General features: G+C 43.7%; 2 protein-coding genes and 1 pseudogene across 2 annotated transcripts; all 3 read left to right on the plus strand.

Moving 5' to 3' along the window:
* Positions 1 to 6981: 6981 nt before the first annotated feature.
* Positions 6982 to 99309, plus strand: MKS1 (MKS transition zone complex subunit 1). The gene is made up of 18 exons (XM_073616582.1): positions 6982 to 7134; positions 7204 to 7322; positions 10179 to 10243; positions 13918 to 14073; positions 15261 to 15358; positions 15470 to 15598; positions 30732 to 30836; positions 31134 to 31242; positions 32503 to 32559; positions 39316 to 39358; positions 40089 to 40151; positions 49771 to 49841; positions 55238 to 55307; positions 55389 to 55493; positions 57502 to 57635; positions 65482 to 65564; positions 78639 to 78736; positions 99072 to 99309. The coding sequence occupies exons 1-18, from the start codon at positions 7058 to 7060 to the stop codon at positions 99173 to 99175; spliced, it is 1686 nt and encodes a 561-aa protein (XP_073472683.1). The 5' UTR covers positions 6982 to 7057; the 3' UTR covers positions 99176 to 99309.
* On the plus strand, positions 35799 to 35914 carry LOC141130432 (5S ribosomal RNA; annotated as a pseudogene).
* Positions 99310 to 105199: 5890 nt separating the features above from the next.
* Positions 105200 to 213719, plus strand: BAZ1B (bromodomain adjacent to zinc finger domain 1B). Its single transcript, XM_073616583.1, has 19 exons — positions 105200 to 105658; positions 129554 to 129670; positions 131833 to 131977; positions 162367 to 162562; positions 164375 to 164496; positions 169251 to 169448; positions 175435 to 177100; positions 177455 to 177593; positions 186527 to 186651; positions 187665 to 187776; positions 187981 to 188079; positions 191615 to 191792; positions 191870 to 192055; positions 198334 to 198481; positions 198632 to 198779; positions 198870 to 198988; positions 205029 to 205171; positions 207319 to 207422; positions 212387 to 213719. The coding sequence occupies exons 1-19, from the start codon at positions 105540 to 105542 to the stop codon at positions 212727 to 212729; spliced, it is 4407 nt and encodes a 1468-aa protein (XP_073472684.1). The 5' UTR covers positions 105200 to 105539; the 3' UTR covers positions 212730 to 213719.
* The last annotated feature ends 74639 nt before the right edge of the window (positions 213720 to 288358 follow it).

Consider the following 288358-nt stretch of genomic DNA (forward strand, 5'->3'; position numbering starts at 1 on the left):
TGAGCTTGGTTACTATTAAATGTTGCCAGCACACAGCACAGACACTTCCCCATCCAGGGCTGTTCTCACCCCATGCTCCTCTCCATTCAGGAAAATGCTCACAGCTTCTCCCCAGGCAATGAGAACACAGGGGTGTGGACTGTGGAAGGCAAAGTGGAAGCCCAGTATTGGAGCGTGGCTGTGTGGGGCCCTAGGGCAGATTGGAGCTGGACTTTGTGGAGGATATAATAATATGACAGGGAGGCTGCAGGGGCCCCCTGGAGATAGGGACGGGGTTGCGATTGTGACCCCTGCAACCCCTTATGCCATGCCCATGCGAACAAGCAAAATTACATTTCTAAATGAAAAAATGTCATCTAAAATTGCTCGCGGCTGTAATGTATTGTCGGATCCCGGCAATATACATAAAAAATCATTGAAAAAAACAGCGTGGGTCCCCCCCCAGTCCATTACCAGGCCCTTCAGGTCTGGTATGGTTATTAAGGGGAACCCCGCGCCAAAATTAAAAAAAAAAAATGGACCCATAATCCATACCAGGCCCTTCAGGTCTGGTGAAGGTTTTAAGGGGAACCCCACACCATGTTGATGGGGACAAGGGCCTCTTCCCCACAACCCTTGCCCGGTGATTTTGGGGGTCTGCGGGCGGGGGGCTTATCGGAATCTGGAAGCCCCCTTTAACAAGGGGAACCCCAGATCCCGGCCCCCCCTATGTGAATGGGTATCGGGTACATTTTACCCCTACCCATTCACCAAAAAAGTAAAAATGACAGGAGACAGTTTTGGACAAGTCCTTTTTAAAAAAAAAAAGAGTGTCCTGCCATGTCCATTCATCTTCAATCACAGCGTCCGACGTTCCCAAGAAAAAAAAAGGAAAAACTCAGCCTCTATGGGAGGCGTCCGCGCGACTGCCGTCTTTTTGCTTTGACAGCTCTCCATGTTGAGGGCATGTGGCCTAGTACGGTTCAGGAGGGGGGGTTCTCTCTCGTCCCCCCCCCCTTTTCCTGCGGCCTGCCAGGTTGCGTGCTCGAATAAGGGTCTGGTGTGTATTTTGGGGGGACCCCACGCCATTTTTTTTTTTTTTTTACATTTTGGTGCGGGGTTCCTCTTAAAATACATACCAGACCTGAAGGGCCTGGTATGGATTTTCGGGGGACCCCACGCCATTGTTTTTTTACATTTTGGTGTAGGGTTCCCCTCAACCACTTCAATACACTATATTATATATACTACACTGCCTGAATGTAGACTCTACATTGAATATTGAACACTAAATGCAGAGTATATACTAGGCTGTAAATATATATATATATATATATATATATATAAGAAATGACACTTTGCTACAATGTAAAGTAGTGAGTGTACAGCTTGTATAACAGTGTAAATGTGCCATCCCCTCAAAATAACTCAACACACAGCCATTAATGTCTAAACCGCTGTCAAACAAAAGTGAGTAAACCCCTAAGTGAAAATGTCCAAATTGGGCCCAATTAGCCATTTTCCCGCCCTGATATCATGTGACTCGTTAGTGTTACAAGGTCTCAGGTGTGAATGGGGAGCAGGTGTGTTAAATTTGGTGTTATCGCTCTCACTCTCTCATACTGGTCACTGGAAGTTCAACATGGCACCTCATGGCAAAGAACTCTCTGAAGATCTGAAAAAAAGAATTGTTGCTCTACATAAAGATGGCCTAGGCTATAAGAAGATTGCCAAGACCCTGAAACTGAGCTGCAGCACGGTGGCCAAGACCATACAGCAGTTTAACAGGACAGGTTCACTCAGAACAGGCCTCGCCATGGTCGACCAAAGAAGTTGAGTGCACGTGCTCAGCGTTATATCCAGAGGTTGTCTTTGGGAAATAGGCGTATGAGTGCTACCAACATTGCTGCAGAGGTTGAAGGGGGGGGGGGGTCAGCCTGTCAGTGCTCAGACCATACGCCGCACACTGCATCAAATTGGTCGTATGGCTGTTGTCCCAGAAGGAAGCCTCTTCTAAAGATGATGCACAAGAAAGCCCGCAAACAGTTTGCTGAAGACAAGCAGACTAAGGACATGAATTACTGGAACCATGTCCTTTGGTCTGATGAGAATAAGATAAACCTAATTGGTTCAGATGGTGCCAAGCGTGAGTGGCGGCAACCAGGTGACGAGTACAAATGCAAGTGTTTTTTGCCTACAGTGAAGCATGGTGGTGGGAGTGTCATGGTCGGGGGCTGCATGAGTGCTGCTGGTACTGGGGAGCTACAGTTCATTAAGGGAACCATGAATGCCAACATGTACAGTAACATAATGATGCAGAGCATGACTGGGCCGCAGGGCAGTATTCCAACATGATAACGACCCCAAACACACCTCCAAGATAACCACTGCCTTGCTAAAGAAGCTGAGGGTAAAGGTGATGGACTGGCCAACCAGTGGCAACCTGTGAAGCTCTGGTGAACTCCATGCCTAAGAGGGTTAAGGCAGTGCTGGAAAATAATGGCGGCCACACAAAATGACACTTTGGGCCCAATTTGAACATTTTCACTTAGGGGTGTACTCACTTTTGTTGCCAGAAGTTTAGATATTAATGGCTGTGTGTTGAGTTATTTTGAGGGGACAGCAAATTTACACTGTTATACAAGCTGTACACTCACTACTTTACATTGTAGCAAAGTGTCATTTCTTCTGTGTTGTCACATGAAAAGATATAATAAAATATTTATTATATTATATATATATCAAATACACTGCCTGCACGCCACTAACTAAGAGCCCTTGCACACTGGGGCGGGGGGCGGCGTCGGTGGTAAAACGCCGCTATTATTAGCGGCGTTTTACCGTCGGTATGCGGCCGCTAGCGGGGCGGTTTTACCCCCCGCTAGCGGCCGAGAAAGGGTTAAATACCACCGCAAAGCACCTCTGCAGAGGCGCTTTGCCGGCGGTATAGCCGCGCCGTCCCATTGATTTCAATGGGCAGGAGCGGTAAAGGAGCGGTATACACACCGCTCCTTCACCGCTCCGAAGATGCTGCTGGCAGGACTTTTTTTACCGTCCTGCCAGCGCATCGCTCCAGTGTGCAAGCCCTCGGGGCTTGCACACTGGAATGAAAGCAGCGGCACTTTCGGGGCGGTTTGCAGGCGCTATTATTAGCGCAATAGCGCCTGCAAACCGCCCCAGTGTGCAAGGGCTCTAAGCTGCCTAATCTCTCTTCATTCATTACACTATACGGCCGCCATGTAAGCAGCAGTCTTATATAGTGTGGGGCGTGGACTTAGGCCCCTGAGGCATGATTGGCCAAAGGCAGGTGGCTCTCTCACCAGAGCGTGCTGTGATTGGCCAAAGCATGCAGGCCAGGTGCACCTGACCTGCATGCTTTGGCCAATCATCATACAGCAATGCACTGCGATCTCGGAGTGCATTATGGGGCGTTCCAAGGTGCTTGAATTTCCCACGAATACCCCATATGTTCGGTTAGTTTTAGAACAAACGAACACCGGATGTTCGAGTCGAACTGCGGGCTCATCCCTAAACTATAGTTTCCTTTTACTGCAGGGAGAGAGGAAAAGATATGACATAATTCCTGCTGTTACATCTCCTCCTTGGCAGAGCAAACTATAAATTCAGCAGTGCCTAAAAACAGAGAGCAACTGAGCATGTGCAGAGTAGGGTGAGAAAGTGTATTACTGGATTTTAAACAGTATAGACACTTATTTTTAATAGTTTACATAGCTATACCTGCAAAAGGGGCCGGCCTGAAGTGATCCAGCAGGGCTTAATTCTCTGACTAAAGTTCGACTTTAACCGCTGCAGCCTCGGAAGATTTTACCCCATTCCTGACCAGAGCACTTTTTTGTGATTCGGCACTGCGTTGCTTTAACTGACAATTGCGCGGTTGTGCGACGTTGCACCCAAACAAAATTGACGTACTTTTTTTTCCACGAATAGAGCTTTCTTTTGGTGGTATGTGATCGCCTCTGCGGTTTTTATTTTTTGCGCTATAAACAAAAAAAGAGCGACAATTTTGAAAAAAACTCAATATTTTTTAATTTTTGCTATGATAAATATCCCACAAAAATATATAAAAAAACATTCTTTTTCCTCAGTTTAGGCCGATATGTATTCTTCTACATATTTTTGGTAAACAAAATCGCAATAAGCGTATATTGATTGGTTTGCGCAAAAGTTATCTACAAAATAGGGGATAGTTTTATGGCTTTTTTATTATTCTTTTTTTTTTTTTACTAGTAATGGCGGCGATCTGCGATTTTTATCAGGACTGCGACATTATGGCGGACATGTCGGACAATTTTGACACATTTTTGGGACCATTGGCATTTTTACAGCGATCAATGCTATAAAATTGCATTAATTACTGTAAAAATGTCACTGGCAGTGAATGGGGTTAACCACTAGAGGGCAGTGAAGAGGTTAAGTGTGTCCTAGTACGTGTTCTAACTAAAGGGGGGATGGGTCTGTGCAGGGGAGATGACAGATCGTCTGTTCATACTCTGTATGAACAGACGATCTGTCTGTTCTCCCCTCAGAGAATCTAATCCCACACAGATCCCGGTTCTCGGTGTGCCCTGCGCGATTGCGGGAACCCGGCAGTGATCACGACCACCGGGCACTTACATCAGCTCCGTGGCTGTCTATGTTACCGACGTAGTACCTGCGGCGGGTGATCGGCATGCGGTTGACAAGCGGGTGATTAGTTGCTAGGACACTGGCTGGTCCTAGCAACCAATCACCTGTTTGTTAGCATGAAAAGTTTGGCTGCTCCCACCCTTTGTCCAGACTTGCTGCACCTCCTGACCTGCTGTGTAAAGTGGGACTGTGAAGGAGGGAATGTGATGTAAAGGCAGCTGGGGTCACTGATATGAAGGGGGGGTTGTGATTGGGGGGGGGTCTTTGATGTGAACAGGGTATGGGGACTGTGATGTAAATGATCTGAGTTATAGCACCTCTGTGAATTTTTTTCAATACTCCTGATTTAAAAAGTATGTAAACTCTAACAATTATATCGGTTGTAAAGTTGTAAACCCCGTTTTGCGATTTTTACCTACAGGTAACCCTATAAAGGTGGCTTACCTGTAGATAAAATGAATATCTCCTAAACTTGCACGGTTTAGGAGATATTCACCCTGCATGCAGCCGCTGATGTCAGTGGCACATGCGCTCTGAAGGACCACCTTACTGTACCAGAACTTCAGAGCTTCTTGGCAGAACCTAGGGCTCCCACATTCACGGTAGCAGTGGCGGCCGCTCCAGTAGGGGCGCCGCCCCCCTAATCCATGCGTCCGGCCCCCAATCTACATGCAGCCGACGTACTTTGACTAACAAGTCTTCCACAGCCCCTGAGGAAGACTTGTTAGTCGAAACGCGTCGGTCAGCACCTCCTGTTCGTCATTGGGGATCCAGTATCCCAAAGCCTTTTAGATGCACTGCCGTATGGTAGGTGCGTCCAACAGATCCGGTAAGAGTATGCATTCCTCCATCTGAATGTTTATTTCTGTTCATCCTGGTCATCGTTACTTCCCCTCTCTTGGTTGAAGATTGAGGAACCAGTCCCCTATTGTTGGACACTTTAGTTGTGGACATTTTCTTTCGGTTTCTTTTTGTGTTATTTTATATTATTATAGTTTTTGAAGTGCATTCACCTAAATGTATTCACTGTTCTCCATTGCACTCACTTTACTTATATGTTTGGATGCCTATAGGCATTCATTTATTATTACTTTCACTATTAGCGCTGCACTTATTGTTTGCATTAAAAAAAGGGTGGGCTTGGGGTGCAGAGCACTGCACCCTGAGCCAACCTAGTTGTGTGACATTAGCGAAATAATATTTGTTAATGTCTTCCTGCTTCTTCTCCAGGCCAATCAGGAAGCGGGTCCTGAGACCCGATTGGCCAGGGTGGTGGCGTTATGTGCGAGTGGAGGAGGGGGGGGAGATTTGTTTGTCCCCCCAAAATACTGAGCATCAACCTCCACTGCACGGGAGTGATGTCATCATGGCTCCGGCCACTTACAGCGCTGGAGCCCGCGATCCTGGAAAAAAGGACGGGAAAAGATATCAGCCCTCTCATCGGTGACTGGGCGCTGCTGAGAGGGATTCGTTCTAAGGTGAGTATTTCATAATCTGCTAGTATGCATTATGCCTTTGTCTTGCTGGGTTTTTTTTCCTAGGTTTACAACCGCTTTAACTACTCTCTTTTGCTCCTGTCTGCTCTATTTAATATACCATTGAAGCATATTTTTTGTTATATCATTGATTTCTACAGGCTTCCTCTCCTCAGCTAATCCTAAATACCTGAAATATGAGGTGTGAATGAGCTGGCTGCTTTCCCACTGACGGCGCCAGCCATTAGCAGTTTTAGTGTTAGAAATAGCGCCTGTAATCTGCCTTCCATTCTCTGCAATGGGTGCTTTCACACTGGGGCGGTGCGCTTGCAAGCAGCATTTTTAGGATACTCCCAAAATGTCCCTGCTCATTGCAATGAATGGGCAGCGCTTCTGAAGTGCCTAAAAAGCGCTTTGGAAAAGCAGAAATATGGGAGTTTTTAACCCCTACTTTGGGGTTAAAAGCACCTGCTAGCGGCCATTCATTGCAATGGGCAGGGGCGTTTTGGGAGCGCTCCCAAACCGCCCCAAAGATGCTGCTTGCAGGACTTTTTTTAAGGCCCCGCAAGCGCACCGCCCCAGTGTGAAAGCACCCATTGCAGAGAATGAGAGGCAGTTTTCAGGTGCATTACAGGTGCTAAAACGCCTGAAAACTGCCTCAGTGTAAAAGGTGTCTAAGGGATAACCATGGGGAAATATGTCCGTATGACACACATGTACTGCATGTCTTTTTTTTTTTCTTTTTGCCTTGCCATACACTTTAAAGTGGCAAAGCTCGATGTGTTCCTGGAAGTCAATCAGTCATTTACTCTCCCTGACACCCCGCTCTCCCCCTGTACAGCGCCTGCTGTTGCCTCACACATTCTAGTTCCCGCGCTCTACTCTCAGCTTGTGCACGCCTTCTCGTGAACGCGCACGTTCAGGTTACCGTGGAGACCGAGACGCGCGGCCTGGTAATGGCGGAGGAGTGGAATCAGGACACTGGGGAGGTGGTGTACAGGTCCCGGGATCCGGTGAAGAACCTGAACATCAGGTAACCTGTGTGTTGAGCCGGGTGAAGGTTTTTTCTTTTCAACGCTGACTAACGTGTTTGTATCCGCAGGGTGCTGCTGCAGAGGGTGACCCCGGTCAGTGCTCTGGTCCAGCGGGTACAGGAGGAGGAAGAGGAGGGGGGCAGAGGAGACATCGCACTGCGGACACTGAACTCCAACATCGGCACAGGTAATCCCTACACTCCCCATCCTCCCTCATCATGTCATATTGGATTGTGGGGGGGTCTTCTTTCTGTAGATGGGAAGAGGCTGGATTACTAAGTGAGGTGCCCTGTACTGATCCTGAGCACCTCAATACCGGGCACTTTTCACTCCCTTCCTGCCCAGCCTGGTTTTCAGCTTTCAGCGCTGTCATACTTTGAATGACAATTACTCAGTCATGCAACACTGTTCCCAAACTAAGTTTTTATCATTTTCTTCACACATATAGAGCTTTCTTTTGGTGGTATTTAATCACCATTTTTTTTTTTTTTATTTATTGCAAAATAAACAAAAAACACTGAAAATTTTGGGAAAATACATGTTTTTCTCCGTTTTTGTTATAAAATTTTGCAAATAAATAATTGTTCTTCATAAGTTAACCCAAAATGTATTCTGCTACATTTCTCCAAATCATTTGGTGGGGTTGTTTTTCAGGGGTTGGACTTGGCCCCTTACTTCCAGTAAAGGGAACTCTTTAACCTCTTGCCAACCAGCCGCCGTCATTCTACTGCGGCAGGTTGGCTCGTTCCCGCAAATCACCGTAGCTGTACGTTGGCGTGGGAATTCGCTTTTGAACGCACGCACGCACCCCCATTGGCCGGCGGGGGAGCCAATCAGAGGGTTCGGCGGACTCGATGTCCGCCGGCCACCCGCAATCGTACCCCGCAGTGACAGAACAGGGATCTGCCAGTGTAAACAAGGCAGATCTCCGTTCTGACAGGGGAGATCACACAGATCCTGTCTTTCTGCTAAGCAGGAAGACGGATCTGTGTGTCTCCCCAGTCACACAGTCCCCCATACAATTAGAAAACACAAACCAGGAACACATTTAACCCCTTCCCCGCCAGTGTCATTAGTACAATAGCAGTGCATATTTTTAGCACTGATTACTGTAATAATGTCGCTGCTTCCCCAAAAAACTGTCAAAAATGTCAGTTAGGTGTCCGATCTGTCCGCCGCAATGTCGCAGTCTTGCTAAAAATCACTTATCGCCGCCATTACTAGTAAAAAAAATTAAAATGCCATAACTCTATCGTCTATTTTGTAGACGCAATAATTTTTGCGCAAACCAATATACGCTTATTGCTTTTTTTTTTTTTTTTACCAAAAATATGTAGCAGAATACATATCGGCCTAAACTGATGAATAAATTCATTTTTTTACTTTTTTTTTCGGGCAATGTTTTATAGCAGAAAGTAAAAGATTTTTTTGTTTATAGTGCAAAAAATAAAAACCCCAGAGGTGATCAAATACCAACAAAAGAAAGTTTGTGGAGGAAAAAAGGAAATCAATTTTGTTTGGGTACAGCGTCGCATGACGCACAATTGTCAGTTAAAGCCCCGATCCTCCTTTTCTGGGGTGCCCGGCTGCGCTCCTGGCCTTTCCTTTTCATTATGTGCTCCCATGGAGAGCTGCTTTCCATGGGGGCACCCGTGCGGGCACGGGATTTGATTGACAGCGGGATTTGATTGACAGCAGCGGGAGCCAATGGTTCCTGCTGCTATCGATCTATCCAATGAGGACAGAGACAGCGGCTGGAGTGGCTGTGCTAATGCACATCACTGGAAGGGACGGGCTTAGGTAAGAAAAAGGGGGGCTCTGGGGGCAGCTGCAGCACAGAAGGTTTTTCACCTTAATGCATAGAATACATTAAGGTGAAAAACCTGGAGACTTCACAACCCCTTTAAGCTTTTAACCCCTTTAACCTTTAAGGTGTCAGCATACCAAGACATTTTGAACCATTCCATGCTCCTAACTTTGTGGGAACAGTTTGGGGATGGCCCCTCCTGTTCCAACTTGACTGCGCACCAGTGCACAAACAAGGTCCATAAAGTTATGGATGAGCGAGTTTGGGGTGGAGGAACTTCACTGGCCTACACAGAGTCCTCAACCTGGTCAGTGATGTCACTTGCGGGGTGGTGCCACCGGGTGACGTCGCCTGGTGGCCCCGCCCCTAACCTTACCTATGTAAGAACTGTCAAATGGCGGAGCCTGCAGTCGGCGGTTTAGCCTTCATCGCTTTTTTTTTTTCTTCTTTTTCCTGTATCTGGCAGTGTCGTCGTGATTGATGATGGATCTACATCGGAGGACATTGTTTTTTTTTTTTTTTTTTTTTTTTTTTTAATAAAGGAATTGTCAAAAACTGTGCGTTTTTTTTTTTTTTTTATTTCTTTTTGACACTTTTTTGGTGAATGGGTAGGGGTACTATGCAATTTTTTTTTTTCTTTTCATTCAGCTGTCAGCGGGGAAGCCTGTTGAAAGCTGATGACTCATCTGTTGTTAAGGACACCGCGGCCGGCTTCCTCACCCGCTCCTTAACAACCAGCTATTTACTGTGCCCTGATTGAGCAAAGCTTTGTCCAATCATGGCTTAGAATGCACTGTGCAGCGTGCAGTGCATTGTGGGGCGCTTGATGGGCGAACATCTCGCCGACTGCCCTGCAAATTCGGTAGTTCACCGAACAGGCGATGCTCTGCTTGAACTGTTTTCCCAACTCTAGTGTTTGAGAGCTTGTGGCTGCCACTCGTTGCCTATTGCACTTCACTATTGGCAAATTACAGGTCATTGGTAAGCTGCGGCAGAGGCTGGCCAGGTTTTTGGACATAGTCGCTGGTGCTTGCCACAGAATTGCAGGTTTTACACACCGCTAGGATTTTCAGCATATGCAGACACATGGAAGAGCCTGCTATGGCATACAAATTCAACTTTGTTAACTTTTATGTGACTTCAGCCTTTTAAATTATATTATGACTTTCTACTTTTCAATACTGTGTATATTTTGCTACATAAGTGCGTGTGTTTTCATTTCCTTTAAAACAAAAGGTGGACATCTACATGGTGATGAGGAAGAAATTGTGATTTCCTGGCAAGAGAAGCTTTTTAGTGAGGTAATCCATTTAATTTAATAAAAAACAAACAACAAAAAACAGTTGATATATTAACATGCAAAGTGGAAGCCCAGGTGAATAACTATCTTTATCCAAAATCTGCTCACATCCCCTTGTAACTCCTATTCTAACCACCCTGTAGAAGGAAAAATGCTTATACTTAACTATTCTCAGGGCACTCTGGTCACGTGATCGGCTGCCAGCGGCGTCTTCACAGCCGACAACTGATGTCACACAGTAAGCCTATGGATGACATCACCGCCCAGGCATTCCATACGTTGTTGGAGCTCTCTCCTCTCCCTTGAAGCCAGCCACTGGGGATATCACATGACAGGACCTTGTGCCATGAGAATAGGTAAGTATTAGCATCTTCCTTTTACAGAGTAGTTAGAATAGGAGTTAGAAGGGTGGAAGGGGGTTTAAGAGTAGATAGTTTTAGCCTGAAATTCCACTTTAAAGCAGAACTATACTCACCTCCACTCTAGTGATGCACTGTTGGTCGCTGAACTCTTTAGTTGGTTTTCTTATGGGTTCCGATTTTTGGTTGTTTTGATTGGCTGGATCAAGATTACATCACTCTCACACATGTGTTGGAGTTCAAGTGGTTGTAAACATCAGACATGATATATGAACAAAGCATATCCCTCTATAGTGTATATTTGTCTCAATCAAGAGCACTAAGTGTAATTTCTGTCTGCTGCCCTGTTCTTCTGCTGTCAGCATGAATCACTTCCAGCAAATTTTCCTGAAACCATGGAAAAAAGGATGACAGGGGAGGGAGCTCCAGCACACAGTCTATGCAAGCCTCAGCAGTTCTGTTGTGCTTTGTGAAGGGGGGGTGTGTCCCTTCCCTCCAATCCCATCCCAATCCCTCCTCCCTGAGCTCTGCAGGGTGCAACTTTACCCCCTGCTTTCTGGAAGCTCAGACAATCTGTATAAATTCCGATTTTTGAAAGGATGTAGAGAAGAGAAAACTGCAGACAAACAGGTACCACCTATGTGGGAGGAATTGTTTCATCTCTGTGTATCACGTGAGGCCAGTCACTTTACTGAGTATAAATAAGGCTTTACAACCACTATTATTCATCCCAGCAAATGCCAAAATAGTACATTGAGCTGAGCGCATGCATTTCAGTATACAGTGTGAACTGGCAGGTAGTACAGTATGTCTGCAAGTAGATATAGTATGCCTCTTCTGTATTAAAAAGCCTGCTTAATAGCAATTTTGTTATGCAAGTTCCACTTTAAGACCCCTTTCAACTGGGGTGCTTTGCAGGTGCTACAGCGCTAAAAATAGCGCCTGCAAAGCGCCTTGAAACAGCCACTGCAGTCTCTCCAATGTGAAAGCCCCAAGGGCTTTCATACTGGAGTGGTTCGCTGGCAGGACGCTGAAAAAGTCCTGTTAGCAGCATCTTTGGAGCGGTGAAGGAGCGGTTTATACACCACTCCTTCACCGCTCCTGCCCATTGAAATCAATGGGGCAGCACTAAATATAGCGCCGCCCCCGCCCCAGTGTGAAAGGGGCCTAAATCTAGTTTTCAGTTGGCATCCCAGCCTAGGGGTCACCTGCAATCTGATAGCAGCTGGCTTGCCAACTGCCTTAGGTCAAATACTGTCACCTGCTTGCTGAGTGTGTTAGGGCCCTTTCACACTGGGGCGTCAGCGGTAAAGCGCCGCCATTGTACGTGGCGCTTTACCGTCGGTATTTGGCCGCTAACGGAGCGGTTTTACCCCCAGCTAGTGGCCGAGAAAGGGTTAAAAACCACCGCAAAGCGCCTCTGCAGAGGCGCTTTGCCGGCGGTATAGCCACGCTGTCCCATTGATTTTAATGGGCAGGAGCGGTGAAGGAGCGGTATACACTGTGCTCCTTCACCGCTCCTAAGATGCTGCTAGCAGGACTTTTTTTTCACGTCCTGCTAGCGCGCCACTCCAGTGTAAAAGCCCTCGGTGCTTTCACACTGGAGAGACTGTTTCGGGTCGGTTTGCAGGCGCTATTATTAGCGCAATAGTGCCTGTGAAAGGGCCCTAATGCTGTGGGGGACGTATCGGATCTCTGCAGAGAGGCCACTGGTCTTACACAGAGCGCGTCACTTCTCATCTATAGACTATTGCCAGGCACAGGCTTTTCTGCTGGGGCTGGGTGTGCTTTTCTTAAAAACCAATGGTACTTTGTGTTAATGCACATTTGTTAACACGCATTCTGTCTCATGTTAACATGCAGTGTATTAAAGTAGCCCGCCATTGCAATAGAATGCACAAAAAACAGACATTCACCATTTTTCTCAGGCATAGTGCACTGTAAAGCACAATTGTGTGTTACTGTACCTTGTGGTACGTTGGGGTGCCAATTGAAAATGAATGGCACTGCAACGCGCTAATATGCGCATGGTGCATTGCAAGGCCATGTGCTGTAACTGTGTCAATGGACTTTAAGACTGAATATTTACTATTTTGCTGCACCCTTATTTTAAAAAATTGGACCAACACAATGTTGGCTTTAACTGACAGTCTGACGTGTTTGAATCGACATGTTCTCTGACCTGATTGCAATATACCCTTCCAGTGGGTACTTTGATGTCCAGGGTGGGGCATACTTTTTAAAATAGGATTTCTTTGATTTTAATGCAAATGTGATTTCCTCTGACCCAGTATAGCGGTTACCTGCTGGTTTAGGGTACTTCTATATAGTATAATGAGGGAACCAACTTTGTATTGTTCCCTTACCTGCTCAAATATATCAATTGAATATACTTTATACATTTTGTGTTATATTATTAATTTAGGGGCTCCTTGTTGTGAGTTTAGAAAACCTAGTAAATAGAAAAATGGTGATGAACCGCGCACCCTATTATTTCATGCTACATAAACAATAAAGTGCAATATCATGAACGACCACTAGATGTCCCTAATGGATTAATTGCCATGGGTGAGCATACAAATTATTGTAATAAATCATTAATAACCAATTGTAATTGAAATTGGCACCTATTGTTACCAGTAGGTGACAGATATTGTGCAGTGTCCAAAAAACATAATATTAAAAAGTGAAAATGTCCAAAAATTGTCATCAAATGGTTTCCAGTAGTGCATATGATTTCATAAATCCGACAAACAAGTGACTAAAATATTCCTCCACCAACAGCGGTCAGCCTACTCACCGGACTTACATGACCCTCATAGGTGGAAATTTCAATGCACAATTGGTTATTAACTGATTTATTACAATAATTTGTATGCTCACCCATGGCAATTAATCCATTAGGGACATCTAGTGGTCATTCATGATATTGCACTTTTGCACGTTATTGTTTATGTAGCATGGAATAATAGGGTGTGTGGTTCATCACCATTTTTCTTTTCTACCTCTTTATAGCCCTAGGAAATATGTGCCTATTCATAAGGAGTTCATTTAGGTTAAATGGTTTAGTATTTCAGTGGTTCATAACATACTGGTATCCATTACTTCCACATTAGACAACATTTTAAGCTTGTTTGGTCAGGTATACTATCTCATTTGAACAACTGATCGAGGTAGGAGCATGTAAAGATCTGTTTTATATACAGTATTGTTTGAAGAAGGTTGGTGGTAAATTAAAAGTGGAATTAAAACAACTCCTTATTAGTTTTGGGATGGATTTACAGGTATTTTATGCATATTTTGAATGTTTTTCTAGTTCGAGTATGAGCTGTATAAAAATGAAGCTGCTTGCCGGACTCCTCTGGATCGCCAGTATCACCAAGACATACTGGCTATGGAACGCAGTGGCGGACGAAAGAACAGACGTATCTTTACCTATACAGACTATGATCGATATACCAACCTTGAAGAGGTATCCTTGAAAAACAAAACAGCTGATTAATTATGCAGTATCAAACAATTATTTGTGCCGCACTTGTACCCTCTGTGCAACAAACTAAACATATGAACATGCATGATCAGTAATGACAACAAATATATATCTAAATGTGATATATATCTATATAAACCATTCAAAATAAATTTTGGGATCTTTGAATCTTGCAAACTGTGTGTCTACAAGGAATCAGAAAACCATCCAAACCGTGACCTCACCTTCCCCTATGGGCACGCTCTTACCTTTTTTATAGATGGACCTTTACATTTTACAAGTCTGCTAATGGCATTTCATTAACAAAACAAAAAAGGAAACCTACAAATTAAGAATTGTCAAAGAAGGAGAGACCTCTAATTACCCACTCACTTAAATAAAGTGGGGCTCTATGGCCAAAAATATAATGCATATAGAAAAATGGCAGACCATGTATGTGAGCCTCCAGGGTGTGGTAGAAATTGGGTAATAAATTACCAAGCACAATCTATAAAAATGTAACAAATTTTATTATACTCCAAAATAATCCAGTGGTAAGTATAAAGACAGGAACCGCCCACCATCACCAATTAAAAATACACTGTTGCAAAAAGGAATCTCTGCATTGGCTAAAAGCCACTGTGAAATATAGGGGTTTTTATTGCTGGCCTCAAACCAAAGAATCAGCACGCCTGCCAGGCGAATGGCATTCTCAAAAGAAGAGTTTAGTAATGGCAGCATACATATTTCTCTGCACAACAGCAAACTCCAGCTGATTAGCTCCTGCACAGCCTCTTTTTGTTAGGGCTTTTAAGGACAGGTCAATTGTAGCAGTATAAAGGGGTCACTGTAGGCTGCTCTCCTGAGTTGGACTACAAACAGATTCTCTCTCTTCCCATCCCCATTACATAGTGAGGAGCTGTTTTGTTGTTCACACAAGATAGTTAGAAAAGCTTGTCTGAGATTTGTATTTAGAGCGTAGGATTATAGGATCGTTGGGTATTTTTCTGTACTTGTATAAATATATTTGGCCTAATAAAAGAAAACAAATGCAGCCACCACATCCAAGGACTGGTAAGCTGCAATGTATTCCATTTTTATTCTTGGGGTTAGATATACTTTAGGCACAATTTCTTGCCTTGGCTCGATCACTTTATTACATATCATTTTTTTTTTTTTTTTTTATATAGCACGCTCAGTCAGTAACCACCTCTGAAAAAGAGACCCCCACATTCTTAGCAGAACGGATGGCAAACGTCCGGCGACGTCGACAAGACAAAAGACAATTGTAAGTTATTAGAGCTAAAGTACATTTATACCATTGATTCATGATAATAATTGAAATTAAATGTTTGGATTGAATTAATACCTGTAATTTAACACTTTCTTTAACTATCAGGGATGGAGCTGGGATACGTAATCGGCTTGTTATTTTGGATCCCTCAGAAGAGTTTATCAAAACTAACCACATATTAAATACTCCAGTACAGACTATGTACATCATGGCAGATCTCGGTCCCAGGGGAAAGTGAGTATCTCCAGCCTTGAGTCTCTGTGACTCCCTCTCTCAGGGGTGTCCCAGGCTAGGCTGCTTAGTTCAAAGGGAGCAGGTAGCTAAGGGAAGGAAAGCAGCAGCTAACCTTACTGGCAAATAAGGGCCCATTCACACTGCCACACCCAAAAAAGCTTCATTTAAGCATGCAGGCACCTGTCAGTTTTGGGCTGCAATGAGGTGCAGCAGGGGGCAGTGTGATGTGCATTTTACTGCATCAGACAGTTCCTTTTTTCTTTTTTTGCCTTGAGGTGCCTTCCTGTGTGCAGAGATCACATGGAGCATGTCTGCATTTTATCACCGCTCACTTCACTGCATCTCCAGGCTGTGTTGCAGTGCAAACAGGGCCCATAGAAAACAATAGTTTTCTGTGTGCCCTGGTGGTGTCTGGTGTTCTTGCAGCAAAGAAAAATGCTAGTCCTAGCAAAAAGAGACCAGGGCGGAATGTTTATTTGAGGAGGGAATACAGTGGATTGGGTCACATTGGTGCCTAAAACAGCTTCCATAGCATTGTAGCTGCAGGATAATGCGTATGAAGTGTTGGATAATCCACTGGCTTAATATATTTCTTGTAGATTCTGCTGGCATGATATGCTTTTCTTTATTGTACATAACGGGATACAGAGCAGCTATAGTAATTAGTAATTACTATCTGGGTTATATGCCACTTATAGGTGAATGGACACTGACACACCCAAAAGACCGGAAATCCCCCTCTATATAACCCCTCCCATACAGGAAGTACCTCAGTTTTTTTGCCAGTGTCTTCAAGATGATGGTCACGGTGGATTAGTGCTCTATGCTATGATTGGTCCCAGTGGAAGGTCCTGTCAGGATCAAGGGGCTATGCATTCGGATCCATTCGATGTGGCAAAGAAGGTCAAGATGGATGGTACCCGAGCCTCGAGAAAGAAGAAGCAAGGGTTTGCTAATAATGCGCCTCTTTGAGCGCTGGACCCTGGGACCCGGACCCCTGGACAGACAAGCCAAAGGCTGTCCCGGCAGGGTGCTGTACAGGTCCAAGGGTTTGGACCCCAAAGTACAAGGGGGACCCGGTCCTTGAACGTCCACAAGAGACCTGACCCGCCGTGATGAGCGAAGATTGTATCTGGCTGAGATATTCCAGCAGTATCCTGCGGCGGGAATGGTAAGTTTGAAAAAAAAAAAAAAAAGGAACACACATGGGTCCACTTTAAAGGTTTTTTAGTAGCCGCATGTCTTGCCTGTATTTCGCCACTAGAGGGTCGTGTGATGTTATTCACATACTTGAGTGTTCTCTGGCATTAAGGAATGCTTTTTTTTTTTCTTAGGCTCCCCGTTTGGGGAAGCAGGTAGCATCACAGTGTCCATCTTGGCTGACGCTGCTTCTCTACTGCCGTGTCACCCTCTCGCACCACCAGCATTTCCTACTGGTGAGAGCGGCCGCTTCATCCGACGCGCGCGGGAGCAAGCTCTAATAAGGGTTACAGAGGACGTGAGGGGCGTGGCCTAGAACGCGGCTGGCGTGCACGTAGAGATAGTGTGTGCACGTAGCACAAGGCACAGGCGCAGCTCGGTGGCTATAAAGTTTCTTTTGGCTGAAAGTCCGGTGGCTGCTGGATGGACACAGAGCAGGCTGCTGCTGGGGCACGTAAGCGCTGTGGGGCTATGGATACAGGCATTTAATGACACAGCTGCTGGTTATTAGGCTAAGCTGTGATAGCAGCAATATAGCTGGACTACAGCTCAGCAGTGGATTGGGTACATATATTGTGTGAACCTCAAATTTTTAGCTTGAAGCAATGTCTTCCCGAAAGAAGAGGGGGGGAACACAGCAGGAAGGCACATCTGTCAGGGTCTTAGAATCCTAGTCATGCTTCCGCAGTGCTGTCCTCCCCTGAGAGACCAGAGGCAACTGGCCAGTCTGAGCCATTATGGCTGTCAGGCACAGTGGCTACTTCCAAAGCTTCAGCCTCAACATACATCACTAAGGACGATTTGGCATTAGATGGTTTGAAAGGCAAAATAGCCGGCATGATCGCTTCGGTCTCCAAAACTGGGAAAAAGCATGAAAGATCTTCTCCCTCTCCTGATCTTCCAGTACTGGAACAGTAATGGGCAGAGGATATAGAAGCACCTCTGGATAATCGGGAAGAAGGTCAAGCAGATGACTCCTCATCCGAAGAATCAATCTCTAAGGAGCCTTTTTTTTAGTTTCTCAATCCCAAAGATTGTTAGTTCAATCCCTTACAGAGTTGGTCCATTCTGGATTTAAATTGCCCCCAGTAGAGGTTTCTGAAGCCTCCTTTTCCTTTTTAGGTTCTTTGCGGCCTTCGCAGAGTTCTCATGCTTTCCCTTTGCACCCGCTGCTGGAGCAGTTGGTATATGCAGTCTGGGATCATCAGCCTAGAGTTTTTATCCCTCCTAGAAAAAATTCACTTTTGTATCCAATGGAGGAAAAATTCACAAAAAGATGGAGTGTGCCAGCAGTTGATGCTGCTATTTCCTCTGTGAATAAAAGCTTAACCTGTCCGGTAGACAATGCCCAGGTTTTTAAAGATCTGGCTGATAAAAAGCTGGAATGTTTACTTAGAGCTTCCTTTTCTATAGCTGGCTTAGCAGCACAACCTGCAGTAGAAGCTATAGAAATTTGGCAGTCCTTGAAGGACCAGTTTAAACGAATCATTAAGAGTGTTCCTGCTCAAGGGGAAGCTGCTCGCGAGTTGGCAGTTCTGCCGAGGGCCTTATGCTTCGCAGTTGATGCTCTTAAGGATTCTATTCAGCAAGTGTCACACTTTGCTCTCTTGTCTGTGCATATGCGCAGAATTCTTTGGTTAAAAAAACTGGTCAGCAGAATTGTCTTGAAAAAAGCTATTGGCAGGTTTTCCCTTTCATGGGGAGTGTTTGTTCGGAGACGATTTGGATAAGTATATCCAAAAAATTTCAGGTGGTAAGAGTGCACTTTTACCTGTTAAAAGAAGAAATAGGCGTCCTTCATTTAAGGTTTCTAGTTCCCCGGCATCGGGTACCTCAACTTCCAGAAAGTTTTGACGGCCTCCGCCATCTGGTTCAAGAGGTAAGCCTCAAGGGCAAGGACGGGGCAGAAAAAGCCCTGGCTTCAGAGGCCTGCCAAACAAGGTCCTAATGCCTCCTCATGAAGGAGCCCCCCCACACATTCGAGAGGGGGGGAAGGCTTCTGCAGTTTTCAAAGACCTGGGGAAAGGGGGATCCAAGACAGATGGGTCAATTCCACAGTATCTCTAGGCTACAAACTAGATTTCCGGGAGTTTCCACCATCTCGATTTCTAAAGTCAAGTGTTCCCAAGGACCTTTTAAAATGAAAATCTTTCTTCCAGGCACTAGACCATTTGAGGTCACAAGGTGAAATTGTAGAAGTACCGACAGAAGAGCGGTTCATGGTTTTCTATTCAAATCTTTTCACGATGCCAAAACTAAATGGAGATGTGAGGCGCATTCTAGATCTCAAAAATCTGAATCGGTTTCTAAACATTTGCTCTTTTCGAATGGAGTCAATCCGGTTAGTTGTGTCCGCTCTGAGGGGAGGAGAATTTCTAGCATCAATAGACATAAAGGATGCGTATCTGCATGTGCCAATTTGCCTCTCTCACCAGAAGTTTCTGCGGTTCGAGGTAGAGGGAGGTCATTTTCAGTTTGTGGCCTTGCCCTTCAGGTTAGCCACAGCCCCCTGGGTGTTCACAAAAATCCTGGCTCCGGTATTGGCAAAACTAAGAGTCCAGGGTATAACAATAATGGCATACCTAGATGATCTATTACTTATGGATCAGTCTGCTGCAGGCCTAGACCGGAATGTGGCCAACACGGTTCAGTATTTGGAACACTTGGGTTTGGTTCTCAACCTAGAGAAGTCAAACTTACGGCCAGTGCGAAAGCTGAAATCCTTTTGTCTGATTATAGACACAATCCAAGAAAATGTATTTTTGCCTCAGACGAAAGTCCGTGCCATAAGGGATCTTGTCCAGGTTGTAAAGAGAAAGAAGGGCCCTTCGATTCGCCTTTGTATGAGGTTAGGGAAGATGGTGGCTTCATTCGAATCGATTCCCTACGCGCAATTCCACTCTAGATTATTGCAGAACAGTATTCTGTCCGCTTGGAACAAGAGGATCCAAGCTTTGGATTATCAGATGTATCTGTCCCCAAGGGTGTGCGGGAGAGTCTCAATTGGTGGTTGGTAGCCAGGAATCTGCAGGAGGGCAAATGCTTCCTGCCAGTGGCTTGGAAGGTGGTGACAACAGATGCCAGCCTCTCGGGCTGGAGAGCGGTTCTGGAGAAATCCTGTGCCCAAGGGAAGTGGTCAGGAATCAAGAAAGCCCTGCCCATCAATATCCTAGAGATTCGAGCAGCTTGTCTGGCTCTAGTGTCTTGGACTGCCAGGTTGCAGGGTTGTCCCATCAGCATCCAATCCGACAATGCCACAGCTGTGCCTTACATCAACCACCAAGGGGGTACGAGGAATCAGGCGGCCCAGAAAGAGGTATACTATATCCTGACATGGGCAGAGAAACATGTACTTCTTCTGTCGGCAGTCTTCATTCCAGGAGTGGAGAAATGGCAAGTGGACTTCTCGAGCTGCCAGCAGTTCTCCCCGGGAGGAATGGCCCCTACATCCCGAGATTTTTTCAGCAATTTGCCAAAGGTGGGGTTCCCCGGACATAGATCTGTTGGCATTCAGGTTCAACAAGAAACTGGACAAATTTGTGTCAAGGACAAGGGATCCGCTCGCATTCGGAGCAGATTAGCGTTAGTGATTTCTTGGGATCAGTTTTCGCTGATTTTTGCATTCCCTCCAGTTCAGCTTCTACCACGACTTTTACGCAGGGAGGAAGGGAAGCCAGTAATATTGGTATCCCCAGCATGGCCCAGAAGGTCCTGGTACGCAGAAATTGTAAGATTGGCAGTGGGGAAACCATGGTCCCTTCCACTTTGTCCAGACTTGCTCTCGCAAGGTCCAGTATTCCATCCTGCTTTACTGTCGCTAAATTTAACGGTTTGGCTATTGAGGCTAAGATTTTAAAAGATCGAGGGCTTTCCGGCTTCTCGGCCTTATCAGTATTTTTTCAAAGACCAATTGCTGTGCATTCCTTGGTCCGGGCCTTTATACAAGGGGTAGTTTGTATAACTCCACCAGTTAGGCAGCCCTTGTGTCCCTGGGATTTAAATCTAGTCTTGGCTATTTTGCAGACAGCCTTTTGAGTCTATTCGGCATATTTTTCTGATCCTTTTGACAAGGAAATTGTTTTTTTTTGGTCGCAATGACCTCGACATGGAGAGTGTCAGAGTTGGCAGCTTTTTCTTGTAAAGAGCGATATTTGATTTTTCATCAGGACAAGGTGGCGTCCTCATCTGACTTTTCTGCCTAAGGTGGTGTCCAGTTTTCACCTGAACCAAGATGCCACTCTGCCTTCCTTTTTCCAGAACCTTGTTCTACGGAAGAGAGATTGTTGCATTCTCTCGATGTGGTGAGAGCTGTCAGAGTCTATCTGAAAATGACAGCTCAGATGCGGAAGACTCTGTTTGTGCTGCCAGAAGGGCCCAGAAAGGGGCAGGCAGCATCGATATTGACTAATTTGCAGTGGATTCGCCAAGTTATAATTCAGGCTTATGGGCTGAAAAGAAGAAGAGTCCTACCCTTTTGGGTGAGAGCGCACTCTACCAGGGGAGTGAGTGCGTCATGGGCAGTGCATCATCAAGCCTCTATGGCTTAGATTTACAAGGCCGCAACTTGGTTATCAGCGCATACATTTACTAAATTTTACCAATTGTATGTAAGGCGGCAGGAGGATGCTGCGTTTGGGCGCAGTGTGCTGCTGGTGGCAATATAGATCCTCGCATCTGATGGCGGTCTGCATTGTGTGTGTCTCCCTGCCCTCAGGGGCATTGCTTTAGGACATCCCAGATAGTCATTACTATGTGCTCTGTGTCCCGTGATGTACGATAAAGAAAATAGGATTTTTCCTACAGCTTACCTGTAAAATCCTTTTCTTGGAGTACATCACCGGACACAGAGGTACCTCCCCACTTTATTGGGATATTCATGGCTTTGCTACAAAACTGAGGTACTTCCTGTAAGCGGAGGGGTTATATAGAGGGGAACTTCCTGTCTTTTGGGTGTGCCAGTGTCCATTCACCTATAGGTGGCGTATAACCTAGATAGTAATTACTATAGCTGCCCTGTGTCCCTTGATGTACTGCAAGAAAAGGCTAACAGGTAAACTGTAGGAAAAATCCTATTTTTATGGTTCTTAAAGCAGACCCATAACTATTTGATAACCATTATTATTCTTTAACAAATTAACATACATTTCACATTAATAATTTGCTACCAAAGGAGGCGGCCATTTTGTTGAAGCCCAGAGCAGTCACTTCCTTATTGGAAACTCTCCCCCTCTTCTTACTCTGAAAAACAATAAAACTATATGCCACTTTAATTACATAAAAAATGTATACACTAATGAAAGAGCCAACAAAAGTAATATTGGGGCACCACATCCAAAAAATGCTATACAGAAAATATTAATGTGTGGTGAGGAAAAAAGTACTTTCTTGGTATTCCCATAGATAACTCTGCAACATTGACAATTTCATAAAATTGCATACAAAATAATCATATCATGCGAAGGTTACCACCTCTTGGGGAGGCATTCTATATGTACATCTATGTATGATTATTAGTTTTTATGCAAATTTATGAAATTGGGGGGGGCACGAGACTCCTTTTTCCACACCACATATATTAATATTTCTTTATCGTACATCATGGGACACAGAGCACCATAGTAATCACTATGTGGGTATATAGGCACGTTCAGGTGATGGACACTGGTATACCCAATACAGGAAGTTCACTCCCTATATAACCCCTCCTCCTACCAGGAGTACTTCAGTTTTTTTGCCAGTGTCTAAGGTGTTGGTCAGCAGTGAAGATGTGCTCTGAGGAGCTCCAGGAGGGATCCATGTTCGATTAAAATAACCTCCACAGACCGGTTTCATCCAAAGTGCCCCTGAGGCCAAGGTGGATGGTACCCGGGCCTCGTATCCAAAGCATGAGGTTTTGCCTGTAACATCTCTTTTTGAAGGGCTGGACCCCAGGACCCAGAGCTTTGGTCATGCTACATTGCCTAAAGTTTTTTTCTGGCAGGGTGCTAATACAGGTCCAAGAGAGTGGAACCCTAATAAAAAGGGACCCGGTCCTTGAAGGTTTGCTAAACGCAGCCCGCCGTGATAGGTGAAAGTTGGATCTGTCTGTTAATTCAGCAGAATCCTGCGGTGGGGATAAGGTAAGGAAGAAACCTAGGAACTATAAAAGTCCACCTAAGGTTTTCTTCTTTAGGGAAAAATGTTGTCATGCCTTAATTCTTAATTCTCCACTCAAGGGAGTATGTGCACATACTCAACCTTAATCTGTTGTCTTCACTTCAGCTCAGTGTCAGTCTGTGTGTGGCCGCAGCAGCTTGCACAGGGGGATTCCTCTTAAGGTAAGAGATCTGCCATGCTTTTCTCCCCCCTGAAGGGACCAGGAGGGTTAGGGAATCAGCAGTTGTTGCACCCCCCTTCGTAATACCCCCAACCCCCCCCCCCCCCCCCCCGGGGTGCGGAGGTCCCGAGTCTCGCTCCATATGTGTTTTTTTTTTTTTTTTTTCTCTTCCTGCTTAGCTCCGAACCCCCCCCCCCCCCATCCCCCGTGTTGGATCTGTGGACCCGAAGGCTGCCTGCGGCATGCATGGGAAGGTTTTTTTCAAACAACGAAAAGGAGGGTGGGTGGGTTGACGGAGGGGGCGAGGCCTAGGCGCTGTGCCGTGTGTAGGACACAGCGTCCACGAGGACACACGGCGCAGGCTTAAGAGTTTCACTGGAGCAGTCTCTCCTCGGCTTGAAGCAAGGAGAAGCAAGCCTGGCTGCACTCGGTACACAGGATTGGTGGGGCACGTAAGGGCTGCAAAGGGCATTCCTAATTTGGAAAGGACATTTTTCCCCAGCACTAGCCTGAACTTGTATAGCGGCATTACACTGTCAGACTATGTTCAGCAAATAGTGCATTTAAATAGTGCCTCTGCTTTTGTGCTTAGGACTATGTGTACTAAAAAAAAGACACCACAAAGACCAAAAAGGTATCAAAAATTCCACCCCCAGGCGCTAGGAACTCCAGTCGTGCCTCCACACTGTCATCCTCGCCTGAAATACCAGATATGGGAAGCCAGGGTGAGTCATTGGAACAAATTGGTGGTGCAGCTGCTTCTCTAATCTCAGTCCCTGTATACGTGACTGAAGATGCCTTTTCCTCCGCCCTGCAGGTCCTAGAAGGAAGATTAGCGGCTTTAATCGCATCCTCCATTCAAATGGATAGGAAGCGTGTTAGATCCCCCTCCCCCACCTTAGACCCTTTGCAAGGGGAACAGTGGGTACAGGATGAGGTGTTGCCCTCAGGCGATCAGGAGGAAAGACAAACCGATGACTCCTCTGCTAAGGAAACAATGGTAGATGAACCCTTTTCAGCCTCGCAATCTGAGAAGTTGCTGATACAATCTCCTACGGAGATGGTTCGTTCTACTTTCATGCTACCCCTAACGGAGTCTGCTGAAAGTTCGGTTTCTTCCTTGGGTTCCTTAAAACTTTCACAGCCTTTGCATGCGTTTCCTGTCCATGCATTACTAGAAACGCTTATTTATGCTGAATGGGATCACCCGGATAAGCATTTTCTCCCTCCAAAGAGATTCTCAGTTCTCTATCCTATGGAGGAGAAATTCACCAAAAAATAAAATGTACCAGCAGTTGACGCTGCGATTTCCAGTGTGAATAAAAGTCTAACTTGTCCAGTAGACAATGAACAAATGCTTAAGGATCCAACAGAGAAAAGGTTGGAATTCCTGTTAAAATCCTCTTTTTCCTTGGCAGCTGCCATTACTTAGCCTGCAGTCGCTGCAATAGACATCTGTCAATCCCTAAAGGACCAATTTAGACAGGCCCTTAAAGAGGTTCCTGCACAGCAAGCCCAGGATTTGGCCGAACTACTAAAAGCATTATGTTTTGCTATAGACGCCATTAAAGATTCTATTCACCAGGCGTCCCGCCTTACGCTTGTGCTAGTACACATGCTTAGAATCCTGTGGTTAAAAAATTGGTCAGCCGAAGCACCATGCAAAAAGCTCCTGACTGGGTTCCCTTTTCATGGGGATTGGCTATTTGGGGATGATTTGCACAAATACATCCAAACTATTTCTTGTGGGAAACATACTCTTTTGCCAGTCAAAAGAAAATATAAACGCCCTTCATTTAAGCGGGCTCTTTCTCCTGCGCCAGGGGCTTCCGCCTCTAGGCAGTGGCGACGTCCTCCGCCGTCAGACTCTAAAGGAAAACCTCAGGGTCAGGCCCAGGCTCAAAAGAAGTCCTGGGGCTGGAAACCTGCAAAGCAGAATTCTAAAGCCTCATTATGAAGAGGCGCCCTCCTTTGCCAGGGTGGGGGGAAGACTTCTGCAGTTTTCAGAAGTCTGGCAAGAGGAAATTCAGGACAGATGGGTCATCTCCACGGTAACTCTGGGGTACAAACTGGAATTTCGAGACTTTCCACTGTCTCATTTCCTGAGGTCAAACTTTCCCAAAGTTCCAGGAAAAAGGAAATCTCTGTTTCGGGCACTAGATCGATTAATGGCTCAGGGAGTGATCATACAAATCCCCACAGAAGAGCAAGGTTTGGGGTTTTATTCAAACCCCTTTACGGTACCAAAACCGAATGGAGATGTCAGACCCATTCTAGATCTAAAGAATCTAAATCCGTTCCTTAAGATCTGCTCATTTCACATGGAGTCGATCAGGTCAGTGGTTTCTATCCTACAAGGAGGAGAACTTCTGGCATCTATCGTCATCAGAGATGCTTATCTGCATGTTCCTATATTTCCCGCTCACCAAAGGTTTCTGCGGTTCGAGGTAGAACAGCAGCACTTCCAGTTTGTAGCCTTGCCCTTTGGGCTAGCTACTGCACCCCAGGTTTACAAACGTTTTGGCCCCACCTCTAGCCAAGTTAAGGGCACAGGGCATAACAGTCTTGGCGTACTTAGACGATCTATTGCTAATAGACCAGTCGGTGGCTCGTTTGGAGTAAAGCGTGCGCATTACAACCAGTTACCTGGAAAGTCTAGGTTGGATTCTTAACCTAGAGAAGTCTTCTTTAAAACCACTAAAAAGGCAGGAATACTTAGGTATGATCTTAGACACAGCCCAGAAAAAGGTGTTCTTGCCTCAGGCAAAGCTTAATTCCATAAGAGAGCTGGTGCGGATGGTCAGGTCAAAAGGAGATCCCTCCATTCGCCTTTGCATGAGGTTGTTAGGAAAGATGGCGGCTTCATTCAAAGCTTTTCCCTATGTCCACTTCCATTCAAGACCGTTGGTTGCAAAACATTATCCTGTCTGCTTGGAACAAGACGATTCAAGTTTTAGATTTGCTAAGGTGGTTGTCCCAAAGGGTGTCCCAAAGCCTCAGTTGGTGGTTACTAACCCAGAATCTGCTGAAAGGAAAATCCTTCAGACCAGTTATCTGGAAGGTGGTAACGACAGATGCCAGCCTTTCAGGCTGGAGAGCAGTGCTAGAAAAGACAACTGTCCAGGGACAGTGGTCAAGAACCGAAAGAGACTTGCCCATCAACATCCTAGAGATTCAGCCAGTGCGTCTGGATTTGAAGGCCTGGACTTTCAGGTTACGGGATTGTCCTGTCAGGATCCAATCCGACAATGCCACAGCTGTGGCCTATATCAATCACGAAGGGGGCACCAAGAGTCTCTCAGCGCTGAGAGAGGCGAACCATATTCTCAATTGGGCAGAGAGGAAGGTTCCGTGCCCATCGGCAGTCTTCATTCCGGGAGTAGAGAATTGGCAGGCAGACTACTTGAGTCGCCAGCGGTTATTCCCAGTCCCTTCACCCTGACATTTTTCGGGCTGCTTGCCAAAGATGGGGGACTCCGGATGTAGATCTTCTGGTGTCCAGATTCAACATGAAGTTGGTCAACTTTGTGTCCACTCGCATGCTGAACAGATGCGTTGGTGACCCCGTGGGATCAGTTCTCACTGATTTATGCATTTCCCCCTATTCAGTTGCTGCCACGACTTCTTTGCAGGATCAAACTGGAAAGAAAGCCGGTAATTCTGGTAGCCTCAGTGTGGCCCAGAAGGTCCTGGTATGCAGAAATTGTAAAGATGGCTGTGGAGGATCCATGGTCCCTTCGACTATGGCAAGACCTACTCTCACAGGGGCCGATATTCCATCCTACCTTACAAACTCTAAATTTAACGGCTTGGCTATTGAAACCCACATTCTGAAGAAACGTGGGCTTTCCGGGTCAGTTATCTCCACCTTGATTAATGCAAGGAAGCCAGCTTCCAGAACTATATATTATAGAGCCTGAAGGGCTTATGTTTCCTGGTGTGAGTCCAAGGGTTGGCACCCTCAGAAGTATATCGTAGGCAGAATTCTTGCCTTTCAACAATTAGGCGTAGAGATGAAGCTGGCCTTGAGTACTATCAAGGGCCAAGTCTCAGCTTTATCGGTTTTATTTCAAAGAATGCTTGCTTCACATTCTTTGGTCTGATTTTTTATGCAAGGGGTGATGCGGCTTAATCCGCCAGTCAGACCTCCTTTGAACCCTTGGGACTTGAACTTAGTTTTGTCAGTGCAGTGAACCGATACAACATATTCCCTTAGTCCTTTTGACAAGGAAGTTAGTGTTCTTGGTTGCTATATCCTCAGCAAGGAAGGTTTCAGAATTGGCTACTCTTTCTTGTAAAGAGTCATACTTGATTATTCACGAGGACAGAGTGGTGTTGCACCCTTGACCAGGTTTTCTGCCAAAAGTGGTCTCAGCTTTCCACCGGAACCAAGATATTGTCCTGCCATCGTTTTTTCCAAAACCATGTTCCAGGGAAGAGAAGTCACTACATTGTCTTGATGTGGCGAGAGCAGTCAAGGTCTATTTAAAGGCGATTGCTCAGATCCGGAAGACTGATGTCTTATTTATACTGCCAGAAGAAAGGACAGGCAACATCGAAATCCACTGTCGCTAAGTGGATTCCGCAAGTTATAATTCAGGCTTATGATTTAAGGGGGTAAGATTCTACCTTTTCAAGTGGGAGTGCACTCTACCAGGGCGGTTAGTGCTTCTTGGGCAGTGCGTCACCAGGCCTCCATGGCTCAGATCTGTAAGGCCGCAACTTGGTCTTCAGTACATACATTCACCAAGTTTTATCAGGTGGATGTAAGAAGGCATGAGGATATTGCCTTTGGGCGCAGTGTGCTGAAAGCAGCAGTATAGGTCTTCAAGTCTGGGGGTGCCCTACGGGTTGTGTCTCCCTCCCCTCAAATAGCATTGCTATGGGACGTCCCACATAATGATTACTATGGTGCTCTGTGTCCCGTGATGCACGATAAAGAAAATAGGATTTTTATAACGGCTTACCTGTAAAATCCTTTTCTTGGAGTACGCCATGGGACACAGAGGTCCCACTCCTCTTTCTGGAGTTTAAGTATATTGCTTTGCTACAAAAACTGATGTAATCCTGGTAGAAGGAGTGGTTATATAGGGAGTGAACTTCCTGTATTGGGTATACCAGTGTCCATCACATGAAGGTGCCTATATACCCACATAGTGATTACTATGGTGCTCTGTGTCCCGTGATATACTCCAAGAAAAGAATTTTACAGGTAAGCCGTTATAAAAATCCTATTTTTTTGTAACAGAGAATATGCACATTTACAGTCTTGATTGTATGTCTTGGCTCATTAGAGGGGTAGGCTGACAGAAGCTTTAACCCTAGTATGTTGCGCAGCATCGGGCAGTTCAATAGGCGGACATTTGGCCCGAGTGTAAAGTGGCCGGTCCAAAACTGTCGCAGGGTCATGACTGAAAAAAGGTCTGCTGATCGGTTCCCAATCAGCGCTTTGAGCCAATGGCTGGGGCGCTTACCAGAGTGTTGAAGCTCACAGGCTGCAGCTAATGGCTAAAGGAGAGAGAATGTGGGAAATAAGCTAAGACACTCTCCTTTTTTTGTCTCTCTAGCAGCAGCATTTGTCCTGTCACCTCTCCTGCTTTTCTCTTCTTCCTTCCTAATCTGTGTTCCTTCAGCACAGTCTGTGTCTTATCTGTTGCTTTCTCCCCCCTTCAGTAACCTTGATTCCTAAAGCCGTCAGCTGATCGGCCTCTAGAGGATATGATTTTAGGTACAGTGCTGAGAATAAAGAGCAACTACACATGTGCAAAGTAGGGTGAGACCGTGCATTACTGCATTTTAAACAGTATAGGCATTTTGTTTTTAGGGTTGAAAAAGTTTTTATTGTCACTTAAACAAGCATCACATTGAACAACATTTGGAGTTACGTTCCATAAACAGTCACAAATTGCCACCGGGCTGACTCACCGTATATGGTTATCGCCCATAGCTAGACTCCCTGTAATGTGTAATATAGTATTAATATTGACGACTGTTGCTCAGTCTCGAGAGCCATTTTGGCTAAGGGGCCATGTTGTTCGCCAAGAAAAAATTCCGTATGGTCAGGAAGAAACCAGAGGGGGGGAGAAACTGCCCAGGCGTAGGCGTGAGCTGTGAAAAGAGAAAAGAGAAAAAAGAAAAAGAAAAAAACAAACGTGGAGAGGAAAGAGAGAGAGAAAGAGAGGGAGAGTGGAAGAAAAGCACAAGAACTACTGAAGAGACTTTCATCAAAGAAAAGCATAGTAGACAGAGGGTGGGTGAGCCAGGGAGTATATGTCCCAACCCACTCCAACGTCAGATGACGCTGCAGGGTGTTCCATTTAGAGGTTTTATACCATGTTCAGGAGGGTATCAGAGGCCGAGAAGTGGAGCCAGATGGACCACAGTATCCTATATTTTTCTAGGGTATTGTCGAGAGCTCATGGTATCATTCATAATCGAGACCCAGCGGGCCAAAGGCGGGGTGGTGGTCGTCTTCCAGAAGGATGGGATGAGCTGATTTGCTGAGGACATAAAAAAACGGAGAAGACTCCTCTTCTGGGACGACACCGGGCATTTGTTTCTAATGTATTACATAGCTATCCTGTAAAAAGCTGCGCTAAAATTATTAAAAGTTCATATAAATGACATCAAGGGGATTTCTCCAAGTCCTTATTTCAAAGTGAAAACACCACCACCGTGCACTTCTAAGCAGTAGTGACAATCCACCCTAGTAGTAGAGCCTGCTTACCAGATGGCAAGCATAAAAGGGCAAGTGGCTTTAGCCTAGCCAAGGCCTTTTAGCTTGCTGACGCTCCCGGTGTTCCTATGGGGGGTAAATCTCCAGGCTCCCTTAGGTTATCCTCATGTCGCCATTCAACACGAAAAACCCGGATGACTGGTGGGATGTCTGTGTTCCAGATCTGAGATCCGGGAGCGTCAGCAAGCTAAAAGGCCTTGGCTAGGCTAAAGCCACTTGCCCTTTTATGCTTGCCATCTGGTAAGCAGGCTCTACTACTAGGGTGGATTGTCACTACTGCTTAGAAGTGCACGGTGGTGGTGTTTTCACTTTGAAATAAGGACTTGGAGAAATCCCCTTGATGTCATTTATATGAACTTTTAATAATTTTAGCGCAGCTTTTTACAGGACTCTAGATTTTGGTGTGATCGCACTATATGCTGCTGCTTATATGTTTTTGTGTTAGCGCGGTTCTTCCTATTTTACATATTACATAGCTATATCTGCAGAAGGGGCCGGCCTGATGTGATCTGTCAGGACTTTCTGACTAAAGTTCCACCTTAACTCCAGCCTGCCACTGAGCCCAGTACAATAGTACCACACTGATGCTGCTGAATACCTTGAGTTCCTTTTTTTTTTTTTTTTTTTTTTTTTTTACAGAAACAAAAAAACATCCAGATGTAGTGCAGTAGTCACTGGTTATATAATGACCATGGCTGGATGGTGGCACTGTAGACAGCGTTGTTTTCTTGGGACTTGTTATTTCAAGTAAAAGTAAATAAAAGGAACGAGAGCTCGGTCTACTGACAGCTACATGTATACTAGAAACATCAGTTTTGGGTGGATTTCACTTTTAAAAGCTGCATTTTCATACTCTCATGTGTTTCTGCTCTCATTTCTAGACTGGGATTCAAGGAAAATGAACATGTCCTTTGTACAATACGTGTAGATGGTAATGGTGTCATCACACTGAAGCCTGATGTCACTGGAACAAAAGGGCCCTACAGGTATATGCACCCATATTGTTGTAGCTTAGCACAGGACTTGAGAAATCCTAGTTGCAGGGTAGTCAGTGCTTCTCCAAATTGCAGGTGTTGCGTAATTTGTTTTATACTTTTTTTTGTTGTCATTAGTGCCATGGCTTCTGGAAAATATCTGCTGTTTCCAACAGTGCATGTGTTGGCTAAGGCGTTTCGTATGATATTTTCAATGCTTGATACAAGGCAATTAGAGGAGTTTTCAGAGATCATATTCATTTCATGAGATCACATTAAAGCTACTAACATCCTTTGCATTCCTCTTAGGTTGGAAATAGAGAATCAGAAGCGTGAGCTATGGAGATATTCTCTGCATCATGTTTCGAAGTCTGTCCAGAAGGAGGAACAAGAGCGGGAAGAAGCAGTATACAAAGATGTAAGGGGCAGTGGATGAAGAATGCTTGAGGATGTATGGGGACTGGAAAGAGGAAATAGTTTGATTTAAGCACTGCAACATATATTCAGAAACAAAGACAATATAATACATTATATGAGTATAATTATAATAAGAATGCTGTGGCATGTACTGTCTTATTAATTAGGACTTGAAAGTCAAAAGTAGTTTAAAGAATAATTGCAGCCTTAGGCCTTGTTCACACGGGGCTTATAAATGCATGCCCCATGTAAAAAATTCAGGATGCACTTGGCCGAAAACCGAAATGGACAGTTTTTTTAATTAAAAAAATGTAAATAATGTGGCTGGCAATTTTGCATTGGGGTCAATAGTGGGCTTTTTTGCCTTGAAGTCAATGGGACACAGCATGCCAGTATAAGCACTTTTTTTTTTTGATTGGCAAAACGCAGATAACCCTGTTTTTGGCCGAAGATTTTCAGTGGCCGATATATCGGCGTATTCCTAATAGACCTGTTTCTCCAACCTTAGGATATCAGCAATACTTTTTTATCCATTCTCCTAAGGTAAGTGGGTCCTCTGATTTCAAGTGAACCAATAGCAATTTGCGAGCCTGAAAGAGGGCTCTTACAATCGCCTCTTTAGTAAATGTCTCCATGTCGAGTTCCTCCAAAATACTTAAGATACAACTATTAGAATCTAATGGAATCGTAACTTGAAACACTGAATTGAACAAATCAACCACCCCAATTATGTAGCTATTTACATAGTTCCTCCATGTCCACTAGGAAAACGTATTGTAATCCCAGGCTTCTACCAATTTCCATAGAACGTGTGAAATAGGACATTGTTGGCAAAAAGTTATAAGAAAAAATACTCCCTTAACACAACTTCTGGTATATATTGAGCATTTTAGTGGGAACCACAGATTGTTGTCTGCTTAGGAGACTGACATGAGAGTACCAGGATTTTGGTGTTTTATAAGTACCGGTTCAGATGCTGGTATTTCTCCAAATGTCGCTATTTGAAACAAACTGCAGTGTTCTCTACTACGTCTCTGATTGTGTCATATTATTTGGATTATGGGGCACAGGTTTAGGATGTGTAGTTTAGATTAAAATTCCATAGGAGGGGGACTCCTACAACTAGTTTGGCAACCATATTGCATGGAGAGGATGTGTTGGCCATTTTAACTACTTCTGCCATACCATATTCCTTTTTTGATTTGGTCTGTGCAGTCTGTGTTATGATTATGATTTTACTCTCCCAATGCTTTCTTTTCAGTTGTATGGAAGGCATAAAGAATATCTGAACAGTCTTGTGGGCTCAGATTTTGAAATGGTGAGTTAACCAGTAATTATTCTTGTTTAAGCTCAGTGATTCTATTTAGTTTAAATGGAATACATTAAAGTGATTGTAAAGCCTCTTTTATTTATTTATTTATTTTTTTCAATAAAAATATCAAACATGTTATACTTACCTCCTCTGTGCAGTGGATTTGCACAAAGCAGCCCGGATCCTCCTCTTCTTGGGTCCCTCTTCTGTGCTGTGAGTCCTGGCCCTTCCTTCCTGTAGAGTGCCCCCACAGCAAGCGGCTTGCTATAGGGGCATGCAAGCCGAGTCACAGCTCCCTGTGTCCATTCAGACATGGAGCTGCAGCCCAGCCCCACTCATCTCTCTCCTGATTGGCTGACTGACTTTGGTGTCACCTCAAGCCTCCATATTGGACAGTGTGGCTTTCCATCCCAAAGACCATTAGGGAGTCTTGAAGGTGGAATTTTAACAGGAAAAAAATCAATATTTGCACATCATCTGTCTATATCTCTGGCTTTACTGATTGTCTCTGCTAAAGATCATTTTTTTCTTTAATCGTACATCACGGGACACAGAGCCATAGTAATTACTATGTGGGTTATAGTCCACCTTCAGGTGCTGGACACTGGCACACCCTAAACAGGAAGTTGCCTCCCTATATAACCCCTCCCATACCGGGAGCATCTCAGTTTTTTTGCCAGTGTCTAAGGTGTTGGTCACGAGTGAAGATGTGCTGTGCTGAGCTCCACTGGAGCAATCCTTGCTGGGGCTAGCTATGCAGCCGGATCCCTTCAAAGTGTCTTTTAGGCCAAATTGAATGGTACCCGGGCCTTGTGTCCAAAGAAACAAGGTCTTTGCTTGTAAACGCTTCTCTTTTTAGAGAGCTGGACCCCGGGATCCAGTACTTTTGGTATTAAGGCCATAAAGTCTTACTGGCGGGATGCTATTACAGGTCCAGGATTGTGGGCTCCCCGGATCTTGAAGGTTTGTCAACTGAACCCACCGTGAAGGGTGAAGATTGGGTCTGTTGGTTTTACCACAGAAAATCCTGCGGCTGGAAAGGTAAGTGGAGTTTTCTAAGGAATTTTTACATTTTCTTATGAAATGTCTACTTTTATAGTATATGATGTCATCCCTAAGTGTCACCACTGGGGGCTGTATGGAGCACGTACCTTCTCATGCTTTGCTCAGAGATCACGCTGTGTCACGGAAGCAGCAGACTTTTTTTCCTCCGGCTAGCAGGCAGACCTCCGGTAAATTTGGGGGTTTTTGCTTCCTCCAGACACCCCCACCTGGGCTGAACTCTTCCCCTCTTCATGAGGCTGAGTATAAGGGAGAACTGAAAACGATCGGCAATGCCATTTTCTTTCTCCGCCCCTACTCGACAGCGGGTTCCAGGGTCTCCTCCACGCCATTCCTCTCTCACTCACAAGCCAAACCCGGCGGATCAGAGGCCCGTTCATGTGCAGGAAAACTTTTTTTTGAAAGAGAAGGGGGGGGGGGCGCTGTGCGAGGTGGGGGGGGGGGCTTAGCACAGCGTTGGCGTCTTCCAACGCGGGAGTGTGTTTAAAAAAAAAAAAGCTCCATTTGTGCTGGCTGCAAAATTGTCAGAGAGACATAAGAGCAAAGAGGAGCAGGAAAGAGGTTTTGGTGACACAGGCATTTCCTATTTGACACATTTACTATTTGCATCAGGCTGAGCATTAATAGCAGCGGCAGTGGCTAAAATACTGCTCAAGCAGTGGATGCGATTTCTTCCGGTAGTACTTCTGCTTTATGCAAACACTCTTTTCTCTGGCAGATTGAGTGTCTCAGCCTGCGCTGACAGTAATTGCTTAATCGTTGATAGACCAGTTTAAACAGGTGTTCAAGGTTATCCTGCTCAGCAGGCCCAGGATCTGGCAGCTTTATGTTTGCAATAGTTGCTTTGAGAGATTCTATCCTTCAGGCCTTGTGCCCTTCGCTAAGCACCATGAAGAAGCTCCTGGCTAGTCTTCCTTTTGCGGTGAAACAGCTTTTTTGGGATGTTTTGGATAATACATCTAAAGAAATTCTAGTGGAAAAAGTACCCCTTTTTGCCATTTAAGAAAAGGAGTAAATGTATTTTCGTTTTTAAAGCTCCTTCTTCTGTGCCAGGGGCATCAGCCTCCAGGCAGTCACGATGGCTTCTGCCGTCAGGTTCAAAAGGTAATCCTCAGGGTTAACCCCAGGGACAAAAAAAGGTTTTGGGGGAGGAAATCTACAAGATACTGAAGCCTCCTTATGAGGAGGTGCCCCCGCTCGCTCAATAGGGGGCACCTCCTCAATTCTTCTGCAGTTCTCAAGGATCTGGCAGGAAGAGTGTCAAGACGAATGGGGGACTTCCTCAATAGCTCCAGGGTAAAAACTGGAGTTCCAAGAGTTCCCGTCTCCTCGTTTTCTCAGATCAAACGTTCCTAAGGATCCAGAGAAAAAGAAGTCTTTCTCTCAAGCATTGGACCATCTTTTGGCAAAAAGTGATCATGGTGACCCCCGTGTAAGAGCAGAGGTTGGGGTTTGGTTAAATCCAAATGGACATTCCGGATCTCAAAAATCTAAATTCAATTTCTGAATATAACCACTCTTTTTTCGCATGGAGTCAATCCAATCAGTTATCTCCATCCTACAAGGAGGAGAACTTATGGCGTCAATCGACGTTAAAGATGCATACCTCCATATGCCTATTTCCTCGCTCACTAGTAATATCTACTTTTCAAGGTGGAAAATCGTCATTTTCAGTGTGTAGCTCTGCTTTCCAGTCTAGCTACTGCACCTTGGGTGTTTACAAAGGTTCTGGCCCCTCTTCTAGCCAGATTAAGGGCCCAAGGTATAACGATTATGGTTTACCTGGACGATCTGTTCTTAATAGTCCACTCGGTAGCCAGCTTAGACCAAAGTATGGTCACCACATTCAACTACCTGGAATATCTAGGTCGGTTTCTCAGCCTAGGAGAAATCTTCTTTAAAACCATGAAAAGGGCTAATATACTTGGGTCTGATCATAGGTACACCAAGAAAAGGGTATTCTTGCCCCAGGCAAAGATCAGCACCATAAAGGAACTGATTTAGGTGGTCGAAGCAGGATGAATTCTTCTATTCAACTTTGCATGAGGTTGTTGGGAAAAATGGTGGCTTCATTCGAGGCCGTTCCTTATGCTCAGTTTCATTCAAGACTGCTGCAAAACATTATCCTATCGGCTTGGAACAAAGGGTTCAAGCTCTAGATTCCCAATGTGTCTGGCTCCAAAGCCTACGGCCACATCACCCTGAAAGGGCCCGATCTCGTCTGATCTTGGAGGCTAAGCAGGGTCGGGCCTGGTTAGCACCCAGATGGACCACCTGGAAATACCAGGTACTGTAGGCTGGGTACGCCGGAGCCTCAGTTTATGGTTAATATCCAAAAATCTGCAAAGGGGAAAATCCTTCCTTCAGTTACCACGGAAGTGGCCCAGATCAGAAATGACCTTGCCCATTTCAGGGAGAGCACTTGGTTCTGAGGGCCTGAACGTTCAGTTTACAGTATTGTCCTGCCAGGATTCAATCCGACTGTGCCACAGCAACGGCCTATATTAATCACCAAGGGGACACAAGAAGTTGTACGGCTCAGAAAAAGGTGAATCATATCCTATCTTGAGCAGAAAACAATGTACTTTACCTATCGGCGGTCTTCATTCTAGAAATAGAAAATTGGCAGGCGGACTACTTGAGTCGCCAGCAGTTGTTCCTGGGAAAAAGGTTCCTTCACCCCGATATCTTCCTGTCAATATGTCAAAGATGGGGGATCCCAGACATAGATCTGTTTACATCCAGGTTCAACAAAGAAATCGACAACTTTGTGTCAAAAACAAAGGATCCGCTAACATGTGGAACAGATGCCTTGCTATTCTTGTGGAATCAGTTCTCACTGATTTATGCATTCCCTCCTATTCTGCCTGCGTCCACGACTTCTTTGCAGGATCAAGCAGGAAGGGAAGTTGGTGATTCTCGTGACCTCCAGCGGGGCCCAGGAAATCTTGTTATGCAGGGATCATAAGGATGACAGTAGGGGACCCATAGACCCTACCGCCACGGCCAGACCTTTTTTCGCAAGGTCCCACACTCTGAAGAAACGTGGGCTGTCAGGTTCAGTGGTTTCTATCTTGATTAATGCAAGGGAGCCAGCCTCCATAATTATATATTATGGAGTCTGAGAAGCATATGTCTCCTGGTGTGAAACCAGGGGTTGCACCCCAGGAAATAGGTCAAAGGTAGAATCCTTGACTTTCTGCAGATGGGGTGAGAGAAAAAGCTGGCCTTGAGTGCTTTCTAAGGACAGGTCTCCGCCTTATCAGTATTATTTCAACGACCACTTGCTTTGCTTTCTTTGGTTCGTAACTTTATTCAGGGAGTAACACGGCTTAATCCCCGGTTAGGTCACCTCTGAACCCTTGGGACTTGAATTTAGTTTTTGGCGGCATTACAAAACAGCCTTTTTTTGGACCAATATGACATATTCCCTTGGTCCTTTTTTGACAAGGAAACCTTTTTTTCTGGTAACCATATCTGCTGCAAGAAGGGTATCAGAATTGGCTGCTTTTTCTTATAAAGAGCCATATCATTATTGTTCACAAGGATAAGGTAGTATGGTGTCCTCATCCTAACTTTTTGCCGAAGGTAGTATCAGGTTTTTATTTAAACCAGGATATTATTCTATCTTAATTTTTTCCAGAACCCTGTTCTATGGAAGAAAAATCACTACATTCTCTTGATGGGGTGAGAGCAGTCTACTTAAAGACGACTGATCAGATTCGGAAAATGGATGTTTTGTTCGTATTGCCTGAAGGTCCTAAAAGAGGACAGGCAGCATGGAAATCTACTGTTCTAAATGGATTCGACAAGTAATCATTCTAGCTTATGGTTTAAAGAGGTAGTTTCTACCCTCCCAAATCAAAACGCACTCCTCTAGGGCTGTTAGTGCTTCGTGGGCAGTGTTCATGAGGATGAGGCTGTATTGCGGCCTCATCCTGAATTCTTACCGAAGGTAGTATCGGGTTTTCATTTAAAATAGGATATTGTTCTGCCTTCATTTTTTCCAGAACTTTGTTTCTGTGAAACAAGGGTCACTACATTTTCTTAATTTGGTGAGAACGGTCAAGGTCTATTGAAAGTGACCACTCAGATTCGTAAAAAAATGTTTTGTTTGTGTTGCCAGATGGTCCTAAAAGAGGACAGGCAGCATCGAAATCTACTATTACTAAATGGATTTGTCAAGTGATTGTTCAAACTTATGGTTTTAAGAGGAAAATTCCTTCTTTTCATAATACAGCGCACTCCACCGGGGCTGTTAGTGCTTCTTGGGCAGTGCATCACCAAGCCTCCATGGCTTAAATCTGCAAGTCCGCAACTTAGTCTTCAGTCCATACATTTACCAGATTCTATCAAGTAGATGTAAAAGGCATGAGGACATCGCCTTTGGGTGCATTGCACTGCAGGTTGCAGTATGAGTCCTCCAGTCTCTTGGTATCCTACTTTGTTGTGTCTCTCTCCCTTCAGTTGGCATTGCTATGGGACATCCCACATAGTAGCTACTATGGCTTTGTGTCCCATGATGTACGATAGGAAAATAGGATTTTTATAACAGCTTACCTGTAAAATCCTTTTCTTTGAAGTACATCATGGGACACAGAGGTCCCTCCCTTCTTGGTATACACGTGTATTGCTTTACTACAAAACTGAGGTGATCCCACCAGTGGGAGGGGTTATATAGGGAGTGCACTTTTTAATTTAGGGCGTGCCAGTGTCCATCACCTGAAGGTGGCCTATAACCCACATAGTAACTACTATGGCTCTGTGTCCCGTGAAGTACTTCAAAGAAAAGGATTTTACAGGTAAGCTGCTATAAAAATCCTATTTTTTGCGTATATGCGTTTGCGCATCTTATTCTCGCGTTCTTGTTCTGCACAATATGTAACTTGGCAATTTGGTGCATGAGGTGTAAATTACTGACCAAAAAAGCAAACTTTTCTATTTATTTTTTTACTCAAGAATGCACGGCACTTGTTTACGTGTTTGTGTGCATAGGCACATTACAATTAATGGGCTGTATTTTAGCTGTACTGAGCTTTTTCAAGCTGCAATGTGTAAGAGGCCTAAAGTCTCCTACAACTTTACCCTCCCTTTCCCCATTAAAAGTCACCTTGCCAGTGCTCCCCTGCTGCTCTTTCCTTGCTTGCAGCTGACGACATTACCCATTGTTTTCAGTTAAGAAGGGAGCATCACCACCCCCAATGTAAGTTTGCACAGGTCTAACAGCCAACTGCTAGGCTCAAGCTTTGTCACGTGATTGAGGTAGTGGTGTTATCACTCTTCCTAGCCTCTGACACAAGCTGACACTGGGAATTTTAGTGATGGCTGTGACTGAAAAAAGAGGTGGTGTAAAGCTGGCCATAGACAGTTCAAATCTCGACAAGTTTGGCAGAAATCGGCCAAGATTCGAACCATGTATGGACAGGCTGATGGTACCCAAGTTGATCGATCGATCAACTTGGGTACAACCAGCCTGCCATATTTTACATGGGACTATTGCAAGCAGCTGTTATGGCTGCTAGCAAGAATCATTGCCTTCTCTCGGCAGGGACAGCTCAATTGTTCCAACAGAGTGTACTACCACTTTAAAGTACATTTTGTTCTTTGTACATTGTTGCTTTAGTTACATTGCATTTAAATAACTTATGGTAGCTATCTCTGCTTTGCAATCCTGATTATGCTAATTTCTCTATTTTCTAGCCGCCAGCTGGTACTCTGAGAGTTTTTATAAATGGAGAGATTGGTAAGTGATTTAAATTTAAATTGTTTGTGCATGTATAATATATACCGTACCTGATTCTTGCTGTTTACCGTATGATGTTTTTAGTTGTGTCAGTCAGTTAACCATGCTGTTAAAACAGACGCTCTAACTATGCTTGCTATGCTATAGACAAAGCAGACCACAGGAGAAATTAATTATTTGAGCCAAGAATGTATGATCCTAACAAATCATTTGTACTGAAATGACAGTCTATAGAGGTGATAGTTTTGAGTTGGTTATAATTTGTGAAAGCCCTGAGATACAGGTCCTCTTGTCATATTTATAGTAAAATTATAGTCTGCAAATGTCATACATACACTTTACCTGCATAGGGTTAGGAGCACACAAGCTACTCTTGTGATATGGGTTTTAATCTCATTTAAAGTAATACACTCCAATTCCCCACTGATATCTGCAGTGCTTGGCAATCTAAAGTGTGCTGATAAAATAAGAGCATAATTATTTATTTCTACAGAATTCTTGTATGGCATGGTTAAATTCCAGTACCAAATATTTCCAGCAGGTGGTGGCCATTCTCTCTTTCAGGCTTTATACTGTAGCACCAATGTGAGATGGAGCTACCGTCCTTGCATCTTGTTCTCTTAACATGTTGTATATCTGAAACTGTCTTGCAAAAGTTTGAACATGTTTTCAATTGAAACACTGTTGCTTTTATAAACTTATGGTGTTTTTTTATTTATTATTTATTTAGTGTCTGCTCAGGAGTATGAATGTGACAATCTTTATGTACATTTCTTCTTAGAGCTGCCTAAACGTAAGTATTTAGTATAGATTTCTGACCATTTTGATCTGCCTAACATTTGCTCTCCCTTACGATTGCCTCCTTGGGGTCTTCGATAAAGAGGAGATGAATGCATACACAAAACTGCTCCTTAGGATCCTATTCTTTGGTATGAGGAAACTCATTGCCAGACCTTGGCTACATGACGAACAGCTGACTGGGGATGTGGATAAAAATAATAAATGCTGATGTGCTGATGTATAAAATGACCTATGAAGCTAGAGGGGCTCCCAAGAAGTTTAGGAAGGTGTGGTTTAGATGGGTTGACTCTGAGAATACGTTGGAAGATGAGGGATGATAGACCATTAGACTGTTTTAGGACTACTCTCACTTTTTGAAAAAAGTATTTAGTATAGAACATGGGTTTGTATGTTAAAATACAACTATAGGCAAAGCTTTATTTTTCATTTTGAATAGATTTTTGTCAGATTTTTTTTTTTTTCTGTATCCCATTGCAGAGATTTCCCTTCACTTCCTGTCCTATAGCTAAACAGTAAATGAGAGGAAATACCTGCAAATTAAGGGAATTCCTTGGGACCCACAGCCCACCAGAACCATTGGAAGATTTCCCCTATATTACTTTTCTGGAGACAACCCAAATTTGGGATTTTGTTTTACTTTCACTTTCAATGATAATGGTAAACAGGACATATGGGGAGGATGTAATTCCTTAACATGGGCACAGACAGCATTAAAAACTGACAGTTGTTCTAATCCCTCTTTACTCTATCCAAAACTAAAAAAAAAAAAAAATTGCCATTAGTTATACTTTTAAGTACTTTGAAATATGTGTCTAAATATTAAATTGGACCTATAATCAAAAGTGAAGATTTGCTGTCTTATAGACAATATTTGGTAAGGTTAATTGTGGCTAAGCAACACCTCTAAAAGTCTACCTTTTTTCCTCTTAGGCATAGCAATGCACGTGTGCCATGGCCTAGGCTCCTCCTGTTTGTGTATCTTCATAGCTGCATATTGGTAGTGTGAGATCATCTAAGACAGGTGTATGCAATCTTAAAGAGATGGAGATCTACCTGAACAACACGGGAGAAGGCACAGATCACCGGGCACAGTTTCCCCCCGTGGCGCCTCCTCACACCTGATTTAGACCTCTAATTGTTCATACTACCATGTCGCAATCACGTGCACTGCATGGCAATCTGGCAATCATTGGTTTAAATCAGGTAGTGAGGAGGCAACATATTTCCTCCTCGCCACCTGTCAACACACACTCTGATCCTTTTTAAGAGGAGCAGCATTGCCTGCCGAAATTGTGACTGTGCCCTTAGTTGCATTTGGCAGTGGCACCCTTAGGGCTTGTTCACATGTAAAGTTGGGGGGTGGTGAAACAACAGACTATAATAGAAGTCTATGGCTAAGCTGCAGGTACACCTGCAGTACATCAGTGTGAAGGCAGCCCTATACTATTATGCCGAGCCAGTGTATTGGTTCCTGCTGCTGGCACCACTCTGGACACCGCTAGTAGGTAAATGGTGGAATGCAGTTGGCCAGCACTACTGAGCCACTACTGAGCCAGCACTACTGAGGAGGCATCGGCTTATGTGGCTCTCGCTCTCTACTACAGCTCCAGCTTTACAAGCAGTCCCTCTACATTGCACTCTGATGCTCTGGAATGGCAAGTCAGCAAGCCCAGACCAAGATCTACCAGTCATCTGTCTATGATCTACTGGTTGCTGACCCCCAATCTAAGACCTATCCAGCCAATTCCTATACTTGATGACTGCTGTTCTCACAAGGTTGGTGATCTTGTGCACTGTAGTTGTCACTACTGAATGCTCTTTGCTCTACTGAGGGCCTGCTGGAGAGCATGCTACACCCAAGGACCTGCAGTGCGTGAAACTCCTTGCTCCTACTATCAGTCATTACGTGGATATGTTCTTCCACTCCTACTGCCTGTTGAATTTTGTCCAATTTATGCAGGTACTGTCTTGGGATCAATGGCTCCACCACTCCTGCTTCCTATTGATTACTTCACCAAGGTGGAAATCATTTATCATTTCCTTGGAGCACCAGTTATCAGGCGATTTACCCTAAAATTATTTCTACTACTTATGTTTCTTAATCATACATCACAGGACACAGAGCTATAGGTATTACTATGTGGGTTATAGGTTATAGTGATGGACACTGGCACACCCTAAACAGGAAGTTGCCTCCCTGTATAACCCCTCCCACTACTGGGAGTACCTCAGTTTTTTCGCCAGTGTCTAAGGTGTTGGTCACGAGTTAAGATGTGCTGTGCTGAGCTCCACTTGAGCAATCCTTGCTGGGGCCAGCTATGCAACTGGATCCATTCAAAGTGTCTTTTTAGGCCGAATTGAATGTTACCTGGGCTTCGTGCCGGAAGAAACGAGGTTTAGCCCGTAACGCTTATCTTTCTAGAGAGCTAGACCCCGGGATCCAGTGCTTTTGGTTTTTTCAGCCTTAAGTTTTTTCTGGCGGTGTGTTTTACGGGTCCAGGAGTGTGGATCACCCGATTAAAAGGTTAAAAGGGTCCCCAGTTCCTGAAGGTTTTTTAACGGAACCCACCGTGAGGGGTGAAGATTGGGTCTGTTGGTTTTACCACAGAAAACCCTGCGGCGGGAAAGGTAAGTGGCGGTTTCTAAGGAATTTTTTTAAGTTTCTTATGAATTGTCTCCTTTAAAAAAGTAAATGTTGTCATGCCTAAAAGTCACCACTGGGGGCTGTATAGAGCATGTGATAAAGATAAAAAATATGTAGCGCTACCTCAGACCCAACGTGAAAAAATATTACGTCCAAGGCTTAAATAAACACAAACAAGCAAGACTAAGTACAACAATGTGTACATGTAAAGTGCAAAGTGAAACACAAAAAAGTAATCCAATCTCATATAACAAGTGTGTGGAAAGGATCAAATAACACCTAATATAGTGAAAAATCCAACTTCACGTGACAAAGTATATAAATAAAATTGTGAATAATGTCACTTGATAATAGAAGTGTCCAATCCATCAATATTGAGCATCTAACATAAACCAAAGCACCAAAAAATAAAGAATAATAACAATATAGTTCACAAGTGTGCAATTCACAGATCCGATAGAACAATGCGACTTCCCAAAATGTATCAAAGTGCAGTGTGCGTAATCAAACAAGATAGCTGAAGAACAATATATTCACAGGTAAGCAATTCACAACTGCAATAATAAAATGCACATCTGTGAATCGCAAACTTGTGAACTGTATTGTTGTTGTTCTTTATTTTTTGGTGCTTTGGTTTATATACTTTGTCACGTCAGGTTGGATTTTTCACTATATTAGGTGTTATTTGATCCTTTCCACGCACTTGTTATGTGAGATTGGATTACTTTTTTGTGTTTCACTTTGCACTTTACATGTACACATTGTTGTACTTAGTCTTGCTTGTTTGTGTTTATTTAAGCCTTGGACGTAATATTTTTTCACATTGGGACTGAGGTAGCGCTACATATTTTTTATCTTTATCATTTGTTGAGTAAGGTTATGTGAGTATACTATTTATGTTGGCGGCTCCTTATCCATTTTATTCTTTATTGTGGTTTTGCGCATTAGTTATTATCTTTTATATATGTATAGAGCACATACCTTGTCATGCTTTCCTATGCTGTGTCACGCTGTCTCAGTAGAAGCTGCAGATTCCTCCGCCAAGCAACCCCTGAACTCCGGTAAGATTGGGGGGGATTTTCTTACAAAAAACACCCCCCACCTGGAAAAAAAGCACTCCCCCTCTCCCTGGATAGGGGGAGGCCAGAATGGTCTGTGATGCCGCTCCGTTTTTTACCTCCCCTGCACTTTGGTTGGATGTCCTCCTCGCCATATCCACACACACACACACACACACGCCGAACCCGTCGGATCAGAGGCCCGCGGCCGCACGGGAAAACACTTTTTGAAAAGAAAGGGGGGGGCGATGTGGCATTGGCGTGCGTTAGCGCAGGAGTAGGTTTTAAAACCTCCATTATTTGCTGCTGCAGCTGTCAGAGGTACACAAGAGCAAAAAGGGGCATGTAAGAGGTTGGTGACACAGGCATTTCCTTGGCACATTTACTAAAAGCATCAGGCTGAGCGTTAATAGCAGCGGCAGTTGCCGGACTATTGCTCAAGCAGTGGATGTGATTTCTTCTGGTAGTACCTCTGCATTGGGCTACAGTCAGAAGGGGGGGTTGAAACACCCCCAAAAAAAGGGCTAAAAGGGTCTCCCTCAAGCTCGAAAAGCCTACTCATCTCTACAATGGCATCCCCCCCTGCGAGGGGGTGGCTGGTCAGAGTGAGCATCAGGGCCATGAAATGTTTGCAACTGTTTTCAACACTGCAGCCCCTGTCTATATTACAAAAGAGTTTTTTTCTCCTCAGCCATGATAGGATTGGAAAAAAGGTTAGTGCCTTTAATCGCATCCCAGAGTGTGACAAAATGCGACAGGTTCTCTTCCATTACCCAGGACCCTCAAACTGAGGAACTGGGGGCGAGAGAAGATGAATTTCCCTCAGGGGACCGTGGTGAGGCTGATGACTTCTCTTAGTCAAATGCGGGGGGATCAGCTTCACAATTTGAAAGATTGATGGTGCAGTTTCTTACTGAATGGTCTGGTCCACATTTATGTACCCTTAACTGAGTGTTTGGGTTCGCTAAAGCCTCCTCAAGCTGTGCATGCTTTTCCTGTCCATTCATTGCTGGAAAAGCTTATGTATTCTGAGTGGGATCACCCACATAAGCATTTCTTCCCTCCTAAAAAGTTTTTCACACTTTATCCTACGGAAGAAAAAATTTACTAAAGATGAGGATACCAGCAATTGACGCTGCTATATCCTCTGTGAATAAAAGTTTGACAGACAATGCTCAAATGCTTAGGGATCCAACGGATAAATTCTTCTGCAGTTCTCAAGGGTCTGGCAGGAAGAGTGTCAAGACAGATAGGGGACTTCCTCAATAGTTCCAGGGTACAAACTAAAGTTCCAAGAGTTCCCATCTCCTCATTTTCTCAGATCAAACGTTACTAAGGATCCAGAGAAAAAGAAGTCTTTTTTTCAAGCATTGGTCCATCTTTTGGCAAAAACTGATCATGGTGGTCCCCATGAAAGAGCAGGGGTTGGGGTTTTGTTCAAACCTGTTTCACTGTGCCAAAACTGAATGGAGATGTCAAACCCATTCTGGATCTCAAAAATCTAAACCGGTTCCTGAATATCCGCTCTTTTTGCTCATGGAGTCAATCCAATCAGTTGTCTCCATCCTACAAGGAGGAGAACTTCTGGCGTCAATCGACGCCAAGGATGCATACCTCCATGTGCCTATTACCGCGCTGAACAGTAATATCTACTTTTTAAGGTAGAAAATCTTCATTTTCAGTTTGTAGCTCTGCTTTTTGGTCTAGCTACTGCACCTTGAGTGTTTACAAAGGTTCTGGCCCCTCCTCTAGCCAGATTAAGGGCCCAAGGTATAAAGATTATAGTTTACCTAGACGATCCACTCTTGATAGACCAGTTGGTAGCCAGACCAGAGTATGGTCACCACATTCAACTACCTGGAATACCTAGGTTGGATTCTCAAACTAGAGAAATCTTCCTTAAAACCATGAAGGAGACTAGAATACTTGGGTCTGATCATAGATACACCCAGAAAAGGGTATTCTTGCCCCAGGCAAAGATCAGCACCATAAAGGAACTGATTCAGGTGATCCAAGCAAAGAAGAATCCTTCTATTCAGCTTTGCATGAGGTTGTTGGGAAAGATGGTGGCTTCTTTCGAGGCCGTTCCTTATGCTCAGTTTCGTCGAGGCTGCTGTAAAACAATATCCTATCGGCTTGGAACAAGAAGGTCCAAGTTTTAGATTTCCCAACGTGTCTGACTTCAAAGGTGCGCCAGAGCCTCAGTTTATGGTTAACCCCTTCCCTCCGAGCGTATGCAGATGTGCGTACTCGGCTTTCCGGGGTTATACCGGGATGATGCCTGCAGCTGTAGGCATCATCCCGGTATCGTCGTTTAGAGCAGGCGATCAGCTATCCGAGTATAACAACCGATGCGGCTAAAAGCCGCTCGGCTGCTATACCGAAGATCGGGAGGGAACTTCCCCCCTCTCGCCGCTCTTACCGGGCCTCCCGTTCGATTGGGAGACCCGATGACCAATCGGCTGCCTCCGGCGGCTGGGGGCGGGCTGGAACGAAGCCATGGGCGGCTTCGATCCAGCCTCCTAATCGTAAACACGGAAGCGACGTCACTTCCCGTTTACTCGGCTGCCAATGGCGCCGGTTTTAAAGAAATGCACAGTATTCAGAATCGCCATTTTCGGCGATCTGAATACTTTGTAGTGCAAAGGAGGGATCTTTTAGACCCCCGATCCCTCCATAAAGAGTACCTGTCACCACCTATTACTGTCACAAGGGATGTTTACATTCCTTTTGACAGCAATAAAAGTCATCAAAATTATTTTTTTTTTTAAACACAATTTATAAATATATAATTAAATAAAATAAATAAGAAAAACATATTTTTTTTAAAGCGCCCCCGTCCCCGCGAGTTTGCGCAGCAAAGAAAACACATACGGAAGTCGCGCCCGCATATGTAAACGGTGTTCAAATCACACATGTGAGGTATCGCCGCGATCATCAGAGCGAGAGCAATAATTCTAGCACTAGACCTCCTCTGTAACTCTAACCTGGTAACCGTAAAAAAAATTTAAAGCGTCGCCTATGGAAATTCTTAGGTACCGTAGTTTGGCGCCATTCCACGAGTGCGTGCAATTATAAAGCGTGGCATGTTTGGTATCTATTTACTCGGCGTAACATCATCTTTCACATTATACAAAAAAATTTGTAACTTTACTGTTTGGATTTTTTTTAATTCATGAAAGTGTCCCTTTTCCCAAAAATTTGTGTTTAAAACACTGCTGCACAAATACTGTGTGATATAAAATATTGCAACAATCTCCCTTTTATTCTCTAGATTCTCTGCTAAAAAATATATATAATGTTTGGGGCTTCTAAGTAATTTTCTAGCAAAAAAAATGGATTTTAACTTGTAAACACCAAATTTCAAAAATAGGCTTAGTCATGAAAGGGTTAATAACCAAAAATCTGCAAAGGGGAAAATCATTCCTACAGTTACCTGGGAAGCGGTAACAACATATTCCAACCTTTTTTCGGTTAGGGAGCAGTCCTGGAAGAGGCAAGAGTCCAAGAGAAGTGGTCCAGATCAGAAATGACCTTGCCCATTAACATTCTAGAGATTCGGGCAGAGCACTTGGCCCTGAAGGCCTGGACGTTCAGTTTACGGAATTGTCCTGTCAGGATATAAACCGACAATGCCACAGTAATGGCCTATATCAATCACCAAGGGGGCACAAGAAGTTGTGCGGCCCAGAGAGAGGTGAACCATATCCTATCTTGGGCAGAAAACAATGTTCTTTGCCTATCGGCAGTCTTCATTCTAGGAATAGAAAATTGTCAGGCGGACTACTTGAGTCGCCAGCAGTTGTTCTCGGGAGAATGGTTCCTTCACCCCGATATCTTCCTGTCAATATGTCAAAGATGGGGGATCACAGATGTAGATCTGTTTGCGTCCAGGTTCAATAAAGAAATTAACAACTTTGTGTCAAGAACAAAGGATCCGCTAGCATGTGGAACAGATGCCTTGGTGTTCCCGTGGAATCAGTTTTCACTAATTTATGCATTCCCTCCTATTCTGCCTGCGTCCACGACTTCTTCGCAGTATCAAGCAGGAAGGGAAGTCAGTGATTCTTGTGGCCCAGGAGATCTTGGTATGCAGAGATCATAAGGATGGCGGTAGGGGTCCCATAGACCCTACCACCACGTCCAGACCTTCTTTCGCAAGGTCCGGTATTCCATCCTACCTTACAAACGCTTAATTTAACGGTTTGGCTATTGAGATCCACATTCTAAAGAAGCGTGGGCTGACAAGTTCAGTGGTATCTACCTTGGTTAATGCAAGGAAGCCGGCCTCCAGAATCACATATTATAGAGTCTGGAAGGAATATGTCTCCTGGGATGAATCCAGGGGTTTGGCACCCCAGGAAGTATGTCATGGGTAGAATCCTTGGCTTTCTGTTGATGGGGTTAGAAATGAAGCTGGCCTTGAGTACTTTCAAAGGCCAGGTCTCGGCCTTATCAGTATTGTTTCAATGACCACTTGCTTCGCATTCTTTGTTTCGTAGTTTTTTTTTTCAGGTGGGTAACGCGGCTTAATCCCCCGGTTAGGTCACCCCTGAACCCTTGGGACTTGAATTTTTAGTTCTGTTGGCAATACAAAAACAGCCTTTTTGAGCCGATACGACATATTCCCTTGGTCCTTTTGACAAGGAAACTAGTTTTTCTGGTAACCATATCTTCTGTAAGAAGGGTATCAGAGTTGGCTGCTCTTTCTTGTAAAGAGCCATATTATTATTCACAAGGATAAGGTAGTATTGCATCCTCATCCTAACTTTCTACCGAAGATAGTGTCAGGTTTTTATCTAAACCAGGATATTGTTCTACCTTCATTTTTTTTCCAGAACCCTGTTTTATGGAAGAAAAATCACTACATTCTCTTGATGTGGTGAGAGCAGTCAAGGTCTACTTAAAGGCGATTGCTCAGATTTGAAAAACGGATGTTTTGTTTGTGTTGCCTGAAGGTCCTAAAAGAGGACAGGCAGCATCGAAATCTACTATTTCTAAATGGATTTGACAAGTAATCGTTCTAGCTTATGGTTTAAAGAGGTAGATTCTTCCCACTCAAAGTAAAGCGCACTCCTCCAGGGCTGTTATTGCTTTGTGGGCAGTGCATCACCAAACCTCCATGGCTTAAATCTGCAAAGCCGCAACTTTGGTCTTCAGGCTATACATTTACCAGATTCTATCAGGTGGATGTAAAAGGACATGAGGATGTCGCCTTTGGGCGCAGTGTGCTGCAGGCTGCAGTATAAGTCCTCTGATATCATGTTGCCCTACTTTTGTTGTGTCTCCTACCCCTCAAATAGCATTGCTCTGGGACATCCCACATAGTAATTACTATAGCTCTGTGTCCCGTGATGTATGATAAAGAAAATAGGATTTTTATAACCGCTTGCCTGTAAAATCCTTTTCTTTGAAGTACATCACAGGATGCAGAGGTCCTCCCCTCTTTCTGGTATACACGTGTATTGCTTTGCTACAAAAACTGAGGTACTCCCAGTAGTGGGAGGGGTTATATAGGGAGGCAACTTCCTGTTTAGGGTGTGCCAGTGTCCATCACCTAAAGGTGTCCTATAACCCACATAGTAATTACTATGGCTCTGTGTCCCGTGATGTACTTCAAAGAAAAGGATTTTACAGGTAAGCTGTTATAAAAATCCTATTTTCTGGTATTGAAGTCACGAGAAGATGATTTCTTAGCATCCATTACTACTCATCTCTTCATTGAATTGAATCATCATTTTTAGACTTTTCACCTGCTCCAAAAGGCCCTATAACAAGCTGTGTTCTAGGTGTTTTTTATCTTGGCAGCGTACCATTTTGGTGCCTCGAGGCATACTCTGAAATAATATGCTGAAGTGATGTTTATCTTTAATCTTTAAGTACTTGGTTTTTATGTCTTGACTTTGCAGATTGGTCCAGTCCTGCCTTCCAGGATCTCTCAGGAGTTACTCAAAGCAGTTCATCTAAAACCTTAGGACGGGTAAATATCTTCTGGCAATTTTGTGATTTTTTTTTTTTTCCCTTGTTTTCTTCACTTAAAGCAGACCTGTATTTATATGTTTATTTATTGGATAATTATTGCAAAATGGCTAAGATGCCTCATTACTCTATCTCATTCCAACTACGCCAGTTACCTCTTGCATAGAATGATAAAGTGCATTCTGTTCTGCTACAGTATTGGCTACTTACTGAGGATAAAGAGAGCCTGTAAACTAAATGCAGATAAAAGCACAGAATTTTTTATTTATTTTTTTATATGTGAACACAGACTCCCAATACAAAGACCTCAAAACCTCTTTTGGCCCCTCAATGTTAACCTATGTGTCCAAGCACACATTTGAGTTTTCAGGCATTTGAAGGAAGAGGAAAAAAAAATACTGTTAGGTGCAGCAGCGCTTTGGCAGAAAAACACTTAAAGCGACTAAATGCGTGTAAACGCATCAAAATGCGCGTTTAATGCTAGGTGTTTAGTTAATTCATTTCAAAGGCCAGAATAGGTTATTGTTTTGGCCAATGAAATAATGCACAAGTGCTTGGTGCACCTAAACGCGTTAACAAAAACATGGCTTTAGGCGCATTTGCAGTTGTTTTTTTCCTGCTAGGAGAAAGGCGTTCAGGAGAGCTGAGCAAATGCCCAGTGTGTATGAGGCCTAATTACAAACTTCTGTGTCTTAACCCTACTATATGGCAAAAAGGATTTTTTTCAAAGTATTAATACCATCACTTAATGTACTTTCTTTTACTTGCGCAAACCTTCACAAACACATGTAATCATAAAATTCCAGGATAATAGAAGGGGACAATTGTCTCTGCACATCTGTGATTCATAGACAATCTCTTTTCAACCATTTGCCCAATCTAATTTTTACATCTACCAAAATTGAGAGTACATGAGGCCTTGTATTAATTCCAGAAAAACTACATTTTTAAAGGGGAGTATGAATTGTTAAAGCTGAGTTTCACTCAAAAGTAGAACTTCCCAATTAAGGCCTCCTTCCCTTCTCCTGTTTGTAAAACTGAGCTTTTGGGGAGGAGGGGAGCAGGTACCCAATTTTGAAAGGGAACCTGCCCCCACTTCCGTTCCCGTCACCTTAGGCGATCGGAAGCAGAAGTTTTCCTTCCGGAATTCTTCTGGGACACATGACAGGTTCTAGAAGACTTGAGGACCAGTCACAAAGCGCAGCGTCGATCGCACATGCGCAGTGGACATCAAGCTGTGAAGCCGCAAGCTGTCACAGCCGGGTGCATATAGTAGAGATGCCGGCGCCACCGAGGGGGAACACGGGAGAACACGGCTGTGGTGAGTGCACTGCTGGATCATGGGACAGGTGAGTGTGTGTTTGTTAAAAGTCAGCAGCTGCAGTTTTTGTAGCTGCTGACTTTTTTTTTTTTACAAATATTGAGGTTTTTTTATTCAAGATTAAAGACATACAAAATATGCATACATTGACAGAATAGATAAATTATGTCCAATATCTACAAGAATTTAGATGTACTTAACAAGTATTACAATCTGTGCATGTATATTGTAGCAAAGGCTATACTCGGACAGTTGCAATCCGTGAAGTGTCATAGGCCCAAAATCAGGTGTACGTATGGGCGAGGACAATGCTAACATATATAAAAGGAGAAAAAAAGGAAGAACAAAAAAGGGGGAAAAACATCAATCAGACAACATATCACATGTGGCTGTGTTTTTTTTAGCCATGTGTCCCATATTTTGCCATATTTGGCAGGGCAGCCTCTATGACTATAAATCTCTTTCTTATACGGTAGAACATTGTTTACAGCTAAGATCCATTCCTGGATTGACGGTGGCGTGACCTGAAGCCATTTTCTCGCTATGAGTAGTCTGGTGATGAACAGCTTCTCCTGATGGAATATTTTGTGAAATTTATCCGAATCTGGATCGGGGAATACTCCCAGCAGACACTGTTTAGGGCATAATTTCAAGGGGGATCCCATCTCATCATGGATAAATTTCACTATATGGGACCAGTAGTTATGTATTGCCAGGCAGGACCATAGTAGATGAAAGAAGGTACTGGATGGACTAGCACAGCGGGGACACAGCGGATTTTGGTCAGGTTTGTATTTAGCCAGTCGGAGAGGGGTAAGATATACCCTATGCATGATATAGAGTTGTGTGAGACGGTCTGATAGTTTCGTAGAGACCCTTTTACAAGCGTCCAATGCATCTTCCCATTCATCATCCTCCAGCCCCCCACCTTCCCAGACCAACGGTCCTTTAATTTATAAGCAAGAGTATTCGCTGTAGGGAGAAGTAGTAAATTGTAAAATCCGGAGATAAGTTTACGAGAGTCTAGTCCCATCATAATATAGGAGACGTCTAGACGTTCTATATTAGGAATGGAATTACTGATGACTTTTATTAAAATTGACTGAAACTGCGCTTTTAGTCAGATGCCCAATCCACCCTTGTAATTTATTCCAATTTTAAGCACCTATTATTCCTTTAAATATTTTATTACCTTAAAGTGATTGTAAATGTTCAGTTGTGTTTTGTTTTTTTGTTGTTTTGTTTTTTTTTTTTTTTTTTTGACAAACATGTTACACTTACCTGCTGTGTGCAATGATTTTTCACAGAGCAGCCCGGACCCCCCTTTTTTGGAGTTCTCTCGCTGCTCCCCATAGCAAGCACTTTTTATGGGGGCAGACATGCAAGCTTACTCCCAAGCCTGCTCTGTGTGTCAATAAAACACACAGTGCGACACTCGACCCCCCCCCCCCCCCCCCACACACACACACACACACTCTCTGCTCTTTGACTGACTTCAGCAGGAGCCAATGGCTCCCGCTGCTTTCTCTGAGCCTATGCGGAGAGAGAGAGCAGGGCTGCTGCTCTCGGGCACAGTACTGAATCAAGGAGAGGCTATGCTGGTCCTATGTCACTTGATTTGCAAACATCCAGAAAGATCATTGACGTCAGTAGTTTACGTGAAAGATTTAAAGACTTCATGAGAGACTACGCTTGTGCCATGCAAGTGGTTCTGCCGAGTGTGATTGGTGCCAGAACTATTGGGGCATCATCAGACAGGAAACTCACCCAGCACTGCTCAAGGAACCTATAGCAACTTCTGGGGGGAACCCTAGTTTAGAAAGGCTGATCTAAAGCCTTACAGTTATAGTAGCTCTACAGCTGATAAATACAATAGTTTGCAATTGTGCACTGTGCATAGAAGCAGCCATCTTTATTGTTTATGTTGGTTGTTTATATTTTTTAAATACACTATGGAGGCTGTATATTCCACTTCTAATGTATATGCTGTTCAGCATTGTAGCCATCTGTGTTGACAGCCACAGCCATCCCAGACAACAGTTTTTTTCTTTTTTTTTTTTTTTTTTTATGCTTTTACATATTGTACCATGTAAAGGACACACATGTACAGTATCTCACAAAAGTGAGTACACCCCTCACATTTTTGTAAATATTTTATTCTATCTTCATGTGACAACACTGAAGAAATGACACTTTACATTGTAGCAAAATAGTGAGTGTACAGCTTGTATAACAGTGTAAATTTGCTGTCACCTCAAAATAACTCAACACACAGCCATTAATGTCCAAACAGCTGGCAACAAAAGTGAGTACACTCCTAAGTGAAAATGTCCAAATTGGGCCCAATTAGCCATTTTCCCTCCCTGGTGTCATGTGACTTGTTAGTGTTACAATGTCTCAGGTGTGAATGGGGAGCAGGTGTGTTAAATTTGTTGTTATTGCTCTCACTCTCTCATACTGGTCACTGGAAGTTCAACATGGCACCTCATGGCAAAGAACTCTCTGAGGATATGAAAAAAAGAATTGTTGCTCTACATAAAGATGGCCTAGGCTATAAGAAGATTACCAAGACCCTGAAACTGAGCTGCAGCACGGTGGCCAAGACCATACAGCTGTTTAACAGGACAGGTTAAACTCAGAACAGGCCTCGCCATGGTCGACCAAAGAAGTTGAGTGCACGTGCTCAGCGTCATATCCAGAGGTTGTCTTTGTGAAATAGACGTCTGAGTGCTGCCAGCTTTGCTGCAGAGGTTGAAGGGGTGGGGGGGTCAGCCTGCCAGTGCTCAGACCATACGCCGCACACTGCATCAAATTGGTCTGCATGGCTATCATCCCAGAAGGAAGCCTCTTCTAAAGATGACGCACAAGAAAGCCCGCAAACAGTTTGCCGAAGACAAGTAAACCAAGGACATGGATTACTGGAACCATGTCCTGTAGTCTGATGAGACCAAGATAAACTTATTTGGTTCAGATGGTGTCAAGCGAGTTTTGCGGCAACCAGGTGAGGAGTACAAAGACAAGTATGGTGGTGGGAGTGTCATGGTCTTGGGCTGCATGAGTGCTGCCGGCACTGGGGAGCTACAATTCATTGAGGAAACCATGATTGCCAACATGTACTGTGACATACTGAAGCAGAGCATGGTCCCCTCCCTTCGAAGACTGGGCCACAGGGCAGTATTCCAATATAACGACCCCAAACACACCTCCAAGTTGACCGCTGCCTTGCTAAAGAAGCTGAGGGTAAAGGTGATGGACTGGCCAAGCATGTCTCTAGACCTAAACCCTATTGAGCATCTGTGGAGCATCCTCAAACAGAAGGTGGAGGAGCGCAAGGTCTTTAACATCCACCAGCTCCGTGATGTTGTCATGGAGGAGTGGAAGAGGACTCCAGTGGCAACCTGTGAAGCTCTGGTGAACTCCATGCACAAGAGGGTTAAGGCAGTGCTGAAAAATAATGGTGGCCACACAAAATATTGACACTTTGGGCCCAATTTGGACATTTTCACTTAGGGGTGTACTCACTTTTGTTGCCATCGGTTTAGACATTAATGGCTGTGTGTTGAGTTATTTTGAGGGGACAGCAAATGTACACTGTTATACAAGCTGTACACTCACTACTTTACATTGTAGCAAAGTGTAATTTCTTCAGTGTTGTCACATGAAAAGATAGAATAAAATATTTACAAAAATGTGAGGGGTGTACTCACTTTTATGAGATACTGTAAGTGCTAGCTGTTGTCATCACACTTTCAGACTTAGTTAATCAAACGTTGCAAAGTGCATCAGAGAAATAAACCCTACTTTTTCTATTTGGCCATAGGCCAGAACAAAATTAGTTTTCCTTTTACAGATGAAACTGGACCCTCTGGAGGAAAAAAATCTGAAAAACAAACTGGGTATACAAACCCCTCAGAGATGACGACCTGCATGAGAACTATAAGTGGCATATTTTGTCAGCAAAATTTTCCTGTACAGAACACAAGCTTGAAATGTATCTTTATATTTTTTTCCTCTTCTATTAAATCTTGGCAACATTTCCATATTGAGTCTTTATTGTTTTGATCCTTTTTTCCCAGGACGATGTGGCCTATTTCTGCTATCCATTCAGCTTTGAGATTTTCCTCTCTGAGGAGGTAGAGGCTGAAGGTGAGTAGAGAGGAATGTACAGAAATTCTGTTGTAGGGGGGAAAAAAAAAAAAAAACTAATGCATTTTTTTTTCATTTCAGAGGTGCCACAGTGGCCAGTAATTTACTTTGAAGTCCTCTCTCTGGACTTTTGGCAAAGGTATCGAGTTGAAGGCTATGGATCTGTTATCCTGCCACATACTCCAGGCAAGTAAACAATTGCAGCGTTTGTTCCCCACCAAGTGTATATTATTATTATTACAGGTACTTATATAGCGCTGTCAATTTATGCAGCTCTTTAAATACATAATGTACATTCACATCAGTCCCTGCCCTCAAGGAGCTTACATTCTAAAGTCCCTAACTCACATTAATGCATACACACACTAGACCCAATTTAGACAGGCGCCAATTACCTACAGTGCCTTGAAAAAGTATTCATACCCCTTGAGATTTTCCACATTTTGTTATGTTACAACCAAAAACGTAAATGTATTTTATTGGGATTTTATGTGATAGACCAACACAAAGTGGCACCTAACTAATTGTGAAGTGGAAGGAAAATGATAAATGGTTTTAATTTTTTTTTTTACAAATATGTGAAAAGTGTGGCATGCATTTGTATTCAGCCCCCTTTACTCTGATACCCCTAACTAAAATGCAGTGGAACCAATTGCCTTCAGAATTCCCCTAATTAGTAAACAGAGTTCACCTGTGTGTAATTTAATCTCAGTATAAATAGTCAGGGATGAAGTTGTGGAGAAGTTTAAAGCAGGGTTAGGTTATAAAAAAATATCTCAAGCTTTGAATATCTCACGGAACACTATTCGATCCATCAACGGAAAGAGTATGGCACAACTGCAAATCTACCAAGACATGGCCGTCCACCTAAACTGACAGGCCGGGCATGGAGAGCATTAATTAGAGAAGCAGCCAAGAGGCCCATGGTAACTCTAGCGCAGCTGCAGAGATCCACAGCTCAGATGGGAGAATCTGTCCACAGGACAAATATTAGTGCAGCCAGGAGCTGGATACCTACCGATTCCTGCAATCAGAAGACGCTGTGTGGCATTGTTTAAGGGGGAGCGGTTTCCCTTTAGTGTTCAAGTGTGGGATGTCATGTTAATTTATTAATCAGAGACAAGACAGTGCAAAGCTTCTTGGGAGATGTAGTCCATACGAATAGGATAGAATGTGAAACTACAACTACCAGCTGGCTGATGGAGAAGAGCAGACCGCTGGTAGAGACTATTAGAGGGAAGGCTGGAGGCTTGGCATGCTCTCTTGGGATCGGCGTGGATCTGCATAGAGGGAATCTGTTACAGGGTGAGCTGCAGCTGAGTCGCGGCCTGCTCTGGCGGGGTTACCTAGCAGATATTTGGAAGGGCACCTGCAGACAATTCGCCTTCACTATCCGGCGGCAGCCCAGAGGCCGCTCCTTTTCCATCCATCCTGCAGTGATATCAGATTTGCGGAAGCCGCGGTGCGGCGGAAGCCGGTCGTCATCCCTTGAGCCACATTCCTGAAAGGTTATCCTCATCATAAACCATCATCATCATCATCATCTTCTGTTCCAGTGTAGTGAGCGGGCAAAAGCCCAGTCTTATAGACACCATTGTCTCCTGCACTCATTACCATCTTTGGTTCAAGATAAAACATTTCACCAAAATGAATAAGAATGTTGCCATCATCCCTAATGCAAATTTGCTCATTTGAGGTTCCCCCATAGAAAAATTGGGACTTTAACCACTAGGCGTCCGCGCTATAGCCGAAAGACGGCTACAGCGCGGACTCCAATTGCCGGGAGGGCGTCCCTGGACGTCCTCCCTTTTACTTCCGCGTTGCGCGCTCCGAGGACCCTAGTACTGCTAAGTGGAAATGCTAACCACTGAGCAATAGACAATAGTTCAACAAAATCACCAATATGTTTCATAACATAAAAAAAATAGACACATAGCTGAAATATAAAAATGAGCCTCATCCTAGTCTAAAATCAGTTAAAATAATGTTTCTGGACAATAAACAATAAAATAATAAACAGCTAGCCCTGAAGTGCTTATTAATAAGGATTTGATGAAACGCCACCTTTAAATATAGTATAATGGACATATACTTGTAATGAAACAAAATGATGAGGCTATTCTTCCAGAGCTTATGGCCTCATGAATTTTACACATGCAGAATAAAACAGACTTCTATTTTATCTTATCCCAAGGAATGCATGAGATTGCTGCACAAACATGGCGGCCTGTAGAGCTTGGGATAGTGTCAGAGCTCAGAAGGTTTTTTATCGGGGGATCCCCAGAATTGGAAGATATAGCTTATGTTAGAACACCCGGAACTTTCCAGGTAAAGCATATTTTAAGGACGTGTACTGTATTTGGTTAACTTTGACTGTCATATGATAAATCTGTTATCCATGGAGATGTTACTTCTGGAGCCAATAATGAGATGTTGTGTTTTAGCGGTGGTGTGCTTTGCTATCGTTCTTGAGTGTTCCATTTGGAATGCTGAAATAAAAATACCACCCTGTGTGTGCAGCAGTTCCTCTCTCTAACCACTGTTCGAGGCACCGTAAGGTATATTTTGGTTTAAAATGGCCTTTTTGTCTCTTCACACATAACACAGGTAGAGGTTGTATTAAATATCAACAGTGTTTATCTGTTAGGTGGAAAGGTACATAATTAGATGTGTTGACAATCGCCCCCCGATGGGTACCCCTCTTGCATATAGACTGAGTAGGTGTTCTTTATTAAAAACTATCTACTTCTATTTTATGTTTCTTAGGGGGGATAAGTTCTAGTACCAGTTAGTCTATTCTGCAAATCGTGGCTTGCTGGATTTTTAAGGGCCCCACAGGATTGGGTCTCAGGTTTGTGAATTAAGATTAATCTACACTGTAAGGAAAATAAAAAATGAATCCTTGAAATGCAAACAGGGAACACAACCTACCCTATTGGGGATTCACCTTTACATCGATGTCCCTGTAGTGCACTAGTCTATTTTACTTTCTTTTAACAGTAATCTGATGATTTGTTAAACCTTTTGCCTACCTCCATGTAATGCAGTAAAGGTGTTCCAAAAACACCCACTGTAGGATACTTGTTTTTTTCAGACAAGAAAGCCTCGGAAGTTTAAATCTGATTAGTGATGGTGGCAGCCTGCATTGAGAAGACAGAGCTTGATCTCTGAGAAAACACTTCCAGTGGTGCACCTCTTCACTCCGCTGCACACAATACCACAACCCCATTTGCTCCCAACTAGTCAGTGCAGAGATATCTGCATGTTAATATAGTAGCTGTCAGGGCTGCCAGCAGATTCTCTCACTACTAATTTCCTTACTCTCCTGTGCAGACACAAGGAGGTTGGGGAGCTAGGGGATATATGAACAGCAGCTAATAATGATCTGAGCTACCAGAGATGTGTATGCATAAGGCTGGTATGCTGCATGGGATCTGAACAGCTAGGAATGTGTGTGTACAGGGGTGATATGCTTCCAATTTTCTTTGCAGAGCTGCTGATCTTCATTCTGTCATCCAGAGTTATTTGCTGTGGGTTTTTTTTGTTTTTTGCGTGGTAACAATTACTGTATAGTTCCCTTGTGCTCCACAATTGTAACATTTGAAGTCAGCTACAAAATTAGGTTATGTGAACTAGCCTCGAAGTAACATCTTGATCTTACAAAAATAAAGTAGAGGTCACCCACAACTTTTTGATCGAATCTGGGATGCTTGGCCGGCATCTACCTTTGCAATCCCAAGTGTGCTTTTGTTTATTTATGCCCCAGTTTTTTTTTTTTCTGTTACTTTGTGTTTGCAAACCTGTAGCTAAACAATGTACTGTATTATTGTTTCTAATGTATCATAAGGAGAGACAACAATGGTAGGTTTTCTCATTGTAATGGTTTATTGCATGCAAGAAAACTAACATAAATTATCTTAAAAAAAAAAGTAGCTTGTTATTATTATTATTATTACAGTTGCCTATATAGTCAAATTTACGCAGCACTTTTACATATATTGTACATTTACATCAGTCCCTGCCCTCAAGGAGCTTACAATCTAAGGTCCCTAACTCACATTCATACATACCCATACTAAGGCCAACTTAGACAGAAGACAATTAACCTACCAGCTGTCTTTGGAGTGTGGGAGGAAACAGGAGTACCCAGAGGAATCCCATACAGGCACAGGGAGAACATGCAAACTCCAGGCGTGCAGTGCAGTGGTTGGGATTCAAAGCGACCACCTTAGTGTTGCCAGGTGGAAGTGCTAACCAGTGTATTTCTTTCTCGAACATCACGGGACACAGAGCCACAGTAATTACTGATGGGTTATATAGGTATCACTGGTGATTGGACACTGGCACACCCTATCAGGAAGTTCAACCCCCTATATAATCCCTCCCCCTTGCAGGGATACCTCAGTTTTTACGCCAGTGTCTTAGGTGATGGACGTGTAAAGATGTCCTGTGCTGAGCTCCAAAGGGAATATCCTAAGATCCTATACTGGGGCAAGCCAGGCGAACCGGATCCATTCAAAGTGTCTTTTCATGGCCGAATTGAATGGTACCCGGGCCTCGTGTCCGAAGAAACGAGGTTTTACCCGTAATGCTTCTCTTTTTAGAGAGCTGGACCCCGCAGATCAGAAAATGGCTTTAAACTTCCTAATTTCTGGCGAGGTGCTTTACGGTCCCAGAACTGTTGGATCCCCCTACTGATGGGGGCCCCAGTCTCTGACGGTTTTTTCAAACGGAGCCCACCGTGAGAGGTGAAGATTGGGTCTGTGTAAACAGCACCCTGCGGCTGGATAAGGTAAGAGGAGATTCCACAGAATTTTTGAGTTCTAGTGGCTTTTCTCCTTTAAGGTAAATGCATGCTATGCCTATTGTGACCACCGGGGGCTGCCAAGAGCACAAACCTACACATGCTGAATGTCTGTCTCAGGTGTTGTAATCGCTGTGTATGTCCCAGCGTATCAAGCAGGCTGCAAGCAGGTAAGGTGGATGGGGGGATTTCTCATGTTTGAATGTTCCCCCCCAGGCTAGAGAGGGGCCACAGGGGTCTAGAAAGTGGTTATACCACCCGGGCTCTGTGGCCTAATGGCCACCATCTCTGAAGATAGCCGTTCAGGCAAATCTTGTTACCAGTCTCCCTCCTTCCCCCCCCCATCCCCAGCCTTTTCTCCAGAGCATGACAGGAGAGTCGGCAGTGCGGGAAGCGCTCGTTTTTTTCAAAACTCGAGGGGGGGGCGGTAGAGGAGTGGGCGGGATGTCAGCACAGAGTGTTTAGACTCCCACTCAGGCCAGCTGCAGGCTATTAAAGGCACTCTGTACAGGTGCACTCAGCCTTCTGAGAGACACAGAGCTGACGGTCGCATGTAAGGTGGGACACAGGCATTCTCCTAGGCAGCATTTACTGAAGTAACACCAGACTGAGCATTGGGTAGCAAGGCTTTTAGCCAGACTACATCGCTCAGCGGACAGTGTTCATTTGTATACCTCACACCTTGTTGCTTTGCACTATGGGTAGAAGAGGTTCAAGCACCCCAGGAACCAGAGACACTAGGGGATCTCGTTCAGGTTCTGAGGGCCCCCTGTCGGCAGCATCCTTCCCCCCTAAAGATGGGCCAGGGACGGCTAGCCAGGGAGAGCCATCGGGGTCAGGGGCTACACCTGCTTCTGGCACTTCAGCCCCTGTATATATTACACAAGAGGTTTTTTCCTCAACCATTAATGGTCTAGAGGAAAGATTAATGGCCGTGATTACGTCTTCACTCAGTGGAAGAAAACGCACTAGGCTTTCCTCTGTTCCCCAAGACCCTCAGACAGAGGAGCTCTGGGATAAAGGAGATGAATCCCTTTCAGAGGATCGGGATGGGATGGATGATTCCTCTTCGGAGGATTCAGGTGGAGAGGGACCCTCTGCGACTTCCCAAGAGGAGAAAGTCTTAGTGCAGATCCTCACTGGATTGGTCCGCTCCACATTTAAGTTGCCCATACCTGAAACTGCTAAAGAATCCTCTTCTGCTTTGGGGTCACTGAAACCTTTCCAAGCAGCACATGCTTTTCCTGTTCATACTTTACTTGAAAAGCTTATTTATTCTGAGTGGGATCACCCAGACAAACGTTTTTTTCCGCCGAGAAAGTTTTCAACACTTTATCCGATGGAAGAAAAGTTTAATAAAATGTGGGGAATTCCGGCTATTGATGCCGCCATTTCCTCAATAAATAATAGCCTGACTTGTCCTGTAGACAATGCTCAGATGCTCAGGGATCCTGTAGATAAAAGGATGGAATCCCTATTGAAGGATGTTTTCTCCTTAGCAGGATCAGTGGCCCAACCTGCAATAGCAGCGATTGGAGTCTGTCAATACTTAAGAGACCATGTTAAGCAGGTCATCAAAGTATTACCTGAACAGCAGGCCCAGGGGTTTGCTAACCTTCCAGCGGCCTTATGCTTTGTGGTTGACGCCATTAGAGATTCTATCGTGCAAACCTCCCGTCTTTCACTGGGGTTGGTGCATATACGTAGAATCCTATGGTTGAAAAATTGGTCAGCCGAAGCACCATGTAAGAAGCTACTGGCTGGGTTTCCATTTCGTGGTGCAATGTTGTTTGGAGAGGACTTGGATAACTATATCAAGAGAATCTCTTGTGGGAAAAGCACTCTCTTACCTGTCAAGAAGAAGAGTAAGCGTCCCTCTTTCAAACGGACTCTTTCCCCAGCGCCGGGGGCTTCAGCCTCCAGGCAGTCTCGACGGCCGCCTCCATCGGGGTCCAGAGACAAGAGTCAACCCCAGGGACAAAAGAAGTCCTGGGGAAAGAAGCCTACTAGGCAAAACACTAAGACCTCTGCATGAGGGGGCGCCCCCGCTCACTCGAGTGGGGGGAAGACTGCGACAATTCTCAGAGCTCTGGCAGGAGGACTTCCAGGACAGATGGGTAGTCTCCACGGTAACCTTAGGGTACAAGCTGGAGTTTCAGGAATTCCCTTCTCCTCGGTTCCTCAGATCAAATGTTCCCAGAGACCCAGAGAAGAAGCAGTCGCTCCTTCTAGCGTTAGAGCGACTTTTGTCGCAGGAGGTCATTATGATAGTTCCCGCAAAGGACCAGGGATTGGGCTTCTATTCCAACCTTTTTACGGTCCAAAAGCCAAATGGGGATGTCAGGCCCATTTTGGACTTAAGGGATCTGAACCGATTCCTAAGGATTCAATCCTTCCGCATGGAATCAATTCGAACAGTAGTTCCCACCCTGCAGGGAGGAGAATTTCTGGCATCAATAGACATCAGAGATGCATATCTGCATGTGCCCATTTTTCCTGCTCATCAGAAGTTTCTGCGCTTCGAGGTAGGAGGGCGCCATTTCCAGTTTATGGCTCTGCCCTTTGGGATAGCCACTGCAGCTCGAGTGTTCACAAAGATCTTGGCTCCTCCTCTGGCCAGATTAAGGGCTCAGGGTATAGCTGTCATAGCATACCTAGACGACCTGCTCTTGATAGACCGGTCGGTAGCCTCTTTGAATGGAAACTTGAGGACCACGGTCAGGTATCTAGAACACCTGGGTTGGATCCTCAACTTAGAAAAGTCTTTCCTAAAACCAGTAAGAAGACTGGAATATTAAGGTCTGATTATACATACAAGCCAGGAGAAAATATTTCTACCCAGGCAAAGATCACTGCTTTGAGAGAGCTGATTCTGACAGTAAGGACCAAGAAGGGTCCCTCAGTCTGCCTTTGTATGAGGCTACTAGGGAAGATGGTGTCTTCATTCGAAGCAGTTCCCTCAGTTTCACTCAAGAATGCTGCAACACAGTATTCTGTCGACCTGGAACAAGAAGGTTCAGGCATTAGACTTTCCGATGCACCTGTCGCATGCGGTGCGTCAGAGCCTCAATTGGTGGCTCATACCCGAAAACCTGCAGAAGGGGAAATCCTTTCTACCGGTTACCTGGACGGTGGTAACAACAGATGCCAGTCTGTCAGGTTGGGGAGCAGTTCTGGAACAGGCTGCGGTCCAAGGAGTATGGTCCAAGACAGAGAGGACCTTACCCATCAACATTCTGGAGATCCGGGCGATACATCTAGCTCTAAAAGCCTGGACTATCAGGCTACAGGGTTGTCCGGTCAGGATCCAGTCCGACAATGCCACAGCAGTGGCTTATGTCAATCATCAGGGAGGCACCCGGAGCCGAGCTGCTCAAAAAGAGGTGAACCAGATCTTAGTCTGGGCAGAGATGCATGTGCCATGCATATCGGCAGTTTTCATCCCGGGAATAGAGAATTGGCAGGCGGACTATCTAAGTCGCCAGCAGTTACTTCCAGGGGAATGGTCTCTGCATCCCGACGTCTTTTGGGCCATATGCCAAAGATGGGGGGTTCCAGATGTAGATCTCTTTGCATCCAGATTCAACAAAAAGATAGACAGATTTGTGGCAAGGACAAAAGATCCTCTTGCATGAGGGACGGATGCGTTGGTGATTCCGTGGCATCGGTTCTCACTGATTTACGCATCCCGCCTATTCTGCTACTACCACGACTCCTTCGCAGGATCAGGCAGGAAAGGAAGTCGGTACTTCTGGTGGCCCCCGCTTGGCCCAGAAGGACTTGGTATGCAGAAATAGTAAGGATGACGGTAGGTTCCCCGTGGACACTACCGGAACGCCCAGACCTGTTATCTCAAGGTCCAGTGTTCCATCCTGCCTTACAAACGATAAATTTGACGGTTTGGCTATTGAGACCCACGTTCTGAAGAGTCGTGGGCTCTCAGGTCCTGTCATATCTACCTTGATTAATGCAAGGAAGCCAGCTTCCAGGATGATTTATCATAGAGTCTGGAAAGCTTATATAACCTGGTGTGAATCCAGAGGTTGGCATCCCAGGAAATATGTCATAGGTAGAATCCTTGATTTTCTACAGATGGGATTAGAGATGAAGCTGGCCTTGAGTACCATCAAGGGCCAGGTCTCTGCTTTATCAGTATTATTTCAGCGGCCACTTGCTTCGCATTCTTTGGTCCGAAACTTTATGCAGGGGGTGATGCGTCTTAATCCTCCGGTTAAAGCGCCCCTAAACCCCTGGGACTTGAATTTGGTCCTGGCTGTGTTACAGAAACAGCCTTTTGAACCAATAAGTCAGATTCCTTTGGTCTTGTTGACAAGGAAATTAATTTTTCTGGTGGCCATCTCTTCTGCTAGAAGAGTATCAGAATTAGCAGCTCTTTCCTGTAAGGAGCCTTATTTGATTATACACAAGGATAGAGTGGTACTACGCCCTCATCCTAGTTTTTTACCGAAGGTGGTTTCTGATTTTCATTTAAACCAAGACATTGTTCTACCTTCCTTTTTTCCAGATCCCTGTTCTCCGGAAGAGAGATCTCTACATTCGTTGGATGTAGTAAGAGCAGTTAAGGCCTATCTAGGGGCAACTACTCAGATCCGCAAGACGGATGTTTTGTTTGTGCTGCCAGAGGGTCCCAATAGAGGACAGGCAGCGTCAAAAGCTACCATTTCTAAATGGATTCGACAGTTGATCATTCAAGCTTACGGTTTGAAACAGAAGATTCCTCCGTTTCAGATCAGGGCACATTCCACAAGGGCTATTGGTGCTTCTTGGGCAGTGCATCACCGGGCCTCTATGGCTCAAATCTGCAAGGCCGCAACCTGGTCTTCAGTTCATACATTCACCAGATTCTATCAGGTGGATGTGAGAAGGCATGAGGATATCGCCTTTGGGCGTAGTGTGCTGCAGGCAGCAGTACAGGGTCCTCAGGTCTGATTGCACCCTACTTGGTCGTGGTTCCCCCCCCCTCAGGTAGCATTGCTCTGGGACATCCCATCAGTAATTACTGTGGCTCTGTGTCCCGTGATGTTCGAGAAAGAAAATAGGATTTTTTAAAACAGCTTACCTGTAAAATCCTTTTCTTTCGAAGGACATCACGGGACACAGAGGTCCCACCCCTCTTCTAATACACTATATTGCTTGGCTACAAAACTGAGGTATCCCTGCAAGGGGGAGGGATTATATAGGGGGTTGAACTTCCTGATAGGGTGTGCCAGTGTCCAATCACCAGTGATACCTATATAACCCATCAGTAATTACTGTGGCTCTGTGTCCCGTGATGTCCTTCGAAAGAAAAGGATTTTACAGGTAAGCTGTTTTAAAAAATCCTATTTTTCTAATACCATTTTCCTGTAGGGAGAGCGGCTGAGTCGCTTTGGATTCAGAACAGAGACAACTGGCAAGGTGACATTTCGCTTTCACTCTATACACCAGTCAAGGTAAGAGTAAGCAATTTATACAGGAGATATCTGTGATTCAAAAGATAAATAAGAACTGCAGTCTACTTGTGCTTTGCGGATCCCAGTAGTGTAATGATATTCAGTAACTGCAGCTGGGTGGATGATGGGATCATCTCACAGCGTGCACTGTGGGGTCATTACATGAGTATCTTGGAGACAAACCTTTGCTAGCTCCTGTAGTTTGAGGTCTTGGAAATCCCCTACACGCATACAAAAAAGTATATTGACTCCTACTTCCCTATCAGTGATGGCGGAAAAGCAGCCTAGCCCATCCAGCTTCAGGAGCCCAAGGGTGGGTGCACATCTTTGACAAATAGTTCCGCTAATGGAGAGTGGCTACAAATGTTTTAAATTGCCCCAATAAATTAGTTCCAAAAATGCAGCACTAGTGACAGATGACTTATTTAACTCTCTTACTGCCAGAGCATTTATTTTTTCTTTGCACGCGCAAGTAAAACATGCATTTTTGGCCCAAATCTTATTTAAAACCCCAAAATATACAGTACCTTCAGCTGTAATGGTCTCTGAGCCTTCTATTGCTGAAGTTTTCTCGGATAAATAGTCTTACGAATCTCTGATGGATGATTTTGTTCCTGAGGAGCACGAAGGACCTGCCATAGTTCCCAGGCTTAATGATACCATATTGGTTCTTATTATTTCAATCTGTCACTCTAAAAATAGAACCGCCACCACTTCTACTAGTACTGTTACTAGTCTGGATCTTGGAAGGACTCCAAGACCAGCAAAAATTTTCCGGTACATTACTTAAACCTGTTCTATACAAAGACAGGTAAACTCCTTAAGATAAACTATTCAGTCCGCCAAATGCTTTTACAAACCAGTATCCACTGACCGTACCGGTTGAGGATGCACCAGTGTTTAGGGATCCCAATGACAAGCTTTTGGAAACTCTTTCCAAAGATTTGTTTTCACTATTTCTCAAATGAGTCTCCTGTCTGTGATTATGTGCAGAATTCTTTGGCTAAAATGTTGGTCTGCGGAACAGCAATGTAAATATGCTTGCTCTGCATTCATTTTGATCGTGAATGTCTTTTTGGTGCCTCTTAGAACTCCCTCATAATGGATGTCACTGGGGGTAAAAGTACTAATTTGCCCCAGAAAAAGAAGCCCAAGCCACAAACTAGAAAGACTACTTCCCCTCCTGAGGCCAAGAAAAGTTACTTTCATTATTCCCAAGCCTGAACCTTCAAGGCCAGACCCAAGCCAAGGGCCTGCCCAGTTCATTAGCAAACTCGGGCCTCTTAATTATTCAAACCTTCAGAAAACTCCCCTTTGGCATGAGACTTGCAGACCTCAATTCTGATCTTTCAGATCTCTTGAGCCAAGTAGTATCGCCATTGTTGTAATGGAAGGAAGGTTTTTTTTACTCCAACCTCTTTTACTGTTCAAAAACCAAAGTGGGCATTTGACCCATCTTTATTCTTAAAATGTCTTCATTTAAGTCCAAAAATTTTGCATGGAACCCACCAGGTCTGTCATAATCTCCCTCTGTCAGGGAAACATTCTAGACTCTGTGGACATCATGGTTGCGTATTTGTATGTCCCCATCTTTACAGTGCTCCTCCATTTTGCTGTGGAAGCACGACACTACCAGTTTGTAGCCCTGCCATTTGGTCTGTCTCCTGCACCCTGAGTTTTCTCTAAGGTGATGGCCCTAATGCTAGCCCTATTATGCTTCCAGGGTATTCCTATTGTGGGATAACAGAGTGATCTCCTATTGACAGTCAAGAACTTCAAAAGGGTTACTTGAACCCTGAACTTTCAGAAATCATTACTGGAACCCACAAATGGCTAGGGTATCTAGGTCTCAACCTAGGCACAGGTCAAGTCAGGGTTTTTTTTTTTTCATCCACAGGAGAAACTTCCATATCTGCTTTCCCAGAACTGGACTCTACAGTTCAGGAGTCATCCAACTATGCAATATTGCATGTGTTTTTTGGGCTTGTTGGTAGCCCCATTTTTGAGACAGTTCCATTTGCTCAGCTCCACTGCAGCCCCCTACAACACAACATTCTGTTTTCGTGAGACAAATTGGTTCAGTCTCTAGCCAGACTCACTTGACTCCGAAGACCAAGCTATTATTGGCCAGATGGCTCAGAAATCCAGTCCAGAAGTTATGAAAATCCTTCTATACAGAAGGAGAGAAGCAGCTTCAATCTGAGTTTAGTATTAAAACATAGACAATTCAATAGTATATTAACAACTCACAAGATAAAAGGTAGTCTGGCAGATGTCAAGCATGACCTCCCTGCACTACACAAGTCTGGACTGCTGCGGTCAGTGTATTCTGCAGTCATTACTGCGCAGGTGGATTCCGGGGCTCATGGGGAAGCACAGGGGGTTGACAGGTGAGACTTCACCGGATGGAGAGGCAGGAGCTGTGGCGGCGTGCGTTCAAAGCTTTCATGCTTCCCCATAAGCCCTGGAGCCCTGGAATCCACCAGCGGGGCCGTGACCTAAGGATTACACTGATTGCAGCGAGTTTGTAACTCACTATTAAATTGTCTATATTTTAATACTAAACTCAGATTGATGCTGCTGTCTCTCTGTATGTTTGCTTGTAGAGTTGCTTCTTGCTCTGACAGCTGGCCTCCTTCATATAAAGAGTTCCTGGGATTCAGTTATATTAGGATTTTTCTTGCATCCTATGGGCTTTTTAACATATGGACTTTTTATTTTTAGCCCTTTATCTTTAACTTTTTTTGGCTTGAATGCTGGTCCGGTTACCCCTTTCCCTTACCCGTCACACCTCCCTGATGTCTCTCCAAGCGCTTTACAATTTTTTATTTTTTAGTAACGATCTTAAGAACAGCAGATTCCAGTAGGAAAACCTGTACACATTGACACTTCAGGGGACTTGGTTGCTGGAGGAATCTTGCCAACATTCTGAAGCTCCAAGCGTTTAGGTTTTTAGGCATAGACAACTGGCAGTTGGACTTCCTCAGCAGGCAGTGTCTAGATCCAGGTTTCTAATTCAGTAGTTACCACCCTGTTAAAAGCTAGGTCTACCATTGCACATAGAAAGCTTACTTCACTTGTTGCAAGGAAAGAAGATTTCAGCCCAGGAAATACTCTGTGGGTGGACTGCTAATCTTTCTGCAATCAGGTCTGGGTCAGCATTTGATCTTGAGTACCATCAAGGGGCTAATCCTGGCCATTGCCATCCTATTCCAAAGACTGCTAGCCTCCCATTCATTGGTTAGACTTTTGTACAGGTTGTCTCATGTGAACCCTTCTGTACAACCACCTCTTACTCTGTGGGATTTAAAGTTGGCTCTTTTGGCACTTCAGAGATTGCCTTTTGAACCCATTAGCGATATTTCCCCTTACTCTGACCCACAAAGTTGCGTTTCTTCTTGCTATCATGTGTCTGAGCTGATAACCTTCTCCTGTAAAGAACCTGTTTTTTCCTACACAAGGACAAAGGGGGGGGGGGGGGGGGGTATTAAGACCTAGAGCCTTTTTCCTTCCTAAGGTGTTTCAGCCTTTCAACTCATCCAGGATATTGTTTAATTTCTCTGTCTGGCTCCAGTACACCAAAAGGAAATTTTTCTAAGCTAAGTGCATGTAGTTCGTGATGTGTGGATTTACCTCTCAGCCAAAACTTTCATATGAAAAACTGATTGTTTTTGTTATTCCTGATGGTCGTCCTGAAGGCGAAGCTAAAAGCCAAGTTTTTTCTGAATAACTGAACCCTTAATCCGAATATACTATAGGATAAGCTACAAAACATAAAAGGTATAACAGACAAAACCAAAACATCTGCAAAACCCCAAAAAATCTTGGTTTGTATAGCTAGAGCTCAGCAGGGAGCATTAGGTCTCATTCACATTGATGGTGTCAGACCTGCATTTATATGTGTTTTTAAAGGAAATTATCAAAATGTATGTAATCATTTTTCAATAGTGTAATTCATTTAGGTAGATAAAAAAAAAAAATCTAAAAATAGAATTCTGTTTGTCCAGAATCTGATTAGAAACGCAAACGCAGGTTTATGTAACTAAACATAGCTTAACTTGCTTTTAGGGCTCATGCAAACTGTAGCTCAAAGAAGTGGTTCCTATAGGCTTTTGAGCTTTTTTGAGCTCTCATTTTTTTTCTACCTGGAAACTCTCCTCCATGTTAACCAATGTGTCCATGCACACTATGGCTTTTTCAGGAGTTTACAGGCATATGCTGTTACAAGCAGAAAAAAACCTCCCACCAAACTCGCATTTTTGAGAGGAGCTTTCGAGCAGAAAAGACGCCCAAGTGCCCAAAAACATGTGAAAAAGCACGAAAGAGCATGGGGGGAAAAAAAACTCTTATGCTCAAAAAAGCTCAAGAAAAACATGCAAACAAGCCCAAAAAAGTACAGACTTTCATGAAGCTGAAATAAAAGCTCAAATGCCTGTAACAGCTTGAGCTGCAGTGTGCATGAGCCTTCAAAAAGAAGTTCCAGCCAGAGGGAAAAAAATACATTAAAGTCAGCAGCTACAAATACTGTAGCTGCTGACTTTTAATATAAGGACACTTATGGGGGGGGGGGGGGGGGGGCATAGCTGACAATGGAAGGCTGAAGATGCGCTTTACTGAGATCTGTGCTCTCCCAGGTCCCACAGGCTATTTCTCAGCTCATCCACCGCCCATATCCTCATGTCTGCACCTGCCTCCCATGCCGCTGACCCCGCTGATCTACAGCAGGGGTATAATCATCGATACCTACTCCGCCAAACCCCGCTGGACTCCCGCTACGGGAAGCACAATATGGTGCTGAGCCGGACCCCGCTCAAGCTCCGGTCTGGCTCCTCCGTTCCAGCGGCTTCATCCGCATGCCCTGATGCAGCAGAGCTCAGTGACACTGCTCCCACGGAGTCATTGACTTCTACAGCCCAGCCAGCACTCTCTGAAGCTGCTCCCACGTGGGATGGCTCAGTTGCTGCTCCTCCACCAGCACCAGAGGGATCCTCTGGCTCTCCAACTACTGCTTTCTTCTCTGCTTTCCATGTTGGCTTTGAGTCATGGGCCTCCAAGATGGAATCCTCTCTCCACACAGAGCTGGAAGCTTTAAAGCAACAGGTCTCAGCTTCAGAAACTGTGGTGTCAGCTATAGCGCTCACTCAAGAGGACCATGCTACTAGAATATTAGCCTTGGAAAAGATATCCACCACCCACCTCCATCGCCTTCACCAACACCAGCTCCACATTGATGACATCCAGAACAGGAGCCGCCGGAATAACATTCGGCTCCAAGGTATCCCAGAAGCGACAGCAGGTACTGACTTAAAACCAACGGTCCTTGCAATACTCAACCAAGTCTTAGGCAGAAACACTAACTTACCAATTGAACTGGATAGAATCCATAGAGTTGGAGGACCTAAAAGGGGACCGCGCTGATCGTCCCAGAGACGTGCTCTGTCGGGTCCACTACTATACGCTGAAGGAAGAAATAATGCGTAAAGCGTGGCGCCTAGGTCCAGTGGGCTTTGATGGTTCCTCCATCACACTTTGTACATGCGCCGGGTGGTCCGTCCCCTGCTCTAATTTATCTGTCAAGCGGACACTATCTACACCTGGGGCCATCACTTCAGCATCAAAGTGACCAGAGGGGACCATAAATATGTCTTATCAGATCCAGATCAACTTCCTGAATTTTTCCAGTTCCTCAATCAGGACCCTATCAGCGTCCCGAAGATGCTTGATCCTCCAGATGATTGTTGCAGGCCAATAGGCAATGCTTCTCTTTCACAACAAAATCGCCGGCCTAGGTCCAGATCCAAGTCCACTGAAGATAGATTTTGCTGAACGCTGTCACCGGAGGCCTGATATGTCCTTCCTGCCTGATACCTACATGTGTAGCTGTGTGCTTTCCTCCTTCCACATCCTATTGACAGGCTTACAGAGACACCCCATACTCGGGTTTGCCCTTTGGGCTACTCACTATTGAAGGGGTGATATTTTTTCCTGTTCCTTAGCACACTGTTGACTTTTATTTTACAAGCATTTATTCAACCCTCCGCAGGCACTATAGAGTTAAGGGGGTAGGGGAGAAATGCATTAAGGTCCTCACTGGAATGTTGTCCCAACCATGCTTGGACCCCGACTGCCTAACCTTCTGATAATATTCCCCCCTCATGGTTGGGAGTAAGAAAATGACTGGTCTTACAATCTGACCTTTAAGGCCCCCCCCCCCCCCCCCCCCCCCGTATATAGTCTGCCTTGCCTTTTGGCATGTTAATAGGCACGGGTGGTCTGGGTTCCAAAGAGGCCTCTCAGTATTTGTTGAGGAATTTTCATTATCATAAGTAATAGGCTGCTGATCTATGTATATTTTTATTTGGGGTGGGCACATTTGACATTGATCCATTGACATCTTGTCTTACGTCATTGTGGATCTAGATCCGTTAACCTCCAATAAGAGGTATAACTAACCCTAACTCCCGTTATCACACATATACCTGGTTTAGGATGCAGGTACGGGAATTGATATATCTACCTAATGTACTATTTGCTGACCCTGCCCGTTCATTATGCAGTAAGGTTTACCAAAGACCCTTGCGCAGTACCTGGTTGCTTTTTATTACTATAGGCCGCAGCCCTTATGGTATTACTCCCTGGAGACCTCTTGGAGAAGGAACAGGAAGGGAAAGGAAAGAGGGGGAAAAAAATCTTTACTTTACTATGTTGCTCCTTGTTGTGTCCTCCTGGGGATATGTGCCATCTGATGTGCTCTTACTCTATTAAATAATGGTAGATTTCATTATATTATACCTTTTTACGGTAGTTGTTTTAAGTAGATTCATGTGGTATATAAGCATATTCTTTGTAATGTGTTCATGCCTGCTGTGGTGTTGGGATCACACCTCTGATTTTTCTTACTTTGACCTCACGCCCTAAGTAGGATAGGCATGATTAGTGCCTGATTTGTGATATTTCACACACTGCTTAGCCCCCGCTAGCAACTTAGAGTTCTTTTTGTGACATTCTTATTGGAGTGTCCCTTTACCTTTTCTCTAGTCTCAATTTAGGACTCTTCCTCTTCTCATAATCTTACCTATTCTTATTTTTCCTCTTCCCTTTTTCTTGTACGATACTCCATAATGATCCCAACAAGGATTTCTCGCCCAAAACTAAAATTCTGTTCGTACAATGTTAATGGCCTAAACGTCGCCTCTAAACGCGGACAAATTCTTTACCACTTACATATACAAAGGGCAGATGTGCTCCTCCTTCAGGAGACACATTTTCAATCTAATCATACCCCTTCCTGCTCCAACAGATACTAGAACAGATGGTTTGATAGCATAAACCTATCCAAAAATCTAAGGTTGAATTGAAAAAAATTGAAAACTGTGAAAAGGGCATTGTATGACATGCACTTGATGTATGGAGGGTTTTATTCTCTAAGTCTCAGCTATACCTATTATTCTCCTGTCCACCATTCCTACAGTTGTATTGATTAATTTTTTAATGAATCACAGTTACTTGGACTGGTCCTCAGATTGCGATATTGAAACTATGGTTTGGCCTGACCACTCCACTGTTTTTTGACACTTTCGGTTCCTTCTGCTCCCTTGAAGGAGTGGACGTGTATCACCTGTACTTCAGAGACCATATCCAATTTCCTCTCAGACCACGCTATGGACTCTACCTCGCTCTCTATCCAATGGGAAGCGTTGAAAGCCATCTTACGAGGGGCTTTCATCCAGATAGGCACACGCATGAAAAAGGAACGATCAGCTTCCGCCGTACAAAACCTCAAGAATTTAGAGACCGCACACAAACCTTCTCCTACAGTTGAAACTCACTCGGTAGTTTCTTCAGCCCATTCTCAACTTTGAGAACTATATGAATCACCTGCCTGTGCTTTTGCTGATAAGCTAGCACTGCATCAATACAAATTTTGGGACAAATGCAGTCGGCCACTAGCCCGTACCCTTCACCCTAAACAATCTTCTTCCACTTCCATACCGCATATACAGGGCCCCTATGGCAATGTTCTCTGCTCACCCTCAGAGATATCCTCGACGTTCATTTTTTAAAGTGGTGTTCCGGCCGAAATTATACTTTTTAAATAAAAATACCCCTATAATACACAAGCTTATTGTATTCTAGTAAAGTTAGTCTGTAAACTAAGGTCTGTTTTGTTAGTTTATAGCAGTAGTTTGTTATTTTATAAACTTACAGCAGGCCGTGGCCATCTTAAGTGTGGGCATCTGAAGCCAGACTGTATTTCTTCCTGGATCTCATCCTTGCAGATCTCGCACATGCTCAGTGCAGCACAAGCAGTGTAATAGGTTTCAGGTCAGGTTTCCATAGCAACGGCAGTGTCAGAGGAAGTTGCCGCCCCTTCCCAGAAGGCATTGCAAACAGGAAATGATGCGATGGGCCACGGCCAGGGAGGAGGAAGTGAAAAATTAATACAGCAGATATACAGTAGGTGCTGAGAAAAAAAAATTAAAAATATCCAATTCGTTTACAGTGCACAGTTTAGTGAGGGATGCTGAAGAGTTGTAAAAGTGGGTGGAACTCCACTTTAAACAATTTGCTCCCCTTTTGTATCCTTTTTTGACCAAAGTGTTCAAAAACTCTAAAGAAGGGTTATAGGTTCCCTACTCAAAAATTTGAGGCACATATATCTCTCATTCCCAGACCTGGCAAGGACCCCTCTAATTGCGCAAATTATAGGCCAATCTCTTTGATTGCCGTTGATCTGAAGATCTTCACCAAGGTACTTGCCAATAGATTACAGCCATTACTGCCCCGCTTGATTCACCTAGATCAGGTCGGTTTCATGAGTGGCGCGAGAGGTCAGAGACAACATTCTGAAAACCCTCCTGCTGATGGATTGCGCTCGCATGCACGATGTCCCCTTGTGCCTTCTTACAGTCTACACCGAAAAAGCATTCGATCAGGTTAGTTGGCGGTTTCTTCATTTAACCCTACAACAGATAGGCTTGGGCCCACACATGGTCTCAAGAATAATGTCTCTTTATTAATCCCCTTCGGCTCGAAATCAGAATTACCGGTTCTCTGTCCCCTGTGTTCTCTATTCACAACGGTATGCGACAAGGATGCCCCTTATCACCCCTCTTCTGTTCTTACAATGGAACATCTAGCAGTGGCCTTACGCCAAAACATAGCTGTAAGCGGCATCTCGGTGGGTCCTTTTCACAATAAACTAGCCCTATTCGCAGATGATCTGCTTCTGTTTGTCACGCAATCTCTAACCTCCCTCCCCTCGATCTTGGCGGAATTTAAAAGATTTGGCAGCGTCAGCAACTTTAAAGTTAGTTATAACAAGTCAGAATAAATCTTTCCATCCCACCAACAGTCCTAAAGTGAATTTGAACCTCTTTCCCCTTAAAAACTGGATCTACCTCTATCCGCTACTTGGGGATACAGATACCGATGTAGGCATCCCAACTCTTCTCCTTAAATTTTCTCCCACTCCTCCAGAAAACTAAAGCGGAATTCTCGGTATATGCTACCAAGAGACTTTCGTGAACACACAGAAAGTGGATGTTCTCCCTCATTTTCTATACCTTTTCCAAACTGTCCCTATCCTCCTTCTTCCTAACTCATACCTCTGGTCTTCACGTCAGGTGTTCTCTAAATTCATAGAGAATTGGAGAATTGGATTCGCAACTCTATCTCTTTCAAAACATTGGGGCAGGGCAGGAGTTCCTAATATAGCTCTCTATCATAAAGCTGCAGCCTTTACACGAATCCTGGATTGGTTCCATCACCAATCTTCTAAGTTATGGGTCCAGTTAGAGAGCCACTTAAGCCCAAGCTATCTCCGTGCTCTTCCTTGGACCTTACCAGTCAACCGCATGAGGTTTTCAAGCCTTCCTGATCTCACTCGACAGACTCTTCATCTATGGGATCGTACAAAATCTGCTCTTCACCTATCACTCTCTACAGGCCTTATGACTTCTTTTTTTGGGACCCCGGTTTTTCCTCCAGCACTTCACACACCGAGGTTTGGGACTTGGAACCATAGGAGACTAGCTCAGATTCTTCAGGCAGACCCTTCTTTAATGACGACACGTGCCTCCATGCCACCAGTCACTAATTTACTCCAATGGCTACAGCGTCGGCAGGCCCTGTCGTAAATATGCACGTTTCCCTCCCTTTCAAGGCTACAAGCTAAACCTACAGAATTTGAATCTCTGCTTTTACAAGAGGACCCCCCGTTACACGTGGTCTCTCAACTATACTCCTTGCTCCTGTCAGGGTCATCCCAAGGTCTACCCTCCTATGCCCAGGCATGGGACTCTGAGCTTCATCATCCTATTCCCCATTCTGACTGGCTGAAGTGTTTCACCTTAACTCATAAAATTTCTTTAGATACTAAACACCAGGACACAGGATTTACAGCTACCACTAGATTGTACAGGGTGCCCATCTGTCATGCATCATTTTAACCGTTATACACCCAATACTTGCTGGCGCTGTGGTTCCTCCCCCCCGTCAGATCTTTCTGGCAACATATCTTTAACCTTTACTGCAAATTGATGACGACCTCAGTACAACCTTCACCTGAAATTGCTTTCCTGTCAATACTTCCTGGATCCTTCAAATCCATTAAAAAAGACATCATTCAACATTTTTTACTCGCAGCTAGAAGAGTTATACCTTGCCATTGGAAGTTAACCGACATGCCTTCCCTAGGGGAGTGGGCCATGGAAGTTGAATCAATCAGAGACCTTGAGCGGCTGTTGGTGCAGGAAGCTCATAGGGAAGAACAGTTTTCACTAACCTGGACCTCTTGGTCTGTGTTCCGCTATTCATCCGAATTTGTAATTTGAGCCTCAGGTGCCCCCTAAATATCTCCTCTGAAGCGTAACGGAGTATACCAAATTCCTCTTTCTGGATTCTAGACCATATTCTGTGCTGTTGGTCTACCTACCCTTTTTTTTCTGTCTCTTTACTCTTGGCATAAAAAGAAGTATCAACATAGGCTCTTCAACTAAGTGCTCCCTACATCATATCTTTGCATAGTAAATTGACTCCTATAGGTCAAACGTTCTTCATGTTCATTTTGTGCCCTATTATACTTTGCTGACCTCCTAATCGTTTTCACGAAAACAGATGGCTGTTACATTATGCTTTTATATACTGTACGTCTACAGATGATTATTGTATTTTACTTTTTGAAGTTATAAGATCTCTGTAATAGATTCTATCACACTTTATATACATCTGTGTATTGCTCTTTTTTTTTTTTTTTCTTGATACAGTATATTGAGATTGAACTAATATAAGGACACTTATTTGTCCAGGGAGCCAGCCCTGTCGGCACCCCAAACTGAATCTGCTTATCGACTCCGGGTACAGGCGCCGGCATCTTCACTAAGGGAAATAGGAAGTGAAGCATTGCGGCTTCACAGCCTGTTTCCTACTGCGTATGCGAGAATCACGCTGCGCTTTCTGAATGGTCCCACTGTCTTCCGGGACCTGTATCTCCCAGAAGGCAGCAGGAGGGGCCAGAAGTTTTATAGATCGTCGCACAATGATGCGGCGATCTTATACTGAAGTGAGAGTGGGTACATGGTGTTGACAGGTATCCGCTCCCCCCCTCCCCCTGGAAGATGCCAAATGTGGCAGCGGATGTGGGGAGGAAGCAAATAAGCAGAGCTTCCCCTTTTGGATAGAGTTCCGCTTTAAGCAGAAACATCTAAATGACCTAGGAAGTAAGAAAGTTGTTTATACTTCCCAGATAACTTCTGCAATAAGAAAAGCTAAACACCAGGAGTTCAAGTGTGAATTTAGTCTTAGCTCTGCTGATTGCAACGCTATAAATCTGACTCAACAGGCAGCTTGTTAGACCTCTGCAGCAAGACAATGGATTTCCCAGAAAGAGCAAGGGTCCTTCTCTGCAACATACTAACAGAATAGGCTTTTTAACTTAGGCTGTGGTGTCTGTTTACAGAAAACAAACTAATGCCGCGTACACACGATTGCAAATTCCGACAACAAAATCCATGTTTTTTTTTCCAACGGATGTTGGCTCAAACTTGTCTTGCAAACACACGGTCACACAAAGTTGGTCGGAAATTCCGATCGCCAAGAACGCAGTGACATACAACACATACGACGAGCCGAGAAAAAATTAAGTTCAATAGCCAGTGCGGCTCTTCTGCTTGATTCCGAGCATGCGTGGAACTTTGTGCGTCGAATTGTGCACACACGATCAGAATTTACGACAACTGATTTTGTTGTCGCAAAATTTGAGATCCAGATCTCAAATTTTGTTTGTCGGAAATTACGACGGAAAATGTCTGGAGCCTACACACGGTCGGAATTTTGGACAACAAGCTCCCATCGAACATTTCCCATCGTGTGTACGCGGCATAAGGGTCTGATTACATTTTGCAGTGGATTACCACACGTACTGTTGTGTGTTAACTTGCGTTGCAAAACATTTAAAAAAACAGACATGTAGCAATATAAAGATGTAAATGGGCCCCAAGACTTTGCACATATTTTATTTTAATGCTTTGATTTTTTTAAATCTGGAATGTATCCAGCTATATTCAAATGAAAATTATGTGTGCCTGCTAAAATCATGTACATCTATGTATAAAAAAAGGACCCAAACTGTGTTGCCGAAGTTCTATCTTGTATTTATGAAACTTGGCTGTGCAGCCTGATGTACTGTTAGGAAAAAAAAAGGTTTACCACAACCCCAACAGCCAATAGCATATTGTCAGTTCTGTTCTGTTTCTGCATGTTATGATCTGTATTCTGAAATATTTCAATTAAAATTTACTGAAAGAGTAAAAAACTGAAACTGAAAAACTTGAAATCAGCTGTCTTTAGAAGAATAGCCCTGAATATGTGGCACCTTCAATTAAACTGTTTCTGTGCTGCTTATCACCAGAAACATTTACCTGGCCTTACATAAATGTTAATAATAAAAAAAACTATTTTACATAAATCAGAAAATATTCTCTGTTTAGAAATGCTTTGTTTTGTGCATCCCTGCTGTCATTTAAGGCCTTCCTGAGTTGTCTTTTCTCCATTTATGTATGTTTTGATCCGTAGGGCCTTCCTTGACAGCAGTTCTCTGAGGAAAAGAATGCAAAGTGTGTTGGATCGCCTGGGAGGCTCTAGTCAGCAAAGCTCTATTCTCAATGTCCTTGGTATGTATTTCAGTTCCTGCATTTTTATATGTTAAACTAACCCACCTAGTGGCCATTTTTGGTGTAGCAAACTTTACAGGAGAAGTCCACAGGGGGCGCGCAGGCCGCTCAGGCACAGGAGGACATCAATGGACGTACTTCCAGCAAAGCAGGTCCGTGCTGTAGCCGTCATTCGGCTATAGTGCATCTGAAGTAGATATAGAGCCATGCGCATGTCTGGGCGGACGCCCACCAGAACCTACCGCACCCACCACGTCACTCCACCTAACCATATCGTATGCCAGATCGCACTACCAGCCATACAGATTTGTCCCATTCTCATAGGGAAGGGGGCTAAATTCCTGCACTGGAATCAGAGTGCATCTCTCGTTTTCTGACCCAATACCTCACATATCACATTATGGCATCAATTAATCGTTCCCAAAAATACACCTACCCTTTTTAGGATGTTAGATCTACCTGTGTCGTGTGATCCACCTTTCTTAGCAATGGATGGAATGGAGGGGATACTGGGGGGGGAGGAACTCTTTGGGGCGGGTGTTATTGGAGAAGGGAGGCTAGGGGGTGAGAGCAGGGACACCTCCATCGTTTAATTGGAGCCTTCATTTGTAATGTTGTGGTGGAATACTACAGGTACAGCGTGCGTTCCACTATCTAATTCATGTGGGACGCACGCTGCACCTCAACCAGGAAGTTCGAGTGTATTTGTGTTCCACCTGCCTCTTCCGGTTGCGGCAGACGTCAAGTCCGCCCCGCCGGAAGTACTGACGGATGTCATTTCCGGCACAGGAGCTCAGAGAACGTCAAGCCATCTGGCTTCTGTGACCCCTCGCCCTCTATCGGTATGGCGGCCCACTGCACGGTCCCACTGCCTAAAGGATCATGCAGCAGGACCGTTGCAGAGGCTCAACAGCTGCCGATCGCCCCAGTGCTGGCCACGGAACGCAGCCATTCTCCTCTAGAATGGTGGGGACAGAGGGCAAAATGTCCTAGAACACACACCGGCCATCCCCACAATAAATGGGGCTTCCAGAAATCTCACCACCAATCCAAAGAGAGAACGAGAAAGTATTGAAAACTAATTGGTGGCTAAACTGTAAAAAAATATACATGTATGAATACACAGATGCAGACATGGTACAATAAAAAGAGGGGGGAAAAAAGAGAAAAAGGGGGGGGACACGTACATATATACAAACACATACACAACATATGTGTACATACATATATCCACATATAGACATTCATATATCTCACAAGAGATCTTTCTCTAACAGAATAAAGGGATGGGCATAGAGCGGCTCATAGGTAGGTACCCCAACAGACATGCGAACCCCTAAATTGACTGTAATAGTGGTATACCGTGGGGACCAGTGGTACATACATAACAACATGCATACACACACAAGGAATGTGTATATGCATGCAAGGCCAACGTACATACATATCTCGACGTAGATAATATTCTTGGTAGCTCCTTTGTTTGTATAAGCCCAATCGCATAATGTGCATGCATGAACCCATATCTTATTACATCTAAAAACATTAAATAAAGTATAATAATAGAATATATTAAAAAAGTAGTAACCGACATTATAGGTATTATTCTTGGTCAATTTAACCATAACGGCATTACCATCAAGAAGCTCCATATATAAAAAAAAAAAGGGACAATGGCTGGACAAAGGGCTTGAGAAAAACATTCGAGCCTAGGGCCAAAGTGCGTATTTTCATATCCATATGAGTGATTGTTGCGAAAGTCAAAGTCAGAAGCCAGTCCAAGATGTGCGGGCTAATGTACCCCACACTCCCTGGAGTGGCCCATGCTGCGCTTTGATCCGCATCATAATTAAGTGGTTTGATAGAAAATTTGACAACATAGGTGTAAGAGATTATTATAAAATCGTATAAAATAATATAAAATATAACAGTATAGTATAATATAATAATTGGTCTATTGATTATAGACATTTATCGAATCATAGTCTAGAGAGTGTTCTAAATCCAGAATTGTTACCCCCCTTGCTAACTAGCCCAACATCTGTCATGTAGTAACCCCACCTAGCAACTATTTACTTCTACTACTACTACTACTTCTACTACTACTACTATTACTTTCCATACATACACAAGTTAGAAATAGTATACTTGTATGACAAAGGGAAACCTAAAACCCTATTAAACAGATTCTTAGTGGTGATGGTTCAATTACAAAAGGAGGGTGTTTCATCCTTAAGGACACCCATTGATCTCAGGAGGGCAGCAAGACCTTTGACTTTCCACACTTTATCTAAAGGGTTGGCCACACCACCTACATATGGATTAAGGGCCTGAGTGCAGGAGATTGTTTTTTGTTGTTTGGTTCTTATCTTATATGACAGACTCATACCTTCCAACTTTAGAACTTTAGAATGAGTGACACTTGGGGATGGAGAAGACATGCGGCACTCTGTTATTAAAATGGACATAACTAAATTGCGCTGAAATTTGGGTGTAACTTAAGGGAGCGAGATTGAATAGAGTCTGAGCCTACATATTGTATACACTGTTATGCCTCGTACACACGGTCGGATTTTCCAACGGAAAATGTTCGATGGGAGTTTTTTGTCGGAAATTTCGACCTGTTTATAGGCTCCATCGGACATTTTCCATCGGAATTTCCGTCGCACAAAATTTGAGATCTGAATCTCAAATTTTCCGACAACAAAATCCGTTCCCGTAAATTCCGATCTTGTGTACACAATTCCACACTGGCTATTGAACTTCATTTTTCTCGGCTTGTTGTATGTGTTGTACGTCACCACGTTGGCGTTTGCAATTTCCAACCAACTTTGTGTGACCGTGTGTATGCAAGACAATTTTGAGCCAACATACATCGGAAAAAAAACATGGATTTTGTTGTCGGAATGTGCGATCGTGTGTACGTGGCATAACAGTGCCTGTATTCACAAAAACTCCATAAGTACTGTACAGTACTTATACCCTGAGAACTAACACTACAGAATGCAGGCCAGCTGGGGGTATTCTGTTGCTCAGACACACTGTAGATTTAAAACTTTAGTCAGGTTCCAAATTTCAGCTACAGAGCATATAACTGTACAGAACACATCACTAATATTCAAGTTAACAAGTCTACACAATCTCTGCACTGTGTTCCCAAGAATTATGGATCACTTTTACAATAACAAATAGTGTATCTGTCTAACCAGAGTGGACTATATAGATTGGAGTAATATTTGAAATACTCATATATGGACTGCATATATGCTGTATATTAAAGCTGATCTCAGGAAAAACTACAAGTCTTCCTTTGCAGTAGGCCTGCATCTAAGCTGCAAGTTTATGTGTAGGGGGACCAGGACTTACCTAATCGTCCACTCTCGAAGCTGGTTCTCCCTGACAGTTGGATGCCCCTGGTGTCATCAAGACCAATGTAGGGCCCATTGCCCTTCGTTGGACATGAGGATGCCGAGGGACAGATCCATTGGCAGAGCATAAGTGGTGTCTGCTGAGGGAGCAGAGGATCAGGTAAATAAAACTGCTTTTTCTGTCCCGGGTAGAAATTAGCATTTAACCCTTGCAAAGTGAGCACAGACCCAATCAAGGCAAGATTTTTACTTTTCCTGGAGTTGGGCTTTAAGTTAAAGTAGTTGTAAAGGCAGAACATATTTTTATCTTAATACCACCACCTTGCCCCCCCCTAATACTTACCTGAGCCCTCCCTTGATCTAGCGCTGTGCCCGTCTGCAGCAAAATAAGAACATGTGCTGTTATTTTAAATAGATCCCCATCCGGTACTAAGTCTGTTCAAACTTTCTGCACAGGCAATGACTTTCAGTGGCAGAGTTTCTTTAGCACTTAGCACAATTGTTCAGCATCTTTACCTAGTAAAACCGAGGTATACCAGGTATAAAGTTGCTCCATGATTGCTGTAAGGGTTAAAAGCATATTGTTTTTGTAGTTCCACACCTCTGCAGTGAGACTTGTGCTTCTGACTTTTCCTCCACTCTTTGCAATGTTTCACTTCCCCATTCAAAACATTCCAAGGGTCAGGTTGTGAGTGGGACTTTGTTAAAAATTCCACTAGAGTCCCACAGAATCTGGGACTGTTGGGAGGTATGCATACACACTAATCACATATGTACTGACACACACATACACCCTGAAACACATAAAAGCCAAAACACACTTATATACACTAACACACACGCCCACTCTAACATACCACCCCAAACAAAGATCTCACAACAACTACTTCAGCTTTCATAAATGTTGATGAAGCAGCAGGGTCTGTTGTCTCCCATCCATCTGGAGCTCTCAGAGTCCTGTCCTCTCAGGGGTACTAGTGGCTTCCTACAGCAGCTGCTTCTGGTACTGCTCAGTGTCCATGCCACTGCCTGAGTAATATGTACCGGCACCCACACACCTTGTTTGCTTTGGGGTGCAATTGGGAGCAGGGCACAGCCTGGATTTGTGGGACACTGGGACTTTACTAACATTTCAAGCCAGTCCCGTGGAACGCGGGGCTGTTCGAAGGTATGCAGACGGTAACGTGACGCAAATGCTTCACTGGTTACTTGTTTTTTATTACATAATCTGGTTTAAGAAAATGCTTCTATAGAAAGGAATTGCGATTGGAGCATATCAAGTGAAGCCAACATGAGGCCTGTAGCTGGTGGCATTGCAAAGTCAGCCAAGTTTGCTGAGACCTCATACATAGTAAAGCTATTTTAAAAACCTTAACCAGCCCCACCACAGCTGTTCAATGTAAATAGTTTAGAAGAGGGCTGTAATACTTACCTTTTGGGCATCTCATGGTTCTGGTGCTGGGGCAGGGGGCATCGGTGTATAGGCAGACACAAAAGGAACTACATGACAACATGGACTTTATAGGAATCCAGTGATTTAAAATAAATGATTTTATTAAACTACATAATCCATGAAAAACATTCATAAAAGCATGAATTAAAATACATATACAGATCAGGCTTCTAGTATAAGCATGTAAACTAAACCAATCCCATAATAGCATTATAGCGGCAACCAGTTGCTTGGAGCTTGGTCAAAGCAGCCTGCTGTAGCTGGACATGTTTCGCAAATAAGCAACGAGTGACTCTGCCTACACGTATCTTCCCTTCCCATGCAGTGCTGACCTTGCATTATGCCGCGTACACACGAGCGGACTTTACGGCAGACTTTGCTCGGCGGACTCGCCAGGTGCACTGGACTTTAAAACGGACGGACTTGCCCACACACGACCGGACTTTCCGGCGGGCTAAGTCCGCCCGTCTTTCCGACGGGCTTTCGCCGGAGTTACGGCGGACTTTCAGAATGAATGGACTTGCCCACACATGGACAAGTCCGTTCATTTTGAACGTAACTCAGGTGCGACGGGACTAGAAAAGGAAGTCAATCTTGCCGCTTTTATCGGCGAGATTGACACCTTGCGAGCCCCGCCGCGGGTCATACCAGGCCCTTAGATCTGGTATGGATTTTAAAGGGAAGCCCCCCTACGCCGAAAAAACGGCGTGGGGTCCCCCCTAAAATCCATACCAGACCCCGATCCGAGCACGCAGCCCGGCCGGTCAGGAAAGAAGGTGGGGACGAGCGAGCGGCCCTCCCTCCTGAACCGTACCAGGCCGCATGCCCTCAACATGGGGGGGTGCCTTGGGGGAAAGCACCTTGTCCCCATATTGATGAGGACAAGGGCCTCTTCCCGACAACCCTGGCTGTTGGTTGTCGGGGTCTGTGGGCGGGGGGCTTATCGGAATCCGGGAGCCCCCTATAATAAGAGAAGAGGGAAGAAGCCCAGAAGTCCGTACCTCCGCTGGCAAGAGAGCGGCCTGAAGACAGCGGAGGAGCCGGCCGAAGAACTGGAACACCGGGAGAAGAGGAACCGGAGGGACCCCCGAAGCCGGAAGAAGACCCCCGAAGGCGGCGGAAGACCCCCCCAGAGCTGTTTAATAAATTATTTTAAAAACCTGTGTAGTGTGTTTTATTGACACTTTTTCCCTAGGTGAATGGGTAGGGGTACCATGTTCCCCATACTCATTCACATAGGGTGGGGGGCCGGGATCTGGGGGCCCTCTTATTATAGGGGGCTCCCGGATTCCGATAAGCCCCCCGCCTGCAGACCCCGACAACCAACAGCCAGGGTTGTCGGGAAGAGGCCCTTGTCCTCATCAACATGGGGACAAGGTGCTTTGGGGTGGGGGGGCCCCGCAGGCCCCCCCCTCCCCCAAGGCACCTCCCCCCATGTTGAGGGCATGCGGCCTGGTACGGTTCGGGGGGGGGGGGCGCGCTCGCTCGTCCCCACCCCCTTTCCGGGCTGGGCTGCGTGCTCGGATCGGGGTCTGGTATGGATTTTAGGGGGGACCCCACGCCGTTTTTTTGGCGTAGGGGGGCTTCCCTTTAAAATCCATACCAGACTTAAGGGCCTGGTATGCCCCGCGCTCGCCACAATAGGAACATTTGTTTTTCCTATTGCAGCGAGCGCGAAATGCAATACCCGGCCCTCGCGTCGTATCTGGTCCGTTGGACCAGCATACACATGAGCGGGCTTTCCGTCGGACCAGCACACAGACGAGCGGACTTTCTGCCAGAAACTGAGTCCGACAGAAAGATTTAAAACTTGTTTCAAATCTAGGTCCGGCGGGCTTTTGGGAAAAAGTCCGCCGGAGCCTACACACGGTTGGATTGGCCGGCAGACTCTGGTCCGCCGGACCAAGTATGCCGGAAAGTCCGCTTGTGTGTACGCGGCATTAGAACTGGAAGTTATCTAAGGTAGCATTATTTTAATCATGCTAAGCGCTTTTTAATATGTTATTTGTAAATTGCAATTTCTTTATTGTACATCCCAGGACACAGGGTATCTTCATCTCTATTATGATATGCTGTCACCTTCAGGCGTTAGGACACCTTACCCCCAAGGCATAACCATCCCCATATATTAGGCTCCCATGGGGGGTTCTGCGGTATGGAATGCGTGAGTGGCCCTAGCAGTAGCCCTGCTTGTACCCTATTCCTTTCTATCTGGTCTCCCTTAGGAAGGACAAGAGAAAAATGTTAATTGTGGTCTTTCACCTCTTTTTGTTTTGAACGTTCACTGTAATGGCCACCCTGACCATTACATAGGAGTAGTGGTGTTTAGGTGCGGTCCAAGAGGCTCAGGGTGCCAAAAATGCAAGAGGTGGAGCGCTCCTCTCTGTCCCCTGCATTCATTCCAGTCTTGCTGGGCCGCATGCGCAGTATGACCTGGCTATGTCACAAGTGGGGTGGTGCATACTGGTGGCTGCTATCTTGGATTTCATGTATGCTGGTGGTGTAGGCTCTCTGTGGGGCTTCAAGTCACAGAATAATGTCCCTTAGTGGGACTATGAGTGACAGTAGAACAAGTGCTGTATCTGTGGGACTACAGGCTGCAGATGAGTGTTTTCCACTTTGAGACTACAGGTCGCAGCAGAGCTTTTCTTGTGTGGGACTACGAGTCAATTAAAGGGGCCTGAAAACATTTCCTTTGTGAGGCCAGTGGCGCACTGGTGGGATTAGAAGGGGTCAAATCTCCTGGGGCAACCAGCGAACTAGTGTTTGACACAGTGCTCTCTCCTCCCCCCTCCCTCTTAATGGAGGAATCTGAGCAATCTACTCCCGAAAGAACCCTAGGGTCAATGTTTAACCTGCACCCAAAAAGGCTTTTCTTATCGTACATCACGGGACACAGAGCCATAGTAGTTACTATGTGGGCTATAGGCCACCTTCAGGTGATTGACACTGGCATGCCCTAAGACAAAAAGTGCACTCCCTATATAACCCCTCCCACTACTGGGAGTACCTCAGTTTTTTCGATAGTGTCTAAGGTGTTAATCACGAGTAAAGATGTGCTGTGCTGAGCTCCACTGAAGCAATCCTTGCTGGGGCTAGCCATGCAGCCGGATCCATTCAAAATGTCTTTTTGGCCGAATTGAATGGTACCCGGGCCTCATATCCGAAGAAACAAGTTCTTGTCTGTAACGCTTCTCTTTTAGAGAGCTGGACCCCGGGATCCAGTACTTTTTGGTATTAAGGCCATAAAGTTTTACTGGCGGTGGTGCTATTACAGGTCCAGGATTGTGGGTTTCCTCGAGGATCCCCAGCTCCTGAAGGTTTAACAGAACCCACCGTGAAGGGTGAAGATTGGGTCTGTTGGTTTACCACAGAAAATCCTGCGGCGGGAAAGGTAAGTGGAGTCTTGTAAAACATTTTTAAAGATTTTTCTTATGAATGTCTCCTTTAACCACTTGAGCCCCGGACCATTATGCTGCCTAAGGACCAGAGGTCTTTTTCCAATTTGGCACTGCGTCGCTTTAACTGCTAATTGCGCGGTCATGCAATGCTGTACCCAAACGAAATTTGCGTCCTTTTCTTCCCACAAATAGAGCTTTCTTTTGATGGTATTTTATCACCTCTGCGGTTTTTATTTTTTGCGCTATAAACGGAAAAAGACCGAAAATTTTGAAAAAAAATGATATTTTCTACTTTTTGTTATAAAAAAAAATCCAATAAACTCAATTTTAGTCATACATTTAGGCCAAAATGTATTCGGCCACATGTCTTTGGTAAAAAAAATGTCAATAAGCGTATATTTATTGGTTTGCGCAAAAGTTATAGCGTCTACAAACTAGGGTACATTTTCTGGAATTTACACAGCTTTTAGTTTATGACTGCCTATGTCATTTCTTGAGGTGCTAAAATGGCAGGGCAGTACAAAACCCCCCCAAATGACCCCATTTTGGAAAGTTGACACCCCAAGGAAATTGCTGAGAGGCATGTTGAACCCATTGAATATTTATTTTTTTTGTCCCAAGTGATTGAATAATGACAAAAAAAAAAAAAAAATATTTACCAAAAGTTGTCACTAAATGCTATATTGCTCACACAGGCCATGGGCCTATGTGGAATTGCACCCCAAAATACATTCAGCTGCTTCTCCTGAGTACGGGGATACCACATGTGTGGGACTTTTTGGGAGCCTAGCCGCGTACGGGACCCCGAAAACCAATCACCGCCTTCAGGATTTCTAAGGGTGTAAATTTTTGATTTCACTCTTCACTGCTTATCACCGTTTCGGAGGCCATGGAATGCCCAGGTGGCACAAAACCCCCCCAAATGACCCCATTTTGGAAAGTAGACACCCCAAGCTATTTGCTGAGAGGCATATTGAGTCCATGGAATATTCTATATTTTGACACAAGTTGCGGGAAAGTGACACATTTTTTTTTTTTTTTGCACAAAGTTGTCACTAAATGATATATTGCTCACACAGGCCATGGGCATATGTGGAATTGCACCCCAAAATACATTTAGCTGCTTCTCCTGAGTATGGTGATACCACATGTGTGGGACTTTTTGGGAGCCTAGCCGCGTACGGGGCCCCGAAAACCAATCACCGCCTTCAGCGTTTTTAAGGGCGTGAATTTTTGATTTTACTCTTCACTGCTTATCACCGTTTCGGAGGCCATGGAATGCCCAGGTGGCACAAAACCCCCCCAAATTACCCCATTTTGGAAAGTAGACACCCCAAGCTATTTGCTGAGAGGCATGGTGAGTATTTTGCAGCTCTCATTTGTTTTTGAAAATGAAGAAAGACAAGAAAAAACATTTTTTTTTTTTTCTTTTTTCAAATTTCAAAACTTTGTGACAAAAAGTGAGGTCTGCAAAATACTCACTATACCTCTCAGCAAATAGCTTGGGGTGTCTACTTTCCAAAATGGGGTCATTTGGGGGGGGGTTTGTGCCACCGGGGCATTCCATGGCCTCCGAAACTGTGATAGGCAGTGAAGAGTGAAATCAAAAATTCACGCCCTTAGAAGGCCTGAAGGCGGTGCTTGGTTTTCGGGGTCCCGTACGCGGCTAGGCTCCCAAAAAGTCTCACACATGTGGTATCCCCGTACTCAGGAGAAGCAGCAGAATGTATTTTGGGGTGTAATTTCACATATTCCCATGGCATGTTTGAGCAATATATCATTTAGTGACAACTTTGTGCAAAAAAAAAAAAATTTGTCTCTTTCCCGCAACTTGTGTCGCAATATAAAATATTCCATGGACTCGACATGCCTCTCAGCAAATAGCTTGGGGTGTCTACTTTCCAAAATGGGGTCATTTGGGGGGGTTTTGAACTGTCCTGGCATTTTATCCACAACATTTAGAAGCTTATGTCACACATCACCCACTCTTCTAACCACTTGAAGACAAAGCCCTTTCTGACACTTTTTGATTACATGAAAAAGTTATTTTTTTTTGCAAGAAAATTACTTTGAACCCCCAAACATTATATATTTTTTTAAAGCAAATGCCCTACAGATTAAAATGGTGGGTGTTTCATTTTTTTTTTTCACACAGTATTTGCGCAGCGATTTTTCAAACGCATTTTTTGGGGAAAAAACACACTTTTTTAAATTTTAATGCACTAAAACACACTATATTGCCCAAATGTTTGATGAAATAAAAAAGATGATCTTAGGCCGAGTACATGGATACCAAACATGACATGCTTTACAATTGCGCACAAACGTGCAGTGGCAACAAAATAAATACATTTTTAAAAGCCTTTACAGGTTACCACTTTAGATTTACAGAGGAGGTCTACTGCTAAAATTACTGCCCTCGATCTGACCTTCGCGGTGATACCTCACATGCATGGTGCAATTGCTGTTTACGTTTGACGACAGACCGCCGCTTGCGTTCGCCTTAGCGCAAGAGCAGGGGGCGACAGGGGTGCTTTTTTTTTTTTTCTTTCTTTATTATTTTTTTGCTTTTTTATCTTATTTTTAAACTGTTTCTTTCATTTTTTTTTTTTTTTAATCATTTTTATTGTTCTCGGGGAATGTAAATATCCCCTATGATAGCAATAGGTAGTGACAGGTACTCTTTTTTGAAAAAATTGGGGTCTATTAGACCCTAGATCTCTCCTCTGCCCTCAAAGCATCTGACCACACCAAGATCGGTGTGATAAAATGCTTCCCCAATTTCCCAATGGCGCTATTTACATCCGGCGAAATCTAAGTCATAAAATGCTCGTAGCTTCCGGTTTCTTAGGCCATAGAGATGTTTGGAGCCACTCTGGTCTCTGATCAGCTCTATGGTCAGCTGGCTGAATCACCGGCTGCATTCTCAGGTTCCCTGTTGAGACAGGAGAGCCAGAGAAAAACACGGAAGACGGTGGGGTGGGGGGGGGGCATTCCCTCCCACGGCTTGTAAAGGCAGTCTAGAGGCTAATTAGCCGCTAGGATTGCTTTTACATGAAAGCCGACCGCTGGCTGAAAAGAATGATACCAAGATGATACCTAAACCTGCAGGCATCATTCTGGTATAACCACTCAAAGTCGTGAATGGCGTACCTGAAGACAAAAAAATGGTTAACAATAAAGCACAGTAAACGTAATACAGTAAAAAAGAGCAGAACAATAGAGAGAGAGAATAGAGAGAGAGAGAACAATAAAACGACAACAATTTTTTTTTATTTTATATATATTTTTTTTTTTTTTACACTTTTTTTGTAACTAACTTTTATAACTGTAACCGGTTCCAGGTTCGGGTCTCTTAAAATGCGATGGCATCTTGGGAGACCCTGTAAAAGTGTGCCTAGTCTGTGCAGTGCTGTACCCTACGCTAATACTCAACTAGTGCATGGTAGCGTTCAAAACATTCACCAATGCAAAGACCAGGATTGTCAGGACAGGAGGGACAAAAATAGTGGGTGTCACGCCTATATCCGCGCTTGCTGCAGACACAACATCTTTTTTGGGGGGGTTCGTTGGGTAGGGGTACTCGGGAGGACATAAAAATGCCTCTCATGCAGCCGACTGCATTTGGTTGGGGATGTGAATGGGGGAAGTACGGGCGCTGCAGAAGTGGTGGGTTCCCAATTAGTAGGATTGGCGAATGCAGCAGGAAGGGCATTATGGGCACGACGGGCCTGTGTTTGTCTTTTTGGTGGCAGCGGGACACTACTTGTGCTTGCCACCTCACCAGCTTGAACTGCACTTAGGGGACTCGCCACGTCACCAAGTGTTACTGCAGTGCTGGTTTGACTACGACCGGGGTGTACTAGGCCGCTGGTGCTTGCCAGTTCAATAAAAAGCTTACAAAAAAACTGTTAGCGATCGCAGGGATCAGGCCTGACTCTGCGAACGCTGCAGTTATGTGTTTAGTGTTTTGTAAGTGACAGTGATCGATCGATACTGCACTTGGGTGGGCTGGGCTGGGCCGGGCGGAGGGGCAAAACGCAGGTGCTAGCAGGTATCTGGGCTGATCCCGCTAACACTGCGTTTTTGGGAACCCTAAGCTGCTGGGGACGCTAGTATAGATCTGATCGGACCAGATATTGATCCGTTCAGATACTATAGCACTAAGGGAGGTGTACGGTACGTGCGTGGGTGTTAGCGGTACTGGCGCTAACCTGACGCTGCCTGGGGCTGGTGCTTGCTAGTTCACCAAAATGCTACCAAAAAAACTGTTAGCGATCGCAGGGATCAGGCCTGACTCTGCGAACGCTGCAGTTATGCGTTTAGTGCCTTGTAAGTGACAGTGATCGATCGATACTGCACTTGGGCTGGGCCGGGCGGAGGGACAAAACGCAGGTGCTAGCAGGTATCTGGGCTGATCCCGCTAACACTGCGTTTTGTGGGAACCCTAAACTGCTGGGGACGCTAGTATAGATCTGATCGGATCAGATATTGATCCGTTCAGATACTATACCACTAAGGGAGGCGTATGCCGCGTGCGTGGGTGTTAGCGGTACTGGCGCTAATCTGACGCTGCCTGGGGCGACGCATATCACCGCCGGGCGATCGGGGGGCTAAACCTTTATTCGGTAATAAACGGCGGGTTCCCTGACACTATAAAAAATAAACGAACTAACCAGCATCACCCGTAACGGTTATACGTGATCAGTGGTGAAAGGGTTAACTAGGGGGCAATCAAGGGGTTAAAACATTTATTAGGTAGTATATGGGGGTCCCTGTCGCTATAAAACGCTGACGGCGAACCTAAATATTTACCTCACTAACTAGCGTCACCAGCGACACTAATACAGCGATCAGAAAAATGATCGCTTAGTGACACTGGCGACAGGGGGTGATCAAGGGGTTAAAACTTTATTAGGGGGGTATCCTAGACCTAAAGGGGGCTAATACTAACTGTCCCAACACTGTAACTGTCACAAACTGACACCAATGCTGTAATCAGAAAAAAAAAACTAACTGCTGGTGTCAGTTTGTGACAGGGAGAGGGGGGTGATTGGGGGGGATCGGGGTGTTTTGTGTGCCTGGCATGTTCTACTGTGTGTGTAGTGTTGTGCACTCACAGTGAAGTCTTCTCTCCTCGGCGCTGCAATGGAAAATACCGAGCCGAGGAGAGATGACATCATTTCCTTTGCTGCTGTTTAGCATACAGCAGCAAAGGAAGTGATCTGATTGGCCGGCGGCGATCGCGAGGGGGGGGCCACGAACGGATGGCCTCCCCCTCACCTCCGATCGCCGGGGGACAAAACAGGACCGCCTTGGGCACCGGTGGGGGGTCCGATCGGACCCCCCACCCGCGGGAGGCAAATCACGTATATGTACCTGATTTTGCCTGCCAGTGCCGCCTTGCCGACGTACATCGGCGTGAGGCGGTCCTTAAGTGGTTAATTTAGTAAATGTTGTCATGCCTATGTGTCACCACTGGGGGCTGTATAGAGCACTTACCGTCTCTTGCTTCTCAGAGAGCTCACAATGTGTCCAGGAAACAGCAGTTTTCTCTTCCTCCGGCTGGCAGCAGACCTCCGGTAAGTCTGGGGGGGTTTTACCTCCCCACCAGATGCCCCCTGTGCTGTTTTTTCTTCCCCTCTTCTTGGGGAAGGAGAGCTTTAAAAAAAAAAAGCACGAATGGCACGCCACTGGGCGGCTTCCAGGCCCCCCCCCATCGCCATTACTGCCTCTCTCCCTGCTCATCCCATAGGATCGGAGCCCGCGCTCGCGCGGGAATAACTCTTTTTTAAAAAGAAAGAGGAAGGGCCGTAGACGACGGGGGGCGGGGCTTAGCACGGCGTTGGCGTCCTCCAACGCCCAGCGCGGGAAGGTGTGTTTTAAAAAGCACCATTGTTGCTGTTGCAAGCTGCGGAGGGACACACGAGCAAAGGTGGCGTGCAAGAGATTTTTGGTAACACAGGCATTCCTTTTGACACATTTACTACTGCATCAGGCTGAGCATTAATAGCAGCAGCAGAGCTGGACTATTGGTCAAGCAGTGGATGCATTCCTTCTGGTAGTGCCTCTGCTTTGTGCATCAGGCTGTGGTCAGAAGGGGGGTTAAAAACACCTCAAAAAAGGGCTTTAGAAGGACTATAGTCACACGGCAGCCTAGAACCATCTCAGAAAACATGGCGTCCTCCCCTGAGAGTAATATGGCTGGTCAGAGTGAGCCATCAGGAGGAGCAAGTGTTGCAGCTGCTCTTAACACTGCATCCCCTGTGTATATTACTAAGGAGGTTTTTTCTTCAACCATTTTAAGTTTTGGAGCAATAATTGATGCTTTAATCGTATCTCAGAGTGGGACTTAGCGTAGCAGATCCCCGTCCATTGCTCAGGACCCTCATGCTGAGGAACAAGGGGTGAGAGATGACAAATTTCTCTCAAAGGACCAGGAAGAGGCTGATGTCTTCTCTTCTGAAGAACCTAATATGGAAGGATCAGGTTCGCAGGAAAGATTGTTGGTATAATCTCTCACTGAATTGGTCCGCTCCACATTTTTACTGCCAGTAACGCAGTCAGTCGATGAGCCCACCTCTGGTTCAGGTTCGCTAAAGCCTCCCCAATCTGTTCATGCCTTTCCTATCCATTTATGGCTAAGAAAGCTAATGTATTCTGAGTGGGAGCACCCAGATAAACAGTTTTTCCCTCCAAAAAGTTTTCAATACTTTATCCTATGGAGGAAGAGTTCTATAAGAAATGGGGAATTCCAGTAATTGAAGCTGCTATATCCACTGTAAACAAAAACCTGACTTGTCCAGTAGACAATGCTCATATGCTAAAGGATCCAACAGATAAGAAGTTGGAATTCCTTTTTAAAAACTATAATTTCACTCGCAGGTTCAGTCGTTCAGCCCGCGCTGGCAGCGATTGGAGTATCTCAGTGCTTAAAGGACTGGTTTATAGAGGTACTCAAGGTTATTCCTGATCAGCAGGCCCAGGATTTGGCCAGTATATCAGAAGCGTTGTGTTTTACAGTAGACGCTATGAAAGATTCTATTCTCCAGGCCTCACGGCTCATGCTAGGACTGGTACGTGTGCATAGAATCCTATGGTTGAAAAATTGGTCAGCCAAAACGCCATGCAATAAGCTCTTGGCCAGTTTCCCATTTCATGGTGAGAGGTTATTTGGAGACGATCTGGATAAGTATATCCAAAGAATTTCTAATCGGAAAAGTTCCCTTTTACCGGTTAAGAAGTTTAAGCATTTTTCTTTTAAACGTGCTTCTCCAGTGCCAGGGGCATCAGCCTCCATGCAGTCACGAAGGCCTCCACCGTTAGGTTCAAGAGGTAAACCTCAGGGTCAGTCCCAGGGCCAAAAGATGACCTGGGGGAGGAAACCCACAAAACAAAATACTAAAGCCTCCTTATGAAGGGGCACCCCCGCTTGCTCGTGAGGGGGGAAGGCTTCTACGGTTTTCAAGGGTCTGGCAGGAATAATGTCAAGACAGATGGGTGGCTTCCTCAATTTCTCTAGGTTACAAACTAGAGTTCCGAGAATTCCCGTCTCCTCATTTTCTCAAATCAAACGTTCCCAGAGATTCAGTGAAAAAGAAATCTCTCTTTCTAGCTTTGGATCATCTCTTGTCTCAAAGAGTGATATCAGTGGTCCCCTTGGAAGAACAAGGATTGGGGTTTTATTCAAACCTTTTCACGGTTCCAAAACCAAACGGGGATGTCAGACCCGTTTTAGACCTCAAAGATCAAAACCAGTTTTTGAATATCCGTTCCTTTCGCATGGAGTCAATCTGATTAGTAGTCTCCATCCTACAAGGGGGAGAATTTCTGGCGTCAATCGACATCAAGGATGCTTGTCTCCATGTGCCAATTTTCCCCGCTCACCAGAAATTTCTATGCTTCGAGGTAGAAAATCTTCATTTTCAGTTTGTAGCTCTGCCTTTCGGTCTAGCTACTGCACCTCAAGTGTTTACAAAGATCCTGGCTCCTCCTTTAGCCAGGTTAAGGGCTCAAAGTATAACGATACTAGCCTACTTAGACGATCTACTCTTGATAGATCAGTCGGTAACCTGCTTAAACCAAAGTTTGGTCACCGCAGTCAGCTACCTAGAATACCTAGGTTGGATTCTCAGCCTAGAGAAATCCTCCTTAAAACCATCAAGGAAATTGCAGTACTTGGGGCTGATCATAGTTACAGTTCTGAAGAAGGTGTTTTTGCCCCAGGAAAGGATCGGTTCCATAAAGGAACTGATTCAGTTGGTTAAAACAAAGAAGAGTCCTTCTATTCGACTTTGCATGAAGTTATTGGGAAAGATGGTGGCTTCTTTCGAGGCCGTTTCTTATGCGCAGTTTCATTCAAGACTGCTGCAAAACAATATTCTGACAACTTGGAACAAGAAGGTCCAAGCTCTGGATTTCCCAATGCGTTTATCCCCCGAAGTGCGTCAGAGCCTCAATTGGTTGTTGATATCCAGGAATCTTCAAAAAGGAAAACCTTTCTACCAGTCACCTGGAAGGTGGTAACAACAGATGCCAGCCTTCTGGGCTGGGGAGCAGTCCTGGAAGAAGCGTCTGTCCAAGGGAAATGGTCCAAATCAGAGAGGACCTTGCACATCAATATTCTAGAGATTCGGGCAGTACGCCTGGCCCTAGAGGCCTGGACGCTGAGACTTTGGAATTGTCCTGTCAGGATCCAATCTGACAATGCCACAGCAGTGGCCTATATCAATCACCAAGGGGGCATGAGAAGTCATGCAGCCCAGAGAGAGGTGAAACATATTCTATCTTGGGCAGAAAACAACATTCCTTGCCTATCAGAAATTTTCATTCCAGGAATAGAGAATTGGCAGGCAGACTACTTGAGTCGCCAACAATTGTTTCCGGGAGAATGGTCCCTTCACCCCGACGTCTTTCTGTCAATATGTCACAGATGGGGAGTTCCGGACGTGGATCTGTTTGCATCCAGGTTCAACAACAAGGTCCACAACTTTGTGTCAAGGACAAGGGATCCTTTGGCATACGGAACAGATGCCTTGGTTTTTCCATGGGATCAGTTTTCACTGATCTATGCGTTCCCTCCTGTTCTGCTGCTTCTGCGCCTTCTTCGCAGGATCAAGCAAGAAGGAAAGGAGGTGATTCTTGTGGCCCCAGCATGGCCCAGGAGATCTTGGTTTGCCGAGATCATAAAGATGGCATTAGAGGACCCTTGGACCCAACCACTGTGGCCAGACCTTCTCTCGCAAGGTCCCATATTCCATCCTACCTTACAAATGCTAAATTTAACGGTTTGGCTATTGAGACCCACATCCTGAAAGACCATGGGCTGTCCGCTTCAGTAGTTTCTACTTTGGTTAATGCTAGGAAGCCGTCCTCCAGAATCATATACTGTAGAGTCTGGAAGGCATATGTCTCCTGGTGTGAATCCAGGGGTTGGTACCCCAGGAAATATGTCATAGGTAGGATCCTTGAATTCCTACAGATGGGATTATAAATGAAGCTGGCCCTGAGTACTATCAAAGGCCAGGTGTTGGCCTTATCGGTGTTTTTTTTCAACGACCACTTGCTTCTCACTCTCTGGTTCGTAACTTTATTCAGGGGTAACATGGATTAATCCTCCAGTTAGGCCACCCCTGAACCCTTAGGACTTAAATATAGTCCTGTCGGCATTACAAAAACAGCCTTTTGAGCCAATACAAGATATTCCCTTAGTCCTCTTGACAAGGAAAATAATTTTCTGGGTTGCCATATCTTCTGCAAGAAGAGTATCGGGAAGAGTATCAGAGTTGGCTGCTTTTTCTTGTAAAGAGCCATATTTGATTATTCATAAGGATATGGTTGTATTGCGGCTTTATCCTAAATTCCTAGCAAAGGTAAGTGTCAGGTTTTCATTTAAACTAGGATATTGTTCTGCCGTCATTTTTTCCAGAACCTTGTTCTGTGGAAGAGAGGTCACTACATTCTCTTGATGTGGTGAGAGCGGTCAAGGTCTATTTGAAAGCGACCGCTCAGATTCGTAAAACAGATGTTTTGTTTGTGTTGCCAGACGGTCCTAAAAGAGGACAGGCAGCATTGAAATCTACTATTCCTAAATGGATTTGTCAAGTGATTGTTCAAGCTTATGGTTTAAAGAGGAAAATTCCTCTTTTTCATATTAAAGCGCACTCCACCAGGGTTGTTAGTGCTTCTTGGGCAGTGCATCACGAAGCCTCCATGGCTCAGATCTGCAAGGCCGCAACTTGGTCTTCAGTTAGGGTTGCCACCTTTCCTTCGAGTCAAACCCGTCAACACAGTCAACACTTTAGCGGCAGACAGCAATTTTTTTTTCATATTTTGCAATTAACATTTCTAATCATATGAGTCCCCTTTACATCTGAATCCACAAAGTTCCCCTTTTACATCTGAACTCGCAGAGTTCCCTTACACTGTAGGGGCGGACTCTGCAGACTCTGATGTAAGGGAGAACTCTGGGAACTCTAACATAAGGGATGCTCTGGGAACCTTGATTTAACTGATGTAAGGCGGAACACTGTGGCCTCTGCTTTAAAGGGGAACTCTGATGTAAGGGTTGCTCTGAGAACCCTGATTTGCCTTGGTGTACTCACTCAAAGGCAGGACAGAGAAGGAGGAGACTTCAGTAACAGACAGGGATGGATAGTGAGCTCACTCACCCCTTGGCAGTCAACACCTCTCATCCAGATGTATCTGAGGCTGCTGGACATATTTTCAGCCCATACTTTTTTCTGAGGAGTGTGGACGAACACAGAGGGGTAGGGGTGGGAGGAAAAGGAGCAGATCGAGCCCTCTCTACTCTCCTGTCTGTGTGTGGATGTGAATTGTTAGTGCTAGCTTTGGGCAGCGTGAAAGAGTAACAGACACTCTCGGTTTAGACACCTGCAGCCAGCAACCCTGCTGGGAAACCATAGTCTGATCTGAATAATGTGCCCGGGTTTCAGTCAGTCTGAAACCTGGACGCATGATTCCAAACCCGAACAGGTGACAACTCTATCTTCAGTCCATACATTTACCAGATTCTATCAAGTAGATGTAAAAGGTCATGAGGATATCGCCTTTGGGCGCTGTGTACTGCAGTCTGCAGTATAAGCTTTCTTGTCTCTTGGTGCCCTACTTTTGTTGTTTCCCTCCCTTCAGTTGGCATTGCTATGGGACATCCCACATAGTAACTACTATGGCTTTGTGTCCCGTGATGTACCATAAGAAAATAGGATTTTTATAACAGCTTACCTGTAAAATCTGTTTCTTTGAAGTACATTACGGGACGCAGAGGTCCCTCCCTTCTTTGGTATACATGTGTATTGCTTTGATACAAAACTGAGGTACTCCCAGTAGTGGGAGGGGTTATATAGGGAGTGCACCTTTTGTCTTAGGGCTTGCCAGTGTCCATCACCTGAAGGTGGCCTATAGCCCACATAGTAACTACTATGGCTCTGTGTCCCGTGATGTACCTCAAAGAAAAGTATTTTACAGGTAAGCTGTTATAAAAATCCTATTTTGAGAGTTTTGTTATGTTAGTAGTCCAGACCAATTTCAAGTTACCGCTTCCGAAGTTCTCTGCTCCAAAGGTTACAGGAATTGGATCATGGCAGCCATCACAACATCCGAAGTGAAGTGTTTCTTGGGTCTCTTGTGCCAAGTGGCTGTCCTGCAGCATAATACCTATAGGGGGTCACTCACTTAGCATAGGCGCCATCCCCAAAATGCCTTGCATTTTTCTCAATTAATACGAAACTTTCTCTATCTGGAAAAAGGTGGAGATTGAGACTTCATCGCCTCCTTTCTCCATTGCAATCATTGGGAAAGATGCAAGGTGTTCTGTGAATGGTGCCTGTGCCAAGCAAGTGACCCCCTTTGGTTACTATGCAGCAGGGCAGCTACTGGGCATGCATTGATCACTGTAGTAGTGGTGACTATTACAGTGATTCTTTGCTTCTTCGGCGGTCCCACTGGTATGACATAAACATACTTATATTGGACGAAATGGGACCAATGTAACTATACAATGGATTCCATTCCTGGAATTCAGTTCTAAGAGTTATCACCTTTTTTCTGTATTTCTGCCTGAAAACAAACACTAATTCTTTGTTATTTTACAGATGCTTTCCAGAGAGCACGACGACGAATGCAGCTGGCTAGAGAGAGCCTTCCTAAGGCCATTTTGACCACTTCAAAAACATCACTTGAGCAGTCGACAGCCTAAAACCACTGTTTGTAACAGTAGTTTTAGCCTACAGGCGGGCTTTAAAAATGTGTACATATTATAAATATTACAATTATTGTTCCTTACATTTTGTACACAGCTGTCCATAATTTATATAAAGTGTTTTTTATGTATGTCTCTCTTTATACTTTTTTATTACTAAAGAGCAACTCTGCTTGGATTTCTCAGTTTTGTGTGGGGCTGGGTTTGATTTCCGACAAAGTCTTTACTTTTGGTCTGGGTCCTTAAGAGAACATCACTCATCACTTGGTTGTGGAAGACTGCTCTGAACCAATCATGGTCTAAGATAACATTCAACTAAATGTTCTAAAACAATAAAAGTCATTTTTGGCCACAGCACTGCTGTGTTAATGATCTATGAGAAGTCACATCACACAGCTCCAGTAAAATGGTTTCTACGTTTTCTGAGTGCATGTCTTTAAATGATCGTGATCTATAACTAGTCTGTCTCTTAATGTACCATGCCTCACTTAAGCTGGCTATAGAAGGTACGAATCTTAGCTGGTTCAGCAGGGACTAGTTGAAATGCTAACCATTTATGGGCAGGGTGATTGTACTCAAGTTGATCCATCAAAGATTTGGGTACAACCAGCATCTTGGATTTTTACATGTGATCAATAATCACTGCTCTCCCAGCAGGGGCAGCTCTCCGCTCCCCATACCCACCCCCACCCCACTGGCAGAGCACAATATATCCATGGGTGAAATTCCTCCATCAACACTGAAGGTGTTGATAGGGGAATGAAGCGATTTTCATTCCTGCTACCTGTGGTAGCAGGAATGAAAATCGCATCATCTTTGGCCTGCTTGGTTCTCACCTGCAGCTCCCAAACTTTTAGCAATAAAAATCCTAGAGGCGTAGAGAATAGCAAGAACTTTTCTTTTTGCCATCTGTGTTTTATTGTGGACATTTTTCTTCAGCTCTGGCCCTCTAGACAAAAAGTATGATAAAATCTCTCCTTGGATAAAAAGTGTAACATTTCTTCCTGGTGAGGGAAACCAGTTATCATCAGAATAAGTGTCCCCATTGGAAGGTTTTTCCCTCTATTCCTGTTTAGATGCCAACTCAAATTTTTTATTTTTTCCCTTCACTTTGATTCTTGGTGACAGTAAAGATAACATTTCCCTAACAAGGACACAGAAGGCAAAGAAATCCTAGCAGCTTCAAACCCCTCACTACCCTGTCTAAAATAAAAAAAAATGGCCTAAAGCATTAAAGCTTCATTTTTCGTTCTTCTAAAAAGTACATTCTGCTTCCCCTTCTTCCTGCATAAATCCCACAATAACTCAAGTATTAATACTTTAAATCTGAGTCAAAATGGTGATTTTCCTCCTTGCTACACTAAGCAGAAGTACACCACACTGCTACACATTGCCCGTGACTCCATACATTGCTGAACATTACATAATCCACCACGCTTTGTATTAGGACCCCTTTCCATCTGTCCATTCTGGTATTTATTTATTACAGGTACTTGTATAGTGCTGTCAATTTAGACGCATTGCTTTACATATATTTTAATGCATTCTCAGCAATCACTGCCCTCAAGGGGCCTACAATCTAAGGTCCCTAATTCACATACATACACATACTAGGGCCAATTGTGACAGAAGCCAATTAACCTACCAGCATGTCTGCGGGATGAAACCGGAGAACATGCAAGCTCCATGCAGGTAGTGCAGTTGTTGAGATTCAAACCAACAACCCAAGTGCTGCCATGCGGAAGTGCTAACCACTTAGCCACTGTGCCACTCAATTGCGACTTTTTTTTTTATGACAAATACAAACAACCCCCACCCTCATGTTGTAATTTTCCAGTGTGGTGGGCGAGGGTTAATAGAACTAAGGGGCTGTCACAGGCTCTCATCAAGAGAGCCTATCTATGCTCGCCCTTTTGCTTCATTCATAGAAGACATACTACAGCTTCTATGAATGAAACTCAATCTATAAATGAAGGGGTGGGGGGCAAATGATTGGTCCACCCCCTCCATTCATAGAGTATAATAGTATGGCTTTTATGAATGGAGCAGCTGGGTGGAAAGGACAGGCATAGTCAGGCTCTTTTGATGAGAGCCTATGACACCCCCTTAGTTGGGACTTAGGGACACATCCTACTGTTTGTCAACGATGTCCCTTGTGCTGATTTTTGTTTTTTATTTTAGCTACATTTAGGCTTTAACATGACAAAATAGCTCTGTACCTAGGTGTATTTTAAAATTTTGCTAAAAGAGAATATCGAGTGCTTCAGTTTATTGTTATTGTTTAAAATGTCTACGCAACAGGCCAATCTTTTAGGCTCCCTTCACACCTCAGCATCCTGGTGTGTTGCATTAACTTGTGCATTGTGTGGGGCATTAACATGTATTGCACTATGGCAACCTATTCATTTCGAATAGGCTGGCAACACACCCCAACACAAGAAGCAACAAACCTGCAGCAAATTTTAAATCTCCTGCAAAGCAGGATACTGTTTTTGTGCTTTGAGATGCTATTTGGGATAAACGGCAGTGCAATGCATTTTGCAGTTACACAAATCTAAAAGCCTCGAAAACATGAGAATATCAGACAAATGATTGTCCTTTTTTTTTTTTTTTTTTTTTTTGCACGCTAGTCTCATATAAAAAACAAATGGGTTACTAAAGTTATGAAAATTCTCGTAAGACAGAATACAAGTTCTGAAGTGATGTAATGTATTCTTTTATTTCCTTGCATGCGCAGTCTCGGTCACTCCTACTTTTTTTGTACAAATAACACACTAATATTAATATATACACGAAAATTGTTTGTTCTTTTATCTTAAGAGAAGATTTTTCGTGCTTGTTCCTTGGCGTGAAGGGGGCTTGGGAAAGAGAAAGAAAGGTGTAAACACTTCTACCTGTTGGGTGAGTTGTATCAGAAACATTGGTCAGTCCGAGTGCTACAAAAGAAAAAGCAGATGTCTCCATGTCTGTTTCAATCGACAAGATTCGCTGACTAGATCTGTTGAGCCCCCGGTTCACACTGATGCGGGAAACGCACAGGAATTGCTGCGTTTCCCACATTGCACTGCGTTCATGCGATCTACTGCGAGTGTCAATTAAAAGTAAACAACTCAAATGCAGTTTTCAGAATACAGTGTGTTTGCCTGAACCAGATTGCATGGGTATGAACACCCATACAATCCGGTTACAGTGCGGGGAAAAAAAAAAAGCTGCCTGCACCTTATTCATGTGGATGTGGTGGGATTACAGCCATGCAAAATGAATGGGCTCAAATTGCACCACACAGGAATTCATTGCGATTCCTGTGAGAATCGCATACGATGTGACAGTGGGGTTGATTTATTAAAACTTGAGAGTGCCAAATCTGATGCAGCTGTGCATGGTAGTCATTCAGCTTCGAAATTCAGTTTGTTGAATTTGAAAAAAAAAAAAAAAAAAAATACTGGAAGCTGATTGGTTTCTCTGCAGAGCTGCACCAGATTTTGCACACTCCAGTGTTAGTAAATCTCACCCACTGTGATCCGGAGCTGAATTTCTATATCCTAGTAACCAATAGCTGTGTCACAATCAAACCTTAGCTTAACTGTAGCTAATTATAGCCATTTACCTAACAACTACTTGGGTGTGTCTTTCCACCAAGTGCAAAGTCACTGTCAGATAACAGGTTTGACATGCGGACAGCGGGAACAAACAATTGAATGGACATCACTGGATAGAATGCTTGTAAAAACATACATGTCTACAGAAAGTAGGGAAAGCGAAATGTAGCAGCAAGTAAAGCCTTTCCTTCAACCCAGTGGGCTGAACAAATTGCTGTACTAACACAAATGATGTTAGTGTAGGGAACTTCACTGCTGTGCTCTGTTGTATTGTGTTCTGACACCAACCCCCCCCCCCCCCCCCCCCCCCACATGGGACAAAAGTCGTCTGGTTCCTGTCGAACTGATCTTTTTGGCCCATGTGTACCCGGCATCAGGCTGGCCATGGATGGTTCTTTTTTTTTTGATCAGATACTGGGCTGATCAGAAAAAATAAAAACAACCAAATGTCCCCATCCATACATGCAGAGCGGATGCAGGAATCCCCTCCGCTGTACCATTGTATTCTGACAGTGAGACTCCTCCGCTGTCAGAATACACTGATCAGCAGCTGCAGCTGATTGGCTGCAAGTCTCTGATCGATAAGTTTTGCAACAGTCCCGTTCAACAAAAGTCAATCATTGGATCGACTTATGTCGAGCAGGAATAGCCATAAGCAGATTGAATTGTGATCCATCTTTGGCAATGAGTAAAACTCATTTTTTATTATAGCCAGGGACAGGCTGTACCCTACTCGGTGTAGGCTGCTTTTCCTTGTTTCACTTTGATTTGGGCTTCTCCTTTTTTCCCTCACCCCGTTTTACGATAACGCAGGAATACCCTACAAACCATCTTTGGCAATGGTCTCCAAACTTCGGACACAAAGAGACGGCTCAGGAGCGAGCACACTTGAATGCCCCCAGAGTAACCGCCTTGCTATGGGGCACTCGGCAGGGGACCCCAGAAGAGGTGGATCAGAGTTGCTATGTGCAAAACGATTGCACAGAGCAGGTGAGTAGAACATGTTTGTTATTTAAAAAAATAAAATAAATTTTCCTTTAGATTTACTCTCCTGGGTAGAATCACGTACCTGTATGTGATCCTGCAATTCCAGGTCTGGGGTGCACACGCCCCTAGCCAGCAACCCGCTCCTATTGTGATTCGACACAGCAGGAGCCAATCAGTGGGTCCAGCGGACTCGCTGATCATTCGGGAGAGAAGCAGAACGGCGGTCTGCCTATGTAAACGAGGCAGACTGCTGTTCTGTCAGTAGGGAAGGTAGTGATCCTGTGTTTCTGCACAGCAGGAACAAGGATCTCTGCCTTCCCATAGGACAAACACCTTACCCACAGCTAGTAAGCACTCCCTAGGCACACATTGCCCCCTGATGTTAACCCCTTCCCTGCCTGTACAGTGCATATTTTTAGCACTGCTCTCTGTCGCTGATCACCACCATTACTAGTAAAATATATAAATAAATAATATCTCATAGTTTGTAGACACTATAACTTTTGTGCAAACCACTTAATATATGCTTATTGGGATTTTGTTTACCAAAAAATATGTAACAGAATACATATTGGCCGAAATTGATGAAGAAATTAGAATTTTTTATTGGATATGTTTTATAGCAGAAAGTAAAAAAAAATGTTTTGTTTTTTTTTTAAATATAAAATTGTCTGTTTTTTTATGTTTATAGTGCAAAAAACGAAAAACCGCAGAAGTGACATAAATTTTGTTTGGGTACAGAGCCGCATGACCGTGCAATTGTCAATTAAAGTAATGCAATGCCGTCTTGTAAAAAATGGCCTAGTCATGAAGGGGGGGGGGGTCTTCTGGGGCTGAAGTGGTTAAAATACAAGCAGTGTATAGCCAAGCTTACATACAAAGAGGGAGGCAGGTGGGCAATGCCCTCTGCTATAGTCTTTTCTAGGGATAGATAACCAGGGACATGTGACAACCATGCAGATGCAGTCATTCTAAAATTGGAATGTGAAATCTTTATTATTCTCTCAATGTACTGGCCCATGGCGCACTTCTGCTCTACTTATGAAAGGGAAAGAGACGAGCCTATGAGATGAGAGCAGCAGCCCGGCCGGCCCCGCCCCTCCTCCTGCCAGTCTCAGAAGCCTGGCTGGCCCCGCCCCTCTCCCCTGCCAATCTCAGCAGGTTGTCATTGTTCCTGACACCGGGGCCCGTCTTCAGTAATAGGCCGCTTTGGTGTGCGGGAAAAGGCTTGGGAACGTCATCATGATGGGTTTGGTTACCCCGGAAAAGAAATCAAAATTCAACAGATAAGAGCGCCAGAACGTCCGTATCGCCTTTCTATTTGTTTATCGCAATAAAGTTCCTCGAATTAAAAAAAACGTCAATATTAGTGACATCTGCGACCCCGTTGCGCGCGCTACAACCAACCTTGCTAAAGAAAGGTAAAAAGGAAAGGGGCGTGTTCACGGAAAATAACAGCCAATCGAAACTGCTAACGGTAAAACCCGGCTTCTCTAAACACCAATAGCGTGGTTGGCTGGGACGGCGGAAGGCGTGGCTGGGCGCTCGGCGTATTCATGGTTGTGTGCGATACGGTGAGGAGGAGGAGGGAGCCGGCGACGGAAGGGAATCTCCCGCCATTTTTCAATCCCTTCTGTTCTTGTGTGTGTACGGGGCCAGGGCGGGAAACCGGAGGGGGCTGTCCGTGATAGGCACGCGTCTTCCTTTATAGCTACGTCATCGGCAGCTGCGGACGAGGGCCGTTGTTTTCTCCGTCCCCTCGAGCTGCGTTCGGGATGGCGCCGCTGCTGGGCCGCAAGCCTTTCCCGCTGGCCAAGCCGCCGAGCGATCCGCCCGCCGAGGGAGAGGAAGTGTTCGTCATAGAGCACACCAAGGAGGCGTTCAAGAACCGAGAGTATCCTTTACTGACCGCTACGGGGAGCCTGACCTCATCATCACCGGGGAGGGGGGTGGAGGGAGGACATGGCCGGGGGGCACCGATCACATCTGTCCGGCCTTGTCCTGTCATTGTTTAGCCGCTTCCGATGGTGATCGATGTGACGTCTTTATCCTTACAGGACAAGTCCTCTAATCATCATCATCATCCGCAGCAATACGCCGATCTGTATTGTAAGTGTAAGTTTGTCTTGGGATCAGCCTCTTGCAGAGCTCATGGTTTCAGAGAGTTCCAGATGCATGCTGATAGGAGGAGACAGCAGAGTGACCGAGGAGCTCACATCTCATCGGTCTGCTGCTGCTCTGTTCACTACCCAGACTTAAAGCAAAAAAAAAAAAAAATATATATATATATATATATATATATATATATATATATATATATATATATTCTCTTACCAGTTCTTAGATGTCATGTCTGAATTTGTTTTGTTTCTTTTCACCTGGTTATCCAGCCCGTAAAGCAGGCCACACGTGGGTCAAATTCCAAAAAAAAAAAAAACGTTCTTTTGAAGAATTTTCTATTGAATTTCGCACCATTAGTGCCGATTCCAACTACTTCCCTCTGTGAGATCGTATGTGATTCAGTGCAATTCACATGCAATGCGATTTCAGCCATATAGATAGTATGGCTGATGTCGTATTGCATTCAGACGAAACTCGCGCAGGATCCCCCCCCACGCCCTGCAGTGCAAGCAAAATTGGGGGTGTCATTAACAGTGTATTGACACAACTGACAGTTTGCATATGGCAGTGTAAACTGCTGTGCGATTTGCAAGGTTCCCGCATCGCGCAAATGTGAACCGAGCCTTGGGCTGCGGCAACAGCCGATTTTCATTCAACCATCGAATTTGAGTGATCAGGCATGTTGGAAATTTTTTGGGGAAAACAAACAAATTGCTTAATCGATGGGAGAGTTGTGCGAGAAATTTGTAATTAAAAAAAAAAAAACGTACATGAGCTGTAGCCCGGGAAATAAAGATTCCCATAGCAACATGACGTGGAATTGAGGGCTTGGTTGGCCGAATTCTGAAATTGATGGAAGCACCATCTGATCACAAAGTGTACAATTGCTGATTTTCAAAAAAGAGAATTTGTTTGTAATGTGACCCGTGTATGGCTGGGTTCACACGATTGTGATTTAGATGTCCCGCATCCAGTTCACATAGCAGGAGATTGTCAGGGCTCTCTATGAAGCCTGTTCACATATATCTGCAGCTGCTTCGGAGCTAATTGCACAGGAGTCCTGTGCGTCTTTTGGTCTGTTTCAGGTCCGAATGCAGACCAAAATTTGGGCTGAAATCTGACCTGAACCAGTGAATGCAGATGCACCAAACCCAGCCTAAAGTGTTACTGAACCCAGGACCCTGCGTTCATTATATCTGGGCTCACACAGTACATGGAATTGCAATAGTTTTAGTAAATATTAACTGCCAAATACCTTTTCTCATCAGCAGTCTTGTGACATCTATCAGTGTTTTGGTTAAAGCTTTTAGAAGGAGTTTTTATTCTGATCTGTCCTATGAGGCTGCAGAATCCCTGGCCTTCTGTCTGGGGAGTGCTAATTGGCCCTGTGCTGATCACATGCACCCTCCCTAGAAAAAAAAACCCTCTAGCAATACACACCAAACTGAGCATGTGCAGAGTACTCCCAAGGTTCTGTACTATCAGGAGATGGATTGGGGAAGAAGGGGATGATCAGAGGATTAACCCCTTAGGCTCCACAGTTGGTATAACAAGCATGCTTTACTGCATATACAGACTGATTTTACTGTTGTGGGTTTAGCAACATTTTTAGTCTGTCATTTTTAAACAGAGCAAGCTGTTCTGATGTAGCAGTTACAGGGGCAAGACAACCTTTTTTACCACTGTCAGGGGTGTTTACAATGATCGGCTTTAATTCAAGTAAAATCTTTATCCCAAAAGGAAAAAAATGTTTCTAACTGATATTAAACTATAAGCTGGAGGTTGGTGTATGTAACTCTGCAAGTAACACTTCCCGTTCAGCAGATTGACAATGCTACTTTCCAAATATCTGTTACTCCTTCCTCCAGAGTGCGGGCACTGTAATAAAGATCAGATCAGGTGAAAACAGAGGGAGAAAGTCCTAAAAGAAAACAAATGCGGCCACTGCATATGACTGGTAAGCTGTAATCTAATACATTTTGGGTTTAATACTGCTTTTTAAAGCGGCCCTGTAATCATCAATTCACCAGCTTATTTTTATTGTAAGTACCAGAATTTGGCCTGGTGACAGCCTCTTGTACTCTACAGCAGAGTTTTTTTTGTTTTTTAAGGACTTCTAGAAGCATGCTGATTGGCAGAGTGACCGATGAGCTCATCGTATGCTGTTTCTCCTCTTACTGCCCAGCCTTAAGCTGGCCATAGATTTGACGACTTTTTTTTTCTTTTTTTTTTTTTGGTGCTGCCAGTTAACTATTTAGTATAATATATGAATCAAACAATTGCTCCTCATGCAGAATTTTTCTTAGTGTGTACCCACCTTTTATTTAGGCTCCATTCACATTTGGCATTTTGGACAGATTCACTGAAATCTGCATGTGATCTCAAATCGCAGCACATTTGCAAAACGTATGTTCAGGTGCCATTCTTTTTCAATGCAGCCTAAGATGTGGTGCGATTTTGCTGCAGTTCTGCCTGAGATCCCTTATTGACAGCTGGGACTCCTATGCTCTTGGAATACACTGATCAGCGCTGCAGTAGTTCAATCACAAATTTTCCAGCAGTCCTGTTTGGGGGAGTTGATAGTTTGGATCCTCTTGAAGTGGAATGGCCCTAGAGTGATCCAAATTCAGCCAGTCCCTGCTGATCCAGTCAAATTTTCATCCATCTATGGCCAGCTATAGATTGAGGAGGGGACCCACATATGTTACGTACAGTGGAACTATACTGATATCCGCTGCAGTGTTTGAGGTCCCTCACTGGTTGCTGACATCTGCAGACAGTTGTCTTCTGGCTACAGATCTGAGCCCATTTTCATTGGCTGGGCCAGGATGATGGGAGTTCATTCATCTTGGAAGATGCTGAAATTTTTACAGCTGCATATGTGTTAGTATGTCTCGTCTGCATGAATTTAACTTGCAGTTCCACTTTCAAGCGCCTGTTTGCGTAGATTGCAATGACTGTCATTTTTTTTTTTTTTTTTTCACACTGGAAGAATGCCAGTCACTGCTAGGACACACAGAATTGTTTTCTATGTGCCCTGTTTGCAGTGCAAAGGAGCTGTGATAAAATGCAGACCTGCTGCATTTTATCACTAGGCACAGGAAGGCACCGCATGTCTCTCTATACCATAGCACAATGACCACATGAATGATGTCACTTTTGTGCACTTCAAATAAAGTTTATAGGAAAAAAAATGGGAGCTATGTGATGTGCTAAAATGTCATGCTACCCCACTGCAGCCTGAACGGAGCACTGCCCACACATGGCTGTAGTTTGGCATGTGGGCAGTGTAAAGTGGCCCTGACTGCAACACAGAGATCAAGTCCCCTAACAGACAGGGCTGTGCTGTGTAAATATTAGGAATGAATGGACAGATACAATTATTTTTGTTAATTAAAACAGTGTATGTATGGGGGAGGGAAATTATCTAGCTGCATGCCTGGCGTTCTGATTTTAAATGCAGTTTGCTAACCAAAAATCCCTGTTTCAAGCAGTTTGCTAGAAATGTTTTGGGGTGTATAGCTATATGCAGAGGATTTATTCAGGTTTTTCTACTTTAAAATCTGGCTTTACATAATAATCACTACATCATGGCCTAGATAAATGAGAGCCCTTACACTTCATGAAGAGCAGGTGCTCTGTAGTCTGATTATTGAATTTAAATTGGTTACAACTTTTCTCAAACTGCTGGCTTTTCTGTGGGTTTGATTGTTCTGGTAAAGACCATTCCTCTACCTATGAAGAGATGGGGCTGTTTTGCATATTATGCCCCCATTCTGTTAACTGTGCTGATGCTTTAGAGGACGGCCAAAACAATTAATCGATTAATGAGCCAGCCGATTAGTAGGCCTGCGTACAGAATGCATTATTTGTTTACATATCAGGAAATACAGTGCAGCATAAATACAGCTCAGTACACTGTCCATACATGCCAGTAAATGCCTGAATTTGTGAATGTGAGGAGCAATGCCTCATGGGACATGTAGTCCTGGGCAGTAAGTGAGTGGTTCTTTTTTTGGGGGTTTTTTACTTTGCTACTACACTTTGCAGCTTGCTATTGGGGAGCTCCGAAGGCAGGAGGAGCCAGAAGAGGAGAATCAGGGCTGCTCTGTGCAAAACCATTACAGAGCAGGTAAGTATAACATGGTTGTTTTTTGTTTTGTTTAACTGAGCCTTATGCTGGCCATACACGTATATTCATTACGAAAAATCTTCTTCGTACATTCACTGAATGAAGGAATGTAGTTGGACAATTTCACTTGCTTTTTAACATTTAGTTTTAAAATGAATGTCATTTCTGAACGAAAACCACATACACTGTCTGAATTTTCCCATCACTGTGGTTGAAAACAAATGTCCATTTGACCCCACTAATGATTAGAAAATTGAACAAACGTTCTTAAAATTTGTTTTTGTATTGCCAGCATAATGTGACAGCCACCTGCCTATGACAAGGGAGTCTGTCATACATAATATATTACAGTTCTGTCTGAAAATCTGCAAAACTGTCTTTAATTTTATTTTTTCTTTTAAATAAAAAAAAAATTTGATCTTCGAGTCTGATATTTACCAGATTCAACATCCTAATAGTATATACAGTATATCTCTTCTGTCTGTTATTCTCAGTGGATTGGAGATTTTGCTCACTAACCATATAGTTATTTATATTTACCACTGTATATAGCTATTTAAGAAACTGCCTTTTATTTTAAACTGTACATATTAACTAAATTATACACCACACTTTTTTTTTTTAAGGTTATCTGATTAATCGAAACAATCGGCCTACTAATCGATTATGGAAATAATTGTTAGTTGCGGCACTCTGTGACCTGTTTTCAGCAGAGAGCGAGCTGAAGTCCGCTCTCTGCTGAAGTCGCAGAAGTTGGTCCATGACCACAGAGTCTAGATCTGCCAGATCCCTGGACCAACACCTGGCTTGGCCTCCACAGCCCAGCGCTCCAGTGAGCGTGGAGGAGCGGAGAGCTGTGACTGACAGGCAGCAGCTCTCTGCTTGGGGAGCTGTAAAAACCGAGCGTTCGGTGGTGTTCATGCCATGGGACAGATGCAGGATTGATCCGATGCTGCATCCACCTAGGTAAGTATAAAGCTGTACCTCATACTTCTCTCAAGCCTTTCTTAGCCAGGTTTCCTTCAGTTTGCTAGGGGTTCCTTGAGCAATTTATAGCTCTCATATGAGTAACCAATATCACCCATGATTATTTATTTATTTTTTTTATCTGTAAGAGGATTCTTGCCACTGACCTCAATTGTAAAGAGGGTGCCACTGACCATCCCACGGGAGCCCTCTTCCAGAAAGAAGCTCTGTCACGATAATGCCGGACCTTCAGAGTACATGCGCTGCTGGCGTCAGCATGCAGGTTGAATAGCTCCTAGATATTCATTTTACCTACAGGTAAACTGCCTTTTAACCACTTGCCGACCGCCACATGTACTTATACGTTGGCAGAATGGCATGGCTACGGAAATGGGCTTACCTGTACGTCCCTTTGAATTTGCCACATTGCCCTCGTGTGCGCGGCGGCGCGTGAGCTCTGTGAGTAGGTTCGCAGGTCCCACGGACTCCCACAATCATCGAGAGGAAGAACGGGGAGATGCTGATGTAAACAAGCATCTCCCCGTTCTGCCTAGTGACAGTGTCACTGATCATAGCTCGCTGTGATCATTGATGTCACACACAGTGTCGTCCCCCCCCCCCCCCCCCAAGTTAGAATCACTCCCTAGGACACACTTAACCCCTCCCTAGCCCCCTAGTGGTTAAACCCTTCACTGCCAGTGTCATTTTTTACAGTAATCAGTGCAGTTTTATAGTACTGATCGCTGTAAAAATGACAATGGTCCCAAAAATGTCAGTTGTCCGTTATGTCTGCCATAATGTCGCAGTCATAAAAATCGCAGATCGCCGTCACTACTAGTAAAAAAAAAAAATGAATAAAAATGCCATAAAACTATCCCTTATTTTGTAGACGCTATAACTTTTGCGCAAACCAATCAATAAACGCTTATTGCAATTTTTATATGTATGTGTGTATCCTGAGGACGAAAATTATAGAGAGATATAGAGAGATATAGATATATAGAGAGAGAGATATAAAAAAAAGTTTTTATTTTTCCAAAATTGTCACTATTTTTGTTTGTAGCGCGAAAAATAAAAACCGCAGAGGTGATCAAATACCACCAAAAGAAAGCTGTTTGTGGGGGGAAAAAAAAGGATGTCAATTTTGTTTGGGAGCCACTTCGCACAATTGTCAGTTAAAGCGACGCAGTGCCGAATCGCAAAAAGTGCTCTGGTCTTTGGGCAGCAGACTGGTCCGGGGCTAAAGTGGTTAAAGGCTTACCTGTAGGTAAATATCACAAAGCGGCATAGAACCACTTTAATGTACCTTGGGGTATTGACTATTACTTCTAATCGACTTTTAGGATGGCTTCAGATAAACAAGCATTCTTATTGGTTGCTGTGAATTGTTGCAAATGTTGTTGGCATCAAATGTTCTGAAAAGTTGCGTAAATAGGTTGTAGCTATAGTAGTCTGCTTTCAACAAATCTTAACACTGTTTCATTTGAAATAACATTGCATTTTTTAGGACAAGCTTTGGGGAGAACTCCCCTTTCTGTTCTGATCAGTATGCAAGTACTACATAGACCGGAAAGGGGCGTTGGTCTCCCAAACGCTTGTCCTGAAACATTTCTGTGTGAAAATGTAAACATGTTTCCGCATGCCTATAAATGTTTTGAATATACTAAAGAGAAACTCGGATTATTCATGATGAATTTGTATTCTCTTGTAGGTTTGATAGTAGGCTTTTACAGTTAACAGGCAAGTGATCTGTGTGTGGCCAGCTTTTCCCATCTGTGATGCCGATCCTGCTTCTGTTCACTTTTTGTTGGAGAGGCCATTGCCTGGAATGCCATTCTATTGTTCTAACGTGTGGGGTTATTGGTGGTGTGCGTCTGCTGATCTATGGGAGCGTGCATAGTAACGTATGGACGTGTCCGTCCACCCCACCCCACCCTTCCTTTTTTTTATAGCTTTGTTAACTGGAAGGCAGCAAATCCATTTTTTACTTATTCAGCATGACTATAGTGTTGAAATTATTTTATGGTTTACATATTAGTGAGAATCAACAAAGTCTAGGGCATTAAACTGTACTATTGTTGCGTGTATACTATTTGTGACAATCTGTATAGTGGTTTTGCAGATGGGGAGAAAAAAATCTTAAATCCTGGATCATCCAGTTACATTGAAATATATAATTTTGTATTAGTATTACTTGCCTTGTAAATATTCCTAGCACATTTTAGCTCAAAGGGTGGAGAGATGCATGCAGAGTTCAGGAGGTGGTCAGCCTAGTCCAGGACCCAGTGGACGCTTCCTTGCCACTGTGGCACACAAAGGCTGAAAACACTAGCTGTTAGCTACTTGGCTGCTAAAATTTGCCCAGGCATGAGTTTCATATGTTCTATCTTTATCCAGTTAAAGTGAACATTGCTTCATTTTCTTTCAGGGTGGATATTGATCAATGATTTACATTTTTTTTTTTTTTTTCCCCAAGTTTATTTTATAAGATGCTTTCAGTAAAAAGCCAAAGTTTTTAGATACATTTAGTAAGATACATTTAATAATTTAGTTTATTCAGCATGAAATTAAGCTTAGTTATGTAGCATGAGGCTATATATACTGCAATATTTCCCTTTTTTTGGTAAACTCATTCAGCGAATGCAAGCTGAGAATAACATGCCTTGCATTCACACGATTTCACAGTAACCATGAGATAAACCAAAGCTCAGGAATATTCCTTTATCCCATTGTTTTGCAAATCTATGTACACTACAAACTGTATGATTGAATCGGTTCTGATATCGCTGTTTTACTAACATGACAGCTTATTATTCTAAATGGGCACTCTTCATTTTGTTTGCAAATATTAAAGATTCTAACTACCAGCAAGAATAAGTCCTTACATTTAAAGAGCACCTGTCATTTGAGATCCATCATATGGTAGTGCCTGTTAGCGGGCATCCACTCACCTGCTGCCGCCACGTCCCTCACCTTCTATCACTGCTGAATGACCAGCTGTCCCATTTAAAGTGAGACTGTCAGTGAGTCAGCAGCGAGTCAGGGGAGCCGTTGGGGGACAGAGATGACAGTTGCTCTTTAAAAATGTTTTAAATCCAAGCTTTTTTTACTAGTGATTTAAATCAGTCCAGCCTGAGCTTTTTAGGTTGGGCTTCTCCTATGGGTCACAGGAGTGCATTTTAGTTTTGCACTCCTGTGACCCGTTTTCAGTGGAGAGCAGTCTGAAGTCCGTTCTCCGCTGACATCACTGTAATCAGTCAAGGAAGTCTGAATCCACCAGCTGCCTGGACTGATGGCAGTCTCAGCCTCTCAGCGAGCCACTGAGATGGCTGCTCCCTGCCCCTCCACAGCTCAGCGCTCCACTGAACGTGGAGGAACAGAGCAGGAGAGCTGCTGATTGACAGGCTGCAGCTCTCCGGAGAGGTGAGAGAACCGAGTCTACAGTATCTCGGTTCTCAGTGGCGGGGGACAGATGCAGCATTGGTCTGATGCTGCATCCACCTAGGCAAGTATGAATATGGGGGGAGGGAGACACCCATACTTCTCGTTAAATCAAATCTGCCCTGTTTTCTATACAATACAGTGTTGAGTGTTGCATATTTTATTGCTGCAAGATTTTGGGTGGCCTTTAAAGTGGTTGTAACTCTCAGACATGAAATATGAAGAAAGCATAACCCTCTAGTGTGTACTTGTCTCAATCCAGAGCACAAAGTGTCATATCTGTCTGCTGCCCTGTTTGCTATACGCCTGAATAACTTCTGACAAGTTTTTCTGACAGGGAAGAAAGGTGACCAAAGGGATCTTCGGCACACGCCCAGTGATTGACAGCCTTAGCTCTGTTCCTGTGTGAAGGGGAGAAGTCCCTTCTCTACAATCAGCATTCAGAGCAGTCCCCACTGAGCTCTGCAGTGTGTAATTTCAGCTCTCCCAACTCTGACAGCTCACACAAGCTTTATAAATTCTGGACTGAGTGGATGTAGAGGAGAGGGCTGCAGATAAACAGATACAACTTATGTAGGAGGATTTGTTTCATCTATGTATAACTTGAGGCCAGTCACTTCACTGGGTATATGGAAGGGTTTACAACCATATTAAAGCGGTGTTAAACCCAGAAGCGAACTTTTTTTTGGGACTCGCCAAAACATATCGGACAAAAATAGTGTTTTCAGAGCATTGCCGAAAAAAATCTTACCGAAAACAGGGGTGGGGCCTGGGAGGGCCCCCAAACCCTGGTGCTGCCCATTGCGGGGGCGTCTTCCTGGCTCGCCCCAGTCCTCCCTCCCCACAGAGCGGCGGTCTGTGTGTCACGGAGCTGAATTGCCCGGGCGGCTGCAGTAACAATGTCCCGCCTCCTGTGACAGTCGGCACACTGATCCAATGGCGGGACATTGAATCAGCGTGATGTGATTACAGGAGGCAGGACATTGTTACTGCAGCCGCCCGGGTGATTCAATTCACAGCTTCAGGACACACGGAGATCGCCGCTCTGATCCGGGCACGGCAAGGCTGCATCCAGACACTGACAAGCTGCATGTGATGGGGAACTGACAGGCTGCATGATGGGAACTCTGGCCGTCTCCTGTAGCATGTCTGCAGCCTCTGGCCGTCTCCTGTAGCATGTCTGCAGCCTCTGGCCGTCTCCTGTAGCATGTCTGCAGCCTCTGGCCGTCTCCTGTAGCATGTCTGCAGCCTCTGGCCGTCTCCTGTAGCATGTCTGCAGCCTCTGGCCGTCTCCTGTAGCATGTCTGCAGCCTCTGGCCGTCTCCTGTAGCATGTCTGCAGCCTCTGGCCGTCTCCTGTAGCATGTCTGCAGCCTCTGGCCGTCTCCTGTAGCATGTCTGCAGCCTCTGGCCGTCTCCTGTAGCATGTCTGCAGCCTCTGGCCGTCTCCTGTAGCATGTCTGCAGCCTCTGGCCGTCTCCTGTAGCATGTCTGCAGCCTCTGGCCGTCTCCTGTAGCATGTCTGCAGCCTCTGGCCGTCTCCTGTAGCATGTCTGCAGCCTCTGGCCGTCTCCTGTAGCATGTCTGCAGCCTCTGGCCGTCTCCTGTAGCATGTCTGCAGCCTCTGGCCGTCTCCTGTAGCATGTCTGCAGCCTCTGGCCGTCTCCTGTAGCATGTCTGCAGCCTCTGGCCGTCTCCTGTAGCATGTCTGCAGCCTCTGGCCGTCTCCTGTAGCATGTCTGCAGCCTCTGGCCGTCTCCTGTAGCATGTCTGCAGCCTCTGGCCGTCTCCTGTAGCATGTCTGCAGCCTCTGGCCGTCTCCTGTAGCATGTCTGCAGCCTCTGGCCGTCTCCTGTAGCATGTCTGCAGCCTCTGGCCGTCTCCTGTAGCATGTCTGCAGCCTCTGGCCGTCTCCTGTAGCATGTCTGCAGCCTCTGGCCGTCTCCTGTAGCATGTCTGCAGCCTCTGGCCGTCTCCTGTAGCATGTCTGCAGCCTCTGGCCGTCTCCTGTAGCATGTCTGCAGCCTCTGGCCGTCTCCTGTATCAGATGGTTGGAGACTGCGGACTGAATTTTCTTGCACCAAAAGTGGAATAATGGCCAACAAATTCATATTAATTTAAATTGATATTAGTCAAGTATAATTGTATATAAATATTTTTTAAGAACTGTTTTTATTTTTGCTTTTCGGTCTAGTGTATTTCATTTTCGGTATAGTTTTCGGCACTAAAAAGGCCATTCGGTACACCCCTAAATTTTATTTATTTATTTTTTTTATTATTATTTGTTATTGTGCAGCTTCTTCTTAGATGTTATGGCTGCATTAGTTTTCTTTGACTTTCCTTCCTTTTTAGCCGGTGATACAGCCAGTACATCTGTTGTATTTCAGCAGAACATGCTCTCCTGCAAATGTAGCAGTTGGTGTTGAGACAATGATCAGCTTATGTATTCATGCAAAAACATTCAGGCTGGGTTCACACTTATGCAAATTGGATGTGGGTTTCTCCACTTCAGGCAGAAATTTGGACCTGAAACAGTGAACTGGGATGCACCGAACTCCCTGCTGTGTCCTGCAGCCACACATAGTATGAACCCAGCCTTGTCCAAAAGGGGGGGGGGGGGGAGTTGCCTTAACTGCTTGTGTAACTGCAGTGTCAGCTGTAGTTTAGCTTCAATTTGTTAATGTAACTAAACCTTCTAGTACATCTTAAAGCTCTTTCACATGGGTGGACCAATGGGGTCTGCCTGTCCAGTTTTTCAGGTGGACTTGATCAGACCATCCATTGCCCTCATGTGTCCGTTGGCATCCCATCTGATTCTGTCTGCTAAAAACAGACGGATGACAGTCAAGTGTAAATTGACAGGCAGTCCATTTACATCCAACTGCCCATAAAGGAGTGGGCTGTGTCTGCTCTACATAAACAGAGCGTACACTGACCAGCCATCTGCCTTCTCAGCGGGGGATCAGCAGATTTCTTGCTGAGACTGCCATGTATAAGGGGCCTAACACTTCACTTCCAACAGACTGACAATGCTGCTTTTTAAAGGTGTCACTGGGGCTTCCTCATCTAGTTGGATGAACTCCAACTGGCCAGATCACCAGGTGAAAACGAGAGGGGGAAGCCATAAAAAAATAAATAACGAAACTACTAAGGATATGTAAGCTGAAATATATTACATCTTTGGTTTATATGTTAATTCCATTTAAAAGGGTTAGTTACTCTTTACAAATCAGATCCTGGTGTGCGATCCTCAGCTGTCAGGGCTCCCACAGTCACTCCACTGGTGCGGGGATTTGAGATTTTGGTGATTTCAAAAAAATTGAACTAACACTTTAAAATTGATCTTTAGGTATGATCTTTATTGCACCAGTCTTTGGTCCAAGCTAGACCAATGTAAGTGTTCATATCTGAGGGCCCTCTCTGGAAAGTGTCACTGTATTGGCTTTCCTTCTGCCTAGGGACCACAGGGGGTGGGGTCACTCACTATGAGCTGCAGCTATTCACAGAACATTTTCAGCAATTGATCAGAACTGACAGCCTCCCACATTTGTCATGGCAGGTTTACTATAAAGAACTTGGAAAGTAATGTCTGAAATTAGACATCACATGATACCTGAAGTTACCTTTGCTAGCCAGGGAACGTATGTGTGTGTGTGTGTCTCTCTTTTGGAACTAGGTTAGCCTTGCTAGGGATCTGACTTTAAGACCCCTTTAACACTGAGCCGCCCTGGGCGCCAGCGGTAAAGGGGCCCTTTTTTTTTTAGTGGCGCTTGCGGTGCAGTTTTAACCCCCGCTAGCGGCCGAAAAGGTGTTAAATCCACCCGCAAAACGCAGCGGCGCTATAGCAGCGCTGCCCCATTGTTTTCAATGGGCAGGGGTGCTTTAGGAGCGGTGAGTTCACCGTTTCTAATGCGTTCCAAAGAAGCTGCTGGCAGGACTTTTTCTGACGCCCTGCCAGCGCACCGCTCCAGTGTGAAAGCCTTTGGTCTTTCACACTGGATTGAATGGAGCTGCTGTTTCAGTGCGCTTTGCAGGTGCTATTTTTAACGCTAAGCGCCTTGGTGTGAAAGGGGTCTAGGTTCTCCAACATGCCATTACACTGTCTATGTAGCTTCTTTCAGTTGGTGACCTAGGCGCTCTTACAAGATGGAAATGGCGGTTGGCATGAGCTACAACAAAGCTGGGCCAGAAGTTAGTGACATTAAGTAGAAAGTAAAGTGCGCACACAGACTTTTTTGGTAATAAAATTTTAAGATGGTTTTAGCTGTTGGTCTACTCGATGTGTTCAGTTATGGATGATGGGATCCTCTATTTTACTGTGACTGACTTTACTTTTGGACTGTTGCCCAGTTGTCTACTGCTTTGACGTTCGTTTATGGTTAATGTTTAACTGATTCAATTAAGTAATTTAGCCCCAGTTTTACTGGGTGACCTGCACCATACTTCCTAGCTGAATTACCTGCTATGACTTTTGCTCTTGTCAAGGTGTTACCAAGCGCCTCTTGCACATCTGCATTTACATGCAGCGGAGTGCCTGGGGAATGAAAGCCTCTTTCAGTTCTGTGGGGGGGGTTGGGTTTGGGTTGTTTGTTTTAGTTTACTTATTCCTTTTCATGGTATTGCTCTTGAGTGATTTGTATATTTGCTGGAGAGATGCTCTATTCCTTTGCTCGTTCCATGCGGGTTCAGCTTTACTCTACTCTACCTTGTTGCCTGTCCCCTACCATGTCTTCATTTAAATAGTAAATTGGGTTGCTTATTGGAGTGTCAACCCCAATACGGCTTTTGACCCAACTGTGTGGGATGCCTTTAAGGCATTCATGTGGGGGCAGTACCAGATCATTATCGCTAAGGTTAATTGGGGGGGATATTTGACTAGGGCAGACCTTTTTGTAGTTTGCCACCAGGTTTGCACACATCTCAGGAGGGATTTTGTCCCACTCCACTCTGCAGATCCTCTCCAAGTCATTAGGTTTCAAGGCTGACATTTGGTAACACGTACCCTCAGCTACCTCCGCATATTTTCTATGGGATTAAGGTCTGGAGATTGGCTAGGCCAGTCCAAGATAATGTGCTTCTTCTTGAGCCACTTCTTTGTTGCCTTGGCTGTGTGTTTTGGGTCATTGTCATGTTAGAATACCCATCCACAACCCATTTTCAATGCCCTGGCTGAGGGAAGGAGGTACTCGCCCAAGATTTGACGGTACATAGGCCCCGTCCATCGTCCCTTTTGATGTGAAGTTGTCCTGTCCCCTAAGCAGAAAAACACCTCTGTTTGGGGGATGATGTTCTTAGGGGTCATAGGCACCATGCCTCCCCCAAACACGTTGAGTTGATGCCAAAGAGTTTGATTTCGGTCTCATCTGACCACAACACTTTCACCCAGTTCTTCTCTGAATCATTCAGATGTTCATTGGCAAACTTGCCTGTACATTGTTTTCTTGAGCAGAGGGACCTTGCGGCCACTGAAGGATTTCAGTCCTTCACAGCATAGTGTGTTACCAATTATTTTCTTGGTGACTATGGTCCCAGCTGCCTTGTTTACTGACAAGATTCTACTATGTAGTTCTGGGCTGATTCCTCACTGTTCTCATGATCATTGCAGCACCACGAGGTGAGATCTTGAATGGCGTCCCAGACTGAGAGATTGACAGTTATTTTGGGTTTCTATTTGCGAATAATTGCACAAACTGTTGTCTCCCTCTCTCCAAGCTGCTTGGCGATGGTCTTGTAGCCCATTCCAGCCTTGTGTATGTCTAAAAATCTTGTCCCTGACATCCTTGGACAGCTCTTTGGTTCTGGCCATTGCGGAGAGATTGGAATCAGATTGCTTCTGTGGACAGGTGTCTTTGGAGTGCTCCCTCCTAACCTCAGCTTGTTACCTGTATAGTAGACACTTGGGAGCTAGAAATCTTGCTGATGGGGGGATCGAATACTTACTCCACTCCCTTTTTTAAAATGCAAATCAATGTATAACTTTTTTTTTTTTTAAATAAGTTCTGGATATTTTTGTTCGTGGTGGGTTTTTTTCACAACCATGATTTGTCTGGGTCTGTGTTTGTTTTTGTTTTGGGTTTTTTTTTTTTTTTTTTTTTTTATTGCTATATTTTCTCATACTTTTACTATTTTGTGAATTTTCCTATATATGTTGATAAAATAAGACTGTAGAATGCTGATTGCCTTTGAGACCAGCTACTTATTTTGCTGGCTCCTAACCTTTTCATCTTGGCTACAAGATTTGTCTACAGTTGCTTTAAAGAAGGGTTCGACAAATCCCAGGCGCCAGGTCGCCATTGGGATTAGAAATGGTGTCCTGGTGCCTGGGCTTTAAACTCATTTACTGTTGGCACCAGGCGTGAGCATAGCTTGGCAAAGTGTAGGAGTTGCTGGGAATCTCCCATCAAGTCCCTCCTCCTTCGACCCTATTGGCCATCTCCATTATTTATTTTCTCACAAGCAAGGCCTGCTCCTATATTCCAAGCCCTGATTGGATGGGCCGTGGGATTCTCGCCTGCGAATGGCTTCCGGAGAGGCGTCAAGTGGCTGGGTGTTCTCGCTGCCTCTGCTTTTGGCTGTTGTCCTGACTGGTCAGGACAACAGCAGTAGCGGCTTGAAGCCCTGTCTGTGATTCGTTTGTGCCTGATCTCGGTCATCGTCAGTGATGTGTAGACAACAGGAAGTGAGGAGAAATCTTTACAAAGAGAAAAGCAATTATAGACAGTTGTCACTGCAACGTCTCCATACAGATTCCTTTCAACTAGAGATTCAACAAAATTTCAGCAGCCGAAAGTTTTACTATGCCTGTGGTATGTTTTTCATAAGTCATGTGACTCAAACTGCATCAAAGTAACACGGTGCATTATTTAATGCGTTCTTGCTATATTTTTAATGCATTTCAACTGGAAGGGATGTGGTGGGGTTTTTTTTTTTTTTCCTGACTAAAAATGCAAGCTTGATTTTTCACACCAATGTAAGCGCAACCGACCAGTGTGAAGACCTACATAGAATTTTTTAAAGGATGCATGTTGCAACTTGTGCAAAAGGTGCCAATGGCCGAAAACAAATTCATGAGAGAGATTTTTTTTTTTTACAAATGTTCCCATCTTGGTTTTCCGCCAAGTGCATCCTGCATTTTTGGTTTCGGTGCCACCATATGCACATGAAAGGCGATGAGAGGAAGCGGACAAGCTCAGAGGCATGCTGCCACTGGAGGCACCGGTTGCTGGATGTGGCATTGGGACTGTAGTTTGCCCAGGTCTGGCAGGAGCGCTGTAAAACCATAGCCACCATTTTGAAGAAATTTTTTTTGCAGCGGGTTGCAAAAAGAAGGCAGACCATGTAAATGGCAAAATTACTGCTGCTATGTATCATGTTTTAATGAAGAGTTTAAGAACACTCGAACCTTCACAAACATCAGGTTTTACCTAGCTTTCATTTTTGTGTTGTAAGTGTTTTGTAGTTAGCAAAGTGCTCCTTGTGTGGTTTTGCTTTACAATGTGACTAACTTTGCGCTGATTACGCAAATGTTTTAAGAATCTGAGCCCATATAAGCAAAATGCTCCCTCCTAGACAAGGTGTGTATGTATATACAGTTGTGCTCATAAGTTTACATACCCTGGCAGAATTTGATTTCTTGGCCATTTTTCAGACTATGAATAACACAAAAACATTTCTTTCACTCCATGGCTCCACCTTTTTATACACACACACACTAATTACAAGTAAGATCACAGGTGAGGATGGTTACCTTTAATAGCCATTCAAACCCCTTTGTATCAACTTGTGTGCATGTTATCGGGCCAAAATCACCAGGGTATGTAAACTTTTTGATCAGGGTCATTTGGGTAGTTTCTGTTGCCCTTATTTAAAAAGCATAAACACAGTTGATTTAAAAATGGCTTCAGCCAAACACTAACCATGAGTGAAAAAAAAATGTTTGTTATTCTTTTTCTCAAATCATAACTTCTGCAAGGTTATGCAAGCTTATGAGCACAACTGTGTGTGTATTATGTATGTATGTATGTTGGGGTGCTGTGTAAAATCTAAGTAAACAATGGTTTGCAAGTCTCATAAACCCATATTCACAATCTAAGATGGAAAACCTATTAAATGTTTAAACTTAGAAAATTTACAATTTTAAGAGAAGTAATTTAAAAAATGGCAGCAACACGTTTCAAAAGAACTTGGGACAAGGCAACAAACAGCTGTCAGTGATACTAAAAAGGAAGAGCTGGAAGAACATTTTGCAGCTAATTGGGTTAATTGGCAATAAGTCAGTAATATGATTAGGTCTAAAAAGCATCTTAGAGAGTCAGTGTCTCAGAAGTAAAGATGGGCAGAGGTTCACCAATCTGTGAAAAGCTGCATCTAACTAATTGTTTAACAAACTCCATAATTATCCTCCATGTAAAATTGCAAAGACTTTAAAGTGTAAGTTCACCTTTTTAGCCCAAAAGCGCCTGGAAAAATGCCCAAGTGTGAAAGGGGTCTTAGTATTAGGGGGGTTACTACACCATAGTAAACATGGCCCTGTACCAACTTTTTTTGGAATTTGGGGTTGTACTTTGCCAGCTTTTTGTTGCCCTGTTCCACCTTTTTTGAGATGTGTTGCTGCCATCAATCTTAACATGTCTGCACTCCATTACTCTTGTTTGGGAACACAACTGTATCATATAGAAAGGGTACAAAAAAGTACATCTGCAAATCTTAAATGTCATGATAGAGACCCAAGTGATTTAGCGTTTTGGGGTATTCGAAAACTCAAAATAGTTTGTAGAGGTGGTAGACTGGTGAAGACCATCGCTCAGGCTGAAACAAAGTAGAAGTAGTACCGTGTATCATTAAGACTTTCTCACCACGTGGTCTAAATATTATTAATATAGAAATCTGTTTTAGTACAAAGTAAACATTGGGGTATGATTGAGTATATAGAAATACAAATTCTGGTGTACTTTAAGGCCAGGATGTTAAAATAATGTTATGAAAACGCCAGTATCTTTGCAGTGGTGTGTTTTTAAAAAAAAAAAAAAAAAAAAACTTTTTTTCAACGTTTTTGCAATAGCGTGCGTTTAGCTTTTTTTTTTTTTTTTTTTTTTTTTTTTTTCCATGGATCTTAAACGTTGGTGAGTGATGTTTTTGAGCGTTTATCAGCATTAGAGCGTTCTTACAGCTGAAAAACGTGTCTCAGAACCCACTGGTCCTGGTTTTTTTTTATTTTTTTTTTTTTTTTTTTTTTTTTTTTTTTACAGCTTAACGCCTATGCCATTTGCAGCTCAAACGCCTAGGTGGGCATGAAGCCATAGACTAACATACAGGCCTTTTTAAGCTGCTAAAAAGCAGCTGTAAAAAAACGTCCGTGTGCATGAGGCCTTATATTCATGTATGCAATTTTTAGTGGTGTATCAGAATTTAACTACTTTCTGCCCAAGGTACATCATATGACGTCCTTGACTTTGCGGGGGTATATCTGACTGATGCCTGCAGCTACAGGCATTATTCAGATATCGGCTTTTTCAGCCAGCGATTCCCTGCACGATCATAGCGGCTGTTCCACCGCTTGATCGTTCTTACAGGCGGCTAGAGGCGACACCACCCTCTGATGCTTCTACCGACTCACCGCTTCCGTTGGTGAGTCGGAGACAGGTATGGTGATCAGAGATTTCCGTCAGACCAGATATTCGCCGGAGTCTCTATGATCGTTCGGAGGCCAGGCGCGATGTTATGACGTCACGCCCAGCCTCTGCATTCAAACAAATGCCGCTGCCTTGGCTGGGAAGCTGAGATTTTTATTTTTGTTGTTTCAGGCTTCCCAGCCTAGAGGTGAGATGTGGGATCTTATTGACCCCATATCTCACTGTAAAGAGGACCGCTCATGCCCCTACCACAAGGGATGTTTACATTCCTTGTAATGGCAATAAAAGTGATGGTGGTTTTTTTTTTTTTTTTTTTTTTTTTTTTTTTTTTCCTTAAAAAGTAAATTAACAATAAAAAAAAGCGCCTGTGTGGTCGCATGCCAAAGCGAATGCATACGTAAGTCCCACATATGAAAATGGTGTTCAAACCACACATGAGGTATCGCTGTGAACGTTGGAGTGAGAGCAATAATTCTAGCCCTAGACCTCCTCTAACTCAAAACGTGTAACCAGTAAAAAAAAAAAAAAAAAAATTTAGAGCGTCGCCTATGGGGATTTTTAAGTACCGAAGTTTAGCGCCATTCCATGAGCATGTGCAATTTCGACGCATGACATGTATCTATTTACTCTGTAACTTCATCTTTCACATTCTGCAAAAAAGGGCTAATTTTAAATGGTTTTTTTTTTTTTTTCCACGAAACCATGAAAGTTGCCACATCCCTGAAATAAGAATACCCCCGAAGATCAGTGGGACTTTAACAGCAACGTTAAAATTTAACAAATTTACTAATATAGACAAAAATACACAAGATAGATAATATCTATGTTATCTATCAGAAAAAACTATGCAAAATGTTACAACATTAAAAGCAAGAATATGATGTGGAAATGATGCTTGTACAGTCTTCAGCACAGCCCTACGCGTTTCGGGACTTGATATGATGTCCTTTCATCAGGGGAAATTTGAGAAGAATCACACTGTATAATGACAATAAGTTAGAAAAACCGGAGGAGTATATTAACAATGCTATATAAACAGTATAGTATACAATAGTTGCTATTGTATCATAGAATAGCATGGTGATCACATAAAGGGAACACATACCCAAGCACATCAAAAATTAGAGTCCCACCGCTGGGATCGTGGCGACAGTACGCCCGGAAACGATCACCCCAATAACCAAAAGGAGACTGGGGTGGGTAATTGGTCCCCCCTTATCCGCACTGGTCCACCAAAACCACAACGGATAAGCAACATCACCGTGGCGGTTATACCCCCCAATTGGAGTCAAATATAGATCTAGGGGAATAAAGATAATACATAGGCAAAGCCCTTGTGTATTTAGGTAATTAGTACCCCAAAGATTTATAGGTATATAAATCACAGAATGAAAAAATGCACCTCAAAACTTCCTACCTCCAAATGGTTGGAGGCCACGAAAGGGTAAAAAGGCACCCAGATGCGGGGTGTAAAGTATCTGATATAGGGTCTTTACAAAGGCTAGACCTGACCGCTGCACCACCATGGACGCTATCCACAGAGACTGAATTCTACAAACAATAAAAGGGGGATGAATGAAAAAAAAAGAAATGTACAAAGAATGAAAAACTCTAGACAGCGTGAGCCTGCAGGGAATCTGAAGGTGACTTACTGGTAATGAGGGTCCGTCTGGGTCAGCAGACCGTCCCGTCGTGCAGTGACAAGCTTAAGCGTTGCATCCAGCCTTAAAAAGACTACAGGCGGCGTCACGTAACAAGGCGCCGCTTGCCGTACGACGTCATCGCCCGGGGGAAGGAAACCACCCACCGTACCCATGACAACTGCGACACGGCAGAGCCAAGCGTTGGCGTCCCTACGTAATCCTAGAGGGAGAAGAGAACACAGAGCGCCGCCTGACAACGGGGAACCCCGTCCAGGCATGTGCAGACCGACGACAATATGTCAGGTCCCAATGCGACCCGGGAGTAAGTGGTAACAGCAGTAAAATAAAACCTGTAAAGAATAATCGAAGAAAGAAATCACTGGGATGCCTAAAGGAGTCCTAGGAGTGGGAGAGGGGACACTGTCATATACTATATACCGAGGGACAGAGGGGGATTTTTAAGCATGAACGTGCAGGAAAAAAGGGGGGGGGGGGGGGGGGCGACCCTGATCCAACACTGCACGGCGCCCACCAGAGCGCCTGAGATTAACCCTGTGGGCAGCGTCATGCAGCGGAGGCCCACAGACGCAGGAAAGCGGACGCCAGCCGGGCCGCCAAAGAGGCCACCCAGTATAGCAACCGCCCAGTCCTTTTGCATTGGAGATGGATTATAAGACTGTTCTAGACAGGATAGGGTTAAGATAAAGGGTGTGGTAGTAAGAAGGTATAAGTGAAATCTCATGCCTTGGCTGCCCCATCCCTAGACAAAGTCCTGTTACGAAACACTGCATCGACAGGTATGCTCGAAGCAGGTACTGGCATTGATATTTTGAGAGCTTTCATGTGGAGCACTCTGGAGTCCAGCAGAGGTGCAATGTTTGGAGAGGCACTTGATACAACTGTAATACATTGTTTGCATCAGCACAAACAAATCCAATTAAGTTTGTCATATTAGTGCAGACTGTTGCATCATAAAATGTGTGCCCTAAAGGCGCTGTGGGGCATGCCCACCATGAGGGTGAAATTGGGCCCTGCAGCATGTGCTGGTAATTGCCTCCATTTGTGGAGTTGTGGCAGCCCCCCTTAGTGTTACCTGTTTGTGGTGTAGAGCACGGGATGGCATTAGGACATGTTTTTCCTTTTAGGGCTTGATATACAGGCTGTGGCAGTTTTTTAAAGGGATGAGCCAGTTGGCCATTTTTGTGTCCTATTTTAGTATCCTATTTATAGTGTTTTATAGCAGGAGTGTCCATACTTTTTTCAAAGAGGGCCAGATTTGTTGAAGTGAATCTACATGAGGGCTGACCATTTTGCCTGACATTCTTTGAACCATTGGCATTAAGGTGAAAAGAGGGTTTACAACCCCTTTTAACCGGTTCAATACTGGGCATTTTCACCCCCTTCCTTCCCAGACCAATTTTTAGCTTTCAGCGCTGTCGCACTTTAAACGACAATTGCGCGGTCGTGCAACGTTGTACCCAAACAAAATTGACGTCCTTTTTTCCCCACAAATAGAGCTTTCTTTTGGTGGTATTTGATCACCTCTGCGGTTTTTATTTTTTGCGCTATAAACAAGAGTGACAATTTTGAAAACACATTTTTTACTTTTTGCTATAATATCGCAATTTATTTATTTTTTTTTTTTTAAAACACATTTTTTCCTCAGTTTAGGCCGATACGTATTCTTCTACATATTTTTGGTAAAAAAAAAAATCGCAATAAGCGTATATTGATTTGCGCAAAAGTTATAGCGTCTATAAAATATGGGATAGATTTATGGCATTTTTAAAAAAAAATTATTTATTTTTTTTACTAGTAATAGCGGCGATCAGCGATTATTTATTTTTTTCGTGACTGCGACATTATGGCAGACGCATCGGACACTTTTGACACATTTTTGGGACCATTCACATTTATACAGCGATCAATGCTATAAAATTGCATTGATTACTGTGTAAATGTGACAGGCAGTGAAGGGGTTAACCACTAGGGCGGAGGGGTTAAATGTGTTTCCTAGGGAATGCTTCTAACTGTAGGGGGAGGGGACGCACAAGGGGAGGAGAACGATCAGTGTTCCGCTGTTCTGGGAACACAGATCGCTCTCCTCTGAACTGACAGGACGTGGATCTGTGTGTTTACACACACAGATCCACGATCCGGCACGGTTAACGGCAATCGCGGGTGCCCGGCGGACATCGCGGCCGCCGGGCACATGCACCGGGTCCCGAGCAATGCAGCGGGCGCCCCCTAGATGGCCGGGAACCCGAGGCCGTCGTGACGTCCACCCAGGATGGGAGATCCCATCTGTGGACATCATATGACTGTAGGCGGGTAGGGAAGTGGCTAAACATCCCCTGTTTTTTTTTTTGTGGTGGGTTTTTTTTTTTTTTTTTTTTTTTTTTTTTTGTAACTAAAGTGCATAAGCAAAATATATTTGAAAAAACAAACACAAGAACTTAAACTCAATATGTCAGCTGGGTCCACATATAAAAAAACTTCAAACCTGCTCCTTTTTATCACAGCACGTCTTCACATGTTGTTTAAATTCGGGCCACCAGGCCTTGCATCTTTGCATTGCTTGCATTTTACACACATACCTGCTTTACCCATAGGTAGAGGAACTTCATTAAATTCCCAAACTGGGTCTCTTTTACAGCCTTCTGCCATTTCGCTCCTTAAGGGAGGAATAAAGCACTTCATGCTATGTGCAGAAAGATCACAAGGTTAACCTCCTTAGAAGGTTTCACTTCCTTTTTTTTTTTTTTTTTTTTTTTTTTTTTTTTTTTTTTTTCGTTTGCCCTTCCTCCTCGCACTTAGATTCTGGTACAGATGCATTACTCCTCAATTATACAGTTTGTAGTGTACACAGATTTGCAAAACCATGGGATAAAGGAATATTCCTGAACTTTTTGTCTCATGGTTACTGTGAAACTGTGAATGCATCAATGCAGTGCATGTTATCTGTTTGCAGAGCTTGGATTCATTAAATGAGTTTACCAAAAATGTAAATGCTGCAGAAAATACAGCCTCATGCTACATAACTAAGATCTATTTCATGCTGAAGAAACTAAATTATTAATGTCCATTAAATAGAAAACTTATGTTTAGGTTTTTTTTTCTCCAAAAACATATTTTATTAAAATTAAATTTGATTAAAAATAAAAATTAGGTGTGCTGCCAGCAATGAGTGTATTCTAAAAGTGTAGGAAGATCTCCAACTGTCAAAATACAATAACTCCCGACGGGCGTGATTCCCCCATCCACATGGAGTGTGTGGATCGGGGAATTGAGTAATTTTCTTTCGTTCAACCAGCAGGTTGAATGACAGAAAATGACTTGTGTGGCCAGCCTTTATCTTTTTTGTTTTATTCATTTTCAATCCACAACATTTTAAAGCAGTTGTATACTCTGCTTTGTATTTTTTATCTACTGGTAAGCCTATAATGAGTCTTACCTGTAGGTAAAAGTAATATCTCCTAAACATACACCCTTTAGGAGACATTCACCCTGCATGCAGCTTCTAAAGTCAGCGGCGTATGCGCTCTGAAGGTCTGACGTATCTTGCTGGAACCGAGGGCTCACATTTGCGGGAGCGACTTCATCGCAGCTCTGGCCACTCACAGCGCAAGAACCCAGAAGAAATGCCAGGGGAACATGTCAGCCCCCTCTGGTTACCAGGGGCTTAGTTTTAAGGTATTTCATAATGTGCTAGCATGCAAATTTATGCCATTGTTTTGCAGGGTGTTTTTTTTTTTTTTTTTTTTTTTTTTTTTTTATAGCGGTTGTCAATTTGCCACTCTTCCTGAACAATAAATTGGTAGTCTGTCAGAATTATCCTTAACCAGCTGTCTACAGAGAATATGAAGGGCGCTTGCAGCGTTACACAGAGAGGATCTGGACATGCAAAAGTACAGGTAGCAATCAGCTAACTCACAAGGAGGCGTGGGATGAAGAACAGGAAGTGGCAGAACTGTGAGTAGTTAATTTTGATTTGGATAAATGTGTTTTTTTTTTTTCTTTCTTTTTTTCTTTATGTAAGATCTTACAAAATGCAAGATTGGATCCAGTTTTCTGCACCCCATGATTTTTATCAATTTTAGAATGTGTATTTTTCTTTGTCAACAATTGCAAAAAAAGTATCTGGACATAAATGTAATCAAATTAGAGTTTTTCAGGTAGGGTGGGTGGAACCTGATCAGGTCTGCTTTACTTTTGATTGACAGGACATGGTACTAGTCTAGTTTCCCTATCGGGCTGTGCCTGCCAAGTGATGAGCATTGCTAGTTTTGGGTAATGACCTCTATCACCAGCTCCTTGTTTACTTTCCGCGGGGGAATTTCCCAACTGATGGCTGAATAAGGCCAGGCATAGAGTACTGTGCGGGAAGCTGTCCAGGGCTTGGCCAGTTTGCATTGAATCTAAGAGTCCTGTGGCTGCTTTAAAAGCCATAGCAGGCGATCCCTGCCGGCCACCCGCGATTGAGAGCAGGAACGGGGATGTGTGTGTAAACGGATTGTGTTCCTAGTAGGAACAATGATCTGTCTTCTTTCCCAGTCCAATCCCCTCAGTTATAACACACCTAGGGAGCACACACACTTAACCCATTGAACGCCCCCTAGTGTTAACCCTTTCCCTGTCAGTGACATATATACAGTAATCATCAGTGGCTATTTTTAGCTCTGATCACTGTAAAAATGTCAATGAACCCAAAAAGTGTTAAGTGTCCAATTTTGTCCGCCGCAATATTGCAGTCCTGATAAAAATCGCTGATCGCCATAATTACTTTTAAAACAATAAATGCCTAAAATCCCCTATTTTGTAGACCCTATAACGTTTGCACAAACGACTCGATATACGCTTATTGCGTTTTTTTTTGGGGGGGGGGGATTTTTTTTTTTATTTATAGCGCAAAAAATAAAAACCGCAGAGGTGATCAAATGCCACCAAAAGAAAGCTCTATTTGTGGGGAAAAGGATGTAAATTTTGTTTGGGCACAGCGTCTCATGACCGTAATTGTCGGTTAAAGCGGCGCAGTGCTGTATCGCAAAAAAATGACCCGGTCAGGTAGGGAGTAAATTCTTCTGGGGCCGAAGTGGTTACATCAGCTGCCCAGCGCCCAGAACTATGTCCTGGGTGTTGGGCAATAGGAATTGCTCATGCCTGGTGCCAAACGGGGAAAGACTGAAAATTAAGATATATTTTTCGCCTTCACATTTGTCTTTTTTCATCTGAATCTGTCCCCACTGATAGAGGGGGACACACTTGGGTCCCTTGTCATACAATACAGAAGTCCACATTTTAGATCCTTAATACTTTAAGACAGAGTATTCAAATCTAGTTTGCAAGTGATGAGGTCTGCCAGCACAGTACAGACAGGGTTAGTTATGGTAAACATTACTTCCCCATGGCAGAGGAAAACTTTAAAAGTGAAAGTAAAGGTATTTTTGTATTGCACATCCTGGCAGTTTTCAGGATTCACTAGTGATTAGTAAATGTAAATGATACGAAGAGAGAGAGAGACACTACATGGGTCCTTTTTGCCTTTTCTCCTCTCAGAATAGGATGAGCACATTTTTTGGGGGTTTAAACACGCAATGTCAGCCCCATCAGTTTAATGAATGTGTGCTTCACTGCATCTGCTAGTTAAAGCCTAACTCCAGCCCAGATGTTTTGTTGCAATTTGTCTCTCCCTTGGAAAGATTTCTAATTATTTCATTGCCCAAAAATGGTGTTGCAATCCACCCAATATGAACTACAATAAAAAAAGGGGGACCCAAACCCTTCACTAGTCCAAAAGGGCTAGGTTCATATTGACACTACTCTGCAAGCCGCGTATTATGCGCCCACGCATTTGCATTGGGCTGCCATGCCTCCTGAAATGCAGGGTAAAGGTCCCTGCAGCATTTTAGAAATTGCAGCCCGCACTGGGAACCTCAAGTGCAGTGCGGTTCCCATTGTTTGATTTCGTGTGTGTGCCTTTTTATGATTAATGGCACCTGCACGTATCCAGCATGGTTTTTCTGTGCTGACGGCTGTAGGAACCACCTGCTTAGATGTGAACCTAGAACAGTATTGACGACTTTAAATTGTTAAATTCTGCTCATCTTGTTTATGGTGTGAATTCTTTGTTAAAGGCTGAAAGAAGAGTTTCCCATGTGGTATGAGAAGCCGGTCCTGGAGATGGTTCATCATAACACTGTGTCTTTAGACAAGCTGGTTGACCAGTCATGGATGGAGATAATGACAAAATATGCTATTGATGAAGAGTGTGATGTTGAGGTATGTGACCTGCATGCACTACTAAATGAAATGTATAAAGCCTTACAGCTGAATGTAAGATGTTTTGATGAGTCAGGAAGTTGAGAGAGAAAAATATGTATATATTTGTGTGTACGTAATAAAGCCTTCCCTGTCGACGGTGGCTCATGTTTGGCCGACGTTTTCGGGGAGATTGTGTGGTCGCTTCTACCCCTTCTCCTCTCTTGTATAGGACAGCGGCGTCCTCACTGTCAGCTTGGAGGCTTTGTGCGTTACGGAGCAGGTAAGGGGGGGGCGGGCATGTTCTTCCCTCCAGTCCTTGGGTTTTCTTTTTTCAGGTTATTGGCTTTCACTGAGGCCATTTACTGCTCATTACCCATGCTTTTCTACCATGGCTTCTGCTATCTACTGCATACACTGGTACACATCAGTTTCATTGCTACTGCTATTGTGTCACTACCAGACTTCCATTACCATTGTACTTGGGCTTAATGGATGGACACTGCTTTACATCACTGCTCAGGTACTACTGCTATTATAAACTTGAAAGGAAAATTTTTGCTTTCACAGTGCATTTTGGTAAAGCATACACTAACATACCAATGCTTATCCACTTGGGTAGGTATCATTTGTTTCCCTGGGGTTTCAGCAGGTGCACCCCAGGGGCATGGGGGCGGGAGGGCATTTCGGTCCCAGTTTTAATTGGTTCGGTCCCACTTTGACACTAAGTCTCACTCTTGCTGCTTTCAAAGATGTTCATGGTTTTCAGCCAGCAGGCAACATGGTTTACAGCCAGCAGGGAACTCCCATTTTCCAGGTCAAGGGGTCATGATCATGCTTTTCTTCACGGCATACATAGAGTAGAGGAATCCTGGTCCTAGGTTAGTCACATACATGTCGCACGTATTTGTACGAAGTGGTAGTTTTTTATGCTTATGTCCCTTTTCCGTAGTTTTTCTACACCTCAGCAGTACTCAGTGTTATATTTTGCAGTTTCAGACATTTTTCAGGTAGGTATCGTTTTATTCCTCATGACTGATTTTCAGGGGTGGTTATTTTCATTTCTCAAACCTGACTTGTTGGTACATATGCGTTGTTTTCTTTCCATAGTGGTGTTACTACGTTTCAACAGCATCTAAGTTAATTTCGTTTTTTTCCAGGTTGGTTTTCTGTTTCCCATTTCATGGTATATGTCGCTTCTTACACATTGGGTCTCACGGCCATACACCTCTGTAGCATTAACCCATCATGTCTATGGGTGCCAAACGGATTGAGGTGATCGTTTTTAATTGGCTTGTACAATGGCAAGTCTCATCCGTTCTATGCTGCTTAGGCCCCTTTCACACTGGGGCGGTGGGTACGTCGGCGGTAGAGCCGCTATTTATTATCGTACATCGTGGGACACAGAGCCTTAGTAGTTACTATGTGGGTTATAGGCCACCTTCAGGTGATGGACACTGGCATGCCCTAAGACAAAAGGTGCACTCCCTATCAAAAAAGGGGGAGTTGGGACTTTATCATCCCGGATTCAGTAGAACAAAAAGGAAATTTGGGACTTTGAATGAGGTGGTAGACTCGGTGTAGAAAACGTGGTCAGTTTTATTGGAATAAAAATTATATAAAAAATATAATACATATGGATGATAAACATCATATGGAAAAGCATATAATGAAGTATTCTCATAGTGTACATATGCATACTCGATTCAAATTGCTGAGTAATAGTAAATTTCATATACAGAGATCAATAACGAAGTAACATCGTAATATACGTATGCATAGAGCAATAACAACATATGGGTAGATGTATACATGAAAAACACTTGGTGCATAATATAGCATAATCAATTAGCCTGACAGCTGGCAGCCAAAGGAATGATAGAGAAATTATATGTAACATATCTTGGTACGGAGTTGGTAGGCATGTAACTACATCCTTAATGCCTAACGCGTTTCTGTGTGAGATACACTTCTTCAGGGGCGGATGTGGTGAGGTATCTATAAAAATTGTATAAATTATAAAAATTAATTCTAATGTAGGTAAGTACAGCGGGTAAAAAACTGATGGTGTGGTATGCCCTGGGTACTTACATGCCCGTGCGTAGCGACGGTATGCAGAATAGGCAAGACCGGAGCCGTGGGAATGGTCCGTCCCGGGAGCTGAGGTGATGGAACATCCCATGTCCAAGGATTAGCACATGCAGAAACCCCCAGAAAAACGCAGGCCACTTGTGATGAAGGTATGAACAGTGATGAAATCCAACAAAAATGTGAATGAGACCTAGTAATGGGTAAAAAATATAAGGAGGTGACCAATGGTGGTGGTGGTGGGAAAACTAAAAAATGTGTAAGTGTGGTGTATAGGGCCGGTGGTGGTATGAACCACCGCATCACCAAGGATAGGTGACTAGTGGAAAGGAGGGAAAAGGAAAAGACGTGTGCTAAGAGGTGCTGTCCATAGGACACCTCTGTGTTTACCTAATGTGAGAGTGCTAATGTGAAGGGCTTCCAAAAAGTGAGCGTGCTGCCTGTGTATGAAAGGAGGAGACCTGCGGTGGGGAAAGACTATATGCGCGTCCGAGGAGGGGGGGCCCATCACCAGCGTCACGCGCACGACAGGAAGAAAGAGGTGGGAGCCTGGGCACGCATGGCAGATCGTCGCACGTACCCTGACGCCGAGAACCCCACTGTCGGCCAGATGGAAACAACGGGCATGTGAGGTGTCATCACTTTTTGGCGCCACAGCGGGGCAGCCTGTTGTTTCCATCTGGCCGACAGTGGGGTTCTCGGCGTCAGGGTACGTGCGACGATCTGCCATGCGTGCCCAGGCTCCCACCTCTTTCTTCCTGTCGTGCGCGTGACGCTGGTGATGGCCCCCCCCTCCTCGGACGCGCATATAGTCTTTCCCCACCGCAGGTCTCCTTCTTTCATACACAGGCAGCACGCTCACTTTTTGGAAGCCCTTCACATTAGCACTCTCACATTAGGTAAACACAGAGGTGTCCTATGGACAGCACCTCTTAGCACACGTCTTTTCCTTTTCCCTCCTTTCCTGCTTTTCACTAGTCACCTATCCTTGGTGATGCGGTGGTTCATACCACCACCGGCCCTATACACCACACTTACACATTTTTTAGTTTTCCACCACCACCACCATTGGTCACCTCCTTATATTTTTTACCCATTACTAGGTCTCATTCACATTTTTGTTGGATTTCATCACTGTTCATACCTTCATCACAAGTGGCCTGCGTTTTTTCTGGGGGTTTCTGCATGTGCTAATCCTTGGACATGGGATGTTTCATCACCTCAGCTCCCGGGACGGACCATTCCCACGGCTCCGGTCTTGCCTATTCTGCATACCGTCGCTACGCACGGGCATGTAAGTACCCAGGGCATACCACACCATCAGTTTTTTACCCGCTGTACTTACCTACATTAGAATTAATTTTTATAATTTATACAATTTTTATAGATACCTCACCACATCCGCCCCTGAAGAAGTGTATCTCACACAGAAACGCGTCGGGCATTAAGGATGTAGTTACATGCCTACCAACTCCGTACCAAGATATGTTACATATAATTTCTCTATCATTCCTTTGGCTGCCAGCTGTCAGGCTAATTGATTATGCTATATTATGCACCAAGTGTTTTTCATGTATACATCTACCCATATGTTATTGCTCTATGCATACGTATATTACGATGTTACTTAGTTATTGATCTCTGTATATGAAATTTACTATTATTCAGCAATTTGAATCGAGTATGCATATGTACACTATGAGAATACTTCATTATATGCTTTTCCATATGATGTTTATCATCCATATGTATTATATTTTTTATATAATTTTTATTCCAATAAAACTGACCACGTATTCTACACCGAGTCTACCACCTCATTCAAAGTCCCAAATTTCCTTTTTGTTCTTCAGGTGCACTCCCTATATAACCCCTCCCACTACTTGGAGTTCCCCTTTTTTTTTTTTTTTTTTTTCAGTGTCTAAGGTGTTGGTCACGAGTAAAGATGTGTTGTGCTGAGCTTTACTGGAACATTCCTTGCTGGGGCTACCCATGCAGACCGGATCCATTCAAAGTGTCTTTTTGGCCGAATTGAATGGTACCCAGGCCTCGTATCCGAAGAAACGAGGTCTTGCCTGTAATGCATTTTTTTTTTTTTTTTCACAAAGTTGTCACCTAAATGATATATTGCTCAAACATGCCATGGGCATATGTGGAATTACACCCCAAAATACAGTCTGCTGCTTCTCCTGAGTACGGGGGTACCACATGTGTGGGACTTTTTGGGAGCCTAGCTTCATACGGGGCCCCGAAATCCAATCACTGCCTTCAGGATTTCTAAGGGTGTAAATTTTTGATTTTACTCCCCACTACCTATCACAGTTTCGAAGGCCATAAAATGCCAAGATAGCACAAAATCCCCCAAAATGACCCCATTTTGGAAAGTAGACACCCCAGGCTATTTGCTGAGAGGCATGGTGAGTATTTTGCAGGTCTCATTTGTTTTTGAAAATGAAGAAAGACAAGAAAAATGTGTTTTGAAAATTAAAAAAAAAAAACACATTTTTCTTGTCTTTCTTCATTTTCAAAAACAAATGAGACCTGCAAAATACTCACCATGCCTCTCAAATAGCTTGGGGTGTCTACTTTCCAAAATGAGGTCATTTGGGGGGGGTTTGCCATCTGGGCATTCCATGGCCTCCAAAACTGTGATGGGCAGAGAAGAGTGAAATCAAAAATTTACGCTCTTAGAAAGCCTGAAGGCGGTGCTTGGTTTTCGGGGTCCCGTACGCAGCTAGGCTCCCAAAAAGTCCTAAACATGTGGTATCTCCGTACTCAGGAGAAGCAACAGAATGTATTTTGGGGTGTAATTTCACATATTCCCATGGCATGTTTGAGCAATATATCATTTAGTGACAACTTTGTGCAAAAAAAAAAAAAATTGTCTTTTTCCCGCAACTTGTGTCACAATATAAAATATTCCATGGACTCGACATGCTTCTCAGCAAATAGCTTGGCGCTGTTTACATCCGGCAAAATCTAAGTCATGAAATGCTCGTAGCTTCCGGTTTCTTAGGCCATAGAGATGTTTGGAGCCATTCTGGTCTCTGATCAGCTCTATGGTCAGCTGGCTGAATCACCGGCTGCATTCTCAGGTTCCCTGTTGGGACAGGAGAGCCAGAGAAAAACATGGAAGACGGTGGGGGGGTGTCATTCCCTCCCACTGCTTGTAAAAGCAGTCTAGAGGCTAATTAGCCGCTAGGATTGCTTTTACATGAAAGCCGGCCGCTGGCTGAAAAGGATGATACCTAAACCTGCAGGCATAATTCTGGTATAACCACTCAAAGTCCAGCAACATACCAGTACGTTGCTGGTCCTTGTTGGGCATATATTGTAAACTTTTTTTTCTTCATGCAGCCTGTGGGCTGAACGAAAAAAAGATATTGATCGGTGGGTATGCCCACCATTAGAATACCTCCCTTCATCCACCCACTTCTAATAATGGGCATACATGCACCATTTATATATGCTGAAGCATGGGGGCATCCTCCCGCAAAAGGCAGGAGCAAATCGCTCCTCCACCCACTGCTGCCCCCACGCTTTGGCATATTTGCTGAAGTATGTAACTGTGGTATGTAACACGGCTTTATGTATCGTGGGAGCAAACGCTGTTGCTGTCAAGATAAATAAATCCGCGCTGCAACTGAATGGCGTACATGCTAAGCAAATGATGGTTAACAAAAAGCAAAGTAACATTACAGTATAACAGTAATACTTACCATACCTGCAAAGCAAATACAAAAAAAAAAAACATAGTAAAAAATAAAACATTTAACACAACCTGTGCCTACCTAAAATATATATATGCCGAAGCATGGGGGCATCCTTATGTCAATAATAAATGAAACAGAGCAATAACAATGTCCAAAGATCCCTGTGAGGTTCCACCAAATAAACATGACAGCATGCCAGTATAAGTGACTGATGGATGTGCCCTTCACCGATTAAACTGAATGGCCTCTCACCTGGTGACCAGGACCCTTTAATTACAGAGGGTCAGTAAGGCATTCCCATAAGGGTCATATGAATGAAGGTCCGATTCAGATGTCAGGAAATCCATCAGATAACGATAGGATGTTGGTCAGGATAATTCTCACAGGACATATGTAATAGAAAAAGGGACAGGAATAGTGCTCTCCGTTTTGCCCAAATTTTATTAAAAGATTTAAAATAGCACTTACATAGCAGGCACTTCACAAGTGCCAGGACGAAAGCAGTAAAAGATGCAGCCGTGTATGAACACAGGATGGAGCATGCGCGGTAGCAGCAGGTGACATCACGCTGTTACATTCTGGACGTGTTGCGTCCCAGTGGGCGGGGACTTCTTCAGCAGATGACGAGACTACGTGGGCACCCGCGCTATATAGAGGTAAGTTGCCATAGCGACAGTAAACACTAGATTAGAGAGACAAATCCGGAAGTGTCCCCTTACACAACAAACGGGGTAAACGGAAACCAATCTAAGTGCATTAATCGCATGTAATTTAACCACATAATCAAATGCAGTGAGTAAATAGCAAAAAAAATAAGAGCATGGACAATTTATGTAAATAATCCAGTATTAAAATTACATATTCAAAAAAACACAATCAAAAAATTGTCTAAAATTCAAAAATATAACCATTTCAGAACTATAAACTTTTATAGTGTACGTCAACTGCTGTCACCGACTGCTCCAGTACAATCAATATATAGGCAATACAACTACATAAAAATATATAATAGCCTCACAAAAAAATAATCTTATCGGTCAGAAATAAAACAGTTAGTGTTGAACTCTACATTTAACCCTTCTGGGCACATTACTCTTGTCTTGTATATCCAATAGGATTTTCTTTTACTTAATTGTCTGATGAAATTTCCCCCCCTCCAGTGCTTTGTAACCCTTTCAATGTCCCAGAATTTCAAACCCTTAGGATTCTGTTGGTGAAAGGCCTTAATGTCTGGACACATTGTGGGTCTTGAGGCCTTTCTTAATATTGTTGACATGTTCAGCCAATCTAACATGTAGAGATCTTGAAGTTCTGCCAACATACTGGAGTCCACAACTGCACTCCAGCATGTAGACAACACCAACAGTGTCGCACGTAATTAATTGCTTAATCTCATACTCTTTGTTAGTGGCTGAGGCCAGAAATTTTTTACGTTTTTTGATATTCCCTTTAGCATGCCTGCAAGGAACGCATCTTCCGCAGGCATAAAAGCCTCCCAGAAAGGAAAAAAACTTGTCAGACGTAGGGACTGGCGGGTTGACAACATCAGGAGCTAAACGATCCCTTAGTGTTGGGGCTTTCCTATAAATAGAGGCCTATCCGGTAGTACAGGACCTAAAACTTTATCCTGTTTTAATATTGCCCAGTTTTTTTGGATAATCCTCTCAAACTTACGGTATTGTATGTTCTAGTCCAACACCATTTTGAAATTGTGATTGTCACTAGTAAGGACCTTAGAGGAATTGGCAATTCCTTTCTGTCCAGTGACATAACTCTAAACACCTCTTCATCCAGGACAGCCCTATTATAGCCCTTTTGTTCAAACCTAGAAGAGAGGACTTGAGATTGATTCCCAAAATCTTCCATGGTGGTGCAATTACGGCGCAACCTAATATATTGACCCCTGGGGATGTTACACAACCAAGAGCTGTGATGACAACTCCCCAGGGGAATATAAGAGTTACGGTCCGTTGGTTTAAAATGATTAGTGAGAATAAACTGATCATGCATAATACTAATAGGTCCAAAAACACAACTTTTTCGGAACTAATGGTCCATGTTAAAGATATATTCTTCGAATTATTATCATTGAGTTATTCAATTAAATCATCCAACCTAGATCTTTCACCGTTCCAAATAAGGATAAGATCATCAATGATTCTCCTGTAGCATACTAACTCAGAGGGCGATGGAGGAATACTGTCTCATCCTCCCAGTGGGCCATAAAAATATTAGCCACACTGGGAGCGAAGCGAGCCCCGATAGCAACACCCCTAGTCTGTAAATAAAATTCTCTATTGTACCAAAAATAGTTCCTTGTGAGACAAAAATCTAAACAACTCAAAAGAAACTCCTGATGCCCTCCAGACAAAGATGATGAAGCAAGAGCCCATTCAACTGAGGCCATGGCATCCTTATGGCCAATGATGGTGTACAAGGAACTCACGTCTGCTGTAACTAAAAAAGTGGAAGGGGAACATTTCAAAGTGTCTAGAATTTGGATGATATGTTTAGTGTCCTTCAAAAATGCTGGAGTTTGCATAACTAGAGGCTGCAAAAAGAAATCGATATATTGTCCCAACCTAGCAGAAACAGAATCGATCCCATTAACAATGGGTCGTCCTGGAGGTTTAACAGAATCTTTATGAATTTTAGGTAAAAAATAACAGGTGTTCTGCAGAAAAGGGGATCCAGATATAAGGCCGCTTTTTTTATTTATTTATTTTTTTTTTTTTTATGATCTTACGATCTTTACCGTCTTCAATGTTATGCAATTCATCCTTAAAGATAAGCATAGGGTCCTTATTCAGGATCTGATAAGTATCTTGATCCGATAATAAGCGACACATTTCATTTTGGTAGTATTCTTTACTAAGAATGACTAACCCACCTCCCTTATCCGCAGGGCGAATAACAATATCCTTGCGCTCCGTTAAGGACTTAATGCCCCGCTTGATCAACAGTGGATCAGAAACTCTTGTAGTTTTTCTAAATCATTAGAAACCATATTCTTGAAGACTTCCAAATGTTTATTATCTGAGGGTTAAAAGTAGACCTATTTCGTAAAGAAGAGTAATTCTGTGCCGAGGGTTTAGATCCCCGAGACGGGTGGGATAAAAAATATTTTTTCATGTTTAGAGTTCTTATATATTTTTGAATACGAACATAGGTATTAAATTAAGATTTTTAATAGGTGCGAACTTCAGACCTCGGTCAAGAACTTTGATTTCATCATTTAAGAACAACATGACTGAGGTTATAAATCCCTATACCAGCTACGGTCTGGATTTTTTGTACTCGCTTCCCCCCTCTCCTTCCTCTTTGTTTTTGCTTTCGGGGAGGGCCGGGGTTTGGGGGTGTATATGGTACAGGCTGTCTCTAAGGTCCCCCTTGAACAGCTTGATATTGCGGGGGGGGGGGGGGGGGTACCTCTGTGCCCCCCGCTGGCCTAAAAAAAATCATTGTTCTCATATGGCGTATACTCAGCAAGTGGAGAATACCTATTCTGTGTGGGGATAGGTCTATCATGTGATTGATAGGGATTAACTCTTTCAAAATTATCCCTTCTGTCATTTTGGGATGAATGCCCATCTCGATAAGAAGGGGGGTCATAATGATATATGTCCCCCTAGGATGGTTCATATCTTGAGCATGAGACTTGGAGCCTCCTCCTCTCGTATTTTTCCCTCTTTTATTGTTGAATTTCCTATACCCATTATTGTTAGGGTGGGGTTGGAGCTCATTTGTACGAGGAAAATCATATTCATATACAGGGTTAGCTCGAGGGGTGTTTAAATGAGCAACTCCAGTACTGGACTGAGTAGTCTGAGTATTCCAAGCTGTATCCTCTGTGATGGGAGTATTTTGCCATTTAAAAATCAGCCCTCCATTAAAGTCATCAAAATCCCTAATGAATTTTTTCTTTTTATTCTGAGATTCCAGATCCCATTTGGTAAGCTTATTTTTGAGTTCACCTGATAATCTCAAACTCATCACTATCTTTTAAAGATTCAATATTCTGGGTGATTTCATTAATTTGGGAATCAAGAGCTGTCATTCTTTCTCTTACGTATCAGAAGAAATTCAAGCAACTCGAAACCTCTTTTAACAAAAAAATCACTCCATTCAGACATAGACTGTACATCCGTAAGCCCATCCATTGGGGGGTACAGATATTGTTCAAAAGATGTGATATCCCACCAAGTTTTGATCTTTTTTCTCATAAATATGACCTAATTTTCTAAATGATTGAGGTAGGGCATTATGGGATTCCTAGAAAACACCATTAATCTTGATATCCCTTTTGTCAAAATAGTTAAAAACTTCCATACCGCAGCTTGATTAATGACAGTTGTGAGTAAAGCTATTAAATGAAAATAAATCAGAACGTATATGCAAAAACAAAGCATCTGTACACCAGGGTCAAACAATCAAATCCCTTAGATCAAATATATAAAATAGGGTGCAGCGCTAAATAAAAACATCCAGGAACAAGATATGAAGATATCAATGTAACATAACATCCTTATGTCAATGATAAATGAAACAGAGCAATAACAATGTCCAAAGATCCCTGTGAGGTTCCACCAAATAAATGTGACAGCATGCCGGTATAAGTGACTGATGGATGTGCCCTTCACCGATTAAACTGAATGGCCTCTCACCTGGTGACCAGGACCCTTTTAATTACAGAGGGTCAGTAAGGCATTCCTATAAGGGTCATATGAATAAAGGTCCGATTCAGATGTCAGGAAATCCGTCAGATAACAATAGGATGTTGGTCAGGATAATTCCCACAGGACATATGTAATAGAAAAAAGGGACAGGAATAGTGCTCTCCGTTTTGCCCAAATTTTATTAAAAGATTTAAAATGGCACTTGCATAGCAGGCACTTCACAAGTGCCAGGACGAAAGCAGTACAAGATGCAGCCGTGTATGAACACAGGATGGAGCATGTGCGGTAGCAGCGGGTGACATCACGCCGTTACGGTTCTTCCTATGTAGTTAGGGCAGTTTGTCGGCTCTACGTGACTATCTTTGCCCTCGTAAACCATAAAACTACATGTATAGCCTGTGGCCCTGTCACAGAGCTTATACATCTTGACCCCGTATCTGGCATGCTTACTGGGAAGATCCTGTTTGAATGACAAGCGGCCAGAAAACTTAATCAGGGACTCATCAATGCAGACAACTTGATGGGGAGTAAACAAGTCTGCAAAACGTTGGTTGAAGTGGTTTACGAGGGGCCGTATTTTGTAGAGCCGATCATATTCAGGGTCTCCACGAGGACGACAGAGTTCATTGTCGTTGAAGTGCATGAACCGCAAAATCTGCTCGTATCGTGCCCTGGCCATGGAAGCAGAGAACACGGGTATATGGTAACGTGGGTCAGTGGACCAATATGACCACAACTCACTCTTTTTATTTATGCCCATGTTGAGGGAAAGGCCCAGAAAGAGCTTCAGTGGTGTAAAATCAACTGTTTCCACCTGAATTCCGGGTTGGCCAGTGAATGGGGGCAGTACGGGTGCTGCAGAAGTGGTGGGTACCCAATTCGGATTGGCGAATGCAGCAGGAAGGGCACTATAGGCACAACGGGCCTGTGTTCGTCTTCTTGGTGGCAGCGGGACACTACTAGTGCTTGCCACCTCACCAGCTTGAACTGCACTTATGGGACTCGCCACGTCGCCAAGTGTTACTGCAGTGCTGGATGTACGACCAGGGTGTACTAGGCCGCTGGTGCTTGCCAGTTCACCAGAAGGAATAGCGGCGCTAGTACTTCTCTGCTCCATACGAGGGACCTGCGGTTCTTGCACTTCAAGGACAGAAGAAGATGATTGGGGTCTGGTACGCCTGACCTTAGCAGGGACCACAACTCCGTCGTCAGAGCTATCTGTCATGGAGCCGCTGTCCTCTACAGGATCGTATTTTGAGCCTGAATCTGACAGATGAGTGACTTCCTCTTCACTATCTGTCATGCTCAGAAACGTGTAGGCCTCTTCACTAGTGTACCTTCGATTTGCCATTTTGGGCTCTAAATTTAGGGGTACACTAGTGAGACTCACAGGCAAAAAAGCTCCTGTCAGCGACTGATTCAAAACGCTACCAAAAAACTGTTAGCGATCGCAGGCATCAGGCCTGACTCTGCGAACGCTGCAGTTATGTGTGCTTAGTGTTTTGTAAGTGAGTTATCGATCGATACTGCACTTGGGTGGGCTGGGCCGAGGGGCAAAAAGCAGGTGCTAGCGGGTATCTGGGCTAATCCCGCTAACACTGCGTTTTTTTGGGGGACCCTAAACTGCTGGGGAGTATAGATCTGATCGGATCAGATATCGATCTGTTCAGATACTATAGCACTAAGGGATATGTATGCTGCGTGCCTGGGTGTTAGCGGTACTGGCGCTAACCTGACGCTGCCTGGGGCGACACAGACCTTATCTGATCCTAAAAACGTAACTTGTATCACCGCCGGGCAATTAGGGGGTTAAACCTTTATAAGGTAATAAATGGCGGGTGCCCTAAAACTATATAATAAACCAACTAACCAGCGTCACCCGTGACAATTATATGGTGATCACTGGTGAAAGGGTTAACTAGTGGGCAATCAAGGGGTTAAAACCTTTAGTAGGTAGTATATGGGGGTCCCTGTCGCTATAAAACACTGACGGCGAACCTATATACTTACCTCTCTAACTAGCGTCACCTGTGTCACGAATACAGCGATCAGAAAAAGATCGCTTAGTGACACTGGCGACGGAGGGTGATCACGGGGTTATTAGGGGGGTACCCCAGACCTAAAGGGGGCTAACCTATCTGCCCTAACACTTATAACTGTCACAAACTGACACCAATGCAATAATCAGAAAAAAAAAAACTGCTATTGGTGTCAGTGTGACAGGGGGTACTAGGGGGTGACAAGTGTGCCTGCGTGTTCTACTGTTAGTGTAGTGTTGGTGCAAACTTACTTGGATGTCTTCTCTCCTCGGCGCCGGAACGAAAAGACCGGCTCGAGGAGAGTGACATCACTTCCTCCGCTTCTGTTTACATTCACAGAAGCTGAGGAAGCCCGTCATTGGCCAGGAGCGATTGTGAGGGGGGAGCTCCTCACCTTTGATCGCCCCTGACCTGAATCCGACCACCGCAGGCACTGGGGGGTCCAATCGGACCCCCCCACCCGTGGGCAGGCAAGGACGTACCTGTAAGTCCTTTTGCCTGCCCGTGCCATTCTGCCGACGTACATCGTCGTGCGGTGGTCGGCAACTGGTTAAAGGACCAGTTTACAGTTGTACTCAATGTTATTCCTGATCAGCAGGCGCAGGATTTGGCCGGTATATCAGAAACATTGTGTTTCACAGTAGATGCGATGAAAGATTCTATTCTCCAGGCCTCATGAATCTTATGGTTGTAAAATTGGTCAGCCGAAGCACCATGCAAAAAGCTCTTGGCCAGTTTCTCTTTTCATGGTGAACGGTTGTTCGGAGACTATCTGGATAAGTATATCCAAAGAATTTCTAATGGGAAAAGTTCCCTTTTTACCGGTTAAGTTTAAGCATTTTTTAAACGTACTTCTCCAGGAAGTTACGACGGCTTCCACCGTCAGATTCAAGAGGTAAACCTCGGGGTCAGTCCCAGGGCCAAAAGAGGACCTGGGGGAGGAAACCCACAAAACAAAATGCTAAAGCCTCCTTATGAAGGAATGCCCCTGCTCGCTCGAGTGGGGGGGGAAGGCTTCTACAGTTTTCAAGGGTCTGGCGGGAACAATGTCAAGACAGATGGGTGGCTTCCTCCTTTTCTCTAGGTTACAAACTAGCGTTCCAAGAGTTCCTGTCTCATTTTCTCAGATCAAACGTTCCCAGAGATCCAATATAAAAAGTCTTTCTAGCTCTGGATCATCTCTTATCTCAACTGGTGTTATCGGAGGTCCCCTTGTAAGAGCGAGTTTTGGGCTGTTTATTCAAACCTGTTCACGGTTCCAAAACCAACTTGGGATGTCAGACCCATTTTAGATCTCAAACATCTAAACCGGTTTTTAAATATCCGTTCCTTTCGCATGGAGTCAATCCGATCAGTAGTCTCCATCCTACAAAGAGGAGAACTTCTGGCGTCAGTCGACATCAAGGATTCTTATCGCCATGTGCCGATTTTCCCCGCTCATCAGACATTTCTATGCTTTGAGGTAGAAAATCTTCATTTTCAGTTTGTAGCTCTGCCTTTCGGGAAGAAGCATCTGTCCAGGGAAAATGGTCCAACTCAGAGAGGACCTTGCCCATCAATATTCTAGAGATTCGGGCAGTACGCCTGGACGTTCCGACTAAGGAATTTTCCTGTCGGGATTCAATCTGACAATGCCACAGCAGTGGCCTACATCAATCGCCAAGGGGGAACGAGAAGTCGTGCGGCCAGGAAGGAAGTGAATCAGTCTTTCTTGGGCAGAAAGCAACATTACTTGCCTATCAGCAATTTTCATTTCAGCGATAGAAAATTGGCAGGCGGACTACTTGAGTCGCCAACAATTGTTCCCATGAGAATGGTCCCTTCATCCCGACATCGGTCTGTCAAAAATGGGGAGCTCCGGATGTGGATCTGTTTGCATCCAGATTCAACAACAAGATCAACAACTTTGTGTCGAGGACAAGGGATCCGATGGCATGCGGAACAGATGCCTTGGTCTTTCCATGGGATCAGTTCTCGCTTATCTATGCGTTCCCTTCTGTTCTGCTGCTTCTGCATCTTCTTTGCAGCATCAAGCAAGAAGGGAAGGAGGTGATTCTTGTGGCCCAGGAGATCTTGGTTTGCCTAGATCATAAAAATGGCGGTAGGGGACCTTTGGACCCTACCACTGTGGCCAGACCTTCTATCGCAAGGTCCGGTATTCCATCCTTCCTTGCAAACACTAAATTTAACGGTTTGGCTATTGAGACCCACATTCTAAAGGACCGTAGGCTGTCCAATTCAGTAGTTTCTACTGTGATTTAATGCTAGGAAGCCTGCCTCCAGAATCGTGTACTATAGTCTGGAAGGCATATGTCTCCTGGTGTGAATCCAGGGGTTGGCACCCTGGGAAATGTCATAGGTAGGATCCTTGAATTCCTACAGATGGGTTTAGAGATGAAGCTGGCCTTGAGTACTATCAAAGGCCAGGTGTCAGCCTTATCAGTGTTTTTCAATGACCACTTGCTTCACACTCTCTGGTTCGTAACTTTATTCAGTGGGTAACGCGGATTAATCCCCCAGTTAGATCTCCCTTGAACCTTTAGGACTAAATTTCCCATCCCGCTAAAGTCCCATCAGCTTTACAAAAACAGCCTTTTGAGCTAATTCAAGATATTCCCTTGGTCCTCTTGACGAGGAAAATGGTTTTCTTGGTTGCCATATCTTCTGCAAGAAGAGTAGCAGAGTTGGCTCCTCTTCCTTGTAAAGAACCATATTTGATTATTCATAAGGATAAGGTTGCATTGCAGCCTCATCCTAATTTTTCTACCAAAGGTAGTATCAGGTTTTCATTTAAACCAGGATATCGTTTTTTCCAGAACTTCGTTCTGTGAAAAAAGTCACTACATTCTCTTGATGTGGTGAGGGTGGTCAAGGTCTATTTAAAAGTGACCGCTCAGGTTTGTAAAACAGATGTTGTGTTTGTGTTGCCAGATGGTCCTAAGAGGACAGGCAGCATCGAAGTCTACTATTTCTAAATGGATTCGTCAAGTGATTGTTCAAGCTTATGTTTTAAAGAGAGAAATTCCTCCTTTTCATATTAAAGCACACTCCACCAGGGCCGTTGGTGCTTCTTGGGCAGTGCATCACCAAGCCTCCATGGCTCAGATCTGCAAGGCTGCAACTTGGTCTTCAGTCCATACATTTACCAGATTCTATCGAGTAGATGTAAAAGGTCATGAGGATATCGCCTTTGGGCGCAGTGTACTGCAGTATAAGCCGTCTAGTCTCTTGGTGCCTCACTTTTGTTGTCTCCCTTCAGTTGCCATTGCTATGGGACATCCCATATAGTAACTACTATGGCGCTGTGTCCTCGTGATGTACGATAAGAAAATAGGATTTTTATAACAGCCTGCCTGTAAAATCCTTTTCTTTGTGGTACATCATGGGACACAGGTCCCTCCCTTCATTGGTATACACGTGTATTGCTTGTCTACAAAACTGAGGTACTCCGAGTAAGGGGGGGGGGGGGGGGTATATAGGGAGTACACTTTTGTCTAAAGGCGTGCCAGTGTCTTATCACCTGAAGGTGGCCTATAACCCACATAGTAACTACTATGGCTCTGTGTCCCGTGATGTACCTCCAAAGAAAAGGATTTTACGGGTAAGCTGTTATAAAAATCCTTTTTTTTTTTTTTTTTTTTTTTTTTTCTGCGCTTTACTGTCCATTTCGCAGTGCTATTCGGCCACTAAATGGGTTAAAACCACAGCAAAGCGCTGCTGCAGCAGTGCTATGCCGACGGTATAGCCACGCTTCCCCACTGATTTCAATGGGCCTTCACCGCTCCAAAGATTTTGCTTGCAGGAATTTTTTTTAACGTCCTGCAAGCGCACTGCTCCAGTGTGAAAGCACACTGGAGAGACAGGAGCGACGCTATGCAGGCGCTATTTTTAGCGTTGTAGCACCTCAGTGTGAAAGGGGTCTTGCGTTTAGATTTTCTCATGCGGACACATTTCACTTATGTAATTTGGCTGTTCACTTTTCAGGCTCCTCGGGCTTGAGTTCACGTTTGGGTGGCCTACTAGGCTTCAGGGGTGCCACAAAGCAGACACGTTGGTCTTTTCTACACATACTTCCCAGCATTTAGTTCTCATGTTAATTTCTGTTATCACATTTGTGTTACCATCACATCTTCACGATTAGGTTGTGGCATTGCCACTGCAGCACTACCCATCATGTTTATAGGTACGTACAGATTAAGATGGTTGTTTGTTATTGGCTTGTACAGTGGGGGGGTTTCATCTGTTCTCACATGACTCGCGCTACAATCATTTCATTACTCATCTGTAGCCTGACACATTTTCAGCTTTCAAAGGCCTGAGTTCTCGTTAGTTTGCCTGATACGCCTCAGATAACTCAGCCTGGTAAATTCACAAGGCTGAAACTTTTTCAGTCCTGCACAAACGTTCCTTGGTCATTTCACAAAAAAAGAGTGGGGGCAGCCGGTTGGTCAAAGGTAGGTGATGGGTACAGTTGTTTTACTTTTTTTCTTGGCTCACGACAGTGTTCTTGGTTTTATGCAGGTCATGTCACAGGCAGCGGACATTGAGGACTTTGCATCCATTTCTCCCGCCTCCGGCTAGGGGTTCGGAACATGGTAGTGCACTCTCCTTCCTTCCCAAGACTTATGGCTAAACTGCAGCACAGGGGCATTTCATACCCGGCTTCAGCATGCAAGGCTGAGCTGTTCAGGTTACTGTTCCCCCATTGCTTCAGGCTCTAGCGCGCAGCAAGTTACCCTTCGGACTGTCGCATCATCCCTCTCTCAAATTCATGCTACCCTGAGTTCCCTGGCAACTTCCTGCCAAGAATTGCATGTAATGGTTGAGGTTTTGGAGACTCAGCCGAACCCAGTGTCAGGATCATCTACCGCTCCAGGGACATCAGCAGGTCCTGGGACCCTCTTGGTACCAAGCCCTGTACCTATAGGCCCAGGAAAAAGCATGGGTGTTCCTCCCATTACCCTGGCACATTTTATTCCCGTGAACATCAGGAAGGACATTTTGGAGGGCAAAGATGTTAATTTAGCATCCCTGTTAATATCTGCCCATGATGTTGCCGATAATAGATCGTACGCTTGCGGTGATTTTTCAGTGGTAGTTAAGACCAGGGATCATAGGCTCAGCCGCAAGCTCTCCATCTCAGCGTTTGTCCTGGTTATTAGTTTGTTCAGAGACCTCATTTGCTCTGAGTCCACTCAGGAGGGAAGAGCTGAACCTTTACTTTGTATTAAAAAAAAAAAAAAAAGGTAGAATTGGGTCACAAGTATGGGGGGGTCAAATTTTTTAGACTATCATCATTCGTTCATTTTCTGCCCAGGCTGCAGCCTGTTTTGCTCAATACCAAGTGGTGACGGTTTGGAGTAACAGACATGGAGTTGTTTTGCTGGGCTTAGATCGCCAGTTTGTGCTACTTGCCAATCGTCCAATGACACTGCTTACTGGTGCCCCAATTTGGAACTCCCCGCGCTACCAGGGTCATCCAGGGCTTCAGGCAATGCACTCCCGACCCCAGTCCATCCCGCACCTTGTGACAAGTTAGGCCGGCCCATTCATTTCCTAGGCAAATCACAGATCTGTAAAAATTTCAACCTTGGTTCATGCGATTATAGCCAGTGCCGTCTTTTACATATCTGTACCAGTTGTTTCAGGGCTCGCCCAAGTCAGCCTGTACACTGAGACAGAACAAGTACATGTGACTAAGCCACATTAACGTGCCTTTTTTTTTTTTTTTTTTTTTTTTTTTTTTTTTTTTTTACAGGCTTGTTTAGCCTCCCATCCGTCACCATGGTTGAGCAAATTTTTTGGTGGAAGGGTTCACTGAGGGGTTCCACACTGGGTTTTTCCTTGTCACTAGGCACTTTTTGAGTGTTGGAATCTGAGGTCATCTGCCACAGACCTAGAGGTGGTGGATTTGTTACTTCAGTTTGAACTCAAGAAGGGTTTTGTCATTGGTCACTTTCCAACATCACCCTTCCGGATTTGGAGGGTCAACCCCTTGGGCCTTATCAAAGGGAAGTTTTCTAATTAAGGTTCATTTTAAGACTTGTCATCCCCTCATTGTTCGCAGGTGCCTAGCCTTAACTCTTTGATTCCATCAGGAGTTTTCACTCAAGTATCAGATCAAGCAATAAAACGTATCATTGGGGTAGGTGAGGGTGCTTGGCTGTCCAAAGCTGACATCGCAGACGCCTTAAACTACTTCTGATTCTGGCATGGCATTAAGTGGAGGGGGTTTTATTTTTCCACCAAACTTACCTTTGGCTCTAAGAGTAGCCCCTGGCGGTTTGTTTCTCACAAGCACTCAGCTGGATCCTCACACACAGAGAATTGTCAGGCAGTTATCCACTATTTAGACAATTTTCTCCTCATTGAGAGTGGTGAACAGGCCCCCGCCGACCTTCAGAAACTGACATCAGTTTTTGCGGCATTAGACATCCCACTGGCAATAAAGAAAATGGAAGGCCTCTTACTTTCCTGGGGATCGTGCTTGATACTCAGTCCAGGCAGGCCAATCTTCCTACAGACAAACTGGTAAGGATCAGAGAACGCATACATGTGTTCACGATCTCCCAAGTCTGTACCAGGGTTAGTCTCTGCTGGGTATGCTGAATTTTCGCAATTGGGATTAGTCCCCAGGGGAGGTCTTTCATTTCTAGGTTATTATTGGCTTTGTTACCTTCAGTCCCCGACGCTGATTCTCGTGTCAAACTAGATCCTTCTGCTTTGTCAGATTTACACATGTGGGATGAGTTCCTTCAACATTGGAATGGTGTTGCTATGTTTGTTCCCGCAGAGTTGGAATATTCACCTCAGGTTTCTACAGATACAGCAGTCACAAAGGGCTATGCGGCTATTTTTGGCTCACACTGGTTGGCGGGGCCTTGGCTCGATGCGGTTATGTCTATTCCGGGGTTCAGAGACGTCAGCTTTGTTCGAAATCTACCCCATAGTTGCTGCAGCACAGGTGTGGGATCTTTTGTGGGCAGGTCAGACTGCGTTTGTTTTGTTTTTTTTTTTTTTTTTTTTTTTTTTTTAATTTTCCCACAGATAATCAAGCCACATCAGAAATTGTCAACAAGGGCAGAGCCAGGTCTTTAGTTATGTCTTTTGTGCGTAGGCTCATTTGGCTGTCCTTCCAATCTAACTTCTGCATACGCTGCAGGTTCATCAATGGTGTCTAATGTAGCAGCAGATGCTCTGTCCCGGTTTAATTAACCATTGTTTTTCCGGCAGGTTCCAGACGCTTGCGCCACTCCATCCCCACATTTTCTTCAATTGATGATAAACTAGATACCCACTGGGCCGTTGCGGCAGCCTTGATCGACAAATCATTGTCGGTGAACTCCAGGAAGGCGTACGTCACAGCCTGGAACGTTTTCCAGGCCTTTCAGTCATGGTATCCTAGGTTTGATGGCTACAGAATTCAGTGTTTACTAGCTTTCACTGCCTTTTTTTCCACTCTCAGCTTAAATTGGCCCATGGCACCATTAGGACATACCTAGCGGGCATACAGCACTGGTCTTTATGGGACCCCAACAGGCCATCCCTCCCTTTTTTTTTTTTTTTTTTTTTTTTTAATTGGCACACCCCATCAAGGCTATCCTGAAAAGGATTCAGAAGAGTAGCCCTCCTGCTGTAGCTAGCAGGCTTCCCATCACGGGCCACATATTTTGGGGAATGTCAGATTTATTTGCCAGGTCTTCCTTTTTTGGGTTGCTACCTAGCTTTGTGCTCAAGCCACCCATTTATCTGGCCCTTTGTTTCTTGAGGCCTGGGGAGTTTACATGTTCTGGGCCAGGATCCAGTATACTTTTGGCCAATCAGCTAGTCAGGTACCCTGACTACTTTCAGTTGCGTCTGCATACTTACAAGACGCAGCAGACGCGAGTCAGGACTGACATTAGATTTTTCAAGACAAATAATGCATGGGGCCCAGTTTTGGTCTTAGACCAGCTCGTGAGTGCTACAGCAGACAGGCCCAGGGATAGTCCACTATTGCCTTTCCCTATTGCTCCCCTCTACAGCTCAGTTCATGCATCATTGCCGCACCCTACTGTTCAATTTGGGTTTGCACCCTAAGGCTTATTCTGGCCATTCTTTCAGAATTGGGGCAGTGTCTGCGGCTTCTCGCCAAGGGGGTCCCTGTTCATGTGATCAAAAAATTAGGTAGATGGAAGACCTCATGCTTCTCTAGATATATCCTGGATCCTCTAGTTGAGATGTCACTGGCTTTTGTTGTTTTGACTCCTTTATTGCAAAACTGAAATGTAGCATTTAATCTTTGGTAGCTTCATCCTACTGATAGATATCTATTTTATTTTATTTCAGGTACTTATATAGCGCTGTCAATTTACGCAGCACTTTCTATCTATATCTCTCTCCTTGAATCCTTTAAATTTTCCAGTGTCATGTTACATGTGTTTTATGTGATAGACCAATAGAAAGTAACATAATTGTGAAGTGGAAGGAAAATGAGCGAGAGATAGATATAGAGATAGAGATATATTTTTTACAAATATCTGAAGTGTCGCATGCATTTGTGTTCAGCGCCCTTTACTCTGATACATTCAAATTAAATGTAGTGAAACAAATTGTCTTCAGAAGTCACCTAATTAGTAAACAGAGTCCACCAGTGTGTAGTTTTAATATCAGTAGAAATGCAGCTTTTCTGTGAAGCCCTCAGGTTTGTTAGACAATCTTGGTGAACAAACAGCATCGTGAAGGCCTAGGGACAGGTCAGGGATAAAGTTGTGGAAGTTTAACGCAGGATTAGGTTCTAAATTTAAAAAAAAAAAAAAAATATCCCAAGCATTGAACATCTCACGGAGCACTGTTCAATCCATCATCCGAAAATGGAAAGAGTATGGCACAACTGCAAACCTATCAAGACATGGCCGTCCACCTAATCTGACAGGCTGGGCATAGAGAGCATTAATCAGAGAAGCAGCCAGGAGGCCCATGGTAACTCTGGAGGAGCTGCAGAGATTCATAGCTCAGGTGGGAGAATCTGTCCACTGGACTACTATTAGTCTGGCCTTTATAGAAGGGTGGCAAGAAGAAAGCCGTAAGAAGTCCTGTTTGCAGTTTGTGAGCAGCCAATGGGGGGACACAGCAATGTGGAAGATGATGCTCTGGTCAGAGGAGACCAAAATTGAACTTTTTGGCCTTAAAGCAAAGTTATGTGTGGCAGAAAACTAACACTTCACATTACCCTGAACACACCATCCCCACAGTGAAACATGCAACAGCTTTGTGGGGATGCTTTTCTTCAGCAGGGACAGGGAAGCTGGTCAGAGTTGATGAGAAGATGGATGGAGCCAAATACAGGGCAATCTTAGAAGAAAACCTGTTAGTCTGCAAAAGACTTGACTGGGGCAGAGGTTCACCTTCCAGCAGGACAACTCCCTTTAGACATACAGCCAGAGCTGCAATGGAATGGTTTAGGTCAAAGTTTATGTGTTAGAATGGCCCAGTCAAAGTCCAGACCTGAAAACAATTGAGAATCTGTGGCAAGACTTGAAAATTGCTGGGCAAATGCCCTCCATCCAGTCTGACATATTTATGCCCATTCTATGTGAAATGGCTCAAGCTCTCACTCTAAATGTGCAAAGCTGGTAGAGACATGCCCAAAAAGACTTGCAGCTGTAATTGCTGTGAAAGGTGGTTCTACAAAGTATTGGGTGGCTGAATACAAACGCACGCCACACTTTTCACATTTATTTGTTAAAAAAAAAAAAAAAAAAAAATTAACCATTTTCCTTCCACTTAACAATTTGTGTCGCTTTGTGTTCTATCACATAAAATCCCTATAAAATACATTTTGTTTTTGGTTGTAACCTTACAATGTGAAAAATTTCGAGGAGTGTGTTTAATATTTTCGGAGGTAGAAATTTAGTTCACACATTCCTAGGCATTCCTAAAGACACTTTTAAGAAGTCGGTTTCCTGTCCATGCAACATGTGGTGCAACTTGTGAAAGATTAATTTAGTCCATTCTGTCAATAAGGCCAGTGGGGTATCATCCATGTGTGCAGCGTGTTCACGGCACATGGGGGCCCCACAGTGATCCACTCTGCACACATGGATGATTGTCTCTTGACAGCTGGGGCTAATCAGGGCAGGGGGGCGCATTGCAAGCACCAATCTCCCTGCATGGCTCTTCAGACATCCACTACTTCTTCTCCTTCTCCTCCCTCCTGTGGTTGTCATCTGAAACGCCATATGGGGAGATTGGTGCTTGCAACTGTCCCTGTGCCGATTATGGGTGGGGCCCCCCAAATGTTCACCTTGTCTGCCTTTCACCAGCCCCCAGAACCGGCTCCCTCCTCTCCCGCCGGATGGTGTGGTGGATGTGTCAGGATGGAGAGCGGAAGAAGGTGCCGATAAATGTCATTTACCAACCCCCTCCCTTTTCTGATCGCTCCTGTGTCCCTTTAATAACTGAGCAGAGTAACGCGTGTTTTGCTTCAGTTTATGAATGAACAGGAGCCGCTGTCTCCTGTTCATTCATCTTCAATGCTGAAGCTACTGAAAAACGGACTGGGGAATCTGCACTCAGCCCCTTTCTCTGGAGATGTCGGAGGTCTGTTTTAGACTCCTAATATGTCACCAAATCCCCCACAACAGTGCTGATAAAAAATTGCATGAAATATTAAATTGTTAAAAAAATAAAATTTGGTTAAAAAAAAACTAACCTCACGCCGCCCCCCCCCATATGCCGACACTGTCCACATTCCCAACCCCCCCCCCCAAAAAAAAGCATTGTGAAAAATTGTAAAAAAAAAAAAAAAATACCATCCACTGCCCCATAACCCCCCTTCAACCAGAAGCACTGTAACAAAAAAATGAGAAAAACAAATTTTGTAAAAAAAAAAAATATATAATAAACACACGACCTGCTGACAGCATTGACTGCCTGACTGTCACTGACACACCCCCAATTCATTGTGAACAAAATACAAAAATTGTAAAAAAATGAAACCATATTAAAAAAATTCTGACACTGTCCATTTGTTCTGACACCATCCAATGCCCCCCAAAACATTTTGAATAAAAAAAGAACTACCGACACTGATCATTGTTCTACTGACGCCATGCTGCACGTGCTACCCATTGTCATACACTCCATGTTCCTCTCCTGCACATACTACTCACCACCATACATTCCATACTCCTCTTCTGCACATACTACCCACCTCCCATACTCCTCTTCTGCACAAGCCACCCACCACCATTCACTCCGCACCCCTCTTCTGCACATGCCACCCAGCACTCCTCTCCTGCACAAGCCACCCACCACTGTACAATCTGCACTGTACATTCCCTATTTAACCACTTGACGACCGCCTCACGCCGATGTACGTCGGCAAGGTGGCACGGACAGGCAAAATCACGTACATATACGTGATTTGCCTTCCGCGGGTGGGGGGTCCGATCGGGGACCCCCCCGGTGCCCGAGGCGGTCGTCTTTTGTCCCCCGGCGATCGGAGGTGAGGGGGAGGCCATCTGTTCGTGGCCCCCCCCTTGCGATCGCCGCCGGCCAATGGGAACATTCCTTTGCTGCTGTATGCTAAACAGCAGCAAAGGAAATGATGTCATCTCTCCTCGGCTCGGTAATTTCCGTTCCGGCCCGAGGAGAGAAGACAGGTATGTGAGTGCACAAACACTACACACACAGTAGAACATGCCAGGCACACAAAACACCCCGATTCCCCAGCCCCCCCCCCCCCCGTCACAAACTGACACCAGCAGTTTGTTTTTTTTTTTTTTTTTTTTTGTTTTTCTGATTACTGCATTGGTGTCAGTTTGTGACAGTTAGTGTTGGGACAGTGAGTATTAGCCCCCTGTAGGTCTAGGATACCCCCCTAACCCCCCCCCCCCCTAATAAAGTTTTAACCCCTTGATCACCCCCTGTTACCAGTGTCGCTAAGCAATCATTTTTCTGATCGCTGTATTAGTGTCGCTGGTGACGATAGTTAGGGACCTAAATATTTTTAGGTTCGCCGTCAGCGTTTTATAGCAGGGACCCCCATATACTACCGAATAAATGTTTTAACCCCTTGATGGCCCCCAGTTAACCCTTTCACCACTGATCACCGTATAACTGTTACGGGTGACGCTGGTTAGTTTGTTTATTTTTTATAGTGTCAGGGCACCCGCCGTTTATTACCGAATAAAGGTTTAGCCCCCTGATCGCCCGGCGGTGATATGCGTCGCCCCAGGCAGCGTCAGATTAGCGCCAGTACCGCTAACACCCACGCACGCAGCATACGCCTCCCTTAGTGGTATAGTATCTGTACGGATCAATATCTGATCCGATCAGATCTATACTAGCGTCCCCAGCAGTTTAGGGTTCCCAAAAACACAGTGTTAGCGGGATCAGCCCAGATACCTGCTAGCACCTGCATTTTGCCCCTCCGCCCAGCCCACCCAAGTGCAGTATCGATCGATCACTGTCACTTACAAAACACTTAACGCATAACTGCAGCGTTCGCAGAGTCAGGCCTGATCCCTGCGATCGCTAACAGTTTTTTTGGTAGCGTTTTGGTGAACTGGCAAGCACCAGTGGCCTAGTACACCCCGGTCGTAGTCAAACCAGCACTGCAGTAACACTTGGTGACGTGGCGAGTCCCATAAGTGCAGTTCAAGCTGGTGAGGTGGCAAGCACAAGTAGTGTCCCGCTGCCACCAAAAAGACAAACACAGGCCCGTCGTGCCCATAATGCCCTTCCTGCTGCATTCGCCAATCCTAATTGGGAACCCACCACTTCTGCAGCGCCCGTACTTCCCCCATTCACACCCCCAACCAAATGCAGTCGGCTGCATGAGAGGCATTTTCTTTATGTCCTCCCGAGTACCCCTACCCAACGAACCCCCCCAAAAAAGATGTTGTGTCTGCAGCAAGCACGGATATAGGCATGACACCCGCTATTATTGTCCCTCCTGTCCTGACAATCCTGGTCTTTGCATTGGTGAATGTTTTGAACGCCACATACACTAGTTGAGTATTAGCGTAGGGTACAGCATTGCACAGACTAGGCACACTTTCACAGGGTCTCCCAAGATGCCATCGCATTTTGAGGGACCCGAACCTGGAACCGGTTACCGTTATAAAAGTTAGTTACAAAAAAAGTGTAGAGAAATATAAATATATATATATATATATATATATATATATATATATATATATATATATATATATATATATATATATATATATATATATATATATATATATATATATATATATATATATATATATATATATATTAAAATAGTTGTCGTTTCATTGTTCTCTCTCTATTGTTCTGCTCTTTTTTACTGTATTCTATTCTGCAATGTTTTATCATGTTTGCTTTTCAGGTATGCAATTTTTTATACTTTACCGTTTACTGTGCTTTATTGTTAACCCTTTTTTTGTCTTCAGGTACGCCATTCACGACTTTGAATGGTTATACCAGAATGATGCCTGCAGGTTTAGGTATCATCTTGGTATCATTCTTTTCAGCCAGCGGTCGGCTTTCATGTAAAAGCAATCCTAGCGGCTAATTAGCCTCTAGACTGCTTTTACAAGCCGTGGGAGGGAATGCCCCCCCCCACCGTCTTCCGTGTTTTTTCTCTGGCTCTCCTGTCTCAACAGGGAACCTGAGAATGCAGCCGGTGATTCAGCCAGCTGACCATAGAGCTGATCAGAGACCAGAGTGGCTCCAAACATCTCTATGGCCTAAGAAACCGGAAGCTACGAGCATTTCATGACTTAGATTTCGCCGGATGTAAATAGCGCCATTGGGAAATTGGGGAAGCATTTTATCACACCGATCTTGGTGTCGTCAGATGCTTTGAGGGCAGAGGAGAGATCTAGGGTCTAATAGACCCCAATTTTTTCAGAAAAGAGTACCTGTCACTACCTATTGCTATCATAGGGGATATTTACATTCCCCGAGATAACAATAAAAATGATTTAAAAAAAAAAAAATGAAAGGAACAGTTTAAAAATAAGATAAAAAAGCAAAAAAATAATAAAGGGAAAAAAAAAAAAAAGCACCCCTGCTCGCGCGCTAAGGCGAACGCAAGCGGCGGTCTGTCGTCAAACGTAAACAGCAATTGCACCATGCATGTGAGGTATCGCCGCGAAGGTCAGATCGAGGGCAGTAATTTTTGCAGTAGACCTCCTCTGTAAATCTAAAGTGGTAACCTGTAAAGGCTTTTAAAGGCTTTTAAAAATGTATTTATTTTGTTGCCACTGCACGTTTGTGCGTAATTTTGAAGCATGTCATGTTTGGTATCCATGTACTCGGCCTAAGATCATCTTTTTTATTTCATCAAACATTTGGGCAATATAGTGTGTTTTAGTGCATTAAAATTTAAAAAAGTGTGTTTTTTTTTTTTTTCCCCAAAAAATGCGTTTGAAAAATCGCTGCGCAAATACTGTGTGGAAAAAAAAAAAAATGAAACACCCACCATTTTAATCTGTAGGGCATTTGCTTTAAAAAAATATATAATGTTTGGGGGTTCAAAATAATTTTTTTGCAAAAAAAAATAACTTTTTCATGTAAACAATGAGTGTCAGAAAGGGCTCTGTCTTCAAGTGGTTAGAGTGGGTGATGTGACATAAGCTTCTAAATGTTGTGCATAAAATGCCAGGACAGTTCAAAACCCCCCCAAATGACCCCATTTTGGAAAGTAGACACCCCAAGCTATTTGCTGAGAGGCATGTCGAGTCCATGGAATATTTTATATTGCGACACAAGTTGCGGGAAAGAGACAAATTTTTTGTTTTTTTTTTTTTTTTTGCACAAAATTGTCACTAAATGATATATTGCTCAAACATGCCATGGGAATATGTGAAATTACACCCCAAAATACATTCTGCTGCTTCTCCTGAGTACGGGGATACCACATGTGTGAGACTTTTTGGGAGCCTAGCCGCGTACGGGACCCCGAAAACCAAGCACCGCCTTCAGGCTTTCTAAGGGCGTGAATTTTTGATTTCACGCTTCACTGCCTATCACAGTTTCGGAGGCCATGGAAAGCCCAGGTGGCACAAACCCCCCCCCCCCCCCCCCCCCCAAATGACCCCATTTTGGAAAGTAGACACCCAAAGCTATTTGCTGAGAGGTATAGTGAGTATTTTGCAGACCTCACTTTTTGAAAATTGAAAAAAGAAAAAAAAAAAATGTTTTTTTCTTGTCTGTCTTCATTTTCAAAAACAAATGAGAGCTGCAAAATACTCACCATGCCTCTCAGCAAATAGCTTGGGGTGTCTACTTTCCAAAATGGGGTCATTTGGGGGGGGTTTGTGCCACCTGGGCATTCCATGGCCTCCGAAACTGTGATAGGCAGTGAAGAGTGAAATCAAAAATTTACACCCTTAGAAATCCTGAAGGCAGTGATTGGGTTTTCGGGGCCCCGTACGTGGCTAAGCTCCCAAAAAGTCCCACACATGTAGTATCCCTATACTCGGGAGAAGCAGCTGAATGTATTTTGGGGTGCAATTCCACATAGGCCCCACTTTTTTTTTTTTTTAATATATCGCTGCCAGGGGCCCACTTTTTATCTTACACACGGGCCCACTCATTTTATGATACACCCCTGAATAAGGCATTTATGCATCTGTTGAATGTTGAACTGCCACAGACAATACCTAATGTACAGTGCAATTTACTCCGACTGAAGAAGTCATAATTACATCCATGATTCTCATTTAATATGGTGGTATTTTTTTTAACTTGTGAATTCTAAGTGTCTTAAATAAAAATTACCTGAATTTGTTGCACGCAGTGGACACAAATTTCACAAATTTGACGCACTAATTTCTAATACCACCAGAAGAGCATTGCTTTGAATTTTCACTGATCACGAAATGGTGCTCATGAATTCATTCTTGATTATATAGAGTATGTATGTAGATATCCTTGTGTTACATTGGGGTATGGATCTTTGTGCACATACCTTGAGGCCAATTCCCATTATGTCCAACCACTAACTGGAGTTTTACCTGATGCAGCCTTGAGCTGCGTGGGCATGGCTTTTTATCGCAGAGCACTGTACTGAATCTCCTTTTGTACAGTAGCTTGTTGTGCTGCTGTACAAGAACATGAACGTGTCAGTTTTGTGCACTTCAAATAAAGTTTCTACAAAAAGTGAGTTGTGTGATGTGCTGAATCGTGCATCACGCCGCCTTCCTACCACCTTCAGAATGGACAATTGCCATAGGTAAACTGCTGCGGTTTGCGCCTCGTGCAGTTGGCATTTCAGTGTGAATGGGCCCTAAGCAGTTTTCCCGATGCCTTTCCCACAGACAGTGAAGGCATAAGTCAGTGGTGGGGAAAATTGACTACAGGGAGCCCACAGGCAATATTGGCATTTATTTGCCCTCTGCTCTATACCCCCACCCCCACCCCCGCTTCCAACGTGCAGATTGTAATTTAAACAGTTATATCTTTTTGCTTTACTAACTTTTTTATATTTTTCAGCTTAAAGTAAATGGTACACTATAGTCAAATTGGGGGTGGGGGGTTTAGGGTGAAGAGCTCCCTGCTGCTGTGCTGTAACGGTGCTTCCCACATGCTTTGTATTTAATTGATCTGATTTAGTGGTGCTAAACCATTCTTTGATTTACACAGAGGCTTGATATAACAAGTCTGCTTCCCGCAGCTGCCAATCAGTCTTTAAGCTGTTTGAATGTGACTTATGCAAGAAGCAGAGGGAGGAATTGGTTATACAGCCTAGGCTTCTTAAAGTATGCCGTTGGTGACCCTCTATGAAGTGTTTTCATATTTGGAATTTGTTTAGCCAAACTCACCAGAGCCATTTTAGGCTTGAAAATAGGTTAAACCCCCTAAACGTTATATAATTTCTGAAAGCGGAGACTAAAATGGTTAGTTGCATTTTTTTTTTTTTTTTTTTTTTTTTTTCATAAAATGGATACCGACATATCAAGCCGTAAAGTGACTCTAAATGATATGCTTTTTCTCCAAGAACAATTCATATACATTCACTACTAATGGCCCTGCAATCTATTTTTCTGGAAATTGTTTTACTGTGTTTTTCTGCCTCCTTGTAATGTCCTCCTGTGAGCTCCCGAACCTTTCCTGTGTCCTTCATGTCTATTTTGTTTTTTTTTGTAATGAACAGTACACTGTTGTGGTTTTGAATTGCTCTATGCACACTGCAAATTCCTTAATCCATCCATCCATACATACAGTGGGAACATGGAGACCAAATGTAGCCACCCTCTCTAACAGTCTGATCACAGGAGCAAAACTTCTTTTTTTTTTTTTTTTTAACCAGAGTTTGTCACTTTAACTTTGCACACTGTTTTTTCCTTTTTCGTGGAAAAAACTGAGCCTAAAAATGATTATAAAGATATTTTCTTTTTTCTAAAACAAACATGCTATGTTACTTATCTGCACTTGCAATGGCATTGCACAGAGTGGCCCCAAAACTCCTTTTCTGGAGTCACCTGCCAGCGCTCTTGGTTCCCCTTTCATGTCTGCCAACATGGCAAGCTGCTTGCTATGGGGGCAGATGTGGAAGCTCGATCCAGAGCTTGGCTGTGTACACCTATTGACGCAGTGCGGCTCCGCTCTGCTTCCTGGCTCCCGTCTTACTAAATTTGACTGGTAGGAGCCAATGGCCCTCGTCTGCTGTCTGTCAGTCCCTGTGTGAATAGGGAGAAGATTGCACCTGGACACTGCACTAGATTTTTTTTTTTTTAAACTATAGTGCAGGGACTATAACTTTTTGTTTTGCAATTTTATATGCTATAATAAGTCATATTTAATGCTATAAAAAAATTACCTTTCCCATTTCAGACTGCAGAATTGAAACTTTGTGTAAAAGTCAATGCAATATGGAAACCGGGAGGTGTTCTGTAATTGAGTTTCTTTTTCAGGTTGGTCCAGAGAAATACTTGCGTGCTAAAATAGTCAAGATGCATCCTCTTGAACAAGATGAAACTGGAGCAGAAAAGAAGTCTGGGTCTTGTGATTCTCCATCCAGTGACAAGGAAAACTCCAGCCAAGTAGTAGAAGATAACCAGATGAAGGAAGAGACTACCCGCCTAGACAGCTTAAGTGCTCTGAGAGAGAGTAAGAATTTTTTTCAATGTTCTATACAATGTGTACAGTAATACTTGACTGTTTGCATCCTAGCTCTAGGCCATATTTTTACCCTGCTAAACATTCAACAAAGGACAAATATTGATTTAGGGTTTTAGATGGAGGCTTTCAATAAAGGATAACTGTATATTTCTACATCTGTAGCCCAAAACTATGAATATGGTAAATTTTCTCCAAACCTGTATCAGTTGGATTGGCATATGGTAAGACTGGTGGTAAGACACAGGATCGGCTTGTCAGGCTCTAGTAGACTTCAACAAAATAGTGGCCGTCTAGACACAGAGCCCCTATTGCATGAATGTGAATAAAATGAGTAAAGGATGGCCTCAAACCCCCCCACCTGTAGATAGAGAGCTCCTAATGCGCTTCACCACTTTCAGGGCTTAATCATAGAGGCTGCTCTATGATCAGCGATTCCAACCCCCCCCCCCAACTAAGTGCTTATCACAGTGATTTATAACTGTAATGAACGGTCAGTAACACCGTTCAAAGGTTTTATAAATCAAACCTTTGCTTACTACTGTGATGTGATTGGTCACAGCTATCACATGTTACAGGGCTGCTGTGCTTGGCCTGATACTATGTGAGCACTGTGACCAATTGGAGATCACACAGTAGTAAACAAGCCACCATGAATGATGTGAGTGATCTCAGTAATCGCACCTGGGCAACTCACAGCGGCCTGGTACATCGATTGGTGATCCAGTATGTCTGACACAGCGGTCAAAGATTGCACTGCAAGGTGTACTTCTGAAACCAAGGATGCTTCCGTCTGGCTGTTTTTATCTACATTGGCTGGCAGGGAAGTGGTTACATTGTTTCCATCTGCCCCTGGAATCGCTCCCTGCCAGGCTCAGTCTTCTGCACATGTGCAGATTTATTTATTCATATCCTGTAAAAGTGATGAGTTTACCTTTTAGTGGTTGTGCAGCTCCTTGTAGAAAGCAGAGTGTGAATCTGGCTGGACCACAGACAAATCTGGCCATACACTATATTTGATGTGATTTTTCCTGGTAAGACTGTAAATGAGGCAGAATCCAAAATTGATTTTTCTCCACATCAAGAGGGGAAATATTTGGTATTGCTCAGAGCAGCCTAGAACCGCCTCTTCTGGGGTCCCTACTGGCTCTCTTGGATCCTCTGTGTGCTCCCATAGCAAAACTTTTTTTTTTTTCATCACATAGACCAGTTTCCTTTTTTTAATGAGACATCTGGGGTCCAAAGGACTGGTATTAATGAGGGTGTGGGGAAGTGTTCTAATGTTCAACTTGTCAGGTTTACAGTCCAGCAGAGTCAGTCTTGGAACGTAGGGTTCAATATTGAGTTGGCCCACCCTTTGCAGCTATAACAGCTTCAACTCTTCTGGGAAAGCTGTCCACAAGGTTTAGGAGTGCCTATGGGAATGTTTGACCGTTCTTCAAGAAGCGCATTTGTGAGGTCAGGCACTGATGTGGATGAAAAGGCCTGGCTCGCAGTCTCCGCTCTAATTCATCCCAAAGGTGTTTTCGAGTTTAGGTCAAGCCTCTGTGCAGGCCAGTCGAGTTCATCCACTTAAGGTATCAGCATACCAAGACTTTTGGACAATTTCATGTTTCCAACTCTGTGGGAACAGTTTGGGGATGGCCCTTCCTGTTCCAACATCACTGTACATCAGTGCACAAACCAGCAGATCTGTTGCTTTGTGTTGATTGAACATTACACAGATTTGCTTTAATGTTTGTTTTAGTATTGAATTGGAATAATCCAATTGCTGACTCCCTATATAAACTACTTCTCTCTTAGGTGACAGAGCACGACGTTCACCCCGTAAACTGCCTGCAAGCTTCAAAAAAGAAGAGAAAAAATGGGCTCCACCTAAATTTCTACCACACAAATATGATGTTAAATTGCTAAATGAAGACAAGGTGAGACAGATGTTACCATTGCTTCCACTACGTTTGGTTTCAGTAGCTTATGTTCTTTGAAAATGTTTAACTTTCCAAGATTGCACACTTTTTCTGGATTTAATGATGGCCTTCAGGGGAGTTGTTTGTGTGTTGATATTATTATTTAAGGTACTTGTATAGCGCCATCAATTTACGCAGCGCTTTACCTATACATTGTACATTCGCATCAGTCCCTATCCTCAAGGAGCTTACGATCTAAGGTCCCTAACTTTCATTCATATACTAGGGCCAATTTAGACAGAAGCCAGTTAACCTACCAGCATGTCTTTGGAGTGTGGAAGTACCCGGAGGAAACCCATGCATGCACAAGGAGAACATGCAAACTCCAGGCAGGTAGTGTTGTCATTGGGATTGATTAGAATGGATGTATCCTCTCTACTGAATGGGGGTTTTTTTTTTATTATTATTTTTTTTTTTTACTTGTATCCTGTGTTGGGTACTAGGCACGTATTGGGTTAGCTGGAGAGTGCTATATATGTGATCCACTTCTATGTAACCCAGTCCCTGAAGACTCCCCTGTTGTGGGGCTATGCCCTTCCAAAGTAGACCAAGCCATGGTTTTGAATGGTTAATCCCTACTCTCTCCTACATAGCACTACTCTACAAGGATTGTGAGTTTTAGATGCCCCGTGTGCTTGCTTTACTCACCTGGTGGTATCCCCCCACCATCGTATAATCTTACTAAGGGTTGGCCCATGTCCAGGCTGGTGTTGGGGTCATACTCCTGTCCTCCCTCTTGCCTGCCTGATTTCTGTGACATTTGGTAGGATGATGGCTCAAGGGTTAATTGCCACCATTTTAACACCTCCACAAACATCCTTAGGCAATCCTACAGAATTTACAGTTTTGAGCCATTTGGGCAAACTGCGTATGAGCCTATATTTTGGGACATGGCATGTTCAGATCCACATGTCCCTTGCCAGCTGCTTTTGTCTCTGCCCTGGGCAACTCTGATGTGAAAAAATATATCCAAGAGCGACTGGAGATGGGATATCTGCAGCGTGTTTGTGCCTGGGGACTTGGGAGAAACCTGCTGTTTTTAACTCATTCCTTGCCTCCTAGAGTAACCTCTACAAGAGACCCACCCACTGTTCATGGCAGAGCACAGGTGGAAGCTGTCAGATGGGGGGAAAATGTCCTACCACCATGCTGGCAGGGTTGCACTGACCCTTACTTGGGGATTCAGCTACTGAATTTTTGCCACATTGTCAACACCCGCCCCCGATTCTGTACCCTCGGGTGTATCCATTGCCCCATCAGTTCTGCACTCCTCGTGCCTTAGCACGGAGGGTTTTCCAGCTTCTATGTCTGACCTCATAGGACTGATTTTGACTCTCTTGGTTCGTTGTCTGCAAGGATTGTTAATGAACTTCACTCCCCTTTTCTAGAGTTTTTCTGACGCTAAGACAGTCGAGTCAAGGGTCCAAAAAACCTAGTCTCTAAAATGATGCCTATAAGGACACATGATTTTCCATTTATGAAAAAACTTTTAGTGTCAAAGTCACAAAAACATAAGAAGATACCCAAAAAGTATTAAAATGGGACAATGTCTCATGGCTACAAAAAATGGTTAGGATGTCACTAATCCCACATATCATCGAGCCCAAATGGATCCTAACATCAATCGGCCCCAGTGAGGTTGCGAGACCACCTCTCCATGTACCTCATTTTATATTAAAGTGGCAGATATATGTTGAAACCTAGAAGAGACACACTTCTATCAATTTAGTAATCTCCACCAGTAATGAGTCCAGCCTGTCCAAATAAACTGGATCAATATAGCAAGACGGTGCACCATATTTAAACTTGAAGTGATAATTACTAAGTAGCTCCAGTGTATTGCGTGTGCTGATTATCTTGGACTTCCAGATACTTGCTCAAGCAGGAGGTAAATAGATGGGGGGGAGAAAAGGGGACTTTTTGCATAAGACAAACGTGTGGCTTATGAATTGCAGGGAACTTGGCAGGGCTGTGCAGTAACAGTGAGGCAATAGTCAGCCAGCAGATGGGACAACTCAAGTATTGCAGGATGCCAAGAGTTTAGATGGTCTGAGCTCAGAGTTGCTGCACATAAATTGCAAAACACAGACCGGATATAGTAGGGGCATTGAAACAAAACGCAGCTTCCAGATAGTGCACATGCTGTATTCCAGGATAAAGCTCACAGATGTACAGGGAGTGCAACGGCAGCCCTAGTAGCAGTTCATACACAAGCACATAGCATTGAGCAAGCGGAGAGGACTTTGACTGTCACTTTGCAGGAAAAATGAGCTTTATGGCATGAAGCAAATGGGCTTAATATCTCCATATGGCTCACCACCTCCACCCACATAAAGGAATTCACACACAGACTTCTCAGGTGGCTTATGGCCCAGCTATAGCAGCTGACTATCACCACACTGTGGTATGTTAAGCTGCAAGGACCACACTCATTCAGTGAGCTGGCAGTGCATTTTTTATTTTTTTTTTTTCTTTCCAATTTGTTTTTGTAATGGTTTCTGATGCAGGGGTCTTTTATCTGGAAGAGGATAGTTGGGCTGGCAAGAAAATGAAGGGGGTTAAAGGCTGTTTTTCCCTGAGTTGGAAGTCTCCTCAGCAGGAGATCCTTCTGCCATTTTTATCACCTAAAATCTGTAACCCTAATTCAGTATTCAGATCGGTTAACTCCAACTTCTTCACAGTTCCAAAACACCATGGGGTTGTGTCCCATTTTGGCCTTCAAGGTCAAATACTTAAGAATCTAGAAATTCTGCATACAATTCTCCAGGTTGGTCTTCACTTCCCTTCAATGGGATTTCCTTGCCTCTCTGAACATCAGATGCTTATTTGCCTGTCCCTATTTTTTTTCTCTGCATCAATTTTTTTTTTTTTTCATTTTTCTCTAGGTCAGCAACCTATTTGTAGCGCTTCCCTTTGGCCTCGCCACCGCCCCTTGTGGTCTTCACGTTTTGACTACAGTTCTTGCTCTGCTTAGTTATCAGGATGTCCATGTCTCTTTAGTGAGGTGTACTTGTTGACAGGGACTTGGTCAGTGAAGGAATCCTGACTTCCCATCAACATTTGGAGATATTCACCTTGCCCTTGTGGACAAGTGGCCTTTGGGGACTGCTGAGGCGGGTTCAGTCAAACACCATGGCTGTGGCTTGCATCAGTCGTGTAGGGCAGAACTTAACTTCAAGCAGCTCAGTGTAGTAGGATCTAATTTTGTTTGGGGCAGAATGTCACGTTCTGGCCTTGTCAGCTGTACACATTCCAGGTTTGGAAAGTTGGCAGATGGACTCTCTCAGGCTGCAGCAACTGAACATGGGATTGTGATCCCTATACACGAAGGTGTTCCAGGACACTAGTCCGTTGTATACTGGAGCATATCCTGGTGGTCACAAGGATAAGGTAGCTTTTGGCTTTAGGATCTCTTCTGAATAAGGTGGCGTTTTTTCCTTTTTACCTTAATCTGGACATCTATCTTCTGTCCTGCTCAGAAACACCCCTGAGAGGTGGTGATTCATTCTTTGAATATGTGAGTTGCTATAATCTAGCTTTCTTGAGACCATCTGGTTGCATCTCTGTGCTCCTGGAAGGATTTCACAGGCTGCTACCCATGCCTCTTCTACCATTTGCTAGGTTGATCTGTCAAGTTGTGATTTGTGGCTATTTGGCAAAGTGACCGCTCATTCTACAACCAAATTTCAAGAAAGTGGGACACTGTAAAATCTACATAAAAACAGACTGCAATGATTTCCAAATCTTCTTCTAAATTCAGATTTTATTCACAATAGAAATAGAAAACCTATCATTTTAAGAAGGTAATTTTTAAGTTTTTATGTACATTTTTTGTGTCCCCCTTTTTGAGGTTGTACTAGATCTGTCATTGCGTTCTGGACCTTTTCATCATCAAGCTTTTGGCTTTGCAGGTTTGTAAGGCTGTCACTAGGTAGGTCTTTGGTTCACACTTTTTTTACTAAGCTTTACCAAGTGGATGTTCAGTCCTTGGCTAATGCTGCTTTTGTTCGCAAAGGTCATAATACTGCAGTTTGAATGGAGTACTGAATCTCTGATTAAAAACAAAAAATACTCTATTAAAAAGAGAAACCAAATTAAAAAGTGAGAGAAACACCATTACAAAGCAAAGGCTGATTCCCATATAAAAAACATATTCGGTCCAAATCAGTAATTTCCTGTAAAGGCAAACTGCTGAGAGAGAACATGGCATAATACTTATATCTACAGATTTCAGTAGTCATAGCCATACCCTAGCAGTCAACATTCTGGCAAAATGAACTTTTTTGGTTGTTCAGGGTCTCTGGTGGTTTTTGTTACCCTCCCCTCATTAGTATTGCTTTGGCATGGCTCAATCGTCTGTGTCCTGTACTCCAAAAAATGGGTTTTACAGGAAACTCAAAAATCCTGTTCACTTCAATAATGCAATCATGTGAAAAGCAAAATTCCTAGATACTTTCATCTGCACACGATTGAGTGAACAGAAATTTGCTTTTCACATGACTGGATAATTCATGTGCATATTCACTCAATTTGAGCAAAGATTTACCACTTTGGTAAATCTGACTGTGAAAGACCATTATTCTAGTCCTTCAATGAACTTCAGTTCTGTCTGTCAAACTGTTCTAATATAAAAGTGCTTAAAATTGCTAACCTACTTTCCCTCATCATTTTTTTTTTTTTTTTTTATATTTTTATCTTATTTTTCTCTTCAGGTCATCAGCATGGTTCCTGTGGAAAGTCTGTATCGCTCGGAGCGCCCTCCCAATAAAGAAATACTTCGTTACTTTATCCGTCATAATTCTTTGCGGATAGGCACAGGGGAGAATGCACCATGGGTCGTTGAGGATGATTTGGTTAAGAAGTACTCCTTGCCCAGCAAGTTCAGTGACTTTTTACTAGATCCACATAAAGTAAGTTATGACATTTTTACTCTGGTTCAGAAAAGCAACTCTTCACTGTGGTTAATTTGGGTTAACCACTTCTTCTGCCCCGGAAGGATTTACCCCCTTCCTGACCAGAGCACTTTTTACAATTTGGCACTGCGACGCTTTAACTGCTAATTGCGCGGTCATGCAATGCTGTACCCAAACAACATTTGCGTCCTTTTCTTCCCACAAATAGAGCTTTCTTTTGATGGTATTTGATCACCTCTGCGTGTTTTATTTTTTGCACTATAAATGGAAAAAGACCGAAAATTTTGAAAAAAAAATATATACTACTTTTTCTTATTTAAAAAAAAAAAAAAAAAAAATCCAATAAACCCAATTTTAGCCATACATTTAGGCCAAAATGTATTCAGCCACATGCCTTTGGTAAAAAAAAAAAAATGTCTAAGCGTATATTGGTTTGCACAAAAGTTATAGCGTCTATAGGGTACATTTTCTGGAATTTACACAGCTTTTAGTTTGACTGCCTATGTCATTTCTTAAGGTGCTAAAATGGCAGGGCAATGCAAACCCCCTACAAATGACCCCATTTTTGGAAAGTAGACACAACAAGGAAATTGCTGAGCCCATTGAATATTATTTTTTTTTGTCCCAAGTGATTGAATAATGACAAAAAAAAATTACAAAAAGTTGTCACTAAATGATATATTGCTCACACAGGCCATGGGCATATGTGGAATTGTACCCCAAAATACATGTAGCTGTATCCCCTGAGTATGGGGATACACTTTTTTGGGAGCCTAGCTGTGTACGGGGCCCCGAAAATCAATGTCCGCCTTCAGGATTTCTAATGGCGTAAATTTTTTATTTCACTCCTCACTACCTATCAGTTTTGAAGGCCATAAAATGCCAAGATAGCACAACAAATAACCCCATTTTGAAAAGTAGACACCACAAGCTATTTGCTGAGAGGCATGGTGAGTATTTTGCAGCTCTCATTTGTTTTTGAAAATGAAGATGGACAAGAAGAGAAATTTTTTTTTTTTTTTTTTTTTTTTTTTTTTTTTCCAATTTTCAAAACTTTGACAAAAAGTCAGGTCTTCAAAATACTCACTATACCTCTCAGCAAATAGCTTGGGGTGTCTACTTTCCAAAATGGGGTCATTTGGGGGGCGGGGGGGTTGTGCCACCTGGGCATTCCATGGCCTCTGTAACTGTGATAGGCAGTGAAGAATGAAATCAAACATTTACGCCCTTAGAAAGCCTGAAGGCAGTGCTTGGTTTTCGAGGTCCCGTACACGGCTAGGCTCCCAAAAAGTCTCAAACATGTGGTATCCCCGTACTCAGGAGAAGCAACAGAATGTATTTTGGGGTGTAATTTCACATATTCCCATGGCATGTTTGAGCAATATATCATTTAGTGACAACTTTGTGCAAAAAAAAAAAAAAAAAAAATTGTCTTTCCCGCAACTTGTGTCACAATATAAAATATTCCATGGGCTCCAAATGCCTCTCGGTAAAGAGCTTGGGGTGCCTACTTTCCAAAATGGGGTCATTTGGGGGGGGGGGGTTGAACTGTCCTGGCATTTTATGCACAACATTTAGAAGCTTATGTCACATCACCCACTCTTCTAACCACTTGACAAAGCCCTTTCTGACACACTTTTTTTTTTTTTTTTTTTTGTTTTTTTGTTTTTTTTTTTTGTTTACATGAAGAAAATTATATTTTTTTGCAAGAAAATTACTTTGAACCCCCAAACATATATTTTTTTTTTTTTAAAAAGCAAATGCCCTACAGATTAAAATGGTGGGTGTTTCCTTTTTTTTTTTTTTTTTTTTTTTTTTTCACACACAGTATTTGCGCAGCGGTTTTTCAAACGTGTTTTTTCCCCCAAAAAATGCACTTTTTAAAAATTTTTAATGCACTAAAACACACTATATTGCCAAATGTTTGAAATAAAAAAGATGATCTTAGGCCGAGTACATGGATACCAAACATGACATGCTTTAAAATTGCGCACAAACGTGCAGTGACAACAAACTAAATACATTTTTAAAAGCCTTTAGAGGTTACCACTTAAGATTTACAGAGGAGGTCTACCGCTAAAATTCCCTCCCACTGCTTGTAAAAGCAGTCTAGAGGCTAATTGGCAGCTAGGATTGCTTTTACATGAAAGCCGACCGCTGGCTGAAAATGATACCAAGATGATACCTAAACCTGCAGGCATCCTTCTGGTATAACCACTCAGTCCAGCAACATACCAGTACGTTGCTGGTCCTTGTTGGGCATATATTGTATGGTTTTTTTGTTTTGTTTTTGTTTTTTTTTTTTCATGCAGTCTGAACGAAAAAAAGATTGATTGGTGGGTATGCCCACCATTGGAATACCTCCCTTCATCCACCCACTTCTAATGATGGGCATACATGCACCATTTATATATGCCGAAGCATGGGGGCATCTGCCCCAAACGTTAGGAGCAAATCGCTCCTCCACCCCTGCTGCCGCCATGCTTCGGCATATATCACCTCCACTGGAGTCACGGCTTTATAGATCGTGGGAGCAAACGCTGTTGCTGTCAAGATAAATAAATCCGCGCTGCAGCTGAATGGCGTACCTGAAGACAAAAAAGGTTAACAATAAAACACAGTAAAGTATAAAAAATTGCATACCTGAAAAGCATGATAAAACCTAACAATAAACATTGCAGAATAGAATACAGTAAAAAAAGAGCAGAACAATAGAGAGAACAATAAAACGACAACTATTTAAAATTTTATATATTTTTGTTACACTTTTTTTTTGTAACTTTTATAACTGGTTCCAGGTTCGGGTCTCTCAAAATGCAATGGCATCTTGGGAGACCCTGTGAAAGTGTGCCTAGTCTGCAATGCTGTACCCTACGCTAATACTCAACTAGTGTATGGTAGCGTTAGTATAGATATTGATCCGTTCAGATACTATACCACTAAGGGAGGTGTATGCTGCGTGCATGGGTGTTAGCGGTACTGGCGCTAACCTGACGCTGCCTGGGGCGACGCAGACCCTATCTGACCCTAAAACCTAAGTTATATCACTGCCGGGCGATCAGGGGGCTAAACTTTTAAACGGCGGGTGCCCTGACACTATATAAAAAAAAACTAACCAGCGTCACCCGTAACAGTTATGCGGTCATCACCGGTGAAAGGGTTAACTAGGGGGCAATCAGGGGGTTAAAACCTTTATTAGAATATGGGGGTCCCTGACGTTATAAAACGCTGATGGCGAACCTATATATTTACCTCCCTAACTAGCGTCACCTGTGACACTAATACAGCGATCAGAAAAGCGATGGCTTGGTGACGGGGTGATCAAGGGGTTAAAATTTTATTAGTGGGGGTTAGGGGGGTATCCTAGACCTAAAGGGGGCTGACACTAACTGCCCTACCACGCTAACTGTCACAAACTGACACCAATGCAGTAATCAGAAAAAAAAAAACTGCTTGGTGTCACTGTGACGGGGGGGGCGATCAGGGGGTGGTTGGGGTGTATAAAGTGTGCCTGGTGTGTTTTACTGTATGTGTGTGTTGTGCACTCACATCTATGCCTTCTCTCCTCGGCGCCGGAACGGAAAATACCGATCCGAGGAGCAATGACATCACTTCCTCTGCCGCTGTTTACTATACAGCAGCAGAGGAAGATTGCCATTGGCTGGGAGCGATCGCGATGGGATTGCCACGAATGGATGGCCTCCCCCTCGGCATGGATCGCTCGGGGACAGAAGCTGACCGCCTTGGGCACTGGGGAGGCAAGTACCGCGGGAGGCAAGTACCCATACGTTACTTTGCCTGCCCGTGCCATTCTGCCGCAGTATAGCTGCATGAGACGGTCGGCAAGTGGTTAAGGTAGATGTGCATACGCTATGTATGAATGACTTATGTGTATCTAGTAAAACAGGCTGAAATGACTTTAATATTACTTGTAATTAGTGGGAATGCTTTAGCAGTCCCACTATTGTTGTTCGCTTTTATTTATTTTTATTTCTTTATTCCGTACGTTTTTTGGCTCTGCGTAACTTCTGCATACTTTCAGCTATTAAAACCATTCAACTATTAAAATGTTCGTCTCTTTCAGCTGATGGGACTTTTTCAACTTTTTTTTCTACTATTTATACTTTTTAAAATATTAAGCTTTTTAACATTGAAGTCAATGGGAGCATGCTTCAGATCCTTAAAATCTTCTTCCACTCCCAAAAGTTTCAGCTCCTTCATACTTTCACCTACAGATGGCAAACAAACTTTAAAATGTTCACAAAATATTCAGCTATCTGGCTATATCTTTTCAGTTTGATATCTTTTACAGTTTTTGTGAAAAAGCTTTTTGTTTAGTGGTCATTTCAGGAAATTTTAGCCATTAATCAGAGTGTACTGTGTTGCTTTTGTTGCCATGGTTACCAAAGCTTCTGTTATACAGGGGGGAGGTGGCTGGAGCATCTCAGCTCTGATTACAGAGCCCGGGGGAGGGGACAGACACACCATGTACTGATTTATAATAGAGGAATATGGTGGCAGTTTTGATGGGGGCCGTTTTAGCAATTCAGCATTCCCACGCATTTTCCCCAGGAAATGCATTTTCTAGTGAAATATTGCTGTTTGTTAACCACTCCCCGACCAGCGCACGCCGATGTACGTCGGCAGAATGGCACGGCTGGGCAAATGGGCGTACCTGTAAGTCCCATTTGAATTCCCCGCCGTACCATTGCGTGCGCGCCGCCGGCCTGGTAGCTCCGTGAGGCTGGTCCCGTGGACTCGATCGCCGCGGGGATACCCGTGATCGCCTCACGGAGAGGATGAACGGGGAGATGCTGATGTAAACAAGCATCTCTCCGTTCTGCCTAGTGACAGTCTCGCTGATCTCTGCTCCCTGTCATCGGGAGCAGAGATCAGTGACGTGCCACAGCTAGCCCATCCCCCTACAGTTAAATCACTCCCTAGTACTGACTTAACCCCTCCCCGCCTCCTAGTGGTTAACCCCTTCACTGCCGGTGTCATTTACACAGGAATCAGTGCATTTTTTTTATAGCACTGATTGCTGTATAAATGACAATGGTCCCAAAAATGTGTCAAATGTCCGATTGTGTCCGCCATAATGTCGCAGTCACAATAAAAATCGCTGATCGCCGCCATTATTAGTAAAAAAAATAAATAAAAATGCCATAAAACTTATCCCCTGTTTTGTAAACACTAACTTTTGCGCAAACCAATCAAATGCTTATTGTGATTTTTACCAAAAATATGTAGAAGAATACGTATCGGCCTAAACTGAGGAAAAAAGTGTTAATTATTTTTTGGGGATATTATAGCAAAAAGTTTTTAAAAAATGCCTTTTTTTCAAAATTGTCGCTATTTTTTTGTTTATAGCGCAAAAAATAAAAACCGCAGAGTTGATCAAATACCACCAAAAGAAAGCTCTATTTGTGGGGGGGGGGGGGGGGGGACGTCAATTTTGTTTGGGAGCCACTTTGCACGACTGCGCAATTGTCGAAGCGACGCAGTGCCGAATCGCAAAAAGTGCTCTGGTCAGGAAGGGGGTAAATTCTTCCGGGGCTGAAGTGGTTAGATAGCTATACACCTTTTGGGGTCGTTTTTTGTTGTTGTTTTTACATGCTTTTCTCAGCAAGATGGGACATTTTGTCGGGTACCTGGTGTTTTTCACTCGAATACTTTAAGAATCTGACTTTGGTGGTTTTTCATTTATTTGCACCACCACCTTCTGATCATAAACCAGGCTAATTTACTTTAACTCTTCATGACAGAATGACTCCCCGTCCGTAAAATCAGGAATGGCAGGGCATCTTCTGGTTTCAACAGTAAGGTTGGGAACTGTTGCATACCATTTTTGGTCATGTTGATTGTACACCATGCTTATGTATAAATCCCAATATAGTGCCTTGCTAAATTGTACAATAAAATGCCCCAATATCTTGCTATTATGTGAGACCTGGTAAATTTTTTATTTTTTTTTTTTTTTTAGTACATGACTTCAAATCCAACGCCACCAACAAAGAGGAAGAGTGCAGGATCTCCTGATCAGAAACCAAAAAAAACCAAGACTGATGGTGACAAATCTGTTCAAAAAGGCAAGAAATCGCCCCTCAGCCCGAGTGTATTTAGCCAGCTAAACCTCAAAAAAATGATGCAGGGTTCACCTTTGAAACTGAAAGACTTGGAAGGAAAATGTTCACCAGAGGATCTGCAAAAGTTAATGAAACTCATGAGTTCTAAACTTAATGCTAACAAGAAGAGTGCTTCAACAGGAAAAAAGAAAAGTGGAAAGACTCCGGTAATCAATGGACAGAAAGTGTCCGGTAAAGTTCGCTCCCCTAAAAAGGTTCTGAAAAATTCAAAACTAAAGCAGATGACATTGCTGGATATGGCTAAGGCTTCCTCTAAAGCATCTCGACCTAAGAGTGCCTCATCTACTCCCAAATCAGCTAGCAAGCCAAATAAAAGGCTTCCTCCTGCTGCATTGCATTTGATTTCTTACTACCGTGAGAACAAGGATCGTGAAGACCGTAAGAGTCCTCTATCCGCTCTTATCTCTAAAGTGGCAAGGCTTCTTACTGATGATGAACGCAGTAGACTGCCTGATGAAGTGAAAGACCTGGTACAGAAGCGTTATGAGCATTTAGAGGAGCGTAAGCGCTGGGCTATGATGACTGAAGCAGAGAAGGTGGAGCACATGAGGAAGAAGAGGGAGGCATTAAGAGAACGGCTTAAAGAAAAGGCTCGGGAACGAAAGCAGAAAGAGAAGCAGGAACGTTTAGAGAAGCAAAAGAGATTCGAGGACCAGGATTTGGCTGGCAAGAATTTGCCAACTTTCAAGTTGGTAGACACTCCAGAAGGGCTACCAAATGCTTTATTTGGTGATGTAGCAATGGTTGTAGAGTTTCTAAGTTGTTACTCTGACTTGCTACTTCCAGATGGTCAGTACCCAGTAACTGCAGTTTCTCTTATGGAAGCCCTTGCTGCTGAAAGGGGTGGCTTTCTCTACCTTAACAGAGTGCTTGTTGTGCTGCTACAAACCCTCTTACAGGATGAGATTGCAGAGGACTATGGTGAGCTTGGGATGAAGCTGTCAGAGATTCCACTCACAATGCATTCTGCTTCAGAGCTTGTTCGTTTGTGCCTCAGAAAATCTGATGCCCCTGGAGAAAGTGACAGTACAGAGAAGGGGGATGATGAAAGCGAGGGTTCTGCGGTTTTCCAGGATGACGAGGTGGAAGATGAATTTCTGGAGAAATTGGAAACAACAGAGTTTTTTGAATTGATGACTGAGGAAAAGCTTCACATCCTCACTGCTCTTTGTCACCGCATCCTCATGACTTACTCGGTACAGGACCATGTGGATGAGAAGCAGCACACATCAGGTGAGCTCTGGAAGGAGAGATTAGCCATGCTGAAAGAAGAAAATGATAAAAAGCGGGCAGCAAAACAAAAAAGGAAGGAACTGGAGGCCAAGGGTAAAGAGGAAGGAGTAGTTCCCAAGCAACCCTCTAAGAAAGTTGAAAAAGGAAACAAAAGTGATCCAGCACCAGCAGAGCAGGAACCCGAGGACATGATCAGTGCTGTGAAAAGTAGGAGGCTGCAGGCTATACAAGCCAAAAGGGAAAAGGAGGAGAATGAAAAACTTACGAAAGGTAGGAATTTGGCTACAGTATATAAAATTCAGTTTTCTGCATTGTCTTAATGTTTGCCTCATTAATATCCACACTTGAAGTTGAACATTAGTCAGAAAATTAAGTCCTGCTAAATCGCTTCAGGCTGGCCTCTTTTGCAGGTATAGCTATGTAAAACATAAAACAGAAATGCCCTTTAGTGTTTAAAATCCAGTAATGCTGTCTCACTCTACTCTAATTTTAGGCACTGTGCAAAAATCAGCCACTTGAGGCTGATCTGCTGACAGCCTTAAGATTTACTGCTGCTCAGGTGTTCTGGGCTTCAGCAATTGTATATTGTATCACTAATCTTTTTATTGCACGTTTCAAATACAGAAAGATTCCAAAAAGAGGCAGAGGAGGAGAGACTGCGCAAGCATAAAGCTTCTGCAGAGAAAGCTTTCCATGAAGGGATTGCAAAGGCAAAGCAAGTGCTGAGAAGATCGCCCATTGGCACAGACCGAAATCACAACAGGTAATTGGCAAGATTGTGTGCAAAGCTATTCAAAACGGGGTGTTTTTTTTTTTTTTTTTTTTTTTTTTTTTTATATGCCATGCCATACATGCGGCCATGTCCCGCATTGACCTTGTTTGTGCCAGCGGCCCTGTATTAGCTAAGGTACAGAAAGTTTCTATACTGCCAAAAGGCATATCTGACCATGCACCCATCTTACTACGCCTTAATGTGAGTCCTGCCCCCACTGACTGCCTGTGGCGCCTCTCCCTGGTTCTGGGTCTCGGACAATCAAGTTGTTCCGGGTGCAGTGTCGGCCCTGCTGGAGTATTGGAAGGCTAACCCGCCTGCCACCGATCCGGCCTCCAGCTGGGAGGCCTGCAAGGTCCTTGCTTGGGGCCATTACCAGTCGGCCATAAGCCACACCCGGAGGAAGGCTAGATCAGCCCTGACCCTGGCTGAGCAGAGACCCACTGCTTTGGAATCCCAGTACGCTGCAGATAGATGAGACCACTCGCGGGGACTTGCGCAAGAGGTGATGCTGCTCCGTGTTGCGGCCGCTAAGAAGTTGCTGCTACACCAGTCGTAGCTTGTTTTTGAAGAGCGTGAGCTGACCAGTCGCCTTCTGGCGTGGTTGTCCAAAGAACAGTCGACAACGACCAGTATTGCCAATGTTAGACTCCACTGGAAATCTGTTGTCAGATTCCAGAGATATCAATGGCCGCTTCGCCTCCTTTTACGAGACTCTCTACTCTAGAGTTGAATATTCAGAGACTGAATTTACCTGATTTTGTGGATGCTATCCACCTTCCGTCGCTTTCTGAGGAGGCACGCCGGGGGCTTGATGCTCCGCTCCCCCTAAAGGAGCTCAATGTGCTATCAATTACCTACAGTCAGGGAAGCCCCCGGGGGATGATCTCTTTCCTGCAGAATTTTATAAAGCCCATGTGGAAATTCTGGCCAGTAGACTTAGAGGTTCTTTCTGCCTCCTTTGCGTTTTCCTCCCTGCCTCCCTCTGTCTAGGGCTATTACTGTGGTGGTGCCTAAACCTGACAAAGATCCAGAACTCTGCTTTTCATATAGACTCATTTCACTGCTCAATGTGGACGCGAAGATTCTTGGCGACCCTCCTCAGTCATCCTGTCCCTGGTCCACGGTGACCAAACCGGGTTTATGCCAGGTAAAGGCACGGCCGTCAACCTGAGGTGGCTTCATACAGCTATTGCGGGTTCGCTTGCTTGCGGGGACACTGAGGTTGTGGCTTCTTTGGATGCCGAGAAAGCCTTTGACTCGGAGTGGGATATATTTATGGCTCATTCTACACAAATTTGGGTTGGGGCCCAACTTCATCTCTTGGCTACGTCTACTCTCTTCGGCCTTGTCTGCCAGAGTCCGTACCAATGGTGTATTGTTGGCCCCCTTTCCCTTCCACCGAGGCACCAGGTTATGGTTGCGCCCCACCCCCCCCCCCCCCCCCTTCGCATTGACTATTGAGCCTTTGGCAGTGCTTCTGGGAACCACGGGGGAGGTGCAGGGTATTTCCTTTCCCCCACTAGGCGAAAAGGTATCCTTATACGCCGACGACACGCTCCTATATCTCTGAAATGCCCAACAGTCGTTGGCGGCTTTAGCTATCATTGACCGCTGTGGCTCCTCTAGTGTCAGGGTGATTTGGGACAAATCGCTCCTGTTCTCCCTATCTGATAGGACTCCCCCGGCTAATTTACAGGTCCCCCTTAAATGGGTGTCACAATTTAAGTACCTAGGCATTTATATCCAGAAAGACCCAAAATGTTACTTAACAGATAATCTATATTCTATCCTACAATTTCTGTGGTGCTGTTCGGTGTGGAAAGCCTTGCAACTCACCCCAGTAGAGAGAGTGAATTTAAATGTCCTTTCTTCCAAAATTCCTTTATGCCTTCCGTCACACCCCGGTCCTTATCCCTACTGCATTTTTTTTTAAGTTAAATCAGGCCATCACTTCCTTTTTGGGCGGGCTCGACCCCTAGAACTGCAGCTTTCCTTGGTGCGGAGGGTGGACTATCTCTGCTTAACTTTAAGAAATATTATTGGGCAGTGTTGTTGATTACTGTAAGGTGGTTTGCCCAAGATGCATCCAATCCGGCAGTTAATTTGGAAGTGGCGCTCCTAGGATCTTACTCAGAACTTGGCAATCTAGTATACAGCGGTCCGAGATATAGCCCCCAGGTCAGTACCCCCATGAAGGTGACAATTGCAGTCTGGAAACATGTTATCCTGCATCTACAAGACACTAGCACTGTCTCTGCATTCCACGTTGTGGGGCAACCCCACTTTACCGCATTTCCAATCTGTTCCGGCTCCACAGATCTGGGCTAGATACGAGATTCGGATGCTGCACAATACTTTACCTGAGGGACGTCCTCTCACATTTTGTTGAGGTGAAACGTACATTTAAATTTCCTCCATGGATGTTCTTCAGGTACTTGCAGCTCAGACATGCTGCCCAGGCACAATTCCCTGATGGGGTAGTTCTTGCGGCCCACTCTGTCGAATCCCGCCTCACGACTAAAGATATTGATCGGAAGCTGTCCTCCATTTTATCTCAGACTCAGCTGCAGAGAAACCTCTAAATGCTTAGACTGTTTAATGTGGTGCAGCGGGATGTCCCTGCCTTGATGGAGGATTGGACTGAGGGGTTGCAACAATGCATCCCACTTGTATCTTCCAGGGATTGCTTTGTACAACTCAAGTTCTTGGGTCTGGTGTACTATACTCCCCACAGGCTATCCATTAACTACCGGGGGGGGGGGGACGGGACACATGTCTGAAGTGCAGGCAGCTCCTTCCTCTCTACCTTCTCTTCCTCCAACCCCCACTTCTGGGTTCCCTATCCGGCCCCATGATCCTGCTGGGTTGCCATGCCCCCAAGCCCCCCCAACCCCCTTCGTTTCCCACCCCCCTGCCTTCCTGCCTATTTACCTATAGGAGATCTTGGATGATAGGGTGGTTTGAGTTATCTGCACTCGGTTGTTAAATGCCATATAGGCTGCCTGACGTTTGTTGCAGAACGAGTTTACAAATACTCTCACCTGTGTGGTGTACCCTATCTTTCTCCAATGCTAAACGAAGTTGTAACGATGTCTAATCAAGTACTATGTATTCTAACTATGCTGTTTACAAGTGTATTGTGTTGTTATCTCAAACATTTCTTCTGATTTAAAAAAAAAAAAAAAAAAATTTCCGAAGGAGGAGGGCTCTTCACTGGTCATGTTGCGAGCTGTGTGGGTCTCCATTGTGGGCACCACCTCTTTCAGGTAGTTGGACTTGTTCTTCATCTTGCCAGCGGGAGCTAAAAAGGATTAATCGGCTTCCATGTTTGCCAGGTCGATTCATCAGATCATTTCATGAGCCTATTCTCTCAAGAGTAGGGAGCCTTCTTGCCCAAATAAGGCTGATTCTACCAGATCTGTTGGTTTGTCTTGGGCCCCTTTCACACATGCGGACCGTTCAGATCTGCCTGTCAGTTTTTTCAGGCTGATCTGAACGGTCTGAAGAAATAGGGGATTGGCGCTGTTCACTGGTGAAAAATAAACTAAAAACTGACTCCTAACACAAGGGAAGCATTACACCCCAATTCTAGGTGGGTGAAAAGTGTAACACAGTGTAAAATAATATTTAAAAATAAATATACGTGCTGAAAATAGTCACAAAAATGTGCAGACTGCCCAAAGTGAAATACTAAAAATAATACATGAAATAAAATAGAACTCCAAACAATAATAAAAGTGAATGATCAATCAGGTGTATATAAAAAATTTTTTTTCAAAAACCACAAAAAATATTCATTGAAAGGTATAAGTGAGTTATACCTAGGAGAAAGGACAAACACAGTGTTGCCCACTATAAATTAGTGTATATACTGGTGAAGCTGAATGGTGTTAGATGAAAAAAAAATTTTTTATGTATGAGCTGAAAAAAAGAACTACTGACATGTAGTGTGCATAACAATATTAGTGCACAAAGAAAATCAAAAAAGTGAAAGACAAAAATAAAAGAAAAATATAAAAGTCCAAACAACCAAAAAGAAAAAAATTTTTTAAAAATACCGAAAAATGCCGTGAATGTTAAATCTATCGTTCAGTGTAAATAAACAGTTCTTATGCAACAAGCTAGTGCATCTTCAAAGGTTGCAGGTAAGTCCGTCCCAATGAATGTATACTGTCCTGTGTGGAGTCCCCTCTAGTGCCCCCACTCACCGGAGCGCCCAACCCCTCAGGGGTAATGAGCATGTAGATGTGAATCCGATGATCCAAGCGGTCGGTGTCCTCCTCGCCACCTATTTTCCACCTGTGTCACCAGATCGCTTTCAAAAGGCATCCATCCTGACCAATTACCATGTGCAGGGAGAAGAGAAGAGCCTCATAGTGTGATTCCAAATATAAATTTATTAAGCTTACAGCAAACAAAAGAAATGAATAAAAAACTAAAAAGCTAAAATCAAACGGCACTCTGCCGGCTGGCTCCACGTGAGAAGCCGCAGACAGTGTAGTGTAAGCGGCGTGCGTTCCACAGCCGTCTGCCGAAACCGGAAGTGCAGGACAAAAACAGAAGGAAAAAAGGACGTATGTGTACCAAGAGGCCACGGCTTACGCGTTTCGTCATCAAGACGTCATCTGAGGCACGGCCATCTTGGTACACCATACGTCTATAAATACTGCACGGAGGCGCCACGGAAGCCAATCGGAAAGGCGGTGTATGACGAACACATCCGCCCTGCTGATGAAAAAATGGGAGGATTGATGTAGTGTGAAGGGGGAGGATATGCTGTCAGACATCCCCTAGTGGAAGTTTAAATAATTAATATTAGATTCCAGGTAAAATGAGAGAGAGCGCCTCCGTGTGTACCAATAACATAATGCATACTATAACGAAATATATATATATATATATAATATATAATACAGAAATGCTAAAAGCCATTGTAGCAGAGAGGAATATACAAAAAAAAAGGGAAGGCCATATCAATGCTGACAATGTAATGTCATACATTAGATCATTTATAATAAAGATATAATATCAAGACTAGCCTAATAATAGATAGATATAGAGATATAGATATATATAGATAGAGATATATATATATATATATATATATATATATATATATATATATATATATATATATATATATATATATATATATATATATATATATATATATATATATATATCTCTATATATATATATATATCTATATATATTTTCATGAAAAAATGTATAAAAAAATATTATAAATATCCTTAGTTACGTGGTATGTTAGACAATACATAGATGTAAAATTGGGTAAAATATAAAAAGTAAAAGTTAAAAAATGAATGAACATGTGAGATAAAAATCCAAAAAATGGATAAAGAATGTAAGATAAAAATACGGAATGAATATGGCCGAGAGCAATTATAATATTTCAAGTGCCATGTAGAAAGTGTGCATCCAGGCTCCGGATACTAGGGGGTGAACCCTTAGATCAAAGTCTGGGATCATGGGAGCAGCAACATTACTATCCACATCTAAAAAACGCTATGTGTGAGCAAAGAAGAGCTACTATAGCTTAAGGGAATCAATAGGATACACCATAGAGTAAAAATTAGATGGGATAAGATGAAAGGATAAAGTTGGGGGAGGGGGGAACATAGGTGCCCAAAGTACACTGGCTTTCTCACGTAACATCTATTATGCTGTAATACAAGGGTGCAGAAAACCAGAAGGGGAGAATAGTCATGAACCCTATATGATTGTATACATGTCATACTGTGTGCCATAAACAGAAGGGATAAGGTCAAGTCCCCACGTGCATGTAGATATTAAAAATTAGATAAACAGTTAAGATCGATGTCCACATTAAGTCCTCTAGGGACCAGACTGTCCAGGCGGTATATCCAACTGGTTTCGTTTTGGGATATCAATACCTTCTTACTCCCCCCCCCGCATAATAGATGTTACATGAGAAAGCCAGTGTACTTTGGGCACCTATGTTCCCCCTCCCCCAACTTTATCCTTTCATCTTATCCCATCTAATTTTTACTCTATGGTGTATCCTATTGATTCCCTTAAGCTATAGTAGCTCTTCTTTGCTCACACATAGCGTTTTTTTAGATGTGGATAGTAATGTTGCTGCTCCCATGATCCCAGACTTTTATCTAAGGGTTCACCCCCTAGTATCCGGAGCCTGGATGCACACTTTCTACATGGCACGTCTTAGGCCTCACACTTGAAATATTATAATTGCTCTCGGCCATATTCATTCCGTATTTTTATCTTACGTTCTTTAGCCATTTTTTGGATTTTTATCTCACATGTTCATTCATTTTTTTAACTTTTACTTTTTATATTTTACCCAATTTTACATCTATGTATTGTCTAACATACCACGTAACTAAGGATATTTATAATAATTTTTTATACATTTTTTCATGAATATATAATATATATATATATATATATTAGTGTGTATTTTATTATTAGGCTAGTCTTGATATTATATCTTTATTATAAATGATCTAATGTATATGACATTACATTGTCCGCATTGATATGGCCTTCCCTTTTTTTTTTTTTTTTTGTATATTCCTCTCTGCTACAATGGCTTTTAGCATTTCTGTAATATATATATATATATATATATATATATATATATATATATATATATATATATATATATATATATATATATATATATATATATATATATATATATATATATATATATATATATATATATATATATATATATATATATATTTCGTTATAGTATGCATTATGTTATTGGTACACACGGAGGCGCTCTTTCTCATTTTACCTGGAATCTAATATTATTTAAACTTCCACTAGGGGGTGTCTGACAGCATATCCTCCCCCTTCACACTACATCGATCCTCCCATTTTTTTCATCAGCAGGGCGGATGTGTTTGTCATACACCTCCTTTCCGATTGGCTTCCGTGGTGCCTCCGTGCAGTATATATAGACGTATGGTGTACCAAGATGGCCGCGCCTCAGATGACGTCTTGATGACAAAACGCGTAAGGCGTGGCCTCTTGGTACGCATACGTCCTTTTTTCCTTCTGTTTTTGTCCTGCACTTCCGGTTTCGGCAGACGGCTGTGGAACGCACGCCGCTTACACTACACTGTCTGCGGCTTCTCACGTGGAGCCAGCCGGCAGAGTGCTGTTTGATTTTAGCTTTTTATTTTATTCATTTCTTTTGTTTGTTGTAAGCTTGAGCTTAATAAATTTATATTTGGAATCGCACTATGAGGCTCTTCTCTTCTCCCTGCACATGGTAATTGGTCCGGATGGATGCCTTTTGAAAGCTATCTGGTGACACAGGTGGAAAATAGGTGGTGATGAGGACACCGACCGCTTGGATCATCAGATTCACATCTACATGCTCATTACCCCTGCAGGGGTTGGGCGCTCCGGTGAGTGGGGGCACTAGAGGGGACTCCACACAGGACAGTATACATTCATTGGGACGGACTTGCCTGCAACCTTTGAAGATGCACTAGCTTGTTGCATAAGAACTGTTTATTTACACTGAACGATAGATTTAACATTCACGGCATTTTTTGGTATTTTTTTTTTTTTTTTAATTTCTTTTTGGTTGTTTGGACTTTTATATTTTTCTTTTATTTTTGTCTTTCACTTTTTTGATTTTCTTTGTGCACTAATATTGTTATGCACACTACATGTCAGTAGTTCTTCTTTTTTTCAGCTCATACATAAAAATTTTTTTTTTCATCTAACACCATTCAGCTTCATCAGTATATACACTAATTTATAGTGGGCAACACTGTTTGTCCTTTCTCCTAGGTATAACTCACTTATACCTTTTCAATGAATATTTTTTGTGGTTTTTGAAAAAAACAATTTTATATACACCTGATCATTCACTTTTATTATTGTTTGGAGTTCTATTTTATTTCATGTAGTATTTTTAGTATTTCACTTTGGGCAGTCTGCACATTTTTGTGACTATTTTCAGCACGTATATTTATTTTTAAATATTATTTTACACTGTGTTACACTTTTCACCCACCTAGAATTGGGGTGTAATGCTTCCCTTGTGTTAGGAGTCCGTTTTTAGTTTATTTATTTTTCACCAGTGAACAGCGCCAATCCCCTATTTCTACAGATTTTATAATTATTGGATCGCACCTTTTGGTGCTTTCTCTATCTGGGGGGCTGCAGTTCAGTCACAAGCCTGTCCTAAGCGCGGAACACCACTATATATGATCTGAATGGTCGCTCTATGGAGAGTCTGATGTCCGCCCCGATCCACTCCGCAAAATCCAGATGGATGGATGTCCTATCTTCCATCCGCCTGGCGCATCGGATGAAAACGGACAGGCGGTCTGTAATCATCTGATGGTGTAGCACTAAACAGTCTATCCAAAAAAAATAGAAGGGAGAGGGACTAGAACCTTCTTCTTTTTTTTTTTTTTTTTTTTTTTTTTGTCCTGATAATCAATTATTGAACCTGAAGGGGTTGTCCCCAGAAAAGTAAAGGCAAAATCTTCCACAGGGGACACTACTTCTGGTGATGTGGGAATTCCCAAGGTAATTCCTTAATTTGCAGAGTTTTCCTTTCACTTCCTGTATGGCTATGGGACAGGAAGTAAAGGGAAATCTGTGCAGTAGGACACATATGGCGAAAAAAATGTAACCCTCTGCACTATCAAAAGAAAAAAAGTTCTACATCCTGTACTTCAAGAAAAGGATTTTACAGGTATGTAACTTTGGGTGTTTTTTTTTTTTTTTTTTTTTTCCTGGTATATGTGCCCACCCTTTTTTGCTCTTGTGTTCTGTTTATGCAATCCAAAAAAAATTGTCATGTTACCTTGTAAATCTAGGGTCCTAAGCTTTTGTATAAATTCTACGGTTTGATTTTAACTTTTTTTGCTTGTTAATAATAGGTATTGGCTGTTCTCTGATGGTGTTCCTGGACTGTTCATTGAGAAGGGCTGGGTACATGACAGTATAAATTACAGCTTCAGCCTTCCTAAGGAAGAAGAGGAGGATGAAGAAGAACCTGATGAGGGTAAGCAATTTCTCTTGTATATTGCTGCCACAGTCAAGATGCTACTGTGTGTGTGTGTGTGTGTGTGTGTGTGTGTGTGTGTATATATCTCGATCTCTCTCTCAAATGGAAATTTTGGTGCTGAAAATGAAAGCTACACTAGGCCGAAATTTTTTTATAAATATTTAAATTTTTTTATATATATAATTGTATTCAACTTTTTAATATCGTCAATTTAAATTGATATGAATTTTTTGTTTGCCAGTATTGGCACCTTAGTGCAAGAAAGGTCAAGAAAAATCCAGTCTGCAGTCTCTAACCATCTCTTGTATCATGTCTGCAATCTTAAACTTAAACGCATTGCTAATAGTATTAGCAACATTTCCATTTGATGCAGCTCTAGCAGACATGATGCAGGAGATGGTCAGAGACTGCAGACATACAAGAGATCAATGCAGCCTGCCAGTGCCCGTCATATGCAGCCTCCACATGATTTTCTCTCAAAATCTGATATCACTTGGCTTTTATCAGCAATTAACAAAAGTGGTGTATGTTCTGGCCAGGACTGTAAGGCTACATAACATGAGTGTTTTGTCGCACTGCAAACGGCGGCAGTAGGAATCTGGTTCCTGCTGCTGTTTTTGACAGGTGTGAGCGCTAGCTGCTCTGTGATTGCTGCTGGACACACTTTGTGTACCTATAGTGCTCGCTACTGAATGCAATCGCTGACTCTGCGAACAGCTATGAGTAGCTGTGGCTACCGACAACCTGTCAAAGTGTACACAGCCACGGCTAGCCACTCACACCTGTCAAAAACAGAAATGGGAGTTATGAGATCCCTGGTGCTGCCATTCATAACATGGCAAAAAAACCTGTGTGAATATAGCCTAATATGATCATGTTCAGATCTCCATGTTTTACAGCACTGCAGTATTTATTTTTTATTAATTTTAAACTTTTTAGTATTGTGTATCCGAGGTATGTATATCCACAGCAATTTTTATCATCCCTAGTTTGTTTTTTTTCCTGTATAGGTAACCTAGAGAGTGAAGATGCAGACAGCAGTGTTGGTGGCCCAGAGGATTCCATACAGAAAGAGGAGAAAGTGGTGGAGAGCACAGTGCCTAAACAAGGGCAGAATCTGTGGTGCGTCTTATTCCTCCCTTCTATGAACTTCAGTGTTAGGTTCTATAATATACCATCTACTTGCTATGGCTACTAGTTTACTTCTCCAAGAGTCTTTTGCGGCCCAAACTACAAGGGTGTTAGACGCTCTTCTGTATCCAATGCACATGTGAACTCTGCCTTATATCTGATTTAATAAGCTTTAAATGTTCTTGATTCATGTAGGTTCATATGTGATGCACAAAAGGAGTTGGATGAGCTTCTGGACTCTCTACATCCTCAGGGCTTTAGGGAGAACCAACTAAAGGAGAGACTACAGAAAAGGTTTGGTATCAAATGCTTTGTGTGCTGCCATTTTAATATAAAACAAAACCCATGAGTGCTAGCTGGATGGTCAAGGATCCCTTTAAAGGAGAAGTCCACCTTTGTAACATGCTACATGTTCCAGCTCCTGCCTCTTTTCCCACTCCCCCTGTGACAGTGGGATCTTCTCCCCACACCCACTGTCAAATTTTAAAAATGGGCGCCTGTGCAGGGCTCCGCCAACACAACTGTCATTAATTTAGAGTACTGTAAATGCATAACAAGTACTTGACATTCTCAAAGAACTGCGAGGGTGCTGCTGACCGCTCTAGTAGTCCATTGATTCCTCCTTCCATTTAGTTACTGCCCATATCATATGTACAGGCAAGCAGTATACTAAGTCTGCAGGATGCAGGCATTGCACCTACATGTAAAGAAAAAATAAAGTCGTCCCGTCTCTCCCCCCCCCCCCCCTTTTTATTTTATTCCCCCCCCCCTGCAAAAATGTGTAATTTATGTGCCTATAATGTTTAAAATCTGTCTCACCCTGCTCTGCACACACGTAGTTGCTCTTTTTTGGCACTGTACTGAAATTGTAGTGGCCGATCTGCTGACAGCCTAAAGATTTACTGCTGTTCAGGGGCTGTGGGCTTCAGCAAATTGGCAGCCTCCAGCAAGAAGAAACAAACAGTGCTAAAGGCAATTTGCAGTATAGACTAATTGGTAGCATAATGGTTAATGTGGAATGTATGTTCTTTGCTAAAGAACTATATTTTTATAAAGTTATGTTCTGCTTTTACCACCTCAATACAGGGCACTTACACCCCCTTCCTGCCCAGGCCATTTTTCAGGTTTCAGCGCTGTCACACTTTGAATGACAGTTGCGCGGTCGTGCTACACTATAACGTGAAATTTATCATTTTCTTCACACAAATAGAGCTTTCTTTTGGTGGTATTTAATCACTCCTGGATCCTTTAAAAAAAAAAAAAATTGAGGAAAAATTTTCTTGGTTTCTGTAAATTTTTGTAAAAAAAAGTTATTTTTCTCCACTGATGGGTGCTGATGAGGCTGCACTGATGAGGTGGCACGAATATGCTGCACTTACAGGCACTGGTGGGTGGCACTGGTGGGTGGCACGGGTGGGTGGCACGGGTGGGTGCCACTGATTGCTGGCACTGGTGGCAATTAATTGTAATCAGGGAACTGATGATCAGTTCCCTGATTACATCCCTAGCTGTCCTCTGTGAGAAGATGCTGCTGATTGGCTCTCCTCTCCTCACACTGTCAGTGTGAGTCGAGGAGCGCCAATTACTGGCATCTCCGTGTTTACGACACAGCCGATCGCATGGTTAAAGAGCCGTGTCTCTTTACACAGATTGCGGTTGTGCTGTGTCCTAGCAACATGGCGCGGCTCCGGGGGACGAGCGAGAGCGGTCGTTCTGGGAGGCCGTCATATGATGTCCACCCAGAATGAGAGCCTGGCCGGCGGGAGGAGGTTTAATCTGTGTGTACAAAGGTAAACATTCCCTTATTTCAGAATATAAAGGGCCCAAAATGCAGTAAAATTGTTGTTTGCACCCCGTTTATGCCCTGCAGAGTACACAACACTCAGTAGCATACTACGTTGTACTGCGTCAGAAAATATGGTGCATGTCTGACATGGCTCAGTTGTGGTGTGTTGTCAGCTGATTAAAAAAAAAAAAGGCAGTTTTAATGCAATAGTGTAAAAATGTACGTGGGCCTTTAACTTCTTTCTGTCCGCCAACAGTACATTTACTACCGTTTGACGGCTCCCCCAGGCTCAGCGACTTACCCGTATGTCACACTGAACTTTGGGTTTACAGGCACTGCACCAGTTTGTCAGCAGGCTCGCAGCCAAAATTGCTGTGTTCAATCGCAGCATATATGTGTTAGTAAACGCACAAGCCAGATCTGTCTGGTTGTCCTCCCTGGTTTCACTCACCGTTCAGAGTTGAAATCGGGGAGAAACAGCCAGATTTGTGAGGAAAAGCCGCACACATACACTTGTTAGGTTGACCAGTTAAGCCCTTGATTGGGTGCTGCTCTCAGGATACATCAGTGCCTGCAGGGGTAGATTTCTCATCAGTAGTTAAAAAAAATTGATTCATTAAGTGTGTGCCCAACATTAAAAGCATAGGTTAATGGGGGCGGTGGCTCCAATGCTTGACATATGCTTTTTTTTTTTACAACATAGATTTCTTCATCCACATCAATGTTGAATGAAAATGAGAACATGTTTGCCCAATAGAAGTTGCTGGATGTGTGGCGAAAGCTTCTAATGTTGGGCATACTTTTTTTTTTTTTTTTTTTTTTTTTCTTCAAGACTCAACATGCCTCTTGGCAAATACCTTGGGGTCTCTTCCCAAAAGGGCTAATTTGGGGTTTTGTTTTTTTATAGTATCCTGGCATTTTAGGGCCTCTGAAAATGTGGTGGGTAGTCAGGAAATCCAATGCGAAGTTAACGCCCCTTGAAAGCCTGAAGGTGCTTATTCGATTTTGAGCCCCTGTACATGGCTAGGCTGCCAAGAAATCTCATATGTGGTATCCCCATACTCGGGAGAAGTAGCAGAATGTGTAAAAAAAAAAAAAAAAAACCCTTTTCCATGGACTCAATATGCCTCTTGGGAAAATTGGTTGGGGTGCCCACTTTACAAAAGGGGGTCATTTGGGGGGTGTTTATACTGTCCTGTCATGTTGGCTTCTCAAATGTGATAGGCAGGCAGAAAGCCGGAGCTACATATGTTCCAGTGTGTGTGTGTGTGTGTGTGTGTGTGTGTATACTATAGTTTGTAGAATTTAAAACTTTCACACAAACCAAAAATTCACAATTTTTGGACTTTTTTTCATGTATGTGTAACAGATATAGATATATATAGATATATAGAGAGAGAGACCACCAAAAGAGCTCTGTGTGAAGAAAATTATATAAATTTCATTTGTGTACAGTGTTGCATGACCGAGCAGTTACTAGTTAGAGTAGCCCTGTGCTGAATCTCAAAAAATGAACTGGGCATTAAGTGGTTAAATTTTTTTTTTTTTTTTTTTTTTTTTTCCCAGATGACTTTTTAATATAAACAATATTACCAAGCATATATTCCTCTTGTGTGCCCATGGAGCCACAGAACTTGTTGCTGGTTAAATTTATGCAGATTTTAGCTAGGAAGCTGATCCTTTGGCACCGCTTTGAATCGGAGTGTCTCGCTTTTGATTGCCGATGCTGAGCCTTCCTTTTGGAAATACTGCTTTCTGCCACACTTCTGTAATGCCTATAGTACTTTCTCAGTTGCTGACCTGGAAATAGTATGCAGATCAGTAGTTCTACTTTACTCTGTCGCTGACCTGGACCAAATGGGAAGATCTGGAAGAACTGAAATAGACTGCTAGGCACTAGCATTCCGCTATGGAAGCTCGTGTGTTCACTACAGTTCTTCCTTAACTGCGTCACTAGAACAAGCTTGGTATGTTTCTATTACGTACGGCTAAATGTATTTACTCATTGTGTACTGATTGCGTTAAACTGGCTTTTGCATGCAGATATCAAGACATCTTACATTCCATCCACCTCGCTCGCAAGCAGAACCTGGGTCTAAAGACATGTGATGGACACCAGGAGTTGCTCAATTTTTTGAGGAGTGATATTGTTGAGGTTGCCATGCGACTGCAGAAGGGAGGCTTGGGTTATCTGGATGATGCAACAGAATTTGAAGCCAGGGTAAGACTGGAATGGTATTGTCTTTAAATGGACACGTCACCATTGTTGCAGATTTTTAACTTTTAGAATTTTGACAGGTTCGTTCCTTGGAGAATCTAAAAGATTTTGGCGAGTGTATTGTATTTCTCCAAGCTGCTGTCATTAAGAAGTTCCTGCAAGGTTTTATGGCTCCAAAGCAGAAAAAGCGTAAACCTCAATCAGAGGAGGCAGCCGCCAAAGCCGAGGAGCAGGATGAGGAGAAGAAGATGGCAGAAGAAGCCAAGGTATGCTGGCCTTTGATTTAGGAAGTACTTGTTAAAGCAGTCTTGATTTAAAAGGTTCATGCTCTGGTGTGGTCTTCCTATCCATGCTTCATCACTTTCGCAATATTCAGTGGGTTATAGAATTGCTCCCCTTTTTAAAATAACATTTTTTTCTTTGCAGCCTGAAATGAAGACACAGGTTTTTGTTGTATCCACCTGTATATACTCAAAGCAAGTTATGACACACCCAAGTGAAAGCTACAACACCATGTTAAATTTTGTTTATAAAATTCACACTAGATCACTCAGTTGAGAAAAATCCCCCCATCATCCCCCCCCGTCAGGATTTTGTTGAACCACCTTTTTGCTTTAATTACCGTGCTTGTCTGGTGGGATATGTCTCTACTAATTTATTTTTGACAAAATCCTTATTTGTTGTGTGAGCTGCTGTTTTGTTGGGTAAGCGCAGGGTTAAACTTTTTTTCTCCTTTGTCTACTAATTTTGCACATCTAGACTTTGCAATATTTGCCCACTCTTCTTTGCAGAACTGCTGAAGTTCAGTTAAATTTGATGGTGACTGTGGACTAGAGTCTTCAAGTCATTCCAAACTTTGCAATGGGGTTAAAGTCTGGGCTCTGACTAGGCCATGCAAAGGATAGTCACCTTTTTCTCCAACCACTGTGTGGTAAGTTTTGCTTTGGGTCATTTTCATCCTGGAAGGTAAACCTTCTTCCCACTGACAACTTTCTGGCAGAGGGCAGCAGATTTTCCTCAATTTATTTTACACCATCCATTTTTCTTCTATCATGACAAGTGCTCTAGTCCCTGCCGCAGAGAAACAGCCCCATAACCGGATATTGCCACCTCCATGCTTTACTGTAGGAATGGTGTTATTTGGATGATGAGCTGTATTGGATTTCTGCCAGACATACGGTATGGTGTCGAGGCCAAATAATTAAATTTAGAAATTAAAAAAAAAATGCTAGAGGAGAGATGGTCAGAGACTTCAGAGAAGCTACAGGAGATGGTCAGAGACTGCTGACATGATGCACCATGTAGCCAGCACTAGGTTCTAATGCGCTGCTGCCATGGAGACAGACTAGCGATGTCAATAGCGGTGCCAGGACAGCAACCCTGATTGGTCGCCCACTGGTCCGTTGTCGGAGGATTCCCCCATCCACCTGGAATGTGTAGATGGGGGAATTGGATCCATTTTTTTTTTTTTTTTTTTCCCCCAGTGTAATGACCAAACGAAAAAAAAAAAAGCAATCAATATATGGGCTACATAAGTGGCTTAGGGCTAACTGGATCTTGGAAGTACAGAGCGGGGGAGAGAGAGAAAGGGACAGTTCAGTGATAAATGTGTAATGAAAAATGTAGTGCTCACTCATTCAGGGACGAGGCTGGAAGTTCACACAGCTTGGAATGTGTAGCTGCTGACTGTTCTTCATATCTCCCGCGCGCACCCCTCCCCACCTCCCCTCCTCGAGGGTGCTGGGCACAGAAGATCCCTCGTGCACCCGAAGGGAGTGCTCCGGTGCCTTCTTCCTTCTCACCTTTGTGCTTGGAGGCTGTGGGCGTGCATTCCGCGAAAGCCCTGAGCTCTCGGCATGTCTGAACAGAGTCCCAGAAGGCGGGTGATGTCATTCCAGTGGACGGGACTTCGGGGTGGGCGTGCAGCTCGCGGTTTCAGCTACTAAAACGCAGGAGGAAGAGGTGGGTCATCGGCTGGTCCTCGGAGGGGATGCCGGAAGGATCTTTTTTTTTTTTTTTTTTTTTTTTTAAAAAGGGCGACATGGTGGCAGGAGCCGCTGTGCACTCTGCAATGGAGTCAGACCCCACAGCAGTTGGGGTGGATACAGGCGCACAGTGCACTAGCACTGTGCGCCTGTAGAGGTGCCTCCTGAACTTGCTCAGTGTTTTTTGCTGTGTTGTCCGGGAAGCCTGTGTCTGCTAGTTTGATCTTTTAGCAGTACAGCAGGATGGGGCAGCTCTGCATTACAGGAAAAGTGTGTTTTTTTTTTTTTCTCTTTCCCCCTAGGTACAGCAGTGTGTCGATGTCTGTCTCTCTCTCTCTCTCTCTCTCTCTCTCTCTCTCTCTCTCTCTCTCTCTCTCTCTCTCTCTGTCTCGGTCTCGGTCTCGGTCTCGATCTCGATCTCGATCTCGATCTCGATCTCGATCTCTCGATCTCGATCTCGATCTCTCGGTCTCGATCTCGATCTCGATCTCTCTCTCTCTCTCGATCTCGATCTCGATCTCTCTCTCTCTCTCGGTCTCGATCTCGATCTCTCTCTCTCTCTCGGTCTCGATCTCGATCTCTCTCTCTCTCTCGGTCTCGATCTCGATCTCTCTCTCTCTCTCTCGGTCTCGATCTCGATCTCTCTCTCGGTCTCTCTCGGTCTCGATCTCTCTCTCTCTCGGTCTCGCTCTCTCTCGGTCTCGCTCTCTCTCGGTCTCGCTCTCTCTCGGTCTCGCTCTCTCTCGGTCTCGCTCTCTCTCGGTCTCGCTCTCTCTCGGTCTCGCTCTCTCTCGGTCTCGCTCTCTCTCGGTCTCGCTCTCTCTCGGTCTCGCTCTCTCTCGGTCTCGGGCTCTCTCTCGGTCTCGGGCTCTCTCTCGGTCTCTCTCTCTCTCGATCTGGCCTTATGGCTCAAGACCTGGTCAGGAGATTCATGGTCAAAGGTGAAACTGTGGAATTCTTTTTACTTACTGTTTGGGCCAGAATTGGGAACCGTCCTGGACAGGGCAGCGGATAAGGCCTTTCCTACTAAGTGCACACCACCAAAAAACAACTTGTCCTTTTTCACAACCACAAAATTAAAGGGAAAAGTCAGAAGAGACCGTGGTACCCCCATAGGGGAAGAGATAGAGGGGGTGTGCTCTTCAGGCCTCCAGAACAAGGGATCAATGACTACCACCTTCCAGTAGGAGGAGGCAATGACAAGCCAAATTGTAAGAAACGTCAGTCGCTGGTTACAATCTAAAAATTTTCCCTGACTCCCCCAAACAGGTTTTATATAACCTGTCTTCCAAAGGATCAAGAGCCCTGGCCATGGCATCCCTTTTTAAGGGAACTGATTCAACAGGAGGTTATCGTTCTCGTCCCCAGTGAGCAGGAGGAGGGAGGCTTCTATTACCACTTCTTCTTTTTTTTTTTTCTTTTTTTTTTTTTTTTTGTCAACAAACCTTCAGGAAAATTGTCTCTTCCTGTATTTGAAGATCCTAAATGGATCCATCAGGAAGAGATTTCGGATGGACACCATCCTTTCTCTAAGGAGTTTGCTAATTCCCATCTGTTTCATGGCTTCGATTTGACTTGAGACGCATATCTTACACATCCTGATTGCAAGCTTGTCTCCAAAAATTTCTGCGGCTGGCCATCAATCTGGGAAACAATATGGCATCTACAATTCAGGGCTCTCTGGCTCATCCCCCTGGGGGCATCTCCCTGTCAGAACACAGCTCAGCGAGGGAGATCGCTGTACCAAAAAGAAAATCCCGTTAAACCATGTAGTGGACACTTTGTAAATGTATTGTATACAGTCTAGAATGGTTTGGTTGTGTTCTGTATAGACTTTTTTTTTTTTTTCCAAATGCTGTCACTAAAGACCCCTCTGAGGCACATTTTTTTTCTTTGTTCTGGGCTCCCTCTGCTGTTTGTCCATGATAGGAATTGTGTATGTTGCATAGCAACAGCTCTCATCTATGTAATATGAAATGTTAGAATGTCACACTAGTTTGTGCCCACTAGCATTGTATATTGTAAAATGTTTCTGTACTATCTTGCATTTCTTTTTAACTGAGAATTTCTTTTGTAGTTTCTGTTGAGTTTAAAATGTCAAACGTACTGTGCAGTGTTAATACCCCCACAATAAATATTGGTGCTCTTGAATGCTGTGATGTGGTGCCAGCCCACTGCTGGCAGGTTTCCTTCTTCCTTCTTTTTTTTGTTTTTTTGTTTTTTTGTGTGTTTTTTTTTTTTTTTCCGGATGCCTTTTTTGTCTTCTATCCCTGCACAGCTTAAATTGTGTGTGGTCATTTTTAGAGGCCTTTGATTATGCGCCAGACATTTAGCTAATTCTGACATCTGTCTCATTTTACAAAATGCAAGTAGCATTTGTTAATGTTTGGATGGGAGTTCCCCTTTTATGGCCATCGCTTGGGCATTCTTTATTGGCAGGAATTTTTACACTTGTACTAAATAGAATTTCCACCTGGTGGCAGCAGAGTATCAGTAAACATTGATTGTTGCCACTTGACAGTCACTCAGTTTAGGGGTTTTCACCTCCCCTTTTTTTTTTTTTTTTTTTTTTTTTTTTTCTCCATCAACTGTTTTAGATGCTAATTTGTTAAATATTTCTCACGAAAGATGAATTAATTGAAAATGACTCCTATAAAACATTAGACCGCATAAGGACAAGCAATGCTGAAAGCAAATAATGATTAAAGTTGATGCTTAAACACATTGTTTCAAGAGCAGACATTTAATCAGCTAGAAGTGATTTGCTTCCATTTTACAGGAAAGGCTTAAGCATTGGTACAATGGTTTTCTCTCTTGTATCTGTTATTTTAGTACAGTGTCCATGTTCATTGCTTGCATGGTTGAACTTGACTGAATGTGACAGGATAAGTCTCTTCCTATATTTTGCAGGCATTTCACTTTTCATTGTTTTTCCTATGATTTTATATTAACCGTTTCCCATCCGCACTATAGCCAAATGACTTTAATTGCCGGAAAGCCGTGATATGACTTCCTCCCTTGCATGAGCTGCCTGTGCGCCCCCTCTGTGATCAGTCAATGACTTGGCTGATCACATGGTTTACACAAGATTGGTAATCAGTGCCGCCCCTCAGTGGCCATCAGTGAAGGGAAAAAAAATTACCTGTTTGCAAAATTTTATAGGTGTGTGTTTTTGATTTTCGGGTTTTTTAGCAAAAAAAAAAAAAAATAGAAAACCCCAGCAGCGATTAAATGCCACCAAAAGAAAGCTCTATTTGTGGGGGAAAAAAAATTTAATTTGGGTGCAGTGTTGCATGACCGTGCAATTGTCATTCAAAGTGTGACAGCACTGAAAATTGGTCTGGGCAGGAAGGGGGTTTAAGTGCTCAGTAAGCAAGTAGTTAAAACAATTTAATTTTATTGTTTAGAATATTAAACAGCCCTTGGCCTAATTGCTGTATAGTATTCTAAATAATTTTTTTGTTTTATTCACTTCATATTTTCATGGACCGCCTGCTGGGTTGATTTTGTTTTAACAGTGAATTAAAACGGAGAGTATTAAAAGTAAACCCTTATGGGTTTTACTTCCCTTTTTTCCCCCTGCAAAGTAGAAGCATAATGGGCTAGTATGCATCCCTTACTAGCCCATTATGTTGCACTTACCTGCAAACAAAGCCTGCGATTTCCTCCGCTGGTGGCCGCATCCTTCACCCCTCTTCCTTCTGGAGCAGTGGACTCCAGCTCTGTGACTGGCTGGAGTCGTGTGACGTCACGGTTCGGGCCCTTTAGAAATGGCATGCTCGTGAATATCATAAATATCTACTAAACCGTGCCTTTTCAGGATACTGTGTTGCAAAATTTTTTTTTTTGCTTCTGCAGTTAAACTATATAGCACTATTTTTCTTTTATCAGTGTTCATTCATGAAAGTGTTGCCATAGATAAAAGTAAACATTTTATTTTGTAATGTGACACTAAAAATATTAAAATAGTTTACATAGCAATGGTTGAAATAAAAATGGTCTGCAGGAAGTTAATGGCCTATTTAGGTAGCCATTAACTTGCCTTTCTCCCTCAACCATTAACTCCCTTTCTCTATCCATTTAAATATACAAGGGGTTATTTTAACCCCTTGTAAAGTATGTTTGTCCCACGCCCCCCCCACCAAAATCTTTGTCCCATTGTGGAGATGTTTACCTTCACTTCCTGTCCTATAGCCAAAACTTGTCAAAGATCATTTGTAACAAGCCTAATTATCTGCAAAACAAATCCAGGAGGTTAACACCGGAGATCAGTGTTTCAAGAGTTGGGTTAGCCAAAAATAGTCATGTTGGGAGGTAGATGGGCGTCTCCATTTGGCATCTATGCCAAGGACTTCAGTGACATTGTTTAAACATGCATGCCAGAATAGCATATGTGCATTGGTACTCAAATGCACATGTAGTCTGATATGACATGCATCTTTGCCTCTGATAGCGTTTAGCTTGTATGTCAACGTTTAGTATACTGGCTGATGTGTGGTTCATTTACTTATCCATACTACTTTTTCTTCAAACCCCCCCCCCCCCCAATCCCTATGCAGATTGCCTCAGCTGTAGAAAAATGGAAGACTGCCATCAGAGAGGCCCAGACATTGTCTCGTATGCATGTGCTTTTGGGTATGCTAGATGCCTGCATTAAGTGGGATATGTCGTCAGAAAATGCCCGTTGCAAAGTATGTCGCAAGAAAGGTATGCATCGAAACTTTAGCTTTTTATTTGATCTTTTCAAGTGCTGTTAACATTTTGTTAACCATTTTGACTAGTTTGTGAATGTATGTCCTATTGCAATAAGCTTGACTCAGCTTTTTGTTTTTGTTTTTTTTGTTTTGTTTTATACAGGTGAAGACGACAAGCTGATCCTCTGCGATGAGTGTAACAAGGCATTCCATCTGTTCTGTCTGCGGCCAGTGCTCTTAAACATACCAGATGGTGAATGGCTGTGTCCTGCTTGTCAGCCAGCAACTCTTAGGCGCAGTTCACGGGGCAGGTAAGAATATAGACGCTTAACTAGTTCAACTTAGGTTTACAGTTTTATTTGTGAACAAACATTCTAAAAATTGTTTTTCTTCTTTTAAAGGAATTATGCTGAAGAATCCAGCCATGATGATGAAGAGGAGGAGGAAGAGGAAGAAGAGGATGATGATGAAAATGATGATGAGTCAGGAAGTGACAATGAGTATGAAGGAAGGATCAAATGTAAGCATTTTGTTAAACACAAACTTTTTACAATTTATTTGAAAGCTCATTTTAATTTTAGTGTTTCAGTGTCAAAAGGTGAAGGACACGTTTGTTCTGCTACCTGTATGCTGGTATGTCTTTCGTGAGCAACTACCTTTTCTGTATAAAATTTGGCAGATGCCCTCCAGGTTTGAAAGCTTTGTAATTAAAAAAAAAAAAGTACATGCAAATATTCCTCATAGGAATTCCTGTCCAGGTATAATCCCTCCCACCTTAGCTAAGCCTCAGTTTTTTAGTGAGGGTCTTCCCTTGTGTCACTTTGTGGGCATTCTCCTTCCGCTCCCCTTTTGAGGGAGAGTAAAGCGTCGAAGAAAATTACTCAGGGTGATGAGATGTAAGCTATTGTGGTTTAGGACAAGTCCCCTCAGGATCTTGGGGTCCTGGACTATCTCAGTCGCAAAAGACCATGGTGGGCTTCCTTGTGGTTTTGGTATGTCTCCAACACCAAATGAATTCTGAGATTGCTGGAAATACCTCCATTCAGGTGCTGCAGAAGATGGTGCTGTCTTCAATGCGGTCCCCTATGTCTAGTTTCACTCCAGAACACTTCAGCTAAATATTTGTTACCGTGGGACTCTGCACCAGGGGCCCTTGCATATGACTCCAAAAACCAGGTTAGCCCTGGAATGATGGATAATTGGTGCAGATGCTGAATACAAGAGATAGATATAGATATATATCTATCTATTTTATGAATTGGAAGGTATTGAGGACAGATGCCAGCTTATCTGGCTAGGGAGATGAACTTTGTTCAGGAAATGTGTCCTTCAGAGATGCAGAAGTTGCCTGTCCACTTTCTGGAACTTTGGGTAAGTTGACTAGCTCTCCTACCCCAGTCTGTTAGTGTTTAGGGCCTTACCGTCAAAGCAGTCGGACAATGCTGTGGCATGCATCAAGGAGGGACAAGAAATCTCACCGCTCAAGAAGCGGACTCATTCTTGTCGTGGACAGAACTTCTTTCCTCTGCCGTGCCCATTCTCAGTGTTTAAAATTGGCACGCAGACTTGCTCAGCCTTCAGCAGCTGAACTTAAAAGACTGGGCCTTTCACCTAGAGGTGCTTGCAGAGATTTCTGTGGTGGTGGGTACCAGATGTGGATAACCTGAATGTTGATGCCCAAGTCCTCGATAGTGGGAGTCTGACTCTGTAATCCCCATCCTTCTTAAGGCTAGAAATTCAACCTCCAGGAAAGTTTACCTTGTGTGGAAAGTTTTGGTGTAAAGTTCACAAGTTTAATCTTGACAGTATGTGAATTCTCTGCTTTTTGTCTCAATTCCTCAAACTACTAACATCCCTAATACACCCATCTTTGTCCAGGGCTACAAAATGTGCCACTCCTTCAGCTCCTTTGTCTCTTCCAAAGTAGGATCCTTATGCCTACTATGGAAGAAGCAGACAGAATGAGAAGGATATAGAAGAGGTGTTGGAGTCTGAGGAAGCTTTTTCTCTCTCACTTTTACTTCTGAATTAGGAGATTAACACAACATGCTTGCCAGTGTGGATAAACTCACTGTCGCTGTGCGAAAAAGCCTTGGCATTGTAGTTTTTGATTGTCTCCATCTCCGTCATGCTCCTTTTGGGTACAAAGACTTGCAGGAACTGGTAGCCTTCCCCTCCCTGTTCATGAACAAATAGAATGAGCGGGCTATGACGGCTGGGTCATTCCAGTAAAGATTTTCACTGCAAAAATATTTGCTAAACTATCCAGTGGGAAGATATCGCTTAAAAGGTGGTCTGTTCCTGTAGCTGATGTTGCATTCCGTCTTAACCTTCCTGGGGGTATGCTTATTTCATATTTTTGATGCTGAAAGCAGTACCATTATTTTGCATGGAAATTTGGCATTTTTATATTGTAGGCCTGTAATTCTTAATAAATCTGTCCAAACCAGAGTCTAGTAGACATCTCGAGTATGACAGTTTGAAACACCAAACTATAAATTATTCCAAATAATAATTCAATAATGTAATCAAATACACTGAAATATGCTCAGTTGCAGATTTGTTGCTGTCATTACTTTTCAGTGTTTGATGACGGATCTCCCCACAAATCACTATCGCTCAATTCTGCGAGTGATTTTATTTTAATATCGCTGTTTTCTAGCTGGTCTAAAACCACTTTTGATGTAAAGGGACGATTTTGGTTGCTATGGACAATCTCCAGTTTCCAGGCAGAACAGTTTTTTTATAATATAAAACTGCATGCAGGCCACTGGAGAAACCACTAGGGACAACAGGGATGCAAAATAATTTCATAGAGTAATGTAATCTGTATGTATTGTGTGTTTCACTTTTTGAATTTGGGGCCGTTCTCCGTCCCCGTGCGTCGCAACACTCGCAGGGAACGGAGCTCAGCTCCATGATGAATCGAGCGGACGACGAGCCGCTCACACTGTGGGGAGACATCACAGGATCCAGGGGACAAGGTAAGTAAGCTCTTCATGGATCCTGCGATGCGAACCAGAGTCTGGCTCGGGGTTACTGCTTTTGGTTCTGAAATTCCACCCCGAGCCAGACTCTGGAATACCACCAGGGAGGTTAAACATCTCGCTAACAACTGAAGATGTTTTTCATTTAAAGTTCCTGTAGATAGAAAGTTTGGCACACATCCCGCATACAACCTTTTAAGGCAGATGTCTTTATGGGATGGCACTTAAGAGCTCAAAGTTACCTGTAGGTTTAATTGGTGGCTTCAAAGGGGTACAATAGAGTTCAAAACTGTACCTCACCGTTTTTTTTTTTTTTCGTCAGCCAAGGACGGTCAGATTTGCAGAATGCATAATCTATCACTTCTCCCAGGGAGTATTTGTCAGTACCCCCATAGAACAGGTTCAAAGGATTCTAGTCAAAGCTTTTCACAATACCAAAGCCCAATTTGGGTATTTTGTCCTTTTAATCAACTAAAAACATTCCTTAATCTTTTAGGCCTCATGCACACAGGGTGTTGTGTTTTTTTGTTTTTTTTTTTTGTCTGGAATTCCTTTCAGGAGAAAACTGTTAAGTGCCTAAAGCTGCATATTGCACGCTTGTTTAGGTGTGTTGCGTGTTTGAGTGTTAATGGATTTATTCCTGTCAAACCAGGCACTGAATTCCTATCTTGATGGATCTCAATCCCAGCCTTAACAATAGGGTAGGTCCATGGAACACGGTGCCCTATTAACATCCTGGAGCTGAAAGCAATCAGAATAACTATGCAATACTAGACCCTCCCCCTTCTGAGAGGACAGCCGATCAGGGTGCAGTCAGACAATTCCACAACAGTGGCCTACATCAACCATTGGGGCACCGGGAGTCCTGCAGCCTTGAGAGAAAATGTTCTCATGGACAAACTCCCTAGAGAGCTTTGCTGTCCACATCCCAAGATGGTGTTCATATTTTTTTTTTTTTTTTTGGTCTTATGTTGTAATTAAAATTTTGCAAGCTGTAGGCATGTGTACATCACAAACTACAAAGCCCAGAAAAATCTATTTCAATTCCAGGTTTGTAATGCAGGTTTGTAATGCAGCAATACAGAAAGTACACAAAGGGGGTGAATACTTGAACAAGGCACTAACTGCACTCAATGTAGTCATTGCTATAGATATCCCAAAATGGGAGCTCTCATAGATTAGAGTTAGGGGCCTTGATGAGGCAGGTTGGCTTCTACTTCTATTTGCAAAAGTATGCAACTAAAACCTGCTTTTAACATTGAAGCTTTTTTTTTTTTTTCCTGGCTGGTAAATGTTTGTAGCATGTGTTCTGTAAAAAGCCTTAGGGCCCCATGTGCAAGGGGCCATCTAGCTCCAGTGTGTCTATCCTAGCAGTTTAGTGTGCCCAGGAGGGACAAGTGCAACATTCATCCCCATTGCCCACAGTCTGTCAGTCTATTGGCAAGCTGTGGCAGGACAGTGCTGAGCACTGTCCCAGGTGATACCAGTGTTTAACCACTTCCATACCACAGTACGTCATATGACAGCTTGCAGCTAAAGGCATCATTCAAATGTATATATTTTTTTTTTCTTCTGCAGGCGACTCCCTGCACGGTAAAAACCATCATAGCAGCAGTTCAGCCGCTTGTTTGTTTTTGCAGGTGCTGGGAGAGGGGTGTTTCAACATATGCCCTCTGGTGCCTCTACTGGTGAGCAATTTTTTTTTTTTTTCCCCAGAAAATTGCTTTGAAAAATTGCTGCGCAAATACCCTGTGACAAAAAATGTCAATTACTGCCATTTTATTAGCTTGGGGTCCCTGCTAAAATAAATGTCTGGGGGTTCTGAGTAATTTTCTAGCAAAAAATGATTTTTACATGTAGGAGAGGAATGCTGGAATTCACCCGGTATGGATATGATTAAGGCCCTATGCAGTTTGGTATGAATGTCCAAAATGCAGGTGTTTGTTCTGGTCTTTTTGTCCCTGAATGCATTGGGGGCCCTAAACACAGGTACCACTTGGTACAGTGGCAGCCGGCCATTACGCTTTGATTAAAACCCAGGGAATGGTGCTCTGCAGCTAGACAGCCCTGCATAAATGTCCTTGCTTTTAAAAGCGAATTGTAGATTAGGGCGCTTTTGTTGTGCTAGATTTCACAGTTGAGGCTGCTTTACAGTGGTGGGAAATGTGAATTGCCACAGGCAGCACTAGTTTCTGTGCCATCTGTCCAAAAACTAACTGCTTCCTAGAGTTAGGTGCTGGAAAAGACATGTTGGTTGGGACTGTAAGCCACCATTCTGAGAGATTCCCTCTTAACGGGCTGTCAAAATTTAGAGAAACTTATTAATGGTCATAGTTTTTAAGTTGCTTTTAATATCCAATATTTCTGGTCTTGATTTTCCGAGCTTTTAGCCGATTAAGTGGTGGCATTGGCAGTGTCCTATGATAGCTTTGTATTGGGCTACTTGGATCATTTTTTGGTCCTGAATTTCTTTTCTATATAGCCAAAAAGCCATTGGTTATCAATTTGGAGCGTTAAGTAGCATGTTTCGTTTTGCAATGAATGCACAGTTGCTTTATTAAATGGCTTTAATCTATTACCTTTTTAACTACTTGGAAGCCTTTTCTTCTGAGGCCAACTCCAGCAGCTAACTTGATACAGCCTGGTATGTACGATTTTTGATTTGCTTTTTCTGGACTTGCAGTAGTTTTTTATGGGGAAGGAGATAACGCAGGCAATAAGCTTTGCAATCCGCTGGGACTTCAGAGAATGGGGGATTGTTGGCCCTAGCACACAAATTGCTTGCACGACATGCTGTCGGCCACAGTTTCATTTACAAGGAACACGTTTGTGCGGGTGTGGGACATAAAGATGAAAGCACAGGGATCGAACAGGATCATCGTTTCAGGGCCAGTGACAGCCGCCTCTTTGGAGTGTGCAGTTACAGAGAGGCAACAGGCATTAAAGTTCAGTGTTTAGCCTATATAGTAGTAACACGACACGTGTTTGCCTCCTACCTCGTGTTGGTCAAGTTCCTACTGATTAACTTGGCAACTGTGAGATCCTGCTGTGTGGCCTTTTTTTTTTGTGTGCGCTCCGCTCATCTCTCACCGACAGCAGCTGTATCTCAGCCATTAAGTCAGCAAGGGGATGAAGTAGAGAACAAATGTGTGTTTTTTTTTTTTTTTTTTTTCCCCTCCAGTTGTCCACCAGAGTCTTAATTATATGGAAGCTTTGTACCTCCCCTTTAACTGCAATGAATGTGTGTCCTTGAGGTTTACTTTACACAAGCTTTAAAAAAAAAAAACTCCCATTTAGTAAGCCGCTAGGGTAATGCATTTGGCTCTGGTTTTTATCTATTTCCTTAATGGAGTCGTGTACAAGTGTTATTGCGCAGTGATGTGGATACTTGTGAGCATGGTCACCTTGTTGGTCTTCACTAAACTCAACATCTGGGACATAACACACATGAAACATCCCCTGACATGTCCTAAATTTGCCTTTTCTGTTCATCCTCAGCTTTCTCTAAAACCTAATTGTACCAAAATATTTACTGGGTTTTTCCCACTTTTTTTTTTTTTTTTTTTTTTTAAGTGCGTTCTTACAAAGCAGCTAAAGGAAAAGCAAGCAAAGTTCGGACAGGTACACGTGGGCGCCCACCGACCAAGAATCAACAATCCTCGCGATCGTCCCGACAGCAAGCACCCCTAGAAAACGAAGCAGATGTGGAGGAGGTGGTAAGTAACTTCCATTTCAGTTAGAGTGCATAGAGGTACAAGCACTTTTTTTTTTTTTATATCCCATTTTAAAAGCTGTGTTAAGTTTTTAAATGGAAAGAATGAAAACTAGATTTTCAGCAAGTAAGTGAATCCAAACAGTTACTGCTTATAAAATAAGGAAGAGAACGGTGCAGGAGTGATTAGAAACTGTACAAACTTGTTCCAATATAATAAAGGGGATGTGGTCTCTAAAACACATTGCCTTCCTCTAGTTACACAGCACATTCCTGGCAACCTCCGTAGGCACTGCTCTCCATTATACCTGTCAGCTCCACGGCGCACCAGGAGCGGCTCACACAGCTACACTGCTGAGGGTGTTCACAGGCTCTCCCAGCACTTACACTGCAGATGATCACTTACTTGAATTTCATTTTAACAGATGCGAGTGTACTTATGTTTTAGAGTTGAATACATGTGTACAGTTCTAATCATCCCTGTGCCCTTATCCCTTTTGAGATTTCAAAATCAGATCTCCTTGGGTCTCAAAGAGCAGCAAGAGGTTTTATTTATGGACTTTAATTGTTTAAGACTGTATGCAAATACCTAGGACAAAGTTCATGTTTAAGGATCTTTTCCCTGTAGACACATGGACTAAATGAACTAGACTGGTGCACTGCTTTTTCTGCTTGCACCTTTACAGCTTATTCATGTTTTATTTTATCTTGAAACTCTTCATTTAACCACTTCAATACAGGGCACTTTCACCCCTTCCTGCTTTTTTTTTTTTTTTTTTTTTTTTTTTTTTTTTTTTTTTTTTTTTTACAAGAAATACCCCCTTCATGCTTAGGCCAATTTTCAGCTTTCAGCGCTGTTTCATTTTGAATGACAACTGTTTGGTCATGCAACACTGTGCCCAAACTAATTTTTTATCATTTTTTTTTTTTTCTCCCACAAATAGAGCTTTCTTTTGGTGGTATTTGATCACCACTAGGTTTTTATTTTTTGCGCTACAAAAAGACAAACGTTTTTCGTTTTCTGTTACAAAGCTTTGTAAATGAGGAAGTTTTCTCCTTCACTGATGAGTCAGTACTTATTGGCACTGATGAGGTGGCGCTGATGGGCATACCTGGTGGTCTGCAGTGGGCATCATCGATGAGTATGCACTGATTGTGGTAAGCTTGACACAGCGCAGGACTTTATTTGGACACAGCTCATCACATTGTAAAGGGCCTACATCATAGGCTCTTTACCTAGATCGGGGATGCGGTGTGCCAGACTGACAAACGCCACCAATTGCAGTGCTGCGTGCCCCCAGCTTATCCTGCTGGATGTCGGGAAGTGGTTAAAGTATAACTAAACTTTTTTTTTTTTTTTTTTTTTTTTTTTTTTTTTTTTTTTTTTTTTATTGTGGCCTGTGCCTTTGTAAAGGAGATTCACCCTTTTTTTTTTTTTTTTTTTTTCATTGTGATCATTGAAAGTGAAAAAAAAAAACAATTTATGTTCTCCACAGAAAAGTAATAGAGGGTAAATCTTTTCTCAGAGACCCTAGTTCTGGCGAACTGGGAGTCCCCCGGAGGATTCCCTTAATTTGCAGGGATTTCCTTTCACTTCCTGTTTGGCTATGGGACAGGAAGTGAAGGGAAGTCTTCCCAATGGCCTCAGATTACACAAAATAAACTGACACACAGGTTAAAACCCTCCTTGACTCTATCCAAAATGAAAGTTTTGCCTATACAATAGTTCTATTTTAATACTTGGCTTAAAGCTTTTATGATTTTTATTAAAAAAAATGGAAGTCCTGCCTTTTTATCTTAGGACTGTCACCTGGTTTTAACTGATGGACATTTCCATCAGGTTACCAGTACAGACCTTAGATCAGCAGCAACCTTGTCCAGGGTCCACAGCTTTTTCTCCCTAGACCCAATGAAGAAAGTTTTTACTTGTAAATCAGGAGACCTAATAGATGAGAGAAACGTGTGTGTAAAATGCATACAGAGATTTATTTTGTGTATTCGGAGTTGCTGATTCCCGGTAGTAAAGCCAACGATATGGCTGACAGTCTCAGGCATTTAATCTTCACAAATAAGTCAACAATTGCAGCTCCCATATGCCTTTCCTGATTCCTTTAAGGTTTTATATCCATTAATTTGGTCCTTATCTTCCAGATACGTCGGAGTAAGCCAGCTTCTCGGCGCCAGAACCAGGAGCTCCAAAAGTGTGAAGAGATTTTATGTAAACTTATAAAGTACCGTTTCAGCTGGCCTTTCAGGTGAGTGCACGAACTGTAACTTGGTTTTAAGGGGGGGGGGAGACGACACAGGCTCAGTATGTTAGAGCTTTGTGAGACCACTCACATGCGCCATAGCCTTTATCTGGGGGCACGAAGATTCGGGTCGTATGCGAATACAGTCACTCCCACTTGCCGGGACCGCACACATGCGTGCGTACACCCAGCTTATTTAAGCTATGCAGGCCAAGCATGTGGTGCTTCCAGAAGGCAGCTATGGGACACAGAGCAGGCTCTGAACAGACACTTGCAGTGGTTCATTTTTCCTTACCCAGGTCACGTGAGTCACCAGGTGTTGCTTGGCAGGCTAAAGGTGTTTAGCAGGATTGTTGCATAGGGGCTTGGTGAGCCCTATTAAAGGGTCTACCTTCTGAGGTGTTTTAACTACACCTAAGTACTCTGTTTGCGGCATTGAATGTCTTCCAATAAGAGGAGTGGGACTAACGCCATAGGGAAGGGCACACTTATGTCATCAGTAGTTTCTGATGAACCTTGTTGTATCCCCTGAAAGTGCCTACAGTCAACGCTGCTGCTTCACCCTTTATCACTAAGGATGAACTGTCCTTAGCTGGGTTAGAGCACAGGATTGCGTGACAGATCCCCCTCCCTGGAGTCTCCTAGTCTGAAGCAGGAATGGGTTGGGGATGGGGAAGAGCTGAAAGCTCAGGATTCGGTGGAGTGCCTGGCAGATGAGTCTGCTTCCGAGCAATCTGGACAAGATATCCAGTCGATGTCTGCCTCAGTCGCAGAGGCTTTTGATCCTGACTCTGACTGAAATGGTTCGGTCTGCCTTTAAGTTGCCTCTTGCAGAGGTGACTGAGCCCCCCCCTAGTCCTCTTTGGGATCTGAGACCTTTTCAGGTTGCAGACTTTCCCGCTACACCCCCTGTTGGAACACGCGGCGTATGCTGATTGGGAACATCCTGACAGGACTTTTTTTGCCTCCTAAAAGCTTTTCCCTTTTTATATCCCATGGATGAAAAGTTCGTCAAAAAATGGAGCATGCCAGCCGTAGATGCAGCAGACTCTTCCTTAAACAAGAACTTAATTTGTCCGGTAGATAACGCACAGGGCTTGAAAGACCCCACTCCATTGGGTGGGGGGGGGGGGGGGCTGCTGCACTTTGCAGACATTTGGAAAACTACAATTCAGGACGAGTGGGTTACCTCAATTGTATCTCGTGGTTGCAAGCTGCAGTTACGGGGGGGGTTCCTCAGATGTTTTTAAGATCCAGTGTTCCCTCGTATCCTCCAAAAAAAAAAAAACGTATTGTTTCAGGCACTACATCTAGTGCAAAGGTCTCAAACTGGTGGCCCTCCAGCTGTTGCAAAACTACAAGTCCCATGAGGCATTGCAAAGCTGACAGTCACAAGCATGACTCCCACAGGCAGAGGCATGATGGGACTTGTAGTTTCGCAACAGCTGGAGGGCCGCTAGTTTGAGACCCCTGATCTAGTGCATCAAGGAGTGATTGTAGAGGTTCCTGTATTCGGAAGGGGCACAGGGTTTTACTCAAACCTGTTTACGGTTCAGAAACCAAACTGGGACACAAGACCCATTTTGGACCTAAGGTCCCTGAACAAGTATCTATTGATACAGTCCTTTTGGATAGTCTGTCCGCCTAGTAGTAACCTCACTCCAGAGGGGAGACTTTTTAGCCTCCATCGATATAAAGGACGCATACTTACACATGCCTATCTTTCAGCCTCATCGGAGGTTCCTATGTTTTGCAGTAGAGGAACGTCACTGGGTGTTCACTAAGGTCCTAGCACCAGTACTGGGTCTTTTAAGGGCCCAAGGGATCCTGGTGCTTGGGTATCTGGACGACCTCCTGCTCAGATCAGTCCGCACAGGCTCTAGAACAGAGCATAATATACACAGTGAGGTATTTTGAAAAGCTTAGGCTGGATAAAATAAATAACGAAAAGTCAGCCTTGAGACCAGCTCAAAGTTTAAGATATTTAGGTCTGATTCTAAACACTGTCCAAGCAAGAGTATTCTTGCCACCCATAAGGATCTGTGCCCTGAAGGAGCAGGTGCGTCAGATAAGGGGCACCAGACAACCCTCCATTCGGCTCTGTACGAGTCTTCTAGGGAGTATGGTATCCACCGAGGCAGTGCCCAGTTCCATTCCAGTCCTTTACAACAAGACCATCTTGTCTGCTTGGAACAGAGGAAGAAAAGCCCTGGATTATCCAATGTGCTCATCTCCTTAGGCATGCTTAAGCCTAAACTGGTGGTTGCAGGATCAGAACCTGTGAAAGGGAAAATCCTTTCTCCTGGTAACAGATGCCAGCCTCTCAGGCTGGGGAGCGACCCTAGACAGGCTCTCACAGCTCAGGGTAAATGGTCAGAACAGACCCTGCCTATCAACGTCCTAGAAATACAGGCAGTATGTCTGGCCCTACGTTCCTGAACGGTGGCGCTTCAGGAATGCCCCATCAAGGTTCAGCCCGACGATGCCACGGCAATGGCCTATATAAACCACCAAGGCGGTACCAAGAGTCGTTCAGCTCTGAAGTGAACTACATACTAGCCTGGGCATAGGGACATGTGCCAATGATATCGGCAGTCCATATCCCGGGAATAGAGAACTGGAAGGCAGATTATCTCAGCCGCCAGCAGATCTGCCCGGGGGGATGGTCCCTACACCCAGAGGTGTTCCAGGAAATTTGCCAACGTTGGGGATTGCCAGAGGTTGACCTACTGGCATCCAGGTTCAACAAGCTACAGCAGTTTGTGTGTCGAACAAGAAATCCTCTAGCAATTGGAGTAGATGCTCTGATAGTTCCATGGAGCCAGTACTCCCTGGTTTATGCTTTCCCTCCGATCCCTCTCCTTCCACATTTGTTGTGCAGGATTCCGAGGCCTGGCCCAGAAGACCCCGGTTCCCGGAGATTGTGAGACTGACGATAGACGGGCCATGGACCCTTCCACGTCGCCCCGATCTACTGTCTCAAGGTCCTATATTCCACCACAATTTAGTCTCTAAATTTGACGTCATGGTTATTGAAGCCAGGGTGTTAAAGAATAGTAGCTTCTCGGGACCAGTGGTTTCTACTGTAGTGAATTCTAGAAAGGCTGTCACTAGGAAGATTTATCATAAGGTCTGGAAGACTTGTATTGCTTGGTGTGAAGCCAGAAAATTCTCTCTCTCTCCTACAGTCACCTGTGGAAATCAAATTGGCTTTGAATACAATCAGAGGTCAGGTTTCGGCCCTAGCAGTATTCTTCCAAAGGCCTTTAGCCTCCCATTCATTTATCCGAACCTTTATGTAAGGGGCAACTCGCTTGCTTCCCCATATTAGGTCACCTATGTGTCCTTGGGACTTGAACTTGGTGCTGTCTGTTTACAGAAACAACCATTTAAACCTATTAAGGAAATTCCATTAGACTTGCTGCCACGCAAGATAGCCTTCCTGATGGCTATCACCTCTGCTAGAAGGGTGTTGGTGTTGGCGGCCCTTTCATGCAGGGAACCATACTTAATCCTTCACCATGACAGTCGTGTTACGACCTGTTCCATCCTTTTTGCCAAAGGTGGTGTCGGCCTTTAATTTAAATCAGGATAATTTTTTTTTTTTTTTTTTTTTTTTCTAAAAGGACCCAAGAAGCTTCCATTGCCAATTGGGTCAATTGGTCATTCAGGCCTACGGTCTGAAACAAACATAAAGCTCCTCCCTTTAGGGTGAGAACTTGTACTACCAGGGGTGTCAGAACTTCCTGGGCTTTTCTTCCACAGGTATCTGTGGCTCAGATTTTTAAGGCTGCCACCTTGTCTTCAGTGCATACGTTCACAAAATTTTATCAAGTGGATGTTCAAGCAGTCAAGGATTCAGCTTTCAGCCTCGGTGTACTGCAGGCTGCCATATAAGTTCTGATTGCTATTGTTTGGCAGGGTGTTTCCCTCCCCTCAAGGCTATTGCTCTGGGATGTCCCAGCAGGTAATGAATATTAGCCTGTGTCCCATGATGTATGAAAAAGTTAATAGGATTTTTACGTCATACTTGCCTGTAAAATCCTTTGAGTACATCATGGGACAGAGATCCCTCCCCTCTTAGTACTTCTTGTATATGAGGGGTTATATAGGGGATCACTTCCTGTCTGAAGACCTTTTGGTCTTCCTGTGTCCATTCACCTAATGGAGTATAAACCAGCAGGTATTGTATATTGGCCTGACTCTGTGTCCCATGATGTACTCAGAAGGATTTTACAAATAAGTACAACGTAAAAATCCTATTTTTTGTGGTATTTGATCACCACTGGGGTTTTATTTTTTGCGCTACAAATAAAGACCGAAAATTTTGAATAAGTTTTTTTTTTTTTTTTTTTTTTTTTTTTTTTTTTTTTTTTTCGTTTGTTACAAAACTTTGTGAATAAGTACGTTTTCTCCTTCACTGATAAGCACTGATGAAGCAGTTCTGATTGGCCCTGGTGGGCATTCTTCCAGGGGGGCTGCACTGATGATCAGCGCAGACAAGCAGCTCAGACTTTATAAAAAAAAAAAATAGGGCATTTTTCAACTCGTATAGGTATCGTTTTTAGCTGGTTAGTGGGCATGAATGAGGGAGAGAGTGGGCTGTCATTTACCGCTGTGTATACACCCACATGTAATAGGTAGGTAGGAAATGCTCAGAATAGAAACTCTGAACTGAGCATGTGCAGAGCTGCCAACACTGCTTTGCAAAATCCCTAGCTGAATTGGGGACATGAATAGAAGGTGGAGATAGAACAGCAGGATCAACTAGGTTTTTTGCAAAATACAGAAAACGAATCTCATATGAACAGCATGTAATACAGTATTTGATTTATGATTTGGGTTTAGTGACACTTTAAAGGGCATATGTGGACTTTTTATAGCAGACCCAAAGATCAATTAAAGAACGCTTGCACACATTAACTCCGCTATAAAATCTGCATTGGCTTTATGTTTTCGTTGCTTTTCAGGGAGCCAGTCAATACAGATGAGGATGAAAACTATTTGAAAGTGGTAACAACCCCTATGGACTTCCAGACCATGCAAAGCAAGTGTTCCTGTGGCAACTATCAGACCGTTCAGGAGTTCGTAAATGACCTGAAGCTTGTATTTGGAAATGCTGAGCTGTACTACGAGTCAGAATCCCAGCAATTATCCTGTTTAGAGAAAACAGAGCAGTGTGCACGGGACCTCCTCATTAAACACCTTCCAGGACACATGTACCAGAGAAGACATCGTAAGCGTCAGGCTCCTGAACCGGAACCAGAAAGCAATGGCAGGGGACGCAAGCGAAAGAAATTAGGAAATGAATAAAAAGGAGGGAGGATGGGAGACAGGGGTTTGAGAGAGGGTCATGGGGACAGAACTGGAAGTTTACCCTTATGTTAGAGACCAAACATGCTTTATCAGGATTATATCAATCTTGACTGAGAGGCCCCTTAAATATTTGGACGTGTGGCTGTTTTGTTTTTCCTTTTTTTTTTTTTTTTTTTTTTTTTTTTTTTTTTTTTTTTTCCTTTCTCTCACCTTCCCAATTCCTTTTTTTTTTTTTTTCTTTTTTCCCCCTACATTGGATGTGTGCTGCAGCCAAGAGTACATTTATAGTGTAGTATTTATTAAATTAGCGTGATCCTACTACACTCAACTGCTGCTGCCCAATGATTTAGTGGCGGTAATGCTGCACACACTCCTGTCAAGGCACTTAATGGTGTTCAGCCAGGGAAGGACTTAAAGTGACATTCAGTGTTGTGGACTCTACAAGAAGTGACCTCTGAAACTCCTGCACCACTGGCAGAGTTTATAACGTCCACTCTCCAGGACTTAGGAAGAATTATGTTTTAAGGGATGTCAGAAATCCTGCACCCTACTGTGTTTAGAAGATATATTTCAATTGCTCCTTTAAATGTGCCCCAAATGCATAAACACAACAGGGAGGTACCTCTGAAGCTGGAATAAAACTTTAAAAAGAGAAAAAAAAAAAAACTCACCAGCACCTCCAACTTTGCCTGCCTCTATACAAATGCTACCAGCAAGGACTGACAGAATGGAAGATGACCTATGATCCCTTTCCTCAAAGAAGGATTTTTCTTTTAATTTTTAAAATCTTCCTGTCTGCCGACACAGGTATCCAACGTCACTTTTTTGTGCATTTTTTTGTACTGACTTTTTCCCTTTTTCTAGGTATTAAATGTTTGCTTGTGATCTTGTATAAAGGGAGACTTTGTCTGGGTTTGGCACATGTACAGTACAATTTATATGAAACAAGTGTTTGCCTTTATTATTATTAAAAGAGAAGGAACCACACACGTCTGTTTAATGTTGCTGGTTTTCTTGTTTTTGGCGCAATCAGAATACGCCGATTGTGTTTTTTTTTGTTTTTTTTAAACTGTGCAGTAGTCATAGATGACAACTCACAATGTCACTGCTGGGCAGCAAAAGAGGTTGTCACTGTGAACAAGTAAAAAATAAAGCACTCAAAGTAAAAAAGCTCCCTGGACATGGGCACCCTGTCAGCTGTTTTAACCTTCTATGCTGGGTTCACACAATATACAATTTTCTGTAGATTTTTTTTTTTTTTTTTTTTCCCCTTCAGATTTACCAAATCATATAATGAGAGGTCAAATCTTAAGAGTTTCAATTTGTATGCAATCAGGCAGACCCTTACACTTTGTGGTTTTTGGTAAATCTAAAGGAATTCTGACAAGTTGTATAGTGTGTATGGGGTCCTAAAGTGCTTTCTGAGAGCTAGCACCATTATTTGCAGATTGTTTTTTTTTAGCTAGAAATGTTTTCCATGGAAACGTCTGCATTGGTTTTCCTTTAACCACTTGCCAGTCTGGCCATAGACAAAAGACGTCCTTATGGGTGGAGCAATATGCCATAGCCCCCCAGTATTTTATTCAGCCGGTGATTCTCTAACTGATAAGTGGTCCGAGTGGTGGAATCTCCACTGAATCACTTTTAGAAGTAACCCCGGTGCTTCTTGGTGGTTCTCAGGCTTACCTGGATGATCTGTAGCCCTGAGAGCCAATCTGGCGGTTGCGGCAGATTGGCACTCAGGGCTACAGAATGCTTAACATTGTAGAGAAGAGATTAGGGGCCCTATTGACCCCAGATCTCTGAGTGGTCACTGCTTATTTCTATCACAAGGTATGTTTACATTCCTTGTGATAAAAGTAATCAATTTTTTTTTTATTTTTAAAGGGAAAGTGTTTTTTTTTTTTTTTAAGCACCCTCATGCTTGCACGCAGTTCTGAACACATACGTAGGTTACGCCCACATTTAAACTGCGTATGAATGTGGCACGTGAGGCATCGCCGCAATATTTCTAGCACTAGAAATCCACTAACTTTAAACTGGTAACATATAGAAAAGTGTTGCCCTTGGAGATGAAGTACTGTAGTTTGCTGCCTTTCCACAAGCATTTGTAGTTTTAAAGCATGACTGGGTATCTATTGGTGTAACAGCTTTCATATTTTACAAAAGAGGTTACAGTATTGGCGTTTAACACACACTTTTTTCCCCTGAACATAGGTGGGAAAATTGCGGGTGCATGTTATACGCTGACAGCGTACCTTGGAGGGGGACGAGCGCCGCCGGAAATCGCCGAGCCATGATCTCCTCTCTCCACACACACACACACACACACACACACACACACACACACACACACACACACACGCACGCAGCTGCCTCTGCCACCGGCATTGGACCAGTGTTCCGTCTATCACAGGAGCTGGTCCGATGGTGGAGCCGGCACTGTGTACGAGAGCCGAGTAAACCGATGATGGCTCAGTGATTTCCTATGAGAGATGATGAGCGCAGAACAGGCTGCAGAGATTCTCGCTGACCATTATTTTGCTTCAAAGTGTTTTTTTTTTTTTTTTTTTTAATTTACCGCTTGCCCACTGGGCACTTAAAGCGGTGTTCCACACGTTTTTTAGCTTATTAAAAGTCAGCCGCTACATGTCCCATGGTCCAGTGATGCGGGCCCCCAGAGCCTCGCACCTACCCACCCCGGCACCCGACTGTGACAGCTTTCGGCTTCATGGCTGGGCACGCACTGCGTGAGTCGCGCTGCGCTCTGCTGGTGGCCAGGCGATCTTCTGGGACATGTGACGTGTCCCAGAAGATTGCAGAGAGATTTGCGCTATGAATAAAGGCCAAAAGATTTGTAAAAAATAAAATTAAATGTTATAAAATTTTGAAAATTACTCATTTTTCTTCAAAAAATTTTGGCCAACATTTATACTGCTACATATCTTTGGTCTTTGTGAAAGTTGAGACCCGTACACATGCTTTGCTTTTTGGACGTCAATTGTGTGACAATGACTGTTCGTCCGCAAATCTTACTGTTAGCATGGTGCTTTCAACAACCGCTTTTTCACTTTTTCTTCAGACAAAAGCTGGATATGCAGACTATATAAAATTTGTCGGATGTGAACTCAATGTCTGCTTTTCGTTTCATTAGTATGGTTTTCGTACGAAAAAATCGTAAGAGCAAGACTATGCATGCTCAAACGAAAGAATACATACAAAACAATATTTTCTTTCATATCGTTAAATTCTCGTATTGTTAGTAACCTCTTCACTTCCGACATGAGACTAGCATGCCACAAAAATCAGACTTTCTGTTGTCTGAAAATCAAAGCGTGTGTACGAGGCTTTAGTCTACAAGCTCCAGTGCTAATCATAGTACATCAGGTGTGATCAATTTTCAGACAGCCTATCCCGTTTCTTGACACTAAAAAGCCAGGAAAGTACAAATACCCCCCCATGACTCCTTTTTGGAAAGGCCAAGGTCTTTAGTGAGAGGCATTGGTGAGGTTTTTTCATGTTATATTTTTTTCCCACAATTCTTTGCAAAATGAAGTGTCATGTTTTTGTTTTTTTGGGGGTTTTTTTTGTTTTGTTTTTTATGAAATTAACAGGTAATTTCTCTCACATGGCATACACATACTTACAACCACACCCCAAAACACATTCTGCTACTCCTGACTATGGAGATACCGCATATGTGAGATTTTAGGCGTCTTTTTCACACGGACTGTCCGTTCAGGTCCGCCTGTCAGTTTTTTTAGGCGGACCTGAACGGACCCTCCATAGACATCTATGGAGCGTCGGATGTCAGTAGTGACATGTCCGCTGACATCCGACCCGCTCCGATCCGAAAAAGTGTAAGGGAGGAAATGCCTACTTTTCCATCCGTTATCGGATCGGGTGATGACGGACTGTAGAGTCCCCCATAGGGGAGAGCGGCGCTCTTGACAGGTCGGACCTGTCATTTTCCTGCTCAGCGGGGATCGGCGGAGTGATCCCTGCTGAGCAAGCGGATATTCACAGGGCGGATCATCACTGATCCTCCCCATGTGAAAGAGCCCTTACACAGCCTGACCAAATTCAGAGGCCAAACATGCAGGGAGCACTGTCAGGCGTTCTAGGGACATAAATTACACACACTTCCTGACAACCTATAACACTTTGAAGGCCCTAGATAGAACACCAGGACAATGGTAGAGCTCACAAAATGACCCATTTTGGAAAGCAATAGACCCCCACATATATTCTGAGGCATAATGAGTCATTTGAACATGCCACCTTATAGGTTTACCTGTAGGGAAAAGTGGTGTAACTAGGTTTACAACCACTTTAATGTTGCGATTGGCCTCTTGGAGGCCTCCCTGACCAGTTTTCTTCTCTTCTTTACCAAGAATTGGACATCCCTCCAAAATTGATGATGTCACTGTTTTGCCATATTTTCTCCACTTGATGACTGTCTGCACTGTGTTCCATGGTATATCTAATGCCTTGGAAATGAAGATGGCCCCCACCTGGCTCCATACCATTGCAGGGTGGAAGTGACGTCAAAATGTCACTTCCGCTCATAGCTCTTAAAGGGACTTTTTTTTTTAATTGCATTTTAGTGTAAATATGAGATCTGATGTCTTTTTGACCCCAGATCTCATATTTAAGAGGTCCTGTTATGCATTTTTTTTCTATTACAAGGGATGTTTACATTCCTTTTAATATGAATAAGTGACACTTTTTTTTTTTTTTTTGCAGCTAGGTCTTCTAATCAACGTTTATTTAGTTTATAATGTAAAATCTTTATTGGACAAAATTAGTACAAGAATGGAAGTAGGATTTACAATATGAATTCTGGCTACAGGTGTATACAATCATGTTCCATTACAGCTGTCAATTACACAGTACAGCTATCAATTAACAGTACATTACAAAAATGATATTTATACGAACAACTCAATGCATTTCAACTTATTCGATCATAGTCTTCTTCAGGGGTTTTATTTTTTGGCTCTAAAGGGATATATCAAAACATCCATATGTTCAATACCTCATATTCTGTGAGCATTTGTCCATGTGATATATTAGTAAGTTCATAATTGCCACTCAGGAAATGAAACTCTACCCTATAGCCATAAATGGTTTAAAAAGATTCCAGTGGTCAAAAAAAATCTCCACACACCGTTCTCACCTCCTCAAGATGAAGCCTGGGTCCCGAGGGCTTGCAAGAAGCCATCCATGTGGACCCTCCTGGGATGGGGAAATGTACAGCACCTCTAATGTTTTACAATAATCTCAATGAATTAATGACATGGTAAAAGTGTAGTAAAATAAAAATTATCACTTTCTCCATTTGCAGTACTAGTGGAACATGCTGAGCCTGTTAATGTCCATATATACTAGTTCATTTGGAATGATATTATTGTTATTTATAGGATGCAATTTGGTTTTAGATTCAAGTATTAGTTGTTTTAAAATAGGAATCGAATTGGATTTTTTTTTTTTTTTGGTTAAGTACTATTGGAATTTCACATGTAAAATCCTAAATTGGTGTCTATTGTGATGGGGGCGGGGGGTGAAGGGTTAAGTGTATGGATTGGGTTTGGGGTGTCTCCTAGTGTGTGGGAAGTGTGTGAGTGGAAAATTATGATTCTGTGAAAGGAGTGAAAATAAGTGCAATGAGAGGAATAAGTTCATGTATATTTAAATGAATGCTAGTGTGTAAAGTGAGTGAACAAAATATGTGAAAAAAAGAGTTTAAAACTGTGTAAACCATTCTGCGTAAATAAAAAAAAAAAAAGCACAAAAATACAGTTACCTTAGCTGTTAAGGGATGTGTATGGACAAATGTTGCAATTTTAATCTGCCAACAAAGGTATGTCACTCCTGATGATGTACAGGGAAAAGTGCCATATCTATTATAAAAAAAAAAATATTACCACCATAGTATAATGTTTGGGGGTTCTAAGTAATTTTCTAGCAAAAAAAACAACCGATTTTAACTTGTAAAAAATACGTTTGCAAAAAAAAAATAGGCCTGGTCCTTAAGTGGTTAAATGATGGCAGGTGTGTACTGACTCCTATTTAACATGAGTTTGAATGTGATTGCTTAATTCTGAACACAGCTATATCCCCAGTTATTAGAGGGTTTGCACACTTATGCAACCACATTTATTTTATTTTTACTGAGCTATTGTGTTCTGACAGGGGTCAATGCTCGGACAGACCAATGTACACACGGGCAGAATGTTGGCTGTTTTTTTTTTTTTTCTTTTTTTTTAAATCCGCAAATGTCTCGACATTCTGCCCGTGTGAAAGGGGCTTTACACTGCTACAGGAGGATTAGACACCCCCCTTATACTACCAGCATGCCTCAGTTTTGTATCCTATATTAAGGAGCAGGGGGCGGGACCTGTGTTCCTCAATGGACTCCAAGAAAATAATATTACAGTGAATGCAAAAATTGTGCTCCTGCATTTAAATATACAGTAAAACCTTGGTTTGAGAGTGTTTTGCAATGTCTTGATTTATAAGTAGCGTCATGTCACAACAGAGTATAAAAGAGAAGAGAGGTGCCTCTAAGTGTAGCAGTATTGTTACATTTAATGAAGGTACATCATTTAGCAACTCACATGGTTGATGATTAGAAGAGGCACATCTAAGTATGCAGGCATCCGGGGTAAAGCTGTCTACATAGACCAACCGCCATCGACTTCATCCCTTCCACTCCCAGTCACGATTGCCGACTGACAGCGGTAAGAGCTGGCGGTGTGGAGGACAGTCTATGTGGACAACTTTACCCCGGATGCCTGCATACTTAGATGTGCCTGTTTTAATCATCAACCATGTGAGTTGCTAAATGTACCTTCATTAAATGTAGCCATATTGCTACACTAAGATGTGCCTCTCTTTTCTTTTATACGCTGTAGCTCCTGCTGGATTTTGCTTCTAATCCCCTTGTGGAGGCTTCCGTTTGTGGGTGGACATTTTATGGGTACACAACCCATCACATTGCTATAATCCTTTTTATATGGACTAGAAACTGAAGGACTTATGAATAAATGGTTGTGGAACAAATCATTTGAGTTTCCATTATTTCTTAAGGGAAGATTTTTGCATTGATTGTAAGAGTGCTTTGGATTACAAGCATGTTTCTGGAACTAATAATCCAAGGTTTTATTGTACTATTCGGGCATTCAAAAGTAGTTCAGCTGTGGGGTTAAGCAAATGTTAACAGGCCTATTAGTAGCACTCCCTATGATAGAAGCCAAAAAGTCACACCAAGTAACACAAACTGAAATTAAAGAGACCCAAAACAAAAGTGCAAAAATTGAGTGCATCAAACTGTTAGACAAAATATATAGTGCATCAAACATATGAATGCAGATACGTGTATACCAAAAAATACCAATAAATTATAATAAAGGAATCTAATAAAAAATAAAAATGTCCAATGACTTGATGAAAGTGGAAAAAAACAAAAAATCAATCCATATTGCAGAAAAGTGAACAAGGTAAAACATTAAAAGTCCAGTTATGATGATAATCCAAAAGTGATGTGCCGTGAGGTTCCACACTAAAGTGACAAGTGAAAAAATATAGTTACTGCTGCACGTCCAGTCCCGGAAGTTACGGGCTGTTTGGAAGCCGGCCGGCTCATCTTTTTATGCTCATCTTGCCTATTTACGTCTTTCGATTTGTAAGTGTCCATTTGTCTTTTTTTATAATCTTAAATAAATGTTAAGGATTTACGCTATGTGAAGCTTTTTGTTTTTATGGTGAATTTACTGCCCACTATACTGATCTATCTGCTGACAATTCCCGCTGACGCTGAGGAGGCCAGTACATGCCAGTGAGATCCTGGGCTAGGGTTACAGCCACTCGCCTAGTGTGGTCCCCTGTAATAAAGGACCACTGATTTCTGGTAAGCGGCAGGCCTTTCTTTGGTGTAGGATATTTTTTTCACTTGTCACTTTAGTGTGGAATCTCACGGCACATCACTTTTGGATTATAATAATTGGACTTTTTTATGTTTTACCTTGTTCACTGTTCTGCAACATGGATTTGGTTTTTTGTTTTTTTCACTTTCATCAAGTCATTGGACATTTTTTTTTTTTTTTATTAGATTCCTTTATTATAATTTATTTGTATTTTTTGGTATACACGTATCTGCATTCCTATGTTTGATGCACTATATATTTTGTCTAACAGATAGTTTGATGCACTCAATTTTTGCACTTTTATTTTGGAGTCTCTTTAATTTCAATTTGTGTTACTTGGTGTGACTTTTTGGCACCTATCATTGGGAGCATATGTCATTTTATTATTTCCACTATCTAGTGCGACTTTTTGCTCGGTTAATCTGTTTAGTGTCGTATAACACTTTTTAGTTGCAGCTCATCACATTGTACACTCTATAGTGCAGTATCCATTTTTATACACTATTAGTAGCACTGGGTACTACCTGCAGCTTAAAGAGTCACATGAAGGACTTTACACCAGTTGGCATCAGATGAGGCCTAAAGGTCCATCTGGTACAACTTGGAAATTGTGAACAGAAAACCAGGTGGCAGCCTTGCAAATCTGAGAAACAGTGGCTTGATGCTGAAAAATCTTAAAGCCTGGTGCACCCTAAACCTTCGTTCACATTGACTTTGGCTTTGAAGTTGTGCGACTTCATCTGAAATTGCATGACTTCAAAGCCGCATGTCAGTGCGACTTGGAAGACATCTGTGGGACTTTATGCACAGATCTCTATTCAAGTCGCACCCAAAATTGGCAAAAGTAGTACAGGAACTACTTTTGCAAATGGGTACTGCACCGCAAAATCGGTGGAGCACCAATTTGAACAGTGCCATTACCGACAATAGGCTGCAAATTGTCATGCGATTTTACCTGCTCACCAAATCTCATGACAAGTCACTCCAATGTTAGTGGGGGGCTAATACTTTTTTGTTTTGATCCCAGCAGGGTTGAATGGGGGAAAAAAAAAAACTGACAGCTCTGGCTGGAGCCTCTGTACTAACTATCCAATGTTTGTACAGTGATCTCCCCGCTGAGCTGTTGTGTTCTGACAATGGGACGGCCCCTATGCCAGAACACTCCAGTCAGCGCTCTCAGCCATTGATCAGCTGACAGAAGCCAGTGAGTTTTTATTGAACCAGCCGATATCTCCCGACATTCAGCCCATGTGTACTAGGCATAAGAAGCACTCACAGATCTAGTAGACTGCCATACAGGGAAAGGTTTATAGGCTCAAACCTTAAAGGGATTGGGTGCCTCTCCTATAGCTCTACCTTACTCCTTGAGTTTATTTTAATTTCTTCATTATTTAATCTTCAAATTTTTCAATCTCCTCCATGCAGACTTTTAATGTCAGAATCAGTGCATCTGGATCAGCGTGACTTCAGTAAATCTTGGGAGCAGTACCTAGACCCCATGGTCTCTAATGCTGCTTCAGGCCCTGTAGCGAATCACAGCACAGTTTAGTTGGGGGGGGGGGGGGTGTGCCCCAAACCTGGAAGCAAGTCGGCAACGGTTTTATGTTACTGTTCCTGCACTTTCCACTCAGTCACAGTAAATCTACAGTAACCGAGCGGCACGTTGTTAAAGTCCAGGCAGATATTTGAATTGTATTCACTATGGTGTAAACGTTTAAATTTTAAAAATTCTATCATTTGGAGCTCAGTCTCGTGGATGACTAGCTGTGACATTACACCACAGGTTCCACATTTTAATGCTATTTCTTATGCACCTTATAAGAGCCCTTATATAGTGCATAGGTGCTAACGACCAATCACAAGGATTCCCAAAAAAAACTCTATATGCAGGTTGTGGTGTTCTTCCTCTGGCCATGTTTGCCTATGCTTCACCCTACTCTGTTAATAGCCCACAGTGGAATGCCCTCAAACGTAACTATACGTTGATCCAGTGGAAAGTGAGCCATTGCAAAACCGCAGGCTGTCGCTTGCTCTGCTGAAGGCCTGCACAACACGCAATCTCAGTGAAAATTAGTCTCTTGCACCAGAACAGTAGCCGCTTTAACAAAGATCTCTGCATCTGATTCTAGTACTATTTCAGGCATGCAAAAGTGGCCACTTGACAACAAAAGCAGATTTTTCTGCATGTATATAACAATTCCTTAGAAAAATAACCGCCTCAATACAGCCATTTTTGCCCAGGGCTCAAAAACCATGCCTCTTCTATTTCTGTGTTTGTTTTTTTCCTTCTGACTTCAGTTGAAGCTCGAAACGCCTGCCCTAAATGATGCAGACACTGAAGGGAATGATAGAAACATTGAGACTGTATTGGAGGTAAATGCAGATGTTGTTTTCTCCCTCAATTCTGCACTCTGTACACAACATACCCCCTTTACTCTGTATATAGTGTACTCTGGAACCCCCGCACTTTGTATGCAGTGCATCCCTGAACTTCGCAGTATGTAGGGAACCCCTAAAAATTTTTTTTTTTTTAAAAACCACTGTGTACATAGTGCACCCCTGAACTCTGCACATAACGCACTCCTGGTATTTATTGCTGCTTTAAGATTTTCCCACTGCAATTTGGCCACTCACCCCTTTCAATTCTGTTCTGATGTCATGAGACAGATTTCTGGAACAGCTCTAATTTCCATGCGCAGAATCTAGTGGCTAAAAGCCTGGACAGCTGAAGCTGCCTGCAAAAAGTGCCTCACACATGTTCTTATTCCATGAAGACATCCATTTGGAGAGGCACTTGACTGATTCCTTAAATATATCACAGGAGGTAAGGCTTTGCTCCCACAGCAGAGGAACCCAAAAATCCCTTCCTAAGGAGCTTCTCCCTCAAAATGCAGAGCACCAAACCACACTACCCAGGCTTCAACTTCAAAAGCAAGGTTCAACCCTTTTTTTTTGGAGCAAGGTTTGGGCCACAAAGCCCAGCAGTGTTCCCCAAAGCCTACTTTCCAACTGAATGGTTCCCTCAGTAAGAGTGGGGGGAAGTCTTACACTCTGTGTCTCAGAGATTTGAGGCCTGTAGACCAATCGCCAGCTCCCGCCCTCCTATCTGTGTAAGGAAGGTGAGATGTGAAAGGGGACTGAGTACATTAGTGTAATGGGGGAAGTTGGGGGCGGGGACTGAGGAAAGTAATTTGCTGGAACTGAGTACTATACAATGGACACGAGGAAAAAAGTCTGACAGAAAGTAGTAAAACAGAGGGGGTGTGCCACATCCCATAGATCTGAGAAAGACCAAAAAGTTCCCCTTGGACGGAATTTTAAAGACACTACCATATATAATGCGATGTAAGTATAAAATAGTTTTTATTACAAAAGTAGAAAGAAACAAACAAAATATATACAATTCAAATACAGAGACTATATGTACAAAAATGAATACATCAAAAAACAAAATGCATGTGATTTGTGAATACAGATAGCATCGAAATGGAAGACAAATCCAAACTCAGAATGTAATAAATCTCACTGAACCGACGCGTTTCAGAGAAGCCTTCATCAGGGTTCGTCAAGTGAGAGTTCCCATCTACAGAGTTACAAAATTAAAAAGAGTAGTTAGCATCACACACAACTTGGATAACAATCCCCCCACACCCAGTGAAGGTCTGTGTGAAAGCCATACTCACTTCCAATATACACATGCTATAAAAGTATCCATGGCATAAAATCAGCTTCACATAGGTCTCCCAGGCCGTGTGCACCAAACATCACCTAAAAAATTAGTCCTCCAAATAGTATTATAGGAAGCTGGTATATCAGGAAAAATTCCCAATCTATGCTGTAACGTGCCGCACCAAGATATTAGGCGTGGCGTTTGTGCGCAGGCTGGGGTCCAAAAATGACCGGACCTAGAACCAAAAACAGCCCTATAAGCATAATCCTTTTAAGAGGTAGAATTAAATAAAAAACAGATCATGGGATCAATGATGCATCAGATGCCCAAAATGTATAAGTGGTGTAAATGCATATATATGGGGGCCAGCAGTAGAAAACATACCTGTAACTTAGATCCAAAGGAAAAACCTTCAGTTTATCATATGGGAGAAAAGAGGAAGGAGGCTAAGAGTCCAGGCTGGCAACAAGTCAACTGCAGATTCTAAGAAAACCTATTACAGGAAAAATAAAGATAATACTAATATAGGTAGATGTATTCCACTGGTATATACCTATAAAATATCTTTATTTTTCCTATAATAGGTTTTCTTAGAATCTGCAGTTGACTTGTTGCCAGCCTGGACTCTTAGCCTCCTTCCTCTCTTTTCTCCCATATAATAGACTGAAGGTTTTTCCTTTGGATCTAAGTTACAGGTATGTTTTCTACTGCTGGCCCCCATATATATGCATTTACACCGCTTATACATTTTGGGGATCTGATGTATCATTGATCCCATGATCTGTTTTTTGTTTAATTCTACCTCTCAAAAGGATTATGCTTATAGGGCTGTGTTCTAGGTCTGGTAATTTTTGGACCCCAGCCTGCGCACAAACGCCGCGCCTAATATCTTGGTGTGGCACGTTACAGCATAGATTGGGAATTTTTCCTGATATACCAGCTTCCTATAATACTATTTGGAGGACTAATTTTTGAGGTGATTTTTGGTGCACACGGCCTGGGAGACCTATGTGAAGCTGATTTTATGCCATGGATACTTTTATAGCATGTGTATGTTGGAAGTGAGTATGGCTTTCACACAGACATTCACTGGGTGTGGGAGGATTGTTATCCAAGTTGTGTGTGATGCTAACTACTCTTTTTAATTTTGTAACTCTGTAGATGGTAACTCTCACTTGATGAACCCTGATGAAGGATTCTCTGAAACGCGTCAATTCAGTGAGATTTATTACATTCTGAGTTTGGATTTGTCTTCCATTTCGATGCTATCTGTATTCACAAATCACATGCATTTTGTTTTTTGATGTATTCATTTTTGTACATATAGTCTCTGTATTTGAATTGTATATATTTTGTTTGTTTCTTTCTACTTTTGTAATAAAAACTGTTTTATACTTACATTGCATTATATATGGTAGTGCCTTTAAAATCCCGTCCAAGGGGAACTTTTTGGTCTTCCTTACAATGGACACAGGAGGAGCATGCTGCGTGCCCCTAACCCAGAAGAGGCTCAGTCACGTGTATATACAGTGGGGACGGAAAGTATTCAGACCCCCTTAAATTTTTCACTTTTTGTTATATTGCAGCCATTTGCTAAAATCATTTAAATTCATTTTTTTCCTCATGAATGTACACACAGCACCCCATATTGACAGAAAAACACAGAATTGTTGACATTTTTGCAGATTTATTAAAAAAGAAAAACTGAAATATCACATGGTCCTAAGTATTCAGACCCTTTGCTCAGTATTTAGTAGAAGCACCCTTTTGATCTAATACAGCCATGAGTCTTTTTTGGGAAAGATGCAACAAGTTTTTCACACTTGGATTTGGGGATCCTCTGCCATTCCTACTTGCAGATCCTCTCCAGTTCTGTCAGGTTGGATGGTAAACTTTGGTGGACAGCCATTTTGAGCTCATTTTGAGCACTCTGGAGATTTTCGTCCAGGATATCCCTGTACTTGTCCGCATTCATCTTTCCCTCAATTGCAACCAGTCGTCCTTTCCCTGCAGCTGAAAAACACCCCCACAGCATGATGCTGCCACCACCATGCTTCACTGTTGGGACTGTATTGGACAGGTGATGAGCAGTGCCTGGTTTTCTCCACACAAGCCGCTTAGAATTAAGGCCAAAAAGTTTTATCTTGGTCTCATCAGCACAGAGAATCTTATTTCTCACCATCTTGGAGTCCTTCAGGTGTTTTTTTTTAGCAAACTCCATGCAGGCTTTCATGTGTCTTGCACTGAGAAGAGGCTTCCGTCGGGCCACTCTGCCATAAACCCCCGACTGGTGGAGGGCTGCAGTGATTGTTGACTTTCTACAACTTTCTCCCATCTCCTGATTGCATCTCTGGAGCTCAGCCACAGTGATCTTTGGGTTCTTCTTTACCTCTCTCACCAAGGCTCTTCTCCCCCGATAGCTCAGTTAGGCTGGATGGCCAGCTCTATGAAGGGTTCTGGTTGTCCCAAACGTCTTCCATTTAAGGATTATGAAGGCCACTGTGCTCTTAGGAACCTTAAGTGCAGCAGAAATTTATTTATTTATTTATTTTTTTTGTTCAATAAGTTTTTATTGGAAGTATAGAGAATTAACATACTGTTAACATTTACAGTATTGACATCAGGAAATAAGAATTTCTGTACTGTTGTGCACCGACAATATTACCTAGATTGACTTCCTGGTACATATATCAAGTTCTGGACCTATTATCACTCTATCAATCATAGAAAGCAATTAGTAGATGGGCAGTGGACAACCAGCCCATCTTGCGTTTGGCATATGGGGTGGATCCTTGCTTCTGTGAACTAGAACGCATTCAAAAAGTCGCCGTTCTTAAAGTCCAGAAGCTTCCATTACCCATTTCCTGAATGTCGTGTTTAAACCATCAATAACAAATAAACCACATCAAAACAAAAAGGTAACCTTAGAGAATAGAAAGAGCAGTAAAGAGAAAGTAGAAGGGTAGTGGGGAAAGAGAAAGGTGAGGAGAGAGAGAAGAGGGGAGAGGAGGAGAGGGGGGGGATGGGGGGGGGGGAGAGGGTTGCCAACCATTGCAGTGTATGCTATGTTATTTAAGATTCACATCGGGATCGCCCCCAGAGATGTGCGGCTGACGTGCGGCTGACGTCAGCACGGGGGAGGAGCCCTGCGCCGGCTCCAGGAAGCGAAGAGATGGGACGCGGACGGGCTGCGGCGGGGTCTCGTGGAGTGAGAGACCACGAGCGGCCGGTCTAGGTCTGCGTGCCCGGCCATCCTGCCTGCCTTGCTCCCCCCTACCTCCTTAAGCGGATGCTGCACCCCCGAAGTGATCGTCCATCCCGGATTCACAGCCCCGGAGGCGGCCCGCCGCTTCTTCCTCTCTGAAGTGCCACTTACACAGCTGCACACTACTGAATGGACATTCCCTCCAACGGATCTGACCAAGGGGAAGTAGCAGCTCCCTGGACGAGACATCCAGGTAGGAGACGCCTCATAGAGGCTTATCAACAACGTGTGCATATAATGACTTTGTAGTCTGGCCATATCTCAGACTTGTCTACTGTTGGAATAACTTGTGGCCACTAGAGGGGGATTGGAGACCGGACTGGCTCAGGGGGCTTGAGGTATCTGGCAAGACCTTTTTTTTTTTTTTTTTTTCCCGGTAAAGGGGTCTGAAGTGTGAGCGGATCTGGCGTCTCCCCTCCCTTAAGGCTCAATCACTCTGAGCGGACCCCCCTGCTGGAAGCAATAACATCTGCCCTCCCTGCCCTCATTGCACCCCCCCGGTGGAAGTAAATGTATTGACACCGACAGTAGTCGGATAAAAGGGGTCAAGCTCCCTAACCCTGGGCACTTTACATAGGCCATCGACGGATACCACAAGCAGTGCTGATTCCAGCACATTCCCCATAGATGCTGTGTCTAAAAGGCGGTATAAAGAAGGCTTCCTACTACTGCAGGCACATAAGGGCATAATCAACCCCTCTGGGTATGTAGGGGGGCTTGGTGTAACTTACTGAAAAATAAAGAAAGGAGGCTCTGAGAGTCGGTGTATAGTTATATTCAAAAAGAAAGCTCAGGAAAACATGAAAGGCCGGTCTTCGAGACAAGCAGAAACCAATAACCCAAGAGAGAGCCTTAATACCAGCTCTATTCAAAAATACCTGAAAGAAGCAGGCGTAAAGAGCCCGGGAACGGAGGGGAAACATTTAGGTACTAAGAAAAAGGACCAACAGAAACAAAAGGGGGGACAGGGAGATAGGCCCCATGAGGAGCGGGACACGGAGGGGTCACCAGCCTATACTGCAGCAGAAGAACAGAGAATCATGGCCCAAGTACCAAGCAAAACAGATATTAGCGAAATGTTTACCAAACTGGAGAGGAAACTAGAGTGCATTATAAAAGAAGAGATTTCAAACGTCCGCTCAGATATGGGGCATCTTCTCCGCCGGGTTGAAGAGGCGGAGGAGGCCTCCAGTAAACAAGCTAAAGACTTAGCAGACCTAAAAAAACGAGTCGAGAAGGTGCAGAGTGAAAACCGAGCTTTGGCTTTTAGACTTGAGGAACAGGAGAACCAGAGCCGCCGTCAAAACTTACGCATTCGATCAATCCCGGAACAACAGAACGAGGACCTGGGCGAGAAGATGAGAAAAATTTTCAATCCCTTGCTGGGTAGGCGGGAAGATGAGGTGTTGAGTATCGATAGGGTCCATAGAATAAGGAAGCCCCCCCACATTAAGCAAGACATCCCAAGAGACGTCATAATTAAATTTCATCAATATGAGGACAAAGAAAAAATCTGGAAAAAATTAAAAGGGGCGCCACCTCTCAAATTTGAAAACAGGGACTTGCAAATCTTCATCGACCTCTCAGCAGGGACTTTAGAGAGGAGAAGACAGATGAGACCAGTCCTCGATCTACTCAGGAAGGCCAATTTAAAGTACAGCTGGGGGTTCCCAACATCCCTGATAGTCTTCAAAGAGGGAAGATCCTTCAGAATGAGATACATGGAAGAAATGCAGGACTTTTGTAGCAATCTGGGTATCTCGGTCCCGGTTTTGGAATAGACGCTGGAGATCGGGCGGGGGGGTGGTGGGGGGGAGGGAGGTGGGGGGGTTTTCCCCCCTCCCCTCTCTTTTTTTTTTTTTTTTTTTTTCTCCTCCTCCCCCCCCCCTCTCCCTCCCTTCTCCCCCCCCTCCCCTGCTCCGCCGCCCTTCTCTTCACATGGGAGGGGTGGCCGACCCCGGGACATGGGGACTTGGTTACAATGGACTCAAGTTATCAACAATCGATAGGCACTTGGTAGGAAAAGGGAGGTAATAGGATCCCTCCTTTAGAAAGCAATTTGTATTGTATTTAGGGTGGGGGATTGCGGGGCGGTGGGGGGCGTACTTGGGGGTGGGGCAGCTTGAGTCTATCCCACTGAATGGGTCCTGGATGCCGGCGCGGGAGCCCAGCCCCTGCGGAAGAGGCACGCCGTGTGGTATGTGTGTGCTTCCATACGGGCGGGCTTCAGGCGTAGTGGGCGCCATAGGGGGGAGGGTGGGGGGCGGGAGTCAAGGGGTGGGGGGCGGTGGTGAGGTTGGGTGGGCGGGGTGGCTGGGTGGAGGGAGGGAGGGAGGGAGGAGGGAGGAGGGTGGTGGGAGGAGATGTTGGGTGTTCGGTGGGGGGGAGAGGAGAAGGGAAGACTGAGGCGGGTTGTGTTCAAGGGGAGCAGAGTACAGAGATTAAAATGACTACCTTGTAAGAGATGCCCGATATTAAATTGATTTCCTATAACGTAAAAGGGCTGAACTCTCCCAGGAAGAGGCACAAAATTTTGAGGGAACTGGATCATCTGGGAGGGGATGTGGTCTTCCTGCAGGAGACACACCTGACCCTCAACACCAGGGTCAGGTTGTTCTCCCCCAGGTTTCCACAATGGCACTACGGGGATTCCCCCGATAAGGGGTCTAAAGGGGTAGCTATTGGGCTGTCCAAAGTAGTGAACTTCCTAGTAAGGGATCGATTAATAGACCCTGAAGGTCGTTTTTTATTTTTGAAAGGTTCCATCGGCTCTAGAAAGATCACGCTGGCCAACGTATACTGCCCGAACAGGAGCCCCACTGTCTTCCTGGGACAGATGTTAGAGAAATTGATGGAATTCGGAGAAGGGGAGATGGTCCTGGCTGGGGACATGAACTTTTGTCTAGACCCGGCCTGGGACAGTACGTCCCGTGCCCAGGGGATCAGGAAGGTGTCACTAAGAGCAATTAAGCGGAAACTATTCCATTGTCAATTAATAGACGTGTGGAGAATACAACATGTTAAAGAGAGGGATTACACCTTCCACTCCCCTGTGCACGGGACCTACTCCAGGCTGGACTATATTTTTGTGGATCATAGCTTGTTAGAAGGGGTGGTAGATACTAGTATTGAAACAACAACTCTTTCTGATCATTCACCTGTCACGATAAGGCTGAAACTCCCAGAGTTAGGGAGACGTCCCTTCTCGTGGAAGCTGAATGAAAGCCTACTTAAGGACCCGGAAGTAATAGACCGGATCCAGAGTGAGTTAAATCAGTTTTTTACACTGAACGACACAGGCGAGGTTTCCTCTTCTATTCTCTGGGAGGCGCACAAAGCCTACATACGGGGGATTCTCATATCTATAGGAGTAGCCCAAAAAAAAAAAAGGAAGGAAAAAAGGGAAAAACTGATAGCGGACCTGTCCCAACTAGAACAATTACACAAGAGGTCCAGGGGACAGGATGCGGACTGCTACCGGGCGATGGTTGCTGGGAGAGAGGAGCTGAGGGACACGATGGAGCAGGAGGCAAAGAGTGCCATAAATTTAATGGCCAAGGAGAGGTATCTTTGGGCCAACAAGTCTAGCAAATACCTGGCGAGGCAAATCAGGAAAAAAAGAAGGCGGAATTACATAGAGAAAATAAACGGGGCAGGTGGTAAAGAGTTTGTATCAAGTGAAGATATGGTTAATGAGTTTAGAAAATTCTATGCCAACCTATATACAATTAGACACGAGGAAGGGGAGGTCAGCGCTCGGACAGCAAGGAGAAGAGAATTCCTAAAAGAGGCAGGCCTAGGAGTATTGTCTGGTGAAGATAGAGATCTCCTGGACAACCCCATAGAGGAGGGGGAAATTCTAGCAGCATTAAAAGATACCCCGAAGGGTAAAAGTCCGGGCCCGGACGGCTTCTCCTCCAACTATTTATTAAAAATGAAACATATTCTGGTCCCCAAGCTCTGCAAATATTGGAACGAACTGGGCACCAGAGTCGAGATGGAGCGAGAGGCCCTGCGTGCCACGATAACTTTAATATCAAAAGATGGGAAGGATGCCAAGCTGTGTTCGAGCTACCGGCCTATTTCTCTACTCAACACGGACGTAAAACTATATGCAAAGGTCCTGGCTAACAGACTAAAGCGACTCATGGCGGACCTAGTACACCCGGACCAGTCCGGTTTTGTCCCGGGGAGACAGTGTAGAGACAATGGGGTTCGGGCGGTGCTGCTGACGGAGTTCTGTAGACATAGGGGACCCCCTGCTCTATTCCTGTCGATGGACGCCGAAAAGGCTTTCGACAGGGTAGACTGGGGGTTCCTGATGGATACATTAGAGGAAATGGGTATTGGACCCAGGTTTATTTCCTGGGTTAAGGCCTTATACAGCAAACCAACGGCAGTTGTAAGGGTAAATGGGGCAGTATCCAAAACTTTTGAAATGAAAAACGGAACCAGGCAGGGGTGCCCTCTCTCCCCTCTCCTGTTTGTTCTGTCCCTGGAGCCTCTCCTAGCTACCATCCGGAGCAGTCCCGATTGTAAGGGGGTCCGGGTGGGACCAGAGGAGCACAAACTGGCAGCATTTGCCGATGATATACTCTTTTTTGTCTCAGCTCCCAGAGTAACCCTCCCTAACATATGGCGAATTCTAAGGCGATATGGAGAAGCCTCCAATTTTAAAATCAATCCCGGCAAATCTGAAATCCTAAACATTAGCCTCACGAAGCAGGAGGAAGCTCATCTAACCTCCGTGTTTCCCTTCCCCTGGAGAAGGGAGATTAATTATTTGGGTATTAAGCTTGCCAACTCTATTAAAAAGTTGTTTCAAAGTAATTACATCCCACTACTAGATGAAATCAGGCATGAGGCTGGGAGATTGAGGTCGAGACCGCTCTCCTGGTTTGGTCGCGTGAATGCGGTTAAAATGACGATCACCCCAAAGATTTTATATAAATTTCAGCTGCTTCCGATCCCTCTACCAAGGTATTTTCTGGGGGCTTTAAGGAAATTAATTACCCAGGCTGTCTGGGGTGGCAACAAACCTCGTATTTCTTATGCAACACTGAGTAGAGGTAAAAAAAAAGGTGGAATAGCGGCACCAGATTTCAATAGGTACTATATTGCAGTAGTGCTTTCACGGGTTATAGAATGGAGTAAGAAAGAGACTGATAAGCGGTGGGTGAATATTGAATATATCTTAAGTAATAATAATTTGGCACATTCACTATGGAACCCCCCAAAATTTAGGACATTCAGCACTGATATTTCTTTATTAACACAAAACACTTTTAAATTATGGGACAGAATTCATACCCAGCACAAATGGTCGCACAATTCACCTTTAATATATATGAAGAATAATTTATTTTTTGAACCAGGAACGAGTACAGTAGGGGGGGAGTGGTTAAAAGATGACACTCTTCAATTGAAAAATTTTATTAGTAGGGGGGAAATACGCACTTTCACGGAATTGAACCGAGAGGGAGAACACTGGGTGATAGATTGGTGGAGGTATTTACAGCTCTCCCATTTCATAAGTAAATTACCAAAGCCCCTTAGGAGTATAGAAGAGCTCAGACCTCTTGAGAAACTCTGTGTGACGGAGAACCCGGGAGGTGTTATAGGTCAAATCTACAGAGTACTGGGAGAGCCACAGGAGGGTAAGACGCCTCATTATATCTTAAGGTGGGAGCAGGAATTGGGGTTACCATGCACTAGTAACACTCTGGGGAAAATCTTGAATCTGGTACATTATGCAGCATTAGATATTAGGAGAACGGAAATTCACTACAAAGTATTATCAAGATGGTATGCCACCCCGGACAGAGTTAGCAAGATGGATGGATCTAAGGGGAACTCCTGCTGGAGGGGTTGCCAGACTAAAGGCACAATGGCCCATATTTGGTGGGAATGCCCTATTATAAAGGTCTTTTGGAAAAAAATCTTATCCCTGTCAAAAGAATTCACGGGGAAGGAAATAGAGGAGGATCCTTGGGTCTGTCTCTTCCACGGTACCCAAGATACAGTAAAGAGTTACAAGACCTCCCTGACCCCGATAATATTAGACTCAGCCAAGAGACAGATTTCACTAAACTGGTTGAACCCTTTAAGTCCCAAAACGCGAGATTGGCTATTCGATCTCAATTAAATCTACAACATAGAAAGCTTGGACCGAGGGGGAGTGGAACCAGATGAGGATCAGGAATGCAGGGGGAAATGGGCAGGCTGGCCTAAATTCAAAAAAACTTGGACCTACTTAAAGGAGATAATATAAAAAGGGCTTAAATCGAATAAATCGATAAGGGAGGTAAGGCAGGCAAGACTTCGCTCTCCTTTGATTCACACCCCGTAAGGGAGGGAGGTGGGTATGGGGGGTGGGATTGGGCGGAGGGTTAGGGTAAGGAGATGAGGGGCATGTCCGCAAGGCTGTCAGGTTTACTACCTGAATATATTGATGAGTTGCTGTTTTTTTTATTTTCCCTATGTGGCATGTCTCCTCAGAGGATTGTTTTGTATTGGAAAATGATAAATAAAGAATTAAAAAAAAAAAAAAAAAAAAAAAAAAAAAAAAAGATTCACATCGACCTTGTAGTTACAGTGTTATTTCTACTGTTCCATCTATGAAGCATCTCTATTTTCCATAATCTCAGCGTACAAGGATGAATATTTAAAGATGAACCAACAGGACCAAATCTTAGATGCCAATGCCGATTTGTTCCTGAGTTTTAAAGTGCTATCTTCCATGTAATATATTCTATCTACTTCCAGTAACCACTGGCGTTGTGAGGGTACTTTTTGCTGTTTCCAAAATTTTGGTATAAGGGCCTTTGCCGCATTCAACAAGTGAGGTGTGATTGACTTTCTATATGATCCAGTTGGTTCATCTGTACAGTGAAACAATAACACCCATGGATCGTTTGGAATTGAACATCCTTGAATTTTTTCAGACCAGAACAAGATAGTGGACCAGTATGGTCTTATAAAAGGACAAGACCACCATATATGTGCGTGAGTCCCTGTGGACCCGCATCCCCTCCAGCATAAATCTGAGATGGTTGGGAAGAATCTGTGGAGAGTAGCAGGTGTATAGTGCCATCTGGTTAGTAATTTATAATTTACCTCCGCAGTCTTAGATGCGATTGATGAAACATGCGACAAACGGAGAATCACACTACGTTGATGGTCGGAAAGCGGTTTCTGGAGCTCCAGTTCCCATTTAGACAGGAAGGATGCCTGATTCGTTGATGATAGAGAAAGTAGAGCGTGATAGAAGCAAGACAAAGGTTTGTCAGACGGGAGGTCTCCTGACAGTAAGGACTCTATAGGATTCATTTCTGCATCCGACCGTAAGGGTTGAGGTAGAGCTTTAATAAATTGTATTAGCTGATGATATTGCCATTGTTGCATAAACGATATTGGTACATTAGCTGAGAGTGCAGATATTGGCAGTATCTTTTGGTCCTTTACCACTTTACCAAGAAGTAGGGATGGGTCCGCAAACCATTCACCATATTTTGAGTTCATGTTCCCTGGCGGAAAGAAGTTATGACCTTTTAGTTGCATCAGTGGAGAGTTGTATGGCCAATGCTGTTTGTGACATAGAGAGTCCCAAGAAGCCAATGAGGATTTGGTCAATGGAGAGGTAGTTGGAGCTAACTTACGGAACTTGTTAGGTATCCATATGAGAGGAAACAGGTCCGCTTTACCCAAGTCCATTTCTAGTTGCACCCAAAGCTTGGATGATTTATGGTATTTCCAATCCGAGATCCTATTAAGAACTGTAGCTAAATAATATTTCCTAAGGTCCGGAAGTGCTAAACCGCCTTCCGTCTTAGGTCTAATTAGACACCTGTGGGCAATACGGGGGTTTCTACGATTCCATATGAATTTACTTATCACAGATTGAATGATCCTAAAGAAACCTATAGGAACCTTATATGGTATAATTTGGTATAAAAAGAGTAGCTGTGGTAACACATTCATTTTTACAATATTTATTTTTCCTAACCAGGAGTGCGCCATCTGCGACCATTTTTGTAAGTCTGACCGAATAGCATTAAGCAAAGGGATATAATTTTTACGAAAGAGTGAGGCCGGGTCTGGGGTTAAGTATATTCCTAAATATTTCATAGCCGATGGTTGCCAATGGAAAGGGAAAGATCTTTGTAGGTTAATCACAGTTGGGCGGGGAGTTGAAACATTTAGAATTTCCGATTTGGACAAATTTATTTTAAAATTAGATATTTCACTAAATTGCGTAAAGGCTATCATGAGGTTGGGTAAAGTTATGAGTGGTTGCTGAATATAAAAGAGAACGTCATCTGCGTATGCCGCATATTTGTGTTCAGTTGTACCTACTGTAATTCCATGTATGTTAGGATTGTGGCGTATCTTTGCTAAGAAGGGTTCCAAGGAAAGGGCAAATAAAATGGGAGAAAGGGGGCACCCCTGTCGTGTTCCGTTATGGAGAGAGAAGGGGTCACTTAGCGTTCCGTTAATTCGTAATTGGGCTGTTGGTGTTTGGTAAAGAGCAGAAGTCTTTGCCAACATATTTGGACCCAGACCAAAATGTGACAGTGTGGCCATAAGGTACTCCCAGTCCACCCTATCAAACGCTTTCTCAGCATCTGTAGACAGAAGAAGGGTGGGCTGGGAGCATCCACGGGCATAGGACATTAAAGAAAGAGTTCTGAGTGAGTTGTCCCTCGCCTCCCTCCCCGGGATAAACCCAGTCTGGTCCTTAGAGACCCATTGCGGAATCAGGGGTAAAAGTCTAATGGCCAGAGCCTTGGCGTACAACTTTGCATCCAGGTTTAACAGCGATATTGGGCGGTAGCTACCACACAAGGTAGGATCCTTCCCAGGTTTAGGGATTACCGTAATATGCGCATGGAGAGTTTCCGCTCTGAACCCGCCATTGCTGGGCACTGAGTTAGTATATGCAGTCAAATGTGGAAGCAAAACATCTGCAAAGGCGCGATAATAGGCCACTGTCAGCCCATCCGGGCCGGGGGCCTTACCATTGGCCATCGACTTAAGTGCACCCCTGATTTCCGCCACAGTGAATTCCCCCTCCAAAGCTTCTAGCATGTTAGCCGGGAGTTTTGGTAGGTTGGCCTCAGATAAATATTTCTCTATGTGTGTACCTCTGGTGTCATCAGACGTTTGTGTGTTCCTGACCTGGTAAAGCTGTTGATAAAAAGCCCGAAATTCCTGAGCAATGTCCCTAGTTTTGTGTACCATTATATCTGATGTCGTTTTAATCTTAGCGATAAAGGATGCTGATTTCCTCTGTTGCAAGGATCTGGCTAGGATTCGACTCGGCTTGTTGCCCCATTCGTAGTATTGTTGATCAACAACTCTACGGCGGGATACATACTCAGAATGGAAAAGAGCTTTCAATTCTTCTCTTTTTTTAGTGAGGGCATGGAATATTGTTTTAAAGTTGCTGTGTTTGTGGGTCTGCTCAAGTGTTCCTATTTCTTTAATTAGTGCAGATTGTAAGTGTGTTCTCTCCCTCTTTTTTCTTGCCCCCAGTTCAATAAGTTTACCTCTAATAAGAGCCTTATGGGCCTCCCAGAGAGTTCCCGGAGAAGTCTCTGGGGAAGCATTGTCTCTGAAGTAAAGGGAGAGGTTCCTTTCAATTTCTTTTACATCTATTTCGTCAGCAGAAATTTTTTTGTAACCTTGGCCAGATCTGTGCCTTGCCACAATTCTGTCTCTGAGCTCTTCAGGCAGTTCCTTTGACCTCATGATTCTCATTTGCTCTGACATGCACTGTGAGCTGTAAGCTATTTTATAGACAGGTGTGTGGCTTTCCTCATCAAATCCAAACAGTATAATCAAACACAGCTGGACTCAAATGAAGGTGTAGAACCATCTCAAGGATGATCAGAAGAAATGGACAGCACCTGAGTTAAATATATGAGTGTCACAGCAAAGGGTCTGAATACTTAGGACCATGTGATATTTCAGTTCTTTTTTAATAAATCTGCAAAAATGTCAACAATTCTGTTTTTCTGGCAATATGGGGAGCTGTGTGTACATTAAGGAGGAAAAAAATGAACTTAAATGATTTTAGCAAATGACTGCAACATAACAAGGAGTGAAAAATTTAAGGGGGTCTGAATACTTTCCGTCCCCACTGTATATGTGACTGAACCTGCCTGTGCTGCACCCCCACAGTATATCTGCCGGAGCGGGGCAGCAAGTGGTTAAGGATTCTGCTGACAGAAGATCTGATATATTCCTTAACCTTTTAAGCCCAGCCTGCAAGCAACTCTTGCTGCTATCTGTGTCAAACTAGATGCTTCAGCTTCAAAACCTAAGTTTTAAAAACCTAAGGTCAGGCCTTCCCTTTGGCACGAGGCTTGGCCAGCAAAAACCACCATGTTCTCTTCAATGCCCTCTCCACAATGAAGAGACGCCCTCACTCCTAACAGTGGGCGGACATTGGTTTACATCCCTCTGCTACCCAGACCTGGTTTCAAAAAGGGAAAAAATTGAATTAAACATTGTACCACCTCACTTTCAAATCAGCTAAAAATTGTCAAGTGAAAATGACAGTCAGATTTGCAAAAGGCCCTTACAGGAAGTTGTACCAGTATTGCCAATTCCACAGGACAGGTTAAAGGGATTCTACTCAAACCTGTTCACAGTGCCAACACTCAATGGAGGTATCCATCCTATCCTGGATTTAAAATCCCTCAACAAATTCCTTCACATTCCAAAGTTTCGTATTGATTCTGCAAAGTCAGTAATTGCGCCACTGAAACAAAGGGAGCTCATGGCATCCACAGATTTGTATATCTTACCTACATGTTCCCATTTACCCACTTCATCAACAATTTCTAAGCTTTACAGTGGCAGATGGCCGATTCCAGTTTTTCACTCTGCCTTTCAGCCTACCTTCTGCTCCCAGGGTGTTCACAATGATCTTGGCACCCTTGCTTTCCCTTCTCAGAACCCAGGGCATGCAGGTGAAAGGCTATCTAGATGACCTTCTGAAGGATTCACCTCCCTTACAACTCTGCAAATGTGCAAAATACAATTCAACTGCTTCAGGCCCTTGGCTTGGGTTATCCTCCTCACACATTTTGCTCTCCAGCCCTCCCTGTGCCTAGAATATTTGTATCTGATCCTGATGCATCCCAGGTAAAGGTCTGTCTACTAGAAAAGAAGTTCCCTCTCTAAAGCCCCATACACACTATTAGATTTTCTGTAGATTTTTGTCTTCAGATTTACCAAAACCATGTAGTGCAAGGGCCTGCCTGATTGCATACAAATTGAAACTCATATTTGACCTCATATTATATGGTTTTGGTAAATCTGAAGACAAAAATCTGCAGAAAATCCAATAGTGTGTATGGGGTCTTAGAGCCAACGCTGTATCCTGGCCTAGGCCGACAAGGCTCAGGCCTAGGGCAGCACTTTGCAGGGGGGCAGCATGGAAAGAGTCCCCATCGGCTTGTGCTACACTGTTAGTGTAGCGCCAGTCTTATGGGGCGGACTGGGCTTAGAGGCAAATTAGTCTAGCACCTCCATAAATCGGCCGCACTGCTTCCAGTATGTGAGCGGCTGGCATTCTGCAACTGTGGGGGGGGTGCGCCGCTTCTAATTTTGACTGTCCTCTCATCCTGGACCACAAACCTTCCTCACTGTGCTATATGTTTTCTGCTGCATCATTGGCATGGTTATATCTTCTTAGTCCTCTCCATAAAATTATCAGAAATTTGTGCTTAAAGTAGAACTATAGGCAACACTTTTTTTTTTTTCATTTTGGATAGAATAAGGAAGGGTTATAGCGCCTGTCAGTTTATTTTTTATTACCCCTGTCCCATTGCAGAGATTTCCCTTCACTTCCTGCCCCATAGCCAAACAGGAAGTGGGAGGAAATCTATGCAAATTAAGGGAATCCATTGCCCCCCCCCCCAGGCCCTCAGAACTAGTGTCCTCACTCGAAAATTTCAGGGTGGGTCTTAAACAGCAAGGGGTGTGGCCTTGACAGGAAGGGGTGGGTCATATTTAAATTAGGGGTTGCACGAGTTTAGTCAGGCCTGGGGCAGCACAAAACCTAAATACGCTACTGCTTAGAGCTCATGCTCAACAACTGAGATTCACAAGAAATATGCTCAACAACCGAGATCCCAAAAAAATGCTCAACAATTAAAATCCAAAAGAAATCCCATCCCCATCAACATCTTAAAGCTTAGAGCTCGCAGGCTGTCCCTCCAGCACTGGACTCCCTCTTCAAAAGGCACACCCAATTTGGGTGCAGTCAGACAATGCCACCACAGTGGCATGTACAGTATCTCACAAAAGTGAGTACACCCCTCACATTTTTGTAAATATTTTATTATCTTTTCATGTGACAACACTGAATAAATGACACTTTGCTACAATGTTAAGTAGTGAGTGTACAGCTTGTATAACTGTAAATTTGCTGTCCCCTCAAAAAAAACTCACACACAGCCATTAATGTCTAAACCGCTGGCAACAAAAATGAGTACACCCCTAAGTGAAAATGTCCAAATTGGGCCCAATTAGCCATTTTCCCTCCCCGGTGTCATGTGACTCGTTAGTGTTACAAGGTCTAAAGTGTGAATGGGGAGCAAGTGTGTTAAATTTTGTGTTATCGCTCTCACTCTCATACTGGTCACTGGAAGTTCAACATCATAGCAAAGAATTCTCTGAGGATCTGAAAAAAAGAATTGTTGCTCTACATAAAAATGGCCTAGGCTATAAGAAGATTGCCAAGACCCTGAAAATGAGCTACAGCATAGTAGCCAAGACCATACAGCGGTTTAACAGAACAGGTTCCACACAGAACAGACCTCGCCATGGTTGACCAAAGAAGTTGAGTGCACATGCTCAGCATCATATCCAGAGGTTGTCTTTGGGAAATGGACGTATGAATGCTTAAAATGGAAAAGAGCTGCGCTCAAAAACATAAATCATAAATGGTGAAATCAGTCCATATATTGATAAATCAATAGTCCATAGAATCAATCAGGTAACCACCACAGTGACTTCACACAAGAAGGGAGAATGAGCCAGGATGAGGACAGCAGAAGACTAGAGGCTCATCCTGCCACTGTTTCCCTGCAGACAGGCTGAGAGGGGGGGGGGCTGGGTCAGATGGCAGCTGTATGTCGATTAGGAAAAAAGTATCACGCTATGGTCAGTTTCTCCCTTCTTTGAGCTTCCCCTGAGTACATCTCCAGTATAGCCATAATCCAGCGGGACGCCTAGGTGGTTGTTATTACCAGGTCCAAAACCAGGGGCATTCCTGTGAGAGTCCAGCAGCCGTCTTTGGAAGCTAAAGGCCCAGCCACCGGTGCCCGCGTCATTGGATTTGATTGACAGCAGCGGGAGCCAATGGCCGCGCTGCTATCAATCTATCCAATCAAGAGCCGAGAACCCCGGGCAAAGAGACAGCGTGTCCCCGGCGGTCAAGTTTCAGGGCTCAGGTACATAAAACGGGGGGGGGGGGTTGGGGGCCTGTCACTGCCAAGTGTTTTTTCACCTTAATGCATAGGTCAGCAGTATGCAGAGCAGTGTACAGAGGTCAGTGGGATTTAGAGCAGTGGGCAGTGGAGTTGTTAGGGAATGGCTACTGGGGCTATAGCCCCAAATCTGGGGCCCATAGCCCCGAGTCTGATGCCCTGTAATAAGGCCACTGCAGGTACCCGCACATGATGACATTTCTGGCACATTAGGGAGAGGCATGATAAATTGTTTGACACAGCGATGCTGCGGGTGGGGTGCTGCCCAGAACAGGTTGGGGATGAATCTCCTCCCCCTGCTCTTATTGAGGACTCTGACTGCTTGAACATCCTGGAGGTGGTGCCTACCTACTCCTTGGTTTGTCCTGCAGTGAGTGGGCTGGAGGGGGTGACGCCCACCCCAGCTGCCTCATATGCCTGATCTCATCACAAGGAAGCTAGCTCTGTGCTGAGTGTTCTGTTACAGGGACTAGGACTAGTAGGCTCTTGCATTGGCTGCTGGTTATATTCATAAACTATGGTATGGATAAGGCTCCAATAATACTGCACTCTGGATATGTGTTCTACTGTGTGTAGCGCTGACAACTTTTGTTTCTAGTCATATGTGTGTTGTAAAGGTAAAAAGTTGATATAGCACCATCTAGTGGCCAACTATAGCGATACAAGACTTTTATTTTTCATCATTTTGAGAAGTGACATGGAAGTTATTGATTGTTTAATTCTGGACATTAACTATGACCTACCCCCAATGCTTATGGACCAGAGGAGAACTGAACTGCATTGTGGAAGGATATAAAAGGGCTGGGAGCGGCCATCTTAAGTCTCTTGTTCCTGCCAGCAGAACTCTGTGCGTGTGTGTGTCCCACAGGGTTGCGGCCTACCTTGTGAAGGAGCGGAGCAGCAGCAAGGATCCTGCCATTGATCACAGTGTGCTGGAGCAGCAGAAGTGATCGTTCCGGAGGCCCGTGGAGGAGGTAACCGAGGACTCCCGGTCGTTAGTAAGCGGAACTGCGTGACAGTGTGGTTGTGGCTTCATACAGACTGAGAACTGCTGAAACGGAGACACCGATCTGTCTGGATCCGGTGCGGTGAGAGGGTTAACACCCAGAAAGTTTGTTCAACACTACACACATTTAGAGCTGTTACAGAGTGTTGCTGGAACTGATAGTCCCATGGAACAATTGAGACTGATATTAGATGTCTGTCTCCTTCAAGTAAAAACACTTAATCAATTTGCCTGATGATAATTACTTTTGTGTATCAACTTGCACTGCGCAACACTTCAGAAGAACTTTCTTGTGGATTACAAATACTAATTTGTAGCTAGCTGAAGATTGAAGACTACAGGACTATCTCTTTTATTGCATTTAGTCATAAAGTATAGTGACTTTACTGTTTAAAGCAGGGGGAGCTCCCTAGTACCTATATTGTGGGATATTCGCATTCCTGTGTCTTTGCGCTTGCTACAGTGTGCTGGAGGTGGGAAGGTGTCCAGAGTTAAGATGATTTCACTTTGAACACTGGTCCACCTGGAGACTCACCAATAAGGGATTTTTTCAGGAAGGTTCTGTGTGTGTGGATATATTGATGTATATTTGTGTATGTGTACAAAGACTGTTGTAAATATTTACTGTACTGTCACACTACATTGGTGTGATAGTATAGTCACTGTAATAACTTTTATATATACATATTTTCTAGTAAAAGAACTTTGGTAATCACAGAAGTTTATGTGCAGTGTTGTTTTTCTCCTGCAGGTGGAGTCACCAGCACCCAGGTATATATATATATATATATATATAAGTGTTAGATATATGTATGTATATATTGTGAGCTATAATTGGTATTAGTGTCACTACAACACTGCACTACAGTTGTGTAAAGGGGATTGAACAAATTAAGAGGGGTGAAGAGATCAGAGAACAGGCCCGATCTAAATCAACAGCTCCACCGTGAGTTATTGCTACATGTGGGGGCTCGTCCGGGATAACTGTCACTCTGAAGTCAAGCACCCCCTTAAGAACCATAGAATGGATCCCCCCACTGTGGCACAGTGGTGTGAGGCGGAAGGCAGCCGCTCAGAAGCGAGCGTGGCCATGGAACTCTGGGGAGATGTCTGGGAGAAAGAACACATTAATAGAGTGGTAAAAACGCTGTCCCCAGAACAAAGAGCCAAGGTGGTCGCAGTCAGACCCAATCATGAGACATTCCACACTTATGCATTATTAGAATGGAGGAAGGGAGTTCCGGAAAATTTCAAGGGTACAAGTGTTGAACTTGCTGATAAGACCAAATTTTATCTGACCCACCCAGGGGAACAAGGGGAGAATCTTACCACCCTCCCACAGATGAGATCAGCGGAAATCAAGGTTCCATCACAGTCAGTCCCGGCTGCAATTGAACCAACACTTCTCACAGCCCTGGGGAACTTTGTGTCCCAATGTCAAAAAGGAAACCCAACATACTCAGGGACTGGGTATCGAAAACTGGGCATTTTCTCGGGCCGACAGCCTGTACCCAAAGAGGAAGACACCTTTGAAGAGTGGTTGGACCGGGCCACGCAAGCTTTGGATGAGTGGGACATCCCTGAAATGCAAAAAAAGCAGCGGATTACTGAGAGTTTGAAAGGGCCTGCTTCCGAGGCTATCCGAAATTTGAAGCTCAGCAAACAGAACTGTGTAGCCCAAGACTACTTAGATATCCTGCAAAATGTGTTAAGACGTACTGAAAAGGTTTCCATGTTTCCGACCTGATTTATCAACTGGAACACGCCTATCAAGAAGCAGGGGAGAAACTGTCAGAATATATGAGACGGTTGGACAAGGTCATTCACCAGATCTTGTTGAAGAAGGTGCTAGATCCTCGTGAGGTGAATGAGATTCGAGCCAAACAAGTTTTAAGAGGTGCTCAGCCTTTGGACCCCATCACGCTCCAGTTAAGAACTCAAGAAGGAGGCGTATTGAAGTACCCCGACCTGATTCGGATTGTACGGGAAGAAGAAGCTATCCTGGAAAGGAAGAAGGAAAAAATTCAAGAACCAAAACACACTGTTGGAATCAGGACAGTTAGTGTGATGGATGATGATCCTCAGATTGAGCTCCTTAAGACTCAAGTGGCACAGTTAATGGAGATGATGGCTCTGCTGACCGCAAAATCCCCTATTCCACCCGACGGAGGAACTAAAAAAACTGAAAAGATGTCAGACTTCACCCTTAGAAGGAAGTCTGGGCTCTGTTTCAACTGTGGAGGGACTGGACACTATGGGAAAGTGTGCCCAAGCCCAAGGGCAGCAGTACAAAGCCAACAGCCGGCGGAAAACTTCCAAGGGCCCCACTGAAGAAGTCAACTGGGTGCCCTGTAACAGCCGCTAACTCCAACAAAACCCAGAATTAGAGATATGGGACCTGGGTACCTAGAACTTCCCTTACGAGGGGTATATACCTATCAAACTCACCTTTGACCCGAGTGTGGCTGGACAGGCAGAGACTTTTGACACCTTGGCAGCGTTGCCTGTGAAGATACCAGCAAGCATGCTGCTTGGACAGGCAAATCAAGCGACCCCGGTCTCGCCATGTGATGTCAAAAGAGGACCAGAGGGGGAGATTCCCATAGAAGACTTCTACCCAAAGAACACCTCCCTGATGCCTGCTTGGATGGAGAGGGCCAAAACCCAGCTCATGAGATGGAGAGAGGTTTTTTTCAAGGAGTGAGTTTGATGTGGGGTATGCCAAGAGTGCTGAGCACAAGATCCGGCTGGAGGAAGACAAACCTTTTCGAGAAAGGGTCAGGAGGATCCCATTGGGAGATCTTGAGGACCTCAGAGAACAGCTGGCTGAGCTGAAAAGGACTGGGATTATCAAGGAGTCCAGGAGTCCATAAACCTCCCCGATAGTGGTTGTGAGGAAAAAGAATGGGTCGCTACGGCTGTGTATCAACTATAGGACCCTGAACCGACGGACCATTCCCGATCAATACACTACTCCTCGTATAGAAGATGCCTTACAGGGTCTGTCAGGGGCGAAGTGGTTTAGTGCATTAGACTTGAAGAGTGGTTACTACCAGATCCCCATGAGTCCGGAAGATAGGGAAAAGACTGCCTTCATCACCCCGTGGGGTTCTATGAATTTAACCGGATGCCACAAGGTCTTTCTGGGGCTCCGGCAACTTTTCAGCGGCTCATGGAAAAGACGGTAGGCGACATGAACTTGACTGAGGTCCTAGTATACTTAGACGATATCATAGTATTTGGCCGAACTCTTGAAGAGCATGAAGAGCGACTGGAAAAGGTCCTGAAGAGGTTACATGATGAGGGCTTGAAACTTTTAATGGAGACGTGTCAGTTCTATCAATCTTTGGTGAACTATTTGGGGCACATTGTGTCTGAAGAAGGGGTAGCAACAGACCCCGAGAAGTTGGAAGCTGTTACCTCTTGGCCCAAACCCACGAATGTGACTCAGGTCATTTCTGGGATTCTGATCCTACTATCAGAGGTTTGTGGAGGGGTTTGCAAAGATAGCTCACCCACTCACGGAACTATTAAAGAATCAAGAAGAGGCTGATGTGGATTCAGAGAAGCCTGGGAGGCAGAAAGAAGGGCCCAGGAAGAAGAAGGAGTCTATTCAGGTTCAGTGGACTCCGCAATGTGAGGAGACATTCAGACAATTGAAGTGGAGCCTTACTACTGCTCCAGTGTTAGCTTATGCGGATCCTACCAAGACCTATGAGCTGCACATCGATGCCACGGTGGAGTGATCTACCAAGATCATAATGGACAATTAAGGCCCATTGCCTATGTGAGCCGAAGTCTATCCCCTGCTGAAAAGAACTACCCCACTCATAAACTTGAGTTTCTGGCCTTGAAGTGGGTCGTGGTGGACAAGTTGAGAGATTACCTGTATGGTGCGGAATTTGTGGTCAAAACAGACAACCCCCTCACATATTTGCTCACCACCGCGAAGTTGGATGCCACAGGCCATAGGTGGCTGGCCCCTGGATGACGTAACTGTATTACAAAACGCCGCGTAGGGCGGAGCGATGCGCTTGCGTCACTTCTCATTGCTGTTGCGGTTACCAGTAGGACGGGTTTGTCTGTGAACTTACAGGCCGGCGCTCCAGACATTATTAGGCGCTTACTTTATACTATTGGAGCCTTTTATTTTACATGGTTTATCTACTCCACTGTGAGTTGGTGTCCCAGCCCCTGCCAGCTTGAACTTCTCCACTACTATATCAAGGTCCTTGTTGTTCCACTACATTCTAAGGCTCCCAGTCCATCGGTGGTCTTCTGGAATACCATACTTTTAACAGCTCTCATTGATCCTCTGTAGTGGGGGATCATGAGTCTCTAGTAAGCGGCCACTGTTTACCTGTGGTGTTGGATCAAGTACTTTTTCTTTATACAGCAAGAATTTTTCGTTGATATGAATTTGTATATATCACATCACACATTTATTTTTTTGCACATGGACTTTAGTTTATTATTTTATCAAGCAATCTATAGTTGATGGACTATTACTTTGTCATCACTTATATTTCACTTTGTTTATATTGTCTATTCACACATGTATAAGGACTATTGTGGATTGGTGACCATATGCCAGAACACAAATCCTTTCTAGCGCGATTCCAATTGTTTTCCCATTTTATTTTTACTGTGTTTATGTTACATAGTGGAATTGCAGCTCAACTTTGTTTTCTGTACACCTCACCAAAGCGCAGTTTCTTTCCCCCTTTTTTTCACCCTCACATATTTGCTCACCACCGCGAAGTTGGATGCCACAGGCCATAGGTGGTTGGCTGCTCTTTCAACATTTTCCTTCAGCCTGAAATACAGACTAGGAGTGGGTAACAGAGATGCAGATGCGCTGTTGAGAAGACCCCACAGTCCCCTGAGCTCCCAAGAGGATTGGACTCAGCTTGCCCCTGAAGGGGTAAGAGCCCTTTGTGAAGGAGCAGAAAAGCAGGAGAAAGGTGGAGCCAGAGCTGAAGAGGTCGGAGTGACCACAGCAGGGGTGCCCAGGTATTACTGTAATATCTCTCATATTGCAGCAGAAGGTCTACCTAAGTTATCGAGAAAAGACCTTAGGAGAGACCAACAGGAAGATCCACTCTGATACTGGAGGCTTTGGAGAGTCAGCACCCCGATTTACTTCTGAAAAGTGCCCGGAGGGAAGCTCTGATGTTGCATAAAGAGTTGAGTAGGTTGCAGTTGCAACAACGGGTGGTCTCCCGAAGGGGCCCCTCTGAAGATATGGAGGAGAAGTGACAACTGTTTCTGCCAGAGAAACACAGGGAGAAAGTGTTAATTGCCCTGCATGATTGTCATGGCCATCTGGGGTCAGAAAGAACTCTTCAACTGATAAGGAAAAATTCTATTGGCCTTACATGAGGAAAGAAGTGGAGAGTTACTGTCACTCCTGCCATAGGCGTATCCAGAGAAAGACTTTGCCGCATGAGCCGCCTCAATGGGTCATTTATCAAGCCAAGGTCCCATGGATTTAGTTTGTATAGATTTCCTGTGCTTAGAATCCGACTTGAGTGGACAGGGAAACATCTTGGTAGTTACTGATCATTTTACCAGGTATGCTCAAGCTTTCTCCACTAAAGATCAGAAAGCAGTCACAGTGGCGAAGACGCTAGTGGAAAAGTTTTTCGTCCATTATGGCTTACCACAGAGGATTCACTCAGATCAGGAGAGGGACTTTGAGAGTACGCTCATCAGGAGACTGTTGGATCTATTGGGGATTCAGAAGTCTAGAACTACACCTTATCACCCATAAGGAGATCCTCAGCCGGAGAGGTTTAATAGAACCCTTCTAAATATGTTGGGGACATTGACCTCTGAGCAAAAGCCCAATTGGAGTAAGCATATCACTGCTTTGGTACATGCGTATAACAGCGCCAAGAGTGACGTCACAGGATATTCACCTTATCGGTTGATGTTTGGGCGAGAAGCTAGATTACCAGTGGACCCTGGCTTTCGGAAATTCTCTGGATTACACCTCAGAGACCTCTCATCAAGGATATACAAATAGGCTGCGGAAGAGTCTAAAAATTGCTTATGAGAAGGCTCGGGCTATGTCAAACAACAGAGGGAGTAGAAATAAGAGGAACTTTGATCTCAAAGTAAGGATTCAAGATCTATAACCTGGTGACTGAGTTTTATTAAGAAATTTGGGTATTCCTGGGAAACACAAGCTGGCTAATCGCTGGAGGTCACAGCCATACATTGTATGTAAACAGCTTCCAGTATTTGAAATTAGACCAGAAGGAAGTGTTGAACCAATTAAGACATGGCATCGGAATCACCTTTTACCCCTCACTGATGCAGTCAGGATAATCCCCGAGGAGAAGTTATCATCTACATCAGATGTTGCACGTCGGCCTGTAACTAGGTCTCAGTCTGGGTCTTTAACAACTGAAGATAATGAGGAGAGAGACATGGACATCAGCTGGTTGTGGTCGTCTGATACACCCAAAGCTGAAAGGAGTGTTTCATTCCCGACAACCAGAGAGGATAGTGAGGCCCTCAGGCCAGAAGCTCCAGAGTTTGTACCTCTGTCTGAACAGTCTGAAGAGTGTTCGTCTCCTACTGAATTGGAGGAACCAAGATCTGTAATAGAAGAAAACAGTGTTTACCCAGAAATAGAGGACACCCCAAGAGAACAAAAAGCAAAGAGGAGCATTCGCCCACCCAAAAGACTAACATATGATACACTGGGCGAGTGTTCTGAAGTAGCAAAGGTTACCAGTAAAAGGAATGTCGATGAGCCTAGTTCCTCCTCTGTCAATCTGGAGAAGGAGAGACCTGTTTCACCCCTCAAAACATCTGTATCTGATACCAAGGTGACAGTTGTAGGTACACAGAATAGTTTCCCTGAAAATTGGTGGGAGGCTCCTCTGTCGGTCCTGTGCACTCATCTAGAGGCTAACATGAGTAGCAGAAATAAGGTCTTGCATATCTTTGGGGACCAAAGATTTAAAGCAGGGGGAGTATGTAGCGCTGACAACTTTTGTTTCTAGTCTTATGTGTGTTGTAAAGGTAAAAAGTTGATATAGCACCATCTAGTGGCCAACTATAGCGATACAAGACTTTTATTTTTCATCATTTTGAGAAATGACATGGAAGTGATTGATTGTTTACTTCTGGACATTAACTATGACCTACCCACAATGCTCATGGACCAGAGGAGAACTGAACTGCATTGTGGGGAGGATATAAAAGGGCTGGGAGCGGCCATCTTAAGTCTCTTGTTCCTGGGACGCGTGGCCTGCCAGCAGAACTCTGTGGGTGTGTGTGTCCCACAGGGTTGTGGCCTACCTTGTGAAGGAGCGGAGCAGCAGCAAGGATCCTGCCATTGATCACAGTGTTCTGGAGCAGCAGAAGTGATCGTTCCAGAGGCCCGTGGAGGAGGTAACCGAGGACTCCTGGTCGTTAGTAAGCGGAACTGCATGGCAGTGTGGTTGTGGCTTCATACAGACTGAGAACTGCTGAAACGGAGACACCCATCTGTCTGGATCAGTTTCGGTGAGAGGGTTAACACCCAGAAAGTTTGTTCAACACTACACACATTTAGAGCTGTTACAGAGTGTTGCTGGGACTGATAGTCCCACAGAACAATTGAGTTGGAAAGATTACAATTACACAGACTTCAATATCCAGAGACTGATATTAGATGTCTGTCTCCTTCAAGTAAGAACACTTAATCAATTTGCCTGATGATAATTACTTTTGTGTATCAACTTGCACTGCGCAACACTTTAGAAGAACTTTCTTGTGGATTACAAGTACTAATTTGTAGCTAGCTGAAGATTGAAGACTACAGGACTATCTCTTTTATTGCAGGGCCCTGCATTTAGTCATAAAGTATAGTGACTTTACTGTTTAAAGCAGGGGGAGCTCCCTAGTACCTATATTGTGGGATATTCGCATTCCTGTGTCTTTGCGCTTGCTACAGTGTGCTGGAGGTGGGAAGGTGTCCAGAGTTTAGACGATTTCACCTTGAACACTGGTCCCACCTGGAGACTCACCAATAAGGGATTTTTTCAGGAAGGTTCTGTGTGTGTGGATATATTGATGTATATCTGTGTATGTGTACAAAGACTGTTGTAAATATTTACTGTACTGTCACACTACGTTGGTGTGATAGTATAGTCACTGTAATAACTTTTATATATACATATTTTCTAGTAAAAGAAGTTTATGTGCAGTGTTGTTTTTCTCCTGCAGGTAGAGTCACCAGCACCCAGGTATATATATACATATATATATATATATATATATAAGTGTTAGATATATGTATGTATATATTGTGAGCTATAACTGGTATTAGTGTCACTACAACACTGCACTACAGTTGTGTCAAGGGGATTGAACAAATTAAGAGGGATGAAGAGATCAAAGAACAGGCCCAATCTAAATCAGCAGCTCCATCGTGAGTTATTGCTACATGTGTCAGCCCTATTGTCAGTAATATTATATCATAGCATCTATGAAGACTGTGGTAGGAAACGAAGGAGACCTAGGCATATAACTAGAACATTTTCTGTGAGAATGCTTGAAATGACACAAACTCTGCTTTAAAAAAAAATCAGTTCAACTTCAATTATATAGTATATTCTTAACTCAGAAAATTTGTCTTTTATTGCTGTGTCTTGTGACCCTCCAAAAGTGAAGAACTACAGGTTCCAGCATGAACCCCTCACAGCTTAGGATGTGTCAAACCCCACGCCCACCCCCTACTAGTGAAGGACTACAGGTCACAGCATGAACCCATGAGATCTTAGGGGGTAACATCCTTAGATCTCAGGGGTTCATGCTGAGAAATGTAGTCCTTTACTAGTTGAGGGGGGGGGTTACATCCTTAGAACTAAGGTATTAATACTTGGACTTGTAGTCCTTCACTAGTTGCTTCAATTGGTTGGTTCAATGGGCCACTTGACTGGACTTGCCCCATGGGCAAGGGCTCTCTTGGGACCCTTATGTAAGGAAAGGCTCTCTGGGGACCCTGATGTAAGGAGGAGGCTCTCTGGGGACCCTGATGTAAAAGGTAGCTTTCTGGGGACCCTGATGTAAGTAGAGAGGCTCTCTGGGAACTCTGATGTAATGAGGGGGGCCTGCTCGGGGACCCTGATGTAAGGGGGGCTCTCTGGGGACCCTGATGTAAGGCGAAGCTCTCTGGGGACCCTGATGTAAGTAGGGAGGCTCTCTGGGGACTCTGACCTAATGAGGGGCCTCTGGGGACCCTGATGTAAGGTGGGGATCTCTGGGAACCCTGGTGTAATAAGGGGGCTCGGGGGACGCTGATGTAAGTAGGAAGGCTCTCTGGGGACCCTGATGTAATGAGGGGTGCTCTGAGGACCCTGATGTAAGTGGGGGCTCTCTGGGGTTCCTGATGTAAGGGGGGTTCTCTGGGGACCCTGATGTAATGAGGGGGCTCTGGGGACCCTGATGTAAGTGGGGGGGGCTCTCTGGGGACCCTGATGTAAGGGGAAGCTCTCTGGAGACCCTGATGTAACAAGGAAGGCTCTGGAGACCCTGATGTAAGAAGGATCAATAATAGCAAACCATGGGATCCGCAAACCCAGATATGTAACAATATTTTTTATATATACATACATATATATATAGTGAGTACACCCCTAAGTGAAAATGTCCAAATTGGGCCCAATTAGCCATTTTCCCTTCCTGATGTCATGTGAATCGTTAGTGTTATAAGGTCTCAGGTGTGAATGGGGAGCAAGTGTGTTAAATTTGGTGTTATCGCTCTCACTCTCATACTGGTCACTGGAAGTTCAACATGGCACCTCTTGGCAAAGAATTCTCTGAGGATCTGAAAAAAAGAATTGTTGCTGTACATAAAAATGGCCTAGGCTATAGGAAGATTGCCAAGACCCTGAAACTGAGCTACAGCATAGTAGCCAAGACCATACAGAGGTTTAACAGAACAGGTTCCACACAGAATAGACCTTGCCATAGTTGACCAAAGAAGTTGAGTGCACATGCTCAGCGTCACATCCAGAGGTTGTCTTTGGCAAATAGACATGTGAATGCTGCCAGAACTGCTGCAGAGGTTGAAGGGGTGGGGGGTCAGCCTGTCAGTGCTCAGACAATACGCCGCACACTGCATCAAATTGATCTGCATGGCTGTCGTCCCAGAAGGAAGCCTCTTCTAAAGATGATGCACAAGAAAGCCCGCAGTTTGCTGAAGACAAGCAGACTAAGGACATGGATTACTGGAACCATGTCCTGTAGTCTGATGAGACCAAGATAAACTTATTTGGTTCAGATGGTGTCAAACGTGTGTGGCGGCAACCAGGTGAGGAGTACAAAGACAAGTGTGTCTTGCCTACAGTCCAGCATGGCGGTGGAAGTGTCATGGTCTGGGGCTTTATGAGTGCTGCCGGCACTGGGGAGCTACAGTTAATTGAGGGAACCATGAATGCCAACATGTACTGTGACATACTGAAGCAGAGCATGAGCCCTGCAGGAGATTACCAGGAGATTACCAGAGACTGCGGACATACTGCAGGAGATTACCAGAGACTGCGGACATACTGCAGCAGATTTCCAGAGACTGCGGACATACTGCAGGAGATTACCAGAGACTGCGGACTTACTGCAGGAGATTACTAGACACTACGGACATACGGCAGGAGATTACTAGAGACTATGGACATACTGCAGGAGATTACTACAGAATGCGGACATACTGCAGGAGATTACCAGAGACTGCGGACATACTGCAGGAGATTACTAGAGACTACGGACATACTGCAGGAGATTGCTAGAGACTGCGGACATACTGCAGGACATTACTAGAGACTACGCATATACTGCAGGAGATTACTAGAGATTACGGACATACTGCAGGAGATTACTAGAGACTACGGACATACTGCAGGAGATTACTAGAGACTGCGGACATACTGCAGGAGACAATCAGAGACTGCAGACTGTTAAGTGCAGTTCTCAACTGAATTGCCTCTAGTTTATATTGCTTTGCCAAATTTAGCTCTCAAAGAAGTAAGACACAGAATCAGGAGTTTCTGTATATCAGTTCCGAGCCTTAAAGGTCCCGTACTGTCTGAACTGGACTGCTTTATTGGAGCCTTTTATAGGGCTGGTTACAGAAACACATATTTCAGCAATTTTCCATATAAGGTAACAAGCAGTATATTTCAACATACATCACGCTGGACTTACATCTGGAAAACCTTAAGCTAGTCTTGCAACATATACTGACACGTACACATAATGCAGAGAAATGAAAAACAACTTAAGTAGAACTCTAACCCATTATTTCCAACCTTATCAATTTCCCCCTTTGACATCATCCCCTCCACGATTCTGGGTCCTTGCAAACAAGTGAACAGCCGATACTTCAAAGAGTACTATCCCTGACCGCGGGTTGTCAGAGGAGGATAAGTCTTCTCTATTTACCCTCATCCCTCAAATCCATACCTGCATCTTATAAGCAAAGAGAATAGAAAAGGGGTGATGTCAAGTTACCCTTTTGTCATTAGAGTTCCTAATACCTTTCTCTTTCCATTCTGTCTGTTCGTGCCTTAATCTTCCTATATAAGCAACAGTTTATCACGGTAAGCAGTACAAAAGCTAAAATTAGAATAAGTATCGGATTGAGTATCCAATTAAGAATTGCCGTAGCAGTGGGTGACCATCCAGCAAATACATCATACCAATGATGTGTTGTTTCATCTCTTATTTGTGAGGATAAATGTATTAATTTCCCTTTATCTATAACCACAGATATTAGATTATTTTGAAGGGTATGTTCTTGTGTCTCTATGTGTTTTCTAAGTATTTCGGACTCATTTAAGATTTGCCGTAAGGGCTCTAATGATATTATAAAAGGAGTAGTATCAGTAAGATTATCTACCATCCATTCTAGATTAAATATTCTATGTGCATCTGGTTCAAAAAGGAAAGTGTCATTTTGCCATTTAAGCATTTTAACATTCTTTACACATCCTGAAAAAGGGGCCGTTTTATTTAAACTTTCCATAGTTTCCTGATCATTTGTGACTAAACAAATATGTTGTGGTCCTATCTACATGTTTCCTACACCTACTGGTAATCTCTGAAACTTACATATGTTAGATTGATGTTTCAATAAGCAAGGTTCATAGACTGGAGAACTTCTTCCACAGACTATTCCCTTATTAGTTTTAGCACATAGACTTAGATCATGAGTCATGTTTTGTGTATCTACATAGTGTCCATAAATCTCAGGGTACCAAAATTCAGGTAGCTCCTTTCCTATCAGGAGTGGCATCACTATTAACTTACACATTACCTGGACCTCCTCCACTTTGTATACATCAAACCTTCCAGCACACCATCTTTCCTCACATTCAACTTCTTTTCCTGGTACTTCAAACCATGTGCTTTCTAAATTTAAACCCTTGAAATAGTTCATCCAAGTGCGATAATTCCCTAATCGTAGCTCATCTCGAGCTCTATTAATTTGAATGTGATAAGATAGTGTAGAAAAAGCACATTGAGTAATGTTTATGAACTCCTGATTTTCTTTCCACAACTCCAGACTGGCTAGTGCTGTGTGATTAACCATAATATTGAGATATTTAGTTAATTGTACCTGGCTAATTTGTGTTTTGAATGTTGTAGGTAACCATTTGCTTGTAATTATTAAACTATCAGCTATGTGACTTCCTGCACGGTTCCACTTATTTTGTAATATTTCCATCTGTATCCCATTCATTATTCCCATTCCAGTTCCTGCAGCTCCCAGAACTGTATCATACCATTCTCGGCGATACCTACATTCTGGTAGCTGGGGAAAAGTTACATTAAATTAGATTTTTGTTTTCTGTTGTGATACCGAAACATTTATGCAAGATCTAGGAATAGGAGTTAATACAGAGGATTCGAAGATGGTGGGTAGAGTGTCCTCTATCTTTATATTGAAACCATAATGTTGCCATTGTATATATCCTCCTGTTGTGTTTTCCAATTTCCTTACTGGTACAAAATACCATGCTGTACAAATATAAGTTGCAGATTGATTGGTACTAAGAGGACCTATTAAATTGAATTGCCCACTTCCCCTTGCTGGTCTAGGACCTTTTCCCTTCTGTGCTATCTCGTATTCTTTTGAATTCGGAGTTCTAAGTAACTGTAGTAATTTGTCTTTTACTTCTCTCCATGTTTCAGATGGACCTAACTTATGACATTTATGCGGTGTGTTATTAAAGGGCCATGTTAAATTGTCCCTCCAATGGAAAGTTATGTTTACTTGTGATTTGGCTTTTATCCACACTACTGGTGATTCCATATTCTGCATCATATAAAAAGGACCCTCCTGTCCTGACACCGTGAAATTTCCTACCGTATACCATTCGTAGTAAGGATATTGTGTTATACTCTTATCCTGATTTACCCATCTAAGATCAGTACTATTTTCATGAACTGTTACATTGATACCGGGAGTCCATGTATAAACAAACATTTGAAAACATTCAAGCACTATTATCATAGTTATAAGGATCTTCATTCTGTTTCTCTCGGTTCAAGACTCTTTTTGCAGTGTGATGCGTGGATCCAGGCTGCTTTTCCTTCCAATTTCACTGAAGTGGCTGTGGTCAAAAGCACTTGATAAGGACCTTCAAATCTAGGTTCCAATGTCTTTCTGGTGTGTTTCTTAACATATACATAATCTCCTGGTAGCAGTGTATGTGTACCTGCTATTGAGTTAGGGTCTGGAAGAGAAGAATACACACTTTTGTGGATCTTAGTTAGACATTGTTGTAATTGTATTACATATGCAGTCAAACTATCACATTGCAATTGCATACTCTGTGGAAAGTATAGACCTAATCTAGGTGCATTCCCAAAAAGTATTTCATATGGGGACAATCCTGTTTTCCCTGTTGGAGTGTATCTTATGGAGAACAAAGCCAAAGGCAGGCATTCTGGCCATGGCTTGTTTAACTCTTGCATGGCTTTTTGTATTTTCAACTTTATTGTCCCATTTACTCTTTCCACTGACCCTGAACTCTGTGGATGATAAGGGGTGTGGAAACTTTGTTGAACCCCTAACATGGTCATCACATTCTGCATGATTTCTCCTGTAAAGTGTGTCCCCCTATCTGATTCTATGGTTTCAGGAAGACCAAACCTAGGTATTAACTCAGTGATCAGTTTCTTGGCTGTGGCTTTTGCTGTAGCTGATTTTACTGGATAGCTTTCGGGCCAACCTGAAAATAAATCGATACACACGAGGACAAATTCAAAGGGGCCACTCTTAGGCATTTGTATGTAGTCAATTTGCAGTCTCTGGAAGGGGTATTGGGCCCGAACCTGGTGTTTTCATGGGGTTTTTACTCTCTGTCCTGGGTTATTCAGGAGACAGATTTGGCAGGCTGCACAGTAGTTTCTCGCAGTACTACTGAATCCAGGGGCGAGCCATCCTTGGTTCACAATCCTATACATGGAATTGGAACTGACGTGTGTGGGTAGGTGAACTGCCGCTGCCATTGCTGGGTACAGAGAGGCAGGTAGGCATACTTTGCCTCCTTCCCTCCATACATTGTCAAGGTCTGGTGCTGCTCCCATCCTGACCCACGTATCTTTCCCGCTCTCCTCTGCTTGCTCCTGTAATTTACTCAGCTGCTGCCATGTTGGTTCTGGGATACTCACCTCTACCGCTGCTAAGGTCTCAGGGCTTCCTTCCCCTAGAGCTGCCTGTTTTGCAGTCAAATCTGCAAATGCATTTCCTTTTGCCTCAATTGTTTTTGCGCTCGTGTGTGCCGCTATCTTCATAATGGCCACTCGTTTAACCTTTTGAAGATTGTTCAGGACTCTCTTAATCCCTTCTCCATGTTTTACAGGTGTACCTGCTGCTGTCAGATAACCTCTAGCCCTCCATATGTGGCCATAATCATGCGCTACACCATAAGCGTAGGCAGAGTCAGTGTAAATATTCCCTTCTCGTCCTTTTAAGTATTCTAGGGCTTGTTCTAAAGCTTTTAATTCGGCTTCTTGTGCTGACATGTGGGCTGGTAAGGGCTGTGCTTCAATTACCTGTGTATCAGTCACTACAGCATACCCTGTGTGATATTTACCCTTGTCATCAGCAAACCTACTGCCATCTATGTACAAAGTGTGCTCAGCGTTTAAGATTGGTGTATCTGTAACATGTGGGAATCCCATTGTCTCCTGTTCCATGAGCTGAAAACAATCGTGCTCATCTATCTCTTTAAACAGAAGGGTGTCAGTTTCCTCATCTCCTTCCTTATTAGCACTATTATTCCCCCTTGCCAAATCTGGTGACTGAAGAGGCAAAAAGGTGGCCAAATTTAAAGTTGTACAGCGCTGAAAAGTGACATTTGGAGGTAAAAGTAAAGTACACTGTAACCTTAATTGCCTAGCCATTGAAATGTGTTTGGGCTGAACTTGAGACAAGATTGCATGTATGTCATGTGTGGTGTGCACTACAACTGAATTGTCTAGAACAATTTCTGATGACTTATCTAGGATTATCGTCACCACTGCTACCGCCCGTACACAGGACGGTGAACCTCTGGACACTGGATCTAATGCTGCTGAAAAGTAAGCGACGGGTCTTTGTTTTACATGTGCCTGTGTCAAAACACCTGTGGCGTGTCCAGTGATTTCAGCAATGTACAAATGAAATGTCTTGGTGTAATCTGGAATACCGATAGCCGGGGCAGAAATCAATAACCTTTTCAAAGTGACAAATGACTCATAAGCTACTTCTGTAAGCATATACGGTACAATTTTCAAACAATCGTATAATGGCTGCATCAAAGCGCTAGCGTGTGGTATCCATTGTCTACAATATGACACAATACCTAAAAACATACGCAATTGTTTGAAATTCCGTGGGGGTAACATTCCCTTTATCACTTGGACCCTCTCCTCAGTGAGATGTCTTGTACCCTGTGATATACAATGTCCCAAAAAGATAACTTTTTTCTGACACACTTGCAACTTTTTCTTATTAACCTTGCAACCTTTTTCTGCCAAAAATCGCAACAAATTAAGGGTGGTGGCCAAACAAGTTTCCTTGTCCGGGCAGCATAACAATAAATCATCCACATATTGTAACAACACACAGGAATCTAGTGGTACCCATTCTCCCAACACCGTTTGCAATGCTTGCGAATACAAGGTAGGTGAATGCGCCATACCCTGAGGTAGGCGTGTCCAGGTTAGTTGTCTATTTTTGAGGGAAAATGCAAACCACGGTTGGCATTCTTCCGCAAGCGGGACGGAAAAGAAAGCATTGGCCAAATCTATAACCGTAAAGTACATACTGGTTGATGGTATTTGTGACAGTAACGTATGTGGATTGGGTACTAAAGGTGTCATCGGGGCTAGTATTTTGTTGACCGCTCTGAGGTCTTGGACCATTCTGTACTTAACCGGACTACCGGCTACTGTTTTCTTTTTAACCGGGTACAAAGGAGTATTCGCCGGTGATTTTACCTCTTTTAGAGCTCCACTTTTTAACAAGGATTGGACCTGCATTTCTATGGCCGCCTCTTGGGGTGCACTGAGTGGATACTGTTTTTGTTGGGGAAGCACTGCTCCTGGAATCAGTAGGGTAACCGGAGGTATGGGCAAAAGTCCAACATCAGCTGGAGGTTTCTCCCATAGTTCTTCCGGAAGGGATGACAAGATCTGATCCAAATCTGGAGGAGATGGACCGGACAGTTCCGATTCCTCCTCTAGGTATTGTATCAGGTTACACATCTCCATGTGTTCTTGATTATCCCCTATAGCTAAGGTGACAGTGCCATCTGGGTGATAGGTAATGTTAGCTCCTATTTTCTGCAAAATGTCAGCTCCTAGCAAATTAGTGGGGGCTCCTCTAGATACCAGAAAACGTGAAAGGAACATGTGGTTCCCTATTTTAACTTTTAGAGGTTTTGTCAGCGGGACGTCGGCTAAAATGCCATCATATCCAGTTATCAATATAGTGTCAGGTGATTCTTGCTCAGGGAGTAGTTCAGAATCAGAAAGTAACGAGCGTGAAGCTCCTGTGTGAACTAAACAAGAAATTTTCTTATTACCAACCGTTATAGTGGTCTTAAGCATCTTTGTTTTGGATCTTTCTAAAACCGGGGCGAGTCATGCCCGTGGATCATCTCCCTGTCGCCTTATGTCACCATTATTGTTATTGCCCCTAGACTGGTTTCTTCTCTGATTAACTGGAGAACCAACACCTTCATCTCCTTCATCCCTTATTCTTTTCCTGCAGTGGCGTCTGATGTGGTCAATCTTGTTACAGTAGTAACAGGTAAGGGGTTTGCGAGAGGAACCTCTACCTTGCTCTTGGGGACCCACAATCGCATTGATTGCATGATGTTTCCTCCCTTTGGTTTCTGCTAAGTCCGCCTCTATGCCTTGTGCCTTCTGTAACAACGACCCTCTATCTCTAATTGCCCTCCACTCTGGTGTGCAGGCTTTCAGTCTTTCACTTATCAGTGGATTTAATCCTTCCATAAACTGTCTATTGAAGGCTCGGATCGTGACTGGCAGAGCCAAATCCAATCCCTCATCTGCCATCATACTTTCCATAGATAAGTAAAATTCTGATACAGTCTGTCCTGGCATTTGTTTCATGGGTGATATTGACCCCCTCTCCTGTTGTTTTGCCTGACAGAAAGCTTCTAATCTAACAATAAAAGGGGCCCTTGAGTCTATGTGTCTGACATGTCCTGCCTCTAGATTGCCATCCCCGTCAGCTCGGTCTGCAGGTCGATGCGGACCTATTTCGGTCATAAACTGGTTAAACAGGGTCAGAGTCATTTTATGTCTGCATAAATCCTCCCCATCCTGCCAGGTTGCTTCATGTGTATTCATTAACTGTGTCACAAATCTACAGAAAGCAGCTGGCTTTGCTACCGGGTCTGGGGCGCTCTGTATTAATGCCATAAGGGTGTCTGCTGACCATGGTGCCCAAGTCCTTATTTGCATCCTACGAGTAATAGTAGGTGGGGCGTGTGGATGGGCTACTTGTCCAAATTCTGGATTATTTACCTGTACAATGCGTGTATCAGTGCGTACGGGGGCTACAGTTTATGAATGAGGTTTTTGTGTCCCACAATGCACACATTCTATTGCCCATTCTGGGTTCTGTGTTCCACAAACCTGACAAACCCATCCTCTCCCCTCAAGTACAGGATATAACCCTGAATTTTGCTCTATGTCAGTGTATGGGCTTGGGATGGTTGAACTAAGATTATTTAAAATTTCAACATTTTTTGTTCTTCTATCTTTCATATCCCAACCATCACAATCTGGATTATATTTCCACCCCTCTTCTTTCGCTTTATTTGAGACCTTAATTAAGCATTGAACCTGACGCATCCATTGCTTCTCTAACACCTCTCCTTGTCTGTCCCTTTTTATTTCACTCCATACATCCGGGTCTAAACCCGCTGCTCCTTTCACCTTAAATTTACGAAGGACATCCTTTAAGTCCCGCGCTTCATCTTTCCCATAGATGTTTTTAATTATCTGTGGCACCGTATAATGCGCCACAATTCCCTGACGGGGTTTCGTGTTCTGCTGGCCCATTCTGACAGTCCGTGCCTAGGTAGCGTGTGGGACACTTAGTGTACAATATTAAATACTGAAAAAGCTACACTAGTTCCTCGTTGCCTTCCTCCTAGGGCGCCAGAATACTAAAAACCTCTCCAGGATGAGATTTCTGAAATCAAATTACTTTATATGCTAGCCAACTGACAAATATTATGACCAGACTGACGACTACAACATATACAAGCATTCCTTTAAGTGACCAGGTATCCGACTAGATCTCCGGGCTTATGGAGACCTTATTCCCCCCCGTATCTGGGATCCCTCTCATACACTCTTATCCCTGCTTTATGGAGCAGACAGGGCTTATACTTTTAACCCGTCTATGGTTTATGAGTTAGATGTGAGGTTAAGCATAAGCGTCAGACCCCCAAGCTCATGTGAGGTAAGGGCGCATTCCGTTGCTTAGTTCGGCAATCCCCTTCTAACTCATACCATCCATGACAAGGCTCATTCACTTTCTCAACAAGACAGACAAGACAACAAACAACAAATAATTCCAGCAATATAAACCAAAATATGCAGTATTCTAGACTCACCACTACAGAGGCTGGTGTTTTAAAACCAGGAGAACCGTAACTGACAGAACGGATAGGCACAAATCAGGGGAGCACAGAATATAAGAAAAATAAAGCTTTTTCTTACCTGGCCAGGTTTTCAATCTGTGGTTCCCGGAATGCCTGTCCTTTTGTTCCGTCAGTCTAATTCATCCACCTCTTGAAGTATCATCGGTAAGTCCCTATTTTCGGGCGCCAGAAATGTTAAGTGCAGTTCTCAACTGAATTGCCTCTAGTTTATATTGCTTTGCCAAATTTAGCTCTCAAAGAAGTAAGACACAGAATCAGGAGTTTCTGTATATCAGTTCCGAGCCTTAAAGGTCCCGTACTGTCTGAACTGGACTGCTTTATTGGAGCCTTTTATAGGGCTGGTTACAGAAACACATATTTCAGCAATTTTCCATATAAGGTAACAAGCAGTATATTTCAACATACATCACGCTGGACTTACATCTGGAAAACCTTAAGCTAGTCTTGCAACATATACTGACACGTACACATAATGCAGAGAAATGAAAAACAACTTAAGTAGAACTCTAACCCATTATTTCCAACCTTATCAAGACATTATACAGGTGATGGTCAGAGAACTTTCAGCAACGCACAGCTTTACAGTTGAATAACACAGCTCAGGGTTTAAGCAGTCAGGCATTTTATGGGTGTAAGGACATACCTGGCCAGCCAAACTCACTGCATACATTCAGGTCTGTGGGCGGGGCTTTCACTCTCTGCTCTCACTACAGCCGGGAGCTCCACTGATGCTTTGTTGGGGGGCCCACGCTACCCGTGAATTGGGGCCCAGATGACAGCTTTGCAGAGCGCACAGAGGACACAGGAGGATGTATTTCTGCGCTAGCCAGCTGAGGGGGGCGGGGCCGGGAGCTCCACTGACGCTCTGACCCCACCCACGTGCAGCCTGTATACTCGGAACAGAGCGACTGTAGTGAGAGCAGGTGATCGGAGTGGGAGCGTCAGTGGAGCTCCCGGCCCCACCACCCGACCTCTGTATTCACCAGCCAGTATAGAGGGGGCGGGGCCGGGAGCTCCACTGACGCTTCCACTCCGATCATTGGCTCTCACTACAGACGCTCTGTTCCGAGTATACAGGCTGCACGTAGGCGGGGTCAAAGCATCAGTGGAGCTCCCGGCCCCGCCCCCATCTCAGCTGGCTAGCGCGGGAATACAGCCTCCCGTGTCCTCTGTGCGCTCTGCAAAGCTGTCATTGGGGCCCCAATTCACGGGTAGCGCGGGCCCCCCAACAAAGATTGGGCCCAGGGCAAATGCCCCGTTTGCCTTGTGCTAAAGACGGCCCTGGGGGTGTACTCACTTTTATTGCCAGCGGTTTAGACCTTAATGGCTGTGTGTTGAGTTATTTTGAGGGGACAGCAAATGTACACTGTTATACAAGCTGTACACTCACTACTTTACATTGTAGCAAAGTGTCATTTCTTCAGTGTTGTCACATGAAAAGATATAATAAAATATTTACAAAAATGTGAGGGGTGTACTCACTTTTGTGAGACACTGTTTTGTATGTAACAATAAAATCTCGAATTTTTACATACTTACTGTCGAGCATTGTATGACTTTCCCCCTTTTTTGTTGGCACCCCTAAAATCCCACCAAATAATCCCCCTTTTTTGACATTCACTACAGGGATGTTGGTGCCTCTCATTTGCCATTGCCATCGACCCATACTATCACTCTATGTATCTCAGGTGTTGTACCACACAGCTAAAACCTCCATGGTTGGGTGACATTGTCTTTTTATATTTATTTTTATTTTATTCCCATTTTGATCATTTATTATTTTTTATTTCCATGTTTTTTTCTTTCTCTTTTTTTCATTTTTGAACAGTATTATGTATAGAAGTATCAGAAAATTTAAATTACTCCTATTGAATATGTATGCCATGTGGCAACAATTATCATATGCATTCAATAGTGCGTACTTTAATGTACTAACCATGCACTACTGACATATGAATCTACTAAATATTAACAATCCAATACTTCTTATGAATTCATTGCTTTTTCAACAAAATCTTTATTTTATATTTTATATTTCATTATTATTTTTTATTTTTTGTTTGTCCATTAAACCTTATTGGTTTTGTTCTTTCCCCCTCTTGATGTATTCCTTTGTGGTATCTGCCATCGCATTCCCCTCTTCAATATGCCTAACCTGTTACCCCTCTCTGTCCTTCAACTCTCTTCACTCACATACCTATCAATTCACGCACTTTTTTTTATATTTCCACACTATACATATGTCTTTTAGTCATTTCTCCTTTCCAAATTTCATTCCCATTTCAATTTGACAACTACATCCTTCTAATTTTCATTTTTCTCTGTTTATATCCAATACTATTAAATTGAGTATTTCTGATATTTTTCTTTGATGCTTCCTTCTCCCCCGTGCTGCCTCTCGCTCTGTGTGCGGAGGATTGAGAGACGTGTGCCCACTGATTGGGGCATGTCATCTCCTCTTGCACTGTCACTCTCCCCGCCCTCGGACCGCGCTGCAGCATGGGGACTGTAGTATTTTGATCTCCTTTCACTTCTGTGACGTCTCGCGCATGCGCCGTGCGGCGTATTCGCCGGCGGCCCTTGCGTGACGTCAGACGGTAATTACATGGCACTCACCTGTCTATATATAGTGCCTGTATACCACACTACATTGTTAGACATCCCAAAGGTTAGCCATGCTGGAAACTTGTCATACACAAGGTACAGTTCTATATGAAATCCCTTTTCCTTATCTCCTATTTTCTGGGTTATTACTATTACCATTCCCTAGATCCTAGTTTATTTATTTATTCAACTATCTATATATTTCTTTACCTGCTGCCGCCTGTGTTGGAAACTTCACCCCCCATATCTGAGGGGGGCAGGTGATCTGCAGCAGGCTTCGGTCACCTTCATATATAAGATGACCTATCTATATTATATAAGTTTATAATATGAACTATGCTCTTTTTCTATCTCTTCGTGTACCTTTATCTTAATTCATATAGCCTTGTCCTTTCAATATATATTTTTTTCAAGAAATCAACCCTATAAATATCCTTTATACATCTCCCCAATAAACTTTGGTCTGCAAATCCTGGCACCTTTTGGCCCCTTCATATCTATTGTCTTTATGAATGTAAGTAATGTATGAATGTAAGTAACTTCACTTCCTTTGGATACATATTACCCATTCCACATTAGTCTGGGCTCAGTCTCATCACTTTCTGTCTTTGATCTATGTCCGTTCTTTAGATTTCCAATTTTTTATTCATCTTTTCCCATACTCCCCAAACCCCCCCCCCCCCTTCACCCTGTATCCTCCCACCTCAACACCTACCTTCCCTCTTCCCTTCTCCCTCCCCTCCTTCCCTTCTCCACCTTTCCTTCCCCCCTCCTCCCCTTTCCCACTTTTCTCCCCCCCCTTTTCCCCCCTACCCCCCCTTTGGATTGTCCCATACCCCCCCCAAAAAAAAACCCTTTCACTCTGCATTCTCCAACCTCAACACCTACCTTCCCCCTTCCCCTTTCCATCCCCTCTTCCCTTCCCCCCCTCCCCTCTCCTTCTCCACCTTTCCTTTTCACCCACCCTCTTCCCCTTTTCCACCTTTCTTTCCCCCCTTTTCCCCTCTCCCCCCCCCCTTTTTTTGAATACAACATACACCAAAAATCAATTACACGTTATTATTTTTGGCTAGATTTCAGCTGACAAGCTCATCTGGGCCTCTTCCAGCACATTTTAAGCGCACCATTCAGCGAGGGTTTTCCTTGTTCCCAACATTGAATCGCAGGTTTGAGTTCTACATATGGGTGAGCCTTTGTCGATGGGCCTAGCAGTCGACAGTATACCCTATTGTACTTTTACGTCATTATATTACTTTATTATTGTGTATTACACTTCAAGTCAATGTAATGCTTGTACTTTGTTTCGTTAAATGCAGTGACACATCTATTTTGCTTTTAAAACGTCCCCTGATGAGCCAAGAGTGGCAAAACATGTCGGGACGATCACTCCAATGCTACTACCAAGTGACTATATTTCACCATCTGTTTAAATTTCTAGATGTATCCTTGAACATGTGTGCATAACCTATATTGGAATTTTAATTATGTTTTGTATGTAACAATAAAATCTCTAATTTTTACATACTTACTGTCAAGCATTGTATGACTTTCCCCTTTTTTTGTTGGCACCCCTAAAGTCCTGCCAAATAATCCCCCTTTTTTGACATTCACTACAGGGATGTTGGTGCCTCTCATTTGCCATTGCCACCCACCCATACTATCACTCTATGTATCTCAGGTGTTGTACCACACCGCTAAACCCTCCATGGTTGGGTGACATTGTCTTTTTATATTTTTATTTCGTTCCCATTTTGATCATTTATTATTTTTTATTTCCATGTTTTTTCTTTCCCTTTTTTTCATTTTTGAACAGTATTATGTAAAGAGGTATCAGAAAATTTAAATTAGTCCTATCCAATATGTATGCCATGTGGCAACAATTATCATACGCATTTAATAGTTCATACTTTAATGTACTAACCATGCACTACTGACGTATGAATCTACTAAATATTAACAATCCAATACTTCTGATGAATTCATTGCTTTTTCAACAAAATCTTTTTTATATTTTATATTTCATTATTATTTTTTATTTTTTATATTTTATTTTTTGTTTGTCTATTAAACCTTATTGGTTTTGTTCTTTCCCCCTCTTGATGTATTCCTTTGTGGTATCTGCCACCTGTTGGGTCCCATCGCATTCCCCTCCTCAATATGCCTGCCTAACCTGTTACCCCTCTCTGTCCTTCAACTCCCTTCACTCACATATCTATCAATTCAAGCACTTTTTTTTTTATATTTCCACACTATACATATGTCCTTTAGTCATTTCTCCTTTCCAAATTTCATTCGCATTTCAATTTGACAACTACATCCTTCTAATTTTCATTTTTCTCTGTTTATATCCAATACTATTGAATTGAGCATTTCTGATATTTTGAGAGACGTGTGCCCACTGATTGGGGCATGTCAGCTCCTCTTGCACTGTCACTCTCCCCACCCTCGGACCGCGCTGCAGCATAGGGACTGTAGTATTTTGATCTCCTTTCACTTCTGTGACGTCTCGCGCATGTGCCGTGCAGCGTATTCGCCGGCGGCCCTTGCATGACGTCAGACGGTAATTACATGGCACTCACCTGCCTATATATATAGTGCCTGTATACCACACTACATTGTTAGACATCCCAAAGGTTAGCCATGCTGGAAACTTGTCATATACAAGGTACAGTTCTATATGAAATCCCTTTTCCTTATCTCCTATTTTCTGGGTTATTACTATTACCATTCCCTAGTTTATTTATTTATTCAACTATCTATATATTTCTTTACCTGCTGCCGCCTGTGTTGGAAACTTCACCCCCCATATCTGAGGGGAGTAGGTGATCTGCAGCAGGCTTCGGTCACCTTTATATATAAGATGACCTATCTATATTATATAAGTTTATAATATGAACTATGCTTTTTCTATCTCTTCTTGTACCTTTATCTTAATTCATATAGCCTTGTCCTTTCAATATATATTTTTTTCAAAAAATCAATTTTTTACCCTATAAATATCCTTTATACATCTCCCCAATAGACTTTGGTCTGCAAATCCTGGCACCTTTTGGCCCCTTCACATTTACTGTCTTTATGAATGTAAGTAACTTCACTTCCTTTGGATACATATTAACCATTCCACATTAGTCTGGGCTCAGTCTCATCACGTTTTGTCTTTGATCTATGTCCGTTCTTTAGATTTCCAATTTTTTATTCACCTTTTCCCATACTCCCCAAACCCCCCCCCCCTTCACCCTGTATCCTCCCACCTCAACGCCTACCTTCCCTCTTCCCCTTTCCATCCCCTCTTCCCTTCCCCCTTCCCTTCTCCACCTTTCCTCCCCCCTCCCCTTTCCCACCTTTCTTTCCCCCCTTTCCCCACTTTCTTTCCCCCCTTTTTCCCCCTTTCCCCTCCTTTCCCTCTCTTCCCCCCCTTTGGATTGTCCCATACCCCCCCAAAAAAAACCCCTTTCACCCTGCATCCTCCCACCTCAACATCTACCTTCCCCCTTCCCCTTTCCATCCCCTCTTCCCTCCCCTCCCTTCTCCACTTTCCCCCCCCCCCTCCCCTTTCCCACCTTTCTTTCCCACCTTTTCCCCTCCTTTCCCTCCCTTCCCTACCCCCCTTTTTTTTAATACAACATACACCAAAAATCAATTATCAATTACACGTTATTATTTTTTGGCTAGATTTCAGCTGACATGCTCATCTGGGCCTCTTCCAGTACATTTTAAGTGCACCATTCAGCGAGGGTTTTCCTTGTTCCCAACAGTGAACCGCAGGTCTGGGTTCTGCATATGGGTGAGCCTTTGTCGATGGGCCTAGCGGTCGACAGTATACCCTATTGTACTTTTATGTCATTATATTACTTTATTATTCTGTATTACACTTCAAGTCAATGTATTGCTTGTACTTTGTTTCGTTATATGCAGTGACACATCTATTTTGCTTTTAAAACGTCCCCTGATGAGCCAAGAGTGGCGAAACATGTCGGGACAATCACTCCAACGCTACTACCGAGTGACTATATTTCACCATCTGTTTTAAATTTCTAGATGTATCCTTGATCATGTGTGCATAACCTATATTGGAATTTTAATTATGTTTTGTATGTAACAATAAAATCTCTAATTTTTACATACTTACTGTCGAGCATTGTATGACTTTCCCCCTTTTTTGTTGGCACCCCTAAAGTCCTGCCAAATAATCCCTCTTTTTTTGACACATCGCTCTCACTCTCTCATACTGGTCACTGGAAGTTCAACATGGCACCTCATGGCAAAAAACTCTCTGAGGATCTGAAATAATGAATTGTTGCTCTACATAAAGATGGCCCAGGCTATAAAAAGATTGCTAAGACCCTGAAACTGAGCTGCAGCACAGTGACCAAGACCATACAGCGGTTTAACATGACAGGTTCCATTTAGAGCAGGCCTCACCATGGTCGACCAAAGAAGTTGCTCAGCGTCATACCCAGAGGTTGTCTTTGGTGAAATAGACGTATGAATGCTACCTGCATTGCTGCAGAGGTTGAAGGGGTGGGGGGTCAGCCTGTCAGTGCTCAGACCATACGCCACACACGGCATCAAATTGGTCTGTATGGCTGTCCCAGAAGGAAGCCTTTTCTGAAGATGATGTACAAGAAAAGATAGTATTGTGGGGTCAGGAGGGTACAAGAGTTGTTACCAGACGCAGAGTGGTGCAGGGAAACTGCTGTGGGCTATCTATATGTTCTGGCATTGATCCCCGCCAGCCCTCCACTCTCATTCATCCCGCAAGCGCCTTGGATGGATCAGAGAGGAGGCGGGCCGGTGGGGATAATCTCATTACAAACAGGACACAGGGAAAGAGCTTGGGCATGGTCGTACAAGAGTCTGAACCTGCCTGGGATATTCAGGAGGCTTTTCCCGCTACACATTTGCAAGGGGTGGGGGCTGCCTCTGAAGGCTAGGATTGGCTGAGCATACGCCTGCACCGCTCTGCAGAAAGTGCTGGGTTGGCCAGGCAGGGATGTCTTTGCGAGCTACCCGTCACCTTTCAGCGATCGACGTGTAGTTCACAATCAACTGGTTGCTGACCCCCGCCATAAGGGATAGAAAGGTAGTAAGTGCATTGGACTTTGTGTTTTTTATAGTGAGACTAGAGAGTTGGGCAAATTTGTGAATGGTGTCCAAATGGTTGTGGTTGTGAAAATGGATTGGTAATAAAAAGGAGAGCACCATCTACAAATAGGCAGAGTTTATGAGCTGGGCCTCCAATTCCAGGCCAGAGGTGTTGAAGTTTGGTGCATTTTATTTGAGCCAGGGGTTCAATCATGAGAAAGATGAGAAGGGGGGATAGTGGGCAGCCCTATTTTGTTCCTCTCAAGATAGGAAACTGACTTAAATTTTAAATGTGTGACAAAGGCTGTAGAAGAGAAATACAGGAAGGAAAACTCGGTTGATAAAGATGTGGACAAAAACCCAATACCCCAAGAATGTAAAATGGCCAAGGCTAGGAATCCAAAGCTTTTATGATGTTGAGGGAAGACGCATGGTGGGGATTTCAAGCTGGTGTGCAATCTGAGTCAGTAATTTGATTCTCTGGACATTCCCAAGCACCAAGCCAGTGGCAATGAAGCCCACAAGGTCTTCTCCAATAAGGCTACTCATCACAGAATTTATTCTTCTTATTATTATTTATTATCTATATTGATAAGTGGGAGATACAGTATCTGTTAGGTTTAGGAATCATGCATATAGAGGTCTTCAAGAACTATGGACCAAAGGAGCCATATTTTCTAATTACATTGAAGACCTCCAGCAGAAGAGGTTAGGCAGTCAGAGAATTTCTTATAGTAAGATGCAGCAAAAACCATTCAGTCCAGGTTTCTTGTTTGTCTTAAGGGCCCGAATGGCCTATTGGATCTTAAGGAACATTATGAGAATATTTGATTTTTTTGTTTATTAAATTGCAAAGTGACCTGCAGGAATTTTAAATTATTTGCAGTAAAATTATGGTAACCATAAATATTACCTGTCCGCTAATGCTTATGTTTGCAGCAGAATTTACGGTTTTCTCAGTTGTGTTGAAATGTCTGTGGTAAAGGAAATAATAAAAATGTTATCTTGTATCTGTGGGTAACTTCAGTCTGCTGACCACAGGCAATGAAAGCTCTCTGCCTTAGTTTTATATGATAATTTGATGACTGCATAGCTTGAGAAAAACAAACCTCACAGAGAACAACTGTCCTGTAATGTGCTAATTTTTGATGAAGTTAAATTGTTTAATAAGAGCGCTTTTTTAATTTGATACGATAGTGTTGACGTCTTTGATTAACCACGTCATAGCACATTTATGACTGTTTCTCCAATATTTGTTAAATGGTTTGATATAATGCTGCATTTAAAATCATCTATTTTATCTTCCCTTTGTGCTATTTTCTTTGTATACATTGTTCAGGATTACTTCAAAGTCTTTACCATTGTAAGCTGTCTTTTGAAGTGAATCCTATTTGAAGATGGAACAATTTTATTTTTTATGCCTAGGACATTCAGGCATATTTAAAGTTAAGTCTGTGGCTGCTGTGTAAACAACTCCTGAAATAGAACTGGGCTTAATGGAAATCATGACATGCTACAATGCCCCATAAATTGTCATTGTCTTGTTCCCTTCTGTAATTAAATGTTCTGATCATGCCATTACACAAGCACAATACAAATATTTCTATCAGTGGCAGAGGTGAGTAAAACTGGTCCCTTGGCTAAAATTAAATCGACACCAAGCCCCTTCAAGCATGGAAGAGATTTTGGGGCAAGACATTGAAAAACTAGATTTGTATATTACTGTAGGTGCTTTTGTTATATTTTTATTTCCTGTTTATCTTACAGCTAGAATGAGTATGTTGGTCATGTTATGGGTTTCTAGGCACTTCTGTATCCCAGTACATGCAATTGGTATAGAAAAGAATCATCCCCTTTAAAATAATCACATTTTGTTGCCTTGCAGCCTGAAAGGAAAAAAGGAAGAGTTTTTGTTATATCCAGCTACATTTACTCAGTACAACTTATTAGATCCAAGTGAAAGGTATAACACGAACTAAAAAATATAAAAAATTCAAAAACAGAATCACTGTGTTGGAAAAAGGATCGCCCCCTTGTATCAGTATGTGGTTGAACCACCTTTTGCTTTAATTACAGCCTTTAGTCTGTTTGTATAGGTCTCTACTAACTTTGCACATCTAGATATTTGCCCACTCTTCTTTGCAGAACTGCTCAAGTTCAGTTAAATTTGATGTTAACCGTTTGTGGACTGCAGTCTTCAAGTCATTCCACAGATTTTCAATGGGGTTTAAGTCTGGGCTCTGACTAGGCCATGCAAGGACATTCAATCTTTCTTCTTTCAACTACTGCATGGTCATTTTTGCTGTGTGCTTTGAGTCATAGTCATGTTGGAAGGTAAACCATCTTCCCATTGACAACTTTCTGGCAGAGGGCAACAGATTTTCCTCAAGAATTGGATGGTATTTTTCCCCATCCATTTTTCCTTCTATCCTGACAAGTACTCCAGTGCCTGCTGCAGAGAAACACCCCCCTCCCCATAACAGGATATCACCACCTACATGTTTTACTGTAGGGATGGTGTTTTTTAGCTGGTGAGCTGTATTGGATTTCTGACAGACATATTGTTTGATGTTGAGGCCAAATAATTCTATTATAGTCTCATCTGACCATCACACCTTTCCACATGGCTTCAGAATCTTCAAGGTGCGTTTTTGCAAAGCTCAGTGGTGACTGCATGTGGCTTTTATCCCCAAAGATCTTTTGACAGTGCCTTGCCACCCATAGTTGATTGTTTGCTTCAGTTGCATTACCAGGGACTGAAATGCTCCAGGAAAGCTCTTTTCATGCTGAGCTAATCAAAATCACCACAGATGAAAGTCAAATGGCTTTGTGTGCCATCTATTTTTTTTTTTTTAATTTCTGACATGTTAGTGTTATATCTTTCACTTGGATGTTATATGTTGCAATAAGTAAATAAAGCTGGATAAAACAAAAACAGTATCTGTCTTCATTTCAGGCTGCAAAGCAACAAAATGTGATTATTTTAAAGGGGGGGGGGGATTATTTTCTATACCCGCTCTAATAGAGCATAATGCTGAAATCCATGGGTCTGCTTGTCTGCTTCCAGTTCAGGTAATAATGAGGATAAATGAGGCAATTCCACATTGCCACAACAAACATTGTGCAAGTCTGGCTTTGTTCTGAGAAGATTAATTATTATCCTTCTTTTTTTTTTTTTTTTTTTTTTTTTTTATAGGTCAGGTAAAAGCTGTTTGCCTGAGCTGACTGGGATAGCACGGTGTATAGAAGCAGTACAGATTAGAGATGTTTAGCTCCACCAAATGTGAAGTTTATTTACTGGTTTTATTACTAAAACAGTTGGAAGTTTTTACACTTTACAATCTAGCATGTGCTGGCCGGGTAGCTGGAACTATAATTGTAGTGTCAGGAACTACAGCACTTATTTATCCATCTGCGCCCCAAAAAAAAAAAAAATCTCTCTCTGTTTGTACTTTCTTGCTGTTTACATCAAGAAATGTAATGCCGCGTACACACGACCGGACTTTCCGTCAGAATAGACTCCGACGGTCTTTCCGACGGAGTTCCGCTGAAACCGACTTGCCTACACACGATCACACCAAAGTCCGATCATTTAGAACGCGATGACATACGACGGGACTAGAAAAAGGAAGTTCGATAGCCAGTAGCCAATAGCTGCCCTTGCATTGTTTTTGGTCCGTCGAAATAGCATACAGACGAGTGGTTTTCCCGATAGGAACTGATTCGGTCGGAAAGATTTAAAACATGTTCTATTTTTAGGTCCTTCAGAATTTTAGAAAGAAAAAGTCAGATGAAGCCCACACACGATCGGAATGTCCGACGGAATGATTCCATCGGACCTTTTCTGCCGGAAAGTCCTGTCGTGTGTACGCGGCATAAGGGTAATGATTGCAAAATATATTGTGATTTTTTTTTTCCTGCATGACCAGGTGGAATGTAATTTTTCTTTGACTATAATTACATTTACAGTCATCTGTCCACTGTGATCACATTTTTGTGCTCACTGTGCTTATATACAAAGACCTCCTCAACTGTTATGTGCTGGATGGGCAGCTTAGATCAGGAACAAAAGAACAGTCTTCTTGTGTTTATAAGTTTTCGTCTTTGTCCACTTGAACTGTCAGAAGTTATGCGATATGAATACTGTCTCCTGCATGTCTCGCAGCTCAGCTGATTTCTCTTTAGGTGTTAATATGATACCACTAGAGAAAGATGGGCCATGAAGTTCACACAGCCTCTTGCAGAACTACTTCTAATCACAGCTATAGTGACAAGAGAGCTCCATCTGCCCAAACTGCACATGGGCCCTCTTAATGGAAACTGATCTGATTCCCAGAACAATTGGTGCCTCTGTTGAGCATATCTCATAATAATGGAAGATAAAGGGGTACCATGCAGTATCTCTCTGTCTTTATGCTTCATGGCTTCCGCTAATATTACCCATGTCCGCTAGAGGCTGATATGGGTATTCTGTAGAATAAAAAGAATGAAGACTTCAATTCAATCACCTAGAAAAATAAGAAAAAGGAAGCGGGTACAGATAAGAAACACTCATCATTTTGTCATTTCAGTTTGTGTGGTAGTCTGTTAAAAAAAAAAAGTCAAATTCAGCAATATAGTGGTGTTATTATATACTTCTCTTTCAGCCAAGGCTAAGCATTCTTCAGCATTTGAGAATTCAGGTGAAACTGATATTTTAGTCTCAGTGTTTAGTCAGATTAAGCCAAAAGACATTTTAAAGTACACCTGTCTCCAAAACAAGCATCACAGACAAAATAAAGATGTGTATAAAACATCCAGAGACCTCATCTTTCATTTGTTTTTTTTTTTTGTAACGTTACCAGAAACTGCAGTAATTAACTCCAGATTTTTTAAGTATATGTAAACCCTCACCTTGTAAAGCAACCCATTCAGTTTAAAATACAAATGAAAGGTGAAACATTTGTGTACTGTATATAGATTAAAAAAAACAAAAAACGTTTATATACATTGTTTTTCTTTTTTTTAGAAATGATCACATACCCTCTGTTCTCAGCTGCATAAGGAGCTTAGAGAGCTAAGGGAGGAGAAACAGCATCACATTGGTCTTCCCAGTGAATGGCTGCACAGGGGTGGGGAGGGGGGGGTCATGTCGGCAGAAGCCTGACCATTGGAGGAGAGCAGGCTGAGTTCCCAGCACAGCCAAAAAACTGACCACACTGTGCTTTCATGCCTGGTATGGTCACTTTGAAATAGGAAAGCAGAAAGAGTACCAGGTATTTCACACAAAAGGAATGTTTTTCATAGTTTTTGTTATAAAACTTTGTAAATAAATGTTCTTCATAAATGTAGACCAAAATGTATTCTGCTACATTTCCTTGGTGAAAAAAATAGGTGTGTATTATTTAGTCTGTTTGAAAGTTATAGAGTCTACAAGCTATGGTATCTATATTTGAAAATTGATCATTCCTGATGTACTGACTGCCTATCTCATTTCTTGAGGTCCTAAAAGTACACATATCCCCCAAATGACCCCTTTTTGGAAAGTAGACAGTCCAAGGTATTTAAAGTGGTGTTCCGGACGAAATTATACTTTTTAAATAAAAATACTCCTATAATACACAAGCTTAATGTATTCTAGTAAAGTTAGTCTGTAAACTAAGGTCTGTTTTGTTAGTTTATAGCAGTAGTTTGTTATTTTATAAACTTACAGCAGGCCAGGGCCATCTTAAGCAAGGGCATCTGAAGCCAGACTGTATTTCTTCCTGGATCTCATCCTTGCAGATCTCGCACATGCTCAGTGCAGCACAAGCAGTGTAATAGGTTTCAGGTCAGGTTTCCATAACAACGGCAGTGTCAGAGGAAGTTGCCGCCCGCCTCTTCCCAGAAGGCATTGAAGACAGGAAATGATGCGATGGGCCATGGCCAGGGAGGAGGGCGTGAAAAATTAATACAGCAGATATACAGTAGTTGCTGAGAAAAAAAATTAAAAAATATCTAATTCGTTTACAGTGCACAGTTTAGCGAGGGATGCTGAAGAGTTGTAAAAGTGGGTTGGGTGGAACTACACTTTAATAAGGGGCATGGGGAATTTTGTGGCATTGTAATTTTTTTTTCACTTTGTTTTGGAAAATAGTTATTCCTCACACACAGCATTGGCATACTTACAATTACACCCCAAAATAAATTCTGCTACTCCTCCTGAGTATGGGGATACCACATGTGTGAGACTTTTTCACAGCCTAGATGCATAGAGGGGCCCAAAATGCAAGGAGTACCTTTGAGCTTTCAAGGAGCATAAATTGCGCATCTAATTTCCTGACTACTTATCAAAATTCTTGAATCCCTGTGCCAGGACAGGAGAAACACCCACAAAATGACCACATTTTTAAAAACAAACACCCCAAGGTATTTTTTTAATTTGTCAATTAATAAGATTTTTCTAACACAACTTTGGCATACTTATGCCCCGTACACACGGTCGGATTTTCCGATGGACATTGTCCGATCGGATCGTGTTGTCGGAAATTCCGACCGTGTGTGGGCTCCATCGGACATTTTCCATCGGATTTTCTGACACACAAAGTTGGAGAGCAGGAGATAAAATTTTCCGACAACAAAATCCGTTCGCGTCAATTCCGACCGTGTGTGGCCTGTTCCGACGCACAAAGTGCCACGCATGCTCAGAAGAAATTCCGACACGGGACAGCTCGTTCTGGTAAACTTAGCGTTCGCAATGGATACAGCATTTTCGTCACGCTGCAATGTTCAAAATGGTTTAATACAGCGCACTCTCTTCTTCTTTATAATGTGACAAGAATTAAGTCGTTTTGCTGCTCATATTCACACACACTTCTCACAAACTTTTATTTGTGTTTTTTTAGTGGGATTCCCTGAATATATTGTTATTAGTTGTCACATCTGACAGTTTTATATTTTTTAATTTTTTTTTATTTTGGATTTTAAGCCTTTTTTTTCTTTAATGTTTGGATTTTTTCCAAGGCTGATCTTTGTTCAATGTTATTTTTATTTTTACTCCAGAATATTTTTGTGTGTGTTTTGTGTGTCAAGTTACCCCAACACCATTGATATCTTTTATTATTTAATCTCCAGGAGATTGTTTGGTGTTGGTGTCCCTTGTTAATTTCACATTGTATATTTGAAATGTACCTGAATCCTCACAAACCAACTGTCATTTTTGAAGTAAAACACATAGGAGAGTATAATTCAAAACAAAAATCCTTTATTAAGGGATCAGAACCAAACAAAGAGGAAGGCAACACTGGATCAACAAGAGAAATTAGCGAAGCCTGGGACCCCCTACGGCAGACATCAATTCTTCAACATCAAAATTGGTGGCCTGAGGAGTCCATATGTAAGGGAGGGCAGTCTGGTCCGGGATTCACAGAGACTCGGATAGCAGCAGATGACATGTGTGTCCCCAGGCTGTGGTACCACAAGAGGCTGCATTTTTTTGGCCGACCAGACTGGATCCAGGGTCCTCATTGTCTGGTCTTCCTTTCACGCTTCATTCCGGGCTGTGGCTGTGCAGTTGGAGATGTGGCAGGAGGAGGAGTAGGACCTGGAGGAGGAGGAGGAGGAGGACCTGCAGGAGGAGGAGGACTGGGAGGACCTGGAGGAGGACTGGGAGGACCTGGAGGAGAGGGAGGAGGAGGACCATCCCAAAGATGTGTGTGAGGTGTAATTTGGCCCCTCATACCTTTCTCCAGAGCCTCCGATATGAGGGCCTCACACATGACTTTTTGGCCCTCCTCCATCCTCTGCATTTTATATGCTATGAAGGCAGCAATGTTCTCCTGCATGGTGTGGGGTGCTCCCAGGACCTCTGTAGCCCTCCAAAAGAATGCTATAGCCGCCTCCTCTAGGGTACTCGTCCTACTGCCACTTTCTGTTTTCAGGGGGGGTGGAGGGACCTTGATATCAGCCAGCCGGCTCGGCCCGGCCACCTCCTGGCTGAGACTTCCCTGTGTATGAAAAAGGGACATGGTTTTAGTTTTTGCTTCATCAATCACAATCCTAAATTAGTACTCCCAACTAACATCTAGTTAACATCATTGATTAGACAAGCAGAAATATTTAGAGGAATGCTATACCTGGCTCAATCTGGGCTCCTCCACGTGTGGCCTGGAAGGCCCAGGTTGGGCGTCAGAAGCCTCAGCCGGGGGGGAAGGAAGCGTGGAAGGAAGACTGGAGAGGGATGGCCTGGGTTCAGTCTGGCCTGCCAGAAAGTGCAGCCTGTCATAGTACAACATCCTGGGGACATAGATGTCATCTGCTGCTCCGGATCTCTGTGAATCCAGGACTTTCTTGCGCTCCCTCAGATATGTGCTCCTCAGGCCACCAATGAAAATCTTTAAATAAGTGATGTCTGCCGTGGGGATCACCTGCTTCACAATTTCACACAATTGCTCCAGTGCTGCCTTCCTCTTTGTTTGGTTCTTGAAATGGGGGTGGGTAATCTCCCACAGACAGGGCAGCTCCCTTAGCATATCTATGAATACTGACATGAAGTCATTATCTTTCATTAAGATATCCATGTTCACTGCAAGACACAACACAAGACAAAGCCTAATGTCAGACAAAACTCTCCTAATCTTGTTACAATATAGGCCTCAATCTAGAATCAGTATAGGCACAAGTTTGTCTCTTACCTTCGTTCTTACGATCGGCGCGTCCAATGCTCCTTCCTCCGCTCACAGATCGTACGTAATACGGACGCGTGTTACGCTTTATACACACTGCGCATGCGTGTAACTCCGCCTGCCCCTGACGCTCTTTCTAGTGTATTCCCCGCCTCTTTTCGTTCGGCGCAGTGTGTGAAGAGCACATGGCGGAGTTACAGCAGGTGCGTGCTAATTCTAGCAACGAGGAGGAGGAGGAGGAAAGCCCGGATCCAGGCACGTCCCGATCCAGAAGGAGACGTTTTAAGGCCACAAATATGTAGTTTGGGGAGATGTTGGAGATGGTCGACATCATGAAGAAGTCCGACTATGACGGAAAATATGGGCCTTACCCCAACCCCAACATCCGAAAGGCCAAGATCATGGCGAAAGTGGTCAGGAGTCTTGAGAGGAATTTCGGGGTACGAAGATCAAAAGATCAGCTCAGGAAGCGGTGGTCGGACCTGAAGTTGAGAGAGACAGAGCAGTACCGAAAGATCCGGAGAGTGCTGCAAAAAAGTAAGTAGTTGTGCTGTGTTCCTATTCTTTCTGTCTTTATTCCGTTCGTTCTGCTCCATATGCTTTTATTAATTGTAACGTTTAAAAAGGTCAACTTTAATGTTCATGGGCCCATTATTCGTTCATATCAAACATTTTTCTTTCGGCCTCTAGAACACCATTGTTTAGGCCATATGCATTTTCACACATTTTTGGGGGCCTACTTGGATGCCAAATATTTGTTTGTGTAGATGGGTTTGTTACTAGAATGAAATGCAAACTAGATTGTGTGTAAGGAGAGGACACTGAGCAGCTGTTTTCACATCTGGACACTGGAGCACTAGTGTGGGACACAAGAACACCATTTTTATTAGGGGGGGCCACACAGGTGCTCCAGTGTATACTATAGGGGGGTCTCCATCTGTGAAGCTTGTACCAAACAGGTAAAGTATTGCAGCTTGACAAAGGACACTAAAAAAGATACATCTTGGAACTCGGCTAAAATAGACAATTGTACCCCACTTCCAAGCAATGTTTCCTATTTCTAGTTCTGCCATCAAATATCTGTGTGCTAAGTATACCATTTTTGTTTTACATAGGGGAGAAAAGACTCGGAGGACACCCCTCATCCCAGGAGACCAGAGCCCCCCCCCCCCTCTGGAAGAAGGGGAAATACCAACCCAAGAAGCTGAGCAGGAGGAAGAAGAAGATGTGGTGGAGATTGGCACCACAACAGGTGAGTGTCTGCGACCACAGGCTCAGGTAAAAGAGATGGATGCTGGCAGATTTTTTAGACCTTTTTTTTTGTTCTTTATCTCTTTTTAGGTGATCGTGATCCAGAACGCTTTACATCTGAAAGTGCCCAGATACTCATCGGGGAGATCATGGGGTGTAATCTCCAACTGCAAAACATCCAGCAACAAATCAGTGATGTTATTAAAAAAAATAATAACATCATTGATGTTTTGGGGCGAATTTAAACCCCACAAAATCACCTGTTTTATCTTACGAAAATTTTTACAATGTTTAGAAAAGCCAAATTTGGAGGATGCACACAGTGTGCCAACATGTGCTATCTGCCATCACGGGAAATCAATGGACGCGTTTTGGGGGTGCAACCCCTTCCTCAATTATAAAGTCGCATTGAGGAAGGGCTTGCTCCCCCAAAACACATCCCTTGATTCCCCCTGATGGCAGATAGCACATGTTGACATTCGTAAATTGGTGTGCATCTTCCAAATTTGGCTTTTCCAGGGGTGATTTCCCCCCATCTGAACGCTATATCAAACACAGTTCCTAAATACTCATGTCTGATATAGCCTTCAGGTTTTACCATATGTGAACTTTGTAAGTTCAAGTTTTTTGGCTTTCTTGTTGGTTTTACACAGGCCTGTTTTATCTGAAATGGATATTTCGATTTTTGAGAATGCTACTGCAAACATTGTTATACAACAAACATGTTGGTTTGTTTTAAAAACCTTTGGGAAATGCACATGTGATTGTGCAGGTATAAAAAAGTGCCTTACTCAAGAATGTGTGGATTATTGTCTCAACACTACAACACTTTTGGGGTGATGTAATTGCTGTTTTATGCAAAAATGGGGGTTATTTCCTAAGGGCAAATACACTTTGCACTACAAGTGCAGGTTCAGTGCAGTTGCAAGTGCACTTGTAGTGAAATGTGTTTTGGCATTTAGGAAGTACCAGCCAACACTGTTTTTTATAAGGTTACCCAATCACGACATTTTCTGCACTCAACACATTTCTGTCAGGGTCAGCTAAAACAAACACAAGCAGTATAAATGTCCACAAAGAATTTCTTTTGGTTGTTTTTTATTTGAAAAAGGTGTCACAGATTGTCTGGCATATTGATAGCCCCCCTACCCGCAAAGAACTCCAGGTAGCGTAACCGGACATCACGGGCATTCAGGGAGGGCAAGCCAGGACGGCCACTTTCAAGCGCCGTCAGTGTTGATGGATTAGGGATTCCGGCCTCAGGCCCAACTGAGCCAGCATAGTTGGCTGAATGTTTTCTTAAAAAATTATGGAGAACACAGCAGGCAAGTATTATATGGTTCAGTTTATACTCCGCCATATGGATGGGTGTCAGAAATAATCGGAACCGGCTGGCCAGGATTCCAAATGTGTTCTCCACCACTCTTCGGGCTCTGGCCAGCCGGTAATTAAAAACCCTCTGTTCCGGGGTGAGGGTCCTCATCGGGAATGGCCGCATCAGGTGGTCCCCCAGCGCAAATGCTTCATCAGCAACGAACACAAATGGGAGACCTTCAACATTTTCCTCTGGAGGTGGCAAGTCCAAGCTGCCATTCTGGAGACGCCTGTAGAACTCCGTCTGGGCGATCACTCCACCATCGGACATCCGGCCATTCTTCCCCACGTCCACATACAAGAACTCGTAATTAGCCGACACCACCGCCAACATCACTATACTATTAAACCCTTTGTAATTATAATAGTATGACCCCGAGTTGGGTGGTGGGACGATGTGGACGTGTTTCCCATCAATTGCCCCTCCGCAGTTAGGAAAGTCCCACCGCTGGGCAAAGTGGGAGGCCACAGTCTGCCATTCCTGTGGCGTTGAAGGAAACTGTTGAGGAAAAAACAAGAAACATTACTATTTTTTCTAAGATACATGGCAAGCAGATTAGACACAAACATTATGGGGCAACCTCCAGATGGCATTTACTAAGGGGAATTTAACAAGGCCAAAGTATAAGGTACACCTATCATATTCCCCCTCCCCCCTCTCATGGGCCATTTCTAACATTATAGGGGGGGGGGAACTCTTGGACAGGTAACCCTCTTCACTTCATTGAGAGATGAATGCCTAAATACAGGGTATTACTTGTAACAGCCCCTCCTTAGTTACACTATTGGCAGCCCACTGGACAGGTAAGAAGTGTCATAATACAAAGATATAAATACACACTGTACACATTTGAGGACATTTGGACATTCTGCTATTACCTATCAAGATAATAATAGAATAACAAAACTTTAAACAGTACCATTGGAAAGTATACAGGCAGGCCCTTGCACTACATGCTTTGGGGAATTTAATCATAAATCTGACCAGTAAAGAGATGGGTATAGTGTGTATGGGTTTGGCAAAGTCAGCAGATGATTGAGGATAGAGAATTGGGATCAGCTGACTTAGCAGTTGGGGGAGGGAGGGTTAAAAAAAATTGGGGGACACCACAAAAAAAACCCTCTGGCACTCTGCCTGAATTGAAATCAAAAATCACATTTCCAAACATTTTAGGGGGTGTTTGGGGTAAAGCACTACTATGGAGCTGATAAAATACATTGTTAAGTGACTACATGAGGTGAATATAGGGCAGGAGACACCATGCTGGAGAGGTTATTGAAGGGCAAATATGTATGAAGGACCTAACATAATAATTACATAACAATCCAGCATGCATGAGGACAAAGGGGACATTCACAGCATATTACAATCATGGTAATTAGGGAATGAGGGAAGAAATACAATATATTATCAAACATTCAATACAATAAAATGTGATATAAAAGGATAAAAATCTTACCTTCATATACTCCTTCTGCAGGACCTGTATGTTGGCAGAACAGGTCTCTGGGATGATGATACCCAGAGCCTGGGGGGAGATGCCTGTCGAGAACTTTAAGTCCTGCAGACTTCTCCCTGTGGCCAAATACCGCAAGGTAGCGACCAACCTCTGCTCCGGAGTGATGGCTTGCCTCATGCAGGTATCCTGCCTGCTGATATAGGGGGTCAGCGAAGCCAACAGACGGTGAAACACGGGGTCCGTCATCCTGAGAATGTTCCTGAAATCATCAGGATTATTCTCACGGATCTCACGGAGCAAAGGCATATGAGAGAACTGGTCACGCTGAAGCAACCAATTCTTGGTCCATGAACTCCTCCCCACCCTGTTCATGGACTGGACTTGTGTCAAGGTCAGGACCCCAACACCAAGCCCCCGCACAGCACGAACTCTACTAGGAGTACGCATACGAAACATGGCTAGAAAACGGTCGGCTGCTCAGAACGAGGTAACAGAATGCACTGAAGAACAGCAAGGCCTGTGAAGAGCGACCTGAAAAACAGCAACGGGCGGGCAAGATCGCACAGAAAACTCCGATACGAACTGACTGCACGCACTGAAGAGCAGATACAAACCCACAAGCACAAACTGAACGGCAGGAAACGATCTGAAAGCCACGAGTCTGAAAAAGCGCGAATCCTCTCTCACCAAACTTTTACTAACACGAGATTAGCAAAAGGAGCCCAAAGGGTGCCGCGCTTGGTTCTGAACCGGCCTTTTCTAGTCTCGTCGTACGTGGTGTACGTCACCGCGTTGTTGGCAATCGGAAATTCCGACAACTTTGTGCGACCGTGTGTAGGCAAAACAAGTTTGAGCCAACTTCCGTCGGAAAAAATCCTAGGATTTTGTTGTCGGAATGTCCGAACAAAGTCCGACCGTGTGTACGGGGCATTAGAATTACACCCTAAAACACATTCCGCAACTACTTCTGAATATGGCGATACTACGTGTGAGACTTTTTCACACCCTATCCACATAGAGAGACCCAAAATCCAAGGAGCACCTTCAGGCTTTCTAAGCACATAAAAATTCTATTTTCCTGACTCCTTTTCACATTTTTGCCATAAGTTTTTAGAAAATGCAGAATGAAATTTTTTTTTTTTTTTTAAGTTGTCAATTAATAGGATATGTCTAACACCAGTATAGGTATACTTAGAATTACACCTCAAAACACACTCTGCTACTCCTCCTGAGTATCGGGATACCACGTGTGTGAGACTTTTTCACAGCCTAGCCACATAAAGGGGCCCAAACTTCAAGGGCCATCTTCAGATTTTCCAGGTGCATAGGTTTCCTGAGTACCTATCACAAACAAAACAGTTCCATGGTTCCAGAAGTGCAGTTGTCTGAAGGGGATGGTTATGAATGGTGATTCAAAGGAATGTAGTCAATTGAAGGTACGGGTGGGTCAGTTAAGGTGGCAGGCAGAGATTTGGTCAGCAAACAGGCAAAGGATTGGTCCAGAGAGCAGACAGAAACGTGGTCAATAAACAGGCCAGGGTCAGTACAGGGGGCAGGCAGAGGCAACACTGCACTGGTGTGGTGGTGATAAGGAACACTGTTTCTGGCATACAGTGGTCTGGTGGCATTGTGACTAGTGTGGCAGTGAAAAGGAACACTGTTGCTGGCATACACTGGTCTAGTGACACTGCGACGGGTGTGGCAGTGATCAGGAAAACTGTTGCTGGCTGTACTGGTCTGATGTGCCAGCAATCAGGAACACTGTTTCAAGCTACACTGGTGTGGCAGTGATTGGAGACACTGTGACTGCACTATTCATGTGCTCATATTCTAATTTGTATGTACAGTATTCTGACAAACAACTGTCTACCTATTTAGAGAATGTCTTTTTCCCTTCCTAGGCTTAAGAAGATTAACTCACTACTAGGGATGAGCTTTCTGTTCGGGTCGAAAACGAGTTCAACTCGAACACTGGCTGTTAGCCCAACCGAACATTATTGGCCGTTCGCGCCAAATTCGAGCGGTATGATGATTGGCCAGAGCAAGGAAAGGCGTTGGGCCCCCAGGCCCTATATACTCTGAACAGCAGTATGCAGGCGGTGCAACCAAGACAGGTACTGTAGGTTTGTTCTTAAGTAGAATCTTTTTGTAATTTTGAACTGGTACATTCTTTACGATCAAGAATTGTAATTACATGCCCCTGTTGAACAAGGGCAGAAAAATTGGGCCTTTGGTGGTGGTGGTGGTGCTGGTGCCACAACACTGTAAGTCCTCACTCGCTCTTGGTGTGCTCAGAAATGGGCCTTGCTGTGAAATATTAGATCAAGAATTGTAATTACACGCCCCTGTTAAACAGGGGCTGAAAAATTGGGCCTTAGGCACTGGTGCTGGTGCCACAACACTGCAACCCCTCACAGATACTCTAGTTGTAACGCAGAAACGAGCCCTGCTGCAAAATATTGCATCAAAAATTGTAATTACACGCTCCTGTTAAACAGGGGCTGAAAAATTGGGCCTTAGGCACTGGTGGTGGCGCCCAGAACCAAAAATGTTCTTACAAGCTATCAGCGTGATCATTGAGGAGGGAGAGGATAATTACTCAGGGATAGTCACTCAGCATCAGCATAGGCAGTCTTTGAAGGGATCTGAGATTTCAAAAGAAATTATTCGGTTACATCAGCATCAGGTGCTTGGTAGCTGGTGGTGATCCAAGACTGATTCATTTTTATGAAGGTCAGTCGATCGACCAAGTCGGTGGACAGACGCACCCTGTGATTGGTTACAAAGCCTCCAGCAGCACTGAATGTGCGTTCCGAAAGAACGCTGGATGCAGGACAGGCCAGTAGCTCAATTGCATACTGTGCAAGCTCTGGCCAGTGATCCATCCTCAAGACCCAGTAACACAGAGGATTTTCGGTGGGAAAGGTGTCCAAGTCAGATCTTGCCCCTAGGTATTCCTGCACCATGTAAAACAGACGCTGGCGATGGTTGCTGGAACCGATCATACCTTGGGGCTGCAGACCAAAAAATTGTCTGAACGCAACGGTCAGACGGCCACCTTTTCCACCGCTCCTTCTTTGACTGACCGAAGCCTCAGCAACACGTTGTCCGGAAACAGGAGTTTGTAACCTCCCAGTCTCTGGGAACGCGTTGCACAGACCTTTCTGCAAGGCCTCCCGAAGATGTTTCATCCTCTGCTCCCTCTGAGATGGCAAGATAAGGTCCGCAACCTTACCCTTGTAATGTGGATCAAGGAGGGTTGCCAGCCAGTATTGGTCCTTCTCCTTGATACCATGAATACGAGGATCCTTACGCAGGCTTTGCAGGATCAGGGAGGCCATGCAGCTTAGGTTTGCTGAGGCATTCGGTCCGGAGTCCTCTGGGTCACTAAGGACGACATGGTCCGCAGTCACCTCCTCCCAGCCACGTACAAGTCCATGTGTTTCTTGGGACTGATCCCTTAAAGACTGCTGCTGATGCTGAGTGCCAGGCTCCACCTCCATACTGACACAATCTTCCTCTTCCTCCTCCTCCTCGTCCTCTTCCTGTGTGATCGGCGGGCACGCAGGAACACTGTCTGGATAAAGTGGGCCTTGAGAGCTAAGGAAGTCCTCCTCTTCCTGCCTCTGTTCTGCCTCAAGTGCCCTGTCCATTATTCCACGCAGCGTGTGCTCCAACAGGTGGACAAGGGGGAAAGTGTCACTGATGCATGCACTGTCACTGCTCACCATCCTCGTGGCCTCCTCAAATGGTGACAGGACAGTGCATGCATCCCTGATTATGGCCCACTGGCGTGGGGAAAAAAAAACAAGCTCCCCTGACCCTGTCCTGGTGCCATAGTCGCACAGGTACTCATTGATGGCCCTCTGCTGCGTGTGCAGCCGCTGCAGCATGGCCAACGTTGAGTTCCACCTGGTGGGCATGTCACAGATTAGGCGGTTCTTGGGCAGGTTAAACTCCTTTTGGAGGTCCGCCAGCCGAGCACTGGCATTATAAGACCGGCGGAAATGCACACAGACTTTCCTGGCCTGCCTCAGGACATCCTGTAAGCCTGGGTACCTGCCCAAGAACCGCTGCACCACCAAGTTAAGGACGTGAGCCAAACAGGGCACATGGGTCATTTGTCCCTGTCGGAGGGCAGAGAGGAGGTTGGTGCCATTGTCGCAAACCACCATTCCTGCCTTAAGTTGGCGTGGCGTCAACCACCTCTGAACCTGCCCCTGCAGAGCTGACAGAACCTCTGCCCCAGTGTGGCTCCTGTCCCCCAAGCACACCAGCTCAAGCACCGCATGGCATCTTTTGGCCTGCGTACTTGCGTAGCCCCTTGAATGGCTACGGAGCACCGCTGGTTCCGAGGAAAAAGCACAGGAAGAGGCCATGGAGGAAGAAGAAGAGGAGGGGGTGGAGGAGAGAGATGTGTCACAATCATTAGTAGTGGCATTTTGGAGGCGTGGTGGCGGAACAACCTCCAACACTACTGCACCTTGTCCTGCATCCTTCCCAGCTGCCAGCAGAGTCACCCAATGCGCCGTGAAACTTAGGTAACGTCCCTGTCCATGCCTGCTGGACCATGAGTCAGCGGTAATATGCCCCTTACTGCTGACCGCCCTGTCCAGCGAGGCATGGACATTGCCTTCCACATGCCGGTAGAGAGCCGGAATCGCCTTCCGTGAGAAAAAGTGGCGTTTGGGTACCTGCCACTGAGGAACCGCACATTCCACAAACTCACGGAAGGGGGCAGAGTCTACCAACTGAAAAGGCAGCAGTTGAAGTGCTAGCAATTTTGCCAAGCTAGCATTCAACCGCTGGGCATGTGGATGGCTGGGAGCAAACTTCTTTCGGCGGTGCAGCAGCTGGGGCAGGGAAATTTGCCTGGTACAATATGACGTCGGTGTACACAAAGCAGATTGCCCACAAGTACTTGGCTGTGACACACCTAATTCTACACCTTCATTCCTCTCAGTGCAGGTCTCAGAGAGGACTGAAGGTATAGTGGGGTTGGAGATCTCAGCTGATGAGGAGCAAGGAGAGGTCCTCTTTGTTCTTTGGTGTGGGTCTTTTAGATACACTTGCCAACGAACTGCATGGCAGGTCAACATATGTCTGGTCAAGCATGTGGTACCCAAGCGGGAGATGTTTTGGCCACGCGAGATACCCTTGAGACATATGTTGCAAATAGCAGCGGTGCGATCTGATGCACTCGTCTCAAAAAAGGCCCACACCAAAGAACTTTTTGAATAACGCGCAGAGACTGCAGCGTCCTGCACATGTAGAGCTTTGGGGTGTGATGCAGTCAATGTGCTGCCCTTAGGCTGGCCCCTGGAGGGCATCCTCGTTGGTGATGTGCCGCCTCCTCCTCCTTCTCTCTCCTATCAGGCACCCACGTTGAGTCAGTGACCTCATCATCCCCTCCCTCCTCATCACTGGAGCAAACCTGGCTGTATGCTGCAGCAGGGGGAGCATGACTGCCAAATTGCTGTCCTTCTTGGGCACCCCCTCTGTCCGTGCTCATTTTACTGCCTTCATCGAGCTCAGTATCATCATTAGAGCCTTCCAAATGCTGGGCATACTCCTGGAGCATGTACCCAACACTGTGGTCAAACAGTTCGAGGGACTCCTCAGGAGGACATGGTGGGGCTAGGGAAGGAGTCACTGATGACATTGAGCCAAGGGAAGAGGCCGCTGCTTTGCCAGACAAAGTACCCTGAGCATGAGTGAGAGAGGATGAGGAGGATGAGGACGGCTTGGTCATCCACTCGACCAAGTCTTCGGCATTTTGCGGCTCAACACGGCCAGCTGCCGAAAAAAAGGCCAAGCGTGTCCCCCTTGTAGCTTTAGATGAACACTGTGCAGAACTCGCAAAAAAATAACTTGTAGGTTTAGCTGAACACTGTGAGCAGGACGCACCACACTAACTTGTAGTTTTAGCTGAACACTGTGAGCAGGACGCACTGCACTAACTGTAAATAGTCTAACTGTGGTACTAATAGGATCAAAAGAACACTAGCAATTTTCTTCATGTAGCTGTAAATACTGTAACAAGACAAGCCTGCCTGTCAGTAAGAAGATAACAGGAACGGATCTAGCTAAACTGAATACAGTGTATATATATATATATATATATATATATATATATATATATACACAACACCTGGGATGCATATATATACACAATACACTGTAAGTGCAGCTAACTCACTGATTGTCCTGCCTAATCTATCTAACTCAAATGAAATGACACTGTCTCTCTGTCTATCTATCTCTCTTTCAACGCAGGAACACACACTACACAGGGCCGCCGTGCAGGCGGCCTTATATAGTGTGGGGCGTGTTCTAAACCCCCTGAGCCATAATTGGCCAAAGCCACCCTGGCTTTGGCCAATTACAGCTCTCTCTACCGACGGCGCTGTGATTGGCCAAGCATGCGGGTCATAGTGCATGCTTGGCCAATCATCAGCCAGCAATGCACTGTGATGCCGCAGTGAATTATGGGCCGTGACGCGCCACACGAATTTGGTGCGAACGGCCCATAAAGTTCGGAATTCGGCGAACGACCGAACAGCCAATGTTCGAGTCAAACATGGGTTCGACTCGAACACGAAGCTCATCCCTACTCTCCATCATTCCCACTCCGGATCATCCATCACTC

Source organism: Aquarana catesbeiana, linkage group LG02 (assembly GCF_042186555.1).
Source record: "Aquarana catesbeiana isolate 2022-GZ linkage group LG02, ASM4218655v1, whole genome shotgun sequence".
In the NCBI taxonomy this organism is placed as follows: Eukaryota; Metazoa; Chordata; class Amphibia; order Anura; family Ranidae; genus Aquarana; species Aquarana catesbeiana.

Coding starts and splice junctions, on each gene's coding strand:
- MKS1 (XM_073616582.1), top strand. CDS start 7,058: ATGGCGGAGGAGTGGAATCAGGACACTGGGGAGGTGGTGTACAGGTCC. Junction 30,837..31,133: donor GGAACAAAAGGGCCCTACAG/GTATATGCACCC, acceptor CATTCCTCTTAG/GTTGGAAATAGAGAATCAGA. Junction 40,152..49,770: donor CTTCTTAGAGCTGCCTAAAC/GTAAGTATTTAG, acceptor TTGACTTTGCAG/ATTGGTCCAGTCCTGCCTTC.
- BAZ1B (XM_073616583.1), top strand. CDS start 105,540: ATGGCGCCGCTGCTGGGCCGCAAGCCTTTCCCGCTGGCCAAGCCGCCG. Junction 177,594..186,526: donor ACAGACCGAAATCACAACAG/GTAATTGGCAAG, acceptor TGTTAATAATAG/GTATTGGCTGTTCTCTGATG. Junction 198,780..198,869: donor AGGCGCAGTTCACGGGGCAG/GTAAGAATATAG, acceptor CTTCTTTTAAAG/GAATTATGCTGAAGAATCCA.